Source organism: Seriola aureovittata, chromosome 5 (genome assembly GCF_021018895.1).
Source record: "Seriola aureovittata isolate HTS-2021-v1 ecotype China chromosome 5, ASM2101889v1, whole genome shotgun sequence".
Classification (NCBI taxonomy): domain Eukaryota; kingdom Metazoa; phylum Chordata; class Actinopteri; order Carangiformes; family Carangidae; genus Seriola; species Seriola aureovittata.
In genome coordinates, this window is record NC_079368.1 from 4,439,611 (window position 1) to 4,690,000 (window position 250,390).

Below are 250,390 nucleotides of genomic sequence, written 5' to 3' on the forward strand. Positions count from 1 at the left end.
TTCTCCCAATATAACGTTACTGTGCCCCTGCCTCCTCGTCCACATTCACACAGCTCCACCCTATATCCTCCTCTCTCTCTGCGTTTACTGTCCTCCAGACCCGAGCGCTGTCTGCCACAGTGTCTGTTGACATCAAAGCGTTCACCGTTTCTAAGGCCGATGAAAGGCAGGAAGAGGGTGGGAGAGCGCAGGCCCAGGTTCAACACTTGCACACCACTGCCAACACAGCAAAGACAGCCAAGACAATTGCCTTGAATATTTATCTTTCTTTTCCTTAACAATTGGATAGCCCTAAAAGCGAATAGGGGGCCAATAAAAAAAGGCAGCCTGGTGTGAGCTACACGAGCCAAACAAAAGGGACAGCTGCGAGATAAAAGAGCAAAAATAGACAGCATGATTAACAAACTGTGATAAAGTTGTGCATGAAAAGGTGAGTGACCTGTGACCTTTGTAACCTCGGCTGAAGATTTAAATAAAAGAAAAACAAAAAAGATATTATTTCTAATGGTATTGGAGGCTTGTTTTCTTTTGAAGGGAAAGCTATTGACATATTGGAAAATACAGATATTCAATTTCTTGGGGAGAGTTGCAGATAAAAAGACTGATACCACTCTCATGGCTGTATGTTAAGTACTAAGCTACAGCAGCTGGTTATCTTAGCTTAGCATAAACACTGGAAACAGGGAAAAACAGTTAGCCTAGCAAAAATAACAAAATCCACCTGCCATCAATACGTAAACATCTTTTGTTTTATTGGCTTTTTTACTGGCTGCGGGTGGTAGTATATTTACCATAAAGATACGTGTGCTAATCTGAACCGTAGCAAATAGTTAAGGGCCGAGCAACCTTATAAGCACAATTCCCAAAATGTAAAATTATTTCATTCAGTATTCTTTAAATTCATACCATTAAGAGTCATGTCAAAAAAATGGTATAACTTAAACTTCCGATAGTTGACAGATGCTTCCAGCGGTACGCAACATTATCATTCGTTTGCAGTTGCATCCGTCTGCACACTTGGTGAATGTCTGTCCATGAATCTTTTAGCTTTGCTTTGGGTCTCTACCAACTCCTGGCTTTTGAACTGCTAAATGCTCCACTGCACTGGCTGGTTGCTAACCGTGTCTCTCTGCTGTCTGGAGCTGAGCAGGTAGGTTTTTTTTTGCTTAAAACAGCTGCCAGGACCAACTGAAAATGACACTAAGAGAGCAGAGAGAGTTTTTGGTTCAAACAAGTAAGAAGTCAAAATTCACTATAAATCTTTTAAGCCAAGTTAAGCAGATTTGGGTGATAATCCTCTGTAGGTTCATCAATATGAGTGACCACTTTCACATTGTCATATTGTGATTTATATTGCCCACTAAATCTCTGTCAATGACAAATTTCATGAGTAAAATTTCATTCAGCATCATAAAACCTGTAAAACACCTTCAAAGTACAAGTCATTTCTTAACCATTAAATGTAATGATGTAAACGGTCGTGTACATGAACAAAATAGACGAGCTCTATTTTGTATATAGTTACTTTGATTATTCTATACTTTCCCCTTTTTTTTTAAATGTTATTTACCCTGTACAGAAAAGCCCTTTCTAGTTCATCTTTGAAAGTTCTAACAGATGATAGTTTGATTACAGTGTGAGCATCTGACTGTCTGCGACGTGGAGTAATTAGTGTCTGGCATCAGCAAACAGACACGTCTTTTACCAGTCACAAGTGATTATTCACAACTGCACCTTAGGGCGACTGATACTTGAGCTTCCCATATCTCTCAGCACATGCGAGGAGTGCCTACAGTCAGATGTCGTCATGCACAACAACCCAGGGAACTGGTTTGAGCCGGTAGAGGGACTATCAAAGCAGGCAGATTAGCAGGCATCTACTGAAGTGATCTGTGTGTCTCTAGCTATAAGCCTGGGTACACACCCTCCCACTGATGAACTACTGTGAAAAACACCAAAATGGTCTGAGGTGGGGTGTAAATGTAATAGATGGTTGTAGTGATGGAGGGGATGATTTATCCTTTACTTGAAGGTAAAGAGTCAGAGGGTGAGGAGGCAAAGCCTCTGCTGGTCTAAACCCTGTAATGCTACTTAGACAGGCTCTTATCTAGAGAGCAGGCATGATTAAATAGACTCCAACGCAAACAAGCTGCGAGGAGAAAGCCACCCCCACCCTCCCAGGCCAACCTGAGCTAAACTGGTTCGTGCCGGTCTGGAGAGGCATCGCCTACAGCACTGTCAGGGAAACCCAGTGAAGGTTAACCACATCCTCTCATGAGTAACTCTGCTCCCTTCAAATGCCCTTTGCTGCATCAGAGTGAAAAACAATGTGGCCAGAAATGATCTCACCATGTGCCGCTCTCTTTTTTTGTTGTTTTTTTTTTTTTAACAAATAAATAAACATTAACTTAATCCTAGATTACATGACTCAACACTGCTGTGACATTTCCACTAATGTCACAGACATAAGTTCAAGACAAGAACACACATCGGTTTCCTTTTTTCATGGAGGTTTCATCCATGGGGTTTCCCTCTTTATGACTAACACAGACTAACAGCTGTTCAATAGCAGATGGCAAAGATTTATTTTGTGTCATATTGCTAAAGATAATGAACATGTTGGCCAGACATCTAATTTTGGATCCAGATTTATCATCTTTTTTGAAAACATGTTAAATTTTATGCTAAAATTAGATGATGTCCCTGTTAGCCTATATATTTACATTACTGTGTCATCTTTTCTTAAAATGCATGAAGATGGGCTTTTTGTTCTTTCTATTTTTTCCTATCCTCATGGTTTAACACTTCACTAATCCTCAAATGATAAAGGTCAACACCTGTGACCCTAAGTGTTTTTTTATCTATCCCATGCATTTTAACTGTCTACAACCAGAATCAGGATTAAACCTAACATCCCATTAATATAATGTATCTGCCATACCTAAACAGGATGAATTAACCTCAAATGACCTGATGTAATGACCAATAACAGCATTAATGCCACACAAATTAAAACCACATGAAACATGTAATAAGGACAAACAAGGTGCAGCTTTTGTATACAATTCAATAATTTATTAAAAATGACAAAGACAGGAACATTGTAAATGTAAATCATTTTTGTGACAGTAACACATTAGTGGCCACTAATGAATAGTGCTCATATAACAAAGAGAAGCTGAGAGACAAGGCATGTGTTCAGGACAGGCATTCATGTAGGCAGATTCTTCGGCACTAAAAAGTCTCATATCGCAGCTGTGCACGAGCACCAACACAGTGATGTGTAGCCGCACGAGCTACTGCTTCACAGTCATCACAGCATCCACAGGAACGCTTTATCAATTCAAGTCTCAAGGAAGACGTGAACGTCCATTATATTCCCAGTCAGTTCATCTCGCTCCATCCGCTCCAGGGAGGACTCTCCGCTGTCACCTCCGTCCACGAGGCCACAGCTGCTTCACGATGCCCTCCGGGCGGCTGGCTGCACACTCTCCGCACCTGACGCGCCCTTCCAGGCGATAGGTGAGCCGCACCTGCGGCTGTCACCCAGCATTGGGAGTGTTTTCACAGTCGGCTCACACACGAGCCGACAGAGAGACAAAGGCAGTTAAAGACTGGCGAAACGCAGTCATCGCAGGTTGAGCAGCTGTCGCACCATGCCCGCGATCTGGAGGAACTTGTCCTTCTTTCGCTGCTTCAGAGCCATCAGAGCCCGGGCCGTCTCCTCCGGGTCCTGGGTGTAGGAGAAGATGCTCCTCACCCTCTCCTCCGCCTTCATGTCTCCCGTTTTCTGGAAGAGCCTCATCAGCGCGTCCTGGTTGACGTTCTCGAAGATGTTGGCCACGGCCTTCTTGCGGTGCGCCGTGTCAAACTTGTTGCCGTGGACAGAGGGGCTGACCCGGCGGCTCTCAGAGGACACGTAGGTCGACATCTTGTCTTTGTTTCTCCGGTGGATGTCTCGTGTTGCTCTGGTCCAAAGTGTGGCCCCCCAACTCGCCGAGGATGAGTTGTTAGGTGCGCACTGCTTCGCCGGAGCGGCTTTCGTGCTTTAGGCTTGGGTGATTGAGTGAGTGCCGGAGAGCGGAGGCTGAGCGTATTTATAGGGCCGCTGTGGGAGGTTTGCTCTGCAAGGACGCACTTCCAGCGGTGACATCAGCAGTCGTGAGGCGGACGTAGGCGCCGCCTCTTGGAGAGCAGTACAGGGGAGAGCCAGCTGCAGCTCGGCAGTCTGAGTGATGAAACCATCCTGCAAAATATCACTTCGTCTTTCTGATGGGCATCAAGAGTACAATCAAACAAATAGACAACTGACGTACTATCATTTAAAGAAATTCCTTCATTTATCTTATTCCACGATATAAAATGTGCTCACTTAGGATGGCCAATGGTTTCCTTAGACTATTGTTTCCCAGCTGTACTATTACATTTCACTAGGCCTATATAATATATAATATATAATAATAATAATAATAAAAAAATAACTATTATAATAATATCTCTAATAATATATATATATATATATATATATATACTACACAGCACAGCACTACACACATTCCACCTCTGGTCTACTTTACAATCAAGATAAAGTAAACATGCAACACTGATATATTATGGGTGATGGTGAGGGGTATATCTGTATACTAATATGTGTGGATATTCTGTTATTATGTGTAGGACACGGATGTAACTGGTACAGGATGGCTCATCTGAGTCATTTCTGTTTATTCTCTTGTTATTGGCTGATGAGCAGTTGAACCAGTTTATAAAGCAGAAATAAGATAAATAATGTTCAGTCCTCTAACAGAGATGTTTTTACTGAGTGACTGTTCTTTTCCTGTTCAGACATCCTTCCTTTACTGTGGCTGGAGCTGTGCTGTTAATGTAGTCCGAAAACATGCTAAAGATTTTAAGAATATAATATTGTCTTTTTTTTTTACTAAACAATAACTGAAGTAGTGTAGTAAGTTAAAAAATAAATCTGTGTACAAACTTGTTTTGAGGTGATATTTTTAAAAGCAAATTTCACACTTCAATTAACTAAAAGAGTGTTTCCTACTGTGCCTAAAATTGCTTCAGAAGATTATATCTTACTTTTCCAGTTAGCAGTGCTAAAAATATTCAGCTTACATTTTGGGCTTCAGAGGGGAGGGCTAGCGAGTTGTGTTTACAAGTGGAGTGACCCGCGGCCCATGCAACCTGCTGATCTGAGCCGATAAGGCTGCAAGGCGTTCCCCCTTCAGACACAACTCTCCCCCATAGTAAACAGCAAAGTGTCACTCTCATGCTGGTGTAGCTCTTATGCTTTCCTAAAAAAAAATTGCATTTGCCCTAATGTGTCCCCTCTACAAGTGTGACCACAGACTGGTGCCTTATATGGAAGAAGACCAATGGCCACAAGTGGTTCAGGAAGTTTATTTTTTCCTTTCGAGGTCTGCAGAATGAAGCTTATGCATGGTATGCCCGGCATGTGGCACCGACTTTATGTGCTGAGTCGAACAATAAAGCGAAGATCCTTGCTGAGTCTGAAGTGAAACAATAGCCAGATGCTTGCTGACAGCTTTGTTTTCCAGGTCTGTCTGAACAATGTGTCGCCACAGGATACCTGCCTTGTCTCCAGCTGGCATGACAGTTATGACTGGAGACAAAGAATGTCACTGCACTTCCACACAAAAAAAAGTGTCAGTTAGTGGAAAGGGCATATTTATGACCCCAAAGTTGTTTCCAAAGGCACGAGAGACAAGCAATGCACAATGAGATTTCAGCGGGTAGACGGAAACCGGAGCCTTGAGCTGCTGACCCTCTTCTCCTGTCCACACCAGGCATTCACGCTTTATCATAACAAATGAGACGCTAAGTTTAACTGGGGTCAAAGGTCTGTCATCTTTTTCCCCAAGGGGAGGGATTCTCAGGAGACAGTTGGCTGACTCCCTTGTACATCCCTTCAAGATAAAGCTCCCGCCACAGAAGTTGAACATCCCATTTTGGCTCAACTTGCATAATCTCTCTCCCAAAAGTCCCTAAAATAGAGTCCAGGTCACAGATAAGGCTGCTCATGGAAAAGGAGGCAGCAAGTTCAAACTTGCAGAATGTCAGAAGTTTGAGTCGTCTTGATTAAGTAACATGGTCAATGTTCAGCTTTATCTATCTAGAGCAATATTTCTGTGTTTCCCTCCTCACTGTCTTTGTTCATGGTTGTACTGTTCTACAGGCAGTAAAATATGATAGTGGGTTTCTCTGAAACAACCTCCAGAATTATTTGTCAGTCACCGTCTGGAGCTGCAAGAAGCTGACATTCACCCCCGACTGCAAAATTTTTCTGCTTAAAATCAGGATTGGATTTTGAAACTGTTGACCTCACACTTTGCAGAGATCAGGTTATAAAACGCAGCAGGTAGCCAGACATTAAATGTTTTACAGCCTGTAGCTATTGATACGGAGCCTGACATCGATTAGTGAGCCAATATTCTCTATCTATAAAGGAAGTCCTATAAATAGAGTTGATAAGTGGTAAAAGTTATGCACAAATGTGTCAGACACTATAGGCTGATTTAAGTATAGCAAATGCTTACACGCTGTAAATTGATTTTGCTTTTAATTTGCTGCCCTTTGTGAAAGTCAAATAAAGATAATAATAATAATAATAATTATTATTATTATTATTATTATTATTATTATTATTATTATTATAAGGTAGTTATATTTCCCTTTAGTCTTTATAAGTAATTAAGATTGGTGTCCTCAGACAGGACAGTCATAGAAAAATAAAACCTAATACCTGTTAAGACACTGTTAAGATACAACCTGTTAAGAACTTAACACATGTTAAGACAAATGGCAGGAGGGTGGCCCAGCAGTTAAAAAGGCAGTCTAAAGTCTACCTTGAAAATCACAGGTTCGCTCTTGATGAAAGTTTGTTTGTCCTGCACACTAAATGTTGGACTTAAACAAGACCAATTAACACCCAACATGTAACAAACATAGTCCTGTTTCTCTTATATGAGAAGATCGATACCACTCTCACTTCTGTCCTTTAAATATGAAGCTACAGTTTGTGTTGAATGTGAAGAACAGAGATGGGGAGTTCCCCACATTGTTTATGGAAAATGTACATTCATGAGGCCTTACTGTGTCAAAGTTATAAATGTCCTGGGTCGTTGGTTATCTTCAGCGATCACTTTGACTCTATTTTTATTAGGTTAAATCTGTATTTCATAAGCTGTGGACAGAGTTAGTGCAGCTGTTTCCCAAAGCTAAGTTAATCAGCTTTTGGCTCTAGCTTCATATGTAACAGACAGATACAGGAGTGGTATCAGTCTTCTCAAGTGAAGAAGTGTATTTCTCAGATGTTGAACCAGTCCTTTAATGGCAGCAAGAGTATCTGAATTTTTCTTCAGCCTTTTATGGTTTTTCCATGTTCCTTTCCATGAAGTAAGGACACGTGTTCACAGGTGATCAGCAGAATCTTATCCAAATCATCTGTGGTTCAACTTGTACAACTGAGCTGACGGCTCAGCTTTTAGTAAACAGCGATGTTTGCAGTGGGTGATCTGAACAGTAAACAGTGAGTAATGTAAAAAGACAAAATGACAGCATCTGTACACACAAAATCCTCTGTAATTCAGAGATACTGAATGACTGATGTCAGGTTATGGTGATGTTTGCCTTTCTCTAATATGGATACAGTGTTTTGGAAATGCCTCAGCTGCTGTTTGCTGTTATTCTTGTGTAATCTGCACATGTCCCAGATATCCCAGACGATATCAATGTTCACTTCTTGAGGTAAGCAGAAACCATTTTTATCAGAAGACAGTTCACAGTTTTGTTGAGACTTTGACCCCTGAGTTCACATTCGATCATACGACCCAACAGAAAAATACTGATATGAGGAATATGAGAGAAAGATGTGATTCAGTTCATGAGAGGGAAATCTAACATTTCCAATAAGCAGTAATGAAAAAGAAATGTGTTGGTCGTATGACGTGGAAAGAAAAATAACAGCTGTTTCGTCATCAGTGGCAGTAAACTGAATTAAATGACCCGTGGCATCTTGGTGGATATAGCACGATAACATGCTGATGAATAATGAATCCCCCCAGAGGCTTTGTGGTTACAGTAACAGAATACATGTCTTCATTTGAGCCTGTGTTTATGTGTGGCTGCAGGACCTTACTGGAATCTGTCACTGGCAGCAAACACCCAGCATTTCTGTTCCGCAAGTGGCTTCTTATGTAACATTAACACAGGAGGGGAGGGACATTTGGGGGAGAGTAGGAGTATCTAGGGGACTAGTGTTTGTGCGTATATAATAGGGACAGTGAACACAGCCTCCCATAGTGAGTCTCCAAAGAGAAAAGGGCAGGTTCTGGGTGGGAGATTTCAGAATGGTGCCACAGGGGGGTGGAGAACATAAACATTACTCAAATTTAACTGGCACTGTGGGGGTCGTGTCTGATTGTTTGACGGTAACACAGCTGAACTCTGACCCACTAACAAACAGCAATATCATTTGAGAATTTATTGCAGACACAAACACATTGTGCAGGCAGGGGGCCCCGTCGAGGCAATAAAAAACGAACTAATCATGGTAAATAAGAGTTCGAAATAACGATTGCAAAATGTTAATCAGTGCCGGATTTCCCAGAAAAGGGTAAAATGGGTAACATTTTACTTGAAGTAAACTATGACACATAGCAAGCAGACGATAAACCCAGCATGGCTTAGACTTTTGTCATGATTAATCATCAGACAAACTTAAAAAATACACTTAATTTAACATAATACATGAGTCGTACAGGTGCCCCATAAACTCTTCTTTTGTTTTTATGTCTTGCTCATATCTTACTCATATGCACCTACATGCAATGCAGTTATGATTAAAATGATCACCACCTGAAGTTAAGGCTTGAGAGGAAGACTTTTTGACTGGACCATAACAGCAGTGCCAGCCCTATGAATGCAAATGTTGCTGACTGACTGAGTGATGAAGTTACACCACTTCACTTTAGTGACTTTTTTTCTCAAGAAAGCACCTAGTGACAAATCTAGTGACATTTAGGAAAAACCTTAGCTATTTTCCTTAGAAGAGAGTCATCAGTACTGCTCCACAAAAGCAAAGTCATTTCATGAGGTTTGTCGGATGACGTTGTGGTTATAAAATCAGGATTTTTAGCAGTGTAGAATAGCAGCACCTTGGACCATTGTCTGAAAACAGAAATTGAAAACATGTAAATGAGAATTGCTTTATTCAACTATATTAGAATATTGTGCTGTATATGTGAGTACAGGGATGCAAAAAGGAAATAAACATATAAAGCTCTGAAGCCCGTGGAATGTAAATACAACAGTCCAGTCTTATCCTAGGTTTTGACCCAGTCTTGTTTTTTACTGAGGCAGGGCGGAGTGCAACATGTTTCACAACCTGCAAGGGTGCGCAGCATCAGAGCCACAATGGACCAGGCGGTAACACTTGCACGCAAAGCGGAGTTCATGTTTCCTCTTTCCTCTGCTCCCCCCTCCCTCCCTTCCATCCCGCCCTCCCTCCTGATCTACCCCCCCCTCAGGGACCAGCCTGTGCATGCAGATTAAATGACCTTGCGCTGAGCCAGCATGGACACCAAGGCAATGCTAGGTACCATTACACTGAACCGGTTCTATCTGGCTACCGCTCGGTTCACGGCCGGCTGCACTACAGGGGCCCCAGGCCAACACTACTGTACATCCATCCACAAGATGCTCCTCACTCAGGATCCTAAACTGTGCCTGCCCGTCCAGGCCCCACTGGATCAGGTGGATCATATTAAGGTCACTGGTCTACAGGGTGGTTGCTGAGGGACGGCGGGGTCAAGGAGGTATTCTACCAGAACAGAATGTTGTGGTCTCTTTACAGCTCCCAGGTTGATCGATATAAGCTTTGATATAATGCACCTACGGTTGTTTGTTGTTGTCTTTGCACATATATAATTTTATATGAGCACTGTTTACATACACATAAATGCTTTATTAAATCAACATAAAACTTAAATAATGAGTGCAGGAACATTTTTATGGATGGTCCACCAATGAAAAAACCTTGTACAGACATTCACAATCCTCAAAAGATTAATTATACTGACAAAAGTTTTCACTTATTCCGTGAGATAGCTTGACATTTACACAATTGATTGACAATATATTTTGTACAAAGATTCCTGTCCCTACCGACTTTGGGGATCCCCTGACTTTTCATTTGGTGCCACTATCAGGTTGATATTTTTGGTTCTGAGTGAAATTTCTGGACAGCTGTTGAATGGATTAGCATAAAATTACAGATATACAAGGTCCCTGGAGGATATATTCTAATGACCCAATGATGACCCAATGATAAGTGTCATCATTGGGTCCAAATTTTCATTTGTCCAACCTATGGCAAAATGACATTCCCATCAATCTTAGCTATATAACTAGTAGTTAGCAGATGTTAGTATGCTAACATGCTAACTTGAGTTGGTGAACCTGGTAAATAGTAGTTGCTAAACACCAACATATTAGTATTACTGTGCACCACTGTCCCTATAAGTACAGCCTCAGAGAGCCGCTGTTTTAATCTGTCTCTTATGTCTTGTGAAGGTTCAGTCCTAAACCTCTTTAAGTGTATTGTGTTCTTTAGTTAATGATATGAAGACATAAAACCCCACAGTAATCTTGGTCATGGGGGCTTGATAGTTGAACATCAGGTACTATCAGCACAACTGGAACACCCTCATCTCAGCACAGTTCAAAGCTCAAGTATCAGCACAGAGACCAAAACATCTATAAAACACACATGCCCACATACACTGTTACAGTTTCTGTTTATCATTAGCAGAGCCTGCAGAGCAGGGTAGCACTGTAAAGTGCTCTTCACCCCTGGGTGAGGTAACCCAGGATGCACTGCTGCTGACAGCTTAGCATGAGCTCAGATGCCTTACTGTCTCCATGACAGTGAGGAGACAGTAAGGCACTATCTTATTACCCTGCAGTGGAGGGCAAGTCAGTGGGTGGAGGGAGTTGGAGAGGCAGGGAGAATATTGCTAGGGTTTGTCTCGGTCACCATAACACTGCAGCACCAAACAAGCAGTGACTCAGTGTGTTTGACAAACTACAACGTCCTGTTATACGTGGGGACAGAGAAACAGTCGCTGTGGAGCCTGGGTGAGTCCGGCTCTGCTGAGTACACTGGAAAAAGTTGGTGTAATCATTTATATCTGATATTCCTGAATTAGGTGCGTAGGTTGTGTGTTGTCACAGTTGTTTTACGCAGTTGTTTTAAAGATAACATTAATCATCAGTTCATACCCCTCCAAAACGAGCATTTCACCCTTCTTTCCACACTTCTGATTTTTTCAGTATTCTCAGCCAAACTGTTTTCGAGTCTGCTGACTCACACACTGACACTGAGAGATGCCCAATTCAACTGGCTTGTCCTGTAGCCACCACTACAGTATATAATTAGATGAATGTGGGATTGCCAATGCTGACCCTGTATTAAGTTAACAGGACAGCAGAGAACCACATGCATTGATGGGGTTTGGTCCAGCGCCAGGTAAAGGAAAGTGCTGGAGCCGGTCCACAGCAGGCCTATTGTTCATCATGGTGGGAGGGCAAGGTCATATTGGAGAGACCGCAGGGAGTAACACGGAAGTCTGTACTGATGAACAAGTCTGTGGCAGGATTCTTGATACATTTGAGAGAATACACCTTTTCATAGGAAGTGTCACACTGAGTGACTAGGAAAAGGAGAGAAAAACTAGCCTGGCTCTTTACAAAGGTTGTCATATGTTGCCTATTATTAAATAATGAGTTTTAGCCTTGCTGGTGGACAGATTATGTTACCATTGTTCAGAGCCAGGCGAGCTGTTTCCAGTCTGTATGCTAAGCTAGCTAACATCTGCTGGCTGTAGCTTCATATTGACCAGACAGGTATGAAAGTGGTATCAATCTTCTCAGAAAACTCTCAGCAAGAGAATGCATAGGTGTATTTCCAAAAATATAAATAATTTCTGTCAGTATTCTATAAATTCAAAGAGTCATGTCATAGTTAATATGCAAACTTTGACAGTTGTTTATCAATGGAACAACATTAACATTCATTTTGAGTCATGTTTCTGTCCATATGATGAATATGCTTCTCAGCTGTGTTTTTGGTCTCCTGATTGAAATCTGGCTCTTTAACTGCTAAATGCTCCAGTATGTTCACCAGCTAGTCTCTAAGTGTCTTTCACACTGAAAACAGCTGCCTGCTGCTGCTAAAAACGACTTTAAGTGAATCTACAGATGTAATGTAAAAATGTTTCATTATATTGTACCTATGTATGTAAAATACAGGCTGTATTTTACAGCCTAAAACATACTGCTTGAAAATGATATTTTATGTAGGCTAGTTTCAAACCCTAATTTTTTAAAGTTTTTAACTGAAATGGAAAGGCACATTGAATTCTGTGTTCTAGGTAGTAGACTAAGCCCTTAGGTCATCCTGCCATTTGTGTAATTTTGAAAAGTAGAGGCTAAGGAAGTGTGACTTCAAATAAGTCTTCACATTTATTAAAAGTACTCTGCCACTTCTTTTCACTTCTCTCATCCCAAACCCAGCACTTGAGAACTATGAAAATGATTCATCCTCTTTCAAGAGAATGGGCGTGTCAGACAGACTGAGACGCATCTACGCTGAGACAGAGAGGAAAACACCACTTACGAAACATAAAGCACCTCTTATTTACCATCATTAGACTTTTATTAGACTGCAGTGAGACAGACTGAAAGGCATGGGAGAAGCTTTGAAGCTCTTCCTGCCAGATCCAGACAGTTCCAAAACAAAAGCAATAATCATATGGTATGGATCAGTTTGGTAAGACAAGCAATAGAACATTGAATAAAGAAAGTACCGTGTCTGTAAAATCCATTCATCGTGAAACTAGGCAGATTAAGAGGAAGCTGGTCTTTTAGGCAATTCAATGAGCTCAGGAAGGTTTAAAAGTGCTTAGTGTGGTAGCCTGGATGTGGAACTGAGAGCCACGGCTAGTTTCAGCTTCAGGCTGGTTCAAACCGGTCTGTTGGTTAGAGAAATCTGTCTTGTGTGTGACTTAACTCACCACTAGGGTCTTCTGTATCTATACCCAAGGTAGAAAATAGAGAAAACTGGTGAGAAAAAAATAAATATCAGCTGGGTAAACAAAATGCAAATCTGTTATCTGAGCCTGGGCCTCTTGAACCTCACGTGAATCATCATGAAATATGTGACAACAAAAACAAAGAGGAGAGGGAGGCAGAGAGGGAGTGAGAGTGGGGGTGAGAGATAAAGCCGAAAACACTGAAATTAGGTCAACAGTCACTCCGTCTTTACAGCATCAGGGTCCCACTCAGCATGCACACAGCAATGCTAATGGAGCCATAAGGTTGAGAATGTGGCATTAAACCAAAAGACCGCCGGGTGTAAGTCCATGTTTTGCTGCTGTAGAAAAGACAACAGGCCAGGCATCATCCCCTCTACTCCAGTTCAGGGCAGCGGCACGTGGCGTAAATAAACAACAGTCATGTGTGTAAGTTAATGCAGCATGTGCTTCATCTTCAACCTGTCAACAACATTTCTTCAGCCAAGATCCAGTACTAATGGAAATATCACATGCATTTTACACTTTTACACTTTAACACTTCTGACACATGTATTATTATAAAGCTATTCAGGAATGACTGCAGAGACAAGGAATGGAAACAATACAAGTTCGAGGACATGATATAAATATACAGACTTTCAAACATTTGAGAAATGAATCTGAAGAGGGAGATTTGTTGCAGAGATTGAACAAGAGAGCAGAGAGAAACAAAAGAGATGGATGTATCTGCGGGCAGAGCATGTGGTGTTACATATTTACAACACAGATACAATATCCCTAGCAACAGAACAGAGTTTCATGTAAAATATTCTGCACCAGATCGTCATGAGGAGCATGTTTTCCAGCTTGTTTAGTTTGCTCTGTATTGTAGTGTAAATTGAATGTTGGATGACTCAGAGCATTAGTTTGTTAAAGCCTAAGCTCTGTCTCTGCTTTTCATGTCATTTGCCGCTTAACTGTGTTTTACGTGGTATTATTTTATTATCATTATTGACCAGTAATTATCAGATTGTGTCATCGGCATGGAGACAATATTGTTTCTGATTTCTGATGACTGTTGTATTTTTGTTTTATGCTACTTCGTACTTCTACAGCACATTTCAGAGGTAAATACTGTAGATTTTATTCCACAACAGCTATTTAACAGCTGTATTAGTAACTAGTTTAGTAGTTAGTAACTACATTGTACATGCAAAACATATGATCAGCTTATAAAATATTATGTATATATATTATGGACTACGGGCCCTGCTCAGCCTCACAGGTGCTTGTAGTTATTGAGTCTGGCTACGCTCGGTCAGGTTGGAGTTGTGCAAAGCTATGCTGACATTAATGTGAGGTTACCATGACTCCATGTAAAACGTTTCATTTCTTACTTTGTTGTACTAGAAAAACATGTGCAACAAGATCATTTGTGCAAAACATAAAAAAACATTTCACCCCGATAGGGGCCATTTTATTTTTGACATAATACTTTTCTATCTTTACTCAATAATAATTATTGATCCAGGACTTTTACTTGTAACAGAGTATTTTTTTTTTTACTTTATGTGATGTTTCCACTTTTACCTGAGTAAAGAACCAGCTCCACCTTTGCTGATGGTGCAAAGTAAAATTTAGCTTGCAGGATTTTTCTTGTAACTGAGCATTTCTACTTTGTGGTTTAGTTACTTTGAAATTTAAAACCAGGAAAAATTCCACATGATATTTAATGTCATGCAGGCGAGAGTACATAGAGCAATACAGCATTATCTTCTAATATACTGGCACATCCAATAGACTCTAATGTGTACAAATGTAACACATGTTATGAATTATGTACAGTATCTACATTGAATGATGCAACTAATTCTTTAGACAAGTGGGAAACAGATGGCAGCTGGTAAATATGATGTAGAGGCCCCTCTACGTCACTTGTATCTCCTGTTAGGTCAAAGGTCAAATGGAAGGTTCCTGCAACACCAAGTAAAATGGAGCTGGGCAAAGGTTCTTATTCAGCTTTAATGCTCTGCTAATAAAGATCAAATTAATAAAAATGTCAAAGTGAGTTCAAGCTCAGAGGTTTTTGTCCTTTTAAAAGTACCAGCTGAAAATGGATTTGAACTGATTCCACAGCAGTGATGAGATATAGATCGTGGCCTGCAGGGAAACTGGAAAATATTGCAGCCTGTTTCATCTGTGATCATCAAGGTCAGGGCAGCAGTGTGGAAACAGACTGCAGTGTCCCTGGCAGGACTCCATCATTAACACAGTTTACATTGTCGTACTTTCTGTGTGTGCGTGTATCAGTAAACTCACTTTTTATTTCCACAGAGGCCGGTCACGCAGGCCCAGCTGTCCTCCCAGTGCCCGGCCGCACAGCAGCGCCGTCAGCCCCGAGGATGGGCAGCTAGAAACTGTACACAAAATCCATCACTGCTGGTCATACAGCCTTTTTTGTTTTTTTTGTCTTGTCTGGAAACCAATTAAACCTTCCGCTGACCTACTGATACTGGTGAGGTGATGTCAGTCAATATATTAACACTGCTTCAAGTAAACTGTCATCTCCAGTATGAGATGATATTTTAACATGACTGTTTGTGACCAGAGAACTTGTCAATGTTTGTGCATTATGTGAGAGCCCCCCACAGGCAGTCCAGGGTCACTGCAGCTGGGTGGTTATGACATGAAGAGATCACCCTCTGCTGGTGATGCTGTAAAGTGCAAATTAGTGAAAGATGAATAATGATAAATACATGTGGGAACTGACTCTGAGTCAGAGGCCAGCACTGTAGAATCTATGGTAAAATCTTTTTTCATTCACTTTCATTCATTTTATACTCAGTTTAGAGGTGGAAGAAGTGCTCAGTAAAAGTCCTGCATTCAAAATTTCCCTAAAGTAAAAGTACATAAGTTCAAAGCTCAAAACATACTTGTATAAATCACACTTAATTCTTGATTTCAATGCTTTTATCTTTGGTTTTTACTCTTTGGTTTTCTATTTTGTTTTTATTGATTTTATTGTTTATTAACAAGCGTATTTGTAATTCTCCCTTATATATATATATGTTATACTTGTGACACACTTTACTTCTCTTCTCTGTTTCTTTTTTGCTTAGTTTGTTTTTATGTATGTATAGTACTTTTTAACTCTGTTTTGAGAAGTGCTAGTAATTATTATTATTGGTATTATTATTATTATTATTATTATTGTTGTTGTTATTGTTATTATTATTATTATTATTATTAGCAACAAGATATACTTAAAGTACCAAAGGTAAAGTAATCATTACGCAAAATGGGACATTTAAAAAAAAATTGTAATTAATTATTGTTGCATTAATGTGGATTATATTTTGTATTAATAATGTGAATCTGCAAATTAACTAGAAACAAATAAATGCAGCAGAGTAAAAAGTACAAGATTTTCCTCTGAAATAATATGGAGTAGAAGGGTAAAGTAGTATAAATAGAAATACTAGTAAGTAAAGTCAAATACAATACCTCAATATTGTTTTTAAATACAGTACTTGGGTAAATTACTTTCCACGACAGGTCACTTTGACATAATTAAATAACCAACATTTTGAGTTAGAAATTAGATTTCTTAGCATTTTTTTTTTAGATATATTAATTTCTAGATGACGCACACTCATTTAGTAATTTTGTGTTGCCAAGACTTAAGTTCTGTTATTTTTAAGTTGCATCAATGAAATGTTCTTTCTTTTTAAGCACCGTGCCTGTAACAGATGTGACTCATGCAATGAGCAGTGGTAAAGGGAACTCTGCTGATTACACATCAGAGTCTGTTTACAGATGTTTGTGTTTGTGTATGTGAAAGAAGTTGTATAAAGTCTTTAGTGGCTGCAGAGGGAGCTGTGGGAAGTCAAGTGCCTTGATTGACGTCAGACGATCCTGGTCTGCTGGTCCTGTGTCACGTCTGAGTCTGACAGTGTTACAGTTGTGATGCATGTTTGTGTAATTTGCAGTCAACTCTACAAGTTTACTTATTTTTTGGCGTAGGTAACATTGAGTAACAAAGAAGCTACTGATGTATAGTTTGATTTCAACACCGCTCATTATTACTGTCATGTCAGTGTTTGTCCAGCTGGTAAATGTGTCGTCCTCACGTCACTGTAGGTCACTTTTATGTTCTGTTGCAGGCCCGTTTGTTTTTTTGACCTCTGTTGGGTTCTAATTTAGTTAATCATCACTTTCCTTTGTTCTTTCTCATTTTCATGTAAATAAAGACCGACCTTTTTGAAATCCAAAAGCCCGTGTTTTGTGTCTTGCTGCTCGGGCACAAACACAGACAGTCTTCACCTAAAGAAGCTCCCGCAAATAATCCTGAAACATGATCCTCTGGAATATTTAAAAACTGGCTCATGATTTTTACTTGTTCCACAATAGATATTACGAGTTCAGTGGTACCAGCTGTTTCATGTTTGTAGTTCCTTTGGATTATGCTTTGATTTATCTCAGTTTATTTTTAAGATTAAAAGGTTTTAAAAGTGAAATGACTGTATGATTTTTTTTCTTTCGTTCGTTAATTAAAGTTAATTATAATCTTCATTCTTGTCATCATCAACACGGTAGATAAACCATGAGTTATATAGATATCAACAGGGGGACAGGAACCAGAAATTTAACAAAGAAAATGAACATTGCTGTTTCATGTTTTTACAAGTGAATATTTCTGTTACTGAATAATTCTCAGTGAAATGTGACATTTAGAATTTTTTTTAAGGCTTAATCATTAACCAGACTTCACAGAAAAGATTCAAAACATTTCACCCTGTGAATGCTCAGCAGACATTCTGATGAAACACTAATGACACATTAACATTTTAAATGTCCTTCATGAATTCACTTCCCCATCCCCAGCCTACGCCACTCACTAATACAGGTCAAAAAGCAGACGCAATACATCTCAATGCCAGTCAGAGGCCACACTCAAGGATGCATTTGGCCACATCTGTTTGAAGGCTGATATTATTTATTATCAGTGCCTTTTTTGTGAGTAGGTTTATACTGTAATTCAAAAGCATTCTGAAAAAAATACAACAATTTTGTGTTGTGTTACTCACACTAAAAAATCCTTCAAAGTTGTTGCAGTTTATGTATTTAAAGAGTTGAAGATGCTCTGATAGACCACAAGGGGGCGCACATAGAAATAAATTCTAAAATGAAAATAAAATAGAAGAGGTAGAAAATATAACACGTGTCTTTATTCCTGTAATTGCAGCCACAGTCAAGCTAAATATAGGATTTTACACCCACCTACACATTTTGTCAGATTAACTTGTGATCACGCACGCGCATGCAGGAACATCTCACACAGCTGTGTGGACGTCTCAGTACTTTCTCCACACAAGTGGAACAGGTTAGGTGGGTGATGTATCAGGTAATGTCACATACAATACGGGAAATACTGCTGCGAATAACAATAATGTTTCCATTCTGATCTTTAGCTTTACAGAAAACATTCAGACCCCTTCACTCTTTGGACATTTTATTGATGTTGTCGATTGAACTGTAAATGGATAAATATTTCGCCCTACAATCAAAAAAGTGAAAACATGTTTTGAGAATTTTTTAGCAAATTTATTCAAAACCAAAAACTGAAATCTTTCATTTACAAGAGGTGAAACTGGGAAGGTCGCTCCACAGGTGGTCTATGGGGTTTTAGTCTGGACTTTGGCTGAACCACTCAAAGACAGTCAGAGGCTTGTCCTGAAGCGTTGTCTTGGCTGTTTGCTTTGGATCATTGTTGTGCTGAAAGATGAAACCTCACCACAGTCTCAGGTCATGTGGACTCTGGAACTGGTTTCTTCAAGCTGCCACCACCGTGCTTCACTGTAGGGATGGTATTAGTCAGGTGAAAACCAGTGCCTGGTGTTTGCCAGACATAGTTCTGCCCAAAGAGTTCAATTTCTGTCTCATCAGCCCAGAGAATCTTTTTCCTCATGCTCTCAGAGTCCTTTCAATCTGAAGCTCTGGTACAGTGACTGTTGGGTTCTTGGTCACCCCACTCAACAAGGCCTATATTGCCTGGTTGCTCATATTGGCTGGATGGCCAACTGTAGGAGGAGTCCTGGTGGAACCAGACCACTTCCATTTCTCCATTATAGAGGCCACTGTGTTCCTGGGAACACTCAACGCTTTAGAAATGGTTTTATTTTTTTATTGTTTTGTTTGTCCTGAACTATGCCTCACCACAGTTTTATCACAGGTCCACAGATGGTTGTGTTTTTATCCTGACACACAGTGTGAATCATGGGACCTTGTACACATAGGTGTGAGCCTCTCTAAACTTTGTCCAATCAGTTCAGCACCATAATTTCTATCTTCATCGTGATTCACAGAAACACAGGCGGTCTCTCTGACACTGCAGATAAAGTCACAAGATTATCTGAGACATTGACACACTGTGTCATTACACCAGTTATACGTGACTTTACAGGACAAGTCACCAGCAAATGCAGCTCATAAGCAAAAAGAGTATAACTGTACACTCTTAAAGCTGCTGGGTAAAGAATTACCCAATTTTATAAACCCAAATTGTCATTTGTGGGTGCTGCGTCAAAAAGGGACCGATGCAGCATGTTGGGTTATGTTTCTACCCAAAAATAGGAAAAAATTACAATGTTGTTGAATTAAAGCTGCCAAAAACCAGGTTGAAAAAAACAACCCAAATTCTGGGTTAAATTACTTATTTTTTTCAGTCAATTTTCTGCTGTTAATGTTAAAATTAAATTAAAACTCTTATATAATTATGAAACAAAGAAACAAGCACATTATGTCCCAGCCTTTCTTTTATTGCTACAACCAATAAATATCAAGTTATCTATGTATAACTTAATGTTACAATACATTTAAAATGTATAAAAATATAAACCACTAATATCAAATACATGTTTCTCATACCAGTCTTCTTCCACTGCGAAGAATGATGAGCCTCGATTTCAGGGTATGTCTTCAACCCATCGCGTTCGGTCTCTGTGTTTAACCCAACGTTACATCAAACCTAAACCTAATAACCCAATCGTAACCAAGCAGTTGGGTTATTAAGAAAACCATGCATTTTTTTTAGTGTGTACATATAATTAGATAACATGAGGTGGTGAGAATTAAAATTGACTCTGATATCAATGTGATCCTGCTGCAGGAAGAGCAAACCTTGTAACTCATGTGACAGTCAAGTAAGTTTATCATCAAGACACTTTTCTGAGACAGCACCACCACAGTACCACAGCTGGATGTGTCCTGTGTCTCCTCCTGAGGCTCAGATACATGATACATTATGACCATGAAGACGTTATATTTCAAACGTGCTTTGAGTCATAAATCTAAGCTGCTGGGGCATTTGACAAGTAAGAGCTGATGGTGATGTGTCACAGGGTTTCATCATGTGCAGAACGTGCCATGTAATGTAAAGCATCACACAAATACTTAATAATAACAGCTGGATTAGGTTTAACATCCGCCTGTAGGCCTAAACATACTGCTACACCAGTGTTATACAATAATTACTTGCTAAGTACTTGACAAGTAGTTCTGTTAAACTAGAAATTCCAGACTGAAAACAGCACACGTCGTCACTGATGTTTCAGTGTGACACACAGCTTTGTGAGTACAGAGGTTGATGATATTTGCATTTAAAGGATTGGCTCCCATTTGTCTGTCTGTCAAACATTACTCACACGTCCAATTGTGCACAGATAGCGTTATTGACTGCTCTGATCATTCCTCCTCTTCCACACTGGCTACGAATAACACTACACCCTAACCAACACCCGAACACAACTCCAGCGTAAGAGAGTGGACATCTACAGTTGTCGTACTGTGAGAAAATGCATTATTACGTCCAGCCGATGCTAATATGATGATTCAGCAGTCCTCAGTGAGTCAGCATCGTTCTGTGGATGGAAATGTTGGTTTCCTGTCAGTCGGTTGGTTGGTGCAGACGGAAATATCTGGACAGCTATCGGGTTGGATTGCTGTGAATTTTTTTGCAGACAGTCATGCTTTAGTGATGCTCTGCCTTTTCCTCTTGAGCCACTATGAGGTCGACATCAGTTGTAGTTTTGAGTTTCGATGAATCGCTGTCAGATTTGATGCAGACGTCCATGTGCACAGGGGGAGTTGTAATAACTTTGTTTTCATCTGGTGCCATCATCAGCTCAAAATGTAACTCTGTCCCATTGGTTCCTGACTAAACTAAGCTGCATTACTGACACGCCCCCCAGCCTCAGCTGCACGTTGTGTTCAACAAAGCACATCCATGCAAACTTTATCATGGATCTTTGCACAGAAGGCTGCAGATGTTCTGCTGTAATCACTTTTCATCGCAGTGACTAACACCTCCTTGTTTTACGTGAAGTTGCTTGATGCAAAGTTTGACTCTTGGTCACACTCTGTATTATTTTGGGAATCCCAAACACAGAAACGAACCGGCTGAGGGCCTTGACTACAGATTTTGCAGAGGGTGTACGCAGCGGGCTAGCGGCTGGATATCTAGTTGACACATTACAGTTAACAAATAAGAACAACCTGACTTGGAACGGGGAACAGGACCCACACTGATATTAATAATCAAGATGTTCAAATGGCCGAGTGGACGCAGGTATTGGACACAAAGGAGCAGGTTTTATATTTCGATTAGGTTTGTTTGTGACTCGACAAGCGTTACACATCTTCACGACCTGGCTCGAAGGAAGGACAAAATGTGGAGACAACCAGTGACTCTTCAAAGTAAAAATACATTTATTGAAGAAAACTAAATGAAGTGTGCAGTCAGTTCATCAGTAATGTGTGCAGTGTGTGAACGTGTGAACATGCAGGAGTGTAAGAAAACCAAAAATAAATTAAACCAAAAGTCCAAGCAACCTCAGGGAAGAGAAGGACGTTTAAAGGGTTTAAACCATCACTCCCGATGAGCCGCTCCTCACATCCCATCTAACAGGAACTCAGGTCGTCAGGTCAAATCAGGTGGAGGCCGTCACAATACATGTGCGACAGAAGAACCAGTATCAGGGCCGATTCTCTAGAGACGAGCTGTTTTCACTCACAGTGTGGAGCCAGAAAAACCAGAGATTCGGACTTTTTGCTTCGAGGGCAGAGTGGTCACCACGCTCACAGTGAGCCAATTGTTCAGTTAGGTCATGTCCTGTGTGAATGGTGGATGATGAAATGAATGAGCATCCTACAGCTGCACAAACAATTCGTTTCTGACCAGGGTTTAACTGAATGGACACATAAATGAATCCATATTTACTCCATGTCTGATGATCACATGGTCTAACGTACATTTAAGTGCTGCTGGACGCTCGCCGGCCAGAGGGAATCTTTATACATCATCTGCCAATCCTTTTAGTGTTCAGCGATTACATCTGACTGATGTCAAGAAGCCTTTAGTACTTCCTGTGGGTTGGTGGCTTTTACACAGGAAAATACTTTACTCCTCCACTGAGCGTTTGTTTTAACTCTGTTGCCTTGTATGACCCGTGTAAAGCCCTTTGTAACAAGTTCTAGAAATAAATAAATCTTTATCATCATTATTATTATTATTATTATCATTGAGAATAAGAAAACCTGCATGAACTGAGCGTATGTTGAGACACTGCCGATCAGAGAGCAGCACTGACTTCACTTACATCATACTGCCACACTGTGGTACTTGAGTTTCACTATGCTCCACCTACTGAACCACACAGGCTGACCCCCTTGTCCTGAACTGTCCCTCTCTCGTGCACATTGGCCTTATTGTCTCTGCTGTGACCCCAAGCATTTGCTCAGCGGGAGGGGGACGGACGAGGCAGGGAAGGAGCGTCCGAGGAGCTGCGGATAGAGCTCACTTATCAGTTTCTACACAAAACAAACATTTCGAAACTTTATGATGCGGTGACGGCCGTGTGACAAGTGATGCGTGTGGAATTTACCATATGGTTTCAGAGGTGTGAGTGAGTCAGTCACAACAATGAGTCAGACTGCTGATGTTAATGCAAAAAAAAAAGAAAAAAAGAAGAAGAAGAGCGGCTAAAATTCCATCCATCAAAAAAGGTAGGAGAACTGTCACAACCTTTGCATCATGTCTGTGTGTCAATAACTGTGAGACAGTATCGTGTGTCATGAATCTTAATGTGTGACAATGCAAGGCAAGCTTTGGCCACAAGAGTATTCTTCCTGCATTCCTCAAAAGAGCAGCGGCGTGCTCAGGCCGGTTGTGAGTGTGGTGTAAAATTATTGTCAATGAGGAAGTGAGCCCTGGAGGGCCGGCCGAAGGCTGGCTGAAGGTGTGGCCACGCACGAACAGCAACCCCTCATGCAGGTAGAATAGCATATAGCCTTGATCAGAGCACCGATCTGCTCTGTTACAGTGACTGTCTGCACTTGGACAATGACACCAACTCTTCTATTGTGGATCTTCATCCTAAATGCCTCGCTCAAGCCCTCAGGTAAGTCACTGGATACTGTTACCTCCACTCAGCACGGTGGCTAATTAATAACTAAAGCCCAGGTTTATCCTAACCTACTTATTCAAAGCACTTTAACTTGTGTTTTTGGCTTCTTTGGTTTCTGTTCACGTGTTCTAAACCACCAGACTAGATACAATGTGATGATGATGAATGTGAGAAATGATATGAAAAACATGATAGACATGTAACTTCCATCAGTTTTAGGATGTTCAATTATGGGTTAAAAAAAATGGTTGACTGAGGTTATCAGGGTTAATTGACCTTTTGGAGAAAACGTGCTCGGAGCCTGATGTATTTGCTTGTGCAAGATATGATTAGGCAGGATTATCCTGCCTGTTGTAACATAGTGCTGAGCAACGACACCTAATTGTTGTTACCACACACGTTACCGTGTTATAATGCTTGATAAGCTACGCAAAGTGTGTGAAATTACTTTAAATGCGTTTCTGATGTTGTGACACACTTGTTGGAGTTGTACTTTGGTTCACAACAGAGCCACCACCCACTCAGGTGCTACTGTGTACCTGGCCTTCAGGTAACCATGACTCAGAGGGACTTAGTCATTTCATTTCAGGCACATTTCATTGGCTTGGGGAATTCAGTCTTTGATCAAGAAGTTCTTTACTTTGGTGAGACAACATCCGGTAACGATAAGCTGTGAGGTGTCACTGAACTAATTAGGAAAAAAACAGCCCCAGATGAAACTGCAGGAACTGATATTGAGACACTGACTGTGATGTACAATTGGACACTGTATGAAAACATGTCAAAATCAGGAAGTGACAAAATAAGATAGAAGACAGAAAAAAGAAGTAGGGTTTATATTTTGTTTAAGGAACTGTTTGACTGCACTATAAACAAATACAAGTGTGAGGAATGAAAAGTCACAAATGAAAGATTCATTCACTGGTTTCTTCAGACCATTACCTGTGGGCCAACACTCTCAATATAGCAAACTATTTTAATCACTATAAAGACAACCCGGTCACAAGGGTGTGTGTTTGGTTTCAGGTGTGAGGGGTACACAAGAAAAATTATACAGACATACAAATTAATCTACTTTCTCTTTTTCCACGTTTTCAGTTAAGAAAAAAAAATCTAATTTATCTAATAATCTTTTTTATCTAATCTAATCAAAACAATTTGGCTTTCATTTTACTGTTTAGTTACTGTTACATTATAGTAAACTTGTTTATTGCATTTTCCACATTAATGGTAATAGAACAGAAAAAATTTACAGCCTATATCCAAATGTAATATATGCACATATATTACATTTCTATATAAGAAATATATATGAAATATATGGAAATGTGAAGTGGAATCATATATGTAATCTAAATATTATATATCAAACCTATAAAAAATTGGAACAAATTCGTATATTTATACGTCTAGCACATAAAAATATGTATGTACCTGTATGTATGTGTGCTTTTATTGTAGACATATATATCCATCGCAAAGCCAATGTCAACATATGTTGATTTATATTTTATATATATACACAGTAAATCTAAAAGATAGAATGAGTAAAATCCAGCCCTGAATAGTGTCTGCAGGTATTTCCCTCAGGCTGCTGAAAGACCCAGCGAGGCCGGGCAGCCTGTGTCTGTGCCAGAGAGGAAAACTGCTCCCAGTGCGACTCAGATGAATATCAGTACTTTCACACACAGCTCTCTCATCTGGCCTGTGGTGGCTGGATGGTTTAAGAGCAACAGTCAGAGAGAGTTTAGCAAGAAAATCAACCACAAAGTGTAAAGCTAACAGAGGACTTTGAAATGACCTTCCCTGGTCATCATACAAACCAAATCCTGACATTTACTTTTTCCTGCTCACAAAACCCTTTTTATTCCTCCCGATAAAGTTATAAAAGGATCCCTTCACTGGCAACTAGTGTCCATGACAGAGCTTCAGGTTCTGCGTTGATACTGTATACACTTCATATTAATGTATCACGGGTTGTTACACAGGGACAATAGAAAATCTCAAGTTGAATAACCCAAACATTTGAGCCCAGTCAGAAACACCAGAGGGCAGGAAGGCAGCTCAGCAACTATTTTGCACTCATCAGCCCTGATCTGATCTAATCTGCTGTGAGGTCAATGAAGTCAATGAATTATCCTACAGCAAACTTTCTCCTGGAGGATCAGTCTGTAAAGCTGCTGTAAAGATTTTACTCGCCTGAAGCTAAAGTTGTGTTTTTTTAAAAAGTCAGCTTAATCATTAGGGACGTAGCAGGCGCTGTTTGTTTGTTTTCTGACTCTGGAATGAAGTTGTGAAGAAGCCAAGGGGCTAAAACAGTTTCTCAACCTTAGGATCGGGGTCATATGGGGTCATTCAATATGTGCATGAGGTCACAGGAGGTGTCAGACCTGACAGAAAGAAACTCTCGGTTACTTTCTAAATAAAGTCCACGTCTTTCGTTAAGTTTTAAAGGAACACTTTGACATTTTTGTTGTTTGTTTCCAATGTCATGTCTGTGTCGTTTGTACACTTTGTTTTTGTATGAATTACAAATAAGATATGAAGAGGTACCAACAAACACGACATAACGTGTGCATGTGTATGAGGCCGCTGCTTTGTTTTCTTGCCTTCTACATCGTCAGTGTTTTATAATCATGATAATCTTCCTTAAACTTCTAATCACGCGGTTCTTCTATTAACTATGTCTGCAAATGTTTAACCAAGCCCTTTTTTCTCCCTAACTATGACTAGAGATGCCAAACTATGTATTGTTTTCTTTAATTTGGAGGACCTGGAAAAGTGCAGGACATGTTTAGTCTTGATAGCACAAAGAGTGGAAGCTCTTTCTCTCTGTTAGCAGTTGGAAACACACTTAATCAGCTCTATCTCCTTGTTGTATACCTAGTCAAATGATCATATTCTTTCCTATCACAAAGGAAGTAAACATGTGTTGAATCTCCACAGAGAGCCATGGAAATGGGTTCGAGGAGGTGAAGGACTACGAGGTGGTTCGACCCGTCAGACTTCACTCAGTCAGAAAACGACAAGCAGACGTATATTTTTCTGTTTCTCACATTTTAGTGTCAGTATCACAGAGATTGCAAATATTACACAATCAAGGTATGGTTGTGATGTTGGTTTGACGAAACTTACTGACAGCACAATTTCACATCTCTATTTTCCACAGTCCCTCAGACCAGAGACTATTAAGTATGCAATGAAGGTGGGAGGAAAGCACCTTGAAATGCAACTACAAAAAAATGAGTAAGTTTCATTTACCTAAAGGCAGGAAAATATCAGGGACAAAAAGACAAACAAATACTTATACAAAGTTTCTATAACTTGTTGCACATAAACAGTTGATAATGTCATATATTGTTGCATGTAATGTTGATGCCTGAGACAAAGCAGCTCCTAAGAAGTCCAAGTCAAGACAGTCTTTAAAACAATTCTTTACTTCCTGGTTTTACTTCTTTTTTGTTGTTGTTGTGGTTTTCCATATCACTGAACACATTAAAAGTCATGTTAAGTTTCTTTTGATAAAAGCAGATTTTTACATGTCTGCTAATCAATGTTAGATTTGGTTATTTTCAGTAAGAACATTTGCTGAGTTTTCCCAGGTCTCAAAAAGTGAGGTCATTATAAATGTGTTAGAATACAAACACCACTGTGGCATGACCTTTTATCTCTGTTCCTCATCAGTGAATTACTCACCAAAGACTACACGGAAACATACTACCAAGACGATGGGACTGAAGTCACCAAAACCCCAAATGACATTGTAAATGTTTGCATTCATCTGCAATTTCCACTTCCACCTTCAGATGTACAGTAGTTAGACTTAATGTGAAATAACAGACAACTGTGTTTTCTAAACCATGTGTTTTAGTGGTTTTAAAATGCTTCTAAGACCAAGTTCATCATCCTCATGTCTTTACCAGGATCACTGCTACTATCACGGGAAGATTGTCAACGACAGCAGGTCGTCTGCCAGCATCAGCACTTGTGATGGACTTAGGTGAGCCCCTCAAACCACCTCTAATTACTTTTTAGTGTCATCAAAAACTTTAATACACGCCGGTCCCATATTCTATGTTTTCCATAATAACACTTATTCACATCACAAACAAAATCAATGGAGATAAACTAACCTACAGTGGGTTTATCAAAGTTTCTTCTGTTAAAAACAGCTGCTTTCTGCCTGGAAATGACAGTGGACTGACAATCAAAACCTGTAAAGCTATACGACACAAAACCAAAACAATGAGCTGAAAGGCGCTAAAAACCTAAAAACTGCAGAGCTGAGAGAAATACATTATTGAGTGATAATTCTAATTCTTAATACACAACATATTGATTCTAGCTGCTTTAAAATGCCACCAAATCATACTGACATATGTAAAGTTAGTTAGTTAGTTCCTCTCGTATATTAGCATAGAAACAAATCACAGACGCATCAAGTTCTCTAAAAAATAAATAACCAGCAACTGTGAAAAAAAAAAAGTGCAACCATCAGGAGAAAAATATTCTAAATGATAAAACTGAGTTTCTCAGTTTCAAGTTCCTCTGTGACGTATAGCTAACAATGACGGCAGTCTGTCAGCTACCCGGCAAGGAAATACAGTCACAACTTCTAAATCTACTTGAAAGCACAAACTGTGGCTTGATTCACTATAGCTAACATCACTGACCATGGAAGAACATGACTAACTATAAAAATGAAAAGTAAACATGTATATATTTAGATTTCATCTTTCATATTTCCAGCGTACAGTGTGTTTGTCAGATAGCTTACTGAGGCAGACAGAAAAAAGTCTCAATGAGGTGTGACTCAACCAGCAGTGTATATAGAACTAAAAGAACTGGCCTGATCTGGATCTTGATTTAGGGGTTACTTCAGAACATCTGCCCAGAGGTACCTGATTGAGCCCCTGTCTGGCGATGACGAGGGGGATCACGCAGTGACGACTTTCAATGAGACGAACTTCACACCTGCGGTTTGTGGCGTCACCAACACCAGCTGGAGTGACGACCTTGAACCCCCAACCGGCCGCAGCCGCTCCAGATCAGCGGTAACATGAACATCCTGTACTTTTTTAGGTTGTCAGACTGTCTGATCTGACGTGATGCAGCTCTAACACATCATTCAACCTATATATAGGACATTCAGTAAAATCTACCTTCCCTCTTTTGCCCTCCAGGGAAAGTCTATCGTCTACCAACAGAAATACATTGAGCTCTTCCTTGTTGCTGATAACCGTGCGGTAAGATGTAGTTTTGGCTACATATGGTGATTTGAATTAATATACATTAAAATAATGGAGAGTTGAAATAACAGTAATAATCATAAATATCTGGCTGATGTGCTTTTCGTAAATGAGCCGCCTTGTCTCCTATAATGCTGGTAAGTCTCAGCTGTGGTCAGTGTCAGTGTATGATCATATATCATGTGAGCACTTTATGAATCAACCTCTGAGAAACAGGATGTGACTCTCCTCTAACATGATGATATGGTGTTTCAGTATGTGAAGATGAAGCGTGATCGGACAGAGCTGAGAAAGAGGATATTTGAAATGGTCAACTTTGTCAACATGGTGAGTCGCTGCTTTCACAGTTTCAGGATAATGAAGGCACAAATGACACATAACCTCTGGTTTTGAGTGTTTTGATGATACCCAGCCTTATTTCCATTTCTTGCAATTTATTTGCAGCAATAACCCTAAAAGTTTAGTCTTTCACTGTGTCATGGCGTCTTTCTGGTGATCCCCTCCTGGTGTTTTAGGCCTATAAACCCCTGAGGACCTTCATTGCTCTGGTGGGGCTAGAGATCTGGACCAACAATGACTTGATCTCTGTGACCCCCCCGGCCGGGGCCAATCTGGACGCTTTCATGAAGTGGAGGAACTCTGATTTGGTCAAGAAGAAGAAGCATGACAATGCACATCTTATCAGGTGTGAATAGCCTCTAGAAGTAGAAACAAGTAGCCTGGTATTAAATGTGAGGAACTGCCTCTTATGTTGAGTGTTACAACCCTGCAGGCATCTAGGAATAAGGGAGGCAACAACTGCAGATGCGGTCTGCCAAACAAAGCTGTGTGTTATTTAGTGGACCAGCAACTTAAAGGTACAAACATACAAGCTCTCTGCCCAACTATTTACTGTATATAGGACAGAGTTCAGTTCAGTGAGGAACAATGGGAATGGCTGTAGGTGGCACCAAATCATAAAACAAACAAAATAAGATCAACTTCCTTCCTGGTCCTGAGAGCTCAATGCACTGCAGCACTGCACTGGCTGGGACGCACTTGTCCTTCAATGTCCAACTGTGACTTTTCAAGTTAAAAGCATTGAATTACAAGTGCATTCCACCCTGGTTCATCACTCAGGTTTTCTCTTTTTAAGTTATTTTTTGCTTTAATCTCGATAGAGAGAGTGAGAGAGACTGAGAGAGAGAGAGAGAGAGAGAGAGAGAGAGAGAGAGGATGATATGGAGCAAAGGGCCATAGGTTGGACTGCAGTGGAGATTACACCTTTATGGAAACTAATGCAAAACAAATACACTGGCTGGTTGCACTCATCTTATATGTCAAATTACCCATAACCTAGTGTTCAACACAATTAACAGAACCACATGTGGTGCTGAGAGGATTATAAGAAAAAACACTACGTAGAATTAGCACCCTGCAGTTGTACACCTCCACTAGCCAGCAACATTGCAGGAAGTATGGTCACAATCTCACAATCTTTCCTTCCTGAGTTACAGCGTTGAGTAATGGCCGGAGGTGTTTTTGCAGAACATTATGATGTCACAGCGAAGTTGACATTTGACCATTTGGATATCAATTCTCATCAGTTCATCTTTTTATCCTATTATTCTTGAGTTATGGCCAAAAATAAGTCTTCTGAGGTCACAGTGACCTTTACCTTTGACCTTTGACCATCAAATTCTAATCAGTCCATCACTGAGTCCAAATGAACACTTTTACCAAATTTGAAGGGATTTTCTGAAGGCCTGTATGAGATATTACATTCATGAGAATGGGACTGATGGACAGACGGATGGACAGACCTGAAAACATCCATCTGTGGTTGACGCCATCAGAAGGAATTAAAAAACCAAGCCTAATGCCCAGAATCCAAAACCACTGAAGTAATGCCTTGGTCATTTAACGATATCTTATGTCTAAAGGTCTCAGTTAACTAAGTTTCACAAAGTAACGTATATCAGTTTGCAATAAGGAAAAATGTTGCAAGGGAGAAAGATTTTGTTGCTTACATACTGACTCCTACTGGCACAGAGTCAGTATTCAAACATGAAGCTGACAGCCGAGGGATTAAAATGCAGTGATCTCTGTCTCAGCACTAGACTTTGTTAAATAAAAGGGCGTCTCGAGCTCTGGTTTGCTTCTTAAAGCAAACAATGATGTCATGTTTTGTCAGTTGAACCACTCTGAAGCATCGGTTCTTAATGTACCGGACGTTTTAGTTTCCTGCTTGTGTAACTTGAATGCATGTGCATATTGAAACATTGCTGGCTTCCACATTAGGTTCAGTGTTACAAAAGGTTCATCAAGGTTTCAAATTCGGATTTCAGGGAAGTAGATATGTCTCAATAAACTGAAAAAACATGCAATTCACAGTTGCTTTGGGCTCATCAGATCTGCCACCGTAAACTGTACAAAGTCACAGGAAACTCTCCTCCCCACACAAAACATTGTTTTTAAAATTGGCACTGCTGGTTAACTATGCTATTTAAACTCTACAGTGCCAGTTTAGTTATTTGGTCAGTCATTTTGGAACCACATCATGCCTTTGTGAAACTGGTAAAGTTGAATTCCCATAAAATCAAGACAAATAAGAACAAAACGAGTAACCAGCCTCAGACTTGCTGATGCCAGCCATCCGGCCACATTTCCTGTGAATAGTGCCAGGTCTTTGGTTTTTTCCAGACAGTCAACGCTAAGTTTTGAGTAGAATTAGAGAAGTAGATGGATGGATGCACAGCACAGACATGAAACTGTTTCTCATCTTGTCTTTCCTTGTGTTTCAGTGGTATTGACTTTGAAGGATCAACTGTGGGGCTGGCTTTCATTGGGACTCTTTGCACTGATAACTCTGTTGGGGTCGTACAGGTGAGGTGCTTCAGGTCGACACTAAGATTCGTTCTGTTCTGTAATGTGGGTGCAATGATAGCAATCAAGGAATTTTCACCAGCAGCATGTAACATGTAGGGATGGCGGTGATCGGTCAGTGCATCACTTTGGACCAGTGCTAAAATATCTCAAGCTGCCCTGAGGAAAAATCCTGATGATGTGATGATGTCCTGATTCTTGCTGTAGCAGCATCATGAGCTCAATGTCCTCAATTAGCAAATTAAATATTTAAAAATCTACTCAATGGATTGGAACAAAATGAAGACATTCATGGTTCCCAGATGATGCATCCTGCTTCACCAGGGGGTTCAAATTTCTGATTTTGAGTGAAATTTCTGACCATTGAGATTATTTGCATGGTATTTGTTACAGACATTCATGCTCCCCTGAGGATGAAGTGTAACTTAACTTTATATACTAGCACCATCATCAGGTCAAAATGAAGTTTAATTTGTCTAATACTCTGATTAATGACCAAATATCTGCAAAAACAAATATTCCCATCAGCCTCAGTTGTACTTTAGGGCTAAATAACAAAAGTTAACATGCAAACACACTACACTACTCGATGTCATTGTAATGATCCTGTCAGTCAGAGCTGCTAGCATGGATGTAGTCTTGATATTCTATGAGTAATGGACAGAGACGGCCAATAGCTGAAGCAGATCTGTGTCTCTGTTGTCAGTACATGTAACTTTCTCTGCCTCTGCAAATTTATTTTACTGTAAGAAAAAAATCAAATATTAATAATCCACTCTTTAAAATGTCATAATTTTGAGTTCCCCATTATTATCAAGCGTAAGTAAAATGTCAGACCCTTTGTGATGCAAAATTTTAAAGCAAAACTGTCACCTTTTTCACATGGTGATAAGAAACTCCTCCACTGTAGTGCAGCACACATCTAGACTGTCGTGGGAATAAAGGAACTCTGTCAGTACGTCCAAAAAGCCTCAACATTACTGCAGTGAGAAAATTGCCAAACAAAACAGACTTAGGAAACAGTTATGTTTATGATGTGTCAGCTGGCTAACCTTGGTGTGTGTTTCGTTTAAAAGGTTGTAAAAATGCTGATAAAAGTGATTAAACTGAGTTCCACTCGTATAACTGCTGGTCTGTTACCTCTCAGGATCACAATGACCGCGCCATTGCTGTGGGAGCTACACTGGCTCATGAGATGGGCCACAACCTGGGCATGGACCACGATGACTCCAGTGCCTGTGCTTGTTCTGGGGATAGCTGCATCATGGCTGCAGCCCTCAGGTGAGAAAATCATTCGAGAATCTTTATCAGATTCTGATTCTGGTGTTGATTGAAAGACTTTCTTGTTTAACAAGCCTGTAATGACAATGTATTTAGTAGCCCGCTCTTCATCTCTGCCTGAGGCTACATTAGCTGCTATAACATACTCGAATCTCCATCAGAACTATCAGTGGTCTAGTGGCATTGTGGGTAAAGTGGTGACCATGTTTTAACCAGGAACGAAAATCTGTGGAATAAGAAAGTGACATTTCTGGTTCTGCTGCATCAATTTTGATTCTTTTTTTTATTGCCCTCTGTAGGTGCAACACTAAATCAAAGGAGTACTTTTTTAGACATTTTGACGTCCCTCAGTCGGAAAAGTCCATGTGTAAATAATAAAAGGATAATAAAAGAATTTAGGGTCCTTCTGTTGCACATTCTGGCTGAGTTTCACACTGTTGTGACTTAGAGGGACATTTTGATGGTGGAGCCCATTAATGCTGTTAATTTAAGTACTTACATCTATGCTTTCCCCACTAATACAAGTCAAAATGTCTGCTGTGAAAAAGGCCTATAGAAAAAGATCCAATCAAAACCATTTTGTGGGAAGTGGAGGCTGACAAGGCGTCACTGCGTTCAGAAAACGTCCACTTGTGGATCAAAGACGGTGACTGTGGCATTAACAAGGACTCTGTGTTGTTTCTCCTCAGCTGGAACATCCCTCGGACCTTCAGTAGCTGCAGCAGCAGCAACTATGAAAGATACCTGACGAGCCGCAGCCCCAGCTGTCTGCTGGACAAACCGGACTACAGCAGCTTGGAGACTCCTGCAGTCTGCGGGAACGGCTTCGTGGAGAAAGGAGAGCAGTGTGACTGTGGCACTGTGGAGGTGAAGAAAACACACAAGCACTCATTCAAGCATCATATGATTTTATCTTATTGCACTGATAGTGAAGTATCTGCATCAAGGCCATTGTTTTCTGAGCATCAGACTCATAACCTTATTATATTTGTCTGATCGTGACTGTTTCAGGGGAATGACGCTGCCTGACATGCACCAGCACATTTAAGAAAAGAAAATTAGAGCCAGTCTTCTTCTAAAAGTGACTGAAGGCAGATACATTAATGTGAAGTAACATGTGCACTGATACAAAATCTTTTGGTTGGTAGGCTACATTAGTCACAGGTGTATCTACAGTTTACAAACCCTAATTTCCACCTTAACATCAGTTCAGTATAATAGCAAAGTTGTAATTTTCACTGAGAAGTACATTCCAAAGCGCTGCGCTGTGAATCTGTTCCGACCTGTTTTTATCCTCTGCTGGTTTTCAGCCAAAACACAAACTCTTCTTTTTCAGCAGGTTATTAATGACATAAACACGTAGAACTATGTAAATCCATGGAACATTACTGATGGGACAATAACACAGGGAAGTTACACATCATGACAGAAGTAATTAATTCAATAACAGCCTAATGGCTTCTGTGTTGTTGTTATAGGAGTGCACCAACCCATGTTGCAACGCCACCACCTGCGCTCTGACAAAGGGGTCAGAGTGTGGTTACGGCGAGTGCTGTGAGGACTGTAAGGTCAGTAAATGAAAGAAATGGCTTTTATTCCCTTTGCTTTTACATCATGATGTTTGATCTGCCACAGCCCCCTGGTGGGCATTTGAGATATTACAAATATTTGACCTTGCTCCATTTTTTAAAGATCTCCCCGCTCAAGAATGAGTTGCACTTATTTGTGTTTGACTTGGGCGTTTGAGCTTCACTGTGCAGAATGAGGTTTTTGCAGAGTTTGACACTGGAAGACGGTTTTCACATTCACCTGTGCAAAACCTTAAATCTGAGTTCGAGACACGAACATACGAAAAGCATGATTTTTGCAACAGCACAACTGGTATGGAAACCAATCATGGTCCAATATGCAACTTACACACGTGTGATGTGGAAATCAAAAGGCATCCAGGGTTGGATGGTGGGTCCAGGTGGGCTGTGCTGGAGGCGCTGGCTTCGCTGTGATGTTGCAAAATTACGAAAGTTCTGACGGCTGGTTTTAAGGCTCAGTTTCTGAATACAGGCTGTGTGCATTTCTCTGTGTGAGTGTTTTGATACTTTCACAATATTACATACACATACACCTGCTTTCTAATAAAAGTCTGAATTTTCCATCAAGGCAAAAGGAATATTCTTTGTATATTGTTCTTTATTCAGGAATTTCTGGCATTTGGGAACGTTTATACTAAATTCCTCCATTTTTTTTTGTAAAATTTTATTAGTCCTTTACCAGAACTACTGCTGCTCTGTATCTGCTGTCACCATAGCAACTTAAAAGGTGATGTCAGTATTGTTCCCACCCAAAGTGGCCAAAGTGTTAGTTAAAGGGAAGCAATTTCTAAATCTAAAACAAAAACTAGTGTAAGTGTAATTTCAAAAAGAATTACCCAACAGAAATGTGATGTTATTTAATATCGCATGAACTTAAAAGATTAGTTAACCATGTAAAACAAGACTGCAGGGGCGTTTGTCCACCACCACCACAACAGCTAAAGCAAGGCATGGTCATTAATGTGGCACGATCAATGCACTGAGGCAGTTTGAGCACACCTGTAAAGCATCACATACATAAGTAAAGTAATCTATGACATGATGTCATGTGATTGACTGTGACTCTCACCTCCACACAGATCTCCTCTCGCTCCAGGGAGTGCCGCAGTAAGCAGGACGACTGCGATCTGGCAGAGTACTGTGACGGGACGAGCTCCACCTGTCCTGAGGACATGTTCGCTGTGAATGGCCTCCCATGTGATAAAGGCCTGGGATACTGCTACAACGGCCAGTGTCCGCAGAGGTCAAACCAGTGTGTCAGGCTGTATGGATCAAGTGAGTGTCCTTTTTTTCTTCCATGAATTTTTTAATTTTAAATAGTTTATTCTGCCTTCTAAAAATCCCTCCTTGTCATCAGGTGCTATAGAGGCGCAGTCGTACTGCTATAACTACAACACCAGAGGAACCTACTACGCCTTCTGCTCACGTCCGTCAAACGACAAATACGTCCCCTGCCAGCGAGAGTGAGTCTCAGCCAAAGTCAGCCAGAGTTTGATAGTTGCTCTGTAAAGGCCCTAACTTATATTCTTGTTAGTTTAATGTGCACACTCACCAAATTAAAGTGTCTGCATTAGAATAAATGTTTATGTTTCTGCAGAATAAGTCTGAATGTTGGCTCCTCACACTCTGACTCTCTCTCTCCTCTGCAGAGACATCTTTTGTGGGAAGCTCTTCTGCCACAACGGTAATGAAAACCCAAACTACGGCCGCATGGTGAAGATCAATGACTGCAAGGCAGCTTTTTTTGGAGAATACACTAAAGACTTCGGCCAGGTGGACACTGGGACTATATGTGGGATGGGAAAGGTAATAAGCTGTGTTACTCATTCTGTGAATGTGTTTCACTGTGATCATTGCATCAACTCGAAATCCACTTGTTCAAAAGTCACAAACCGATGTCTGTGGAGCTCATTAAATGTCACTGACTGGCCTGTTTTTTTTCTCCAAGGTGTGCAGCCAGAATCAGTGTGTGGATCTTCACACAGCGTACAGAAACACAAACTGTTCTTCCAAATGCCAAGGCAATGCTGTAAGTACACACCAACACTGCTCAGAGTTCAGTTCGGTTCAGTTTACTTTAGTTTAGTTTGGATGTTTATAATACTGCAGCAGATAAGTCTGCATATGACAGGCATTGTGCGTTTTATGACTGAAGAATGAAGCTTTCTCCAGTGTTTCTATAAACAATGAAGTTTATTTTCAGACGTGGAGGCATTTCAGATTTCAGAGAGGGTGACCCAATTTCTGCCTGTCAAATTTAATTGTCTTTTCACTTTTTCAAGGCGGTATACATCACTTAAGTTTTATTTTACACTCTTTTTATACATAGATTGCACAGAACTGCTGTAAACTCTGTAAAACATGAGTAGCAGCTCAGTGAGGCTTCTGGAGCTCCTCTCTGTCGTTATACCCAAATATGATAGACTTGAAAATGGAATGCTGAGGTCAATGAACTTTCAAGGTTTAACAGAGGTCAGATATAAATTGCCTCCGTGTTTGAAATAAAGCCTTGGCGTATGTAGATTATATGATGAAACGTTCATGCTTAAGTCATAAAATGCACAGTTGCTTTGCATGTCTGCCGCACTATGATGGCAATCATCTCCTTTGTGTTCCTCAGGTGTGCAACCACAGAAGCGAGTGTCAGTGTGAACCTGGGTGGATGCCTCCGTACTGCACTTCAAAGGATGGAGCTTTCAATTCCGTTTCTACTGGTACTTAGAATTGTTATATACTCTCTCTGCCCCAACTTATGATGAATACTGAATTTGAACCACTGATGTTGCACCGCATCCAAACAAAACCGATGTTTGTTCCATCTCTGCAGGAACAGCTGTCGCCATCTCACTGACAGTTATACTAGTGGTTGTCGGGATCATCGCCGGTGTGGTGGGGTTGATGTGGAAGAAACGACAAAGTCCCATGTTGTCAACGTAAGTAATGCTCACCCTGTTTGCAGGTCTTGGAGTGGCGACGTCACTGTAAACCCCAGCAGAGTAAATCTTTCTCTCTACCGCAGAGCGCACAACCAGAGGAAGCCGCCGGCGGTGAACAGGTCAGCTCCTGGTCAGCCCAGGCCGGCGCCACAGGTAATGTGTGGGAATGTTAGTGCGTTGAGTTGGGATATAACAGATAACAATATCACTGCAAGTAACTAACAATCCCTGAAATTTCAGATTGGAAGGCCCAAGCCCAAAGGACCTCCACCTCCACCACCTCCAGCAGGGAACAGACCTAAACCCCCGAGCCAGAACTACATAGCTGCTCGCCAGGTAACTGTGATTACACACAGTTTGTAGGCTTCTGCTACTGTGTTCAACACCACAAGTGTGATGTGATTCAATCAAACTATTCCAACATTAGATAATGCCGTTCAAATTGTCAACAACCGGGACGCCTAGAAATGTTGATTCTAGTGTGTTTCTGCAAAAACTTGGATTTTGGCAGGTGAAGAGTGAGATGAAAATTCAGTGTACAGCGATGCTCATCTCTCTCCTTGTGTAGAAACATTTATCAAAACCACAGAAGAAGAGCACAATCAGGATCATAAATTTTGTATTTCTCTTGTTGCCAACATCTCTCATCTGATTGGATGATAAGACTTAAACTTAAATTATTCAGATACAAACCTGTGAAAATATAAGAACTGGGTGTAAAACATAACTTTTCCTTTAGGTTTCAACACTCTCATTTATATTTTGTAATACATTTCTTGTCCTGTAGGCTCTGAGGCCAACACCTCCACCGGTGGTCTGATACCTATAAGTAAACGTGGAGAGACTCACCTCTGTCCACTGTCCCAGGCAAGAGGCGACTGGCAAGTTTTTATGAAAGGCTTCCTGTCCTGTTTCCTCTGCAGCTTCCTCACTGCAGCGCTGTGTGAAGAACTCGGTGTGTCTGTACCTGCAGACTGCCGGTGGGACAAACTGGACGCTAAATCATTACTATGGCGACTGTGGACTTGTTATTGCTGGATGTACTTATTGTTTTTAAGGCACTTTTTTATGCTTAGGGTGAGAGTTAGTGCAGGGAGGAAACAGCTCTGACCCTGAATTCGAGCCATATCATTTTATACATGTTCTTTTATTTGTAACAGGAATGGTATAGATTATTGCACAAGACTGGATTTATTTGTCAAACTGTATTCAGCAGCTGCAGAGGTTTCATATTTTATGTTGCTTGTTTTAAAAAATGTTTTGAATGAATTGTTTTGACAGATTTTGACGTGATGGTCTAAAATTTCTGGTCCATTTCTGGTTATGTAATAGAAAATGCTAATTTAGATGACAGTCAGAAACACTGATTACCCAGCCACTCCAAAGCTTTTATAGCATGCTACCTGCAGCATTTTTAGTCCAATCTCAAGCAAGTTTTTCAATGAAAATGTTGTAAAATGAGGAAATAAAAGAGATGAATAGGAAAGTGTAGGTGATTTTTAGTCATGTGTTCGTGTGTCTCTGCTGAGCGCCCACAGACCCTCCTGTAAATGTTTATTAAAAACAGGCCCGATTAAGTTTATATTCGCTAAGTTAGTCATCATGACTCTTGTGTTGTGTTGTGTTGTGTTGTGTTGTGTTGTGTTGTGAGGGGGATTCACTCACTGTAGGTTGGGTTGTTTCTCTTTGTCATCTCTAATTTGTTTTATGTAAATAGATTTTTTTACGAAGAAACTTTGTTATGCTGCTGCTTCTCTAAAAGGAGTTCACTGTGTGAACATGAACATAACGTGAAAAAAATTATATGAGCTAAATATCCAGGTTTCACATTTAGTACTCAGTGAAAATATGATGGTGTTTTTCTGTGCTGCAAGGCTAAAGCAGCAGAAATGTTGTAGCATTACTAACCACAATCTTGTGAACAGTGACAGGACAACAAGCAGCCAGATATCATATTATTATAAATGTTCCAATTAAACAAATATCTGAAAAACAGAACAATATGTTCTTGTGTTGTGTGAAAGGATCCAGGTGGTAATAATCTTGATGTTAGAAAGTCTATGACTGAATAAATATCACTCTGCTCAGTTTTGGATGTGTCATTGAAAAAGTTTGTAAATGATGAGTCAATGTAAATTAATACTGAGGAATAAATGTGTATTTTATACAAATGCTGCAAATGGATTGTGTGGAAAAAAAAGACAAACTGATGCTAGACGTGAAAACCACTTATCTCAAAGCTGCATCTTTTTTCTTTTTTTTTTTAATATATATATTTTGGCCTCTTGGGGGCAGCAGAACAAGCTGTAAACACAACATTAACATTGCAGTATTATCACTTTTGTAAAGAAGTTACAAAATTCAGAGAACTTTGTTTGGAGCCACTGAAATCCTGAATTTCCTGATGCAAATTTAAGTGAAATAACAAGAAACAACATCCAAGATGAGTCCAAAAAGGAAGGAAAAGGGGGGGGGAGACACTGTATTTGAATTTTATTATTTTCTTTCAAGTGCTACAGCTACGTAAAAGATTTCATGGCCTCGCCTGACAAGTACGGTACATTTGTTTTCACCCCTTTTTACAGCTATTTTAAGATTTACATTTTGCAAAATGTGTATAGGACCTGACAGGAGGTCAGTATATTGTATGGCTCAGCCAATGAAGTCTGACCTTTAAAACAAACTTTTAGCATCACAGTTATGAATGTAAACCGAAATATTTAGGAAGGTTTCCCACAATTTACTAAACATAACAGCAAACAGCGATAATTTGGAAATCTTTAAGGATGTCATGTTAATATTGCTGACACAGTCTTTAATAATGTGTGATTGAAAGTCTCTTGGACTGACTCTGGTCACCATCCACACATACATACACACACACATATATGGATCTTGACATGTGTGGCCAAGGTGGCATGGCACATGAGCACAATCACCTAACATTAAAAAAAAAAAAAAAAGAAAAAAAAAGAAAGAAAAGGAGTAACTTCAAAAGAGAATAGCAAATCTTAAAGCTTATTTTCCCTCCTTTCTGAATTGACAAAAGACAACAGAGTTACAGTCAGGTGTGTCGAAGCACCAGTAGAGTTGGTTTTATGTCCTAGAAGAAGAAAAAGAAGAAGTGGGTCTTAAAGGGCTGGGAGTGCCTGTGAGGAGGAGTGGAGGTGTTCAGACCAGAGGAGAGCTTGAATGCCTGAATAAAACAATCACACACACCAGCAACCTCAGCGAGTGTTACTGGTCCCCATCTTGGTTTGACCACGAGCTGTAAAAAAATACATTGTATACATGAGTCAGCCATGGTTGAGATGATTACAGTACTGTTGGGCCTTGACAGACAGCTGTTAGTGCGGTGGCGGTACCTTTTATAGTATCATCCCCGCCGAGGGGAATGACTCAGTCCATTGTGTCTGGGTGCAGCATCGTCAAAGTGCTGTCACTTCACCGAATGTCAAATGTTTCCCTTATGTGATACGCATGGTAATTACAATTCAAAAAAAACATCTGCTCACTGTGTCACCAACAGTAGATGGAGACACTAATACAGCTTTAGAAACAAAAGGAAAGCCCCGAAAGCACAACCCATTTTTTTTTTTTTTTAGTGTCTGACAATAAAACATCAAATCAAACTGCCATAATTCTGTTAAATACGGTGAAATTTCTTAAGCGATAATGAACATCAGTCTATTCCGAGGACACTATGTTCAGCAGTTCCTCTGTTCTGTAAGCAAACATGTCCTCTTTAGTCCAAATAGATGAAAATGTGTCCTTTCGTGTCAGTTGGTTTCTCGTGCTGTAATCTTCACAACCTCCAAGAGAGGTCGGATTCACTTCAGTGCCCGAGAAGAATAAGAATAATAAGAAGAAGAAGAAGAAGAAGAAGAAGAAGAAGAAGACGTGCTTCCAACCAGGATGTATTGAGTATTGATGTTGTGGTTATGGAGTAAGACATGCTGTACTGTATATCCCTTTTTTTTTTTTTTTTTTTTTTTTGGTTTAGCAGAGCGAGAACATCCTAGCTGCCATCAAGTGAATACAAGTCATACCAGCACAGGAACAGCCAGCAACAGCAACTATCATTGCACACAAAGCATTAATCCTTCACTTTAACAGCTTCATTCACAAATGATAATACAGGAAGAAGTTTTTCTTGATGTTACTCTGGAAGTGAAAACACTGAACAAAAAAGAAAAAAATCTATTGAGCATCTTTGGGGTTTCATCAAAGTTTTGTGGAAAATGTATAAATATGATTACAAGTCTTCATTAAATTTCTGATTTAAGTATAAAATATTAAATTGTAGTAATTGTTCTTACATAATTTACTTCCTTATTTTTTTTCACTTTTCAATACATATATAATTTATCTGTCAACTGACACACATATAAGCAAACACTGTACTGTAATGTAGAACCTCAAGCGCCTAAAATATCTTGACAAGACTCTTGCAAGATCCAAATGAGGCTGTTGAGGCCACAGTAATTATACTTCAAATTTTCCCTTAACAAACACGTGGTGCGCACAATAAAAAAAAAAGAAAAAAAAAACTCAAAGTGACTAAAACTCCTGGATAAAAGGGATTCATCTATCTGAGCTCAAATTTATAAAACTTTTCATACTTTTGACATGTATAAGTTAGGACTTCAGTGTACAGGATACATTTTAACAAAATGTCTTCATTGATTGATTGTTACTATTACACAATATATCTAATATAATTAATCTTTAATAAATAAGATCAGATTTTTGTCCAGATAACATATCGTGTCATATGTTTGTCTTTGTTCAGCAGCTGGACGTGTTTTCCCAGCGCTGTGGCCTCCTTGTGTTTTTATTATCTACTGATGTGTCCGCTTCCTTTGCCCCGCCCGACTGCGGCCGAGCAGAAGATGTATACGCAGTTTCAGTAGAGCCGACAGATGGAGAGAGAGGGACGGAGAGAGAGAGAGAAAGAGAGAGGGTGGGGGCTATGAGTCAGGGGGTGTGGGCTGTGTGAAGATGGGAGGGTGGCGTTTCTATCCAGTGCCGTTCTTGTTGGGGGTGTTAGTGTTGATCGTGGTGCCGTCTGGCTGCTGGCCGTCTTTGCGAGGCGGCATCCTCTCGTTTATCCTGTCCAGGCCGCGCGCCTCCTCGAAGTTACGAATCTTCCTCGTAGGAGAGAAACCTTGAATGGCTGGAGCGGAGAAGAGACAAAATTACCAGAAGCCGGAAACACTTGAACTTCCCTACTCATGTTACTGCACATGTCTGCTGTAAAACGTATTCTTTAGCTTTTTCTTCTTCTTTGTGGAGTTTCATTTGATAAGCACAAAACAACAATATCAGCCTAGCACAGTATGGATGATCAGTGAATACAACACATGCACAGGTAACAATGACTTCTAGAGTTCACACACCAGTGGGACAAGCTACAACAAGAACACCTCACACTTTGTAAGACTTACGGTAACGTCCCGAAACAGCCAAGGAAACCAGACAGAAACGTGTGCAAACGAAAAGCAAATTTGTAAAGACTGTTCAAACACACTCTTCAGTCATTTACATTATCAGGTTAAACAGAGAATGAACACTCTGAGGGGAAGGTTTTAGAGGTGGAGTTACAGCCACACAAACAAGGTTCTACAGGGTTCTCTTGCACAACCAGATATCTGTAATAATTAAGCACCTGTGCTCACTTGAGTTAACTGCACTTTGAGTACGTGATCCCCAACCAGGAGAAGTTAAACCCCATGGGGTACTTCTGCAGTTACAAGGGAATACATAGTGAAGTGAAGTAATAACAGGAATTATGATTTGATCAGAGAAATATATCCACAATGGATACAAATAAGCCTGATACTGATCTATGGTCAATTTACTGTCACAAAAACCAGTAAGCTAGCAGCTATACTGATGGCACAGAACCCTAAAGCTATGTGAGGCGACTCAGTGTGCATGGAAACTAGTTAGCAAGTGAACATAGATGTCTAAATAGTTGAGACAGTTAGCTTACGTAATGGATATATGGCTGAAATAGTTAGATAAAGGCATATAAGTAATTTGTAAATGGTAAAGTAAATGGTTAAACAGCTGAAATAATCACCTATAATTAATGCTTAACTACAAGTAATGGAGTAAGTAATGGCTAAACAGTTCAAATAATGTTAAAGTAATAGAGTTGAAATATCAACAAGTAATGAATAAGTAAAAGTTGAAATAATTAACTAAAAGTGATGGACAAAGCGCTAGAATGTTTCTTGACAAAACCAACCTACTATTCAGTGGTATGAAAAAATGTTGTTGGTATGAAAATATCCGCTGTTATGTAGTGTTCCTTAACATCCACTTTGAAATGAACTGAAATCAACACATTTGGATCATGATGGATCGAGTCTGTGACGGAGTATTTGAGCTCATGTGACAGGAATGTGGCAGGACATCAGACAAAAAGAGCCTCCTCGCTCAGTTTGTGATGTTTCCTGCACTACACCACAATGACTAAATCTGTTACATTTATAATGTTTCATAAAAAGACAGACAGTGTAGCTGCAGCCAAATGGTGTAACAGGATTAGCTTCTGAAAATATCCCAGGCAGGGATGTCCCTGGTCTTATCTTAGCCAGGTCTTAGCAGGCTTTTCTATGTGTGGGGAGCCACACTTGGCAAGACACGCCTCTGTGACCACAGCCACTTGCTTCTTGTCAACAGGGGACAAGTCAGCTCCTAAATCATATACACATAACTAACCCCTTTTGTAGCATGGGCTTTACTTTTCTGACACCAAAAAGGCTGATTCATGTGAGGCTGGTGAAAATAATTTAGTTTAAAAGTACATTTTTCATAAACCATCTCATATAACTAGTAATTATCGTTGTACTAGTTGTCGTCTTATGTAAGCGTCTTTTCAGTTCCTGTCATGTGATTCTGTTACTGATTAACAAGCATCAACCTGTAAATGTAAAGTGTTGCATAAACTATTTCACAATGACGGTCACCAATGTGATCCAACAGATACTGATAATGCAAAAGTAACCCACACTCAAATAGTTTTACGATAATACAATAACCAGTGATATAAACACAGTGAGGAGAGTAAACATTTAATTTAAAGAAAAAAAATTTAAGGGTGGGGCTGTTTAAAGGGTGAACAACACACACACACACAAAACAAAGACATGAGAGTAGAGCCACACAGCCATGCGTACCTTTTGCTTTAGCTGCCTCAATCGTAGCTATGTTAATAAGAATTGAGGAAGGGGGAAAAAAAAAAAAAAGAGTCATCAAAGGCAGCCAGAGACAGCAAACACAACAGTAATATCAAACTGTAAAGGCTGGTGCAAGAAACAGTCGACAGAATATAGGTCAGCACTCAGGGCAAAGGCATTATAGAAGCAAAATTTCTCAGCAGCTGTAAAAAAAAAAAAAAAAAAAAAAAAAATTAAAAAAAAAACGTCATCAAAACAATAAAGTTAATGAGTGGGTGGGCGGGAAGGTTAGAGAGGAGAAGCCTGCTGGAGATTTAAGCTGGTGTTGGTGTTAAAGGGTCATGAGGACTTAGGTGTGGAGAGCTGAGGGGGGATTTGGCTGAGAACTAAGAGTCTAAGACTCGGGTCCAGATGCACAACAACGACCGACAGTCGTACAGTGCAGCCTCACATGAAGGCTACGCTGCTGTGCACATGCAGCCAAATGATCTCTCACACACACACACACACACACACACACACACACACACACACACACACACACACACACACACACACACACACACACACACACACACACACACACACACACACACACACACACACACACACACACACACACACACACACACACACACACACACACACACACACACACACACACACACACACACACACACACACACACACACACACACACACACAGCTTGAATCCAAAATGAGAAAAATGTCATGACCGAGTAGAATTTAAAATACTCAGTGGAGATTTTTTACATGATTAATATTTCTCCTTTAAAAAGTATTCAAATATCAGGAGATCCGAAATGCCAACCAGCCATATTCCCTTCTTATTTAAGCTGCATAAAATATTTGAATCTGTAAATGAAGACAATATCTGAGAATGAAATATAATTTCTCAAAGAAATGATTACGTATTTAAGATGAAAGAGAGCTGCTCTAAGATCGCAGCCTACAGGTGCAAAATCGTAGCCGCAGCTAGTTTTCCCCTTCAGCTCTGCATTATGAGGCGTTTTGTCATTGGTGACACTTTAGGAAAATATTTCTAGCTGCTTCCAAGCCTCTTCCGAATCTTTAATGTCCTCAGACAAGGATTAACTCGTGGACTGGGTGCGTTCAAAGATGTATGAGCATCACACCACCTAAAATGTCAGCTGTAGTACAGTAGTGTCAAAAACTGAAGCTGGGGCTGAGAAAAACAAAGTGAACAGTCAAGAAGGATGGACAAAAATACACAATGACTTGCCCCTGCCTTTGTTTGAGTTGGCCTGGCTGATCTGAGAACTGTGGCTAGGGGAGCGGACACGGAACATGACATTCTCCAAAAGGTCACAACATGTGGTTTCTCCTTCGATTGCTCCGCAGCTTCTGTAAGCCTCCAGCGTGGCAAAGCGTGACTCGCAGCATGTCCTCTGGCGGGCGAGGCCAGGCGCTGACCTTTAGATCAGAGGGTCAGTGCCCACTTTCAGGTGACAGGCCGACCTCCCCAACCAGCCAGCCCAACAGCTCAGCCTGAAAACTTTCTGCTGCATAGAGGGTGGGCTCCAGTCAAAGTCCAGCCAGTGCTTCCTGTGGTGGGCATGTCACCATTGATCTATAACCCTTCAAAGGGACAGGCAGGACAGGGAGGCTGGTCTCCCCTCACTGGATGTCAGGATTGACAGATTTAGCTCCACCATCACGGATGGAGCAACCGATATTTGGTGACAATTAAAGGGAGTTCACTGTGCAAACAAAGCACGCTATTCCAGCCAAGTAAAAGAGACCAGAAGGAACAATAACTTAATGTCCTGCACCAAACTGGTTACACTTCACATATATTGAGTTTTTTGCAGGAATAAGAACAAATCTCTTAATTGTTATTTTGCTTTACACAATTGTAAAGGGTTTGAGTATTATTTTTTTTATTTTTTTTGGAAGTACATTGATGTTGACCTGTAAGACGAGAAAAAACAAAGCCTAAGTTTGTTTGGAAAACATGAGCTGGAGCTATTAGCTGGTTAGCTTAGCATATCATAGCATAGAGACTAAAAACAGGGGGAAACCAGCTGGCCTGGCTAACAAAATCCACCTGCAAGCTGGGAGCAGCTGTGAGGCAATCAGAAGAAACTTCAGAAAGTTACTGTTTCAAGCCAAGACAATGGGAAATGGAAAACTGTAGTTTTAACACTTTGGTTTTCATACTGTTTACACAGATGAGATGTAATGTGTTCATGAGCTTTAGAGATGCTTGTTGGAGAATTTTGTTGACGGAGCCAAGCTGTTTCCAGTCTCTATCCTAACCTAAGCAGCTGCTGGCTCCAGGTTCATATTTGCTGTACTGACATGAGAGTCGCATCAATCAGCTCTCAGCTCTATGACTGTACACTGCCTGCAAATTGCAACCGTGTTTGCAAGGCAGCGGGTATGTCTAACGCAGGAAAAAGTGTTATATATAGCGTCACTGCTTTGCAGTCACTGAGCATCATGTGTATTTTCCTGTACTGATGTGCTTGTGGAGCAGTAGACCATGTAACACAGCCACATGTCATGAAGAAATGAAAAGATTTGCCCACAATAAATGCTCTGGGTTTAAAAAAAAAGAAACACACACTTGGTGACAGGGGGTACGGAAACGTCCCTACAGGTGCAGGTTGTGTCAAAATGGTATATAGCGAGGAGGAATGAAAGAACAGGGTTATTGAATATGAAACACACTTACCGGTCTGTAAGGTCTGCTTCCCCCCTGACAACACTCCCATTGGAAGAGTTCCAGTCGGAGTCAGGCCTTTGAGTGTTAACACACTCTCACTTTCCTCCCTAGCGCACAAACACAGGCACAGAGGGAACACACACACACACACAAACACAAACACACACACACACACACACAGATTACATTTCAGCGAGCAGGCCGACAGACACCTGGTGGTTATGAGGCTGCTCTGTCACCAAGAGTTCTTAAGTTCACTCATCACTCGATACTTAACCTGTGTCCACTCACTCCCTGCTTGACGGAGTGAAAGACTGTCAGCTCTAAATGCCAAATCGTTAACATTTGTCCTGGTTTTGTAAAGTGGGTCACCGATGACTTGTGTCAATTTTAGCAGCTGAAGCAACATTTCTAAGGATTGGTTACCAGTGGTCAGATTTCTGTCAAAGGACTTTAATATTAACACATTTGAATTTCCATATTATTTATTTATTCTCTCCGACTGAGTCAAAAGAAACAAGGGTTAAAAACTGAAATGAGACTTTTAAAATGCATCTAAACATCTACATTTCACATTGTAATCATCCTGCAAAGCAATGAGTTCATTTTAGAAGAAAGTCAAACTAGTTAAGAATTTATGAAAACTTGTGTCTGACCAAATTACATCTGGATTTTTAATTTTTTTTTAAAAATGCTTCTGTGTCTATAACACCCTTTTAAGCCATTGACCCATATGCTTTGGTGTGAACGACAGGCTGCTCTACATCTTGTCCACTTGCGGCAGTGTGACAAGCTCACAGCAGCAGCATTAATCTGGAATAATGCCTAATGTCATTATACAGTCTAGGTGCGTCGTGACTCATCCCATGCCAGCTCATTAATCCTAGCAGGGCAACATTGTGTTTTCAAACACAACTTCATTGTGCACTCAACTGACTCCATTCATTTCACTAACACTCCAGCCTCTTCCTGGCCCTGTGGTGACCTGCGATTCAATTTGCTAATTTTGACCCCCAGGCCACTGAGCTCATTGTGATCCTTATATACATGTCCAGTAGAAGAAGAAGAGTCTTATTGTAAGAAAGGAAGAGGAACATCAAAAGGAGAGTACTGATGACAGGGTCAGACCTGAGGACTGAGAAGACTCGGGCCATTTTCCCCACAGCACGAATCTTGTTTCGGATCACCTCCTTACGCATCGCTGAGGTGCCACCTGGAAATAGTCCAGAATGTGGGGTTAACACCAAGTTCACTGGCGAGAGTACGCAATACTACTGTTTCCATCCTCTGCTGCTGGTTTTCTCAGTACTTACTCAAAATGAACAATACGTTATAGAAAAGACTTGAGGGAAGGAAAAGGATGAAGGATGATACATTGGAGAGATGGGCTGAGGGTTTAATGGTGTGTTTCAAAGCACGGCGGCTATTCAGAACTCCCTCATCAACATCAGACATGTGGGACATAGACTGAATTATGATGAAGTGCTGCGTATAAATCACCTCCCGGCGTTCTATGTCAATTAAGTCTGTGTCAGGACTCATTTACAGTTCACCTAATTTAAGAAGTAAACTGAAAAAGCAGAGCGAACAAAAGCAGAGAGGATTCTGGAGAAAATCTACAACCCAAGCAGATGTGCAGACCAACTAACCAATAACATATATTCTGTGCTGATTGACATCTTTAAATTTCAATAGTGTGAATAATTCCACACCTCCAGGATGGCAATATCAAAGAAACAGTATGCTTAGTATGTACACTGTACACCGAGACTCCAGACCTGAACCTACGCATTAATAACAACAAAGGTATTCACGCTAACTTTTGTAAAATCAAATCAGAATGCCACATTAAAATTACGAATTTCAATCAAACAGCAGGCACAGTGCTTAGTGCCCAGCAGTACAAAACAATAGGATTAACAACAGCCTGTACATATACCAAAATCAAGAGGGTGAACCTCTGAGTGCATGGTTCTTCTTCTCTCCTTACCTTCGTATAGGTCATCTACCTCTGACATGAGCTCATCGTCAGAGCAGATGTTCAGTACATTCACCAGCATCTCCGTCACTGTGGAGAGAGAGAAGACACTTTAAGAATTCAGACTGGTGCCAAACCCATGTTTGAGGCAGGGTTTATATGACATTGCATGACCTCCGTTAGAGATTTTCATAACAGGAGCAGAAACACTTCCACCAGCTAAATGAACATGTTTGTGATCACGTTTTACTGTCTTCACCAAATATTAACTTAATAATTTCCGCAAGTTTAACAGGCAGCTATAAGAACCAAATACTTAAAAAAACATACAAAAAAAACAAAAAACAGTGAACTTTTAGCTGGAAATTTCTCCAGTATAAAAGGGTCAAAATGATACAGTACGAATGATACATACAAATGTTTTTCTTAATAATGTGAATTTCTAGTTTTTTGGGTTATCAAAGACTGCTATTTAGAATACAACACCTTCACTTTCAGTTGTGGGTGTTTCCAAAGAGCACATTGGCATACCTTTCAAATTTAGCAAATGGGCCAACACATTAGTTAACTAGAATTACCACCTTGTAACTGCCAACTGATCAAGTTGCAGTTTACATCCATGTCTCTCCAGACTCATATATGTATTGAAGGTATTCAATAAAAAGGTATTAAGTATATTTTTTGATTTGTGATGTAGTGCTCTATAAATAAAATCAATTAAACTTGCTTTTATTAAGCTTTGTTGTTTTTATTCTGTATGAGTCATATTCCTTGTATATGTTCATATTTTTGGCCAATAAATCTGATTATGACAGAACATAAAGTTGTAGTCATGACAGTAGACACTGCTGCAAATATGATGTTGCCGTTTGTGTGAAATTTGCCATAATTAGCATATGAATTCTTGAGTTATGACCAAAGATGTTTTTTGTGAGGCCACGGTGGCCTTGAACTTTGACCACCAAAATCTAATCCGTTCATCCTTGAGTGTAAGTCAACGTTTGTGCCAGATTTGAAGCAATTCCCTCAAGGCGCTCCTGGGAATGGGACGGACAGATGGCCAGACACGCCTGTCGCTGGCGCAGAGGTATAACACAATCCTCAGCTCTTCAGTGATCATATAACTATATAAGTATTTTGCCATGTGTTCATCTGCATTAGTCTACTAGTTACGAGTTATAACTGCAGATTGAATACCTTGATGAAAAGTAGGACTGAACAATATGCAAAAAAAAAAAAAAAAAAACATAAAAAAAATCTAAAAATGATGATGATTTGATTTTGCTGGGGCTTGTACCAAACAAACGTGTTCCTTTACATCTGGAGAGTATGAGTTTGTCAACCGGTGCGTCTCTGTAGCACCACAACACTTCATGTATGGTGTGTTGTGACACAACACACCATATATGTTGTGCAATTTGGATATTGCACTTGGCCATATTGTGATTTCCATAATACTTACTTACTTACTATGATTTGTTTGCCCTAATGAAAAGCATAATTGAGCATTGACCATTCTAAAATTCACTCCTATTTCACGACTTAATGAAGAAGAAAATCTCTGTGTTTCTGGGTCAGCCTGCATCTGGATATCCCACAAAGTCAATGACAGCTTAGTAAACAGTTTTATTTCTGGCTTCCTATTCACAGTTTCCCCAATTACCCAACAAACATACCTTTCTCTCCAACAAAAGGCAAAGACCATGTGAAGACATCCATAAAGTTGGGCAACCAGTAAGGGTGGGGGGAGCAGTTGAACTGACGGATGTTCATCACATTGTTCTCATATTTTAATACAGCAGCTAGGATTGACAGAGGGAAAGAGATGGGAGGAGAGATTCAGGGACTGAAGACTGGTAAAAATGAGAAAAATACAACGACAAGAGTGAGAAAAAAACAGAAACCTTTGTTGTTGTAGACATCTAGGTAATTTGGAGCTGAAAAGATTGTGATTAATGAAGGGAAGCCCGTGGTCTGGCTTTTTCTGTACATCCGATACCTGTACAGCCACAAATAAAAACACTCATCAAATGTGTTCTATAATATGCTAGAAATAAATGAAAGAAACCCGACTTACCCTGCATCCTGTGCTTCATGGGCTCTTATTACTGAGAGCAAGTTATTATTTACCAAGAAGTCACAGACTGCTGAGTAACTGCAAAGAGAAAGAAACGCAGAGGAGAGAGAGCTGTTAAAACACTGAGTGCAGGTCAGAGCTGATTATGAACTTAAACCATTAAAGGAACAGCATGAGGTCACTTAATGACCAATTCACTGACTGTTGTTTGTCTGTGGAAATAGTTTCATATTTATTTTCGGCATGCCATGCCCTCTGGCCTGCTGTGCTTGGGGTTTAAAGATGCCAGAGCCAGGACTCTAGTATTTATGAGCTCTGCTGGTCTCTCCAGAAGCTGAGGCCAGAGCAGAGGGAAGAAAGCAGGAGAGCAGAGGCGCTCAGCTGGGTGGGGGTACCTGAGTCTACTTCAACTGCCTTTCTTTCTTTCTTTCACCGCCCCCAACTAATTCACGGGTGATGCTTTGGAAAAATGAGTGGGCGATCAACATTTCATTTAATCAATACCAGGCAAAGATGAATGGTTTCTGACATTTATCACTTCAGTGGATTTCAGAGCAGGGCAGGATTTGTTTGTACCAGCTCTTTATAAATCCATTAGTTTCTGTGTAAAGTCCTTCCTGGGTTCTAACTACTAACTAGTCCAAATTAGTGATTCTCTAAATCAGGATGCATCATTAAAACTTAAAGACTGTCATTATGTGTAAATTAAAGATTCAAGATACAATTTAATTATCATTACGCAACACAAGATTATTTAACAAAATTACAGATGTAGTCCCTTCACGCTACTCACTAAAAACAAATGTTTCATTAATGACATGATAAATAATCTTGTCACAAAAATAAAACTGAATGATGAATTCAGTCGACTCAGAGCCTGAGGAAAGAAACTGCTCTAAAGTCTGGTGATAGAGCAGCAGATACTTCTGTAAAACTTGCAGCAGGGTGAAAAGGCTGTGGGTGAAGTGGGTATTGTCTTTTAGTATCCTCTGGGCTCACCTCACCTCACTGATATCAAATCAGCTCAGAGGAAACATCTGTCGCATTGGTCTAATCAAATGTAACCAACTATAAACAGGAAGTCTCTGTGGCATCACAAGCTGTAACAACTTGGAGGAAGCCACATGATGTATTAAACCTAATGGCCAATACTTTTTAAGTGTAGGTATAACTTTGATTTATTCATACATACATACATACATAGAGAAATCAGTATTTCAGAATTAGTGGTTTGCAGTTTAAAGTTGGAAAGGTCTGATTATTTAAAGTTAACTGACATTATCTGGGGGTTCAGACTAACAACAAAACATTCTGCCATTTGAGACGTCTGATGTTTTTAGTTATTTAATTATTATTACATTATTATTAAGAAGCATATTAATCGTAACCCATTACCTCTTTTACTCTCTGTTCTAAACAGCTAGCTAATACTTTAGCATTACACTTGGAAGTTGTGTAACAAGAGTCTACACCACACTAGCAGCTCTGTTAGGATGGACTTAGGCACTGCCATGCTTTGAGGTAAATGCTAACATGCTAACATGCTTACAAGGATGATACAAACATGGTGGTGTTCAGCAGGTTTAATGATTACCATGTTCACTATTTTAGTCTAGCGTTTTATCATGCTATCATTTATTATTTAAAACTAAACACAAAGTACAGCTGATTAACCAAAGTACTGAAGAAGTGAAATTTTGATGCAATGATGAAAGGTTAAGAGATCATCAAAATTATTACAATTCATCCAACATGGACGCCTGAGTCACAAATCATGACAATCTATCCAACGTTCCATGAAATATTTCACTCCAAACCACCAATGTCAACCTCGTGGTGGCACGTGAGGAAAATCCAGTAGGATTCATCTTCGCTAGAGTGGCAAAAGATTAATTAACAACTAATCTCTACATAACAGCAAGTACAGCAACCGAATTCTTATTTAGTAATTCATAAATCTCCACTTTGTAACTAATATAGCTATGTTTAAACAGCTGATGTAACCAGCTCCAGGAAAACTGATCAAGTTCAGCTGAAGTCAAGCAGACTCACAATGTTCAGTGTATTAATGAAAATATTCCTCCTGATATTAACATGTTGCCACCCCGTTCTGTTTTTACTGTCTCACTGCTCTTTCCTGTTCTGCACCAGCTGTTTGCATTGCTCAACCTCAAAGAATTTCAAATAACCTATTATAAAGTGCTATTTAGTTATTTGTCAGCTCTTGACCATTTCTGAACCAGCAGCTTGCCTCTGTTAACCTAATTTGTAAAAGCCAAATTTTATGCGTTAACCTATTTTCAACAAGCTGTTTTTATGTTTACCTGTTTTGAGAGGGCCTTTTTTCAAACTGCCTCAATAATCCGTTTAACCTACAAACAGTGAAGCTACCGCCACCGGCCTTTGTGATGAAGCCTATTTAATAACTTACTATCTTCTGCCAGTATTTTTGTGTTTGTCTGAGTATGGTCAAAAAAAAAAAAAAAAAAAAAAAAAACTGTCTATGATTTGATAAAAATCAATTCTTCATATTAATAATAAAGTTGTGAATTTGGTCTGTTCCGACAGTTTAGCATCAGTGAAGCTGCAGCCATTTTATCCAATACCTGAAAAAGTAAGAGCAGCCTCTGACGGAGTTATGGTTGAAGTGTTCAGATGTCTTTTCACTGCCGTAGTCCTCACCAGGGTCGGCCCAAATCAGGTCACACATTGGCCCAAATGCCGGAGGCTCTTTAAACCTGTCTAACTGTTGAACACAAAACACAGACACACACTGTATGGTTTAGACTGGCTTCTTACATGAGGGAAACCACTGTGATAAAAAAGGTAAATGGACTGCAGAGGCAATTTTAAACCAATATAACTTAATACATTGGATTTTAGTATAAAATTCATGTGTCAGTGGTCGATCACTTACTTTTCTTATGTCGTCTAGGCAGTTGATTTCTGGTGAGAGTCCGCCATGCACACACAGGAACTGTTGATTGAGCAGGGCAGCGAGGGGCAGGCAGTCAAAGGCCTCCATACAGGAATCATACACCCGTTCCGAGTATTTAATTTTACCTGCAGCAAACACATGGCGACAACACAAAACATGGTTCATTTTTGTAGCTCATAAGTATAATCTGTTATTCTTTTACAAAATAGAGCCACAATTGCCAAAAAGTCTGTTGCATGTGCTTAGTCAGGTGAAATCAACAAAGGTTTGTGAGAGGTGCTGAGAATCAGCAGCTCGGCTCCTCTGTCAACAGAAGGACTGATGATTGTTTCCAGGCCTTGTCTCCAGTGTCACTTGCACAACACTGCAGTTCAGATTAAGCCAGGAGGAAGTCGACTCCTTATATGGCAGGAGCAGCCAGGACACAGACAGGTTGGGTCAATGTGGGGGGGTCAAGACATTACTAAGTGAGTGCTGCATTCAGGTCATGTAGAAAAGTCTGTAGAGTCAAGCTTTTTCAAGCTACTTGAAGTCAGCGAATTTAGTGATTTAACTACTTTATTAACTTTCTTAATCCAGACATCACCACCAAAACAATAAAGTATCTGTAGCTACATGTCTGTACAGAATGATGTGAATAATGAAAACTCATACAGACCAAACACTCATACAGCCCAGACTGTAAGTATTTATTACACATTTTTTGTTCTTCAGGTTGCTTCAGCATGTTCTATTTGAAATAAAATAATGGATACAACATTAAAGCGTCTCAGCTTTAATTTGAGCTGGTTCACATTAATACAGAAAGAACTGTGTGTGAAATATAGCCCCTTTAACACATAGTGACCAAAGTTTGGGGATTCAACAGTAATTGGACAGATACACATGAGGTCTGACAAAATCATCATAATCTATTATTTTGTTGAAAATTCTTTCATCAGCAGATGTTTTGTATCTTCCCTGGTGGTGCTCTCCCACGCCTTCACAGCAGCCTCATTTGGCTCTTGCTTATTGGGGTCTCTCTGCCTTTAGCTCTTTGGTTGCTATGGCCCTATGTTTAGGATTGTTGTCCTGCTGTATGATGAAATGTTCTGACTGGCTGATTCTGAGCACAGACTGCTCCTGTAGACCTCTGTATTCATCCTGTCGCTTCCATCGGCAGTCAAATCATCAATAAATGCCAATGAGCCGGTTCCTGTCATACATGCCCAAGCCGTAACAGAACCACTGCCATGTTTGACGGATGAGCTTCCTCTTTTCATCATTTTTATAAATCTAAATCTCAATGGCAACTCAACTCTTAAGTGTCCAATTACTTCTGAACCTTTGTAAGTTAAATGCAATGTGTTAAGAGGACCATGTCCTCCACAGAGTTCTTTCAACGCCAACTTAAACTTGCACAAATTAACGCTGAGACTTGGTACTCTAATGTAGAATCCATTATTTAATTCCAAATCAAATGTGCTGAAGCAGCTGTAGGGTGTGGTAGTAGTAGTGATCATGTTGCTGCTCCTCTTCTGTAAGATATCCAGCCTCTACAGAGCAGCATCCTGCTGCATAAACCAGTCAAAAGTAGCATATAAACGTGAAATATTCACTGGGCGCAGCGGTGGGTGACTGAGTTCAAACACTGAGGTTGGAAAGATGCACAGGTTCACTGAGGTACGACGCTAATGATCATTAGCAAAGCATTGTAGAAAACATTCAGCTGCAGCTTCTCATTTTAGCCGGTACTGAGCGTCTATTTCGGTGGTTAAAATGACAAACGTCTCTGGTGATACGTCGTATCATCTGTTACTATTTAATGTTAATTCTGTCAGTAACTTGATGACAGGCCTGAATTAAACTTGGCTGTTGTTGCTTTGTGTGCTCTCTGCAGGCCAGTGTCAGCACTTGTCAGAGTGAGACGTCTTCTTTCTAGTGGATCAAGTGTTTTCACTGTTGGGGAGCTACCTACTAAACTAAGCTGATAGACTTAGTTTTTGAACAATCACACACACACACACACACACACACGCACACGCACACGCACACAAAGTTGTTATGTGCATTTTAAAAGTTTTCTATATGGGCAAACAAATACTTGATTAAGTGAGAAAATAATTAGCAGATATCGCCATTGAAAATTATTGATGCATCCAGAGCCTCGATCATGGAGTCTTTGAACAAATAAGAATGAACACTTGTTCGTGTTGACTCTTATATCATTCATGCATCTCTGTAGAGCAACAACTGGCTCAAACTAAAATTCTTGGGTTGAGGTGACACCATCTGAAACGGCACAATATCAAGAAGCAGAATGATTTGCACTGATTATCATTCATTACATTCAGTAAATGAACTTGTTCAACTCTTCTCTCCTCCCACTGAATGTGATTTTGCAGCAGTGTAATGAAATAGGTGCAAGAGAGATGGGGAATCCTAAACTCACAACAACGAGCTTTGTGTATCAACCGGGATGCATTTGAACCATACTACTTTATCTGCACATTTTGTTTACTTGTTTTTATACATGCTACTGACTGCTATCATTGTAATATATATACATATATTTCAGTCTGTAAGCATTACACCCTGCCCCAACAACAACCACCTAAACCACTGAAAAGTGGTACAGTGTGTAATAATACAGTCAGTGTGTGTGCGTGTGCGTGTGCTTGTGTGTGTGTGTGTGTGTGTGTGTGTGTAGATGAGGTGGCACTTGGGTGGGAGTGTTGTGGGGATGTAGTGAGTGACATCTATTTGCAGCTGGCAAGTTTGTCTTTGCTGTCTGCCAAAGTGTCTTTGTTTCGAGTTTGCACCTGCTTCACACACACACACGCGCGCAAATACACACACACAGACAGATCCACACACTCAACTTTCACAGATTGAAATCAGTGTGTGTGTGTGTGTGTAGCTGTCTGAGAAGCATCAACAGCATGCCTGGCTGCTCTCCATGCTCCAGCAGCTCGACGTCTGCAACATGAAAAGGAAAAGGCTTCATCTCCTCTGTGGAGTGATGCTGATGTGCTGCCACATTTTCTGACGGGACTTCCTGATCTAACACACACTCTCTGACAAACATAACCTACTTGTGGGAAAGTTTGTCATGTTATTAAGGGGAGTCAGTCATCTCATAGTTACTGCTCTTCTTGCAAAAGCTGCCAAAAGCTACAAACTACATCTCTGGCATGGAACTCAATCTGATTTGTCTGAAACCTGATTGATACAGGCCATTCTGAAGTGGTGCAGGGAGCATCGTCTTCATATGGCTGAGAGAGGCGCTGCACTTACATTCCTGTTTGAAGGTGAAGTACTCTGTCAGGTGTCGGCACTCGTGGTTCCCACGCAGGAGGAAGAGTGTGTTGGGGTGGTTGATCTTGAGCGACCAGAGGTAGAGAACACACTGCGAGGACAGACAGTGACAGGGACAATGTGGGAAGAGGTGGGGGAGAAGAGAGAGTCGGAGATGTGAACTTACGATTACACACAGACCTGGAAAATCTAAGCTTGAAGAGGGCTTGTATAAATAATCAGTATTCAATCAGCTGTGGACTGCTCTCTGCTCATTAATACCACATCTCACTACAGAGGATGTGAGCATACCTGTCTCAGTTAGCTCCTTGCTTATATTATTATCACACACCAGATAATTTTCACTATTGATTAATCAACCAATTCCCGAGGTGACCTGTTTCAATGTCTTGTTCTGTCAAAAACTCAAAGATATTCAGTTATAAAAACAGAGAGAAGCAACAAATTCTCACTTTGGAGAAGCTGCAATCAAGTTTCTTCTTGAAAAATTCCTCAAACAGTTGATTGATTATCAAAATAGTTCCTGATTAGTAGAATTGAATGAAAAAAAAAAAATCATATTGTGATTATTTTGGCAGATTTTGCACTATGAGTCACAATTACAGTTAGAATGGTCATTTTTGCATTTCATTTTCACTGAAAAAAAATGTTGTGGCTTGTACAAAACAAGCACCACCTTTACATCTGGAGAATATGATTTTTAGCCCAGGGCACCAAGATGCTTCATTTATGGTATGTGGTGACACATTTTACCTTTATCAAAAAAATTTGCAGCTCTTGCGATTTGGATATTGCACATAATTATATTGCGATAATATTTCAATTAATTGTTGAGCTCTCAGGATTAGTTTTCTGTCAGACTAATCTATAAATCAACGTATTGTTTCAGATTTATCACACACCTCGAGTTTTTCTACCATCACTCATAATAATTTAGGCAGAATGTGGCCAAAGTAAATTTTGGAACCACATTCCAGTGTGAAAACAGAATTACCAACGAGCAGTAGATTTACTTGAAGGTGTTACCAGACTCCAGTAGATTTACCCACTAAAAACCCAGTGCAATGTGTTTTAGGGCTGCACTGTTCAGATTATAGCAGAAGACTGACAGTAACAGGCTTCAAATGACACAAAAAATACTCCCACACACTCGTCTCTGCTTCATTTGTGTGTGTTTCAGTCAGACAGTGACCTTGATCAAAACAAGTTAACCTCACTGCAGGTTTTGCTTCGTACTGCAGTAAAAATCTACAGGAGGTTTAACTAAAATGCAATGAAATGTAATATAGAAAATCCACTCAGACTGAGCCATCAGGGGCTCTGTGCACAGGTTAGATAACTGTGGAGCTCCACAGACTGATTAGTTTCTCCTTCACAAACTCATCTCAGCAGAGAAGCACTGGGATGTTTTCCTCTGGCCATATTAGAGGCTTTAATATATATATTAAAAAAAAAAGACACACTGTGAAAAGCAGACCAGCATTTACAATCCAAATTAACTTGCTTTCTTTTCACAGCTCACACAAGGCACTGCGCAATAGCTGCCACTTGCCACTCTCAGCCCACTCTTAACATGCACCAACCATGGCCATCTATTAAGTCCCTGGAACAAGATGCCAAGGTAACCGCAGCCAGCAAGTCTGTATTCACATAACTAACAACGTTAAAAAAAAAAAAAAAAAAAAGAGTGGGGGAGGCAGGACGACCAAGTCTTGTTCACTTCAATTGTTGGGAGGAACATTGAAGTGTGAAGTGTAGGTAAATGTGTAGAAAGGGGCTGTCGGTGTGACTTGCTCTCTCATGTGCGGAGGCGGAGAAAGGGACATGGCGTGGAGTGGAGTGGAGTGGCTGGAAGCTGACATGGGTTTTAATGAGAGCCCTCTGCTCTCTTTTAGCAAGCCTCTGTGTGTTTGAGCCTCAAGTGGGGGAGGCAGACAAAGGAAACGGCACAAAGCTTTGTGTGACAGACGTGAACACTGGCTAACTTCACCTCAAGCCCAGGCACACACACAAACACACACATATGTAGACAGATGCACACACACTTCAGTCTGTGCCTGGTGTGTATGGGGGCTTGGCAGGCGGTATAGGAGGGTTAGTACACACACACACACAAACATGCGCGCACACACACACACACACACACACACACGCACACAGATCAAAGAGAGTTTCTAAGTAAATAAAGAAGCTCAGAGAACGAAACTGATTGCTCACATGCACTGAATTTAGTCTTTGACAAATTGCTGGACTGCAAGGGGGATACGCCACCTCCAGAGGCTACACTGACTCTTTATGTTACCAAGGTAACCACATCCTGATTTCCATTTCCCTATATCTGTGTTATGTTTTACTGGAATGAGCTCTGTGGGAAGAGAATTTTCAGCCCTGCTAGTGAGAGCTAGGGCTTTTTGGTTCTTTAATTTTGTGCCGACTTTACATTAGCAAAACAGACAAAGCTGCTCCCAGAATTCAAGGTGACGTCTTCAAATTCCACCATCTGTCCAGAACCTAAAGACCTTTCTATCATTATTATCCATTACAAAGAAAAGTAGCAAATCATCACATTTTAAAAGCTGGAGAACGTTTGTGATTAGTTCAATGATCGACAAATGGTTTAATAGACTAATAGAGTAATTGTTTCAGCTTTCAACCAATCAAAAGAACTTCATCAACAGTGCTAATAAGACATGTTAAGCAGAAAAAAGTCAGCCAAAAAAATAACCAGATAGCCCTTTTCACAGGCTAAATGGCCCATCCCTAAAGGTTCCATGACTTTTAATTTCATAGATTTTCAAGTGGAGAAGAGATAATTCACCTCTTTCAGGTTGGCAGTGTTTAAAGTACCACTTTTCTATAGGAACACATGGGAAAATAAGCACAGCGCTGATGCCTGAGTTCTTCAGTGAACACAAACTCTAAATCGGATATCAGTCTTCGTTCCCTATGCTGTTTCAGTCTCCTCCTTTCATCTGTGACATTTCACCCACCTCATTGTACAACCCAGTGTCCATCAAAAGCCCCCACAGGGTGGTCAAAATGTTACCATACTCCCCCACATACAACCGACTCCACACCATCGTCATGAAACACCCTTTATTCTCAGTTTCTCCTTTACAAATACTGAACATGAATCCTGAAGTGTTGTCTTCAGGATGTTACTAATAGATAATTAACTAAAGGACAGCAGATGAATCAGGACTGCCTAAGGCAAAAAAAAACTGTTGCAAGTAGCTACCTTTTGCACCATTGCAACTATAAAAAAAACAAAAAAAAAACATATCCATTTATCGTCTCACTTGAAACGAGAGCTGTATCGTTTTAGCATTGCGCTATAACCTGTAACATTGTCAGATTCATAATGGACAGACAGAGAAGATCGAAATCAGAGATAACACCTTTTTTATTCCACACATTCTTTTTTCTTGTCAAAAGCTGGTGCCTACATTTCCCACATTGCAACCCAACCACCAATAGTGTTGTCAGGTAATCGGGTGAGGTATGCTAGTAGTGACTAATGTAGCCTGGAGTTGCTGGCCTCAAGCAGAGATGGGGAGCAGGCTGCAGAGGTCTGGTAAGATTACTTATTTCTAACTCCACACCCTCAGATTATTTTCATTTTCAAACTTCAGTCCTCAGCCCCAACCGATATTGACTCAAGTGACATCACTTGAGGCACTTCACTGAGACTTCACAGAACTCCCTCTGGAGACACTAAAGGCTTTATACAGGCTTTATCCCCCTTAAAATACCATTCTGTACTTCTGCACTGCACTGCAGTGTACACTACCAGGCCTCTTGCTCCACTCTGTGTGCTAAAATCAGATCACATTTTTTGAAATACATATAGGACAATTTTGAGTGTGATGTGTGTTGAAGAATATCGATGTTGAGTCATAACCAACAAATGAAACAGCAAATGATACTGAACCTCACTGTGGGTCAGAATATGTGACTGAGAGTCTTGAGGTTCACGCTGCTCCCACAAAGTACTCACTCATTTTTACTCATCTAAATCAAGACCAAGACTCTTTCATGTCATTTAGCCCAATTTCCGGCAATTCTTTTGTCAACATGTTGATAACTTACACACATCTTATTACTATATTTTTCTCTTTTGACTAACTGATTCTAATGATCTATCCTGTTTACAGCTAATGTTTCATACTCACAGCGATACACAACCAAAAACAATGTTTTGATCTAACCTACCCAAACCACTGCAAGAGTATGACTGTAAGGAATATACCAGTGCAGGATGACAGCAGAGATGATTGTACAGCAGCAGTGTCTTCTAAGGATGTTTTGATAGCGTTTTATCCATGAAAGCGGTTACCATTGTAACTGCCATGAATCCAAGCTTAGTATGGCCATCCCCTTCATGCCAGGGGTGTGCCTCTGTCTTATTTTTAACTGTTCCACTCAGCATGTATGAACTTTGCCCTTTGGATTTGTGCTGAAATACAATTTCAGCCAGCAGGATGTATTTGGTTAAGGTCCTCAAAGTAGCAGCACTTAAGTTTTAGTAGCTATTCTGACCATTGGTCACCATGTTAACCATCCTGAGAAATCATTTGGGACACACCACCATCCAGTTGGTCTTCATTACATCATCTCCTTTCTATTTAAGTTTCAACCAACGTTCTAGATTCACATGCAGAACACTAGGATACACGCAGCACAGTGTCAGGAGTCACACAAGTACAGTTTAAACATGAGGTGAAGGTAAAAATAAAGATGGATTATTAACCCATCACACACTAATACTGAGGGGTTGTAACAATACACTGAAACACATCATATCGCAAATCAATGTACAATACTGATCGTTTAATATGTTACCATTGTGACACAATTCAGTGCCACACACTATTAGACATGAAGAAGGAAACACTAATCTTTGAACTAAACCTAAACACATAATTTGTTACTGTGCAACGTATTAATGTATCGTCACTGACAACAGAATGCAAATGTAAACTGGCATTGTCACAATACAAACCAACTGTTTTTTAAATCTAATATGAAAAAATGCCATAAAATATGAGGAGGAAACAACTTACCTCAATACTGAAGTATCCTCGATCTACGTAGTCACCGAGGAAGAGATACCGCGTGTTACTGGGTGATCCCCCCACTTCAAACAACTTCATAAGGTCAAAGAATTGTCCATGGACATCACCACAAACTGTCGAAAGACAAACGCACTGCTGTTAGTAGCTCATATAACAATTACAACAAGTCATTCGGATGTTTTCAAAAGTTGTTTTTCAGTCTGGATATACAATATGTTTCTTTTTACTTATTCTAAAACCAGCCATAACCAAAAAGAAACAAGAGGACGCCCACATTTTTTTACATTTTCCATTCAAGGTTAAATCTTATTTTTCTTATCAAATCGGGATCTGATTCAGTAACCATTACACAAACTGTATATTATAACATCCATCTCCTATAAGTTGAAATATAGACAACACAGTTGCGTTTTAAATGTTATAATAAGAGAAACAGAATAATATTTGTTATTTCAGTAAATATTGTGATATGGAACTAACCACGGCAAAAGTTTTTATTAAACTGTTTCGTCAAACTGGACGATAGTTTTCTGACAAATATCTAAAAATCAATATCATTGATACTGAGGAGACAAATGTAACAATTTTACATAATATCTAAAGTGTGTTTACTGTTGTCTATTATGAGTGAAATTATCAATAATACCAATCATATTAAAAACAGTAACAGTGGCAACATTTACCATTTTTTTATCTCAATCACAGCAGAGGAGTTTTTTGAGAGGAGTTTTGATTTCAATCAGATTATTTTAATGCTGATTATTGCTGAAGCCACAACAATGTACAAATGAATTCAATGTATCAATAAACAGTTTAGACACATAGATGTAAAGACTGAATGGTTGCACCTACACTAAGAAATGCTATACACAAGCATGGCAAATATTTTCAACACTGGTGTCAGACATGTGTAGATGGGAGCATTTATGCTTGTGTGGAATGTGCAAACAATATTACCTGTATTATTACACAATATCTGAACTGTAAATACTTTTCAGTGTTAGGAAAGTTCATACAACAACAATTAGCATCCTCATATTATTATCTCTGTTAAGTAGCAACTGCTGGCTGTAAAGCTTGTGCTGACAACTGTAATCAGCCACATAACCATACAAAACATAAGAAATAAAGGCCGAGTTTCAAGCGCCATCTCTACTATTGATGATGACAGCACTACAGCAGGAGGTGACATTTTCATTTTCATGCCCACTTGTCCAAAACACAGTAATGATATTTCTTTCTTTAAGCTAAATTAATTAGAAAATTATATTCTCCTGTGAACAAGTTTCTGAGTATGTTTTGATTGAGGATGTTGGACTGAGGCCATGATGAACTGAGATGACTGAGTTGATTCTAACAGCCTGCAAGGCCCCTGGATATGGCACAGAAGCGGGCAGATGGCAGCTGCCGGCATACAAAAACAGTGTTGCAATGGAATAATGCCTAGGTTGATGCTGTGTTTACTCTGTGTTCACAACACTTTCTACGCTGTCTTGGAAGGTAGTGTTTCAAAACTACTTGTCAGGCCAGGAATGGAGGAATCTCGACTGGACCATCCCGCACGGGAGATCGCACAAAGTATTTGTATATACTTTTTAAGCCATCTCTGTTTCCAAGCAACAGCAAGAGAACAGCACTGCTACTAGAAATGTAGTGTCTTGCTTAAAGACACAGCAAAGGTGGATGGACAATATTGTAGGAAGTTTGAACCCAGAATGTCCATGTGAAGGAAGGTCTCCCTGTTTGTTTTGTTACCACACAAACTCACACCTGAAAATAATGAAATGTACAGATCTGCCCAGTTAATGACAGGATTCCCTCTGAGCTCTTCATGTGCGTCTGCCAGCCTACCTGTTATAGGCGCCTCCACTTCCAACATGCACTTCTCTTGGCGGAGGATGTTGGCCCCATCGTTAATGATCTTCAGAGCCACGTCCTCTTCAACCCTGCCCTCTTTGACGAGGTGGTTGCGGAGCAGCTCCGCGTTGGGCTTTCCATCTTCAAATAGCTCTTTAATAGTCAGCTTATGTTGTGGAGGGTATGGCACAGCTGGAAAGGAAAAAAAAAGCAACATTGTCTGATATGATAACGGGTTAGAGCAAAGGTTTTCAAACTGTGAGGCCCCCCTGGAAAGGAGAGGGGGAGTTTGTGACAGTGTAGAGAGAGATGTGAGGGATGAGCCACAGCCTGCATCAAAATTCATACTTTTTGGAGTCACGATTCAGTCAAATCTGCACACACAGACATGATACACATACAGTATTTATAACATATCTGATTCTGTGTGACTTAGACTTTGTGAGAATATCATTATCTCTGATGTGCACCATGAATAAACATCCATTAAACCACTTAAAATCTGAAAAAAATACACTTCCACTTCAGAACTTCCCAGAGAATCGTCATGTTTTAGATTTTCTCCAGTATTAAAAAAATCCAGAAATAGCTGTCTGTACATCCATGGATACTGAGCAAACAGGAACTACTAAAAGCTCATCTGCATACTTTTAGTGGTGCTAATATAGGCTAAAAAACAGGGAGCTCACAGTAATAGAATCCCTGGTAACCTGTATACATCAAAGCCCATAAAATCTGGGCACTGTAGTAGGCACTGTAACATTAAGATTATTTCCCCAAAATAAAAAACGAAAAGAATACTAATCAGAGTTACAAAATCCATTAATATTAAGTTTTTCCATGTTGTACTTCTGACAGTACTAAGGCTCAGAATGTCAATATGCATCTGATATAGCTGTTGCACTAACACTGTCCATTCATAGTAGCATGCCAATCAGCCAAATGTCAACATATTCACAAGATGATTAGATGAAGTGCATCTCTGCAAGAAAGATTTTAATTTCATACCAGTAAAATATAAAAGGATATGACCCCTGAAACAAACTTGGAGAATTTGCTGCATTTAATTAAGTTGTAATCACGACCGCTGACATTTGCATTGCCTGAGCCAATATGAAATTACTGGCACAGGAGGAGGGATGCATACACCTACATAATGCCATGCGAGAGATGCGCAAGACAGTAAGAAGCCCCGCACTTCACTTGACCCACCCTCCCTCAGTAATCTGCTCCACACCACCTACACAATCCTTTTACCGTCACCAGAAAGGTCAGAGCTTTCGAGGCTGAGACCTGAGAGCTTAATGATCAAAACACTGTCAAGTGTGCAACAAGTAAAACTGCAAAATTTATCAGTCTAATAGAGGATGCAGCAGTAGAAGAGAGGGGCAGTGAAAACATTAGTTTACTGTGAATACAGCAACTACAGATGAAATGAGGAACACTGTGCCTTTTCATACAAACTCACCACACATAATTAGAAAAGCATAATTTGTCCTAAATGGCACATTAGTGCAGTTAATGATAGGATGCAAGATTTTATAAATATCACAAACAAAAAGGCTAAAATTTAACTTTGTGCCAAAGTGTCTGTGCAGATCCGTACTGTGACACTGGCAGCAGCTTCATCTGGTCATAAAACTCCAGGAGCAGATAGTTGCCGACTAAGCTGCGCTTGTTCAAAACAATAGTAGAGTGTGATCCAAGCCCTCTCACTTCCAGGGCCAGTGAGGTAAAAGGGATTACAGCTGATATGCCTAATAACAGGCCAGGCACACACCGAATACAGTATGGCACAAATGAAATATGGTGGAAAGCTAGATCACTGTTTGTAAGGCATCCTAAAACAATAAAACAGAAAAAATATAATAATATAAGATGAAAAATGACTGCCTTTGTACAGCTAATCAGAAAGAAAACTTCACCAGAGGACACACTTGTGCAGATGGTTTCATCCTGGATTCCTGATATCATTCAAATCCATTCACAGGTCAGTGCACAGGATACCCTGTGGCATTAAATCTGACTCAAGTACTTATATCAGCTCGTGTAGATCAGCAGTACTTGTGTGATAAGTGGTGTGGTGGCAATGAACAATAAATGAGAGAGAGGCAGTCTGAGAGTGTTGTCACACCCACACAGAGCAAATCAAAGTGCACTATGAAAAAAAGCGTTAATGAGTTTTTAGTGTGGGTGTGTTTGCTACTCAGTGATGCGATGCCTGAGTGCAGAGGTAGCCTAATGTATTTCTCACTCAGGATTGTACAGACATCTGGACTTGAGAAATATATTACAGTCTTCTGATATTTGACACTGTGTTTTATTGCTGGTGCAATAAAAAAAAAAGGCTGTGAAAGTGGTGCTGCAGGTGCTGTTTGACTCAGCGTAGGAGAGGAAGGTAACTGATGTTAGTTAGGCCACAGACTAGTCTGGCCTGCAGTTGAAAGGCTAGAGCACAGCTCCAACTTGGCTAGCCTGTGCTGAGAACAAGCTGTCATGCGTTGACCAGTGTGGTATAAATAAACAGTAAGTGCTCCCAGGCCTACGAGGCATGGCTGCGGAGAGAGCTGTAAGGTGAGGTATGAGCCTTAAGAACAGATTAGGTAAAGCCTCTATTAGCAAGGGCTTCCAGATTCAGGGGCTGTTTACTTAAAGGCCTCGTCACATTGAAGGAAGGCTCCAGTACGAACAAAGCTCCATGAAAACATTATGACACAGAATAGAATACATAATGGGCATGAGTTAGACCTTGAAACATTTTGTGGAAAAAGCCATGCTGACCAAATTTAACTGACCTGAAGGCTGGCAGTAATTACATATGCTGCACAATAATAGCTGGTCTAAAAGCCAAAGAACTGAACACTCCATTTACTTCAACAGGAATGATCCCCCTGCCGCCTCAATAATAATAATAATACTAACAATAATAATAAATTCTGGGTCATTCTGCTTGTACAGTCAACGCTGGACCGGTCTGTTCAAACACAGATAGTAATGAATCTCTGGCATCACTCAATCCAAACAGACAACACTGTGAGCTGAAAGAAAACCACGGTGCAGACAAAGTGACTCGTTTTTTTTCCAACACATAACCCAATGAAAAAAAATGTTTTGTTATAAGCGAAAAGCTGCCACAACCATGAGACTGGCTTCTTATTAGAGCCTGCCTGGTCTAATTAGCATTAATGTTTGATGAACTCTTCAAAACCACAGGCACACAGTGCTGCACTGCATCAACACCCACACTGTCTGGCATGACAACAAACGACTCAAGAAACAAAGACACTACTATCTACCATCCTGCCCACCGAGGATAATGTTTTGGACAGTGATATGAGCCAGCGTCTAGAATATTTTCGCTATTGTTTCAAAATCAACACAATGGGGCAGGATTGAATTACAAAGATGCGGCTGGGTAGAGATGAATGGAGCAGACTGTGGCTGGATGAATCATGAAGTCCACTTCAGATTGCTCTAATTATCAGTGAATGCATTACCCTCGCAAGCTAAATGGCCAGGCCTCAGGTTTATTTGTCATCTCTGTCAGTCAATCGTGTGGTGTGGTAGTACGGGCATATACTCCCCTCTGGCCTCTCTTTGATTTTAGACACAGGGGGTTGGCTTTAAAACACGGCAACAATCCAGTTCAATTTATATCAAAAGATGACGTGAATCTTTGTCACAAGCAACAACGGTTTCAAAAACCAAGTGTAGCTCAGCCAAGTCTTCACTAAGTACCCGTGGCACCATACACCTATTAGTCTGCAGTGTAATCACACAGGGAGGAAACATCAGATCAAATGACCAAAATGACTGAGCTACCAGGTCAACTGCAATACTCAGCAGCTTAACTGTTAACTTACACAACCAGAGCAGCATTAGTCTTAGGCAGTCTACCAGTTAAGCCCTCTTATAGTCACCAGTTACACTGGAAATATCACTGCAGCATACACCAAGCTTCAACCTATAAGGATTTTGAAGGGCTCACATGTTTTAACTAAATCTTTGGTGATATTCACACTTTCATTTTGGTATAGTTTGGAGTTGCAACCTAAAGCAGGGTTGTCTTTACCCCAGTCTACATTTCTTCTGTCTTGTCTCCTGCCACATTCTTATTCTCTCTCCACCATGTGGCTGGCCATGTTGGGAACATCACTGGGGAGATTCTTTCCACAATTAACTCACCCTCTACCCACTGGCTCACACTTCAGCATTCCAGTCCCCTGGCAGGACACTCTTCCAGTGCCCTTGCAGACAGACAGAGATGTGGGCTGCATTGGCATTAAGTAGTAGTGGTGGATGGCAGGGGTGGGGTTGAGTTCTCTCTCTTGGGAAGCTACCTCCGACTTGGCTGTGCCTGTTCTGTCTCGGGTAGACACAACAAATGGTGTCCTGTATGTCGAATGAGCCACGACCTCAGTGTGAAGGAATCCATCTTGTCAAGCTCTGCTGGTAACCTGAGCAGACTGTGGGTATCCCTGTGAGTGAGCAACTGCCTCATGAATTAAGATTTCATCCATCCTAAATGTCAAGGAGATTGGGCACTCATATAGGACAAACTTCTCGCCTTTGATCTCTGCTGCTGAGAGGTGGTGTATTTCATATACCAGAGGACAACTATGGAGATGATACCTTTATAAAGTTCTATCCTTAGCAACCACGAAAAACAGATTCAACCTCATCCACAGGTAACTGAGCATCTCCTGGTAAAGGGGAATTGCTTTGAAGCCCCCATAGATCAGACTATTGCAGAGAACACACAGAAAAAAAGATAATTAAATATATACAACTTTTGTTATATGTGCACATACTGTCCTGATATATTTTCCCCACTCGCCTGCTCGAGAGGAAAGATTTTAGACAAAGTTATTCTCAACTCTACAGGTGGCTTTCAATTCATGTGTTAGCTATCAGTCAGAGGATTTAGGATGCGAGCACTGTACCGATCCAACACTCACCTTTTATCAGCCGCTCTGTTGTGGACTGTTTCTCCTGTTTTTCTTTGTCTTTTCCTGACATCTTTGCTTCGACTGGAGGCTAATTTCGAGGTTAAAATCTTGTACAGCTCTCTTTGCCAGCTAGCCTGAGGACAAGCTAGCACCTTAGTCTGGCCGTCAGCTCCGTCTTGACTTATGGTTGGGGTCGGAGGCACTAGTTTTAGGGTCTGCTCTTACCAACAAACACTGGAGAATAGCTAGCGAAGGAGCTCCAGCCCTTCTTGTGTTTCGACTAGCTAATAACCTAGCTATCTTGCAGCAACATTAATGCCAGCGAATACTTAAAGCACAAAGTAGTAATCTTGACACTGTTGTAAAAATGTGATAAAAACAAAAATAAACAGAGGCGACCGTTTGCTGTGTAACAGTTGTCAAGTATAGCAAATAATACCTGGATGTTACCTAAAGGGAGGTTGCTGTTAGCAGTTAATCCGATTTAGTTGCTCTTTTTCAGCTAGTTAGCCAGCTAACATCTTAACGTATTGGCAAGTCGGCGGACAGGCAAAGACAGCAACGGAAGACTGGCGTTTCATCTTCTATGTACAGGCCGGAAACTGCAGACGAAATGACAGCTGCAAGTAAAGGCGCCTTTATTTAGTAGAAAAAACACCGAGAGTCTTTCCAAGATGCGGACAGCGTCTTGACAGTGTATCCTCCTCCTCAGATTAAACTCTAATCTGACAGTGAGTAAGAACCAGCTGTGGATTTCCTACAACATGGTGGAGCCGATGTGACGTGACTATGGAAACGTAACACGTGGGCTAGGGGTGTGTTCAAAAACACAAACCTTCACAGTGACCAGTGGGTCCCTGGTGGTGGTGGCTGCATATGAGTGAACATAAAAGATGGTAAATACCCGTAAATACTGCTGCACTGGAGATAAGGCTTCTAAAGCAAGAGTTGAATATGTCAGTGTATATATTATTAGATTTGATAATCATTGTTAAACAATTTCCTAACTGCATATGAACGTTTCATTACTTTTTTTCTGTTTTAACTCAACCCAGTTCATCTTCAAGTTTGAATAAATAAGCATAGAGAAAAATAATGATGTTTAACTCGATTGGTTCGACCAATCCAATCAAAAACTGATATCTGAAGATGAATAAATAATATTCTCTAAGTGGCTTGTTTACAGGCTATAAAGGCAGCCACAGGAAACGCCCATTCTCAAACAATGCCACTATTGAGGTGGGTGGGTCTGCAGATGATAATGATGATAACGGCTTGGAAAAGTACTTCAGAAGATGCATAGTTGTTTAATTTGAATTAATATATAATCCAGTGGATTTACAAGTAACATCAAGACTCAGATGGGTCACTGGTAGTTTTACCTGAGGCGAACTTTAAATTTTCAGCCTTTTAAATGGGGCTTGGGTGCATTCAAAACCACAAGTTGTTTCCACAGTTAATGTTGGGTCTTCACTACATTGATATAGTCATATTCCGGTAGATAAACATAACTGTAGCTGTTATAATACTTATTATCAATTAAATCCAAATATAATTTTACAAGGTGAGATGATGATTAAAATCAAACAGGAGAGAAACTCCAGATTAATAAATTACTCAAGGACTTTGCACTCCTTTCCATTTGTAAAGGATATATAAAGTCCTGGCAAAGTTACTAATTTGACAGTTTTCCTATTAACTAAGTATGCCCACCATCTTGCACTGTTAGCATTAGATATAGAGTAGAGATAAATTTATAAATGTATTGATATGATGAATAATACAACTGTCTTCACATTGTAAGAGATGCCCAGCAACCTTTTACAGCTCAGGGCACTGTGAAATGATTTTTGTTTGTTTCCCCAGCAACAGTGGGACATTTAATTCATTACCAGCCTAGAAACACTAGGTGGCTGTCTTGTTTCATTTTCGAACAGGTTGCTGCTCAGTGCAACCCATTGTGTGAAACAAGCCTACTGGAGACTACTGACACACTAAGTGAGAAGTAAGATAGTCAGATATCTTCACTGTGTAATAATAAAACAACTGGACAGAAACAGATACAAAAATTTGAGATTTATTTAACTGGAAAATAGCATTAAATTCCACTTAAACATTCATTATAAGTAAATACCTACAACATTACACTGAAAATATCACCAACCACATATAAAACCATGGATACAGTGGATCAGTTCAAATGTAAAAAGCAGCTCAACAGCTAAAAAAAAAAAAAAAAAAGAAGAAGTACTGAAGAGGAGTCTTCAGACTGAACACAAAGAGCAAAGGCCATGCACAAAAGAATTATCAATTGTTAGTTGTTAGAAATGCTGGTTCAACAAGACATCGATGCTTTAGCTTCTGCTTCTTCTGTAGTTTTGCCTGCTGGTAAGTATGCTTTGTCCATTCTCTGTTCCACTTCTTTGCCCTTAAGTGAAGTACTATCACCAAGATATGACAAAACATTTCGGAGCCCTGATACTTAACCAATAAAAAAAAACAGCAACAACAACATGCAAAAATCTCTGAATTCACCCCAGGCAAACCTCAATACAATGGAGGAAGAATGGAAGAGAAGCACTAGCACCATTAGGCACACAGCCTGAGGGTGTCTCTTGTCTCTCTGGCACATGTACAGTGTCGCTCTATTCTGGCCTTCTGCTTCTAGCGAGAAAGCAAAACCTGAAAGACCGACAGTCAGACACTACGCTGTCTTTTTCTACCTTCTGGTGGAACATGAAATCAGTAGCAGGAGGAGAAGACCAAATGCTAGGTCTGTTTTTCATTTTATGGGGGAGGTGGAGGATTAACAGACGTGATTAACGTCACTTCAAGTGTAGGCACTCGTGGCTCTTCAACAGTGCACAGCGACAGCAGTCAGGAGGAAAACAAGTGAGTTTCTAATCGCACCAGGGAAAAAAAGTTTCCTCCCAAAGCAAACGCAAGACTGATTTTGCAAGTTTCTCTTGAAGAAATCTGACTCGCATGGTTATAAAAAAAAAAGAAAAAAGAAAAAAAGAAGTGTTTCAGCCTAACATCACAAACAGATATGTTGGGAACAATGGAGTGTCTCACTAAATGGTTCACTTATACATAATGATATATCAAAAAAGACTGTAGCAAAAACTTAGAACACAGCGTGTTGTGGAAAGTCTTTGGTGCTCAGTGTCTCCGAAAACTGAACAGAACCACATGTATGAGACCCAAAGAACTGTCAGCATAATTTCCAATTCTAACTGAGGGTGTTAGAGACAATGGACATCATAAAGGAGTGTTGCATTACAGCAGGAACCCACAGAAAAACAACACACATCTGAAGTGTACTGTATGGCTATACATTAATCCTTCATTTCAGGCAAGGCTCTAAAGGCTTAGTGATTCATTATAATGGTTCAGCCAATAATCCTCTCCTTTGACTCCCTTTTTGACTTCTGCCCTGAGATGGACCAAGTGCAAGAGTCAGCCATCTCGAACCAAGCAGCTCTGGACTCTCTTTAGACACATGCAGATACTGAAGAAGAGATACATCAACCAAAGCCCTCCGTTACATGTTAATCAGTCTATCCTGGCTATTTTTAACATAACTCCATTAGTACTATATCATAAAAAGATGCTGAAATTCAAATATTCCTATGTACCTTGTGAATTTTTATATTAAAACAGAAAAAATCACAGCATAGATGCAGTTTCGCCTGAATATATTCTGGGAAAGATATTTTCATCAGAACTGCACAGTAATTAGGGTCTCTCTTTGCTTGCATATACGATACCAGTAAATTAGTATGCTGCAGATGGAAATGACAAATCAAACCCTTTTTTGAATGACTTAAGTGTTCCATAAAAGCTTAAGGAATATGTTTGAAGGGAGGTGAGAGACTGAAAACTAATGGGTCAGCAGAGCTGAGGGCACTGCCTGGGGACAGGAAGTGCTGAGATATGACAAGTCCCAGCTCAGTGACCGTAGACTGACACTTGTTTCACTACAGCCTGCGGTGGGCCCCTCCTCTGAGGGGACTCGGGCTAGTGAGAGTCCAGGCCGATCTTGTCACGTCTTTTTGTTAGTTGGGAGTGTTGATGGGAGTGAGAGGTGAGCACAAATCCACAGAGATTATTGGAGATCTGCTTCAGCTGAACGTGACCAGACCAGCCAGTGCAGGTCTGCCTTCCTGTGTCGTGATTGGTCGTAATCAAAGAAGGCAGACGACATAGAGAAATACTTCCCAGAGTTTCAGTGGTGAGAAGTCCACGACACACACCGTGTCCTCTGAGTGGTAACTGCTTTTATTTACTGCATGATGAAGCCAGGCTGCGGGGCCATACGAGGAGGGGGCCTCTGTGGCAAAGCAGGGGGGTACTGAGAGAGGAAATGGGTGGGGTAGCCAGAGGAGACGCTGGGGAAGGGCTGGCCTGTTCTGGGAGGAATTGGCGGGTATGGCGATGAGTAGAAGACAGAAGGCTGGGGGGCAGCGGTTGCAGCTGGATTTGGATTTAGAATTGGGGCTGGCTGGGATGGAGGAGGTGGGGGTTTCCTCCTGGGCTGGGGGACAGGGGAGGAACCGTTACTGGCCTCAGTGAGGAGGGAGGCTGCTGCTGACACATCCTGAGATCGGGAGGCGGGAACCAGCGCCTGGGGGAGCCGCTGTCCCTTCAGCACCATCTCCTGCAGCTTCTCGATTTTCACCCTTCTCAAGTGGGCCAGCTTCCTCTTGCTCTGATAAGCATCGATGAAGGCATCCAGGGTCATGTCCCCATCCAGGAATGAATCAGCCATATTCTGTTGAGAGAGGTGAAGAGATTTGAGACAGTTTTAGAGGGAGGATAGAGAAGTCCCTTCTGACTCTTATTCAACACCAGGTTGAGAGCCAACATGAGTCATGAAGATGGAAATAGCACCCAGGGAAAATCACAAAGGAACAAAGCCAGTCATGCGTCTCCCTGCGTTGTTACTGCTGTTGTATCTCATTTAGTCATAAAGCATTTAGTGTTTCCACACTTTATGTGTCGTCATAGAATCGTTATTACGTTAGAATGCGGTTACACCATGTGTGATGTGGTGCACACAACTGATCGACATTCCCTACAATACAGAGATCTGGCTTTTACTGAAATGTGGTCAGGGCCGTAGCTACCAATTATAACCTGCTATATAATGGAAAACTTTATCACTTCTAATGTTGTTTTATGTGACAGTGGCTTATCTGGTGAAATGACTGATGACTTACGTGACGTTCAAGTAAAGAACTGCAGTACACAACAAAGACAATTACAAGCTTACCACTTCAATGTAATTCATAAATTATCAATTTGCTTTTTGATGGTTGCTCTTTCAACAGTTGGAGTACAGCTGAATGTCACATGTGCTCAGTGACGTAGAGGGACTAAAGGTATTAATGGTGTATTTTCACTGTCAAAGAATTTGTTACATTGTTTTCTTTGTTTTGTTTTTTTGAATACACACTCACAGAAATGATAGTTTATTTATGATGACATGAGTTGATGATGAGTTGATTTGTATGTCTGTAATGTTGGAATCCGTTTACCCACAGTTATACTCTATATACTATATGTCCCACAAGGGGTGTAGGGGTGTGTTGGTCCTCATGGTCAGCAGTGGTTCTCAATACAGTAGAAACCGCTTACAGTGATCATGGTTACAGTGATCAACTGCTTATATGGATCAAAATGCTTGGGACAGAATCATTGCTGTACAAATGCTGTTAAATAACTTGCTTATTTTAATGAAGTCGTCCACTTACAGTGTTCATTTTGGGGCTTTTTCAAACATTACAACATATGGAATGAAAATTAGAACTGTTGTAGCCTATTACTGCTGCAAGCTGTCGTATGCCGAGGCTCTTCTAACTTAATTGTACAAGGTTTTTGGAGCCACAGTGTGTAACGACCGTCTCTGCCTGTCATCACTGTGTGCGTGTGTGCGTTCGTGTGTGTTCGTGTGTGTGTGTGTGTGTGTGTGTGTGTGTGTGTGTGTGTGTGTGTGTGTGTGTGTGTGATTTTGCCCATCTGTTCCTGCTCTGCTCACGTATTGGGACTTTTACATTGTGTAATTACTGTGCCCGCTCTCTCACAGCAGCAGGTGTGTTATATGAGTGGAGTGTAATGCCTTCACTCATTCAGACCAGGCTTGGAGCAGGTGATTTGTTATTTTATCTTTAGATCAGTAAATAGTGAAGCTGTCCGTTTCATTACTTTATATTCACGTCAAAACTACAAATGTCAGTTAGATGCTAATCTGCATGAGAAATAAAAAAAAAGTGATCAATTTGACCCAAACAGAAGTGATCACTATAAACAGTTTCCATGGTAACGATTCTCACACACTAGAAGAATTTGATCACTTTGATTCCATATGTAGAAATGAGCCTACACACGGTTGAGGTTTTTTAGATGACAGTGTCGTAGTAGGTGACGCCAGAATTCAGGAGATTGAATAAACTGTTTAATCACCAAACCCAGGTGGTGCCCTCGTAGTATTTTCTACTAAAAACATTTCTAAAAACAAAGCTCAATAGTTTGATTGACAGCTCAAAAATGCTGAGAAGACAGGTAGCTGTTCAAGTGATCAAAATTGTGACGTCTATGTTACTCAGCCTGTCTGCTGCCCACATGGTCTCAAGCTACAGCTCTGAACAATGAAGCCTCTGTAGGAGAGGTCCTCAACAACGGGAAAGGCAGGTATATGAATTACTGACTGGTGTCAGTGAGGGATACATGAAGTCATCCATGGAGAGAGCAGGAGAATACTTACCTCTGTCTCCTCCTCTATTTTGGCTCCCTCCGCCTGCAGCAGGGCCAGCAAAGTGTCCAGGGAGGTGTTTCCTGACTTGTGGTCTGTTAAATTTAAAGAGAGAATAACAACACAAATGTTTTTATTCTGTTGGACCTGAACTGAGTGAAGGCATGTCCAGCTTTTTTTTTACCCATCAGTCTTAACATTGTGTGACAACAAGAGTGGCAGCAGATCCAGAGGAACTGTTTACTCAGTATTTTCATACCATCCACCACACATGTAAACACTGTTAGCATGCATCACTCCATAAACAAATGCTGGACCGATGTGAAATTATATTCAATCCTCTTGTCACTAATTTTCAAGTCCTGCATCATACTTTTAATGCTCAGGTGCTTCTGATAGAATTAATATGTTACTACACTCTGTCGTAATAAAGGTGTTGCATACTGTACTAAACCTTGCACTTATTTTACTCTGTTTTGATACATTCGTCGTTTTTGTCAGTGAACCAGAGCCACAACAACATTTTTACTATTACAATACTACAATTCCTCACCTCTTTTACGCTATCTCTTCACACAGGATTCTCGTGTTCTGTTTATAAATTGCCTGAAGCAGCACAGATGTATTCTAGATTAAGTGTGATCCATGCCTAAATTAACCAAGGAGCTCATTTGCTAGAAAAAAAAACAAAACAAACGAAACGAACTGTTGGTAATAACAGGTTTTAATGGGCCTGTCACACAAAGCTGAAGCAGGATATGTGAAATCTGCCAGTCATCCAAACAGCCATGACGCCTCTCTGTTTGCTGTGAACTCGCAAAGCCCCACTGAGTCAACTGAAACCAACTTGCTGTCTCCAAGGAGGAAGCCTGTTTTGTTTGTGTTCCTAAGATGGACTGAAAGTCACCAGCACCAACTGGAGCTGGAGCTGCATACACACGGTGGCACACTGGCAGTGAGAGCCATCACACACCACTAGTTACTGATGTTCACTTTGTCAACTCACCTACATTCCACCAAGCCCAGACTACAATATATTAGAGCTCTAACTACAGGAGAGACTCCAGTCTAACCTGATATGCTATTCTAGGCTTCCCTCTGTTCATGACAACCCAGCGAACAAAGATCTGGAGCAACTAATTTATGCACTGGACACTGAGTGTAATACAGGAACAATGTTTCTGGTCTCAAACATCCATTATTCATGTTGAATGTCTTCAGCTCCATCGGGCTCATTAGTTTAATCCAAAATAGTAACACAAATACTATTCATAATCAAAGAGAACCTCCTTTACAGGTGCTGTACTTCACTTGCAACGCAAGTTTTAAATGATGTCATCCTCATCAACCTTTGTTCATTTTTAATTATTTATATTTCAATGATGGTGAGATTCGACACTCCTACTGGTGTTTTGTTCTCATTTGTGACACAGATGTGTTAGGAATGTTGTTATTTTAATGTTTACATGCAAACAAAAAGTGCTGCTAATTTGTGTTTGTTTGTGCTTTTTGAACATTTTCAGCACATTTTAACAACACCGCGATAATACTGATAACCATAATAATTTTTCTCATTATAATCATTCAGTTTTGTACAATTTCATCTATTCCTAATAAAAATAATTATATTCAAAAACTTTATTAAGTTATTCCATGAGTCAAAACCTAAAAGCATCCTTTCCAAGTTCAGAGTTTAATCCAATCCTGAGAGCAGGTTTGGTAAGCACCTAAATTGAGGTCATTTGGTAATTTATTTAAAAGTGCTTTGCAAATAAATATGTACCAGTGTTGATCTCTACTCACAGAGAGACAGGACCAGCCAACCGTTTCATACAGAGTACAATGATGGGTATTGTAGGTATCCCCAGGGATAAATCTAAGAGCAGATTAATTTACAGCATCTAAGTGTGGTAACAGCAGCATATATATACATTACATCACCATAATTCAGGACAGAAAGAAATGTAGCTTCACGAATTGTTTTTCTATGGTACACGGGAAAATAGGTTCTATTTCTATACAGGAAGTTTTGTCCAATGTTAAAAAGCCGTCACTGGTATGACCTTAATTATGACTTGGCTAAACTACAGCTCTCTGATGTCACTGTTAACTGTGAATTTAACAGCTTCTCTGGTTAAACAAGGGTTAAAAAGGGAAAATGAGTGATGGTGAATAAGCGCGTGAAAGGCAAAAGAAAATAAAGATCGGGTGTTGACAAAAGGTATGGCCAAGTTACATGCTCCTCTACCCTCCTCTCACTTTGGTACAGTGTTCACACACCTTTATCATGTTGGTGTCACTTACAGCTCATTCACTGGGAAAACATGAATTAACTTTATTATAAACTTTACTATAATAAACCTAGAAAATATTTTTGAGGGATTACAGAAACAACAACTGGCCAAACCAAGATTTCTGTAAAATTGGGACGATTTACTAGTAATCCAAAAATTTATCTCAGAATTGTTGGCACTAGATCCCAAAACCTCACGTTGGTTTGCCAAATTTTACTGACACAAGAACAAATTGAATAGAAAACCTTCAAAGACAGGGACTTCATTCTTGACACAAAGCCTTTTTCCGAGGTGAACTCCCATTCCTTTCTGTCTCGCTCTCATTTCATAACAGGGTGGACTCTCAGGCATATCAGCAACACTCCTCCACACAAAGCTGCGATTCTCTGGCCGAGCAGAGAGCCTGCCGAGCGCACAACGCACAGTCTGGGCCTGCAGATCATGAGACAGCCATTTAGTAAATGAATCCCCGTCGACCTCTGCTGTGAGCCTCAGTTTTTGGCCTGCCTCACTGCCCTGCTCTCTCTCTGACAGATTCCCAACTCTCCTGCCTGCCGATCCCATCATCCACCACTCCCTCCCACCCACTGAGGTTGTTTTACACCAGCTTGCCTGGCAGCACAATGGCCCACTGTGGGCTGCCATTCTCAGAGGCAGTGGATGGTGGATGGAGGTGGTGGGGGTGAAAGGCAGCAACCCTGCCATTTTGGCCTCCAGAGCCTAACGGACAGTGAAGGGTAATGCAGAGGCCACACATTTCCTAGAGAAAGGATGGAAGGGGGCGGGGCTGATGGTGTAACTGTATGCAAACAACAGCGCAGCGAGCTACTCTTCGTTAAATCTTTCATCTGGGTCAAACAGCCACAGTTCTCTCAGCTCTGAGCATCGCTGTCCTTCCCCAGCTGCTCTACAGCAAATCCACAACTAGGACGGCCAGTGCATAGAAGGCGGGGGGCGGGGGAACGCTGGATAACCTACATTCGACAAAAGCCATCGTTTGCTGACAACAAACAAAACCACAGACTGCTGCATCATCTCTCCTGTATGAGAGATGCTGTCCACTAAGACAGGGGTCTGGACTGTTCTGCAGACTGCTTCTGATAGTGAAGTTAAGACTGTCATTATTGTCTAAAAGCCTTAAGTGACAAGACAACATGGAAATATGTGTGCATATGTTACTGAACTACAACAAGCCATTCAGAGTGTGCATGTCTTGCAGAGGAGGAGGCAAAGTCAAACTTTTATCAGCCTAGCAGAGTAGTGAATGGCTGGCATGCTATTTTGAGAAGGCTGCTTAGCAACCACTGCGTCAACAAGGTCACAAGTATCGTCACTCCGTCTTCTTCACACACTAGGAAGTACTGTGAAGGTGTGTCTGTGAGGGATAATACAGCCCTGTAAGACTTTATATCCTACAGTGGAGATCCAAATCAGATCTGGAACTTGCTCAACCCGAACAGAATTAAATTTCAGCTCCTGCAGCAACATGAGGACAGGCCTTCTGGTAACAGGGCTGCTGCAGCCTGCGATGGGACATGTGGGAACTGGTGGAACAGGTCTCTTCAGCGTGCATTCACACAAAATAAGAACAAACAGTGTGGGGAAAAAAACATTATGTAACAGCTCAGCTTCCAATAACTGGCATGCAATGGTTCATTTTAAACTGGAAGCAGACAATTGCAATCACCTGATGTCTTGATATGATCAGTGTTATCATACTGAATGTTTTAATGTAGCACTAAAATGATGAGCCAGTTCAATTTTATGTGAAAGTCTGTTCGTACTGCAAACATTAAGTCTATGAAATGTTAAAAGGTTGTGAAAAAATGCTGTTCACAATTTCTCAGAGGCCATGTAATGTCTTCAGTTTACGTGATATTTCTTTGAAAAGAAAAACAGCTCTGTAAATTGGGGATGTGGAACCAAGGAGTATTCATATTTCTTCTGGGAAAATTATTGAAATGTGGCCACACCCCCACATTTCAATAATCAATGTGGGCCTAGTCCAGACCATGTAAAAACCGATGTAGCGGCTCACCAGGTAATGCCCGGTGGCCAGTTCGACCACAAAGTGTTTTGTTGTACCTGGGTGCTATGCATAATATGCCGGCAGAGTAAAAAATATATCAAACTTAATGATAGGTAGTTAAATCTACCTTTCTCTCTCTTTTTCTCCTCTTTCTCTCTCCCTCATTCACCTCAGACAGGTGTCGCTGTGTGTCACCACTTTTCCAAGTGTGTAATTGCGATTTCACGGCACTGTAGCGGTGTTAACAATTTTCAACTAATTGTTGCAGCTCTCCAGAATAGCTTTGTTGTGTTTTTGGCCAAATAACACCTCTAAAGACCTTAGCTAATGTTTTATAGGCCAAGCCATTCGTTGATTTATGGAGAAACTTAATGGACTGATAATGAAAATAATTGCTAGTTGCAGTCCTATTTTAATGGTACATCATCAAAGCAAGAATATTAGCTAAATGGGGCATCCAGCAGGCCTGGGGGATCAGAAGTTCTAGGGCATGCCGGTGGCCAAGTGGTTAAGAGGCACAGCATATAACATCCCAGTGTTTCTACTTTGGATCACAGATGTTCTATCAAAATAATCTTAATGATCTAATTTAACTTCTGCCTTCTGATTACAATCTGAATTGCAATTAAGAAATATCATAAACATCTATTTACAGTTATGTTGTCAGTTATTATAATGATATCTGGGTATAATATGCATTTTGGTAAAACTGTCTGTATCACAAAGTAAAAAGTAGGTTGGAACTGGTTATGTACTTTGTGTATTGTGCCTTGTGCTCTGTTTCCTGCGTCCACTTACTGATGTATCAGTTATCAATGACTTCACGGATAAGACTGTGTTCAAATTTCTTAAGAGCTGGGTAACATTAAAAATTCAAGACACTGAGATCATCTAATCAATAAAAAATGTTTCTCAGTCTGCCATAGCTGACACACAGATGCTGTACCTAGGGTGGACTTGCGAAGCTGATAAGACTCAAAGTTCTCCTGAAGACAGCTGTAGCTCTTGGTGAGCTGCTCCTTCTTGTGCTCCAGTCTGGGCTGCAGGGCGAGGTTCTGCTCAGCCAGGGTTCGGTTGTTGACCAGTGTGGTCTCCTTGCTCTGCTGGACCTCATGCATCTATAACAGAAAACAAAAAAAATAAGTGATGTTTTTATAGCTTCACCTTTATTATGTGAAGCATCTATTGTATTGTATTGTTATTGTAGTGAATATTAACTATGAATCATCGCACTTTAACTGCCTGTTTTCACACAACTCCCACAATCCTCGTCACATATTTTGTCATGACCACAATGTTTCATAGAACTGTTTAAGATCTGCATCTTTATAAGTAGAAACGAAAACCCTGGTTAACTTGATTTCTTTTACAACCCTTTATCATGTGAGAATTTTTTTAAACTCTCCAGCAAATTAAAGATAATAAAATAAATTTGGACAAAAATTGAGATATATTTTAAACTTAAAATTCCTGCAAAAACAGTAATAATTTGTTATTTGTTATCTGGTTACAGAAGAAAATACAAAACATAACCTGACAAACTTCACCTTAAACAGCATTAAGCACTTCAGAGCAGCAGGGGACAAACAGCACCTGGGCACTGACTCATCCAGTTATAATTGCTACTGCGTTACTAAACAACAGACCTGTTTAACAACAGCCATCTGACATGTCATGGCAGGAAAACCACAGGTGGATCAAATAACATACAAACGGATAAAAATTGAAAGAAAAACCAAGAAAGTGTCTTAGTAAGGAGTTGGGCCTCCACTTGCCACCGGAGTAGCTTCCTTGGCATTGATTCTAAAAGAACTGTAATGGATGGATGAACACCATTCTTCTTCAACTGGGTTGAGATCTGGTGACTGTGAAGGCTGCAGCATATGATTCATATAATTTTCATACTCAAACTATTGAGTGAGCCCTTGTGCCCCGTGGATGGAAGAAATATCATCCTGTTTCTTCACTCATTTTGCAGGTTTTTCCTTTGATTTGTCACCTGTCTGTAAATCATAGCAGTAATTCTATCACGTGTGCCAGTATCTGGACCCTGCTGTTGTGCGTGCTGACACATTCTCTTGTTCACCCATCACTACTTCATGTATAACAAACACTAGGTACAGTGAACAGTACACTGAGATTAGCTCTAAGAGTCTTAAAGAGGACACAAGGGAAACAAGAGCTAAACTCATCATTTTTGAGCATTACACTACACAAGTCATTTAATTCTATGTTAAAATCAGATATAACACTTAAATAGGTACTTCATTATATTTAGTATTGCACTACCATTAAGTTAAGACTTTATGTTTCCCCAAAGACACATTAAAACTGTAGCAGCAGAGGCTGAGATATCCTAACGCTTAGTCTCTAGTATGGGTCAGGCTGCAAAAACATTGCATCCTACATTTCCTATAATCCAAGTCAACAGCATCTTTCACTGCCTCATAAATACTCAATCCCCACACCTGTAGTATGTAATGCAAATTTTTGTTATGGCTATTTTGTCCACACTTTAGGAACCTCCCTCGAAACCTGTTTTAAAGGCTGAGCAGTCCTCCCTCCTTCTGATGAGTTAACTGAACCTCATGCTAAAATTGGTGGAGCGTCATTTTCATGCGAGTTTGAACTGAGAAAATTAAGACAAGTGGGAAGAACAACATGCTACAGTGAGAACAAGTGGGGGATTTAATCAAAAAAGCTCCCCAGCTACTTCCTTCTTCTCAAATGACTCATTTCACACAACCACCCAACATGTTGTTCAGTGTAAAAAAATTACCAGGATAGGGTGAGAACATGTAGGAAAATCTAAATATACACTAAAGTGTGGAGGGTGATTATGGAATAGTTTCTAAATGTGAGGCAGCGTTGTTTGTTTCAACAGAGAAAACATTTCATAGAGGAAAAGCAGCTAAATGATGTCTATTACCGCTACAATTGGAGCCATCATATCCTGAGGTGACATACCTCCCTTTTGCAAAAGCCGATCTGCTCATTCATCGTGGCCCGCTGAAGAAGCAGACCTTTAAATAGCATCCATAACTGCAGGCTTGTTCTGTCAAACCAAACACATAATTGTTTGCTGGCGGAAATGCTCTCCAGTGTTCCACTCTCTCCATAAAAACGCTGGAATAATCACAGGAAATGTAGGTTAAGAGCTACTCTGAATGGACCATAGACCTGAATTTTGGAGAGCTGGTGTAATAACCCACATTTAGATACAGGTCACTGTATTACTCCACTCGCAAAGAAAAATAATTGTTACAGAAGTGAGAAACCGAAGGAGCATGAAAGCTAACTTTGGCTTGAGGACTCTGAACTACAAACGTGAACAGGTGCTGGTCTCCTGAGTCTCTGATTTTGGCCAAAACCATCAAATTTTCTTTGAGTAAAGTATATAAATCTCAGTATTGAAGCTAAAGGCAAGCAATCAGACAGGCTGACATACCAGCTGGTATTAGCTTGTTGCAGATGTATATCATTACAGGTGTTGATCGATGAGTTTCAAGAAACTACACAGAAATGCCAGTTTTGAGGTAAATCCCAGACAGTGTCACTGTTACAAAGTTTATTCACCCAAGACAACTGACAAGTTTTTACACTGTAAATGTCCTGCTTTGTATGTATCTTAGGTTACGTCCATACTAAAAGGTTTTCATTTTAAAACAGCATTTTAAAATGAAAATAATCTCCATCCAGACCAACATTTTAGCTCCATATCAGAAATGATCTCCATCCACACTAAAGATTTTCTACTCTCCAGTTGTCTCTCCAATCAAGGAACAGCAAATGCAGAACTGAACTGCACAACAGCTGCTAGCAAAGACTATGTGGTCAGAAACGCTTATAATTCGTTATCCATGTGGTGTTCACCACTTGTAGGCGAAGCTGATAAGTCCCAATCAGGAGACGAATGTTGGTGTCTGCATCATTTTTTCCAAAGGTCTCAGTTTCTGTCCGACCAGACTATAGCGCAACCCCGGAGTTTATAAACTAAAATGGGGCCAGCAGCATTTCCAAAAGTCTCAGTTTTAGGGGCTCAAAAACTCAGCAGTAGTGTGAACACCAGGTGCAAATGTAGCAAAACTGATGCATTTCAAAACTAAACGTATTACTGTGGATGTAGCCTGAGTAGAAGTTTGTTTAAAAAACAAATCTAAAGCTTGGGACAAAGCTAAAGACAGGAAAAATCACACCTCAAGATTTTTTCCTTCAACCTGAACTGATTTTTCAGTCTTTGACATTCAGAGAAGAGCATTAACCTTACAACTGGGTTAATACACCAGACAACACACTGAAACACTGGTCAGTGATGACAACCCCCGCAAATCCTGCGAAAACACAAATTGTCACAAGTTCTTGCACCAAAACAAACAAGGATGGCAACCAGCAGCTTGTACTGTTCATATACAGAGACATTTGTACTGAAAAGGCAAAAAAGGTTGAGATTCTGGGTGGAGAGTCTCGACCAATGTGGACTGTATAGCCTATATAAGAGACTGGAAATGAGTGAACTTTGCATAATGAAACCAACTTCAGGTAAAGCTTTTCATTTACTGGCATGTCCCCCTTGTCATCTGTCACATACAAGATTTCATCTGCTGACTGATCAGCTGATCCAGACTGGGACAGACCTGCGTCAAACTTTTCCTATCCCTTCACATCCGAATAAAGAATCTGTATCAAGAATGCTTGGTGTAGTATCGTCTGATATATCATTATCAGATAACAAATGTCGATAAGTATCGGCCTCAAAAGACCAGTATTGGTAGAGCTATAATTTATATAATTAGAAGAGCATGAAATGTTTGAATCTTCAGCAATTAACCAGCGCATTAGACATTTATGCACCAAGATGTTATTATATCCTTCTACTCATAAATTCATAAATACATAAAAGCCATTCCAGGATTAGTAAAGACCTGAAAAAGATAAGAAGGCAAAGGGGTGAGACGGTGCTTAGCTTAACCTTAACTCACTTCCACATGTATAAAAAAGCTTAAATGAGCTGAAACATCATGGTGACATTGTAAACTGGGTCATCTTCACATCAAGATCATTTGGCTTTAGCCCAGTGGACACTCAAAAGGTAGGTTATCAAAACAGCAATCCTACATTTCTAAAAATAGTCATTGCAGCTTGAGCTTTCTTCAGAATATGAGCTGCAATCAGCCGACTATCACACACATACATTCATACACAGAAGTCGCATTAGAGTATGCTGTGGCAAAACATTAGTGGCACCTAGTACATGCAGGTATTTCACATTTAAGGTCATTTCATGAGAAAAAAAAGGAAACAGTGAATCTAAACAAATTCGTGACAGCGCTATTTGCATTATTCAAAAGGCAGCACATGCGTGGCCGTCAGTGTGTGTTTTGCAAAATGAGATTATTGCCTACAGCCAAGCATGTGTGTCTACATCTGAGGGAAGGGTTTGTGTCCATACACTACAGCTGTATGCTCAGTGCTTCTCAGCATTCTCAGGTTTCACTAAATGCCTTATGACACCCACTGTCTTTGTTTCCATTTAATCTATTATAAAGGAAGAACTCCCCAGACAGTTCCACCTTTGGCTCAGGCATGTCCTCACTTGGCTGAGTCTCTTCTATAACTGCAATAATCTTGTGACTAACTTAAGTCAACACCTGCTGTGTCATTGCAGAAAACAAGTCCCTCCCTCTCCATAACCTATGCGAAGAGGAAAACGAAACCATGGAGACAACCGGACAGGGTGTGGATCAAAAACAGAACTGACAACACAAAAGGCGACATCACGGCACAACATTCATCCAAATCACTAACAATACCAGACTGTGTTCTTCCGGCTTTTGCAAGATGAAATAGATCTGGTGCACTTATGATGATGTAAAGTAGCTTGCTGTGGTAGTTTCTCATGTCTGAGGAGACAGACTCTTTCCACAGCACCATGACAACAGACAAGAAAAATTCCTGTCCTGACAATGTTTAACATTTGTAATTACTGATCAACTCCAGGCTGTAGGGTGAGGAAGGGAGGAAGAAAGTTTTTCCTGAAGAGTTTTCACTTGACAGTAAAAAAGAAAAAGAGAATCAGTACGGTGGGAGAATGCTGGTGGGGCTGATTTAGCGTAGATTAAAACCCACACTGGAAGGAGCAGCATGATGGGAAATAATCACAAGCACAAATCCGGTATAAAAATCCTACTAATCTGTCAGCCCTCTGTCTTGATATATCAAAATTCTGTCTGCGGTGAAACCTTTCTAAGGACTGTGGCTTGTAATCACTCCGTGTATGGAAAAACTCAGGCTTATCAGCTGCTTATCGTGACAAGGACAGACTTATGATACAGCAGGTACACATTGATTGGGAATTGCTGAGCCCTTATGCTACTGGAGCAAAGCCAGAGTCCTGATATGAGCCAGTGGCCTGTATAGAAAGGCAACTCTGAAAATGTCAGTTAATACTTACTTTGCCAACTGCATCAAAAACATGTGTCATGCTGCATACTTTAAAACTAGCTCTGAATGTATGAGGTAATGTGGTGAATTCGGCATTTATAGCCTGATTCCACAACACAGCACTAATAAAACCTCCTTTGATGTAGTGGTTCAAGTCTTCATTAGGGTGTGAGTGCAGAGTGAACCAGGCATATTTCAGATAAGGGTGTTCAGTGCTGTTTTCCTCGGAAACGGCCAATCTGCGCCGACAGAAGTCAGTCTTAAATTGGTAGATATGTGAGTGAAGTTTGGCACGACGACCTGACCCTGACAGAGTGTCGAAGCTAGGCCAATGCTTAAATTATGTTTACTGAAATTTACTCAGCATTAGCACGGTCATTAAAATAATATATTTTATTATATTATTGAACACTAACGAGCTTATCTCGTGTAGGAAAGTACTTTTTTTTTTTTTTTTTTTAGCACAAACCGGGAATCCTCGTGTGTTAAAACTTGAGACAATGCTTCCCCCTGCTCCGTCCCAAGGTTAACGATTTGTAACCCACTACTTCGTGTTTCGGAACGTTAAAGTTCCGTTGACAACACGTATGTGTTACAAAATCCTGAACGTTATTCGAAGCAACCGTTTCCGTGACCGTTACCGAGCGTATGTTGGGAAAGCACAACAACAAAGGGCTAAGGAAAAAACAGTGACCGAGAAAAAGGAGTCAATAGCTAACATTGGGACTACAAAAGCCCCTAGCTTAACATACCTCGTCCATCTCTTGGACCATTTTCGTGAGTTTGTCGTCGTCCTCCAGGATCTCGTTGAGCTGTGTCATCGTGTAGGCGCTAAACTTGTTGGAAAAACTAGACATTTTAGCTCTTGTTGTGTGTTTCTCCTCGTCTGTGGTCCCTCTTCTCGCCTCTCTGGATTGTGACAGCTGACTGAGCTTCCCTTACAGGAACTAGAGAGGATACAGGCCCGGTGCTGCCTTCACGTGCGATCGGAATTTCGTCAATTGAGCAATAATCAAAGTGTAGGATGAACCTTTTACTAACTTTGACTCGGTCACCTAATTATTGACTTTACATTAATATACAGAAATCAGTTTTAAACAGTAAATAAATAAACGTACAGATTTTTCTTTGGAGCCAAATAAGGACTATATATAAAATGTATATGAATTAATAATGTTTAACATTGTATTATAATAATTATACTGTATTAAAATAATAAAATAAAATACACCAAGTTATGCTTTAAGCCTATTTTCAAGAAAGTTCAGTTATATCCACGTGCATGTGGATGTACTGCTATAGCTGGGTGTAAAGCTTGTTTGTAAAATAGAAAAGTGCATCAGCAGAAGAATTTGACTGTAGCCAATGTCCCCTGTGTTAAGAGTTATACATGCAATCAGCTGAAGGACTATAATAAGTGTAACTCATGATGTCACAAAAAGCCAATGATTTGAATGACAAAATGTGTACTGTGCAGTCATAACAAAACAGAAGATAGCAGTGGTGAGATAGCAAAGGGGGGCTGAGCATGATGACTGACTCTTTGCCTCTGCCTAGTAGATATGGCTCCAACTAATTAACGGGACAATTATTTTCTCACTTAAATATATTTGAGCTATAAAACTTTAGAAAAAAACTTGTTTGTTTTGTGAAAAAGTGCAAAATCTAATGAAATGCAGTTTACCATTATGATAATATTTAGCAATTTTGGTGTAAATTTAGTTTATATGATGAATCATTTATCAAGAGTTGCAGATTAGTTTTCTCTCAATTGATCAATTAATCAAATAAATGTTTCAGCTTTAGTTGCAGCAAAATTACATTTCGCCAACATCATGAATTTGATACAAATGACAAAGAGTCACCCAAAATATTATAAATAAGTCACTAAAAGTTACTAGTATGCCCATGTTTCCATTGGCTGAAGTGGGGTTTTACAAGGAGACAGTGAATGTAGCATATGGCATTAATCCAGCATGTTTGTTGTAACCATAAAAGACTCCATGCAGTGTATTTTTACAGTCTTCATTACACAGATTGTTCATTTACAGTGGTTGATACAGTTACATTATGTACAAGTAGTGTCATTAATTGCTTTCTTTCTTTATCACTGACAATCATAAATCTTTATAGTGCATTCAGTTCCACAGCCAAAGGCACCTGTCTTTTCTTTGTAGTCACCAAGCTGCTTACTTACAAATAATATAATTTATCCACCTGGAAAAGAAAAACCAAGCATTTCCACACCTGCTACAGCAAAACCAATACAAAAGCAAAAACAAACCCTGTGGAAGACTTAGATAAGACAAGTTCTGTCTGTAGTGTGATGATGAGGTATTAAAAAGTAAAAACACACACAATCGTATACAGTACATCAATCAGTTAATAGTCATATTGACCACTCATTCAAGTTTTATCTCCAATGGCAAACTCAAATCAAGGGTCAGCCTTGATATGATATGTTTTGATACATTTGACTCTATTATAACTTAATTATGCTACTCAGTTCGTCGGATCTTTACCTGAACTGATTCTGACATGATCATTTCATCAAATTCCTCATTAAAATATATCAAGGTTCTGGATTTCACTGGAGCATTTTGAGTGCTCTGTGGTCTATATTCTGTCTAAGATACAGAATCTGCATAAAATAGCTTCTACAGTATAGGGTTTTAGCAGCAGTCCACTCCCATTTCAACAAGCTGCTGTTGCTGATTCTCAGTAGCGAACATTGCACTCAGACTCGCTGGCGCTGCTGCTTTGTCTTCTCCGCTGATTCCCTCCGTCAGACTTCCAAGGGAGGTTTTCTGATGGGTTTAGGACCTCCGCCCCCGTCTCTATGCCCAGGACCTGCCTCTGCACCAGCTTGCAGTAGAGCCCCCCACTGGCCATCAGCTGACTGTGAGGGCCCTGTTCAGCCACACGTCCCCTGTCGATCACGATGATGTTGTCTGCTTTCTCCACTGTGCTGAGCCGATGGGCGATCACCAGCACCGTGTGCTCCTGTAGGATGTTGTTCAGAGCCTGCTGAACCTGCAATGGATGGTCAGACATAAATCAACACCTCTCTGAAACATTATATCATTCACTAATGTTGTATTTACTACAGGCTATATTACAGGACTGCACTACATCTAACAGGTGCTGCAGATGTCACTTGGCTTTGGTAATTGTAGCAGTTTACTTACAATGTGCTCACTTTCTGCATCCAGAGCGCTGGTTGCCTCATCCAGGATAAGAACACGTGGGTTGCGGATGAGAGCTCTTGCTATGGCCACCCTTTGTTTCTGTCCCCCTGACAACTGGGTGCCCTTCTCTCCAACACCTGGGAAAAATAAGGTGTGACATACATAATAGTTAGTAGTATTTAATTTCAGAAAACAATAATATGTACTTACTGTTAGGCTCTTTTACATTTTGGGGGCATGTGTGTCTTTATTTGGTTAGTGGACAGAGGAGAGAGGACTAGAAATAAGCGTAGTGAGAATAAATTCCCAGCCAGACTCAATTGTACTTGAATATGGACCAGAATAAGTGGGATGTGACTAATAATAATGATATTCTTGGATTAAAACTGCTTTTATGTGTCAATAATAAATATCTGTAAAAACTTTTTTTATGCAAGACGCGTACTTTTCAAAATAAAGTAATGATTATGATGAAACTTGACTAGATGAGACTAGATCCCACTGAACCTGAACTAACCGTGAGCTCTCTCGCAGGAGACCAGTCCAAGGTATGTATAGAAAAACGTAAATCAGTGCAATATTGATATTACTTAGTGTTTGTTTCTATTATGCTAATCACTGACTGGATGTCCTTGATAACATACCTTTTCCATTACTAATACAGTGACTTGCATATTAACAGATCACATAATTACTTGTCTCATAGCCTTTGGGAAGGGTGGTGATAAAGTCATGAGCGTTAGCCTTGGTGGCAGCCTGCACCACAGCCTCCATGGGGACGTCACTCAGGCCATAGGTGATGTTTTCCTCGACCGTCCGGGCAAAGAGCACAGGCTCTTGGCCCACTAGAGCTACCTGCAGAGACAAAATAACAAATGGATGAAACTTTGTGTGAAAAACATTAACCAACAAGTTAAGCATATTCCTATATATCGTATATATCTTCTTCCTCTGTGCCATAAAGCTCCATTGTTGTCCAAAACCTATTACAACACACCAGTGAGCCGCACTGTTGAACTGGGTGACATGTTCCTTCATTATCAGGAACACACGCACTGTAGTTTATTTTGACTCACTCCCACACACACCCTCCTGCTGTAGGAAATACTCACTGGAGCACCCAATGTGGATTAATCAGCAGCTGAAAATAGGCCCTCACACATGCACCATTTACTCCAGTTTGAGTAAGATTTGCTAAAACTACAGCACCCAGCTGTTTCAGGAAATTACTTAGCCTTAAAAAAAACAAACAATGTATATAGAGTATGTCACACATTTTTAAAGATAGGAACAAATGGGCTTGGGGCCACAGACGGAGTAGGGAAACTGTAAAGTATTGACAGATGAAAAAGGGCCTTGTTGGTTTTGGGCTTTTGCTGGGATTTTTTGACAATAAGAAAAAATATAGAACAACATCAGTCTCCTCCTTTAAAAGAACACCCTGTCATACCCCTGAAACGATGTCTGTTAAATTGATTTATACAGACCTTGGAGTGGAAGTAGTCGTGCTGGAAGGTGTGAACAGGTTTTCCATCCAGCAGCACTTGGCCTTGTTGAGGAAGGTAGAAGTTTTCCAGCAGACTCACACAGGAGCTCTTTCCACTGCCTGAGGGTCCTACGAGGGCTGTGACCTCTCCTGGCCGCAGGGTGAATGACACTCCCTACACAAGGAACCGATTCAGGAAGTGATTTTCTTCAAACTTAGAAAATCAGACATCTTTTTATCTAGTAAGAAGAATGGGTTTCAAGGCCGGAGGGGCTACTGATATTTGGGATTTATGTTACTTATATCTGATAATATTTGCATAAAATTCGATCTGTAAATATGACCATGATCGTGTTCAAATATCACAAAAAAAACTGTTTCCCCAGAATAACAATGTAAAGTAGCTTTTAGACACAGATTAATTACATAAAATACTTTTAATTCAAATGAAAGGCTTGTATTGGCCCAATATTTTATATAAACTGACCCCGAGCTGCAACATAAAGCCAAACTGACCAGCTGTGAATAGAGTATTAGTTATACAGGGTTTCTCAACACAGTGTAGCAGCAAGATCCCTCAGAACAAACCTTGAGGATATCAATCTCAGGGCGTGTCGGGTAGGCAAACGTGATGTCTTTAAATTCAACCAGACCGGTACATGTGTCTGGAACCTCTGTACCATCAGCTCGGTGTTTGGGTTCCCTGTCTAGATACTCAAAAACCTTCTCAGCTGCTCCCACACCCTGCATGAGGCCTGTGTACACCGACGCAATGCTCTGAAAGATGAATTACAAAGGAGCATTAGCATCATGTACTTGTTTTTTTAGACTTGTAATAAAAAGATAGAAAGGAAACAGATAACATACCTCCAGACATTCTCCCAGCTCAAGCATGTATATGAAAAAAGATATCAAGGCACCACTGCTCATCTGACCAGTAACCACAAGGTGACCCCCATAGTAGAGGATAGCAACCTCCAGAGCGAGCTCTGAAATCTGAAAAACACACACAAGTACTGTAACAAACAGTTATCAATAAAAATAAAAAAAAACAGAACAGATTTAGAGCTTTACTGTTGATACCTACACAACTGGACCACATGTAGCAAGCATAGGCCAGGGCTTGCTTTTTGTTGAGCTGGAACATGACTAAGAGTTTGGCATAGTAGGAGTCAGCCTCCCCACACTCGTTGGCAAAGCTCCGCACCGTCCTCATGGCTGAAATGGTTTCTTCTGCAACTTTATTGGCCTCTGCAAGAGTTGTTTGCACTTCTTTGGTCAGTTTCTGTAAAAATAACATTAAAACAGAGATGTTACTCAGTTTTATCTTCAAAATAAATCATCAGTACAGATACAAAACAAAACTACTTTACCTTGTAGTATTGTCCGTAAAGTGTAGAGACGACGGCAATGAAAGGGAATCCCATGATGGTCACCAGTGTGAGCTTCCAGGACATCCCAAACATGAAGATGAAGAAGCCAGCACCCTTGATGATGCTCCTCAGGAAGATGTTGACATTCTGGGAGATGAGATCACTCACTTGGGTAGTGTCAGCTGACAGACGTGAGATGATGTCACCTACAGGGTGATATAGGCACGTAGTAGCATTAGGAGGACAGCTCTATTGTCAAAGAGGGCCCTTGAGTAGATGAAGGAACAAAAGATGGATGGATGTATTAATAGCGTTTCCAGGTCACCTGTGTGGTTGTCATCAAAAAAGGCAATTTCCTGCCTCATCAGCGTTCTGAAGAGATGGTTCCTGAGCCGAAGGTTTAATCGAGCAAATGTCATGGTGAAGACTCCTCCACGCACTCCCATTGCAAGTGAACTGAGGAGAAAGAAAAGGTCGTCAAACATTTTTCTGGTTTGTGGACAGGACACGTGAAGAATAAATAAAACAAACATAACACACATCCCTCTCATGCCAGTCATTTCATTTTCAAAATCCACCCGGGATTACAGTGACGACACACATACATTTCACAATCAGAAGACAACCTGTATATTGTATTGTATATTGTGCAAACACCCACCTGGCTAAGGCCAGCACTGCCACTGTAATGACTGGTTTCGCAAAGTACTCCATGCTCTTGTGAACCACAATGCTGTCTATGGCCTTCCCATAGTAGTACGGTATGAAGGCTTCACCTGAAGAAAGACACCATGATGCACTCTCAGAGATGTTCACATATTTCTGGGTTTGGAATTGATTATTCCTACATAATGAGTTATCTTAAATGTCATCAGTAAAAGCAAGATGCTTAGTGAGAACTCTTGGACAACAATGAGATATTTGTTTTCAAATTAACTTCAGAAATGGAATAAAGTTAGGTTAAGAGTGTAGTTGTTTCTCAGGTGTAAGCACTTGCTGCTTTTCTTCGTCTTACGTGATAATAAACTAAGTATCTTTGGGTTTTGGACCAATAGCTGAAGAAAACAATTGATTTTTAAAAAGTCACACTTCTTCTTTGTCTAATTTCTGACATTTCATAGACCAAACGATTAACTGAGAAAATAATCAGTCAATCAATCAATCAATCAATCAATAATAAAAATAATCATTATCTGCTGCCCCTGTTCAGTGGGTCTTAATTTATACTGGTACGCATTTTGAAGGTGAGGTGTTTTTGCCAGACAGTTTACACTTTATGGACAAGCACTGTTTAGAAGCTTTTTAGAGGAGTTAGTATGTAAAACCCTGCATCCAAAAAGGCTCTGTATCTTCAATAAGGTGCTATAAAGTTCCTGTTCCAGTCTCAAATGTTATTTCTTCTTTTTTTCTGTTGTGGAAGATGAAGAACCCAAGAGCCTTGTACTTTGACATTAACATTGGCACGTAACTGCATTTCTATGAAGCCAAATTTTAAAGTGTTGTGTGATAAGGAATGAGTCATAACCTTCAGACTCAGTACTTAAATTGCCATAAAAAGGCTCTGTTGAGATATTGAGCATTAGTGTTGCAATCCTGTGTAACAGTCAGGTGGAAACACTGTGACTGGACAGGTTTATATTACGATGTTGAGGTCACTCACACACAGCAGAGATGAGGAGGAAGAGGACGGCTACAGACACCAGTCCACCATCCTTCTTGCAGAAGGTTAGCAAACGTCCCAGTGTTGCCCCAGAGCTGGTCTTCTCCTTCTCCTGGTTTCCCTTCTCCTTCTGCTTCTTCCTCTCACACCCCACACCCCGCTCCTCCTCACCACCTGTCCCCACCAGCTTCTCAGTGTCTTCAGAGTCTCCTCCGCCTCTGTTGCTGGTGCTGCTGGTGCCGCTGTCGTGAGTGCTCACCGAGACGGACTGCTTCCCCAGCAGGCTCCAGAGCAGCATGACTCCCAGAGAGGAGGCACAAGTCCAGCATATCAGGCTCAGGAGCCAGGGCTGGTCTGTCAGAGGCTCCACTTCAGACAGCATCAGCAGCTTGGCCAGGGCATAGGTGATGATGACCAGGCAGATGAGGAGAATGAGGGTGGTGAGTGTAACGACCCTTGGTGGGCCGTCCTCCTTGTTCCATGATACACCTATGGAGGCTCCCAGCAGAAGGGAGGCTCGGAGCAGCACAGTCCCCCAGAGGTCCAACACTGACCGGAGGATGTTAAAGTCCAGGACATCCTTTCTGAATATGATCAAGTGTGATCCATGTGTGTATAGGACAGTGCTGACGACAATATCCAGTAGGACAAACAACACAGTGCAGCTCACACTTACTTTGATGCCCATGCTGATTATCAAGGCAGAGTTACAGGGAGTTATGACAAGTACTATCAGTGGTATAATATCCCAGATAACTACAAAAACTGCCTTTTCAAAATAAAACTCAGGGTGATTAGCAACTAGACTCAAATATAGGACATCTGGTCAAAATTTAATTGAGGCCATACATTCCGAAACACATAATAAATACATACTGCCAGAATCATTATGTGGTATTTTAAGATCACTCAGAATTTGGCAGAAATGATTCCAAATAGGAATATTTGAATGACTTCTTCACACTTACTGTTATTTTGAAGGAATTTGCTTCCGGTCCTCTGCGGCTCGTAACAAGAGGAATATGAGGTAGTATGATACAACAAGCTTAATTTAAGCTGTAACTACGCTATAAATAATTGCCCTGTAAGGTTGTAACATTGCTCTCAGTCTGGCACATGTTCTACTACATTACTGGCTGCATGTATAAGTTAGCCATTAGCAGGCAGTGAATTGTGTTGCGTCAGGTTACAAATGCGTCCATGTTATTTAATCCCTGAAGGTCCAGCCAGGTGTCCACAGGAACCTTAACCGATTTACTATAGTTTTTCTATATGCATAGTAAAGTACACAACATCGTAAATAGTAGCCTACACTTGCTACATGCTACTTTACTCAAAACGAGCAAAGTAGGTTTAAGAGAATGAAGTGACACTAGCGAGGTGGACGCCGGTTTCAAAGATCGTCTACACAACAGAGGACTCCCACTTGACAGGAACTACAAACTGGCATAAACACACACACACGCTTACTGCTTCGTACAATACGTATCCTAACTGTCATAAATCTGATGTATCCGTGATGAAATGACCTATGCATCAGTGAAGTCAGTCATATTATAAAAGCCCCCCCCCCCCGTTTTCACATAATCAATAGTAGTACTAATATATATAGTGAACTAATATTTTCAAAATTAAACTTCAAATAAATCACTTCTTGTTACATGAAAAAAGAAGTGAATTAAAGTTAGCGAGCTCCAAACACATTCAAACTGCCACACAGGTTTACCCTTTAGAAACGGAGAGCTCACTCCGCAGTGGTTTTAATTTATAAAGGAGTCAGAATGATACCTCTTTGCTTTTGACCTACCTTTGCTTTCTGACGCACAGCAGTTGTTGCGGAAGTGAACGTGTTGTGTAGCCCCTCTCACCAGGAATTGTAGCGCGTTTAAGAGCATCAGGCATGATCATGGATGTATTATAAGAACTTATAATAATGTATTATAAGAACATTCAGGCATCACACAAACCAACGACCCTTCTCTCTTTGATGGGAGAAAGTTTTTTTTGTGAAAGTGATGTTTTGTGAAATCTCAATGAAACACCAGAATAAAGTGTGTATAGTGTCTTTAGGTTCATTTTGGTTTCACTGCCGCAACTTCACTGTTTTGGTTCATATTATATATTCATTAGATCTAATTTATAATTTCTGTTTTCATACTGTTTTCCTATGGTGCTTTTTATTCTATTGTTATGTTTCTTTTAATTTCTGTTAAGCACACTGAATGACCTGTGTATGATAATGTGCTATGCAAATAAATTTCCCTTCATTGCCTTCACTCTCACTGCTCCTATCAGCATTTTTTCCAGCAGCAGCAGACAGCTGTTTTGTTTTCATCATCAGTAGACTCAATTTTCACAACGTGTCCTGCCCCAAACAACAGGCAGTTAGTGGCTACACACGGTGGAGCATTTGGCAGCTAGAGACACATTTTTCTTGGGAGATGGAGACCAAACCAGAGCTGAAAGAAAAGTGAATATAGGACTTACCTTCATCAAGTGGATAAAAACATGACTCCAAATGAATTCTAATATTGCTCTCTGTTATCCTGAATGTGTTAATAGGCAACTATTTGCTAATACATTTAATACCACAACCTTATGAGATTATAAAATGCCATGTTTTCAGCTTTTTAAATCTAATTTTAACAGTAACGAACGCTCACAAGCAATATCTAATTTCCTGTCATGTAATGGCTATACACCAAGGCTTCACAAATAAAACAATACCTTTATTTTAAAGCACTGCAGTGTAAGAACATGTTGTACGACAAAGTGAAAACAATTAAGTTCACATCATTTTCATGGGAAACACTTTTTTGTTGGGAATTGGGAGGAAAAAGCTCAACAATTCTTTAGGGTCAACGCTTCCTTCCGGTTCTTTGGCCAGCGAATTCTGTTTCTAAGTGTGAGATTCATCTACAAGTGACACATCAACCCGCAGTGTCTTCAACTGTAGTAGCACTCATCATCACATTCATCAGGATTTCCATCTTCGGTCCAAGACTTCAGGCAGCTCATGATGACATGCAGTCGTGCTCTGATGGGATCTCTACTCTCCAGTATTTTCAAACTGTTCCTCTCAGTGGACGTCAGACTCAGGTAAGTGATATGCTAACTCAGTCTTTATGTCTTCGGCGCTGTTTTGCTCAGTGGAAAGCACCGTGTCAACAGGAAAAGACAAATATAAACTCTCTTTCAGTTTTTTGGGTGAGGGCGAGTCTCCAGCACCGAACAGAGGGTCTGCAATTTTAAAGGTCATTGAGGGCATGTTATGTGCCCTGCGTTTGGCGTTCTTCTTCTTCTCTTGTTTGTACGCTGCATTCATATTGGCTAGCACCTGGAAGTGAAACACATATTTAGGCACAAAACAGAAGGGATGTTAAAAGAACAATACAAAAAATCTGAGCCGAATCATTTCCCTCCATATCTACCATATGTTAAATAACAGTTATGTAATGAGTTAACAAATCAAAGCAGATAAATGTATCTATTTGTGATTATTCTGTCCACAGGTTTGCTGTTGAATGACACATGGGTAATACTAGTGTTGACTCTGTATCCTAAATAATTAATATTTTCTTACACCTGAGGTTTCTGTGACAGAAAGGTGTAAGAATCAGGTTTCTGTCATGTAATACACATGACTGTGCACAACAGTCAACACAAACGTCACCATGAAGACATCATGTCCAACATGTTACGATACATGCCAAGCACCACGTCTGGGGCACATGAAAACATAAACAATGCAACAGCAAGCTTGGTTGAATGTAAGTTTACTATCAACTGTGGCCAGTCACAGAGGGAACAAAAACTGTTAAAGCTGCCCAGCCCTAGTATAAGGTCATGTGACTATTGTCTTAAGACAGACTTAACGCCATCTCAAGTGACCTTTAAAGACGCAGCAGTGAGAAACATCGTTCCTCAGTTTTGCATGTATGTAAGGTTGCGCACATGTGAAAATCAAACAAAGAACGAACTCCAACACCTGCATTATTTTCATTCATGAGATAAAATAAATTAATGTGAATTACCAGCTGCTTAATGGAGTTCTGTTGCTCTTGCATTATTGTCATATATGTAGAGGCCTCCTCCTTTGTGGAATACATATCCTGCTCTTGTTCGTCATAATTCAGCAGGCTCAGTGTAGTCTAGAGGACAGGAAGGGACATGTAATAAGCAGACACCAACACGCTTAGTTAGGCTTCTTCCCTCAGTCTTACCTCATTAGGTAAATTAGCTTTCCTGTTGAACATGAGGGAGTAAGGGGTGAACTTGGTCGTAGGGTTGGTGGACGTCCTGAACAAAAACAGCACAGGGTCCAGAAAGTCGTCCCATTCCGCCTGCTTCTCTGTTACCATCTGCACAACAGCTTCCTTCAGTAAAGGACTCGTGCAGTCGTGGAGCGGGTTGAGCTGAGGTTGATCCAGAGGAGACACCTTCTGCACGATGCTCCACCTGTCGCACAGCAGCTTCGTAACCTGGAAAACATCCGTATATGCACTGACAAAACTGACCCACAGCAGTACCACAATCTCTGATCGGTTTATTTCAAATGAACTTTGTGATTCACAGCTCACCTCATCACAGAAGTCAGCATTCTGCATGCACACTATTGTTTTAGGGGCACCAAACCTAATTCAGCAGAGAACAGATTTAGTGCAATTTCAGGTTAAAAATATCTTAAAACTGAGGATATCAACATGCATTAAACTACAAGTAGTGGCCTAGATTTAGATCTCATTTCAACCCCAGTGACTATTCAAGGTTTTATGTATTTTACCTGTATATACATTTGGAAATGCATCTTGCAACAGAGAAAGCATCTGTCTTTTGCACTGGAAATGCTTCTGGCCATTTACTGAGGTAATCGATGAGGACTGTAACATGAGTGTTGCCTTGCTGTGTCTCTGGAAATGGTCCTGTTGGGGAAGAGAAAAACAAAACAGGTGTGAAACTAAGGAAATAAATTAAAAAACAGAAAAATGTTATATGTTGATTTAATTGAGGCAAAAACCTATAATGTCAATCCCAACAATATCCCAAGGTGTGTCCACTTTTATAGGCCGAACCGTCCTTGCCAGGTTTTTATTCCTCTCTGTGTTCTGACAGGTCTCACACACTTTAATCTGGAACAGGCAGGAAACAGTTATCATATTATCAGTGTAGTACCCTGTGATATTAACTGAGCCAAACAAAGATTTAAGTACCCAATCCACTACATCCTTGATGATCCCAAGCCAGTAGTACTTGCTCTGGATTCTGTGGACAGTCTTCTTTTGGCCCAGGTGATGGCCGATGTCGTTGAAGTGGCAGTCAAGAAAAATCTGCCTCTTCCTCTCAGCCTCAATCACCACCTCCCTCTTCTCCTCTTTCTTGGGTCCCACATAGTACAACTTGCCCTCTTGAATAAAAATATGAATGAAGGGGATGTGTGAGATATTTGACAATTATTGACAGTGTAAGCAAGGTTTAAAAACCCCCAGACAGAAGACTACTACTGAATGCAGACAAATGTGTAAGAGAGCGACTCCAGGCATACAGAAAGAACATGACACCATGCTCAGTTGAAAAATATTTGTACTTAACGTAGTCGTGTTTATATGAAAAGCTGGATATTTGATTGAATATAACTTTGGAGTTGCTGGAAGCATTTGAGGTTCATTCTTCAATTCGGCATATACTCAATTTACCGAACACAACGTATCTCCTGAAAATGTAAACTTTTAAAAGTAGTTTAGATGTTTTTGCCATAACTCTTTCCCCTAAGCAATATAACTTAGTTAGCACCAATAGCTAGTTTTAGAAGTTGAGAGTTAACTGATACAGAGTACTGGTTATGGTGAGCCACTAAGTCAATGAGCCGAATTTTCTACCGACTCAGTCAGATTCATAAAATATCTTTTGTTATGTCCTAGAAGGTTCACACTTTCTGACAACCCAGGGAAGTTTAAATTGGCAGTTTTGTGAATCGAAGTACGTCATGTCAATAGACAGTAGAGCTCGAGGATAGCAATGCATACTCAGTGTTTGCCACTAGTAAATTCAAGTTTTAATATAACTCTTACCGTCAACGATAAACTTCTGGGCGTATCTTTTGAGATTCTTCTTTCGTAAAGGATTCATCGTCTGGGGCAAACAGCCTTTAGCCACTAAAGTGTAAATGTCACCGAGTTTATTGGAGCTGGATTCAACCACCTCCTCCTCAGCAACTTGCAACGACTCCACGCTTAACATTTCAGCTCAGACTTAAAAATTAGCACAAATAAGAGCAATTACACACCTCGATAAACATAAATATGCTGAATACCAATCGGCATATTTAGAAACAGCGCTGCTGCTGCTGCTGGTAACGAAGACAAATCCACAACAAAATCACAAACAGGATGAAGACACAAAGCGTGAGTTGTGCTCTGCGTCTTCTTCTACTGTTGAATTTAGCCGGTAGATTTTTTTGCATTAGCGCCACTACTTGACAAACACAAGTACTTACTGCAAACGCTCCTTTAAAAAAGAATGGAACTAAACACAATAATGATGATAATAATAATAGTATTAAAAATAACAATTAATGTTGTGATGTAATGTTATTTCACTCATACTTCCAGTACACACTTTCAAAGTGTCTTGACAATCAAAGAAAAAAAAAACCTAATATTTTAAAAGATAAAATGAGAAAAAAACTGGAAACTGACTTGACAGTCAATGAAATGTAAATAAAATATTACTTTTAAATAAAATAATAATTAAAAAATGTGGAAACTGACTTGACACCTCCCTCATGTGGGCAGGCAAAACCTCGAGAAAACCTTTCAGGTCAGATTGAAGGAGTCCTTGGGAAGAACTACACAAGAGGGGCCATCTTCCAAGGCTTGAAGGTGTCTTGACAGTAAAATCATTTCAAATGATGACAATGTTTTGGAAATACAAGAAGGAAATCTTTGGAAGAAATACTCACATACAGCAATGTCATGAAGCTCCAGGGCGTCTTGATGATAACCAAAAGGCAATGATGTTGATATGAACAATAAAATAAAGAAAATAAAGAACTTATATGACACCTTCTAGTGTACAAGGATATCTTCACAACAACCTCTTCAGGTGAGGTTGGAGAAATCCTTGGCAAAAAATACACAAGAGGTGCCTTCTTCCAAGGCGTGAAGGTGTCTTGACAATCAAAGAACAGAAAGGAAACCTAACATTTTAAAAAATGAAATAAGAGAAAAACTGGAAACTGACTTGAAGTCAATGAAATGTAAATAAAATGTTACTTTTAAATGAAATCAAAATTAAAAAATTTGGAAACTGACTTGACACCTCCCTCGTGTGAGCAAGAAAAACCTCCAGAAAGACTTTAAAGTCATAATGGAGTCATTCTTGGGAAGAACTACACAAGAGGGGCCATCGTCCAAAGCTTCAAGGTGTCTTGACAGTAAAATCATTTCAAATGATGAAAATATTTTACAAAAACAAGAAGGAAATCTTTGGAAAACATAGTTAAGTGCGGCAATGTCCCAAAGTTCCAGGGCGTCTTGGCAATAACAAAAAGGGAAATGATGTTGATATGAACAGTAAAAGGAGTAAAATAAATCAATCTTTTTGACACCTTCTAGTGTACAAGGATATCTTCACAACAACCTCTTCAGGTGAGGTTGGAGAAATCCTTGGCAAAAAATACACAAGAGGTGCCTTCTTCCAAGGCGTGAAGGTGTCTTGACAATCAAAGAACAGAAAGGAAACCTAACATTTTAAAAAACAAAATAAGAAAAAAAAATAGAAACTGATTTGACACCTCCCTCATATGGGCAGGAAAAACCTCCAAAAAACCTTTCAGGTCAGATTGGAGGAGTCCTTGGGAAGAACTACACAAGAGGGGCCATCGTCCAAAGCTTCAAGGTGTCTTGACAGTAAAATCATTTCAAATGATGACAATGTTTTGGAAATACAAGAAGGAAATCTTTGGAAGACATACTCACGTACAGCAATGTCATGAAGCTCCAGGGCGTCTTGATGATAACCAAAAGGCAATGATGTTGATATGAACAGTAAAAGGAGTAAAATAAATCAATCTTTTTGACACCTTCTAGTGTACAAGGATATCTTCACAACAACCTCTTCAGGTGAGGTTGGAGAAATCCTTGGCAAAAAACACACAAGAGGTGCCTTCTTCCAGGCGTGAAGGTGTCTTGACAATCAAAGAACAGAAAGGAAACCTAAAATTTAAAAAACCAAATAAGAAAAAAAAATAGAAACTGATTTGACACCTCCCTCATGTGGGCAGGAAAAACCTCCAGAAAGATTTTAAAGTCATAATGGAGTCATTCTTGGGAAGAACTACACAAGAGGTGCCTTCTTCCAGGCGTGAAGGTGTCTTGACAATCAAAAAACAGAAAGGAAACCTAACATTTTAAAAAATTAAATGAGAAAAAAACTGGAAACTGACTTGACACCTCCCTCGTGTGAGCAAGAAAAACCTCCAGAAAGACTTTAAAGTCATAATGGAGTCATTCTTGGGAAGAACTACACAAGAGGGGCCATCTTCCAAGGCTTGAAGGTGTCTTGACAATCAAAGAACAGAAAGGAAACCTAACATTTTAAAAAATTAAATGAGAAAAAAACTGGAAACTGACTTGACAGTCAATGAAATGTAAATAAAATATTACTTTTAAATAAAATAATAATTAAAAAATGTGGAAACTGACTTGACACCTCCCTCATGTGGGCAGGAAAAACCTCCAGAAAACCCTTCAGGTCAGATTGGAGGAGTCCTTGGGAAGAACTACACAAGAGGTGCCTTCTTCCAAGGCGTGAAGGTGTCTTGACAATCAAAGAACAGAAAGGAAACCTAACATTTTAAAAAACAAAATAAGAAAAAAAAATAGAAACTGATTTGACACCTCCCTCATGTGGGCAGGAAAAACCTCCAAAAAACCTTTCAGGTCAGATTGAAGGAGTCCTTGGGAAGAACTACACAAGAGGTGCCTTCTTCCAAGGCGTGAAGGTGTCTTGACAATCAAAAAACAGAAAGGAAACCTAACATTTTAAAAAATTAAATGAGAAAAAAACTCGAAACTGACTTGAAAGTCAATGAAATGTAAATAAAACATTACTTTTAAATAAAATAATAATTAAAAAATTTGGAAACTGACTTGACACCTCCCTCATGTGAGCAAGAAAAACCTCCAGAAAGATTTTAAAGTCATAATGGAGTCATTCTTGGGAAGAACTACACAAGAGGGGCCATCGTCCAAAGCTTCAAGGTGTCTTGACAGTAAAATCATTTCAAATGATGAAAATATTTTACAAAAACAAGAAGGAAATCTTTGGAAAACATAGTTAAGTGCGGCAATGTCACAAAGTTCCAGGGCGTCTTGGCAATAACAAAAAGGGAAATGATGTTGATATGAACAGTAAAAGGAGTAAAATAAATCAATCTTTTTGACACCTTCTAGTGTACAAGGATATCTTCACAACAACCTCTTCAGGTGAGGTTGGAGAAATCCTTGGCAAAAAATACACAAGAGGTGCCTTCTTCCAGGGCGTGAAGGTGTCTTGACAATCAAAGAACAGAAAGGAAACCTAAAATTTAAAAAACCAAATAAGAAAAAAAAATAGAAACTGATTTGACACCTCCCTCATGTGGGCAGGAAAAACCTCCAAAAAACCTTTCAGGTCAGATTGAAGGAGTCCTTGGGAAGAACTACACAAGAGGGGCCATCTTCCAAGGCTTGAAGGTGTCTTGACAGTAAAATCATTTCAAATGATGACAATGTTTTGGAAATACAAGAAGGAAATCTTTGGAAGACATACTCACGTACAGCAATGTCATGAAGCTCCAGGGCGTCTTGATAATAACCAAAAGGCAATGATGTTGATATGAACAATAAAATAAAGAAAATAAAGAACTTATATGACACCTTCTAGTGTACAAGGATATCTTCACAACAACCTCTTCAGGTGAGGTTGGAGAAATCCTTGGCAAAAAACACACAAGAGGTGCCTTCTTCCAAGGCGTGAAGGTGTCTTGACAATCAAAAAACAGAAAGGAAACCTAACATTTTAAAAAATAAAATGAGAAAAAAACTCGAAACTGACTTGAAAGTCAATGAAATGTAAATAAAACATTACTTTTAAATAAAATAATAATTAAAAAATTTGGAAACTGACTTGACACCTCCCTCATGTGAGCAAGAAAAACCTCCAGAAAGACTTTAAAGTCATAATGGAGTCATTCTTGGGAAGAACTACACAAGAGGGGCCATCGTCCAAAGCTTCAAGGTGTCTTGACAGTAAAATCATTTCAAATGATGAAAATATTTTACAAAAACAAGAAGGAAATCTTTGGAAAACATAGTTAAGTGCGGCAATGTCACAAAGTTCCAGGGCGTCTTGGCAATAACAAAAAGGGAAATGATGTTGATATGAACAGTAAAAGGAGTAAAATAAATCAATCTTTTTGACACCTTCTAGTGTACAAGGATATCTTCACAACAACCTCTTCAGGTGAGGTTGGAGAAATCCTTGGCAAAAAATACACAAGAGGTGCCTTCTTCCAGGGCGTGAAGGTGTCTTGACAATCAAAGAACAGAAAGGAAACCTAAAATTTAAAAAACCAAATAAGAAAAAAAAATAGAAACTGATTTGACACCTCCCTCATGTGGGCAGGAAAAACCTCCAAAAAACCTTTCAGGTCAGATTGAAGGAGTCCTTGGGAAGAACTACACAAGAGGGGCCATCTTCCAAGGCTTGAAGGTGTCTTGACAGTAAAATCATTTCAAATGATGACAATGTTTTGGAAATACAAGAAGGAAATCTTTGGAAGACATACTCACGTACAGCAATGTCATGAAGCTCCAGGGCGTCTTGATAATAACCAAAAGGCAATGATGTTGATATGAACAATAAAATAAAGAAAATAAAGAACTTATATGACACCTTCTAGTGTACAAGGATATCTTCACAACAACCTCTTCAGGTGAGGTTGGAGAAATCCTTGGCAAAAAACACACAAGAGGTGCCTTCTTCCAAGGCGTGAAGGTGTCTTGACAATCAAAAAACAGAAAGGAAACCTAACATTTTAAAAAATAAAATGAGAAAAAAACTCGAAACTGACTTGAAAGTCAATGAAATGTAAATAAAACATTACTTTTAAATAAAATAATAATTAAAAATTTGGAAACTGACTTGACACCTCCCTCATGTGAGCAAGAAAAACCTCCAGAAAGACTTTAAAGTCATAATGGAGTCATTCTTGGGAAGAACTACACAAGAGGGGCCATCGTCCAAAGCTTCAAGGTGTCTTGACAGTAAAATCATTTCAAATGATGAAAATATTTTACAAAAACAAGAAGGAAATCTTTGGAAAACATAGTTAAGTGCGGCAATGTCCCAAAGTTCCAGGGCGTCTTGGCAATAACAAAAAGGGAAATGATGTTGATATGAACAGTAAAAGGAGTAAAATAAATCAATCTTTTTGACACCTTCTAGTGTACAAGGATATCTTCACAACAACCTCTTCAGGTGAGGTTGGAGAAATCCTTGGCAAAAAATACACAAGAGATGCCTTCTTCCAGGGCGTGAAGGTGTCTTGACAATCAAAGAACAGAAAGGAAACCTAACATTTTAAAAAGTGAAATAAGAGAAAAACTGGAAACTGACTTGAAAGTCAATGAAATGTAAATAAAATATTACTTTTAAATGAAATCAAAATTAAAAAATGTGGAAACTGACTTGACACCTCCCTCATGTGGGCAGGAAAAACCTCCAGAAAACCCTTCAGGTCAGATTGGAGGAGTCCTTGGGAAGAACTACACAAGAGGTGCCTTCTTCCAAGGCGTGAAGGTGTCTTGACAATAAAAGAACAGAAAGGAAACCTAACATTTTAAAAAATGAAATAAGAAAAAAAAATAGAAACTGATTTGACACTTCCCTCATGTGGGCAGGAAAAACCTCCAAAAAACCTTTCAGGTCAGATTGAAGGAGTCCTTGGGAAGAACTACACAAGAGGTGCCTTCTTCCAAGGCGTGAAGGTGTCTTGACAATCAAAAAACAGAAAGGAAACCTAACATTTTAAAAAATAAAATGAGAAAAAAACTCGAAACTGACTTGAAAGTCAATGAAATGTAAATAAAACATTACTTTTAAATAAAATAATAATTAAAAAATTTGGAAACTGACTTGACACCTCCCTCATGTGGGCAGGAAAAACCTCCAAAAAACCTTTCAGGTCAGATTGGAGGAGTCCTTGGGAAGAACTACACAAGAGGGGCCATCTTCCAAGGCTTGAAGGTGTCTTGACAGTAAAATCATTTCAAATGATGACAATGTTTTGGAAATACAAGAAGGAAATCTTTGGAAGAAATACTCACGTACAGCAATGTCATGAAGCTCCAAGGCGTCTTGATGATAACCAAAAGGCAATGATGTTGATATGAACAATAAAATAAAGAAAATAAAGAACTTATATGACACCTTCTAGTGTACAAGGATATCTTCACAACAACCTCTTCAGGTGAGGTTGGAGAAATCCTTGGCAAAAAATACACAAGAGGTGCCTTCTTCCAAGGCGTGAAGGTGTCTTGACAATCAAAGAACAGAAAGGAAACCTAACATTTTAAAAAATGAAATAAGAGAAAAACTGGAAACTGACTTGACAGTCAATGAAATGTAAATAAAATATTACTTTTAAATGAAATCAAAATTAAAAAATTTGGAAACTGACTTGACACCTCCCTCATGTGAGCAAGAAAAACCTCCAGAAAGACTTTAAAGTCATAATGGAGTCATTCTTGGGAAGAACTACACAAGAGGGGCCATCGTCCAAAGCTTCAAGGTGTCTTGACAGTAAAATCATTTCAAATGATGACAATGTTTTGGAAATACAAGAAGGAAATCTTTGGAAGAAATACTCACGTACAGCAATGTCATGAAGCTCCAAGGCGTCTTGATGATAACCAAAAGGCAATGATGTTGATATGAACAGTAAAAGGAGTAAAATAAATAAATCTTTTTGACACCTTCTAGTGTACAAGGATATCTTCACAACAACCTCTTCAGGTGAGGTTGGAGAAATCCTTGGCAAAAAATACACAAGAGGTGCCTTCTTCCAAGGCGTGAAGGTGTCTTGACAATCAAAAAACAGAAAGGAAACCTAACATTTTAAAAAATAAAATGAGAAAAAAACTCGAAACTGACTTGAAAGTCAATGAAATGTAAATAAAACATTACTTTTAAATAAAATAATAATTAAAAAATTTGGAAACTGACTTGACACCTCCCTCATGTGAGCAAGAAAAACCTCCAGAAAGACTTTAAAGTCATAATGGAGTCATTCTTGGGAAGAACTACACAAGAGGGGCCATCGTCCAAAGCTTCAAGGTGTCTTGACAGTAAAATCATTTCAAATGATGAAAATATTTTACAAAAACAAGAAGGAAATCTTTGGAAAACATAGTTAAGTGCGGCAATGTCCCAAAGTTCCAGGGCGTCTTGGCAATAACAAAAAGGGAAATGATGTTGATATGAACAGTAAAAGGAGTAAAATAAATCAATCTTTTTGACACCTTCTAGTGTACAAGGATATCTTCACAACAACCTCTTCAGGTGAGGTTGGAGAAATCCTTGGCAAAAAATACACAAGAGGTGCCTTCTTCCAAGGCGTGAAGGTGTCTTGACAATCAAAGAACAGAAAGGAAACCTAACATTTTAAAAAACAAAATAAGAAAAAAAAATAGAAACTGATTTGACACCTCCCTCATGTGGGCAGGAAAAACCTCCAAAAAACCTTTCAGGTCAGATTGAAGGAGTCCTTGGGAAGAACTACACAAGAGGGGCCATCTTCCAAGGCTTGAAGGTGTCTTGACAGTAAAATCATTTCAAATGATGACAATGTTTTGGAAATACAAGAAGGAAATCTTTGGAAGAAATACTCACATACAGCAATGTCATGAAGCTCCAAGGCGTCTTGATGATAACCAAAAGGCAATGATGTTGATATGAACAATAAAATAAAGAAAATAAAGAACTTATATGACACCTTCTAGTGTACAAGGATATCTTCACAACAACCTCTTCAGGTGAGGTTGCAGAAATCCTTGGCAAAAAATACACAAGAGGTGCCTTCTTCCAAGGCGTGAAGGTGTCTTGACAATCAAAAAACAGAAAGGAAACCTAACATTTTAAAAAATAAAATGAGAAAAAAACTCGAAACTGACTTGAAAGTCAATGAAATGTAAATAAAACATTACTTTTAAATAAAATAATAATTAAAAAATTTGGAAACTGACTTGACACCTCCCTCATGTGAGCAAGAAAAACCTCCAGAAAGACTTTAAAGTCATAATGGAGTCATTCTTGGGAAGAACTACACAAGAGGGGCCATCGTCCAAAGCTTCAAGGTGTCTTGACAGTAAAATCATTTCAAATGATGAAAATATTTTACAAAAACAAGAAGGAAATCTTTGGAAAACATAGTTAAGTGCGGCAATGTCACAAAGTTCCAGTGCGTCTTGGCAATAACAAAAAGGGAAATGATGTTGATATGAACAGTAAAAGGAGTAAAATAAATAAATCTTTTTGACACCTTCTAGTGTACAAGGATATCTTCACAACAACCTCTTCAGGTGAGGTTGGAGAAATCCTTGGCAAAAAACACACAAGAGGTGCCTTCTTCCAAGGCGTGAAGGTGTCTTGACAATCAAAGAACAGAAAGGAAACCTAACATTTTAAAAAATGAAATAAGAGAAAAACTGGAAACTTACTTGACAGTCAATGAAATGTAAATAAAATATTACTTTTAAATAAAATAATGATTAAAAAAATAGAAACTGATTTGACACCTCCCTCATGTGGGCAGGAAAAACCTCCAGAAAACCCTTCAGGTCAGATTGGAGGAGTCCTTGGGAAGAACTACACAAGAGGGACCATCTTCCAAGGCTTGAAGGTGTCTTGACAGTAAAATCATTTCAAATGATGAAAATATATTAGAAAAAAAAGCAGAAAATCTTGTAGGTTTTGTGAGAGAAAAAATGGAGAAAGTGAAAAAATAAGAAGAGCACTGCAGCCCACCAATACCCTTCAGGTCACACACCATCACTTAACATTACAGTCATCAATATAACTTTCTTTTACAGTAATGATTCAAATGAAATCTCTTAATCAGCACGTCGATCCTTACCTTTTAGAAGTTATATCCAGGATTTTGCAGTTAAGTTTTCCGAATCCACATCCAGAGCAGGTCAAAGTCAAGCAACATGTCGCTTTTTTTTTCTTTTAGGCATCTGCCATCTTGTCTGTGGTCTCACCAGATGACAGTTGCCTAAGTCAAACAACTACCACACCTACTTGCTGTGAGACTTTACTAATTTGATTTGCAAAACTAATTTACTAATCCAATAACAGAAGCTATATCATGACAGTCATTAAATGACGGTCATAATGTGTATTCTTCCTTTTCCACAAATGACAGAAAATGTTCTTTGTTTCTCGAGCAGCTACAGGTCTCAGAAAGTTAAGAAAAAACTTCAATAGTGAAGGAAAACTCTGAGATGTCTCAGCAGCTGTGCCCCGATCCACTGTGTCGCTGCCAGGTTGTTTGTCAGGTATATGGAGACAGACATTCTAAAGTGGCTTTGATAGTCATAATGATTAGAACTTAGAATGACGTCATAATGAGGATTCCACACACACACACACTGAATGCTCTCTACTGAATACTACACTCCTCAGGGTTAAACAGTAGCTAGAAAAGTTATGCATTATTCATGAATTGGCCATAAAATGTGATCTGATCTTTATGTAAGACATACATATAGTAAACACAATGTACTTAAGGTAACAATACACAGACATTTATAAGTGCTCGTGACTATATTGAACACAGCCATTAAACACTCACAATGCTGGTGGAAAAAATAAGTGGCCCTTGGATTAAAAAACTGGTCCCAGTATTAACCTCATACAAGCTCTTCCAGTAGGTGCTAATCAGACCTGCATATTGTTCAGGATGAATTTTGGACTATTCAGACCTGCAGCAGCTCAGACATAGTCTTTAAGATGTCTGCTGTTAATGTCTTTCTGAGGTCATTCCTCTGTATTTCACAACTAAGATGATGTTTTTGTTTTCTGATTCAGTTCCCTTCTTATGCCACACCTAGTGCTGTTTGTTCTTCCCAACCAATTCAACTTTAGCTTCATCAGTCCACAAAATCATTTCTAAGTGTCATGTGTTAAGTTGCTCCTTGGCAAATATCTGATGTGCAATGATGTTTCTTTTTTGGAGTGCATCAGCTTCCTTCATGTTTTCCTGCCACGGACACCATGCACCATGATTTGTGTATGGTTGACTCATGAACAGAGATGTCAAAGAAATGCAAAGGAAACCTATCATTTATGAAATAAAATAAGAAAAAAACGGGAACTGATTTGACACCTCCTCAAATGAGCAAGAAAATCCTCCAGAAAACCTTTCAGGTCAGATTGGAGGAGTCCTTGGGAAGAAATACACAAGAGGAGCCACCTGACTGTTTTGACAGTCAAAGAAATGCAAAGGAAACCTAACATTTTAAACACAGGCCGTTGTAATTATACTCTTTGACCACTTGAGGGCAGTAAACCGCTCATAATTACAAAAATGGCAGCTAGCAATTTAAGCGTCAAATCCGACCAATGTTCCTGTGAGCCTCTTCAAAATATATTTTTTAAACAGACAAACAGATTACACTTTTAGCACAGCATAGCCTTAAATTTGAGCAATGTCATGTTTCTTTTCCTGTAATAAAAAAAACAGGTGTGCGCGCAATGGCTTGACTGTAACCCTAAGGCATTTAGCTTCGTCGGCATTAAGTGCTCTCTTCCTGATGATTGCAAAATATCTTTTGAGGTTCTGTGGTTGCTTACAGTTAGTAGGAATATACACTCGGATGCTAGTGGCTATTTTTTCTGTCTGAAACAGTTAATGTAGTCAATTTTGGATCTGTGGATATGACGCTTTTATTTTGCGAACTGGAACCGGAAGTGTTGTGTTTGTTGTTGATCACACACGAGTAGACGTCTAGCTTGTGAGTCGACATCGTTGGTGGCATTATTATGTTTTCCTGTGTATTTTAGTAGGATAATTCATTTTAAACAGGTAGTGATGAAAACCGAGGAAGAAGGAAAGTCTCAGTTTTACACCTGTAACTGTTTCACGACTGATAACATTTTCCTGAAGGACTACAAACTCCATGTTCGCTTTGAGTCGGAGCAGCAGTTCAGGCTGGACTATCATGCTGTGAGTGGATATCAGTTACATTATCAATGCACAGACAGTAGCTGCGGTGACGTACCCTTTTTGTAATCTGTGTATCTCTCATGTTCATTATTGCTACGCAGCTGCTGAGGAGGCTCGGCTGCGTCACGGACCAACAGTTTGAGGATGTGCTGCACGAGGTAACGACAGCAGTGTGTGTGTGTGTTTTCACTCCGTGTGTGTCGGTGCCTTACCATTAAAACCAAAAACAGCTTTACAGTAATTCCTGACATTACATCACATTTACTCATTTGACAGACACTTTTATGCAAAGCGACCTACAAATTAGTGACATCGCTAAAGCTTCAGTGCATCATGACATGACTTTATTTGTTTGGTCAGTGATCAGGTTTAAAATGTTGAAGAGACAAAACCCTCAAACATCTCGCTAATGATAGTCATTTCATCCACACACTGAATTTCAACATAGCAGTGTTGTCCCAAATCAAACTACTTTGTGACAAAAACATTTGTGTAGATAAATATAATATACATATGGTGTGGTGTCCACTGTGACAGCTGCAGTCTCCACGGTCGTCATTTTCACAACATTGGCGGTCCCTCCACTTCCACTACGAAGCCAAGATGGCAACGTTATAGGGTGAGAAGTGTCCGTTGTTTTACACTAAACCTTTTGACCATTTTGAGCGCAGCATCCAGGTGCTTGTAGTTCTCTGCATGTTGTACTTGTGAACACACTTAAGGACTCAAAATAACAAGTGTGTGTATGGAAGTATGCGATTTGAGACACAGCATTACAAAAAATGAGTCATTTCTCCACCAGATAGCACTGACAAGTTGATTCTCACATTGTAAAACGTCCCATTTTGTGTGGCAGTGAGGGATATTGAGGTCACAGTAAGAAAAAAAAAATCCAAAAGATCCAGATCAAGATTAATAGTTTATGTATTATGTTTATGTGAAAAATTACTATGGGCCCATACACTGTTATCTGTTGTTTTGTTTTTTATTCCCAAATATCTACATCAGTATCGGCCTGAAATATCCAATGTTGGTCAGACTGTAACTTGAAGACTTCCCCTTGGACTCTAGGAAACTGTGATTGATATGTTTTCATTATTTTCATACAATTTATATAAATTATGGATCAATTTATCAAAATATACACAGTCACATTAATCAGTAATGAAATAACTAATTGTTATGTTGGTTGCACTGTTTTATCACCTGATTGTCTAGTTGGTCTCATCCTGGTAGAGAACAGAGCTAAAATTGCATAGCATACAGTTAGTAGATCCACACCTCATGATGACCCCCATATTATCACATAATTATTGGTGATCAATATAAGACATTTTCTCTTGTAGTCGGGATCATGAGGTAACTCACCTTTTTCTTCTGCAGTTAACTCACCATCTCTACCGGACTGTAACTGTGAGTCTGTTCTGTTTAGGTTTCACAGGAAGTGGACAGGCGAAGGCGTCTCAGTGTGACGTCTGCTGAGAGAGCTGCTGTTATAAAAGACGTTTACCAGCCGATCCATCCTCATGTCTACCATCTGCAGGTATTTACTGCACCCGTCTCTGCTTACAGTGTCGTTTATAATGCGTCATGAACACTTTGCTAAGACGCGTCTGCGCTCCGACTCTCCTCAGGAGTCTTACCTCACTCCGAAGTTCAAGCAGATTGTCGAGTTGTGTCGAAGCGGCGACCCCAGTGAACACAGCCTCTTAGGCTTGTTGGAGGAGGAGGCAGGTGGGCTGGAGTGCGCTTTCATTTTCTACCGGAGACCAAAGCTCTGCTGATTTGTAGACATCAATTAGCTTCATTTTCAGAGCCTCAGCCATGGATGTTGAGTGTCACCACAAGGTTTGAAGAGTCAGAGAATTTACCTGCATTACAAGTTCTGATGAGTCAATTAAGACAAAATGAGATGATGAAGTTGAGTGTTTTACCTGCAGAATGGTGGCCAAACATGTCCACAATTACTGTTCAATCTTTTTGTTTTTTTAAGTCCATGAAATAAAAAGTGACAGAGTCAAATATGTTAAGTATGTCATTTGACCCTAATGACCAAACAAATATTCAAAATTGATCTGAAGATTAAACAGCAATTAAGGTAATTGTTTTTTTTGCAACCCTAGTTATACAACAGTTATATGAAGCAAGAACAGGAATTAGCAAAGTTTATGGGTCTTAAAGTATTAACAGAGGCTTACGGTCATTTGTTTATGTTGAATAAACAATGATATATTTAACTATGAAAATGCTACATGGATCATCTTTGATTGATTCCCATCTCTCTGTTTTAGCTCCACAAGTGTATCGCTTCCCTGTGTTTGAGAAGAGCTTCTGTGAGGAGCTGGTGGAGGAGCTGGAGCACTTTGAGCAGTCTTCAGCCCCTAAAGGAAGACCCAACACCATGAACCATTATGGGGTAATGTGTCTATGTCTACTGGCTGAAAGCCCTTAAAGCACCATTTAATCATTGCTCACTCATTCATGTTTCATCTTTATTGTGCCCTGACATTTGGATCCTTGGCCTGCCATGGCCGCATTGGTCATGAATTACATGCAGGGACTTTGAGTCAGGGAATGGCTTTGGATTTTTTTTCTTCAGCAAAAACCTTAAAAAGGAATAATCTGCAAGATTTGTTGTTGCTGTTTGTAAACACACCATTCAAAATTCAGAAAACTCATTAATTTCTACAATATAAATAAACACACCCACACCAACACACAATCCTGCAGGACCGTGCCGCATTGATGGATTTTGAGTGAATGCAGCTCCATGACAGAGAGCAGAGGAGAGAGACAGTGATGTAACCTGGTCACTGTGTTTCTATAGAGTCCGTCACACCCTGCAACCTGTTACTGGCTGGGGGCCAAACACCCACAGGCCAAAGGCTGCAGCCCAGAAATGTCCCATACACAGCAAAATAAGAAGAAAATTAGAAAATACAGGCTCTTGTCTAGATAAATACACTTCCACACATTTCTAGTTTAGGAAAAACCTGCATATTATATCTTTTAAGTATAAGCCATGAAAGAGCTTTTTATTTTTTATTCATGATATCCTTTTGATTCTCTCCCTCCCCAGGTCCTCCTGAATGAACTGGGTTTTGACGAGGGATTCTTCACGCCTCTCCGTGAGCAGTACCTTCACCCGCTCACCTCCCTGCTGTACCCAGACTGTGGGGGCCGCTGTCTGGATAGCCACAAGGCCTTTGTGGTCAAATATGACATGAATGAAGACCTGGACCTGAGCTACCACTACGACAATGCAGAGGTCACCCTTAATGTTTCGCTGGGGAAGGAATTCACGGAGGGAAACCTTTATTTTGGTGACATGAGACAGGTGACTGTATGGTTATAGTGATCTACTATTATACTATTATTACTACCATCACCACACCTACAACCACCACATCGACCACTACCTACATTAACAAACATGAATATATTTTCAGCTCCTGGATACATGGTGCATTGTTGTGCAAATAAACACCATATAGGTTTAAGTGGAGTAAATAAATACATAATGATAAAAGAATAAATATAAACATTTATCAGGTATTCACATAAACAGTAAGCAAATACAGAAATGTACACGATTTTTTGTTTGGGGTTAGTCTTAAGGAGTAACTGTAATTAAATTTCTATTAAAAAGATATAAGATAAGATAGATATTATATATTATAAAATACATATATATATATATATATATATATATATATATATATATATTGCTCAGTGTATTTACCCATTAAGAGTATTAGATTTATAATACAACACAAGACATTAAAGTTAATAATATTTTTATTTTTATAATATCTTATAACTATAACTGAATTCCTAGTTTTATTGAAAATAAACACCTGTCCAAAACTTACATAATGATAAAAAAAATAAGTAAAAAAAGATTTTGCCTGTACATATACATTTATTGTTGACATTACGCCTTGCAATATAGGCTATGTTTTTATTATTGTTAATAATATTAGTAATTTCCATGGTGAAAAGTTATGAGCTTAAGACAATTTCCATGATAATAAATCCTGCTAATAAAACGTGTAGTGATAGTGTAGAAATGCTCTCATGACCAGTGGTTTGTTGCCCCCTGCAGGTTCCTTTAAGTGACACAGAGTGTTCAGAGGTTGAACACAGGGTGACCGAGGGCCTCCTCCACCGGGGCCAACACATGCACGGGGCCCTGCCCATCTCCTCCGGCCAGCGCTGGAACCTCATCATCTGGATGAGAGCGTCGCAGGAACGCAACAAACTGTGCCCCATGTGCAACAGGAAGCCGACACTGGTGGAGGGAGAGGGCTTCGCTGATGGGTTCACCAAACACTTTAACGCCTCACTCAACGTTTCCTGTGTGCTGACGTAGTGTATCCAGCTGCTACAGGTCTTTTATAAAAGACATTGTGTGTAAGATTGAAATTTGCGAGTTTGGCTTCCCCAGGTGTTTTGGAAGAGGATACTGACAGACAGCGGTGCAGGCTGCTCCCTCCTGCTGATGCTGTAGGAACGATGATTTTTGTTCATCTGATCTAAATTGTTTGGGGATGCAGTTGAATAGACAGATTTGCTGCTGTAGTTTCATGGTTGTAGAGTTAACCAAGATTACACTGGGTGACAGTAGAAAAACATTAATTCTAATGACACATTTTACTGTATTCCAAATTGGAATGATTAATATATATTATTTGTACTATTAAAAGATAGTGATATTACTATAATTCTGGGCTTCAGACTTTCAATTTAGTTTCCTAATGATCCAGTTATATTTAAAAAAAAACAAAAAAAACACACACTGGTCACACCCCTGTGTTTACGTACAATGTGATTGTTACTTGTGCCAAAGATTATTTAGAGAAGGTTTATTTTAAAATAAGCGCTTTGCCAATCTTTTTCTTTACTTAAACTGAGTATTGATCTAATTCAGGGGGGAGGGACAGGAGTCACGAATTAGCAATAGCTATAAAGTGTTTGTGCAACACATCAGTTTCATGCTCTGTTTTGAAATGTTAAATTGCATTCTCCCTATCAAAGAAATAAACTAAAACTCAACAAAAAATGTGTCCTCTTTCCCTAAATCTAAAATTACTAAACCCCTTCTTTTTTTTTTTTAAAACAAAAAAAAAAATTGTCCTTTTTGTATCAGGTAACATGAGGTCAGTGTTGCAGTGGCACTCAATTAAATGAAATTAGCAGGAACATTTAAATGCACCCTGTGCACATTAGTAGTGCTACAGAGCACTGTATCAGTGGATCCCTGTTTTATTTGTAGCATGCACAAAAATTAAATGTCATACACATAAAGGCTGCTGGCTTCGTACTTTTCCAAGAAGTGAGGCAGTGTGCCAACAAAGGCAAGACTGCAAGCTAGCAAACATAGATGTAACCAATGCAGGATTTGAATAAATTAAAAATTTTGGCTTTGCAAATGTTTTATGAGAAAGGAAATGAGAAAGGAAACTTTTGTTTGTATAAGAAAAAGTCCACAGGAAACTTGAATTCTATAATTAAATTGTTGATGAGTCATATCTGGCCAATACTCAACTTTTGCAAAATAACAATATAGAAAATAGTTGATCAGATCTCTGGATTAGGAAGAATGGAAATGAACATATATTTCTGATGATCTGTATTTCTCTTTTGACACAGCCAGGACAGATTTCTCAGTTCTGCTACAGAATGGATAAAAATCACCATGTTCAACTTAAGACAACACACATAATTTGGAATAATAATATTTTAATTACATACATTATATCTATCAATTCATGAATATCCATCCTTTGTGCATTTGTTTTTTATTGCCATATGAATTTAGTGTTGTGCTGAGAGTTAATTATGTTCTCGTACAAAGTTGTGGAGAGTAAAAACAAACATGAACATGTTACACTACATCTTGCAAAATAAAGTGATGCTTTTCAGCAACATCACAACATCAGGACTTTTTGGTTGTTTCTTTTTGTTCCTGGTAAATGTGCCAATGCTGAGAGTTGAACTGGAGGGAAACAGGGAAAAGCAGAGCTGGTTCTCTGGGATCAGAGGCACACTGCAGCATATTCAAACACACACCAAAACACAAATTTGCAAAAACTAACTTACAGTAAAAGGCATGGCTTTGTACAGCTGACTTTACAACTTGATGTTAAATAGTTCTGTTACTAACTCGGAGCTTGTTTTCACATTTCCTGTTTCAAAATCAAACTGTTCACACAGGCTGATGTGAAATTATTGTACAATAAGTTTTGGTTTGATTTCAAGATTAGCTTGGATTTAAAATAATTACAATAATAGTACAATATCAATGTAGCTAGTAATAATAAAGATACATATTTTCACATCAAATATATCATTCTATACAGATAAATATTTCCTCTTTCATTAGGGCCATTTACATCATACAAGTAAATAAATAAATTCAGTTTCCAATAAACTATTTAGAGCAGAATTTGTCAAGATTGCACCAGTTTAAATGCAGGTGCATTAAAACTTTTAACTTCCCCAGCTGCATTGACTGCATCGGTCCCATATCAGTCTGTTCAGGTGTCAGTATGCACACAGCTGTCAGTCTGTGCCACCTCGTACTGTCTGTGGGTCAGCACTGGCTGCATTCAGTAGTCTGCCCACATAATGTGCATTGCTCTGTCAACAAGACGCCGTGTCTCAGCTTTATAATGTGGTCTCACTGCTCATGTCCCGGGGCCGGTGGTGGTCGATGTCCGAGTCATAGTCCGACTCCATCTCAATCTTGACCTGGGGCACGGGACAGGCCATTCCTCGGCCCATGGGCATGGCCGGAGATGACGGGCAGGAGATCTTCAGGTGGAGGGTGATGCTGAGAAAGGGCAAGCTCCAGTTACCATACACACCGACAGCCAAATAAACCGAGGGGCTACTGGGCAGGGCGGAGGAGCTCAGCCATGAGGGGTCATGACCCCAGGCAGAAACTACAGCAGCTCACGTCAGTGATGAACGAGAGAAAATAAACTAATGAGTTTAATGAGCTGCTGCAGTGGTTGTTTGTGGCCACAACGGCTCACAGTGAAGATTGGGGCTGATGACTAGGATACGTAAGTTTTTACTATATTTTATTAAACAAAACCTGATTTTCTAAATATGAATATTTACTAGTACAAAATTAAATATGCACTGGTTTTGACTTTGACGTCAATTGATACTTTAAGTTTTGCACCTAAGTTCTTATGTTTACTTGTGCTCAGTCAGTCAGTGCTTGTTGTCACATTATTGGTTTAAAGAATGACTGAATGCAGAGCTTAAAGTGGAAGCTGTATCTCTTTAAAAATGTTGTACTTTGCCAAAGAACTGAGTTTGGAGGGTTTGGTGACAGAAATGGATTCTAGGTACGCAGAAATCTTTCAATAAAACAAAATCACAAACCATAATCTTATCTATCCACAGTTGACAAAATAAATTCATATCAATCAGTTACAATGTCAATTCCAAACCATGCCTCTTTTAAAGCAATGCAGACATGATGGGCAATTTTGAAACTCCAAATTTCCCACAAAGGATAAAAAACAGTCAAACAAAGTATTTATGCTTAAATGTTTAGCAAAATGAGTAAAGGCTGCACTTTCAATGCAAAATCATTCCATTGAAACTGCTGTGGCTCCAGGTGAGGGCAGTTCATAGAGCAGGAAGCTAGGGGTCAGGCTACGTTTCACATGCAGGTGTGGTTGGTTTTATTAACAGATTCAGCACATGAAGGAAAAAGAAACAACCAAAACAATGATGCTTGTTGCATGTGGATGATTATACAGTTCAAAATAGCCTACAATAAATGTATCAATAAATATGCTCTAGATATACAACACATTAGTTTTGTTCCTCTATTTAAACTCCACATATATTAATCCTCACAGAACCCTGATCAGTGGCTTTGAGACACAGATAAAACTACACAGCATGCATTTGAATTCATCACCCTTCACCTCACAGTCACTGCCTTTTGGAGTTGATCTCTAACAATGAAGAATTACAGTTTTTTGTACAAAGGGCAGTGCCGTGCACATACTGTTGGACATGTAGCACATGACACAGGAAGAGCAGCAGCAGGATTATACAGTTAATAACATTACAGTCATCTGCATTGCCTTAAAGTGCATGGAGAGGAGACTGAGCCCAAACATGACAATAAGGGGAAACTGGACTGTGGTCACAATATTACATGTAAATAATCTGACTCCAATAGTGATTCATGTGTCCAGCCATAAAAGTGAACATGTGTTTGATTACATTGATTAAAAAAATCTGAAAATGACCAGCCCATAACACAATAGAGCTAATAATTTGTTCTTCATCGGGGAGGGGGGTATTTCAGGCAGCATAACACAATGCAATGCAACACCATAACAAAGTAAGATCCCTTATGGGCTATTTTCATGCTACTGTGTCTACCCTGTTGTTTGATTTGTAATAACAGGTTAAAGTTTGCTGTGATCGGTTTTTTTTTACTTTTGATAAGCTGTTAAATTATAATGTGTTGTTTTGTCCATATTTTAAAGGTTTAGTTCTCTCAAATTACAAAACATATTATCATGGACCTGTAGTGGGATCTAACCATGCAGAAAGTTTCTGTTTTAGTTGAGATATTTGTTACATAGGCCCCGTTCAGACCTGCATTAACATGCTTCTTCAGTGATCTGATCTCAAGTGGTCAGGTATGCGTTGTTGTTTTTAGCCAATTCAACAGACTGGTTTGTTGTCAATGTGCTTGTGTGTGTGTGTGTGTGTGTGTGTGTGAGAGTTTGTGTGTGTGTGCACATTTCCTGTGAATGACTGAATGTTCATATGCACACAGGACCACAATGGGTGTCAAGTTATGTGTGTGTAATAGAGAGCTTGTGCGTGTGTTTGTGTGTTAGTGTGTTAAAGAGCACTGTGTGTGTCAGCAGGCTGGCAGTACGCTCCCCACTGAGTCTCTGCAACATCAGGATATACGAGATCTTTGTAAGGGATGTGCAGTTTGAGGACACAGTACCTGCGATCCAAGTCTGACTCTGAGCTGGGTGAGTGGTTGGAGTAGGGGTGGTACTTGTCCTGTGAGAAAGCACACACACGTGTAACACACACAGATCAGAAACTCGTCTCATGATTCATTATTCCTACAGGGGGCAGCAGAAGCTTGAGTTTCTCACCTCCTCCTCACTGTCGTGTGGTTTGGGCTTCTTCTTCTCCTTCTCTTTACCCTTCTTCTTATCGTCATCCTTCTTCTTCTTCTCTTTCTCAGGCAGGAGGTCGTCCAGCCAGGCCAGGTCATGCTGGGAAAAGACCATGTCCAGCATCTTCCGGACAACCATCAGACCCAGGATCTGAGGGGTTGGCACAGAAATACACAGACACACAAGCCTTGTTTTAACTCCTAGTAACATTCATGTCTGGCTCCCTGGTATATACAGTGAAATCAAATGTTAATGTTTACACTCTTAAAAATGTACCTTTATTAAACCTGTTTCTTTATATTATAAGATTCTAACTTCAGTTTTGATATGAACAGTTTTAAAGTTTGAAACTGTTTATAATTTTTTTAACTGTAATACTTCATGGCCCATTTAAAGCCTTCAATGAGACTCAGTTGCAAACAAAAATATGAATGTGATAGGTCAAAATAGATAATATGGAAACAATTTAAGACCAGTGAATTAAATTACAGGCATCCAACAAGGGAAAAAAAAATAAAAAATTAAACAAAATACAAAAACATAAATAAGTAAATACTTAATACATATAATATCAAAAAGAAAAACATAACCAATCCAAATAAAACAAAAAACAAAAAAAGAAGAAAATGTGTTCTACTGCCGCCCGTCTTCATGCACTCACAATAATAACAACACAGGATCCCTCAGAACCTGTGTTGATATGCAAGCCTGCTCCATCACATACCATAACAGGGAAGATGATGGCCAAGAACGTTGATTTGAGGACCCAGAGCACAGCCAGACAGATGATCTGGACCAGTGTGAACAGGTGTACTCTCCTCAGAGGAACATGACGGAGGAAAGAAAAGTCTGGCTGGTGCTTGGATGGCATCATGTACAACTTAATCCTGTCCCAGAACTGTGGAGGACGATGAGACGGGGCAGATTGAAGAGAAGAGCATAAGGTCTGAGTGGCACAGGTTAACTACATGCAGACCTCTCATATTAATGATTAATCACAAATCATTCAGGGGAGATTTGTATGCGTCAGCGCTCTGCTTGCCAGTGTGCAATGAGTTGCAGGAAAGTTTCCAAGTAGCACCTGCTCTATCACAAACTCATCTAAATGCATCAGTGAAATTTATACTCTAGTTATTGGTTATTATAACACAACCCCATCAGAGCCTCAGACACAATCAGGACAAGTGCAGTTTATATATTCAGTCAACAATTTGATATCTTGGGCAACTCAGCTTATACAATTTTTTTCCCATGTGATTCTGTTGTCTCTATGGTTTGTATGGACACTGCAGATCATGTCTGCCTGTCTGCTTGCTTGTTTGCTTGGCAGATCTAAATAAGCCACTTCCCGCCTGCTGTCAGATATGCAATAAGTAAGATGTCCAGCCACAATAACTCAATTTAATATGATAAATAACCTCAACAGCTGGCACACAGCGTACCTGGATTCCACTGAGAGAGGCTACGCCCATGTAGAGGAAGACACCGTACAGCACAGGCATGGGGATGAACTACAAGCAAAAGGAAGGAGAGGCAACATGTAAAATGTTTAGACAGTTCGCAACTTGTTTAAGTTTCTAGACTGCCTACACTACAGGTGGTGATTTGTGGAACCCCAGAGTGTTCAATATTAAATAAAGAAATGAGTAACTATGAAATAAATAGTTTGATAATACAATAAAAATTCACTCCAATGAAACTATCATTATGTTGTTATTATTACATAATTGCTGTTGAATAATAATGAAAATGAATTTCAAAATAATGAGTTGAGTTTTAAGAATTTTTCATTATTTCACAATTTGTTGTTTTTTATATATATTTGACTCAATTTATTCATGATAATTTATTTCATGATATTTCATTCATTTTTTTAATACTGAACACTTTGAGCTTCTGTAATAATGAGTGGAAAATAATAACACCGACAAAGATGGTAAGAGAAATGATCAATAATATGACCAGTTATATTTTCAGAAAAGCATTTGTACAGGTTTTAAATCAGTCAGTCTAAAGCACTCAGTAAGCTGAATTTAGATGGTGTCACCCTCCACTACAACCTTGATTACAAGTTATAGGAAACAAAAATCCAGAGCAAACACACCATGTACTTCCTACCTTAAGTATTGGAGCGAGGAAGATGGAAACTCCGGTGAGAACAAACACCAAAATGCCTGTCACTCTTTGTTCTCTGTATATTGGACATTGATGAAATATACACAAGAGACCGTCAAGTCAATTTCACAAGGCTTTGCTGCATTTCAGCCACAAAGCAAATTCTCATACTCTGATATTGCCAACAAGAGTATGACGGGATTAATCCCAAGTTACAGTTTTCTGTTTATTTCTGTGTTCTGTGCTTTTATTTTACTGTGGACCAACCTGACCCCAAGGAACTGAGGCTGCTCTCCAGGAGCACTTGACTCGCTCTCCATCTTCAGAGAGTCGATGTGGGCGATGGAGATGACGGTGGCAGCAACGTACCAGGGCAGGCCGATGAAGGAGCAGGCAGCCATCAGGACACCAACCCAGAATAGATCCAGGTGATAGCCACAGCCTTTCTGCCAGGGAAACCAGACATAGATCATTTTTCATTTTTCAATAACAAAACAATAAGATTTCATGACCCAAGAATAATCAGCTAATATCTGAAATTGCTTTGTTGTATTTTCAAAGTCATTTTACAGTATATTAATAACAAAAGATCAGTATCCATAAATATGTTAAAATGGAAACGCATACAAATCTAAAGTCTAATTCTGACTTAATATGAGTTTTCTGAAGGCTTTGTATTTCTTCAGTGGTAAACATATAGCAGTATACAGTACATAGTGGTAGTACACCTACCTTAAGTTTGTTCTCCTTGCGGTTCACAATGACAGCGCTGATCTGCTGGTCCATGAAGATGAGGATGGTGACAAGGAGGGCAGGGACAAAGCTGGCCACATATACCCACCATGGGTTCTTTCCAAATGGCATCACCAGCCAGCCACGGCCAGGTCGAGTTGGCTAGTGGGAGAGGAGAACCCATTTTATTTCCACAACTGAGCATGTTCAGTGGCACATGAACATTTTCTACAGAATCAGTACAAATTCAGTAATTAAGGGAATAAATCTAATTATTTAATTATAAACATATTTGTATTTGTTGAACATTTTAACCTTTAAAAAACATACCCTGTATAATCCAGTCTGGGAAAGAATGTTTTGTTACACTAAAAATGACCACTAAAACTAATGCCATGATTTACTTGCGCAGTCTATAACTTTGTAAGAGCAGATAATCTTTTAAATAGTTATCTTACTTCTGAATGACAGTTTGAAAATTATTTTCTATACCTTAAATTCTGTTGGGACAATTAGCTTGGGAGTTTTGAGTCCCATCAACATATCAAGCCCGACGAACGTCATTATGGACATGAAGATAGAGAAGTCACTGATGAGTTTCCTCAGCTGGTGCCACAGACAGGGAGAAACAATTGAAATTCAAACAGTTTGGATGAGAAACAAAATAATTTCTTTGCAGAACTAAAAGGAGAAACCAAGTCTGATAGGAAGCAACTCATAAGCTGAGCTGCGCCTGGCTTCACTTGAAGTAAAGATAATTCTTTTTTTTTTTTTTTGTCTGTATGACTAATCACTTCCTGAGAGATCAGACACAGAACAGATGTGAGCAGCAGTGCCGTGTTGGGCCTGAGTGGATTGCACAAACACAGTTAGACAGTCAACAACAGGCCGCAGTGCTGCTAAAAAGTACATTTATTATCAAAAGTGATAATAAATGGGCCATCTGTGTGAGAAAGTGTTGCAACTCCTGGTCAAAATCTGCTTGGTACACATTGTTTGGTTCAGTTTCACAGACTAAAAAGTGAAAACCTTTGTACTCATTCAAAAACACTTTTATAGACTTACTTTAAATTTCTTTACTACATAAGACACTGTTTTTTTATTACCATCTATATTTGCCCCTCGGTATGGAAGTCTTCATTATGTGTTCACTATTTGCATTTAAATTCAAATTTAAGATGTGGAGTTTTAGACCATCAGTGGCACTATGGAGCAATGTTTTTACAAAGAAATCCCTGTTTTGTTTGTATCATGTACAACCACAAGGACGCAGGAACTGTTCACACATTCCTGTCATTCCACCAGTTGACAGTTGGTGGCAGTAAAGACAAAAAGTTAGCATAAATGAATGGCAAACAAAGGTGGAAGAAAATGCATTCAGCATGTTTGTTTAACCCGAAGGAGTCACACAATGGGACTCATGCCAGTTGTACAAACAAGCTGTTAGTAGGGTCAACTAAAAATAAATAACTCTTAATATTAACATTAATATTTTGCTCATCATATCATCATGCCAATTTGCTGAGAAATTTTAAAATGTTTTTTCTTTACTATTCTTTTTGGATTTTATTGGCATTGACAATTTTTAGGAAAAGGCTCTCACTCTGACAGCCACCTCAGGGTTTTTTGAGTTACAAGGATTTAGTTAGTTCCACTCTCATAAGGGTAAACCTCACAGAAAGTACAATTAGCGCCTCGCGGCTGTGTACCTCTGCCACCGAGCCAAGTTGCAGGAAATATGATTACAATCTCTCCTTCCTGAGTTACAGCATTGAATAATAGCCAGAGGTGTTTTTGCAGAATACTATGATGTCACAGTGATGTGACCTTTGACCATTTGGATATGAAATGTAATCACTTCATTTTATCCTTATAGATGTTTGAGTTCAATTGTGTCATAATCAGTGTATGAATTTGTGAGTTATGGCCAAAAATGTGTTTTGATAGGTCACAGTGACCTCTGACCTTTGACCATCAAATTCTAATCAGTTCATCTTTGCGTCCAAGTGAATGTTTCTGCCAAATTTTATGAAGTTCCCTTGAGGTGTTACTGAGACGTCGTGTTCAGGAGAATGGGATGGGCATCAACACAAAGGATGAGAATACATTGCATGTCTTCGTGAGAGACACTGAATGTAAACAGATTTTTTGTGTGTTTTCAAGAAAATTCCACAGGGCACCTTTAATTACTCCAGTAATTGGATTGGAACTTATTCTGCAAAGTATGGTGAAAGCTTGTTTTGTTCATTTGAAATGATACATAGACGAACAGATAGTTTTGTTACCTTGGTGGGGAAGTAGCGGCTGAACTTGAACTTCTTGAGAGAGACGGTCATGGAGTAGGTGCCAAAGAAAAGGATGAAGGACATGAGGGCCAGATCAGGGACGAACTTGCAGGACTTTCCAACCAGAGAACCTCCATACTTCAGACACTCCTTCTTGCTCAGCTGGCTCCAGTCCAGAGCTGTCACATTCAACTGGGATGGTGGGTGGCAGTGGTGGGGAGACAGGAGAGGATGAAGAAGAGTGAAGTGTTTTGACAAAGACAGAGGAAAATGTAAACACAAAACAGAGAGAAAATTGTCGGCACGGATATGATGTTATAATCCATGGAGGAGAGTGAGAGGTTAATGGGATAGATGGTGAGAAACAAACAAAGGAGAGAAAGAGGAGAGCAAAGCGGCTTCTTTGTCAGACAGAGTGGATACCTGGGTTAGTTGTAAACAAGTTATTTTTTTATCTTTCCTAACAATATCATCATTATGAAACATCCCCTGTAATCCATTCTGCAAAAGCTGAAATGTTACAAACCCATTAAACATTCAGCTTGAAATACAATGCACCAAAACTGAGTAAAAAAACGAAAGCACTTACCCCAGAGACACTAGAGCTGTTATCTGGCATTGGAACTAAACCATTGAAGATCATTGCAGCCACTGTTTATGAATGGGAGAAGGACAGATAGAGACAGGGAGGTAATGAGACAGAAAATGAAGAGGTAGTGAGGAGGAAAACAAAAGGGAAAGAAAAAGAAATGCAAAACATAATGAGAATCCAGCTGCTGGACATTGCAGAGAGCACTCTGAGGCCCATGCAGACAAACAAAAAGGTACTCACTTGCAAGAGACGGCAGCCAAATTGTTTGTGCATGGCAAAAACAAACAAGAGACAAATCAGTTACAGAGATCAGTGTCTACAGAAATTACTGCAAATCACTGCCATTTTCAAAAGTAGTAAACAGATTAGTGAGTCTCTAAGAAATTTGTACATAGAGGGAATCCAACTTGAATTTGAATTTTTATTAAGCCATGCAACCCTACACAAAATAGCTGAAGTTGGTAATCAACATTCTCGTAATCATAATAGACAGCAACTACAGCCCAAATGATACAGGATACAGATATTTGATTTGAGACATTGAAGAGTTTAGAAAATCTGATTTATCAGTGATTTATTGGATCCTTTAAATTTGATTATTAAAGAACTGAACCAAAATATGCATTAAATGGGGTATTTTACAGAGGAAAAATTAACTTGTCAATTCTCCCTGGTGGTCATGCCATGGTGCAACTAAATGGCCTCGAACAAGCTTTTCTGTGCTGCAACTGCTTGCTGCTTAATAGCCAACTTAGAGTCCAGATCTGAAGTATGGATGGAAGGTACTACCCTCCACTAATGTGAACTGAACTCTCCTCTCAGTTCCAGCACAACATGGTTACTTTGGCTGACAAGATAAATATTCTTTGAGATAAATTTGCTATTTAGCATGCCTGTAAAAAAAAACCTTCTAATGTAATTCCCTTAAGTAAAATAGCAGACACTCTGATGACTATGATTGATTTTACTGTCCTCTACAACCTGCCTGTGATGTCAGTCTACTGAGCCCAAAATGAGCCACTTGGAGCCACACTTCCTCTTTGTGGACAATCCCCCTGTATCTCCCTGAGTCAAGGGGTGAACTCACTCGGGTCTGGCGCCAGGCACTCGCACTTGTAGGTGGTAACGTAGTCGGGCTTGAAGTCAGTGTTGATGGGGTAGTATTTGAAGGAGCCCACCATCTTCTTGATGGCATCAGAGATGAAGATGAAGGAGATTAGGCTGGAGAAGCCCTCCTCAGTGAAGCGCGTCATATACTTAATGATGTAACTGGCATCAGTGGCTACCAGGATAAAACACTGCAGACAGGAGTGGATGCCAATCCACAGACGCAGCTCCATGTAATCTATGTCATTATTCCTTTGGGAGTGAGAAGTCAGAGGAGTATGGTGAATGTACTGAGGAATGAAATTCATGTACACAACCAACATAATTCACTTGCATTACGTGCATTTATAAAGTGAATGTATTGGTAAGGTTTAATGTTACAAATGTAACAACTTGCTCTAAAGACCTTTGACATTGACTGAATGCTCATATAGTTACTTCTGACATTAGGTTTTGATATTAGAATAACAATTTGATGAATGAATGAATTAGTCACCCAGCGGGCAGTATATATGTATGCTGTTACTATAGGAAGAGTTGACTGAGCATTTAGAATAGGATGTCGAATTAAATGTCAAAAGATGTATCATGTATCTATACCTTATATTTACAGTGGGCTCCAAAGGTCTGAGTCCACTTTGCTATTCAAGTAAAGGTGAAAATCTCAAAGATCAGAACCCAATTAGGACTTTCTTCTTTTAAGGTAAAAATCAACTTTTTGTTCTCCAAACTATGAATTGAACTGAATTCAAATCATGACCATAACATTGAAAAGGGGTAAAACACTACAGAGTAAAAGGTTAAAAGGTAAAAAGATTTTTTTCTATATAATGAGATTATCAAAGAATATTCTAATTCTAATATTAAAGCAGTACTTCAGCATAATTTGGTTCCAAAGACGCTCACTTGCTGAATTCAAACAGGAGCTTTTCAAAGATGAGGATGGGTCCAGTGGAGCTGAGAATGATGAGTGGCTGACCACTGAAAAGACAGAAGACAGTGCCAGCCAGAGCTGTACCCAGGAAACTCTCCATCACACCCTGTTGAAAGACGAGGTGGAAGTCACAGAAAGAAGGTTATTCTGCACAGAAACAGAGGAGGGAGAGAGGAGTTGTTGTGGAAAGAAATTTGAAAAATGAAAATGCAGAAGTAGTAGGAGTAGTTTCGGTGTGTGAGTGCATTTGACATAAGAGAAAGGGTCAAACTGTTGTATTGCAACTTGACAGGGAGGGGAATGAATGAGTGCCAGTCAAAGTACTTATCTGAAATGATTCCTGCGTATGTCTGTGTATGAGTGTTTATGTTTGTGTCAGTGCAAAGATGTTGATGCACAAATAGAAAAAGGAGAGACCCAATCTGATGTAAAACCACACTGAACTGAACCAACAAGTGCAGTGGCCCTTCAGACTTATTTATGAGGCCAAGAAGGTCGTATTAGAGAGTGAATGACATCAGTGTTTTATCACTGAGCAGTAAAATTAAATTAATGATGATGTCTTTCAGTTTTTCTCACACATAAAGAAGATTGACAGGCTGAAGTAGATTGTTTAACTAAATTAAATGGAGGAAAACAGTGTCAACTGTATGACAAAGAAGCAGCATTTGGTTAAAAACTGACAATATATCTTAGCTAACCTGATAAATATGACACACAAATTACACTTGAACTTCCTGGGCTGACACCAGTTGATGTCAATCTAAGAGCTGCTATTCGCCCGTGTTTATACTGTATTTGGTTCACTGTAAAAGACTTTCCAGCCATGTTACATGTGAATGTGACTGGATTTCATTAGATAATCTAGGCAAGCTTCGCCCCTGGATTCATGAGCACCCATTGTATACTGGAGGGGAAAAGAAAGAAGAATGCATTGTGCACAGTTGTGTCATCAGAAATCATCTCTGTTGTAGCTGCATTCCCTTATTTTTAAGAAATGTTAAGGTAATAGTTCTACATTTTGGGAAATATGTGTTATGTGCTGTTTTGTCAAGAGATAGATGGGAGGATTGATATCAATCTCATATCTGTCCAGTAAATATATGACTAAAGCCAGCAGCTGTTAGCTTAGCTCAGCACAAAGACTAGAAGCAGGGGAAACAGCTAGCCTGGCTTTGTCCAAAGGTAACAAATCCACCTACCAGCACCTCTAGAGCTCACTAATTAACATGTCATATCTAGTTTCGGTTGGTTAATTTCTGAACTATATCTTGACTGGGAGTATTGACTAAAGGTTTTTGCTGGTTGCTGGGAAACCTCATGGTGACAACACTGCTCTCAGCCAAGAAGTAGTTCCACACATAAGCTGTGTCCCAATTCAGGGGCTGCATTTGAAGACTGAATGCGTCGGAGCAGAGAAACTAGGCAGTCCCACTTTGAAGGCTCCTTCAAATGCAGAGAAATGCGGCCTTCTCAGGTGCATCCTTCTTGGCCCAACCTATCCCAAAATTCATTACACACCAGTAATGAAAATAAAATGGCAGCAAACAACACCAACAGAGAGCCCGAGCTAACAGTACAACTGTAACAGTACAACATACATTTTTTGGATATATTCAACAAACAAATTACAACATGTTAACATGTTAAGGAAGTTTTGGCTGGATCTATATACTAAGCTAAGCTAACCATCTGCTGGCTGTAGAGATATATTTATATAACTGAGAAACCGATCTTCTCATCTGACTCTTGGGGAGGAAAGCGAATAAGCATATATCCCAAACTGACAATTGCAAGATCTTTTTTGTGCAGTTTTGTTTATGAGGCAATCATCCTAAACAAAATCAGTCATCTTGATAAATAATAAACAAATAAATAAATAAAAACAGAATTAAGTGCTAGGTCATAATTTCATCATCATTTGGAAAAAGTTCTATTAAACTACTTTATTATCAAGATTATTGAAAATGTCATAAACATTCTGTAATGGTGTAAAGTTAGAGACAAAGTCTGAAAGCATGTAAAGGTCAGGGCTTGTCTACTTAATAAACCATGTTACATAAATTGACTAAAATAAATTGACTTGTTCTATTGCCTGAGTTGCCATTCTGGTTTACCTGGTAGTTGTCAGTGGCATCTCCTAGCAGGCCGCCAAAGGTAATGGCATTGGTGATGCAGCCCAAGTAAATGAAGAGCACAGCAGAGATGGACTGAATGTGAAAACCTTCGTAGAAATCACTAGGCAACCATGGCAATTTCCTCTTTATGTCCAGGTACAGCCCCCCACAGAAGCTGTGATACATGCACATACACAGTGGTTAGGATGGTTCACACATCTCAGCATGACACATATTACTTTCTCTAAAGCAGAAGAGTATTTTAACCTGGCATTTCCCAAGAGTGGATGGAATACTTGTAACAATCATTTACAGCGAGCCTAGCTTTTCTATGCAACTTTTTTAAAAAAAAAGGACTCCTGCATTGTATTTTGAATGACACACAACGAAATAGACATTGAAACCTACACTTTCAAGACTGATTTTTCTCTCTCTACAATTCAGCTTGTACTAATGTTCTGAAAAAGATCATGCATCAGATGAATAAAGATACACTTTAAATCAAATGTTATTGTACATTTCCTGTTGTAAAATAAAACAGGAGGCGGCAAATTGGGTTCGTTGATCCTGTTGTTTTAGGCACAGCTGAAACTGGCAGTCCAAAACTGCCAAATTGACTGAAGATTAATCTTTGTATATTCAGTTAAAGTGCTTATTAGGGAGCATCTGCATATTTTGGGGAGTTGAATTTGTACCCAGATTATTTTCCCACTTTGCCATATTTGGATTAATTCATATTCAAATTTCCTCTCCATATGCCAGAGTCAGGTTAAGCTCGATCCAAACCTCTCAGCAGTTTGCCATGTGGCCTGGACAACCTACCGCCCAGTGAATGCCAGCTCCTCTCCGAGCTCATGTTGCACTGGCATCTCCTCATCCTCAGCCAGGCCTCCTCCTCCCCCAGCTGTACCGTTCATCTGTCCCAGTTCATTCAAGGAGAATACTGACTTCCTGCAGAAACGATGCGGCACAGATTGGAACCAAATATGGGGCGTCACAATTAATTTGTGTTTATTTGTGTTTACTCCGTGTTGTTGTAAGGACTGTTTCAGAGGCTTTTCTACCCCACAAGCTTTGGCTGATGCTAGCAGACGACATGGAGGCATTATTCCACCCTGCATTAAGTTCTACTCTGCAGGTTTCATTCAGGAAACAATTTAGTTTGCTGTAAGTCTAAATCTTGGACAAAACAAGCATATTGCTCATTGGGACAGAGAAACTGAGAGATTAATGTGCATTATTCAGGTGGATGGTAAAACTCCAACCTTTTGTCAGCTGAGGGGACTTTCTTTGGCGGCTCAATGCGGATTTTGGGATCCCATTCTCCAGGTGGAAGCACAATTACTTCATCCAAAAACTCATCAATGCCTGCGATGAGGTCCTCCCGGTCTCTGGCCTTGTAAGCTACATCACTGAAGAGCTGGGAGGGGGAGAGATAAAGGGAGAGAATTTCACCATTTCACTTGGCTTATATCACAGTGATTGTGATCAGTATGTAATGCTCTAAAACTAGGATCTGACAGTTTCCAATCCTCTCTAATGGTCTCTGGGGACTTGTTAAACATAAATTGTGAAAGCTATATCGACATTTTGACCCCAGTTGGATTACATTCAAAAACAACTGTCAGTCAGTACCTAATCATGCCCTGGAAACACTGTGAGTCAAGTGCACAGGAGCATAACACAGAAAAAAAATCAAAGATTCTAATTGGCAATGACGTGGGCACTGGTCCAGTTCTAGTTTTGTAACTGGTCACATCACGCTGCACAGACCTCAGGTCATTAGGATTGTAATCCAAAAAACAGCACCAGCTAAATATCTGAGTGAAACACAGCAGGTGTCTGCAGCCTAGGGAATATTTTTTCCCAAGAGTGGTTTGTAGCACCTTCATTAATTTTCTCCCTCCCACACAAACAGTCTAACTTGATTTTGGTCTGCAGAACAATCACTGAATGTACTGGAGCCTTTGGCTCTAAACTGCCAAGTTTCTAGATTGACTCAAATCCAGCTAATAACTGCACATGGATTTTATAGGCTGCCTGCTCCTACTGTATGTTTGAGTAAACACTCAAACTTAAGATAAACCACTTAATTAGACAAATGTTTCACAGTTAAAGTCAGTGTTATAATCTTTGGCTTTCTGCTTCTTTGTCAGACAGCTTCTCTGTGGTCACATAAAGATCAAATAAACCCAAGAATAAACCCAGCAGGCATTTTGTCACTGAATAGAGGAGGAAACATTAGTATAGAGTCCTGCTAAAACAACAAACAAGAGTCTATAGCCACATTACCAGCTCTGTCAGGCTGTACTTGAGCTGAATGCTAATGTCAGATCACAATGACAAAGCTTACATACTTAAAGGGGCTGTTTCAGTCATTGTTGCATTTACAAGACAAGGTTATAATACGCCCTCTGAGCAGCACTATGTCTTCAGGCTACTGTAAGTTGCTAGCAGGTCAGTATGCTAACTTCAGTTGAAGAAAAGACGTGATGGAGACAAGTCAACATTGGCGCTGGAGACAGCTCTTGGTGAGTAAAGGAATGAAATTGGATGCTCAACTTTTTCTTCTAGACTGGTCAGTAAACAACTGTTAATGCTAACGCTGGCTATGTAGCAGTAGAAATATAGGTACTTTAAATTTAGCAAATATTATATTGTCATGTTCACCATTTTAGTTTAGCATGTTATCAAGCTAACATTTGCTAACTGGCACAAAGTCAAGCTAAGTCACATGGGAATTTTGCAGGTATTTTGTCATTTACTAAAGGAAAGGGAAAATAAAAATTGTCACCTTTAAAAGTCATCCATATATGTTACCTTACTGAGCGTAAACGAAACAAATATTTATGATATTACTTAAAACAGAATAAAAAAATCATTTAAAACTGCCCTTCAACGTCACATTATGAAGGTGTTCTGCTACCTGAGGAAGGAGTGTGGTTAGACCATATTTGGGAAGATTTAACTCCTATTAAGATGCCAGATTATAATGGAGGTCAACTTCAAATCACCAACCAGAGCTTGACTGTCAGTGTTTAACTGTGGCTGGTAAACATAGCATTGTTGTGCCTGAACCTAAACAAGTTCAGTTTAATAACAGTCTAACAGTATAACTTGTTAATAACAGCCTATCATTTCTTCACTACTTCATCTGCTATTAAAACTGCATATTTGGCTTAGTTAGGAATCAACACAACAGCTCAAACTGCATTCAGCAGCCAGAATAACACTCCTATGAGCAAACCATGGTGACTCAATATTGCAATAGAAACCCTGCTCCAACCTGATGCTTAACAATCAGCATCACTTCCAGACGTAATTAAAACACAATAGTGGGTATCCCAGTGGATCAGCAGGCTAAAGCCCACACCACACACCCTGCATATATTTCAGCTTGACTGCAGCTCACAGCCCTTTACAGGAAATGACACTTTCTTGTTCCACATGTATACTGAGACATAGTGAGTGTCAGTGTGTGCTGTCTAACAAAGGAGGTGTATCATGTAAACATTTCATGAGAGATACTTACATCATCCACCATTAGGGTTGCAATAGCTCGGCCAATCTCATTATATGACTTGGCCTTTCCTTGTGGTCCCAGCAGTATAAACAGGAATCTGTACAGTGATGAGACAAATTTTAGGTAAGTGCAGGGTTGGCAGGTGTCTGTGAAAAGGACTTTGTTAAGTGAGGGTCAACAAGCAACAGGTCATTTCACCTGGTGGGTACAGGGACCTCAGTCAGACCTCCTAGTGTCGTGGCTTGGGCCAGGCGGACAAAGGCCACAAAGGGTTTGTTGAGGAAATCCACTTCGCCCACCAAGACATTGGATGCCTCTGCATCTCTGGGGATCTTCTTCATGAATTTGTTCTTTAGCTATGGAAGGTGGAGCCACAAAGACAAACATGGTGAGACAACATCGTATACCAGTTGGGTTTGCACCACATTGGTATATACATATCTTAGGTTTTTTCCTATGGTCATTTGCACCATATTTTTTCTCTTATATTTATTACTTTTCAGTCATCTGTGTTCTAATTTACATGTTTTTAAAGCTAGAACAATGAGACAGAGAATTGTTTGCAAACTGTTTAGATAATCAATTCAGTAATTTTTTAAGCAGAAATGGCAACTATTCCCGAGTTACAGCTTCTTGAATGTGAGGACTTGCTGCTTTTCTTTGTTATATGTGATAGTAAAGTGAATACACTGCAGTAATAAAAACAACGCAAAGAGTTGCTCATGGTCTTGGAAGTTATGTAAAGGGAATTTTTCACTATAGTCTGACATGTTATAGAAAAATTGTGTTAATCAAGCAAATAATTGGGAAATTAACTGTTCGTGAAAATAACTGTTAGCTGCAGCCCCACGTGTTTATTCATTCAGGTTTTTCTCCTGCAAATGATGTTGGTGACATAATTTGTTACCAACAGTCAGAATCTGGCAGATAATTCTGGAGGGACATCGTTAAATCAGCAGACATTTGCAATACAACAACCCAGTGTTGCTCCATGAACATTAAACCTCCAGAAACACCAAGTACAGAGGCAACACAACTATAGCCAGACACAGCTGTGACAAAAAAGAGGCACAGCAAGCTAACCTGACCTGTCTGATTGAATGTAAAGGTGTGGCAGGAAATTGGACGGCAGCACAATAACACTCAATAATGGAGAGCCTTGCCAATAAACCATAGCCCGAATCTGTGGCTACATGTGAGGGGCAAGCACGCGGACTGGACAGTGAGATCCATGTTTTTTCTGGTGCCAGCTCAATACTGACACACACACACACACACACACACACACACACACACACACACACACACACACACACACACAGTAACAAACCGACACTTGTCCGTTGTCACATGTGACCTACTGTAGTCCTGTAAATACAATTTGAAAATCCAGCCAACCACTCATAACTGGGGTACTTGGAACTGGACAACCAGTGCTTGTCCTCATAGTTGCACTAACAAATAAAGTTCATAGCCCACATCACACAAATTCCCATTCATTTATTTTTATACATTAGTCATTACACTGAATGACACTTAATGCTGGCCTGTCTGTTTAAAAGCCCGGTAGCCTAATCCAAGTAACAACAGCATGCCCTTGCAACTGTTCAAGCATGTGTCACCGGGTTTGAGCCACATTACTGCATCAGACAAAATAATGAGGGAGTTATGTGTTTGCACGCTTCCTCCATCACTGGCTCTCACCTTCACTAGCAACTGCAATGAAAGATTGATGCAACTTAGGATTGAGCTAGCTCTCTCCTCTCCAGTGAAACATCAATTCAGCACAGCACAATGCCTTACCGACATATGAGATAGGTAATCTCACAAATAATGGAAAGCAACAAAGTGGAAAATGAGTAGAGATAGCTTCCATGCAGATAAATAGACATGTGCTATTAAAGAAGACAGGAAAATGAATTTGGCCATTATAAATATTCGGGTGTATAACACCAAAGCTGCACTAATGGAAAATATTTTATAAATTTATATGTATTTTAAACTTATTCAATATCAGTATCTAATGTTTATATATTTTAATGTGCTCTTGATGCAAAGAAGATTAAAACAAAGCTGAGCTGTAAAGTCACAACAATGACTCACCTGGTCTGTGCTGGGAGTATCTGCAATATCGTTCATGCTCCTACTCTGAGCGTGACCTGGATGGAAAAACCAGCAATAGTAACATTTATAACCCCTTAATTATATGTTACATGCTTTTAGCTCGTATAAGCTCTGACAGTGTTATCAAGAGCATACACTCAGTAGCCACTTTATTAGGTACATCTGTATAGTCTGCTTTTATGATGCCAAAAATGTTCAGGTTTTTTGACAGTGAGCTGTTAAAATAAATTACATGTTTAGCATTGCACAACTTAACAGGGAGGGAAACTTCAATCAAAAAAGCAATAAGATTGAAATTGATCCTTGTTGCACAAATCTACAGCAGGATTTTAGGGTTTAAGATAATGAAGGAATTCAAAGACGATAGTTTTATCACACTAATTGGAGATTGATATCTTGTCTTGCTGAATGCCTATCCACTGAATCATGATTTGTTACTTCTAATATGTTAATTCACCGAAAAGGCAGTGACACTATTTGAGTTTAAGCAGCCATGACTCTCACAAGCTGAGGTCAATTAAAAAAACATCTGGTGTGATTTGAGTGCAGACAGTGAAGGCATTCGTCATTCTATGGGTAGATGACTCACTTTAACAAATCAATCTGGCTGATACAGGACTTTGAGTAAAAAGTAAGAAGATGCCTGTAAACATCATCCACCTCAGATTTTTCTCTCTCTTAGGGTTTTTATATTAAACATCTAATCAAAGAAATATTAAACTGTGATCTGGGAGTCACTGTGTAATCTCTGTGAAAGCTGCTGGGTGTCAGTTTGAGCTCTTGGATGATTTAAATGGCGTTTCAGAGATTTTTCCACCCAACAAGACTCATGAAAATAGTCAGAAATTTTGAAATGGTTTATATTTTCTGTTAAAAAATCAGTCTCTGCCTTCAAAAAACAAAACCAATCATGGTATTCATGAATCAAAACCTAGTCGTACCTTGTACCCTGAAAAAAACAAAAACACATAGAGAGAGATGCATATGAGGTGAAACAACCCTTTGGCAGTCACTCACGCAGGCGGCCATAGTTGGCAGACTGCTGTTTCATTCTGAGGTCTTCTGTGGATCGGTTAAAGTTGGCTATTGGCCCCGGAACTGGCCCTGGACCTGGTCCACCTCGGGACCCTACATTACGATCTGGCAAGGGAAGGGAAGCAGAGAAAGACACAAACAGCAACAGTGTTTAGAGGTGATACTTTATCATTTATCTATGAGATGAGATGAGATGAGATGAGATGAGATGAGGAAATGCCACAGCGGTAATAAACTCATCAAACATTAATACACTCCCTGTGGAGGATATGAGCCTTGTTGACTGCAGGAGTGGATTCATTAATTTACCAAGTGAGTCAAATATACAGATAATGAACAATCATATGAGGGATCAGAATGGACCAATCATTGATAAAGAAAAAAAATTGCTACGTTTCAGGGACACACAATTCAGGCCGTCCAACACTGTGGGTAGTCTTATTAACCATGAAAATAAGATGACAAAGTGTCTGCCATTCACCACTACAACCTCCTCAAATTTTGTGGAATGAAAATGTGGAAAAGAAAGAAAATGCAGCAGTGTCTGATAACTGAGCTGATTATAATTTTTTAAAGTGCTCAGTAAACTATCAAACTCAAAGGAATAATTGTCCCATTTAGTAGTTTTTGGATAAGCCTAGATGACAAATTGCAATAGCTACAGGTAAAGACACTCACTGGTCGAGGAGCTGGACTTGCCAATATCGGCAAGTGAGCGGTGGATTGGCTTCTTGGTCTGGTGTCGATGTTTCCTCAGCAGGACAAAACTGATCTTCTCTCTCAGATCAGGGGATATCATGCCCTCCTCTATCTGTCTCTCAATGATGTCATCTGGAGAAAAACACATCTGTATGTTACATGAAGAAATATGACATTCAGATCTAGTGTTTCCAAAACTATAATACTGTAGTTTGTTGCTATATATTATATTATGGTCTATTTAATATGTATAAAGATATATAAAGTCCAAATCCTGTATAGTAGTAAACTTCAGAAAAGAGTATCGAATGGGAAATGCCATTTAACAATACACATTGTGCACACACATATAATCTATGAGAAAATCTATGTACATATATATATATATATATATATATATATGTGGCCAGCACAGCCACAGCCACACACACACACACATATACATAAATATATGTATATGTACAATATGTGTATTGTTAAAGGGCCTTTGCCATTGAATATAGTTAGAATAAAGTCAGTTAAAGTCCAAACAGTGTATAGTAGTACACTTCTGAAAACTGTATCAAATGGAAAATGCCCTTTAACAATACACATTGTGCACATATATATATATATATATATATAATGGTATATATATATATATTATATATATATATATATATATTATATATATATATATATATACCATTCATTAATACTGTCATACTACAATTAAAATGTGTAGCTTGTGGGTTTAAGTAGCACTGAAGCGGTTTGATGTTCAGCCAGATGCTCAGATGGTCATTTTTACTTAAAAATAACCGCTCAATTAAAAGGACAGCCAGACACCAAATCTGATTTTACTATAATAAGGCTACGTTCACTCTTCAAGCCTTATTGCTTAATTTGGATTAAAGCTTTTTATGTTTGGCGGTTCACATTATTTTTTAAATGTGGCCATTCTCAGTTTCCAGTGTGAATTGGACACTGTCATGAGCTGACCCACATGTGCAATAACAAAGATGCCACACGCAGCATGCTGTTGTACAGAAGTAAACATGGAGGCCAGTAAATTCATGAGCATATGATAACAAGGATGAGGAGAAAGAGGGTCAGGAGTAGTGGGATCATGATGTGAATGTCTTCGGTGAAACGGAATTCATCCAAAATTTCAGGATGTCAAGGGATACCTTTAACTACAGTGACTCCTGCCAGCACTGAACTGTGACAAATGTTGATCTAGAGTGACATTAAAGTGAAAATCAGACCTGTATCTGATTTAGGACCACATATGGAAGTGGGCCAAATCAGAACTGAAGAGATTACATTCCATGTGCTTTGTGCCACTCACACTGTTATGGGAAAAACAGATCACATATGAGCTGTTGGCTGTGGTCACAGACACAGCTGTACGTATACTTTATGTATACATTACTCCAAATAATGCACCTACACTTACATTGACTTCAACATTTTAAACGCAAGTCATCTAAGGATATTAATCTTTAAAAATTCTAAATGTGTCTGGCAAGGGTTATCAATTTTAAAGCTATTTTGTGTTATTTTCTTTTTTTTCTTAAAAATTATCCAGCACCTAAGCTAATACAACTGATTAATGTGAATAAACGTTTTACACTACTGAGCCAAATTAAACCTATTTTCCAGAGTCAGCTATATAGGTCTAAAATTACAGCACCAATCACTTGACCACAGAATGGAAAATTGAAGTATATGCTATTAAAACAACATGGAGGTAGCTTTATGCATGCATATAAAAACTTTAACGTGCTATATGGAGCTTCAAAAAATGACCAGCAGCTCTTTAATTTTGCTGCAAACTGGGAAACACTGTAACTGTCATCACTGATTCTTGTTCTATTGATTGCCTAATTGATTTATTGACAACTCCATACAAATGCATCTGTGGCTTCCGTTTTTACATGGCATGAGTAGTATGAGGAGAATGCTGAAAGCATGAGTTGGCACACTCTTTGCAAATGTCACAGTGTTTTAACAGCAGGGAAAGTTAAAAGAGGTTGTTATGGTGTAAGGATACCCATAAAGTTGTGAAAATTTCATGTTTGTAGTAGCAGCAGTAGCTAAACACTGCCTTCCTGAAAATAGCTCAATTGGTTAGGAAACTATCTACAGTAACTTGTGGGCAAAAGAACCATGATTAATGTTCACACTATTCACGAATCAACTACCAGCATATACTATGAAGGTGTGTCGTTATTTGGTCACTAGTTTATGGGGGTAGGTGTGCCATAAAAAAAGAATAAATCTGTAAAACAATCAGAAAATACACGTGGAAATATAGAGAGGAATAAAAGAATAAATATATACATATATATAATGTAATTCAACAATTTTTATATGTTAAATTTTCCTTATTGCTTTTGCTTTTCCCAACTGCTTTTGCTATTACTTGAAAGGATAAGCTGACAATCAACTGTCTTTGGGCAGGCCTTCCTGCAGACATTAATCCTGCTTTGACGGAATCTTTGTAGCAAAGACAAGAGGAAGGAGACACGACACGAAACATCATGATCAAGTGGATTAACAGTTAAGGAAAGGTGTCCAACAAGCTTTTTTAAACTTAAGGCATCCTGACTGTCAGCAGTTTCCATCAACAACTTTGAAGTAGAAGACCACATAATGGCCAGTACACACAGAGAAAGCACATCCTTTACTTCTCCTCCACGCATCATGTCTTTTCTTGCTGTCCGTGCTAAAAAGTTTCCACCAAAATACATAAATGACACTATATGAAGCTAAGTAAATAAAACAACTTTAAAAAATGTTTAAAAAAACATTGTAACATATCAAAACAAACATTTTTAAATATGAATAAATTAACAAACAAATAAATAAATATATACAGAAGTAAATGAACAAAGTAATGTTCAAATACACAATTTTTTGTCTTTTTTATGGCACTCCTATCACTCTATATACAGTATGTGTATCTCACAACTAGCTACACTGCCACTCAGCCTTGCTACTAATAACCCTTCTTCTTAGATGAATAAAACTGTTGACGAGATACTTAGAACTGAAAACAAGGTCGCGTTTTAGTCATTGTAATATGAATTTCCAGCTGGGCTAATTGTGCATGTGTAATTGCTGCACAATGTGTAAGCAACCCTGAAAGCCAGAAAACTCTTTTGGCTTTCGTGCCAGGCCGACAATTTCCATGTTAATGTGCGGGCGCCATCTTTGAGTCTGGTTCCAGTTCCTATAACACATCATAGCTAGCTACAAATTACTAGCTAGCATACGTTTAAAGCTAACATTATGTATCCACAAAAATACAGGGCCAAAAGGATATGCCTCTATGACTGAATATAAAACATTAACAGTGACTATTGAAGTCTTACACACAATAAGAAATGAATTTATCAGGAAAGAAGTCCTGATAATCTCACCAACTATTTGAGGCAGTGAGTATCCTTCCAGGTCCAGGAGCACTGTTCCTGTCTGTAGACATGTCCTGAGCTCAAAAAGACTGTGCAGGGACAGCGTGGACACATGGGGTTTACTCCACCTCTCTCCTCCTTCCTCCACCTTCTCTTCGAACTTCACCCACCTGAAGGCGGCAAAGTACAGAGCGAAAGAAAAGGTGAGGAATACAACTGTCGAGCTCCTGTTCATGACACTATGAATGTGAAGCAGTGTGTTTGTGTTAAGTATAGGGCAGACCGACCTGAGTTCACTCACAGAGGAATACTGTGCTGCTCCGTGGTTGGCCTTAAATAATCACTGTTATGACTGGGACCTACGTTTGCTTGAGTCACACTAAATTTTACGCAGATTTTACAAGTTGCATCCAAATTCCTTCGTCGCCGTTGTAGACTGCGAGGGCTGAACCTAAATTAGACGTTTTGGCCAAATTACCATTGCCTGGCAAAGTCGCCTAGCAACTTTGACTAAACGTAACTTTTTTCACAGAAACTTGATGTTTTAAGGCCGTTGGTTTTAACAGTTGTAACATAAGCTGTTGACTGTGCATCTGATTGCACACACCTGGTCTTTACTGGTCTTGGTCTGTACTTCCTTTAATCTCAAAAACATCATGGCAGTTCCTCTTGAAATATCAAACTGACCCACAAAATCAGATTCTGAAGTTTTGGGCTAGATATTATCCATGGAGTTGCAAAAACATGCTTTATTTTCTATCAGTAAAATAACTTTTCAGAGTAGACATTTTGACTTGTCAAAAGCAGGAAGAATACAGGTGGAACCAATAATATTAATCATGGCTCTGTTGTATTTAATTGCATCAGCAATCAGTGTCACTGACTGATACAATACTGTGACTACACTGAATACAGCCATTGTTAATGTTATAAACCTGTGTATGACAATGATCTATTCCTAGTTTAAATACTTTTGTACTAGGATTTAGTTATACTGAAATTCAACTTGGCTAAATCATTTGTCAATTGGATATATCCCTGATTTCAACCTTAAAGCAAAAGCAAAAAGGCATAACACCAGAGCAATCTTATTTTAGAGTGGTAGAAAAGTGACTTTGTGCGTGTGTGTGTGTGTGTGTGTGTGTGTGTACTTATTTACCTGGCAGACTCCTTCCACTCCAGCTCATCTCCTTCTCTCTGTAGAGTGTCCATCTCAGTGAAGAGCGTCGGCGTGGGCATGTCATCATCTTCACTCAGGATGTAACGTAGCCGCTCTGCAGCCGGAGACACTTGATGGAACGAAGGAATGTTTTTGAGATTTTTACCATTTGTAATATCATGTAATAGAGTTTTAACAGGCTTCAAGGTCCTGAGGATTATAAAAGATGCCTAAAGCATAATGTTAAAAGGAAAAAGCTGTAATTGCTTGGCTCTTATCTGTTTTTTGCAGTTGCCACTTGGCTTCACTTTTGTGTTTATGACCAGCGCCTCAGAGCTTTAGCCTACAGCATCAGCAGAATGTCCCTTTTGCGATACTGAGAGATCAAATCAAACTGACCTTTCACATAAGCTTATACACTACTCATATCAAGTTTTAGAGCACCTCCATTTTTATGTCAATATACCTATAAATTAAAGCATTGAATAAATAAACAATCTCAGATTTATGAATCTTTTTGTTGAACAAAATTTAATATAAAGTTTTGACTCATTCCACAGCCAAATATATATATAATGGAAATTATATTTTTATATATTTTGATTGAGTGTTGCAGAAGTTCCCATAAACAAATGATTTCAACTGGCAGTTTGCTTGGTTTGTCCAGTTCATCCCAAAACCAGCTCCAATGGGTTTAAGTCTGCAGTCTGTGCTGCTCTTCCATCATGTGACGCCAGCGTCTGCTTCTTTTCGTCGAATGTTTTTTCTCATTATCTTGCTTTGGGATGAACCAGTCTGTCTTCCTTTGTGCCTTTTTCTCATCATTCTGACAACAATAGTCAACAGTACTACTTTGTGCAGTACGGCATTGTCCTAATATTACATCACAGGCTGTAGTAACACAGTTTGTTCCAACACTGCCTTTGAACAGACACAGGGTTTGTCATCAACAAAAGTTGTGGCACCTGTAGGAACTCCTTGAATTAACTTCCACAGCTTCATTTACTTCCATTGCTGCAGGAAAGCTGTAAATTATTAAGCTGTATTTTTTTATTATTTTATTTATATGAAATTTACTGTTGTATGTTTTAATTTTTGGTGACCTAAATTATTCATTTATTTATTTATACCTCAGGCAGTTTATCACTTTGTACTACCTTTGTATCATTTGAGGTTATTCAATGGATTTAAAAATGAAAATGAAAATTTAAATAACCTGGTGAAATTTGGGTGTTGCATGATGAAACTATAAATCTTTTCACTTACATCTTGTGTACAACCAGCTGTAGACTGTTGCATATCATCCCACGATATATCAGCAGTAATGCCTCCAGCACTGAAACCTACATCCAGATCATACATCACTACCTGATTATAGGTATTCAATCATGAGCCTGCTGTACTAACAGTACATTTTCACTGATCTATTATTTGTATGGAGGTTAAATTGTACCCCATGTTCATTAATGCTGTAGGGTAATCACATATCAGCTGATCACTGTGTTGGTAACATATGAACTGAGCTGTGTTGTAATAACTGCACATGGGGTCTTTTAATGACACCAGAGGTCAATGATATTGACAGCTACTAACTGGGAATTCCACTTATATGTTGTCTTTTCAGATTGGGGGAGCAGTGATTAAATCAATAATACAAAATCTGAAAAAAAGTTTACCAACAAATTACAATATTCATGACTATATCTTTCAGCGAGGTAGTTTTGCTGCTTCTCCTACCACAGTGAGAACTCATTAGCTGCTTTAGCTGCTAACATACAGTTAATACGCCTTTAATGTCCCAAGAGAGGTGTGTTTTCACAGATGATACACATTCATACAGCCGAAACATACAGCTGAACAACATACAGATACCTAGCTTTCTTGTCCCTGCCCACACACCCATATATACAAACACAGATGGTCTGGATCTGTATAACAGTGTCAACAGTGCAGTGTAAGGCTGCTGTGACAGAAGGGACCAAACTTCTGCCAAACCAAACTCTTGTCCATTTTACAGTCCTGGATGTGTGACCACAGGCAGCAGTAATGTGTGGACCAGGGGGTGATCAGTGCATGCTACTGCCATTTTTTATTATTCTAAGGGCAAGGCACATGATGGCTCTGTTATTCATGTCTGAAAGGTTGAGGGCAGGGAGGCAGATGGTTTTGAAAGCGGGACGTGTAATCCTGGTAAGTTTGCTTTTGTTTGATATGGTTAACAATGTGAAGAAACGGGGGGGGGGGGGGGGGGGGGGAGATAACAAAATGGGTTGAATTCATCTTTTGTAAAGTCACAACAGCAGGTGATGGAAAACAGAAAAAATGCACTGAGTCTTTGCTGCTAAACAGACAAGTGCCAAAACAACATCATTCTTACAATCAAAATGAGGATAATCAGAATCTCTTTTACTCCCTTTGCTCTCTAAGTTGTTTACTTTCCCCTCACTGGGAACCATTCTCTCCCATTGTTGTCATTGATGTACATCTTTATTGTCCCTGCTATAATCCTCCTGCTGATAATGATGCCATATGCATTATTGATACGTGTACTGAGGCACACGCACTCCAAAAGACTGTTTGTATGTGTGTGTGCATACAGTCCAGAAAGAATAAACACCTCTTGCCACTGATTGCACCACAACTATCCTAATCACAGTCTTTGAACATGAAAGCAGCAGTTTCCTGCTAGGTTTTCTCATTACTCAAATCTGAAACTAAAGCTACAGCTCAGGCCCCCTGCTTCTCGCTGTTATATCTGCTGGAAGGAAGCAAAATCAAATCAAAAACATGAGCTAGAGGAGTGTGACTGAATTATGATACATGACACAGCCTGGTTCATATCAGTGTCAATCCTTTGGAAAGCTTTTTTTTCTTAAATATAGTTAAAGAAAAAGCCACCCTGCTATTTCTAAGAGTGCAGCCTCACTTCCATGTAGTCACAGCTCACTAATTAAAACGAGAGGCAGAAGATGTATTAGAAGCTATTCATAGTTTTCTCTTAATACTGGAGTGCAGTGACGCAGGCCAAGAGGAAAGGGTTTTTTTTTTTAAATGACAAAAAACATCCTTTATCATATCCATCATTATTTTTATTTTTTTTAACACTAGCAATGAGTCATTTTTTATACTCTACAATCACAAAATCGTGTATGACAGAACACACATCTGCAGCACATTCATCTCATTAAAGAAGCAATGTTTAGCCTGTCATACACTTTAGATCTTTGATCAAACTTAACAGTTTAGCATTTAATTTCTTCCAGAAATCAGTTAAAGCAGAGGCTGAGATATCCTGAATTAGTTCCTGGTATAGCACAAGCTCCCAAAACACTGGATCCTACATTTCCCCTAATGCAACCTAATTTTCATTAGAATTTTCATTTCACTGCCTGCTAAACAGCCATGTCTTCGAACTTCACATGCTGCCTCTGGTTTTATATTAAAAAGGATAATGAAGCTTAAAGCCCAAGCTAAGATGGCCCTGATCATCAAGGTTATTTTCTCAGATTTGATAAAGCTCCACAAAAGACATGATGCAGGATGAATAGCACTAACTGTAACAAGTGAAGAACCTTTGACATGTAAAATTCTCTCAGTAGCAGTGTAGAGGTTGGGGATTGACAACAGCCAATCAAAATTTAACACAGACAGGAAGTAACACAGGTGTACACTGATGAGACCTTGTGAGACCACTGTGAGCTGTGTCTTTTTGTGAATCCCTGGCCATTGACTTACTTGTGCGGTTGATGTCTTGGAGACTCTGCTCGTTTGAATCCATGAGTCCCTCCTCGATGTCTATGTCTTGGTACTGGTCGTGTTGATGGTGTCTGCGGTGGCTGTAGCGTCTCTCCCTGTCCATGTCAGGGACGTCACGACTAGAGCGCCTTCGCCTGCGCTTGCGTCGATATCCTCGAGGCACTGGAACGCCAATGTAGATGGACTGATGGTCTGGGGACAAATATGAGTGGTTACATAAACATGTGCTGCAGGATGGTTGCAATCATGTAAATGCAAAACCGAAGGAGGAATATAGAGGTTTTCAAGAAGAATACAATGAGAATTTGCAAATAAAAAAACTATTTTTCAAGTGACCTAAAGGAAAGTTTTATGAAAGGCCCCAAAATAGTTGAGTGGCACACTCAGTGGCAGATTGTTTAATGAGGTATTTCATTAATCTCTCACACTCTCACAGTGTTTCCATGAATGTTAACAAACCGAATGAAACATGTTTCATAGTTCATGTCTGCTTATTAACAACAGCAGCAGCATTCTCTGTTGGCACAGTCAGTCGCAAACAAAAAGAAAATCAGGTCTACTGAGAATCACTCAGTCCTAAGCTTTCTCCTGATTTTGTTTGGCTTTATAATCCCTGTTTTGCAACAAAAAACTTGGATGATTTGAGTCTCATCGTGTGCTGGCAATTAATGTGTCGCTGTAAAACTAATTGCGCACAAAACTCCACGTGGAATAACTAAACAAGAGGGAAATCCAAACCAATATTTTCTTGTTTGGAAAAAGAGCGGTACCTGCTAACCTCCTGCTCAGTGTGAAGGCAGAACACACACACACACACACACACACACACACACACACACATACACACACATAAGTGATCTCATGTCAATCTTCAATCTTCATTTTCAGCCCATTAACAACATCCACACCCCACACAAACTCTCAGAACAAATTAAAAACAAAGAGACAATTTAGAAAGTAGTAAGTTAGTGTGACGAGTCAATTGCCTCATGATAATATTAAGAGACAAGGTGGGTGTAACGACTTCATTTCCTGTTTATTATTAGCAGTGGGACAGTCTATAATAGATGTAGCGTAGATATGAACCACACGTATGTGCACACACACACTCACCCTCCTCCTCCTCATAGCGAAGATGAGAGACGCCCATCCCTCGGTCTCCATGGTCCATCCTGGTAAAGAAGTAGAGAGGTTATTTGTATGTTTTATAATATGTAATATGCAAGTGCGTGTATGTATCCATGCACCTGTGTAACACCTGTGTGTCCTTTTTTTATTTAATTGTGCGTGTATATTAGTGTTGCAGTTTCACTAGACAGTTGCATGTGTGTATTGGTGATACTGGTAATGTATGTATCATTGCATTATTACTGGAGTACGAGCCTGCAGCAGCAGCAGCTCCTGTTCACTGACCTGCATGTTGGGTTACAGTGCAGATCAATGGGAAAATAATTAAAAGCGAGGCCAAGTCAATGGAAATGTGCATGATTAAAACAAATGTGAGGGTAACTTATCGCACGTGACACCAATTCACACTTTGATCACCACCAGCAAAGGTTAAGGCCACCACGTTCCTACTGAAGAGGGGTTAGAGGGATTATAAACTCACGGGCCACTTTATTAGGTACACTTGTTCAACTGCTCATTTACGCAAATATCTAATAGGCCAATCACATGGCAGCAACTCAATACATGTAGGCATGTAGACATGGTCAAGACGATCTGCTGAAGTTCAAACCGAGCATCAGAACGGGGAAGAAAGGTGATTGAAGAGACTTTGAACTAGGCATGGTTGTTGGTGCCAGACGGGCTGGTCTGAGTATTTCAGAAACTACTGATCTACTGAGGTTTTCACACAAAGCCATCTCTAAGGTTTACAGAGAATGGTACAGAAGAGCATCTCTGAACGCACAACACGTCGAACCTTGAAGCAGGTGGGCTACAGCAGCAGAAGACCACACTGGGTGCCACTCCTGTCAGGTAAGAACAGGAAACTGAGGCTACAATTCGCACGGGCTCATCAAAATTGGGCAAAAGAAGATTGGAAAAATGCTGTTCTGATCAGGGTCAGAATTTGACGTAAACAACATGAAAGCATGGATCCATCCTGCCTTGTGGTTCATGCTGGTGTTGGTGGTGTAATGGTGTGGGATATTTTCTTGGCAAACTTTGGGCCCCTTAGTACCAACTGAGCATCGTTTAAACGCCACAGCCTACCTGAGTATTGTTGCTGACCATGTCCATCCCTTTATGACCACAGTGTACCCATCTTCTGATGGCTACTTCCAGCAGGATAACGCGCCATGTCACAAAGCTCAAATCATCTCAAACTGGTTTCTTAAACATGACAATGAGCTCACTGTACTCTAATGGCCTCCACAGTTACCAGGTCTCAATCCAATAGAGCATCTTTGGGATGTGGTGGAACAAGAGATTCTCATCATGGATGTGCAGCCGACAAAACTGCAGCAACTGTGTGATGCTATCATGTCAATATGGACCAAAACCTCTGAGGAATGTTTCTAGCACCTTGTTGAATCTATGCCACGAAGAATTAAGGCAGTTCTCAAGGCAAAAGGGGGTCCAACCAGGTACTAGCAAGGTGTACCTAATAAAGTGGTTGGTGAGTGTATATATTCATAGTATACAGTACTGTAGTTGTAGGGTAGCTGCAGTTTGAAACTTGAATACACCTATATGTCTGCTAGAGGTTAACATTGCTCAGCATTTTACTAGACAGGCAGCATGATGAACCAGGCCTGTGACATGTGAGAACTGACAAATTTATTATGTCAATGACAAAACTCACTGCAACATGAAAACAGTGTGATACAAGTGCAAAAGTGTGTTTCAGAAGTGAACAAATTGGCAAATAAAAAAAGTTTAGTTTCAGCATCTAGACATGGTTAAAGACACATTTCTTGGATTAAGTTAGCGGTGGTATTTAAAGCTGCATTAATCAATTCTGTGCTGCTGGGGGAAGACCTTCAAAACAAGCTGACAAACACACAGGTATGATGACTGTATAAAGTTATTATAACTAACATGTTAGCACTCATTAGCATTCATTTGGTCCATTTTGTGCTTCTGGCCACCAGATGAGTCCATTATTCAATCTCCTTTTACTGTTGTTTTTATTTTTGTTCAGCTCGCTAACTTTGACTTTCCTCACCAGCTTGCCACTAACTTAATCTGCTGTGTGATGCTGGGCAGGCAGAGTACAGTGGGTTTATTTTTGCTGAAATAAGCTGCCCAATAAGTATTTATATGAAAATACTTACTGATGCAGCTTTAAGCCACTAAACAAGTGGTGCGACTATTCAGACTATTCGCCTGATTGCAAACTCTTTTCACAATTACCTTTTTTGCCTTGTCACAGCAGGAATAGCAAGAGTGTAAGTAACATTAATGATGGCTCACTTCCATTAAGCGTCCCAGTATAAGCCATGCCAATAAACTAACATGCACAACACCACAGCCCAGAAACTGTTCACCTAAATGGAATATTCTGCACTGCATATCAGTCATTCAAATGTTCCTGCTTCCTTTTCAAGTTATCATGCTTGTTTGTTGCAAAATGCAATGTTATTAATGTTATTAATTGTATAAGATCTATTACATCACAAGTAGCTGAGCCACTACCTGGCAAACCACCTGACTCAAGTACAAGATAAGATTAGACATTGAATTACATATGGGCAAACCTAAAGCCTCACTAATTAATATTTTTATCTTAACAAGAGATAAAATGACCACAGGCATGTGTTACATGAAAGATGTCATGATATTGATGAACCCATACAGAAAAACCCAAAACCCAACTCTGTGGTTCCCTGCTGCTTCATGGCGCTTTTAAGCCTCTTTAAGCTCATGTTTTGGTCTCCTGGACCACAGCTTTACTTATTTGGTTCAGTGTTACTGCATCAGTGTGCAGGTGCAGCAGGCAGCTGGTATAGTAGAAAAAGCTCTAATAAACCCAGTGTGTGCTACCTGCATGGCTAAAGTAGCTAAAGAGCCATATATTTCCCGCAGGAATTGGTGGAGACCAAGACAGAGCTAAAATATGACTAAATATTGAACTTACATATAATATAAGACTTCATCAGGTGACCAGAGACACAACTAATACTCTGGGTCTGCTGTTTACTAAAATGGTATTGATGAAAATATTTCAGTGTTGTGTTTACAGCTCATTATGCTGTGGTCCAAAAAAATCAATGAATGCAGGTTTAAATCTAAGTAACAAAAACAAGATACTTGGATGGTTTGTTTTTAATCCCTTGTCCTGCAAAACTAACTTTTGGATTTAGATTTAACTCAAGTCTGGAGGCAAAATCTTTATGGTTAGTTTATTAGTTTTATGTTTTATTAGTTTATGGTTAAAAATAATTATGCAGTTTTGAAAGTAGCATCACAAAATCAAATCGATTGTCCATCTGTTTCTACTGATGTTTCATCAGTTTTGAAATTCCACTGGAATTAATTTGTCCTAAATTATTAAAATACTATTTTAGATCTGGCATCTTGAAAAGTTGATATTGTACTGCAGAAGCTGCAAAAAGCCAAGAAAGGTTTTTTAACAGATCAGACTTTCCGTGGGGTTTTTTGAATAGTGTTTCCCTCCAGGGTTTGCCCTGTTATTTCCAAACATTTCTGTCTATCTCTACATAAGCATATACATAAGCATATGTTTACATCCCATGAGTCAAAGCAGTGTTTTTGAGTTGTCTCTTTGTGGGTAATATCTCATTTTGGCATGACACTTGAAATACAATCCACCCTGGAGGGTTGAGAGGTGTAAAGTGGCTGGTGGAGGATGGGTTTAGCGCAGCAGAGCCCAGTTGAGCTGCCGCTGTGAATGTTTGTAGCGCTGGCTTCCTGCCTCGGTAATTAGTGCTGTCACATCAGTGTCCTTCACACCCAGTGGGCAGCTGGAGCGAGAGCTGCAGGCTGCCCCCCTCACGAGCTGATCGATGGGTTCACCCTGCCTCCAAAACCCTCATACCACTTGATAGAGACATGCACACACACACACACACACCACACACACACACACACACATAAACATGCACACGTGCACAAGGGGTAATGTGTTCATGTGCTCTGCTGTTGTGCATGCAAATGTACAAAAGTCTGTGGCAAACAAAAACAGGCAAAATGTGCATATGGTACCCTGTAAAATGATGAGTCTTTAATACTGAAAACAGCTTCCAATGAGGTGAGATAATTCACCCAGTTTGACATATAAAACAACCAGTTCACATTTTTTAAATGAAGTGGCATTCTGTTCTTACAAAGATAATTAAACAAAAGTCAAACTACATAAGAAACTGATACCATTTCATGGCAATGACAAATATTCAACCACTTTAAAGCGAACACACAATACGATTCAATTCTGAACAATAATTTCTTGATTATCATTTTTTTGGAGTGTACTGATTGCACAAATTCATGCACACAGCCACACACACCATCAGCATTAACATAAACCCACTCATCAAATATGATCAAACTCACTTGTTACATATGACACGCATGCGCACGCACACACCTACACACACACACCCACACCCACACACCCACACACACACACACACACACACACACACACACACACACACACACACACACACAAAAGTTTAAGCTAGTTAAAACTTTAGGTGCTAATCTCACACACAACTATCAAATTGTGTGTGTGTGTGTGTACTTGTGTGTTTCTGTGGAGATAGTGAAAGAGAAATTAGAGTTATTAGGATAAGTGGAGCTCATTAGTTCTTCAGTAGGCTTAAAGAAATTATTGTATGTCTCATTGACTTCTCAGGAAATCTTGAAAAAGCTGTCTAATAAACTTTATTTTCTCGCAGTAGAGGATGGTGTCAGATGAAAACTGTTTACTTGACTGAGGTTTGCAAAAATAAAGCAAGAAAATGTCTTTACATGCTATATTATGAATTTTAACCATATTTTAACCATATGTCCAAACCCCTGACAAAGTTGCTGTCTAACAAACTTTCAGACTATCACACCCTCACTTTTATAATGACTAAACACTGCTGTTACTGACGATATTAGACATTTACAGATGAAGACTGACACTTTCAGGTATCAGTGGTGGCTGTCATGGACATTATGTACATCAGTGCAACATTAAGTCTGCTATTGTTAAACGAGACCCCATAATCCTCTAAAGTGCCTACATGTTTATATTACTGCTTTTCTCACACACCATTTACTGTGTTGTTGTCATTTACTTGCTAGGCCTCGAGCTAAGGGAAGAAAAATCATCTCTGACTCAACAAGTTGGGAAAATGAAATTCTGCTGTTTAGAGTTCAGACAGCAGAGCTCAGGAAGACAGAGACAGATATTAATGGTGCAGATAGAAAACGAAAAACAGGATCAGAGAAAGAGACAAATGGATAAGACAACCTACCTGGATTAGTTGTCAGCTGGAATGAGTGAAAGGAGAAAAGGCCTTTGCTGCTTGTAGGGTTGCATCAATGAAAACATGCCAGTGGAGCTCCAACAAACTATCGAATGGTACAAACTCAGCAAAGAGAAAAGCTCCTTTCTATGTGTCTCTGTCTGTCAGTCTGTCTGTCTGTCTGTCTGTCAGACCGGCTCTCACTCTGACTGGTTCAATAATGGGCAAACTAGGACTCAGCAGAGAGCTCCAGGCAGGAAGTTGTTTCAGAATATGCTTCACAACAACCACCAATAGAAAATCCCTCAATATACTGTACCAGCAGGTCAATATAGCATTGTGGAAAAATTGATGAAAGGATAGGAAGTAACAGGATGCTGCTCGGGAGAACACACGGCAGATTAAGAGTGGATTTGAAGGGTTAGGGTTAGGTGGTTACAGACCTTATCTGACCAGCAAAAATATGATGTCCTGTCTTCTTTTTACATCAGGTTTTTTAAGAGAGAGAAAAAAAGAAAGCCTCATTAGCGCATCTCTGTGAGGCTGTACTCAGGCACAGTGCTGCTTTGAGCTAAATGCTAATGTCAGTATAGCAAAATGCTCATGAGTGCTGATGAATAGCAGGTTTAATGTTTAGGCTACCATGTTAAACTCCTTAGTTTAGTGTGTTAACATGCTCACATTTGCTAACTAGCACTTAACACAAAGTATCTTAGTTTTGCAGGGATCTGTTCATTAACCAAAATACTGGACAAATGAAACTTTTGACCTGATGATGGCACCAGAAGAAAGTTTGAGGAGCATCAATGTTATTACCACTCATCCTGGGGATGACGTGAATCAATTACATTGCCATCCAACAGATGTGACGTTTCATTCAAAATCACAAATGTCAACTTTATTGTGCTGCTAAAGGAAAAAATCAGGGTATTTCCAAGGTCATAGGGATTCATCTTCTTGGGAGTCATGAAAGTCTATACCAAAATTTCATGCTGATCAGTCTTGTAGATGTTTAGAAATTTCATGGAATAAAAGTTCATTTTGACCTGATGGTAGCACTAGAGGAAATCTCAGCAGATGACCAAAGTCAGCATTCTTCTTCCTCTGGGCTTCATGAACACCTGCAACAAAATTCATGTGGCTATCCCTCCAATAGTTAGATATTTCACTACATACTAAAAATGTCAATCTCTTGGTGGCGCTATAGAGGTAACGTCATTAGGACTTCTCGTCTGGGGACCAATCAATAGTTATTGAGATTCTACAGACTGATGAAGCGGCTGATAAGGACATGATGACCCTTCTAGTTTGGTACTGCAGGTATTTACCTGTAGACAAGTCGCCTTTCTGTCTACACTCACAGTCTACATTGAGGTTTGTGTATGGAGACAGCCAAAAGCCTTTCAGCCCACCATGTTTGATGCAAGCTGTCAACCTCAGTTATTCACTTATCTTTCACTCCAATTATTTGCAGGATTATGACAAGCAGGTGCTGCTATATATGTTCAAGGATACTTTCTATTTTAAAAAAATAAAAAGGATTTCCACAGGAATTAGCATGGAGGTGGATCAATAATGGTAGCTTTGTAGTGGGAGCCACTAAGTCTGGTGGTTACTGTTCACAATGGCCCTGGAATGGGAACATTTCACCAAAGTCTTTCACTGCCTCTCCTATCACCCTTCATCAGTCAATAGACACAAGTGAAGGACTTCCAGCCTAAAGACAGGTCCACTACCCAGAACACAGGAATGACAACATGTCTCAGGATATCTAAAATGGCAACCAGTAGATTGTAATACTCCTTGTTTAGATGTTTTACGTCTGAATATTTTAGCAGAGAAAAACAAAGCATGGTTGGATAAAGCCATGGGAAAATATGTTGTTTGTGATCTGGATAAACTGACCTTTTAAATAATGAACCATTCCACTTATGATTGATCTTCCTCATCATTGAGCAGACCAAAGGACGTATGGTGACATCCTGCACTCAGGCTACAAACTCACAGTTGGACCGAGGAGTTTGGTGGTAAAAATACAGCAAAAATACCAGGCGCAACTAATACTGGTACTTTTGAAATGATCATAAACACTAGGCCCTTGGTTAGTCCAGGTTTCATACAGATCACAAGAGCTTCCATGTTATATACCTTTACGTAAAGGTATTAAAAAGATGGACAATTTTCAGTTTCATTCTGGAAAAGTTAAATATAATAACTTTAAATTACTTCTTTAGGGAGGTTCAAATTGTCACTCCTGACTCATCTACACAGTGTCCTTAATGGCTGTTAATGGCTGGCCATTCATCAACCCTGAAGTTGTAAGGACACAAAGCGCATATGGAAAAATCACAATTTTCCGAAGCATATAAAGCATATAAAGTAGGAGAAGTAGTGTTTTCACATATATCTGCACTTACAGTGGGCTGGGCTTTACTGACTTGCTCATAGACACTTACACAAACTTGGTTCATATTATAGAGGAAAATACAAACCACTCCAGCTAGTGTGCTAGGGGCTCACAGTCAAGGTGGATGACACCCTTCCTATTGTAATTATTCCATGTAATCCATGATATATTTACATAGTGATACACTCATCTTTCACTGAAAGCAACAACTGATAATCTTTACACTGTCATGTGGGAGAAAATGAGTAAACATAATGGAGGTAGAAGGGGCACATTGAGGGAAAATGGCTACCCAGAGAATAAATTACAGCAGTTCATCACAAAATAACTCATGAAACCCACCAAACCAAATGACATCAACTCTCTTTGTTCCTGAATAACTCCCAGTTCTTAGGAATAAATCAACTGAAGCTTATTCAGTTGATTGTGTCGTTGATCCCCCCCCCAGAGGCTATTAACGGGAGTCTGTTATAACCTAATGGAGTGGGACTGTAGAGCCGAAGAGGCGCAGGTATAAAGAGCGCTGAATCCATAAAGAGGTTAAGTGGGAGGATGAGACACAGGGGATACATATGACAAGAAGCCCCGTGTGCAGCCATCCACTTCAAGGAATATGTAGCATTGATACCCTGAAGGAGAAGCCTGTGGTAAAAGTATGAAAATCTGTCTTTCTACCCCACAGCACATGGAGCGCTCAGTGTGAAATTGACTGCAGATTGCTTGCTCAAGCTTTCCTTGTAACTGAGATATGTAGGTAATTCAATCAAGGGTGCTCATAGGTATGGACACTTGTCTGCATTGCTAATGTTAAAGTGGACCTATTATGCTTTTCTGAGTTTACCTTTCTTATAGTGTGTTATATAGGTTTTTGTGCATGTAAATGGTCACCAGAGTCATAAGGATCAAGGTTTACACCAAAGGGAGGAACTGTAACAGGGTAAAAGCAGGACTACTTCAGAAATCGTGCACAGTTAGACGCTTCACTTTCACAAAGGTTATTTCTATAATGAACACTTAATGTGGCTGCTAGTGTGCACTGTGCAGGTCAGGAAAATGTTTATGTGTTGCTTAGCAACAGTCCAGTCCCAGTCCAGAACTATTTGTGTTGTCGTAGCCAAATAAATTATGAAATAAACAAACAAATCATAACGTGTTGTTTCTTATTTTACTAATAACAGAACTGTTGTATAAAAGCAATATCACACAAGAGGGAGTGATGTCGTACTGAATATCAGCACGGCTGTGATTCGGTCATAGGTACGAGGCTGTGATTTCCTGTTTATCTTTTAGTTTATCACTTGACTAAATATTATATATTTTTGGTCAGCAGTTATAGATTTTTTAGGTTGTGCTGATCAGTGGTGGCAGAAATAGGCTACCTTAGTGTTAGGTGAAGTCTGCTTTTCCTTGTTCAATCAAAGAAACACACTCTCATCTTAATAGCATGAGTATAGAGTATAGAAAATGATGTACACTATCTGTAGTTCTGTTCTCCACCTCTCACGACCATATGGCTGTTGTCAGAATGTGCTGCCGGCTGCTGTGATGACTGGTGTGATTACAGTCATTTTCCAAGAATCCTGGAAATTGCATTTATAATCTGAGCTCAATTCATGTGCTGACTGCAACAAGTGATACTGATACTGAGTCTGCAAATACCAGAGGCTGTTGTCTGTGTGTGTTTCCTCTCCTGATTGTAACTGCAAAAAAAAACACATGTCCAAATTATCATAATAACGGCTTGTTTGTATGCGCACATCCTGCACTCAGGCCGTCAAGATTTTTTTCAGATGACGCAATTCCTCTCCTCATTATTCCACCCACTGTCTCTTGATCATCATGATGAGGGAGGAAGAGAGGTGAGAAGTGAATGAGGAGAGATGACCTGCAAGAGGAGAGAGAGCTGTGTGCATTAATGGGCTGCTCGTGGATTGAATTAATACGGCTGGTGGTGTATCTCAGCCATAGAGAGAGAACGCTCTAAGAAGGCAGTGTGTGAAACAGGGGAGGAGGGATACAGAGGAAGATGGAGATCAGCTTTTGTAAACACATTCGCAGATGCAGTTATAAATATAGCCAGGTGTGTAGCTTCTTCTCCCAGCCCAGGATGCATAGCGGTGGTCCTACAAACCATAGTTTTTGTTACTGTAATATACAGTGACTTCAGAAAGCATTCAGGTGCCTTCTTTTTTTGCAGATGTTGTACACATTAAAAATGTCTAATTTACAAAAGTATTCAGACCCTTAATTCAGTAGTTTGGCTTTTTTTTTTTATCATAATAATAGCTGGACAGTCCCAGACTTAGTTGAGTAATGAACCTTGATTGCCACAGTTGTCCCAGCATACATCTAGCCTTTTGTCATCCATCTTGGATAATCTAACAGGTTTAATACAGTATATGCTCTGTTTAAAATTTTATATATTGTATAATTGTGTATCTCACACATTTAGAAGAGCTCATAGCTGATCTCCAGATTGTGTTCCACTGAGAGGCAGTCAAGGATATAGTCAGGTCATGTTCCCAATCCAGCTGCACAGAAGAGCATTAACAGCCCTAAACATTGGACTATAAATGTTTGAGGCAGCACCTCCTGTTTGGATTGTCTTCTTTAAAAGCTGATCCCACTCCGAACATGAGGCTGGCACAGCTGTGTCTTTACATTTCTTTTGTATAACTGATGATATTTGAGCATATGTTAAAAAAAGAACAATCTGAAAGGCCAAACAAAAAATTTTGTTGTTGGAAAGGTTAGGTCTTCTCATTAAAAATCTGTCCGATTTGCCACAAATGCCACGCTGTCAATGCCACTCAAAGACACTCCTGAAGCCCCTCCAGCTTTGCCTTGACTTTACGCTTCAGGCCATTGTCGTGCTGAAAGGTTACCTCAGTCTCTGGTCATGTGGACTCTGGAGCTGGTTTCTTTAAGGACCTCTCTGTATTTGGTTGCATTCATTCTTTCCTCAATTCAGACCAGTTTCCCTGTCCCTGCCACTGAGAATCATTCCCACAGAATGATGCTGCCACCATCGTGCGTCACCGTAGCGATGGTATTAGCCAGGTGATGAGCAGAGTCTGGTGTTTGCCAGTTTTAGTGTTTGTCTCAGAGATTCAGAGAATCTTTTTCCTCATGTTCTCAGAGTCCTTTAAATATCATCTGGCAAATTCCAAGCAGGCTTTTACTCAAAGTGGCTTGTGTCTAGCCACTCTGCCATAGAGGCCTGACTGATGGAGTGGTCCTCCATCCAGGTTCTCCCATCTCTGCAGAGGATATTTTTAAGTTTTGTTACAGTGAGGCCTCTCTTGTCCGGTTACTCTGATTGACTCTCCTGTAAGAGGAGTCCTGTTGGTTCCAAACTTCTTCCATTTCACAATAATTGAGGTCACTGTGCACCTGGGAACACTCAAAGCTTTAGAAATGAGGCTTTTAGTGCAAATTCAAGCAGGAAGACAGGCTTTCCTATCATCCACTGATCCTCTTAGCTCAGGAACATTTAAACCACTCCATGTTTGTTGTCTCTCTCTACTGTCATTGCAGTCTGTCACAACTTTACCCCTCCACCATCAGTGTCTAAGGCTCCCATGCTAATTTGTGTCTTTCCTTTTTTACCCTTCCGCTGATCTGTGTCATGTCTATCTCAGAGGTCTGCAGAGAGTTAGCTTTTTGTCCTGACATGCAGTGTAAATTGTGGGACCTCATATACACATCGTCTGCCTTTCTAAACTCTGTCCAATCAGTTCAATTTGCCACAGGTGGACTCCAGTCAAATTCTATACACATCTCAAGGATAATTAACGCAAACAGGACACACCTGACCACAGTTTAGTTCCACAGCAAATGGTAAATAGGTAAATAGGTTTATAATTGAGACAGTGAGAGAATTTTTGATTTTCTCTAAATTTGATTTTTAAAAAAAAATGTTTTCACTTTGTCATTATGGGTTATTGAGTGTAAAATAATAAGCAAAAAATGTATCCATTAAAAATGAAATCTATGACAAATAAAGTGTGCAAAAATGAAGGGCTCTAAATTCTTTCTAAAACTTTGAGTTTGCGGGAATAGTATTGAAACTAAAGAGACAGTTCATCACTGAGCTGCAAAATAACTTAGTGAATAGTGTTGGGCAAGACACAGACTCAATCGCTCCAATATGGAAATCCTCTATTATTTGTCCAGTACTGAAGGAAAGCAACCACACCTGTGATAACAACTACCGACCATCTTAACACCTCTGGTAATGAAAAGCTATGAGAGGCTTGTTCTGTCCCAGTTACAGGAGGAAGTAGATGTGCACAGTGAGCATGTCCAGTTTGCATATAAAAAACAAAGGGGGGTTGATGATACTGTTTTGATGCATGTAACAAGTCTCCTATTTACAGTTTATGCAGTGATGCTCTTGGCTTCCTGATTGAACCAGGCTGGTGAACCTTCGGTTTCCCGGATACCTGCCTTAAAGTGATAGTTCGGGTTATGTGACGTGAGGTTGTATGAGGTATTTATATAGTCAGTGTATTACCTGCAGTAGATTCAGATTGATGTGCTCCTACTTTGGAGAAACAGACAAGAGCACCGGCACAGATGTTGCGGGACATGCTGCTGTGGATGGGGTCAGGGACCACGGACCAATGGAAGAAGGTAGCCTGGTCTGATGAATCACATTTTCTTTAACATCATGTGGACAGGCAGGTGTGCGTGCATCGCTCACCTGGGGAAGAGATGGCACCAGGATGCACTAAGGGAAGAAGGAAAGCTGGCGGAGGCAGTGTGATGCTTTGGGCAAGGTTACGCTGGGAAACCTTGGGTCCTGCCGTTCATTACTTTGACACATACCACCTCCCTAAACATTGTTGCAGACCAAGTTCTCTCCTTCATGGAAACGGTATTCCCTAATGACAGTGGCCTCTCTCAGCAGGATAACGCAGCCTGCTTAAAAAATCTTGGTGCCAGATGCCACAGCACAGTCCATGCCTCGGCGGGTCGGAGCTGTTTTGGTGGCAAAGGGGGACCTACACAATATTAGACAGGTGGTCATAATGTTATGGCTCATCGGTGTATAACTATCTCACACAACCCCATGTCGAATAACCCAAACTATCACTTTAAAGTCTGGATTTCGCAGCGTTCAGACTATTTACTTCTCCTTACCTTTTAAACTTTGACAGCAGACATTTCAACACTGGGGTTGTTTCCGGTGGGGTTCTGTGGTTTGTGTCAGATTTCTGTTGATTTCTTCAATTTCTGAAAAGGGAAATTATATGACAAGATTATGCCAAACGATTTCAAGAAAAAAAATGTACCATTTAACAATTTCCATTAAGATGTCAAGCATGTAAGGTCCTTACCACTGCAGGAACACCAGTGTTGGCAGCACTCGAGTTAAATGTGAGCTAGAAACTGGCAGGAGCAAGTAATGTGAAATGTTTCAGTTTGTGGCTGAAATTTATGGCAGTATTCATTATATTTACATGCAAAGCAGGAACACATGGCAAAAATCAGTAGACAAATTCAGCTTTATTGACAAGAACAGTTGTGCTGTTACAAGGCAGGAGCTAGGGGGAAGCTCAAAACAGTGCATAACTCAGATACAAAAAACCATCAGAGTAGCTTTTTACTGAATTTGTAGTCTTGATAATCCTTGTAGTTGTTTCTTTAAAAGATGGAAGGAATAAAAAGTTTAGTTTAAAAATGGAACAGACTGAAGTCCCCCTGATGAGAGCCTAACATGTAAACAGTTTTTTCCTTTTCTTTTTTGTTTTTCTTTTATTTAATTTACTTCATATACAGTACAAAACATGCATCCCATGTTATTCCACAACTATCAGTCTTACAATTTACACTGATTGCACAAACTCAAATTAAAATCATAACAAAAAGAAATAATACACAAACTGTATACATCCGTCACAGACGTTACACGCAAGACATACTTGGCTATTCCTATTTCTCCGACACTGAAAAACATCTTTTTAAGCTACCATTAATTTACACACCAAATAGTACCATCCTCTGACTACTGGGCTATTGTCAAAACAGCCTGAGGTAAGCTTTAGCACGTGAGACATAGCTCAATTTCAAAGGCTAAAAAAATTAAATTAAAAGTGATATAATGCTATAAATCTTTGATTATGAACCGTCACAAACAAGACAAATGAAATGTTCTTAAAAAAGCCAGTGTCGCATGTTGTTCCTTTAAATTTTGCTGTAAACAAATTCATCAACAAAGTGCCAAAGTACTTTTGATCCCTTTAGCTGACCAAATTTCTCCTGATCCAATGACTGACATGTTCAACCATCAAGTAGTGCAACACAACTCCAACAAATGCAATTAATACAATGACAGAAAAAAAGGCAAAAACCCAAAAGGCAAGAAAGGGCAAAAAGACCACTCAGTGTTCCCTTTTCTGCTTCCTGCCAACGTCTACCTCGTCCAGCCCAGTGGCCGATCTGGACTGCTGCAGTTCTCGCAGCTGAGAGTGTGTGCGAGGTGGCTGCTTCTTGAGCTTCTCCAGGTGAATGTCAATGGGGTCAAGGTCGGGCTCAGAGGCAGGGACGGCAGGTAGCCGCCATCCCTCGGTAGACACATACACCAGCCGGCGCCGGCCAGGTCCAGCTCACTGTACTCAAACTCGGACTTCTTCAGCTTGAAGTCCACCATGTCAGCCGACTCGCTCATGTCCACCAGCAGGTTCCAGAAGACGCAGCTCAGGATGATGCCCAGCAGCTGCAGGGAGACATGGGGACATCTTCATATAAATGCAAGGTCAATCTATAATTAGTTTCATTGATAAATTCATTTAACTCAAGAAATGTAAAAAAAAAAAAAAAAAAAAAAAAGATAAATGACTTTAATGTCTTTTCAATTATGACAATTTGGCATCGATTAATTTTTTGTCACTGGCTAATTTATTAACCAATTAATCATTTCAGCACTTGGCCTTAGATCACCCAGCCATCAAGACAACAAGTATGTGCAGGGAAAACAAGCAACACAAGATAATGTACAGATACTGGTGCTGATCCAAAACTTTTTCTGTTTTACAGAAATGGGAGTTTTGAAATAGTTATTTTGGGCACCTCTTGTGCTAAAAGTAAAAATCTAATTCATTTCTCCACAGGCAGTTATGTGACGCTTTGGATGACGTGAAACTCTCCTGGGTGAGTCATTAGTACAAAAAGAAATCTGCAGCAGCATTCTGCATATCTGGTTCTTTGTCAAAAAGTAGGTGGTACAAACATGTGTGCATTAAAACATAAAGTGAGAAGTTAACTACAACACCCAGTGTGCATTTCTGCAAGAAACATCTGACCACTGTGGTTGAAATTTTTATGCATGTGCCACAATGTTGTGTGAAAGCAACAGATTACACTGTTCAGAAAAGTGAACTCACAATCTGCAGCTTGAATCAGTTTCTTTTGATCGGTTCAAGTTTGGATGAATTCTGCCACGATAGCACCGTGTTTTATTCATAACTGCAACAACAAAGCACTTTGAATTTGTCAGCAAAGGCTCATGGGTAGTGAGCCATGCCAACCTGACTGAAAAAACATGATATCTGAGAAACAAATCTATAGAGTCCTTCTGTTATTTAGGCAGCTCCCATTTCATATCATTATATCATTCAAAAAGATATGAGATGGGAAGTCTAACAGCACAGGTGGTAATCCCTGCAGATCAATGCAATCTTGTCTTGTGATCAATTTAGTGAGGGGCTGACACCCTGAACAACAGCCATCCCTATGAAATCTATGGCATTTGCTGCATATAACAGTTAGAGATGTCCTGAGACAGTCCCTTAATGGATCAATATCAGGAGCCTTCACAGGTTGTTACCAACATGAGGTCGTTTGTGTGTTGTTGTGTTTTTGTGCTCTCTGTGCAATCACAAAGGGACTGAGTGTATTTTTAGTCCCAACAACTCCAACAGAGTGACACCTCTTCTGTCTCAGGATCTCAGTATTTAGATCAAGTTTCAATGAGAGATAAGGTCCCAGATTTAGTCTGACTCTGCAGCATTGAATAACCTGATAAAAGTTATATTCCGAGTCAAGCTTTTACACGGTCCGCAGTCACCCAATATCTCCAACAGTCCCGCTGCTGTTTGTGTATAGGAACACATATTTACATGAAATCAGACTCAAGTGTGCACAAGCCACAACAACCCAAAGGAACAGCAAACAATTCATGATGTTCATGCAGTAGGTGCTTGTTTTTAATTGGACCAAAATTTTCTTGCAGCTTGTATGAGCCTCAATTTATCCTGGATGAGTAGTGCTGGAGAGAACTAATGCTGTTTATGCAGCCGTTTTAGAAAAGTAATTATAGTAATTACTCCTCTCTAAAGGGGCTGCAACACGTCTACATTTGTGATTTAGATTTGTGGACATTGTAATGTATAGTAGACAAAACTCAGATTTACCAAATGAAATTATGAAGTAAACAAACCGTCACAAACTGAGTCAGTGAAGCAAGTTACACCACAATCAATTCATTCTGTGCTAAAAATCTGCAATGTGTAAATAATGAAAATATGAATTAGCCTTCCACAGGAAGTGGGAAATCTACAGTTAAAATATTATGGCTAAGTTGGAAAGTGGTTGGAGAGAGGGCCTTTAGGGCAGCTGGATTTCAGTGAGTCGGGTCGAGTTTTAAATTACCTGTGGCAGCCCAATGGCACAGCAGAATGCAATGGTTATTCCAATGTTGTCACTCATCCAGAGGTTGACTGCATGGATGCAGCCTCGCACGTGGATCAACTCATGAAGGTTTTCACGCTGATACTAAGGCCAAAGGGAGACAACAAGAGTTTTCAGTTTTGGACTCAAACTAAAACAGCCTCAAACTGAAAAATAAAAAAAGTGGCACTTGAAGAAAAACAAAAACAGACTGGGACCAAATGAGCTGTCGAACTGCCAAGAATTACCGGTGTCACAGCGGAACTCATACAGCTTGAAAATGCTTGAAATTACTTACTGCCAGTGACACAAGATTGTGTGAATGTGTGACTGACTAACAAGCTATATGTGGGTGAAAAGTGTACAGAATTTAGGGGAACTAATGGCAGAAATGCAATATAATATTCATAAATATTTTTCATTAGTGTATAATTACCTGAAATTAAGATTTGTTGTGTTTTGTTGGCTTAGAGGGAGTCCGCCATGTTTCTACGGCAGCCCAGAACGGAAAAAAACCAACACTGGCTCTTTCACATTTTTACGTTATCTGAGGATCCACCATAGTTTCTCTTTCACGCGGGGAAAGGGAGGGGTGGTGGGAGGTGTATTCAGTTGGTTGCAATCTGCAGCCTCACCGCTAGATGCCACTAAATCCTACACACTGCTCCTTTAATGTCATGGTTAACTTTGACAAGTGAGAAGGCTTCAGAGATGAGGACTCTGAAACTATTATTATTGGTATTATATATTATTGCTACTATTATATAATGATACTAAACTACACATTCATTTGAGGTTATTTTGTATCATCAATATAGATTACTGTTTGGATTTTGTTTTCTCACCATTTTCACTCTTTTTATTGGATTTTGCATCAATATGATGAAAGTGCATTGACTTGTAAACACATTACATGGTTATTTGATCTACAAAGTGATTGGGTTAGGCGTCATGTCATGTGTCATAATTTGGATATAAGATTCACATCATGAAACTGTATTTTTTATTACAACAACATAAGTCAATGTGATTAAATATGAAATAAGAGCAAAGTTAAACATAATAATCATGAAGATTTGATGGAAAAAAAAAAATGAATAGGAACTTCACTCATGTTGTAACACCAGAAATGATCCACTCTACTCAGTGAGTATAACATCAACAAATGAATGGTTTGGTTGGAGGTCCAAAAATGTTATCATAACCTCCACTGCATCTGTGCTGTGTTGTGTTGGGACTCAGAGATACAAATACAAAAGCCAAAGGACTAAATTTGTACAATAACCAGGAGTTCCTCTTACCTGTTTATCCAGAGTCCTGTAACCACATAGAGTGTTGATGACCTCTCCCATCTGTGCAAAGAGTCAAGATTTAGAGTCAGACACCTAAGGTGGCCAGGGGAAACACCATGGGGACCTTTCTGGAAGTAATGCTCCTCACAGGCAGGTGTACCTGGCCCCTGCCAGCCAGAGCGTGAACTTAAGCATTTACAAAATGGCTTCAGTCCTGACAGGTAGGAACTGATAACAGCAGAAACCTAGCCAACGTTCATTTTTTCTAATCAAGCCCTCTATCTCTGGTGTGTGTGTGTATGTGTGTGTGTGAGTACGGGATGGCTCTGTAGTTAATTTCTCCAGCTCAGCTCCACTGCTTCCAGAGACCGTATCAGTGCTTTGAGCCGAGGGACGTGGGGAGTGATACGGGGCATATGGAGAGTGGCGGGGGGCCACGAGGGACCAACACTTTATTTAAAGAGAGAAATCTCCCAAAGGCTATATACCTAAGATTTGCAGCACATCTCCTGTTAGCTGGATGAGCCACCTCTCTCACAATGAATTATGTCTCTTTAGTGTGAATAAAAAGCATTCCTTTCATTGTCATAAAGCAGAAGTCATCACTAAGTCAGTGGCTAGTTTCTGGATCTGAACCATCTGTCAGGAGGGCCTGGGATTATCTAACAGGATGGATGTCTGCAGCAGGCTGATACTGGGATCACATGGTATCAATACTCGCTAATTAACTGGTTGAAGTGGTTACTCATCTTAGAGTAGAAATCAAAAGTCTGCACAAATAGAGAGAGTTACAGCTTTAATGTATTTGCAGTCAGCTTGGTGCATGTTTTCAGTGTGATTATGGCCTTCCAAGAAACTAATGCACTGATTTCATTTAAAACAAATGTTTGTTTTTAAGTGTGTGTTCAACTCTGCATTGAAGCAGTTCCCCAATAAAAGCAAAAACTACTCCCTCCAGAAATGTTAACACCAGAGAAGACAAATAAAGACATGCGGTGCAGTAATGTGCAGCATAACCTACTGTCATTTCCAGGAACCTGACTTCCTGATGGGTTCATGTAGTGCCAAAGACTGTCCAATCAGTGAGTTGCCTGTCAGTCCTCTTGGTTTGTTTGTATTAAGTCTGTTTGAACATGAGTCAGACTACACCTGAGCTAAAAAGGCATGTGAAGGTCTGTTTGCTCCATGTGTGTGTTACCAGCACTCACCTTGCGGCGAACACAGCAAGTATATGGAACCCCACAGGCCAGTGGACCAGTGCCATTGCAGAAATGGTACTGGTTGACCCCCCAGTCTTTATACTCATCCCCTCCACAACAAGAAAACTGGAAAACAAAACAGTAAGAGAAGCACGGCGATTAGGAACCAAGCATGAAAACAAATTAACATGAGCACAAGCTCAAGTCTTTTCAGATCTCTTCAAATGAAAAACCCCACTGAGTTACACTGAGTACAACCCACACCTGTTCCCCCCTCAGTCCTCCCCCCACACAGGCAGACTAATTATCTTTCTGTACATCCAGCTCTTCAGAAAACTGAAGTCAGTGTCTGCAGTGGAAAACAGGTGTTCATGTGAAGACTGCAGTGATTCTGACAATCAATTAAAGGCTGTCATTTGAAAGTACTTTGCAGAGAAAACTCATTCAAGTGTCCAACGTGTTGAGAGCTTTCCTAAACGACTAAGGACACCTCCATCTTTGCGATCGCCTGACTGCGGCTGCACGTCATTCCACCAGGCACTAAACTGGCTGCGCAGGTAAGACATTTTTACAAGCAGGGAAAATAGAAAAAGAACGGACGCACATGAGCTAGGAGGCAGGATTTATTGCCCTCTGCTCTTGAGGCAGGTGATGAAAAAACAGCGTGGATCCCTGAATAGAAAGCTTTCAAACTGTGAAAATGATTGAAGACGAGAGGCAAGAGAATATTTTCAGAGCTCAGAGTCAAACATTAAATATCCATTACAGCCATTCATTTTGAAGTGCAATAAATAAAGAGGATGAACCTGGACTGTTTATCCTTCAGTAGAGCTGATACTAATTTAAGTTCTACTGTTATAGTGTAGATTAGATCTTTACCTCAAACAGAGAGCAAAAGAAACATTTCCTAAATACCCACTTTTTTTCTTTTATAGCTGCAGGCTGCCACAACAAGTTGTCATGAACCTTTTTTCCCTTCACTGTTTCTGCAGCTCTTCACCATCCATCCACAGAGTCAGGCACACAACACTTTATCTTTCTGCTGTTCTGAAAACTACCTCTAGATTTTCTGAAGTCTGTTTTTAGAAGAGCCAAATGATGGAGGTTGTCTCCATCATTGTGTCTTTAAGTTCTCTCATTAAAGAAACTGCAGAGGCGTAAAACTATCCAGACAGCTAACATGTTTGAAAACAGCCAAATTACCCCACAGTGCTCGTCTGTGTTGGATCTTCAGAAGTTATGAAATAATAATGTACCAGAACGATTTTAAGGGGAAGTTATTTTTTGATGGCTTTTCTAGTAAGCATAATGGAAAAACACTGCACATGTAATAATTAAGATAATCAATACTGAGATCAACAAGCATGTTGTCTCTAAAATGAAAAGATCAATTTGCGGCTGAACTGGCTGGATCAAAACACAGGATACCAAAAATGACTGAAGTTTACATTAAAGCTCTGTTTATAGCAATAATATCAGATCATATCATCTTTCCATGGCACCTGTATACACATTTTAAAGATAGTACTATCCTCCCATGTAATAAAAATGTCTCAATGTATCTCAGCCCAATAAATTTCCTGTCTGCCCACATCCTCTAGATAAAATATCATATAACCTTTTGCTGCACATAATCCAAGATGTTTTTGAAGTCCAGATCATCGTAGTAGTGTTTGATTCCTTCTCGTATGCTGCTCTGAAACAGAGCAGACGTCTAGACAAAACAGAGAGATGGAGAAACACAGAGGAGAGGTGGTCACTGTTATTAGCGCTGACAAACATGATGCCAGTCAGAAAGTACAGCGAAGTGAGACAAGTGTGGCTGAGGGTATCATTAGGGGCGGGGTAGTATACAGGAACGTACAGGCTGTGCACACTTACCTTCTTTTCAAAGATGAGAGCCGCGGTGAGCGCGATCGCCTGGAGAAGCAGCAACACACAGAGAACACAGAGGAACTGTGGAGGAAGGAGATGAGATTCATACAGTATCCCCATGGTATATAATCAGCAACCAACACACTCAGGAAACTACTTAACATAGTCATTTACCAAAATGTGTCTGTAGAACTGACCGACACTGACACAGCAACTCCTCTTCAACACATCAAAGACACAAAGCAGAACATAATGACAGAGATGTCTCAAGTTGATCCAGGAATATTTTAATGCATCATCCACCCATTGACTATATCTGTTTATAGTTTAGAGGCTGGTCTAGTCACTAATTAACCTGACCTGCATGTTTTCAGGGATCAGTTTCAGCTAAATTAACCCTGATCAGACGCTTATCCTTCTCTACTGTACTCTACTGTCTACTCTAGTGTTGCAAAGCTGCTTGACATCTGGACTCTACAGTGCAACATGCAAATTAGAGTGCTTATCTGAAAATATTTTGGTAAAAATATTCCTGGATTGGCAACATACACCGATTTAATAATGTAATACAGACACTAACACTTATTAGCAAAGCGCAGTGTGCTAAACATTCAGGTAGCAACTTTCAAACAGTATCTATCAGTCTCACAAGAGGAAAGACTTCAAGAATGAGGACTAACTGGTCTGTTTGGCAGACATACTGTGGCGTGTGGTTAACTTGTCGCCTCCAATAAAGTGCAGCACACAGCTGCTTTCCTAAGCTTTTCTATGAGAACCACTGTCTCCATGCGGTGGATAAAATGTGCCCAAATCCAGCAGTGTATCAACGCTAACTCCACGAACAACTTCATGACATATAACCATGAAACCGGGCTGCTGTCTGGTTTGTCTGTACTCTGCAAGCTGGTGTTAGCGCTTGGCCAAAGATCATTTATGAGTGAAGAACCTCCACTCTGTAAAACCTGATGTAAACTTGAGTGTTTTTGTGGCCAAACAAGTGATTAGTCATCTCTAGGAAAACCCATCAGCTGATTGAGTCACATCAATTCCAGTTAAACTTTCATTCAGGTGAGTAATTGAAGCTTATTAACTTTATAGTTTTGAACCAGGGACTTCGTATTTATCAAGTGCCTTGTGGAAAAAAAGGCGTGCCAACTTCAGCATTAACTCCTGTTATTTGACTGCGTCACTTACTTCTTTCGTTTGTATTGAATTTAATTTGCATTACACTTCCTCTGCTGCTCTGTAGAGAAGCACAAACATTTCTTTCAGGATAAATTAGGTTCTATATTGTCACATTTTAAGGTTGTAGCTTTGGTGTGCACTGGGCAGCTGGTTTAGCTATTTACAAGATTGTCTGATATACTAAAAATATATATATATATATATATATATATATATATATATATATATATTCAAGGCCTTGGGTTGGAATTGGGGTCATAAACTCAAAACTGGGACACCCCCCAAAAAAAACTGCTTTTATTTATGGAATATTTCCTGACAAGGTTTTAAATAGAAAACTCAGTTAAAAAAACTTATTTAACTAGTCAAACAGCAGCGAAGCAAATATCAGCACATGAAGGAACATTATCTATATGTTTCGCAGAGAGTAACATTAACTTTATCGCTTCCTCGGTATAAAATTAGCTCCTCATCCTCTTCTTCAAAGCATAACCATTGACATCATTAACTTCCTTTTTTATGTCAAACTTTTAATCCCCTTTTTCAGTTAACGTTATTTAGCTAAAGCTAATTAGACAGTTGCATAGCAACCGTGGTAAAATATCCCTGCTCCGTTTGAGCTCGGTTGCCGTTATTGGCAACACCAACAGCTGTGTTTTTGGCATTTGAGGAGAGAAAAAAGGCATCCGAAGCGATAACTGGTTTATATGTTTTATGAACTGCTGCTGTTGTGCAAACTCTAAACACACTGTTTATCTCTCAGGATTGATGTACGTGTACGTTTATCTACAGCACTTTTACAGTATATACATATATATTTAAACACCGATATGTTTGCAGACACTTGAATGTATAATTTGTCTGTTTTGGCTGACAACCCAAATTGTCTAAAAGAGTGAAACCTAAATTGGAACAAGAACCATAATTAATCAGAATAATACCCGTAAAAAAACAAAAAAAACAAAAAAAAAACGGTTTGTCACACACACACACTTTTCACTATTAGGTACACCTAGCTAAAACTAATCCAGTCCAATACCTACTGTCCTGCAATAAATCTTATTTTGGAGGCTGCAGTTTGTGGTGTTGTAAAACTGTATTGTATTATATGGAAAGGTGTTTCTACTATTGTGCCCACCCCATTAATATCAGTGACAGTAGGCTAAATAATAGAAACACTTCTCTGTATACTGCAATACAGTTCAACAGCAGCACAAACTACATTCTCCAAAACGATCATACAGTTGAATCAACACCTCTCTAAAACTATTTCAATAAAATATGAACCTTATAACTTTCATTATTGCAGGACTGCTGTATTAGACAACATTAGTTTTAGCTAAAAGTAATAAACTACCAGCTGAGTGTATATCATGTACACAACACAACCTGCACACACTCCTCTTCCTCCTCCATCATCCCTACCATGTGCAGCAGGGTCTTGTTGTCCCGGAGGGATCCGACCATGCCCACCACCGACACAGTGAACATCACCAGGCCCAGCAGGATGAGCACCACAGCAGGAGCCAGGAAAAGGCCCTCCAGGGTTCGATTCTTCTGCCTTTCCACTTCAGCGTACACCCCCACGCACAGCACACAAAGACCCATCAGCTGGGGGACAGAGAGAGAGACAAAGAGGCTTCATGAAACAGCTGACAATCCTCAGTGCAGCAAACAAACAGTGACACTTTTTGAACTATGTATTCACTCTCACACATCTCTCTGGATGTATTATTTGTGTGAACTCAGTGTTTGACATCAAAGGAACCTTTAACTTAATAACATTTGAAACTCAATACTGTTCAGTTCTTTTAATATACAGTGGCTTCAGAGAGTATTTAGACCCCTTTGAAAAAGGGTAAAGTCCAAAAGTAAATGCACGTTGCTCATTGTTGAAGCTTCCTTTTGCTACTTTGTGAAAGATTTTTGAAATATGATGCAGATTTTTCACAGAAGTCGCTTGAAGATTAGATTTCAATCTCAGGAGACGATTCTGGGTTAATGTCAAATAAAAATATAACAGTTTTTGGTTGATGGAAATGAACAGACTTGAAAGTGTTGAATGTAGCTTCTCTACTTTACTTTAAGCCTTAGCAGCCAAACAGTGGTTTGACCTAATAGTGTCAAGGCCTGACACTGAAAGTTATATTTATCTATTTATTTTTGCATATTTAACTTTTTACCGTAGGACAGTGAAATCCAGTCTAATGAAATTCTTTTAAGTGGATTTGATCCTTAAGACAGGATAAGGCTCTGATCCATTAGCTGCAACCATATCCACTTACTGGAATTATGCAGTGAATGAAGCAGTGGACATGTGCCCCCTCATGGCAGGAGACTCAGACAGGATTATTCCACAATGCCTGTGTGCCACAAACCTATGAAGGCATTTTCAAAGTATGAAGGCCCAAAACAAACGATGGCACCAGAGAAAATGAGGTTAACAACAGTGATGTGATTTTGTCATTGCTACTGAACATGTAAAATTAAAAACAGCCGAAATAGATTTTCGTAAATGTAAATTTAGCTTTTGTTGCCATTTGAGTTTTTTGCCACTTTGAGTTTTTTGGTTTAAAACACAACTTATATGACATCACTACATCAGCTGGCAGGCTTTCAGTTTTATTTCTTTATTCATTGATCAAATCAAATCACAATTGGATTAAATAGTTGTGCCCATGACATATCGCAGGAAATTTCCTCTTCAGATATTATGGGTCTGTGTTTTTGCAATACTAATGACACCTAACAGAATCCTGTATAGTTCAAGCGTTGATTCAGGGGTCATTCTTGCCAGCTCACAATGCACAAGAATACCTGAAATTAGTCACATTTCAGGCTCTATCTGTAAAACTTAGTATACAATCTGAATTCTTTTCCCAGTTTATTATATGTGCTGGTTTGGATGCTTTTGTTTCGAGTACACAAACCCCAGGATATGCTGAGCCTGCCCTGAATACTCACATCATGTTGGATAAAGGCTACAAAATGTGAAAGGATGACTAGGGGCACACAAAATAGAAAAATGGGGCTAAAACGTGGTGGGCTGCACCATCACAAATCAGACTGAGCTCCACAGTGCAGCCAGTGCGCAGCCTTGCTTTACACTTTGACATCCAGCCAGTGGTGGAAGAAATACTCTGATCTTCTACATCTACAACATAGAAATTGTTTTTTTTCAGCACAATGTACCTTAATCATCAAACGTAAAAATACTTGTTCAACAGGAAAATGGCACTTATAAGTGTTTCGATATTATATATTAGATTGCTCAAAGTGATTCAAGTTATGTTACATTTTTCTGTTGCAACAGGTTGAGCTGAAGCTATTTTCACCACTTTAAATACACTGTTAGAACATTGGGGGGGGGGTCTACAGATGATTAATAGGTTAGAAAAGTTCTGCTGCACAAACTTGCTGTTGTTTTTTGGACTTTCTCTGATTCTTTGTCTTTTTAGTGAAATATTGGGTCATTTTAACTCTTTGGATCTTGAACAGTTAATTCAACAAAAGTATCTGTAATGTTTAGAGAGAAAACTGTACTTTGGTGGAACAAGACAAGAACATTGGGAAATACAGGTTTCATTTTTAGCAGTGTGTTGTATTGCTTATCACATTTTTTAAATTTAAAATCTTAAATTGGTAAAGTAACCAGAACTGCAGTTGTCAAATAAATGTATTGGAGTATGTACAATAGCTCTCTGAGGTGTATTTGTAATAAATGGCATAGAGCAGGCCTATTCAACTCCAGCCTGTCAATCAACTCCTACCGCCAAGCCGATCAATTGTTTGATTACAAATAAATACAACTTCAAAACTAAAGAAAAAAAAAAAACATTTGAAATACTGATTTTTTTGCCACAATAAATCTAACAACAGAGCAGCCTTCTTGGTAAACAGTTTCGCCAGTCGCAGGCAGTAACAGAAGAAGTGTCTGTTGTCAAAATGTTCCCAACTTGTGTGGCATCAAATTCACAAGCAAGTTCAGTTCATCTCGAACTTTTGTATTCTCTTTGCTCTCTTCTGTTTGCCTCCTGTTGTCACTCAAAAAATTGCTGTGATGTAGCTTTGTAAAAGATGTCAGAATTAACCATATGATATGCCAGACAGCTAACATGATGTGTAAACTACGCGTTTACTTTTGATAATTTCGCAGCTTGTGTTGCACAGAAGACAGTATTATAGTACAAACATATAGCACTTGGGTAAATGCACTTAGTAACTTTCTACCACTGCATGTAGCTGCTAAGTGTGGTGAAAAACAGTGCCTCACAGTGAATCACTGTCATGTGTCAAGTGCATTACATTAAAAAGTCTAATTAAGTCTAACCCTTTGTGCTCACTGAAAACTGTAAAATATCTTTAGGGCACATGTTGACAGATTAGCCAGATACTGTGTCACTTTTTTATATTTAGTTCATGCAAGAGCTACAACAAGAGAAGAAATAAACAGTGTTTATTTCCCTACTATTGATTTTCGATTGGAAAAGGAAGCAATCCATCTGAAGAGTTGGGTACATCTACTTCAACTCCATTTACTGCTCTCAACCCTCCATAAAGCACTGGCACATAACTCTGGCTTGATTCCCACTTCTGAAGTTGCCCTTTCTACCTTCACTGCTGCAGTGATGAAGATAAGAATGACGAACAGACTGTGTGAACAGGGATCGAATATAATCCTGAAAAACACAAGAATTGTTAGCATTGTATGAGTCATCACAGGACATAGGAAGGACAGCATGCCTTGCAATCTAAGGGTCAGCTGGATCCCAATGATGTGCTGATGGCTGAACAGTGACACTGTGCAAAGGCACAGGGGTCCGAGTAAAAGCGAGACCCCTATTCTGAATGTGTTCAAGCCTGCTCTACAGTAACTACTGATTAGTTGCTGTTCCTTCTTAAGAAGAATGAAAATCAAGCAGACCCATTCACATTACACTGGATGATGCGGAGTAGTTCTCATTGGACACCCGCAGCTTTATTCCTGTCATAAGAATCATACTGAAATTGCATTAACCAAACATTACAACAGCAAAGACAGATTTAAGTGTAAAGCTATTAGCTTAGCTCTGCAGGAGCTTCTGTCTATAACAGTAAAGAGAGGGAGAGATAGTAAAGGGGAGAGCCAGAACATATGAAAGGGATTCTGGAGTGCTAATGGACTCATACTGCTGAGTCATATTCAATAATTTGCTATAAGGTTAATAATAAGAAGAATAATAATAATAATAATAAAAAACATATTGGTGGTTCAAATTATTCTGACAATATTACTGAAGGGGTACTGTAGAGATTGAGTAGAGTGAGATGGATGAAGTATAAAACCAGACATAACATAGTGGTTTTGAAGTGGGGTGATGAAGGCTGAAGATGACTCATCTTTACTTTTTATTGGTCTGGCAAGAAACTCACTTACCCGCCCAGCATTTAAAGTGGCTGCTGGATCCAAAATGAACCCCAGCCATTTCAACAAACTAAAACATGACCACAGTTCACGACAGAAATTAGATCATTTATTGAGCTGCCACAACCAAAGTTTAAATTAATTAACTAAATTAATTCATTTAAACACCAAGCTCGTCTTTATCCTTGATTGGATCTGTGCTTCTCCTTGGCCATCACATTCAAAATGGCATTGAGACACCTTTGTTTATTTGAATTAAATTTAAATGTGTTCACCTGCAACAGTTTAAACTCTCTATCAGATTAAATAGTGAGAACAGTGGTGGACAGTGAAACTTTCCAGAAATAAATTTCTGTTCACTTTATTTCAAATGAACCAGAAAGCTGTGAACATGCCAGGACCAGATACAAGAAAACTTTATCTGTTAACATGTTTAAGATAACATTTAAGATCAAACTGATAACTACATGAACCGGGGATATTTAATATACTATCAATATATAACTGATTTTAATCAAAATATAAACCTGAAATTTGTTGAATGACGAACAAAGGAGGCTTTCAGTTTGTTCATATTATCTGTCGGCAAAACTATTTACCAACATTATCATCCCTTTAACTGGATCCAACGCCCTGCACCACCGTGCTGTTTGTTAGCCGGTGATCGCTGTGTATTGTCTCGAAATCAATCTCAGTATATTTATCTATTAACAGATTGCCCACAATTCTTGTATTAAGAGCAGATTAAAATTTAGGAGGATGCATGTTGTCTGAAGTGGTAATGTCTACAGTTGTAAGCTAACCATTCACAAGCTAGCTAGTATCCCGAGAATTCCACACCAAATTCCATTAGAGATATAGCAACTAATTATTCAATGGCTCAACAACACATGCATAAAGTTGTAATCATGATTTTTGACTTATTTTTAATCAATATACTCTTCTAGTAAATACGGTATGTGTTTTATCCAACACACGATGTTTGATGTAAATAAAATCACAGGTAAACCCCGTCTCAAGCTGTCAAGCTATGTAGGTGGAAGTTCGCTGGAGTTTGAGGTGAATCAATGATTTAAATTGAAATTGTAATCAAAAGAATCGGGGTGGTTGTTTGGGATGACTGCCGAATTGTTCAGTAGATGGTACAGATGTGTAATATACCTGAGGTTATTTTCTACATAGTGTGTATGTGCCTTGGGGAGATGGTACATTTAAACGCATTTGTTTTGAATGAAGATTGGAGAGAAGTCCCAATCATGCTATTGGGTGGTTCGTGTCCTACTACTACAATTAGCACACTGTTGCGACTCGAACTCACTTACTATGGCGCATGCAATGCCGATGTAAATCAATAGACCAGAAACTTACCGAGAAGAGCATTGAGTAGATATTTAAGGTGAATTTGATGAAGTAGTAGAAGTGGTTGGTTTTCCTCAAATCAGAGTAGGACGGCATGTCTGCTTGCGGTAATGAAGCTAGCTAACAAGCTAGCTATCGTTCGTTTAGTTCAGACGATATCAAAATAATATTAAGGAATAATAAAATACTACTAATGAAATGATAAACCCTTTTATGTGAGCTAACTAAATCTTAAATATATAGCAGCTCTCATTTCTCACATATTATTGTGGGTAGCCATCGAAACAAAACCACTTCCGTGCGGCTGTCCAGTCCACGCTTTGTTTTGACTACATTCTTAAAGGTGCAGTGCACACAACCTCATGTAGTGGGATTGAGGTGCATTTATACATTACATTTGTATCATTATTTTATGTCAATATTGTATTTTATTGACACTATCATTTGTAATGTGATATTAAGACAGACGTGGAACTTGGGTAGTAATTAAACAGCATAAAACTATAAACATCCCTCTAAAGAAACTGGGTGACCATGGAAACAAAATAATAGGTTAAAGAAAAACAAAACAGACTATGAATAAGAATACTGAGGCTTGTTAACAGTAGTCAATTCTTGTTGCTACTCTTCCCTTAATGTGACTCGAATGTAAAACGGGCTATTCAAATATCCTTGACATAAATCAAAACACACTTAAACAAAGGAAAAACATGCTTTTTAAAAGTTCAAGTGTATAGTTACTAAGAGGATTTGTAAAGCATAACTTCCAGACTCAGTGCACAGCTAATCCCTGCTGTTGCTTCAAGTTGCATCAGTTGTCCTCACCACTTGTTGGATATATTTGGCACTCTCATGACATTACTGATGCATTCACAAATAGGTTTACAAAGCTGGCCGTGTGTTAGATCACCTCAGTGATCATCAGTACAACTGTTTCTTCTCCTGACATTACCAGCTTTGTGTTCTCATTTGTTATTACAGTATAGTTTCAGGTCCTGTTAATTTACTCAGTCGGGCACAGAGATACAGTTACAAAGCCGTGGTGAATTTCTTCAAATTTCAGGTTGTGTGCAACCTCATTTGCTGTGCACACTCCATTATATGTGTCACGGAGAAACGCACAAGCTAGCTATAAGTCACATCAGTCATCAGGTTACATTTAATCAATTCCTGGAGTCCTTCAACCAATGTTATCCTCTTTCTGTGCAAACATCCACACTTTATTACATCTCCTTGAGCAAGGCATGACTGTTCAGTGGCTGACCCTGACCTCTGAGGGGGAATCAAAAGGAGAATTTCCCCACTGGGATCAATATAGAATATCATGTTATCACACACAGCCCTGTAATGGAAGGGCTGTGTATCTCTGATGCATGCTGGGATTGCATCCATTCATTCGTACATCACAATGAGCAGGAGTAAGCGGGCAAAGAAAGGAGTGAGTCATCATTTACTGCTCAAACCTCATCTTTGCAGAGGCTTCTCTAACTCATCAGCATATTCATTGATCTTTGGTGAATTAAATCTATCACCTCTGTGCACATTGTGAGGGTGATTAGGGTGGAAGTAGTTCATCAAAGGCACCACACTGAGTCTCACATTCTTCACAAATAATTGAGTTTAAATTTTCAGTGGGAGGTAGAGAGATGTTCAGGCCAAGCTGGTGACAGACAATCAGTCTAAAGGTCAGAAGTAACATTTGGAATTCTGAAATGTTTTCATGTCTCTGAGTCCCTCAGGACCATCGGTCATACCAGGAGACCGTTTGCATGGACTGAACTGACTTTAAATTCAGAACCCACCTCATTTCTCCTGTTAAATCATCTGAATCCAGCACTTCCTCTGCCAGCCTCCTCCACTCTCTAAACCACATGCACACCATATGTACAAATACATATACACAGGGCCACTGCCTCTTACTACAAGCTGTGAGCGTCTTAGAGTTTTCACTAAAATCTGATTTTAAATGACCATTATGCTAATATATACATGTAAGCAGTTCTATACAATGATGCATCATCCCTTTATTCCCACTGCAGAAAACAAGGTAAACGTGATCAGTTTTATAGAACCACTTTGGGAGTGTGCCACCACTTTGATACCTTGTTTCTGTCATGGCATTAGACTCTGAGATGATTTTTTTCTCACCTGAAATGAGATGAGATGGGAGAGGCTCACTTCAGTCGTGGGAAGTGCCAAAAAAAGAAAAAAAAAACTCTCAGTCAGTATTTAAGAGAGAACAGGACAGGAACTGCTGATGTAGTGAATAAGGTCAAAAGGATCTTGGCAGCAATTATAACTCCATCATAAAATTAAATTTAAGCAGTTCAGTCCAGTGTATAACTGTAAATGCTATAAAGATAAGTGGTAAAAAAAAAGTTCAGGTCACCAAAAACTATAAGAACATGTACATTTCATAGAAAACAGGGTTTTCATGCTTTTTCATGGATTAAGAAATTGATTCACTTACAGCTGTCCTGCAGCAGTGGAAGTAAATTAAGTTAACGCAAACAATTCCTACAGGTGCCACAACCTTTGATCATGTGCAAACTCTCTGTCTGTGCAAAGGCAGTGTTGCAACAAACTATTACTATTACTGTTACCGCACCCTCTGATGTATTAGTAGGACAATACTGTACCGCAGGCAGCAGTGCTGTATGTTGTTGCAAAAGGCAAGTAACAAAGGAAGACAGACTGGTTGGTCAGGGTTTCATCCTACAGCAAGTTAATGAGCCAAAACTTTGGAGGAACAAAGGCAGATGGTGGCCTCACATGATGGAAGAGCAGCACAGACTCCAGACTTAAACCCCATGGAGCTGGTTTTGGGATGAAATGGACAGGAGGTGAAGGCAAAGCAAATATTTGCAGGAACTTCTGCAACAGTGTTGGGACAAACTTTCTGAACAAAATGGAGAAAGAAAGACGCCACAAGTGAGTTCAGCCGATCAAAAATTCAATTCAGGATTTAAGGTTCCATGATTCCTTTTTTCTCTTTATTATTAATTACTTCTGTGTTTTTATTTCAGAGTACACGAAGACAAACATCTGAGTAACAACAGAAAAAACGGAGGAGAACACTTTGAACACTTTGAACCCCTGCTGGTCCATCTGGAGGCTCTGGACCACATGACTCTCCTTCTCCCTCGGTGGAAGTATTTGATGGCTAAAGGTGTCAGTGTGCTCCAGTCAGAGTGTTTGTCAGATGGTTGAGTAGCGTCTGAAACCTCCTTGCCCCACATCTTTCCAGTGTCAGAACTAGGGGAGAAAGTAAAGATGGGTTTGGAATTTTCTCTCAGGATCGTTTTTCATTCTTTACACAACCATTTTTTTTTATGTATGTGGACAAAATGCCCTCTAGGAGACATTGTGTGAAAGTTTAAGCTCCATGTTTAAACTATAATCGCCTCTCTATGACGAGTGTCTTTTTGCCTGCTTTCAAGTGCGGCTGTTCAGAGTAACTATAAATAACTCTTACTTCTGACTTGGTTGGACAACACGCAAACTAGTTTATTTCGAGCATACCGAGGCTCCACTGCAATGTCAGCTGTTATGTGCCAGTGATAGCAGCCTTCCTCCAGGACCTACAGGCTGTTCACAGACTCTTCAGCTGCAGCAGAGAAGGTGTGTTTGTACCAAACTCTTGCTTCAAACATGGAGGTTGAAAGTGTGAGTGTGTGGCATGTCTCACATGCACCGACTGAGTGAATTTAATGAGCAGCACGTTCCACTGCACTTTCCCACCTTGTCCACTCTCCTTGCTGCTACATAATTATGGTTAAGCTTAATTTACTCCCGTAACAGAAAATTGTCCTGGGTCGAATGAATTGCAGCCAACCATATCACATAAATACACACTTACTGAACCTTATCATCCGAGTGGTGTGTTGCCCTCACCTCCTTCTGATCTAGTTGCCAACTAATATCCTCACCCCAGGTCTCATCGTAGACAGTGAAACCAGCTTTGACTCAACAGTCCTATGCCTCAGCTGATATTCAGCAGCTTCTTGTGCTCTCCACTTCCACCTTGCTCGATGCCAAACTTCTATCCTGGTAGTGCATAAAGGGTGCTTGTGGGAAGCTGTAATCCGCTGCTCTGCACTGATGTTGTAGTAACTGTGAAGTCCTCCGCAGAGGCGCTAATGTGGGGTTGCCGCACGCTGATCAGATAGGACCTCCGTGCTCTTTCTCAGCTCCTTTGATGATGAAAGTCTGAAGACGAATGAGGGAGGAGCATTGTTCTTGTATTTGCAAGTAGAGCTGGTTGGTTCTATTCTTATAGTGCAGCATTCGTTCTGCTTTTCATATGAAAAAGGAAAATGTAAAAGTGTGTGTGTAGTTATTTTGTTATAAACCCTTTGGATGCTAATTTTACTAAAGGAAAACATACTTGGAGAAGCAACAGGGGTTAGATTTATGATTTAGGGGGCGTTTTGGGGATTTAGATTTTGGGGATGAGGACTAACTGATGAGTTTGGATGAGTTGATTGAGTATAAAGAAATCCACAGCTTGACAGAGCCACCATGCTTTGTTTGATTCCCTTAGTTTTGACAGTAGGCTGCTTCCTATCAGCCTACTGTCACACTGTTCTCATTTCTTTACATTCAGAAATATTATGTGAAATAAACAGTATATTATGAAAGGTGGAAACTGGGGTGCAGGTGTTCAGTTTTATCTGATCTTTTCTCTCTATTTTCATTTCCCCCCACCTTTCTGTCATCTTCTTTCTCTGCAATCTGTTTTTCTCCCCTCTTCAATGCTCATCCCTCTTGTCAGGTATGAGAAACTAAGGACTCAAAACGCAGACAAACAAAATGGGTGTAAACGGGGAAAAAAGGGTTTTAATAAAGAAAACCACCTCACAAAACTGGCAAAATGGAACTAAGAAATAATCTAGAAACCAGTAACACAAAACGGAAGCTCAAGGACACACTCGGGAAACATGGCGAAACAGAAACAGACCAACTGTTCAAGACGAGGAGAGACTTAAATACACAATGGAGGCAAGGGTGATTGAACACAGGTGTAACACATGAGGGCGGGGCAGACAATCAACAAGGAGGGAAACAGGACAAAGACAGGAAATAAGATTAACATTAGATACACAAGGAAGTCATCTTCAAAATAAAACAGGAAATGAAACTAATGTCCAAACACAAAGAGTCAAAGTGGCCCTCAGGGCAAATCATAACACCTCTTGTCTTTGTCTCTCCTTCCTCTCCCTCTCTCTTCTCCTGTGTCAGTCTCTGTCGTTCCCAAAATGATTTGCTTATAAGTGAAAATAAAGGTGATAAACGGCAAAATTCGAATATCATCCAAACTGTTGGCTGCAAACATCCATCACAGCTTACACATGCAATCATACATTTCAGGTTGGCTTGCTTTCAGTTTGACCTGCAAATAAAGTGGTTTAGATCACTGGTTCTCAAAGTGGGGTCCTAGAGGGGGATTCTGTTCATCCTCAGCAAAAAAGGGAAAAATTATTTTTGCTATAATTCCATCCATAACTAACACAGTGACAGAATGCATGACTGTTTTGGTCATGGGTTTCAAACCTTTTCTGTAATAGAACATCTAAAAGCATCTCATTCCCCATCATCTCTCAACAAAGCCCTGAAAAGTCTAAATAACTGATTAAGAAGGAAAAGGCAATGTAATTTGTACATGTAGACCAGGGGTAAGGGAATCAACTGAGTCATGTCATATGCACAAAGTTTCATGCTACATCTGTGACTAAACACTGTGATGTTTTCAGTTCATCCACTTTAATGACTGAGAAGTGCAGTTCAAACCTCCAGCACTGACTTTGGCACCTAATATATTAACAAAACCTCTGGGGTGCTGTCCAAGTATGTTCTGGCAGACATGGTTAGTCATTAGTTAGTGTAACGTGTATTGTGATTTTTCATCGCTTCTGTGAGGATTCGTACCATCTGGCACTTCTCCTCAGGAGCAGGTCGCCTGCCTTTGTCAGCAGCTTGCAAGATTCTCTTCAGCTCCTGATCCCTTGGGACCTGAAATGTTTCTGTCTGGGCTGATGGAACTGCACGGTTTGAATCACACAGTCATGACTGGGCTCGAGTGGAGCCAAGAGTCAGACGATGGAGATGATGACAAGAAGGGGAAGAGGGACTGCAGAGAGCAGGCAGACTTGTACTCGCTGAGCAACTTGCCAAGACATACTATTTCTTGAGATAAAGAATAAACAAAACAATATTTTATGTTTAGGTTTCTGCTGAGAGCTACAAACAAGCATTTCAACCAGAGTAATGTTCATATAAATACAAAATGTACTTTTTACAGCCTGATGTTTTTCAGTATTGAGATAAAAAGCTGAAAGAATGACAGCCATTTCAAAGCAATTAGCATTATGAACTATTACAGCTAGCTACAGCTGTAAGATGCTGCTGCCGTATTTTGCCCTTTTACAGCTCCTATGCATCATTATGCTGCACTTACTGTTATTATAGTCACCTCACACTCATGCATAACACCAGTTGGTGGTAAGAGGGCGTCAGCAGCCATGACGGGATGCTCAGTATCAGGCGTCAGTCACAGTACAGAACTGATGGCAGAAAGAGAGACTGGTTTTTCTTTAACTTTGGAAAAAACAGACATGACTAATGTGTTTCAAGACAGTCTGGATAAGTAGTTTCTGTACCTGATGACAGCTGGAGCAAAATGACTTTCAATTTCAGCAGGACATACTGATTGGAACTGAATTATATCACCAGGAGTGCTGAAGTAAACAACTTTAATCAACCTTATTTGCATCACCTCACCCTAACTTGTTTTTCTGTTGGCTGTGATTGGGTGTAGCAAACCAGTTATTTTACACAGACTGACTGGCTGGCTTGAAATCTGACAAGAAAGCAAATGATACACCTTATTAATTCGGAATCTGATTGATTTTCTCACAATCTTATAGTTGTAAGTTGCATGTATGCTTTGATTGAACCCATTTTAAATCACTTAATGTATTTGGCAGCACACTGTTGGCTAATTCTAAAATAAAAAGCGATATAGCTAAGTTTATTTCATATATTACAACTGGGCCAAGGTTCTTAATTATTATCCAAATTTTTATCCAAATTTTTATCTAAAATGCTTTCAAACATGAATATGAAAACTGGAAGAATGAATTGTCACAGGTCATACCCTCCCACACGATTTCAATTCAATAATGTCAGACCTGTGTTGCTGTACTGAGCTGTCTGTAAAAAGCCAGTTGTAGTTGCTGGAAATAGGATGTTGAATTGATCTGACCTCAGTGTAATTTGCTTTCACTCATGTTGACCTCGTTGGAAAGATGGCCGTGTTAACAGTTAATACATCTGACAGATGAAGGACTATTGTAAGTGGCATGTTGATTCAGTGAGGAGAAGATGCGCGTCTTGTACGGCTAAATGAGAGAGAAGAGGAAGGGTCAACAAATACACTGCTTGATTTAGGTGTGACGTCACACACAGGGTCAAAAAATATGTTGGCGTGCCTTGAAGTTATTTTTCTGGGACAACGATGACCCGACAATTAAAGTTTTTTATCTGTAACACGTTGTCCTGTCATTCTGTAAGAAAAGGCATGTTTCAAACCATGGCCGTCTCCTTTCAGGACAACACTGCAGAAGTGTGGAGGCCTTCTGGTTCCTCGTCTGAGGTTCATACCAAATGGCGTCCTGTCAGTGAATCTGAGAACGTTATAACATATCAACTCCCTCTCGGTCCAATGTGCATCAAGTAAGTTGTTTTATACGACACCATTCAGACACAAGGGAATTGAAAGTCCTTTACAGAGGCATGGAAATGCGTTAAGATGAAATTAAAATTGCATTTTAAAAATTATTTAAATATGACTATGATTTAAAGCTTCACTAGTATTTTGGGGACTTGTGATGACTCTCTCTGAGCAGGCCTCTCGCTGCAGGAGCCTGATGGGTGGAGTTCAGTCGTCAGGAAGATTTTGCTCATCTGGTCTGGCGGCACTATATAAACTGGTGGCAGTCAGCTGGTCAGTGGGCCAATCCCAGTGTCCACCCTCACAGACTGTGAGACATGCTTCCGGTGAGTTCATGAGGGCTTAGGACTGTCCCACTGTAAAGCCATCAGGGGCATGAGGGCTTTCTCGCACATATTTTGAGCCTATACACACACCTTCTGTAAACCCACATTTCTGCAGACTTTGCCTGACTGAATTACCCACAGCTCATAGCATTGTGATGTTAAACACAGAGTTGCTGTGGTTACCAGGAGATGCTCAGTAGTGTTAGAGAAATGGTAAACAACAGTTGGAAAATGGAATAAGGAGAAGATAGAGGGAGGGTTAGGGTTTTTTGTATTTTCTTTGTCCTTAGATTAATTTCCTTTTCAGTTATGTAAAATAAGTTTATTTTTAGATATAACTCATGTGTGGTCTTCCCCCCCTTTGTCCAGCCTTGAGCCAGGTTGTGACAACATGACACGACCAGTTGTTATGCCCAGGCGGCCATATGGGAACAATAAAAACAGTTCCACAGAGTTTATTAACATAAATATACAAAAGACCCCACATCCAGAACACAACAGCAACACAAAAATGCAGACAGAGAAGCAGCAAGGGGAGCAGGCCCCATGCAAGAAGCCTCTTCCTTCTCCTGCTGGCACCGCAGCTTTTAAGCACTTCATTCCCGGGACGGGGGGGTTCCAGAAAGTGGGTTTAGTGAATACTCTGAGTTTCTTAAATCTGAGATGAGGGAAACTCTTTGTTTTCAGCTCCAGAAACTTAGATCACTATAACTCTGAGTCAGTTACCACGGTAACTTACTCTGTGAAGGTAACCTGCTCACAGGTTATCTGTCTCCTCCCATCCTGCTGAGCATGAAGAAGCTGTTTGACCCAGAGCTTCATTTGCTCGTTCATACTGTCTATATGAAAGTGCAGATCAGATTCTATTAAAGAAGTTCACATTGGGACAAGATTAAAATCCAGATTCTTACCCAAGACCTGCCTTTACTAATGTTACCTCTTTTATCATCAATCAAATCTGTGTGAAGCTTTAGACACGGACGCTGATCTATGAAGAATCATTTCTCATGTTCTGATTGGTTGCAGCGATGAAACATTCCCATCATAGATGCCATATCATATTGTAGATGATGTTATATTCCTGAGTGAGGACGACAGCGGTGCAGCTGAAAAGACGTACGCATTCAAAAACTAATTAAATGTATTTTAAGTGAGTTTTTGTATATAGGCTACAGATAGTCTGAGTTTATAGTCACTGGATGCTGCAAAGAAAGACCTTTAAATGTAAAATAGATGTCTGAAACTTCAGTGAGCCTTAACCTTGATGCTTTTTCAACTGAAAATCACCAAAACCATGAGGCTGTTACCAGGTCAGAAGCAGAAAGTGTAAATTAAGATAGAGCCTCACCCATAGGTTTGTAAAGAGCGGTTTTGAAGTTTATAGTGGGCTACTCTGCTGTCGCCATCTTGGCAGTGCCTGACTCAGGCAAATCTAAATGGGCAAAGAGGTGGGGCATATGTGGAGACTTCGGTACAGACCAGTTTGTGGAAACCAGGTTTGAGGTACTTCTGTGTTGGCTTCCTTTTTTAGCCTCAGAAGTTGCTGCTTGGTCAGAATCTGAAGTTACAATCATAGATCTATAAATAAACATCTGTCTGATCAGTTTCATCTATATCTTCATCTTCTGTTGCAGCAGAACTTTGTCCCCCTCAGGTCACAGCTGAATAAATATATTTAAACATTTAATCCAACAAACAGTATCCAGCTCTGCAATCCATTAAGGAAATGAAAGTCTGATGAATAAAGCGGTCTAGTCGATGACGCTGAATATATTTTTTTTTTACGGTTACCATGGTGAATGGTTTAATAGAAGCTCCATTGCTAATGGCTTTTTATATTCCCCATGCACGTGCTTAACTCAGCGTGACCCTCCCACCCTCCCACTCTGTGATGGAGTGTAACTCTGTGGAGTCACACTTCCGGCTGTGGAGGGTCTCATATTAGGGGGAATGGTATGAATACATCGGCAAGCTTTGGGACAGCCTCACCTGACTCCAACTGAAACAGGAAATTTGTTGCTGCGCAAAATATTTTGAAAAAAGATCATCTTATACACAGCATTGAAAGAGATCATATACACACTTTTTCTTTTTTTTCTCTTCTTCTACACGTACTGTTTTCTCGGGTATAGACAACTGAATGTTCGTACCAAAATACAATGTAACCTCTAATTTCGTCACGTGCATGAAAACATGCAAATGTCTGTTTGATGTGAGGCGACTTATGACTTTTCCTTTGGAAATAACCAAACAGAACTCACATTTGTTGGTTTGTAGCATTTCCTCCGTCCCTGACTCACAACCGGTGCTGCAGGTGTCATGGTTTACCATGACGGACAATTTATGTTTATGTTTAATTTTGTAGTCACTTTGTGTGTCTCTTGATGTTTGTACTGTCTTTGTCTCGTTTCCCTGTGTGGTGAGTGTCTGCCCCGCCCTGATGTGTTTCACCTGTGTTCAATCACCCTCGCCTCCCTTGTGTCTATCTAGTCTCTGTGCTCCCCTTTGTCTGTGTCGGTTCTTCTGCTGTAATGGTCCCCGGTGTCTGCTGTTGTTATCTCCTGTGTTTCCCTGTGCTTCACCAGTGTTTTGTAATTTTTTTTTTGTTATTAAAACATTTTGCATTTACTCCCTTGTGCCGTTGCAATGAACCGACCAAAGAACGGACCCAGCAGCATATGCCAGTTTCATGGCTTTTTTTGAGGTTGCCTCACGGTCAGCCTGGTGGCTGGTGGCTGGTGGCTGACCCTCTGTCTGATTCGGCTCTGGAGGCCCCTGAGCCGTCTCCTTTTTGGGAACCCGGCGGGCCTTCTCAGAGGTATCTAGGGGAGGGAGCCCCTGGGAAGAAATGCATTTCACCGAGACACCGGTTCCCCAAGCAGCCTCAGACCCAGAACTTCAGCTTCCAGCACGAGCCCCAACTACCCCACTATCAAGAACCTCTGCTCTCTGGTGACCAGGAGCCTTTCGCCAACCGCCCTGGCTGACGGCGGCCCAGCTGACTCCTGATTCTGGTTCCCAGTCAGACATTTTGCATTTACTCCCTTGTGCAGTTACACACTGAAATATCTCAATCAGTATGGGATGAATAGCCATGAAATTTTATTGAAACAGTCATGGTCTCCAGAAGATTGTAGTCCTACTGACTTGGTGATACCATGTGTTTTCTTCTAGCATCACCATGATGTTGACATCTGTAGTTTTAAGCGAAATGTCAACAACACATTGAGGCAAATAATGAGATGTGCTAATAAAGTTTAAATTGCATGCAATACAGGTCATCACATGTTCATTTACAGCCTAATTAAATGAGAGTGAGAATTCAGTGCACCCTGTTAGCAGATATAAAGGGGGGATATATATGTGTGTGTATGTCTGTGTGTGTGTGTGTGTGTAATAGTGGTTGATCTGGTGATTTCATGGCTACAGTAGAGCAGTGTGACTGATGAACCTGGGAATGTGGTGTGTATGTGACATAAGCCTGACTATGTTACTGTGTTTGCTGGACACTGGTGTTGTTCAGGTCTTCTGCTTGCAGCACTTGGTTCTCCAGCGTGGAGCTCTGACAGTTGTGACGAAGAGGATGGCTCGAAGCCTCTCCCAAGAGAAATACAATGTCCTTGAGCAGGAGGAGCAGAACTGACACAGCCGGACACATCTATAATTGAATTATTGTTAGAGGAGATAACATTTTTGGTTTGTCTGCAGGAGTCATTGAGTTGGGGGGGGGGGGGGGGGGGGGGCAGGCATTCAGAGGTCAGTTCTTGGGGTTAGGAATGAATCCTGTGCAATTTTACCTGATGCTATCATTAAAGGAAAGTTCAGGGTCACCCTGGAGACCATGAATTCAGATTTTTTTTAAAAATATATATTTAGCTGTTAGAGTTGCTGTAGACTAAGGGATAATTTTGACTAACGCTTGAAAAAAGGCAAGATTATATTAAATTCCATGGTAATCTGGTCAACAGCTGTCCAGATATTTTTCTCTGGACCGTCATTTAATCACAATAGCCTACTCACACATAAAATAGCCTTCTCCTTTTTCAAGTGAGCCCTCAAGACTGCAAACCACAAAATGATCCTACAAGAGGTACACGAGTTTCTGGGTACTTGGCATTAAAACTGAACAAGCTTGCATGAACGCCACAGCCTGCAGTGCACTGAACATGAGCTGTAGGAACAGAGGCACAAAATACTGTCAAAGATGTGACCTGCTTGATTTTCTGCACTCGGTGAGTCTGTAGTAAATTATGGCCTTGGCATGTGACAAAAAACCTCTGACTTTTCTTTTTCCAATAACATGGTTCCCACTAAGGACAAAACACAAATGAGAGAAAGCTCAAATATTAAGGGCAATGTGCTCCAAAAACAGAAATGGAAGAAAATCCCACGTGCAAATAGGGAAAATATGCAAAAAGAACTGCTACACTGCAAATGCTCGGGCTTGATAATGACACACAGCAACATTACAGATAGAAAACTTTTGCTTATGTACCTAACCTGCAAAATTTTTATTTATTTTTTCTCAAATAAGAGGTTCCATTTAAATTTAAAATATGTGGCCTGTTTATCCCAATGCCCCCCCCCCCCCCCCCCCCCCCCCCCCAGGGAGGTGAGGGACCAGCAACCCAGGGACAACGGTCTTATCTCAACAAGTCCCTTGGTAAATTAATGCTGACTGTTTGTTCACATTTGTAGCATTTCTGCATATGTAGAGTGTTTCCCTTAATGTTGCGCCTTCTTGTTTGTGTCTATCCTCAGGGACCTACAGTGTGTCTCATTCTCTGTGTGGGATTGTGGCTGCGGTGTTTCTACAGTGATCTACTCTGGTTCTACTTTATGGTGGTATTTGTTTTTAACTATATAACCTGGTGATATAGAAGATTAACTCAAGGTATAGGTGTGAGGCTTTTTAAAAGCATCATAAATGAAAGATTCCTGTTTACAAATTTCAGAGAGGCAGATCATCCTGTGTCCTCTGTGATCCTTTGGTATGGTGCATGTTAGATCTACAAGAAGAGGACCCTCTCCGGACCCTAATACCATGAGTGTTTAATAAGGAATATGAAATCTAATTTTTGTTTTCACTAATTGAAGGTAACACTTCCTGTTATCTCTGCAGATCTTCAGCCACCACACACACCGTGTTAAAAGTCAAATACAACAATATACAAATAATAAATGTATATATGTGTAGATTTTCTGAAGTGACTTATTGGGTTATAAAAACATTTTTAGTTCCACTTTCTCAAGCTTATCATTTTATTTTTGGTTGTTAATCTGATGTATTGCCTTTATACAGTGTGTCTACTGTTTGAGATGTACCTTCAACTGTAAATTGCTTTGAGATGTTTATCACTCTGTATACACACACACACACATATATACACACATTGTATTTTTGGGTGTGGTGTCTATTTTTAAGAACTTTGACCTGACAAAGTCGGATCAACTGTGATCAAAACATTGTCTTTTGAATCAACTTTGTGGCTCAGTGTGCAAGCATTACTTTTTTTTATTTTTTTATTTTGTTTTTTATTGATGTAACTTCATTTATTTATTCATGAGGATATTGTTCTGTTAATCAGCAGCTTGCCTCAGGCTGCTGTGGACAACTCTGCTTTAAATGAAGGATAAAATCCAGACATATCTGGATTGCATGTGGTTATATTTTTTGATTTCTGAAGCACGATTGATGCAGTACAGGTGGTCTGAGCCGAGCCAACTGTTCCATACAAAAATCTGCATGTCGCTCACAACATTTTTAGGACATATTTTCGCAGGCTCTCGGGAATTTAAAACAGCCAGAAGCTGTTTTATGTTGTTAAATGAAGATGCATGACACTGTGTTTTAACAAAAGTAATAGTCTACAGGCATGATAGTGAAGCTGTAATGAGGCATAGCATGAATATCTGTACATTACATCACCTACTAACTAACATTATGCTAAAACATAAATATCAATCATATCAATCATAACCTGTGGCTAAAGTTAGTTCACTGCGATCAAGTGACTTTTCACTCTGCAACCTTTTAGTGCTGTCAGGGGTCTGGTGGGGAACCTGGAAGTATGGCTCTTAATGAGCTCATTCATCCTCTCACAGGCTCTTCTGGGTAAATCCCTGCAGATCCAGACATGAGAAATGGAGTCGCAAACGTGGCTCTGATAAAATATATACAGCTTGATATTGCAAACAATAACAGGAAAATATCAGGCACTGCTCGAAGTGATCCTGTCTGTAGTATTGTGCAGACATAAATCACTGAGCATGTCTTTACATTGTTTTTTTCCTCATGAGTCAAGTAATAATGATTTAATTGTTACATTACGAGGCGCCAGAGATTATTATAACAACACAAAGTCCAGACCATGAGACCACAAGAGGGGGCAGTCAGTCAGTATGGCTCACCACCATTACAAACCAACAACAAGTTGTGTTTGGAAATTAAATCTATTTATTCAAGATGAATGACATCAGCGATGCCACTACTGCTGCCATCAGTATGACTGAGACTCACTATTACAGTCTACATGTGTCATCTGTCAAGCACTTTTAACTGCACTAACCTGTATGAAAGGTGATATACAAATGAAGTTTGATTGATTATGTCTATGTTATCATTGTAATTATCTATCATGAGTCTGAATTCGTTCATTCATTCTCCTGCCCGTGCGTTTGTTCTTGCCAATAAAGGAATTATAAGCAAAATTAATCGGATAACAGCTACTTAGCCATGATAATCCTGTTGTCTTCTCCGTGCGGTCTTCTCGGTCGGGATGAATAACGTACCTGGGCTCATCCATAGTCATAATGACAGAGGCTGCCTATTGGACGGGTGCGCAGCGCTCACTCCATAAGCTGGTGAGCAACCGATCAGCGCAGAGACGCAGAGGGAGAGACGAAGGAGCAGAGCTCGCTGGCTTTGATATGAGTGACCGGTTAGGGGGAACACAGACTTGCAGTTGTGCTGAAATGTGCGTAAAAGGCGCGTTTTCGTTTTTACGCACGGGTAAAAGTTTCAACATAGGTAGCTTGCTGTTGAAATTTCCACTTGAATTACCTCTACTGAATTCCTGAGTTTATGATTTCCACGACATTGACGTTTTCAAGTGAACATTCCGCAGAGCACAGTTATGTAAACTGCAGCGGTGAAGCTTTCTGAAACTTTCTTTTATTTCTTTACATTGTGCGCGGGATCTTTATCTTTGCTGTGTATTGATTTAGGCTTAGATCCAGCGGTTTAGTGTGACTTTCGGTTTTAAACAGCAAAATGGATCCTTTATTCAATTCCACCGATGTGCCAAACTGGACCACCAGCTACAACGACACCAATAACGGGACTGTATACTGGAACCAGTTTGTGCAGCCAGTCTGGAGAATCGTCCTCTGGGCCATTGCGTACAGTTGTATAGTTATTGTGTCCGTTGTAGGTAACATTACTGTGATCTGGATTATTATAGCGCATAAGCGCATGAGGACCGTCACCAACTATTTTCTGCTGAACCTGGCGTTCGCCGAAGCCTCCATGTCCGCCTTCAACACGGTCATCAACTTCACCTACGCCGTACACAACGAGTGGTACTTCGGACTGGTCTACTGCCGCTTCCACAACTTCTTTCCGATCGCGGCCGTCTTCGCGAGCATCTACTCCATGACTGCCATCGCTCTGGACAGGTAAGCTGCGGCTTCTCCTGTGGATCTGTTGTAAAAGCACGACAAATGACAAAATCACCGAAAAATAAAACAACCGTCCAACCATCCAGTCTATTCCATCACATTAACAAAACACGTTGATGTGAAGGAATTTAAGGAGAAAAAAAAGATCAATTGCTGAATCTTTTTTTGTTGTTGCCATTATTCTCCTAAATCATCAGTAGGAAAACACGGAATGTATAAATGTAACAGCGATGCCAAATAAAGTGAGGTATGATACTGGCACATGGCAGAAAAGTCGCTATTGATTTGCTTGGTCTTTTAAAAACAAAAACAAAAAAAAAAACAGCTGATAAGTAAAAGCATTTTGGTGAAACCTCAGTTCCTCCGTAGGGGATGGAGAACAGGCTGTGATTTTACTTTGTTTCCTTGGTTGAAGATTGACCCCTCCAAAAAATAATCAAGAAACTTTTGCTTAATTTGCTTCTTTGCAGCCGTAAGTTAATGTAAAAGTGCAACTGTCAAAGTGTCTCTACTCGGTGATCATCAGAGGATCCTTTCTTTGTTCCACATGTTGAAGGAAGCTGTGTGATGCTCAGTGAGTGGAACAACCTGTTGTTGTTCATGCAAAAAAAACGCAAAAGGCGACCAACAATTCTTCACACTGTGGCTAAACTGTTAAGTTTCATACGTCCATATCATACTTTCTATTCCACCGCTGCGGAAATACGTTAGTGAGATTTATATCTTCATGTCTATACAGCCTCTCTCCCTCTCTGTGAACATTCCGGTGAGTAAGAGCCTCATTCTTCAATGTGATGGCTCCTTATGACAGTGAGGCTGAATTGAAATTATACATATAAAAAGCCCTGCTCTGTTTTGTGTGTGTGTGTGTGTGTGTGTGTGTGTGTGTGTGTGTGTGTATCATTACATGTTCATGTGTTTCAGCATGTGTGTGTATGTGTGTGTCCATGTGTGGTGAGATGTGTGGTTGTGTATGCCTCTATATGCATATCTGAACAGTATGTTCTGTATGTGCATTTCTGTGGTTGCAACTGTCTGTTTGCCCAGATGTTTGTGTGCGTGCGTGTGTGTGCATGTGTGTGTGTGTGTGTACATCTTTGTAAGCACATATGTGAATTATTTTATGTATAACGTGTGTGAGAGAGAGAGGGAGAAAATGTGTATCCCTGTGTTTGATTCAGACTGCCACTTGTAACAGTTAGGCTGTATTTATATTATATCTGCGTCTGTTATTCCTCTTTATCTCATATGAGAAATGCTTGCAATTCCTCTGCATTTCCTCTGTTCCAGGAAGAGAACAATACACATTTTCTCATATTAGGTTAAATCCTTCGACCTCGTGGAAGTGAGAATAGCATTAAGATGGCACACACACACACACACACACACACACACAGACACACACACACACACACAGACACACACACACACTCAGTCTGTTCATAGTTTGCCATTCAGCCCAGTTAACCATTGAGGAGCTATAGCATGAGAGAGCTATAGGTTGTTTTCCCCTGACCCCTGCCCCCATGCTAAATGAAGATGTTATGAAATACCCTTTGGAGAGGCATTAAATTCACACTGATGGCGTCAAACTTTTGTGGCTGTGGCAGGAGAAGGTATTTATGGATTTTTGAAAGAGGCTGGTGTGGGAGTGTTAAGAAGAGATTCATTCACTGTGACCCATCACTTGCAGCCATCTCTCACAGCTGTTTAGGCACTGGTCAATATTTCACTTTTTAATTTTCATTCACCACTTCCTGTGCTAGCTGATCAGTTCCCATTAGTTACTAAATTAGACATCATATAAATTTGGAAAATAGTGCAAATCTGCAGGTTCTCTTCAAGGGGTGGGGTGGGGTGGGGAGGTTGGGGGGATGGAGCACCATGCTGCAGCTGATAAGACGTTTTTTCCATCTTCATCACTGCAGCGATCATTCCTGTGGTGCTGTTCCACCACACAACCCATACATCACCCGCACAGTTGAGTGCTGAAATCAGTGTGCGGGTTCCAATGCTGATTGTATTGAAGAAACTGAGGAAACATATTTCTATAGAAATATATACGGTACCTCAGCTCAACCCACACAATAGGGTTCCCTTTGGAGATATCATTTTGTATTTCTTTTCCTTTTGGTTTTCTTTGATGAAACTGTGTTTTCGGTGATTGAAAGCGCCTGCTTAAAATCCCTGATAAATGCAGTGAGTAAACATTAAAATGGATGGAGCAAAAAATACAAAAGATTAAGATGATCATTTCCTTCATGACTCATCCACTAGTTGGCCATTTGCACCAGCCATTCAATCTAAGTTAAAAGTTACTTACAACACAAGTGTTTTAAGAAGTGGATATTTACACATCACTAAATTAAAGCTGGTTAATTAACACTAAAAGCGAACAAGGACAATGTTGATGTTTTGGAGGTACAGCTTACCACGTCAGCAGATTAGCACTATAAGACTTTGACATGTGAATTGATTACCAAAGCTGTTACAGTTTATCCTGAAGAGAACATGAATGCATGTTCTAAATTTAATGCCAGTGCATTCAGTGTTTGGTGAAACATTAAACCCAAAACCTTAAACGCCAACCTCACGGTGGCACTAGAGAAGAACCATGAGTATTTATACATAATTTTCTGTCAATTTGGTCCAAGGCTGTTGAGATATTTCACAGGATAAGTCAAATATTCAGTTATTTATTGTATTATATACATATTTATTATTCATTTCTGTTTGCATTCACACGACACTCGTTCACTCATCTGACAGAACAAGTTTGCCCTCTCTGAGTCATGCAGCTAGCATGGCTTAAACTAACAGTTTCAGGTGTTTAACTGCCAATCCCTTGCATTGAGCTGAACTGAATTTCAGAGCCAGTAGTGCTATTCATGTCGTTTAGAAGAAGTCGGAATATCTCATTACACTAATCAACTGCAAGCTCATGGTATGTTGTTGTACATTGTTTTTTGTGATGTCCTTAAGAGGGAATGTTGGAGAGCAGAGTGCATGTGGAGGAAAACCAAACTCACACTTCATCATGACAAGGCCCTGCGAAGTGAAAAGCAGGCATATTTTTCTAAAATTATTTGCAAAATGCCAATAAACCAAAAATTCTATTCTCAACAATTTTCCGTCTCCTAAAATCAAAAATACAACACTTGATTAATCTATTGTGAGCAATTACAAGCTCATGTTCAATCTCCCCTTTCTAAGCAAGATTTTGGGGAATGGTAGTGTTGAATCAACTCGTGGCTTTTCTACACAGTGACAATTCATATGAAAAATTTCAGTCATGTTTCAGATCTGGACATAGCACAGAGACAGCACTGACTTATAAATGACCTTAGAATAAAAACAGAACACAAGGATGTCTGTGTCCTCTTCCTCCTTGACCTAAGTGCAGAGTTTGACTCATTGTTCACAAAATACTTCTGTACAGACTGGAAAGCCTCATTAGTCTCACAGGAACTGCACTCAACTGGTTTAAGACCTACCTCACTACCTTGGTGATTATGTCTCCGAGAGGCACAACCTTCTCTATGGTATTCCCCGCGGCTTGATACTTGTTCTGATTTTGTTTTCTTATATGCTCCCGCTTGGAGATATTGTCTGTGCCCACGAGGCTGAGTTCCACTCATATGCTGATGATACTCGGTTGTATCTTTCTATAACCCCTGATGAAAAGGATGCCCTCATCCCTTTGCTAAACTACTACTCCAGCATTGTGCAGTGGATGAGTGGCAACTCATTAAAATTAAATGAGGACAAAACTGAACTCCTTATCATAGGCAACAACACACAAAGACACAAATTAACAAGCAGACTCGGAAACTCGAAGATTGCAAGAAATTGACCAATGCCTTTGTTTTCTCCCGCTTAGATAACTGCAACACACTTTTCTCTGATTTACCGAAAAAAAAACAACAACTATTGATTGGTTGCAAAATTGTACAGGATTCGGCTGGAAGAATTTTAACTAAAACCAGGATAAGGGATCATATCACCCCAGTTTTAGCATCCTTGCATTGGCTTCCTGTAATGTTTAGGATAGATTTTAAAATTCTTGTACTTGTTTTTAAAGCCCCCTGTAGTTATGCACTGAGGATCTTGAACATGCTCCCCCTTCACAATAGGCAGGCAACCTCGGTCGACAATTTTAAGAAACAGCTCAAAGCCTATTTTTATGACCTTGCTTTTAATTGATTATTTTACTGGTTGATTTTTTTCTCCTGACTTTACCTTTACCTTTACTTTCCTTAATGATTTTTGTTGTCTTTCACTAACATTTTCTTTTTTACATTATTGGGTGTTGTCAGATGTCACATTTATTTTTCAATTGAAACAAGCTGATATGGGTTTTTCACTTTGGTTTAGTTTTGTTTGCAGTGTAGCAACTAATCTGTACATAAAAACTACTTCGTGTTCTGAGTACCACTTACAGCTGCTAGCATGACTGCTGACTCTTAGTGTGTTCAGTCAGAATGCAAAGTGAATGTTTGCCTTGCGTCATTCACTCAAATTTGAACACTGGACCGGCTTTGTTTATTCGCCCCAGACACCCAGAGTACTGTACCAGCTGTACAGATGCCAGCTGCAAGCTAACTAGCATTGAACACACTGAGCATGTGTGTGGGAGTGTGCATGTGTGTTGGTGGCAGAAACTTCAGTTCTGTGACTTACCTCGAGTCTCTCTCCTCTTTCCTTTAATCTCGTTTATAAAGCAGATTCATAAAGCCCCGGGATGTGTGTGAATATTTTGCACAAGATGAAACATTTCAACTCACAGGGATGTGTCTTTGGATCAGTTTGCACCACCACAAGCGAATGTGTGTCTACTTTCCATGGACTTTATGCATTCCCACAGCTGCCAGTTTGTGACACTGCAGTGACAGTTGATTGCTTTTGACTGGATGCCACTGCAGATGTTCCTTGGCCACTGATATGCACATTAGTTAATTATTTACAAGCTAAAACATTAATCGTGCCACCTGAGAAAATGAGGACATTAGCAAACACACTTACTGATAGATTTATGAATAGCTGATGCAAACCCATCCAGGAGCTCTTACTGTGTTTGTGTTGGTCGCTGCAGGTGAACCGCTGCCCTGTGATCCACAGACATGCGACACAACTGAAGTGGAATCCCCATTTGTGAATATACTTACCTATATACAGAATACATTAGTCCTGCAACACATTCTAAGATGCTGCAGCTTTCAGGGATTAGGGATAGACTGGATTGATGGATATATTTTAAATAGAGACCATGTATCAATGTGCTCAGTGCAGTGTGACTGAAATTCATTGTCTCATTTGGCTCAATTTCTGTTTCATTTAGTTCCGGTCTTCTGCGTGGCTGCTGCTGATAGCTGCTCTTGGTCTTTCAAATGAATCACTGATGATCACTTTCCGTTATGTTCGGTCTTTAGTGATGCTTAAACTGATCACTTCGTACTTTGCTCTGTGGAGACAGTTTGAGCTGATCATTCAGAATGAGCTATCTGCGAGGCAGAAGTGCCCATTTGTGTCAAGCAACTCTTGATTAGGATGACTGGACAGGATGGATGACACACATATGGAAATTAGTATATGTATATGTAGTACATCAAATTAGCATAATGGTATCTAATTGAATAACAGCAATGTTTGGACCAGCTAATAGTAACTTGATGAAAAAAAGTTGACCAGAAGCCCCTCTCCTAAAACCTGTAAATGCACTGGCATCATGGGACCAGAGCATGTAACAAATAGTCAGACTTCAGATAGACATTTAAATACATCCGTTGCACAAAGCAGTTTAGTCTTTTTTTTTTTTTTTGAAGCAAGATAAAGACAAAGAAAGTGATAACATAACATAGCATAACAGAGAACTACTGACGGCTTTTTACTGTTGCTATAGATTAAGATGACTAATATATATTTAGATTTATTGAAGGGGGAGAGAGAAATAGCAGTTTAGCTCTTGAATATCTTAAGCCGGACTGTGGTACAATAAATTCTGGGTAAATTAAGACTTAAAAAAAAAAAAAAAGACAAAAGGGGAACCGAGGAACTGCATCCAACCACTCAGTTTGTCTATTGGAAGAATTCAACAGTTACAAAGACATTAACTTGGGAAAGTGCGCAAAGAGTGAAACAATAAAAACAAAAATCTGATTTTGGTCTTTAAAAACTCTTTCCCTTCCTGTTGCTCTCTCCATAACAATGTTAACAAACCACAAATTATGAGCCATGTTTTCCTGTTTTCTGTTGCTGGGTGTTACTGCTCAGCGCAGGTGTCACTGATTACCATGTTCCCATGGTAACATTGGTCTGCATGTCGGATGTAGATACGGGCGACATGGGCAGCTGAAAAAAAGTTATATTTGCGCAACCTATTTCTCTATCCCTCATTTGCACATCACGTCAATGACATGTCACCGTGTGGGTCAGAGCGGGCGCCCCTTTCTAGTTTGTGCAGGCTTCTGCTGAGAAGGTCTCCTCTCTCACTCTCAGAGGTGGTAGACGGGGAGGGGGCGGGGGGTAATTTGACTAGTGGTCTCCTCACTGGAGCTGGGCAATCTATCAAATAGTGCACTTCTATCTCTGTAGTAATGCAATTAGTAATTAAAACTATGAATACCTGGAGTTTCACAGACATATCATTTTCCATGTGTGTTTGTCTTCTTTATATATATATATATATATATATATATATATAGCTGCTGACGTAAGCAGCTATAAACGAAACAAAAAACAAAAAGAACGAAACAAATTGGTCTTGTCCATATATATATATATATATATATATATATATATATATATATTATATATATATATATATATATTATATATATATATATATATATATATAGAGAGAGAGAGAGAGAGAGACATCTTGTTACTTTATTTTGGTATTCGTGATTGTATATAGTTTTGGTACTAATTGACGACTTTGCATCAAGGAAAGCAAGTAAGGGCGACAGGCTTTAGATGAAAATTGTTCAATTTAGAAAGTGTGTGTCTTGTTTCAAGTGTGTAATACATTAATAATTCAGAGACTCTTTCTATTCTTGTTACTTTATTTTGGTATTTATGATGGTATTTGCCCAGGGCACGATACAAGCTAGAACTGCCACTGGTTTTAGGCCTGGTTTAGCCTGGGGTAAGGTGTCTAATTTTTTTGCCTTAAAATTAGTCAGTTTTTATTTTCGTGAAACACTTTGACTTGCATTACACTGATATATGAGTAAAATGAAGACTGGACCAACACTAAAGGCCCCAGGAGCTGAATACCGGCAGTTTAATTGTAAGATTTTCATTATTTCTGGATAAAACACAGACAAGATTGTGATGTTTGTGACCGGAAGGAGACTCTGCTATTAGACTGCAGATATAGAAAGAAATTTAAACGACAGTAAAATCATCCACAAATATATATATATATATATATATATATATATATATATATATATATAAAAAGACGTCAGATTGTAGCTCTTATTTGAAGATATTTCTGTGAAGCTTATGTCAGCAGCACTGGTGGCACCTGTTATTTCGTTTTGAAGGCATATGGGTGGATTGAGCTTAGCTGTGTAAAGTGTTGCAGTTCTGGCAGTAGCCTAAAAGGGAAGGTTAGTGCACAGCACTGTACCAGCACTTTCCTGATTTTACAAAAGCAAAAAAGACAGCACCGGTTAAACACACTGACATAATCACAGCCACAGAAAGCAGCACCACACAGAGACTGGCAGCCTGCTAAAGAGAAGTCTGCTCAATATGACAGCAGGAGAAAGAGGTGCTCAGCAGACGATGTGTTAGAACCCATGACTATTTAGTGGACCCAGAAGCAGAAGACAGACTCAGGTGAGCAAGTTGAACTGGATTTATTATGAAGGGATTTGTAGCAGAACAGGTAAAGGTGAAAGCTGGGAGATGAATAAGAGGCAGGCAGGAGATGAATAATAGGGTGGTGAATCCGTTGATGGGAAAGCAGGGCAGGGGAGATGAATGAGAGACAGGCATGCAATGAGTGGCAGACCGGGGGTGAGGGAAGGCTGGGCTGGGAATGAGCAGCAGGCAGGCAGACAAGAGGGGTGTGACCCTGAAGCACCAGAGAAATGTGTTGGACAAAATGCAAAAAGGAGGAACGAGGAATCAAAAACTAGGAGGCCTTGACGTAGCACCCACAGCACCTGTAAGAGATATATATATACATTTCTTCAACACAAAGGTAAAAGGTATCTTGCACAGTGTGTCTCTAAGTATAGAACAAATAGCCATCAAGAACAACTCATTATAGGTCTTCACAGTATGAATGAATGGACGAAGGCACCTGATCACTTGCATTGACAGAATTCATCAGTCAATGACTGCATGTTATCACACACATAGATTACAGTACCTGCACATTGTCCAACATATGAGAGGTAACAATGACACTGCTGCAGAATTAAATCCCTGTTCCCGCTCCATAAACAGACAAACCTCTACTCCATCAGAAGTTCATCCGCCGGGCCTCACGCGCAGCAAAGTCATCAACAACACCGCTCAAGTCCAAATCCCGGGCTTTACTGTTCTCTATTGAGAATATAGTCAATCAAGCTAACGTTAGCCTCCAGCTGCACATCAACATTGCTAGAATTCAATGAACTTGAAGCTCGGTGAGTAAAAACGTATCTAATGTCGTCAGTTCACCCGCTGCACTGTGGACAGTTATGCCATAATGTAGTACCACGCAGGTGACTGAACCATGGGGCGATGAGCAACAGGAGAACCGAGGTTTAACTACTCCAGAGCTAATGAGATGATGAGGCGCAGAGTGGATCGCCACACTCAGAGACAGAGACAGACAAACAAGCACAGACACACAGGGGGAGAGAGAGAGAGAGAGAGAGAGAGAGAGAGAGGACACAGGACCCTGATACAATCAAAAAAGTCCAGCCCCAATGTTAAACTTTCATTCATACTAGCTGAATATGTAATGAATAGTGGACCCAGAAGCAGAAGACAGACTATATATATCTGCATGGTATGTGTTGTTATGTGTGGGGAATGTTTTCTGTTTTCTTCGCACACCTTAGGCCCATCATGTCTGAGTAATGTTGCTGATCATGTTCATCCCTTTATGGCCACAGTTTACAGTTTATCTTCTAATGATCTGAATCTCCAGACCTGGATCTTGTAGAACACCTTTGAGATGTGATAGAGCAGGAGATTGGCAGCATGAATTTGCAGCTGAGAAATCTGCAAAAAAAATGTGATGCAGTCATGGAGAAGAATCTCAAAATCTCATCTTGCAGATAATGTAGATTTCCACTCCTTGCACCAGGATCAATATCCTAAAAATGGGAGAACATTGTATTAGTATGTTTATGAGAACAAAGCCTGCCCCTTGATAATCTGATTACTTTCTCAATCGATTGCATTTAATTTGTCAGACAATTGTAACAAATACCCATAAATAATTTCCTGCAGCACAAGGAGATGTCTCCAGATAACTCGGTTTGTCCAATTCACAGTCCAGAACCCAAATATGTTCAATTTACAATGACAAAAAAAATAGAAAAAGTAGCAAATCCTTGTATTGTAATGCATCTGAAAATACTGTAGAGGCAGACAGAAGACGATACACCGAAAGTTAATGTCCAGTGTTTTGTCATTCCTGCAGTGTGCTGAGTGTCACAGAGTGATGATATATATCAGAGTGCTTACAACTGGATTGCTCCTTTGTGGACACTTCAGTGGTAGTTGTTTGGAGAATAAATAGCGTTACTCATTCACCAAAGGGAATCCCAACCTGCAATCTCTTTGACCACCTGCCTGCATCTCTGACATCTGATCTACTACATGTTGCTCCTCACTCGACTGAGGCGCTAATTCAGTAACAAATGAAAGGGTGACTGGCTGAGACTGGACCATGGCAGCTGAGGTTTCCCACTGTGGGGCCCATTTATATCCACCTACTGTAGCTGAACAACACAGCCAGCTTGTCCCAGTCACACTAGGTCACGGCAGCAGGCAACTTACTCTCCAGCTTTCTCGCCTGCTTCCTCCAATTTCCACTTCCCCCTCTCCCTCCTCCATCTGTTTCCCCTGGAGGGCTCATCATGGCCAAGCTAGTCCGGCCTCCTCCACCTTTCTCTTTCTGCTTATTTCTGTGATTCATGCTTTATGCATGAGCAGTGGGAAGGATTAAATGACATGACTAGAAGTAGCCAATGGTGCATGTGACAAGAAAGGAAATGTGGCTGGATGTATAAATTTACCTCAAATTATATGATAAAATCTCAACTGTGAGTGAAAATTTCCTTTGTAGCTTCAAGTACATTACTTTTATGTTGTTTTTATTTATTTATTTATTTATCTATGGATCTACAAAAACACACCAGTCCAGGAGATAACATGTTAAAGGAACACTCCACTGATTTTAGACCTGGAGTTCAGTCTCCTTGTCATGAGGAGAACTCAGTGTGAAAGCTGTTGGATGTGTCCTGTGGCACTGGAGGGAGCTGCTTAAAGATTGCTTGGTTGTTTATTTGTTTATCTATCAGTGACTTTTAACTACGTCAGTGTGCCTGGTTTAGCTCAGCTAACAGCTAACTTGCACCCATTGCTCTTATGAAACTTGAACCTGAATAATGTTACGAAGTATTAGTACATAGTAAAAGTAGAATAACCGCCTCTACCAACCAGTCAACTTACAGAAAATATGGTCTCCCCTTCCTATGTTACAGTGTTGAATAAGGGTCAGAAGTGTTTTTGCTGAACATTATGATGTCACAGTGAAGTTGACCTTTGACCTTTTGGTATATAGTGTCATCACTTCATCATTTTACCCTATTAGACATTTGTGTTAAATTGTGACATATTTAGTGTGTGAATTCTTGAGTTATGGTTTAAAACATGTTTTGTGAGGTCACAGTGACCTTTGACCTTTGACCATCAAATTCCAATCAGTTCATCCTTGAGTACAAGTTTGTGCCAGATGTAATTAAACTCACTCTGCTCGTTCCTGATATGTTTATAAGGATGTTAAGTCACCATGACCTTGAACTTTAACCTTTGACCACCAAGAAGGAAATTCCCTGAAAGTGGTCTCTGAACATCATATTCATGATGAAAATTTGTGTTATGTGTTAAAATCAGTTCATCTTTGAGTCCAATTATTTGATTGTACCAAATTAACATTCACATTCACAGGAACGGGATGAACCGACTGACGGACAACCTGAAACTGTAATGCTTGCAGCCATGGCTGTCGCTGACATGGAGGCATAATCAAACTTGAACAATGAAAATTAGGGCAGAAAAGAAACTGATTGAATAACACTGAGGGTGTCCTCAGGGTTATTTTGGCTTGAGCTGTAGATTTTAAAGTGAAAACATTTATTTTCCAACATGGCCCCAAGATGTTAAAATACACATAAAGCATGTAAAACAAGAGTACAGCCAGGCCGTACACAGGCACAACTGAGCTTTGAGCTAAGTTCTAACACCAACATGCTAACATGCTCACAATGACAATGCTAAGCATGCTAACATTTGTTTTGCTTATTAGAACTAAACACAAATTACACTTGAGGTTCATGTTGACAATTGAGATATTTCATTCAAAACCGTAAATGTGAATGTGGGACCCACAAAAATGTTGCTCTCCCTCGGTTAATATTTTGTTCATTCATAATCTGATTAATGTTCACCTGATACATGTTCATGTGCAATAGCAACTGTAATATTTTAGTAGGTAAATTTATGGTTACAATGAGTAAAACTAGGCATTTCGGGCAGCTTAGGGGTGAGACACAGGAGGACACACGCATCACTCAGTAGCCCCAGACAGCCTGCAGTGTGCAGCCACGTTATGTTGATGAGCTGGTGTTTCCATGTGAGCAAAAGCTGTAGAAAGATGTATAAAAGTAGCAGCACAAAGTGACAGGTGTAATGAGTGTGCAAGAGTGATGAACAAATGTAAATATGAATATTTATGTTGCAATTAAACAAGAGAAGTTTGTGTGTTAGAGTGCTTCACCTAGCTAAGTGTGTGTCCAAGTGTGCAACTTGAACCTCATGATGGCGCTAGAGTAAAAGTTAAAGAATGACAAAGTCATTAGGATTCATCCTCTGTGGATCAGGAATATTTGTACAAAATGTAAGAGCAATCCATCCAGTAGTTATTTCGATATGTTAGTCTGGACAAAAAAATAGAATCTTAAAATCAAAACTACATCAGTGCAAACTAAGTCAAAAAAAAAACACTGGGATCAAAAAAAGACCTTCGGGGACTTCTGGCACATGAGCACACATTGGTTCTATGTTAAAGCCATGTTGAGTAAGAACCACTGTTATAAGCAAACACAAATATTCAGGATAATGGCCATTAATTATAATGATGCAACTGGTGAACTGTGGAGGAAACAGTCACACACGTCTGAAATCAGCTCTACCAACAGAGACAGAGACACGTTCAGTAAAAAATGAACAATGTTATTCTGCATCGCCACACATGCTATTAATGATGATACCAGAGGTTTATTAATAGAAGAAATGTCAAAATGCCTTTTACTGTGAAACAGAAACTGAAGTTCTCGAGTTCTAGCAACAACACCGTCAAGAGAGCGGCTGGTCCAGTGTTATAATATAATATATGTAACAGAGACCATTTCAAGTCTAATGTCACATTATGCTCCATCACAGTCAGTGTCAGACATTTAGATAATTTTGAGCAGCTGCCTCAGAGCCACAGCACCTCTGAATGAATAAACAACACTCTAATCAACGCTTGTCATTTCCTGTCAACTCCAACTCGAGCCTGAAAAACGGCTGCAAGGCTGGATGTGCCTCGATTGAGGGCACTTGGCCGACTGGTGGCTGCTGTTATTATTGATGTTATCTTTTATTTAGTGTTCTTATTTTATCTTGTGATATCTCGAATCATAAGATTGGTGGTGGCCCTGTTCATGTAGAGTAGTCGTCTATTTTATTGCCGCTTTAGTCAAGCACGTTGTAACATGGATTTTGAAAAGTGCTCTTTAAATAACGATTATCATATTATTATAATTAGGAAATCTCAATTCGCACCATAAAAAAAAAAAAAAAAAACCTGCACAAAGAGAAAACACAACCAATTACAGAAATTGCACGACGCACGGATGACAACGGAAATTAGTAGCAAAGCAACTGTTTCCAGGGGGCAATAAAGAGTGATGAACATGCCCAGACACACCTGGGACACGTTTGTTTTTTCCATGGTTTGTGAAACATGGAGTCAAATATCGGTCAATCCTAATTTTTATTGTAGTCATATTACTGCATATATTTGCAAGTTCTTCATCTTTTTATCATCATTATTATTTTTTTGCAATTTCTAGTTTTATTAATATTTTCAATCATTAACCAGGACATTCTTTATCTGCCACTAGATCAGGCCGACCTCAACAAGCAGGATCGTTTTCTACAACCAGGAGCATTTCTATGTGAACACCCAATAAGGGAAGAGGTGACAGTGTGGTGAGCAGGTGGATATTGGTTTTCCACAGGCCACAGGAGTGTCTGCTGGTTATTAATGAGACTGAGGGGGCTGAAGATGTCATATGTATGCATGTGGACAATAATGGCAACAAGTGACAATCCTTCAAATTACCCAACACACACACACACACACACACACACACACACAGAAAGAGAGAGACCTCAGGCTCCGCCACCTTCACCCAGCCCATCTCCTCCCAGCAGCTGATGGGAGTTTTATGTAACATTCTGCAAGAGAACAACAACAACAACCAAAACAACAACAACCTCTTGAAAAGGCAATAAACCAGTTGAAACAAATTCATGATCAGATTACCACAGCCGACTTTCAAATGCAATTTGAAAAAAAAAAAAAGAAAGAAAAAAAAAATCACTGGCAGGCTGGAAGGCAAGCAATTTCATCTGTCGATTTAGCTGCTTCCTTCTTAATCACTTATTTCTCTTCAGGAAAGCATTGCAGCAACCTCATGGTGTTTATATTGAACCGTTGCATTGCCATGGCAGTTTGGGGGACATTTGTGGATAATTGGAGACGTATTTCACCCATGCAATCTAGCCCGGGCTGCCCGTGCCGCCTGTAACCTTGTGAGAGGTGTCCTGTCGAGAGAAATCACATATTCCCGACAAACAGATACTTGAAGTCCAAAGTCTCAGAGGTGTGGTTTTCAAAATGTGAAATGAAAGGCAGGGGAGCACAGGGAAGCAGAGCTCCATAGCAACAAATCCATAAAAATGAAATACTTCACAGCTGTAGCAGGGGCCGCTGGGACATTAGAATGCAGATACTGACTTTTATATGTGAGTAAAAAAAGTGTTCATACTGAGTTCTGTTTCATAGATAATTCTCTATTTGCAGGCAGATGAGTTGATCGAACAGAACTGATGCACCCAAATGGAGACACATGGAAGTGGAGGGATGAATTTGAATATAAACATCAGTCACGAAGCACCTGCACGTTATTCTCAGTACACTGACTTTCTGTTATAATAACTCACATTTTGGCACCAAAGATGCAAAACACAGGCTCAGAGTCAGAAGCCGTTTTTAAAAGAAGATTTAATATCAACAGTCTGGTTTAGAGTAATGGTTTGAGTCCTTATGTAGGTGAATGGCAGATTGTGGCAGGTGGAGCAGGTGGGACAGTAGAATCTAATCTGGATCTAACCAGAGACCAGGTGACCAGGACAGGGCGAAGACGAAGACGAACTGGAGGGGAAGCGATGATCTAAAAGAGAGAGAGATGATGAGGTTAGAGCTGGATGTGACAGCCTGGCCACTGAGGTAGACTGGAGGTATGAACGTGGAGCACAGAGAAACTCAGGATTAGAAAACATCCAAACTGATACAGGGAACAATAGAGTAGAGTTTGGCCTTAGCGTTTGTAACGGGTGGTAGCCTAAATGGCGGAGACTGGAGGGACGAGCCAGGGTTTAAATACTGCAGCTGGTGGAAGAGTTGATGAGGTGCAGCCGTGCAGGTGAGTCGGCAGGAGATGAACCAGGTAACCATTTTTTAACCAACTCCAGCCAGACACACACACACACACACACACACACACACACACACACACACACACACACAAAGGGAGCGATAGAAACTTAGGATAAACAAATACACAAGGGAGGGAAAAATGCAGGCGAGCACAAGGAAAAAGAGACATAGTCTGCACATAACACTTTCAAACACTCCTCCCACTGCTGCCCTGAAGATTTCTAGCTATATTCATCTTTTCAGAGTGGGCCGCTCCGACAAAGTTTCCTTGTTAAAAGGTTAAAAGCTAATGCTAATTAGATTTGATAACCTATATGAAAGGATTCAGTTTGCTAATGCAAAGTATCTGCAGATGACCATCCTTTATAGACAATAAGGTTACAGTTCTTGTGTGAAGAACATCTCTCTAAATAACATTATGCTCCGTGTGCAGCCGTGTCGAGATTCTGTTATCAGTCATGATAAACAGCAGTCTTCAGTCACGACAGGTTAAATGCAGATGTTAATAACTAAAACATCTACTGTTCTCTGGTCTGGTGTCCAGGATGCATTAAATGTGAGTCCAGTGTTTGCGTGCCAGCAGCGCTGATGATGATTTGGGCTGTCCAGAGAGGAGGCAGGCCGCTGTCCTCTGCAGGTGTGCGTTTGATTCATACATCAACAGTCTGACTCTGACTCACCTACATGAAGAAAAGCCACACGGCTTCCAGTGCTGTTTGAAGCTGAGCCAAAGTAAAGCCCCGACTGTGATCTCCCATTTTCAGCAGGCTGCTGGGAGCGTTTGATTTCAAAGGCCTCCTCTTGTCTCTGATGTAATTAGTCCATTTAGCAGATTCATTTGGGTTATTAGTGGGATTAAGCCTTTAATTAGACCGCTTTGGCTCAGGATGGTATTTTACTGGAGAGCTTTGCTTCGACAGGAGCCAAAAAAAAAATAAAAACACAGATGTTAATGTTTTATAGTCACTGATACACATAGCATACCGTACTTGTTTCAAAACCATATACACTCTGTATATACAATATGAAATAATCGGAATAATACAATTTGAGTTCAGGGGTTTTTATAAGAAACGATTTCAAATAACACCAGCACTCTGCTGGATAAATATAGCTTCCAGGTAATTGGGTTGTTAGAAAGAGCAAACACACTTTCAGGGGTTTAAATTAAAGTCAATAGAACCACATCTCTGATGAACTTTAGTCAAAAAGACCTGAGATGAAGTATCAATGATTTTCTCTTTACTGAAGCAAAGGGGTTTCAAACCATTTCCGTGGTGAGATTTACTGGTAATTACGTACAAGGTAATTTTAAGTTAATCACACACTCTGCTGTCTCTGATTAGAAGCGTGATCATAACAATGTGAAATGATTACTGAAATGTCGAGGGGAATCATTCCTACTTCATGGCAGACGCACTTTGTATTAGAACCAGAGCAGGATCCTTTTGTGACTGAAAATGATTTTTTACCAGTTTGTCAAATCAGAGCTTTACTGTGTGGTTTGACCTGTACTCGTTCAAAAATAAAATTCCCTTTAAAATGGTTCAGATGCTGCTGTGTGGGTGAGCGTGTGTGAATAGTCACACCCTGCTGGTGGAGTTTCAGTGTGTAGTGTGAGTTTCCCTTCAGGAACTATTTTAAGTTTATGACTCTGACACAGATTTTCTACACTACAACCTACTCAAGGACCTAAATAACATGATCGCACACTGAACAATGAGTCCTCCATCTGCACAGATCTTTACCCTCTCCTCCAATGAACAATCAAACGCACTTATATATAGATCTAATTGATTAGGTTAGAGATGATTTACAGTGTGATAGAGTGCGTTCTTGATAGATTGCAAATGTTTTGTTGTAAATGTCTTAAAACAAAATGATCTTTAACCACATTAAGAAAGATTATAAACTCCTTTTATTGTTGTTAAGCCTCCTGCCTGCGCTGAAGTCATATTGTTTCTGAGTTGTCCATCCCATCCTGGTGAACGTGATGTTTCAGTAATGCCTTAATGAAACTATAAATTTGACACAAATGTCCACTTGTACTGAAGGATGAACTGATTTTATTTTGGTGGTCAAAGGTCAAAGTTCAAAGTCAAGTGATCTCAATATGCAATATATGTAATCTATCAGCAATGCCCAGAGGGAACTGCATCACTTCTGTCACACTGTGACCTCACACAACCTGTTGTTGGCCACAACTCACAAATTCATACACAAACTATAACACAATTTAGCTCAAATGTCTATAAAGATGAAATGAAGTGATGACATCTTATATCCAAATGGTCAAAGGTCACTTCACTGTGACATCATCATGTTCTGCGAAAACATTGATCAATGCCGTAACTCAGGAAGGAGAGATTGTAATCATATTCCCTGCAATTTGGCTGTTTGGTGGAGGAATAAAACCACAAGGCCGTAATTCTAGTTTTTGTTTGTTTTAAACCCCATCACTGAGATGAGCCCATGATAGGAACTTTTATGACCTCTTTACCGCTGGTCCACATTGTATACTTGTATTGTTATGGGGTCTGCCAACATTTTCAAGTTGGCCATGAGTTGGCAAAGGTTGGGAACCGCTGGTGTATTATTTATTTCCTCAAAGTCAATTTTATTTAAACAGCCTTATACGAGAAACACAATCATCTGAAGGAGCTTTGCAATCTGTTCAACACACAACACCCTTTAAAAAGAACTGGATCAGGTAATATGAATTTAAATAAGTCGCCATATTCAGTATTTGGTGTGAAATCATTTGCAGTCAATGGCGGCCTGAGGGCTCCGACCCACAGACGTGAGCGCACTCAAATTTCTTTGTAACCATTATTTGGCTCAGTGCTTCACTGAGTCTTTACATCTATCTCTGATTGGGACATTGTATGATATTAAATGACATCAGCTTCTCAGCCTCACTGAATCTTCTCCCCTTCGCCCCCTCTGCAGGTACATGGCCATCATCCACCCTCTGAAGCAGCGCATGTCGTCCACAGAGACCAAAGTGGTGGTGGGAGTGATCTGGGTGCTGGCTCTGCTGCTGGCCTTCCCTCAGTACTACTACTCTAACACGGACGAGCTCCCCGGTCGAGTGGTGTGCTACATCGACTGGCCCGAGTACAAAATGTGCGACTTCAAAAAGATGTGAGTCTCTCTTGTGGAGCAGCTCCTCCAATAGTCAGTACGCATTGTTAATTACTTTTGAATTGACAGCGAATGTGGGAGGAAGCTGTTTGTATTCACTGTAAAGCTTTTTGTGCTTTGTAGCCACATCATGGGGGAATTGTGTTTTTTCTACTGCGAAAGGCAAATGCTCTGAGTTGTTCAAGAGAAAAGGATGATTACATTTGATTGAGGACTTACTACACCATTCATTTTCTACTATGACAGTAGTTGTCATAGTTGTAAGACGAAGAAACCAGGTGTGCTTTTCAAGTTTACCAACTGATTAACAGTGCAAAAAATATCTACCAATATAACACGGGACAAATGGTTTTGAAAAATCTGTTTTAAAAAGCAGTTTTAAAGGATAAAAACGAAATTTGTGGAAGGTTCAAAGACACTTTTTGAAGACACTTTTAATTTTCAGTATTTGATCAGAAATGTTCGGTGTCAGCATCATCTTGGCCCAGGTTCCATATGATTCAGTTTTTTTTTTTTATAAATGCAGCGCTCCTCAGATCAAAGCTGAGAGCAATGATTCCCACTTAGTTCAGCTTTTCACACTTATGTTAGATCACTTACATGTGTCTGGGGCTTTTACCATCACTTAGCAAAGCTGTAAAAAATAAAAAAATAAAAAAGATTCAGTCCGTCAGCACTCAGGCGAACCTCCCATGTAACACCAGGGCAGCATATGATTTATATTTGTGTAAAAGTCTAATGTGAAGAGAGGCCTGCTGCCCACCAGGTCGGCTGTAGCTGTTCCATCAAACCACAACAGAAGAAGGATGTGCAGGGTGTTCCAGAGGAATGGCGCCATGTTTTATCTGCACTATTGATTCCTACTTCTCTAAAAGCCAACCATCCAACTTTGCAATTTTGCCTCGAATCTATGAATGAAAGAGCCTGTTAAACCATCCGCTTAAGTAGCCAAATACAGACCTGATTTGATATTGTTAGTGCTTTGAGAAGCAGCTGATTGACAGAGTTCAGGCAGAGGCTTGTACAGAATGCTAATTTCTACACTATAACTAACATTGAGGGTATTTCACTCCTGAGGCAAACTGAGTGTTTTTCTGATTCACGGTCATGAAGGGTCAAAGTCTGATCTTCTACTGTTTAATCAATAGCTCATTTTCTCTCTTTTGTTTCTGCTGTTCATGTTCCTTCATGCTGAAAAATGGTGTCTTCTTTTGGTTTCATTTTATATGCGCTCTCTAACGGGTCATTTATAAGAAATATCTCAGAAACTTGAAGCTATAGTGTAACACAATACTGAAATTATACGCCTCGAAAAGGAAGAATCCAGACATCACAGGTTTTTTTTTTTTAAAGATCCTGCATCTATAAATATGCCAATATTGTTTATTTCAAAAGTTTAACTGCACATGAGATGTCTCATAGTTCACTGTGAAGTCCGTTCACAGTTTATGTTTTTTTTTAAACATGGGTAAACATGCCAAAAATAGGCGATTGATTCCTCTTACATTGCCAGCCGAGTTTGGCGGGGAGGACACACACGGTGTCACCACATGCAGTTACAAAGCACACACACACACGTAGGGGAGAAGGTGTAAGCTACTAGCCTCTGTGCAAACTGGTAAAAGGGGCCCGGAGGCTCCGACACAGACAGGAGCACCAACCTGGGGATGAGACGCTTGGTGATTGTGTGTTTTTGATACTTGCAGCTCACTCTCGCACCCCCAAGCACAGCGTAGCTGAGGTTTAGCAGCACCGTGCTGACGACAGGTGACAGGTCTGTTTATAGTGTTTGTGGAAAAGGGGTGAATATTAGCAGGTTCACCCAGATGTTGTGTTTACATCAATGCAGATTGGAGCAATACCCACATCTACTGCAGAGTCATTTGACCCATGTGTGAATGCTGATTCTCATTGCCAACAAAGTCCTGATGTTGCGAGTCTTATCTGGATTTCCAAAAGTAGAAAAGGGGTTTAAAGAAAATTACGTTTTAAAATTTGTTAACATCCATATCATGTTTTTTTAATACAAGACATATAATGAGTGAAATAATCAGTCAACACCATGACTGAGTATCTCTACCTTGGAACTGCAGTGAACCAATGACAGTCTCATAAAAACAGATTCAGACAGTCAGGGTTTCATACGTCACAAACCTCAGGAACCAATCCTGTCAACTTGTGGTGACGGGGGGCGGGGCTAAACAAACTTGAAACCTTGTCAATACAAAGAACGAGAGCTCACATGAGCACAAACACCAACACTGTGTCAACCACTGCCAGTTACAAGCTAACAAACAAGAATTAAACAATGGAAAAACCATGTTAAAAGAATATGAATCTTTGCAGAATCATTTTACATAGTTTAAAATGTGTCATGTGTCACAAATCATGCTCGTACATTACTGTATTAAACTTAAATTTAAGCACAGCACAGAGAAACGAAATATGAAAATAACCTTCTCGTGCCAAAACCTCAAACATCGAAGTGAAGTGGAGAACTTAGACAAACCTCAGTATTATGTTTCCCATCAGCTTGTTCAAGTACTCTTTGCATATAATTAGCGTGACAAGATGCTTGCCAGACATGGTTTGAATTATTGTGATGCAGCAGGGTGAAAGAAGGTTACAACGAGCGGTAAGAATGATTTTCAGGCACTGTGTGACCCTGGTCAGGCAGCTCAGTGACAGTCAGGGTTGACTGGTCACCTTTCCTCCAGATATCATCTTTCCTTGGGCGGCTAAAATAGAACCAAGGGCCTTTCATATCATACAGTGACTAAACATTAAAGTGTATCATTTTAACACTCTGTATTTAGGCGTTGCTTGCTTGTGCAGAGGAAATAGCAAAAGAAGCGCAACAATTTCATTTCCCCTTGCCCTGTGATCTACAATCAAAGAAAAGGCAAGGAAATGTATTATTGTGTAAATGCAGGTGTTAATCTTCCCCTTGCACACGGTGAAACCTTGCTGTGCTGGACAAACTTCTGAAGCTGCTTGAGAAAAACAGCATAAATGCAGCATGCCTGGAAGTGATTTATTCATACTTAATGCCCCCCCTCCCCCCAGTAATCTCCAATTTCTTCCATTTGTCTTTTTGTAATCCCACTGGCAAACACACAGACGAAAGGCACAAACACAGGTTCTCTTCCTCAAATGGTGCACACAATACCAGCTCAGCAAACAGAGAAAAACACCCATGCAGTGACGCACATATGCAGGCACTCAGACACGCAGCCACACAGCTCTGATCACAGCTCTGCTGATGGCAACCTCTCAGTTCATCAGCGACACTGTTTTCTCTGCTCGGCTGCCAGCCTGCTATTGCCTTCCCCTTTCTCCTGCCTCTGTCACATTTCTCCATGGAAATATAGTTTGTTATGAAGGGAGCAACAGCAATTTTATTGTTCATGATGGGATGCCTGCTGCACATATTACTTTTTTAATGAAACTCTAATCAGTGACACATAAGAGCTGAGTGCGATCACAGTAATCATTCAGCTCTGCCACTAAAGCCGAAAATCAGATGTCTGATTAAGGCTGACCCTGGGTCAGGTCCCACATGCCTTTCTCTGCAATTTTTTCCCCATCACCGCTGTTGCTGTTCTACACGCGGTCTGATGGCAATGTGCGGCCTTCCCACTGTCAGTGGGAACTATAAGCAAGGTATCAACCCAGTCTCAGATAGCTATGTCGGTCCGCAGCGCAAAACATATTAGTTTCACAATCACGGCTCTAAAATTGTGAGATGTTTTTGTTTTGGTTTTTTTTTTGCCATGTAACTGTCAAGCTTTAAACAAAATGGCTGACATTCCTTATATTTTTTATGGAAAATTCAATATTTGAAGATAGTTTCAGCATTAATTTGTGTTGTTATGCCCAGCTTAAAGATCATATACATTCAATGAAAATGACATGCATATTTCTCATTAGAAATGTTATCAAAATGAAAATTAATGCAGAAACTATCTTAGAATATTACATTTTCTACTGAAAATATAAGGAACGTCAGTCATTTTGTTTGTTTTCACAGAGAGAAACTGAATGGAAAAGAATTGGCAATAGAAAAACTTAATTATCTCACAATTTTAGAGCCGTTATTGTGAAGCTAATACGTTTTCTGCTGTGGACCAACGGAGAGACTGGGTCTCATCAATAGATGACACTGTTCATGAATGCACATACATAGATAACTGCTCAACCCCACCACACGAAGCCCACCTCCGTCCTACACTGTCACCTACACACTAACACACAGTGAGCAGAGGAATAGAAATCTCCCATGCCCTCTCTTTATAGTACTTTTGCATGTGTCTCTATAATGGAGCCTGCAGCAGCAACTTCTTTTCCACACTAGCTTTGTATGTAAACTGATTACTTAGAGTGATGTACCAAACTTTGAAAATGACATCATCATGGCTGCCAAGTCACTTAAGGCCTCGGTGTTGTTATAGCTGAAGAGCTGCTGGGCTTTTTTCAAGGGAAGAAGAAGAATCACTATGTAGGAGGCAGCTCTCATTAGACAATGAGAAGCAGTAACAAGTAATCACCAGACCACAGAACTAAATTACAGGCCCACTGGGAGGAACAACAGCTAATTCCAGACCAGACAATGCACATATCAAGCCTGTAAAGCAACTAAGTGCATTTAGTTTAGTGCAAGTAGTGTACTTAATTACAGTTTTCATTTATTTGTACTTTAGTTGACTATTTTCATTTTATGATACAAAATACTTCTACTTGAAGTGTAAAATATGGACCTTTAAGATTTTACATAATGATCAGATTATGGAATAAAGTTAAAATGTAGCTCCATTTTACAAAATCAAAATGATGATTGCATGTTGCACACATATTATTCCAAATATTATAAATACAATTCTAAATGGTGTCATGTGCACAATTAGAAATTTTGATACTGAAAGTACATTTTCTCTACTTTTAGTTAAGTAGACTTTTGATTCAGGACTTTTAACACTTCCTGTCATCGTGTGAGAGTCTTCCAGGAATTATCTGATAATGTTCAGGTGGATGAAACTGAATGACCAGACAGTTTAACAATAAAACCCAAACCAATTACCCCATTACCCAGTGAGAATTAACAAAATTGAAGAACCCTCATCATCTTTTTATCGTTGTGAGAATATTTGCTTTTCATAAGAAAAGAAACACAACCCCTTAGAAGATAAATAGATTGATAGATAGATTACTCTGAAGAAGAGACACACACAAGAGCGCCGTGTGGATACACACATAGTAGACACAAACACACAGAGGAAATCACAGACAGAGCACACCTTGTCCTCAGTGAGCTCTCTCCACTAAATTGGGCTTTGCACAACATGAGCCTGTGATTAGTGCCAGTAAGGCAGCGTGGAGCTGGCGTCCTGTTACCTGCAGTACTCTTCTGCCTCTTCTGCCAGGCAGAGTCAAAGGAACAGCTGCCCTCCTTCCTGACACACACATTCATCAATTATGTATACCGATACTAACACACACGTTTGAATAAGCAGGTGCACGCACAATTTGATTATGAACATAAACATGCATTTCCTTTACATAACCTGCACTTTAATACTGCTGTATGTTGATACTGTTCATTTGATGGTATGGTATTGAACCGAGGGTGAGCTCAGCCTCCTCTGGTTCTTGTCATGCATTAAATATTTGCTTAGCATGTTTGCTGTTTACACGGCCAAGAAATATAGACATTTGATATACAACTGTCCGCTGGGGGAAGAGAAGAGGCAGCAGCCCAAGAAATGAAAACAATATACGTTACTGCGTATAATTTGTCAGTGTCAGTGGCCTCCACTGAGTGTGGTTTTATTGATTCAACTTGTATGACAGCAAGGTGACACAGTACAGCCTCTATTCCCCAAAGCACAATCCATCAGCGGGAGCAAATGGTCTGCTGAGGCCCTTTAGGAAGCCACTGTGCTCGACTACAGCTGCTTCATTGTAAATTAGGAACTTTGCAAATCGTTTGGTTTTCTGAAATGCAGCAGGACCAGTGTATTGTCTGGGACGAGACTCGAGCCTGGGTCGTGGAAGACTTCACATGGAGTCACCAACAAATTTAGTTGGTGGAATTTAATTAAGTATTTGTACATGAGTACTGAAGTACTCGTGTTGTACTGAAGTGAACATTTAATACTTGCACTTTTAACTTGAGTATTTCCATTTACTTTATAATTCAGAGAGAAATATTCTACTTTTTTACTTCACTATTTATTCGACAGATATAGTCACCAGTTACTTCACCAGGACTTTCCATACAAAACATATAAGAATATACACTTTATACATTAAACTAAAGAAAACTGTTGAAACTTCTAATATACGCTTCTAATTCAAAAGGAATTTCCTGGAAAGATCAGTGTAATTCAGTGCAGGTTACAGTTATTTGTTTTAACTGAGTTGTATTGGGAGCAAGTCAAATCTTAATGACTGATCACAAGACTGGGTTACACAAACAATTTATAGGAATGAATTAATTCTGAATACTGTGTCCATTTTCCTTATAACTGATACAAAGCTGCATAGTTTCTTTCCAGGAATCTTCCAATTGATTTACAGCTCCATATCAGATCCTTTATAGGAAATTACACAAAACTGTTGGACCTACTAAATAAGGTGTTACTAAAATAGCTTCACTTCAACCAACTAAGACAATAAAATGCTACTTACACATTAAAGGGAAATGTATAAGTAGCATTAATGTGTAAGGGAAAGGGTGATCGTGCATTCGCCCCAAAGCTTTGGAACAGTTATTAGGTAATAGTAGATATTCTGTAACACTCATTGGCTCAATTTATTGCATTGAGTACTTTTATACTTAGAGTATATTTTGTTAACTAGAATCACTGCCTCGCAGTTGTTTCCTTTGCCAACCAGCCAAGTTGAAGGTAATATGGTCACAATCTCTCCTTCCTGAGTTACAGCTTTGAGTAATAACCTGAACTGTCAATCAATCAACATCAATCAACATGATGATGTCACAGTGATATGACCTTTGACCATTTGGAAATAAAATGTCAGCAATTCATCACTTCATCCTTATATATTACATATTTGAGTTAAATGATGTCATAATTAGTGTGTGAATTTGTGTGTTATGGCCAAAACCATGTTTTGTGAGGTCACAGTGACCTTGACCTTTGGCCACTGAATTCTAATCAGTTCATTGTTGACTCCAAGTGAACATTGGTGCCAAATCTAAACAAATTCCCTCAAGGTTGTCTTGAGATATCACATTCAAGAGGCCAAAACCTTGTTTTGTGAGGTCATTGTGACCTTGACCTTTGACCTCTGACCAAAAACATAATACCTCCGTCCCCGGTGCAGAGACATAAAAAACTAGTACTTTTACTTGAGTCACATTTTCAATGCAAGACTTTTACTTGAAGTGGAGTATTTATTTATTTTTTTTGTTGTTGCTGTTTTTGCCTCATTATTGCCGCCAAATGTCAGTGTCAGTGTCAATATCAGTGAAACAGCATTAAAACAGCAGCAGGACTGTGTTGTGTGAGTTTTAATACTTAAGTCCTGACATGTTCACATAGCTGTCTGTTGTAGTGATGTTATATTAACCTGCTCTAAATTCTCATCAAAGCTCTTGAATTAATATAGAAGAGTCCGGTAATAATGATTTGAGGCCTGGCTGAGAGGACTTTTACAGGCTGGTGGTCACCTCTGTTTACTTGATATTACAACAGAATAACTCTCCTCAGGCTTTAAGATTCTGACAATGAGGGTGTTTAACATTTTATTGAAACTACAAAAGGAGCATACATTATCAGTCTGACACAGTCTGCAAACAATATCCCAGCAGCTCCCTGCAGCAAGATTCTGCTGAGATGCAACAATATTGATACTTAAAGTTCCTCTCCAGACATGTTTAAACTTTGTTAAAATGCTCTGCTATGATTCATATTTTGTTTAACATGTTTAACGCTGCTTGCTCCAGGTTGACAGGTGGAAGAGGAGAGAGTATCAAGATGGTTAGAGGTGGAAACATCAGAGAGACTCAGTCAGACCCAGACTCAGATGAGGAGACTGTTGAGACCAGAATCAGGGACTAGCAGACGGATCAGAGCGGTTAGCGTAGTTAGCATCTTTTATTTGGTTGTTGTTAGTTAGCTTGTAACTATAGTGACTGACACAGTGTTAGTGGTTGTGCTAATGCAAACTCTCTCTCTCTCTGTACTGAGAAGGTTTCAGGTTTATTTAGCCCCACCCCCTCGTCCCTACATGTTGACAGGATTAGTTCCTGAGGTTTGTGATGTATGACACCCTGTCTCCACTTGACCCGTTTTATTATATTCAAAAAAACATCTTATTTGGACACGTTAACAAGGTTAAAAACTTGATTTTCATTGCTGCCAAAATATTAAATCAGTTATACCCAAAGCAATTCAAGGCAAATTGGAAATATAAGTGTGTCCAAACGTTTGACTGGTACTGTACATCAGAAAATATATACTGTTTATATATATATACGGTTTTTGGATGCTTTTCATAGAATGAAGCCGGTGTCTGTTTGTAAGCAGCATCATAGTAAACTTTTCACTTTTATTCATGTTTGTGTCAGGACATGTTGGCAGAGGAACGCTTTCCATGTTTTCCATCTTTCTGAACTGATCAACAGTGAGCACAGAGCTGTCTTCAGTCTCATAAATATCACATGGCAGTGATATTTTTGTTTTGTGTTTTCTGCTTTTGAAACACACACACACACACACACACACACACACACACACACACACACACACACACACACACTCATACATACAGAAACCCCTAACACTAGATAAAAAAAAAACACCAGGGCTGAAACTGTGAAATATACCAAACCATATTAAGAAGACGCCGTGAGGTCTGGGAATAACAGTTCTAAACGCTGACCTACATTTGTTTCCACTGTCAGAAGTGTACACATTTATCCAGATTATTCATTTTTCTCTGAACACTAGTCATATTTTCCAAATTGTAAAGTGATTATGAAAATACCCCTACACTTTCAGCAGCTGTGTGATTGTGCAATTAAAACACTTCATCTGCTGGATCAATTCTTAATGGCTCCATTGTTTTATTAATCCCAGCAAAGTCTTTTTTTCCTGTGATGCTAGATCTTGAACCAAAACCATCATACCACCTACAAAGCCACTTTAATCATGCAAATAAATCAATCCATCAGTTCTCTGCATGATTTACACTTCTGCTTCATGACTCACTGTCTGGAGGAGTTAGGAGGAAGGAGCACTTCAGAAAGAGTCCATTTTAGACGGACATGGCATCTGGTGTCATGAGTGTGCCGTTTCCAGCATTGCGGTTATGTGTAGCGTCTTTGGATTAAGGGGATACGGCAGTGCAGACGTGTGGCTGTTCGGCAGTGTTGAAACATGGTGGGAGGCTGTGGACCTCTTTGACCATGACAACATCTTTACTCACAGCCTGATCCTGGCAAGACACTCTGACATGCCTGAAGTTTTCAAGGAGGAAAACTAGGTTTCTTTATGATGACTTCAGTCGGAGAGTTGAGAAATAACACACACAAACTTTAGCAAGAGAAGAGCCAAGGATGGAGATGTGAGACCCAATGCCTTTTCTTCTCCTGTCCCAGTTTGTAAAGTGATCACATTCTTATAGCTTTCACGAGACTGATTAACCGGCCTCCACTTCTCCTCCTTTAGGCTGCTGTGGAAACTAAGACGTTTATCTTAGGTGATGCTTATGAATTACAAATGTTGAGTGCCTGTTTTCCTTTATATTAAGCCTGTTCCTTTATATTAAGCCTGTTTCCACTCTGTTTTTTCATGTAAAGGTATTAGTGAGCTGTTAGAGCCAATTTCACACCTCTCTTACAGCAGATCCAATGAAGGGTGCCAAAGAGAGAGCAGAAGATGATATTAATCTGGTTACTTCTGCTTCTTCTGCTCCCGAAAATTAAATATAACAGATGTGATAATAGATGTGATGACAGCAGTATATTGTCTCTTGTTCAAAACTGAGACATACGGACACACACACACACACACACACACTCACAAAAGGATTAGTTTAAGAGTTTTCCTCCAGCTCATTACTCCTATGTGCACTTGTGTGCATACAAATCACATTTCTGCTTCTAAGTGGATTGTGGCAGCTGAATTGATTTTCTTCAGCTTTATGGTAAACGCTATCTGTGTCTTCGGTTTCCTGCTGCTTTAGTTAACACTTGTAGTTGATTGCACCGGTGTGGCAAAATGCTTGACTTCTTGGTTTAATTAAAGACAAGATTAGGTTTCACTGCATTTCTTTTCTCCACTCCACTTTTCCATGGGAAAACAAGAATGTGAAAAAAAAGGAAATTTGTCACTAATAATATTAACAATTGCTCTGTTGGATTCAGCTGTGCCAGGACACACAATCACAACCATAGCTGTGTGTTTTACACGTCAAAGTGTCCACTGTACGTAACATTACTATTATCGGGATCAGATATCTCTATACGCCTTGAAAGAATATATTCTATAACCTGTCGAGCTTTCAGTTCCCTCCTAACTCACAGGTGATTTCACTGACTTTACGTGATTAGACCTCTTCTCAGGTGTGTGGGTGTGTACAGACTGAGACCTCTCTCTGAGTCTGCTGTTGTTGCACCTGTGAAGTGCCTGCTCACACCTGGAAGCAGCGCAGCGAGGTAATAAGTGGTTATAAGTTTGGTGACGGAGAGACCACTTGCACGACAATTAAGTTATGTAGCTGGAGAGCTATTGCATAAGAAGTGGATGCTCAAGTGGATGAATTTGTCAGAATCCTCAGAGTTGTGACACTCAGAGCAGAGGGTAAATATAGTGCACTACGAAGTAAACAGGAAGTGATTTTAGACAAAGTTGTGACCACAATAGCTCTCAAAGCTAGCTTATTCCTAATGGGATAATAAGTTCACACAGCTTATTCAATATTTAATTATTATTTATTCGCATTTTTACTCATGTCATAAATGTCTGCAAACCATTCTACTCTCTTGCCAGTGGAGGTTTAATAAAAATGCAAGGCACAACAGCTAATAAGCTACTTGCTCTGTTTGACTCCAGCCAACAGCTCAACAGTGTCCAGATGGCTGTTCTCACTGGACAACAGCACAAAGTTCCATGCCAAAGTTCAAATCTACTTGAACTCAGCCCTGATTTACTTTGCCCTCGACGCAAATTCCCCGAAAGTGATTCATTTTGACACAAATGTTTGCTGATGAAATGCTGGTGTGACAGAGCCTTTGAGGTGGAATAGGTTTCACCTGTATCATCCTGACTAGAACATGACATCCTGTGATCCTCAGCATGGTTGAACCCAACTTCAACCTGAGCACAGGTCGATTGAAAACACCTGTGTGAGCCTTTCTGTTTTTTACTACTTTCCTGAACAAAGAGCTTCCTAAAGGACAAATCTAATAAGCACAACGCTCTGTTTTTTCCATATTTTACATGCACTCAGTGTAGAAGCAGGTTAATAGTATTTACTAGATTTGGATGAAAGAGTTCAGAAGAAGAGGTTGAGTTGAGTACAAGCATGATTGGTTGTGTGTGTGTGTGTGTGTGTGTGTGTGTGTGTGTGGTCTCTCATTTTCACTCTGATGAAAGCTCCTGTGCTCCTGGGTATTCAGTGGGATTAACATAATTGTAGTTAATTGCCAAGAAAGTGGCCTGTGCGGCTCATCTGCAACATTCACAGAGGGGAAAACACATTGTCCCTTGGTGGATGCTGGAGTCAGGGGGTCATCCCTGTGTGAACACAGTCACGCACAATATACACACTCACTCTACCCAGCTCAGAGTCATCTTATAACATTTTCCACATTTTAATGGACATTAATGCGCACACACACACATATACACACACATTTATACACAGACAGACATATGTTCTAACATAAAGCATATTAACAGGCATATTACTGCTCAAACACTTTACAGGCGCTAACAAGATCAAACACTGTGTCTGTGATAGATTAGGAAATCATTAGCCAGATATTGAAACTGTCATATTTGATTATTTCTTAAAGGGTTTAGATTCATTGGACAGTAATTGAAGCAGAGGTCTTGCTGCTGCCCCTCACATCATGTTAAAAACAAGATCACTTCTACATTCCTCTGGAAAACACATTAATGATAATTAAGTCAGCTCGACTCGAATGAGTAACTTTTTATTTTACTACTTGCTGCGTCAGTGCTTCAGGGTGAGGGGAGGATGGCAGGCAGGAAAATTGATTCACAGGCCTTCTATTAACTAGGACACTGTGCCCACTGCCACTGAATTGCCTTTAAAATAAACATTTTGGGCACTGCATAAAGGACAGCACTTATTTTTTGTGTTTTGCCAAATCCTTACTTAAAGTTTCTATAATCAATATTTTGTTTTTAAAAGGTCCCCCTCCAGACACATTTGTAAACATTAAGATTAATTCCTTGTCTAACATAATAAGAAAAAAAACTTATCTGTGCTTACTTCCTGATTGATCAATTCTAGATCAAGCTTCATACCCACCCCCAGTCTGCAGGTTCATGGGATTGGATCCTTTGGTTTTGTGGCATATGAACCCAAGGCTGTCTGAACCCAGTTTTTGAGACTGTCATTGGTTCACTGCATTTGCACTGTGGAAATACTCAGTCACGGTGTTGACTGTTTATTTAACTTATGATTGGTCTTGTATCATATAAAAACAGACATGTGAACAAGGTTAACAAGGTTAAAAACTTTCATCAGAGTGGGTCTCTAACAAAAGATGAAAGATGTATCATATATGATGTGAACATCTGACCTTGAATTGGTGAAGATTAAAAGAGCATATATACTTTACTTCATTGTCTCCTGTTGTTATGTTATACAAAGCATTTTAATGCTCCTCCATAATCAAACTATTTCACTCAGTCAAAAATTCCATTTAGCAATGTTCCTATCTGAAGAGCACACCCACAGTTATGATAAGCCTGTTGTCTCAGTTTACATCTTAAAGAGCCTTGATAAAATACACAGTCAAGATTTTATGTGATTAAGATAGAAGAATAAGTATTTTTCCCAGAATGCATTTTGACATGCCACAGCAGTTTCAGGGTCCTGGTGTTGTACATGCTGGCTCACTGTCACAGGTTGCGACACAAGTTGGATCAACACAATAACCTGCTTACTCAAAAAGAGTTCACATGCACTCCACAGAAAGCTGATCTGTCGCATTCAAGGGAAAGTGTGTCGCTTAAGCTCGTCCACAGAGATACCTGATGGTAAAATGGACTGTTCTGATCAGGCTGCAAACTTTCTCTTTAGCAGTGTTTCTCAGAATGACAACATTAGCTGCTGGCCTGTACATGAGATTGATTATTACCAACAGAAGACATAACTTTCATCCAACAAGCCACAAATGTGAGCTTTTACTGATATGCGCCTGTCTTTTTGTCTGAGTTTTCACATGTGAAGCAAGGATTAGTGCGAGAAGAAATGAACTGACACTGAATGTAAAGTGATTGTGTGGATGTTTCTGAGGTTTGTTACAGGTCAGTGATCTCAGGGCCCAAATGTAGACACACAAGTAAGACACACGGCAAGTAGGTGCAATGAAGGTACTTTAATAAATGAACAAAACTGGCTTACAAGTAGATAAACTGACAAGCAGAAAGAGGAATCCAAAAAACAGGTAATCCAGTAAGTTGGAACAGGAACGCAGAAACATCAGGAATACTAGGAACATGCACAGGAACGCTAAGGAACTGGTACAGGGACGAAAGCGGATGGGCTGGTGACTGTGAATCAGGGGCAGATGTTGTCCAGGCCACAGACTGGATGCCAGAAGTAGGCCAATGATGAGAGATCAGGAGCAGCTGTTGGCTGGATCACTGACTAGGAACCGGGAACGTCAGTCAGACCGCGAACTGGAGATAGGGAGCAGCTTTGGCATCAGCTGTCTCAGGAACACATGAGAAGTCGGCTAGGACAGGCTCAGGAGCAGGCAAGTTGCTAGGTGGGACCCCTGATACATGAACAGACAGGATGTTAGCACGGGTGGCCAACTCAGGGTCCAGCTGGGTGTCAATCATGGCGTTTGGCTGCAGAGTTGCAGCTGAGTGTCTGTGGTGATGGGCAGATTCAGGGATCAATGTTTATGTGGCCCTTGCTTCTGAGGCAGTTCTAGCTTGTATGGCGCCCTGAGCGAATGCACCAATAAACGTGTTCTTAAACATGTCAAAGTCCTCCCAGGTGAATGGAGTTGGTGTGCTGGATCCAAGTCAGGAACATAAGGGGATGGACTCAAATACAGAATCTCAGAGGCTAATGCAATAAAGGAACATTAATGAAAAGACAGGGTTGCAGGTACTTTGGCTGGCAGACAAGCAGGCATATGCAGAACTGGATGCAAACCAGATGATCCAAACTCGAAAGTCTCTGGGCAACCAGATGGACCTGAACAGGAAACACAAGCAGACACACTGACAAAGAGTGAGAGGAACACAGACTCAATGCAGGAGGAGAGGAGGTAACGAGATGCAAGTGCAACACATTAGGATGGAACGGGTAATCAAAGAGGTGGGAGACAATCTGGCGCAGGAAGTAAACAACAACAAAGACATGGGTAAAGTCATTTCAAAATAAAAGAAGAAATAATTAAACAGAGCCCAGGCATGAAGTCACTACAAGGGGCAGATCATGATGAGGTGACCATACATGCACCTCCACCTCGAGTCGATTTGCCACGGAGTAGCTCTTTATAAACAAGGCATCTAAGGCTATACCATAACATGCAAGATAAAGCTAAAGGTACACAAGTGTAATAATAAGTATAAGAAATTAGAGCAAGATCTAAAACTTTTTATTTCAAATAACACAAAGAAACTGTCCTAATAAAAACCAGAAATACTGAAAGATGTGGATGGAGCCCTTAATGGAGGAATGGGTTGTTCTCTGTGTTATCGTGGAGGAGCGCTTGATGAATGGATTCTAATGAAAGGTTTTTTCTCTGTGTTGAAGATGCTAGATGTAGGCCCGGTGCTGGACTGTAGTACTGCTGACCCCTTCTTGAGGACATCTGCAAAAAAGCTAGGGAGGGTTTGAAGGCAAAAAATGGAACATCAAGAGCTTGTCAGCTTGTTGTTTTATACACTAATTAATAATAATACTTTATTATGACACTATAATTATACTTGGTTTGTTGTGAAGTTAAATTGAGCGCATGGGTTCCACTGTAATTACCAAAGAAGATCTCTGTGGTATATCTTTGTGCCCACGTTGTTTGAATGTGATCAGGTCAGTTAGCTTTTGTTCGTGCTGAACATAATGCTAATCCCATCCTCAGCACTGCAAAAAACTTGTCTCTCAAAAACAAGAAAAAACAAGCAATAAAATGGAATGCAATAAAAATAAAATATTACATAAAAGACGCAAAATGATCTGCCAACAGAACAGGAAGCTTTCACTTGCCTGAAGTTAAGTAATAATAAACTTAACACAAGTGAAATGATCTAACATAAATAGAAGAATAAATATCTTGTCAGACAAAAAACAAGCACATAATGATTTGATTTTAGATTTCCTTTTTTTTTATATACCTGCTCTTCATCACCTTCTCCCTTTCTTTTTCTTTGTCTCCTCATCTTGTCCTGTAACTCTTTCCTTCCCCAACCTGAGCTTTGATTGATGCAGTCGTTTCATTTTCATCTGTCACTGACGAAAGTAAACACTGGTTCAGTTGATATCTATGTAGAAGTGCTACCGGCCTCCACTGGGATAATCTTGTAATGAAAATAAAAAAACATATAGGGGTTTAACATGGGTTTCAACCTTGTACATAAACTGACTTGAAAGTTCATCAGTCCGACATATGATGGATGGCAATAATATTAGCCAGCTAGCTAGTTAATTCACTCAAGTTAAACTAACTAGCTGGTGTATGTAACGTAGCGCAGCTGTACAACAGCTGCCAAGAGATGCCTTGAAAGGCAATGCACAACAAGCAGTAAAAGTCTGTTGCAACCTGTATCACGCTGCGGTGGATTCAGCTGCCTGTCCAGTTTGCTGACATAATAAAAAAGAACAACTGTGTTGACTAAAGATCATTCACTCCACCCACACACACACACACACACACACACACACACACACACACACACACACAAACACACACACACACACAAGCAATGCCGCCGCTGATCAGATGGGGAAGTCTGTGATCTTGGTCTACAATATTTTTGCAGCACCAAAGTAGAGTTATTTTAGGCAGTTATTATATACACCTCAGAAAAAATGCAGAGGACAAAACAAGACAAAATAACATAATAATCTCCACAATCCCTACAAATAGTTTTGTCTGATATAACCTGAGCACCAATGCAGCGTTATCAACTTTGTTACCCACCTCCGGATGTCAATGCATGTTGCTGCAGATCCTCTTCGAATCCAGAGTCAGTGCCCAAGGCCAAGGAACAATGCTCGAAACATTCCTCTGAAGTCACGTAAAACTAGACGAAAGAAGGTTTTCTCATTTACATTGCATTGATATAACCAGGTTATTTGAGGATTGCTGAATGAAATGTAATTATTTATCTAATAAAAGTGCTTCTCAAGGTGTGGATGTTTTGATTGACATCTCCCTCAACCTTCTGTTGGTCTTGTTGAACCTGTTAGGGGGGGGGGGGCAGCTTACACTTATGCTCAGGTTGTAGGGGAGGCAGGGGTTCCTACAGCTCAGCCCTTGTTTTTCCTCCAGGCAACCCATTTATAAAATATATATGTATGTATGTCTTGTCGTAGGTACTATGTGTGTGTGGCCATCCTGATCTACTTCCTTCCTCTGCTGGTGATGGGTTGTGCTTATCTGGTGGTGGGACTGACCCTGTGGGCCAGTGAGATCCCTGGAGACTCTTCTGATCGCTACAAGGAGCAGCTGACCGCCAAACGCAAGGTAACGCGCACTTTACATGGCGGGGGCCACAGCTTTTAGATTGCCATTCAGATTAGTCCAACCGTGTCACGTGGGCTCACTTTTATACGCTGCAGCCCTGAACAGGAAGACCCTCCGTTGATGAAATGATCAAAGCAACATGAACCTGAATCCCTCTCTCCTCTGGTCTTTGGAGGTTCTCCAGACAAACTGTAGTCTCTCTTCACTTTCAGTTTTCACCATCCGCTCTCCTCCTCTACCTGTTTCTCACTTTTTCAGCCATCTTTCATGGTCCCTGCTTGTCAGGTGTGTTCACAGCTTCAGTGTTGCATTTTTTTTTTAAATACTCTCCTCATGAAGACATTGCAGCCTTTCTGACACTAGAATATAAGATGAGAATCCTATGAGGTTTAACACAGACATATTTACTAAGGTGTCTCATCCACTGATTACATCAGCCCCGCAGGTCAGTCTGTGAACATTTGATATTTGTTTTTGGAGCGCTGACACCACTTACTCTCTTTCATTCTGTTTACTTTAGTTCTCTGTATTTCACATTGCTCCTTCACTTTACGCATTGCTTTGATTCATTTGTTTCTTCATTCATCTATTTTTAACCACAGTTTATAGATGGAAACATGAGCTGGTCCCCCACTTTGCTCCAGATGTGTCTCATCTGTCTCATGTCTCATTTACTACTGGATGAACAACAATGCAATTTTGTAGTGACATTCCTGGTCCCCTGTGCCGTGCTCTGCCCTTTTTCCTGTTTTATTTTGAAATGATTTACTTTGTGTGTGTGTTGGTTATTTTACTTTGCCTCGTGTGTTTCCCACCTTTCTGATTGCCTGCGCCATCGTAATTAGTTTCACCTGTTCCCAATTACCCTTTCCTTCCTCATGTATTTCTGTGTAGCCCTCCCTGTCAGTTCCTCGTGTGCTTGTTATTCAGTGTTTTGTGTGCTGTTCCTGCCTTTTTGCCTGCCCGTCAACTCATGTTTATTTTCATCATTAAAGTATCGTCGTGTCTGCATTTGGGTCAAGAGATTATTGAACTGTAACAGTTTGGACTCACCAATTATGGACCCAGCAGACACATCTTTATAATACTATAGAATACTAACAAGCAGTTCTGAGCAGCGTGTGCAGGGAAATGTCAAAAAAGCCATGGTTAAAGAATTTGTTGACAGGCTTAAGGACTTTGTTAACATCCCTGATTCCCAGCCAGTTACCCCCCAGTCTACTAGAAAACACCCAGCCTTGTTAAACTCCAGCCTGTCTCCCAGCCGTTTGTGTTTACTAACCTGCTGCCAGCTCTAGAGTCAGCTAGCTCCACCAGCCTGCTTCCAATAGCTAGCTGTCAGCCTGATTCCAAGACAGCTAGCTCCCTTTCTAGACCTCCAGCCTCATTGCCGGCCTCCAGAGTGATCCCACATACTTTGGCTTCATCCAGAGATACAGCCTCCTCACCTCCTGACCTCCAGATAACCTTCGCTCCTGCCTTTGCCACAACCCACCAGAGTAGTGCTGCCTGTCTGTCCAGCCTCCAGACCAATCGGCTGATATTCTCAGCTCTTCTACCATCGGGCCATCCTGCTCCGTCCCGCCCGGTCCTCAGGCTGTTCCCCCTGAGATATTCAGCTCCATTCCCCAGTCACCTGTCCACTGGTCCTTTGGTGGTTGATAGAAAAACATTTCAGAACAAACAAGCTGCAAAAACACTAAAAAGCCTAAAGCATAATTGTTAGATTTTTCATATAATTGGTCTTCCATATTCATTTTTAAAAATATAGTTGATTATATTACCTCTGCAGGACACCAGTCCACCTCCCACTCTAATGAGCCAGTGTCATAGATATGTCCATGTGCATTATTTTTTCATTCATTGTCAGTGAGCACCGCCTGTTATTGACAGCACTAATGAAGTGTGTATGTGCATGTCTATTCCCATTTGACAGATGAAAAGTTCAAAGCTACCGAGCTTTTTCTGAACGGACAGCGTTGTTGCTATTTGTCTGGCCGACAGAGAGGCTTGTTATAGCAACGAAGATGAATGCTGAGTCCTCGAAGGAGACAATCAAAGCAGGGCAGCAGTCTCATCGAAAGATGACCAAAACAAGCTTAAGACTCACTCAGTGATTGATGGGTTTCTCTGACAGGTTTTCACATTTATTATACATTATAATGAGGCAATTACATGTTATACTTTTTAGGACAGGTTCATCGTACTGAGATGTCTTTTGACAATAAACAGTAAAGAAATTTCTTTTTAACTTATTTATTTGTCATACTCTGACCCATTAGCCTTTCTGATGCAGGTTTAAATGGTGAAATACAGAATTGTGGGTAAAAAAAAAAAGTGGCTAATCAAAACAGTAGAAATGAAGACAACGTGGTGCTTGTGTCTTGTGTCCAACAGGTGGTGAAGATGATGATCGTGGTGGTGTGTACGTTTGCCATCTGCTGGCTGCCCTACCATGTTTACTTCCTGCTGCACCAGGACTTCCCTGAAATGTTTGAGGAACCGTTCATCCAGCAGGTCTACCTGGCCATCATGTGGCTGGCCATGAGCTCCACCATGTACAACCCCATCATCTACTGCTGCCTCAACGACAGGTGAGTCAGCACACCAACACACACACACACACACACACACACACACACACACACAAATTCACTTACAGCAAATTCTGAAATACTCAGAACTTTAGCAAGATGAACCAGGTCTTTATTTTCTATGGAGGACTTTGTTTTTCCAGTTGTCCACCTGCTGCATGAGACAGACACACTTCTCTTTCAATTATTCCATTTGTCTACACAGCTCATACAACAGTTCATGTTTCATATACTTGACTGAGAGCGTAATAGAAGTCTAGTAGTCTCTGCTTCATGTGCCTTACCACAGTGATTGTGTGTTGGCCACTAAAATGCAGGTGACCTACACACAATATTGTGCTTCCTGTGTAGAGATGATATTAGATAAGAGACGCAAACAAGATATTATCTAATTTTTGGTTTGCTATTGTTGCTGTTTATGTAAACTCCAATTACATCATGTCCTCCTGCTGCCTCTAAGTCCTGAATAATGTACATTTCACAATAACATAGCATTACACACTCTGCACACATTCTGCACTATAACACAGCTAGTTGCCAACCAGCGGCGTCTAGTTATTCTCCAGTACACTGCAGGGCTGTCACTTTTTATTCAAAATTGGAACTACCATTCAAACATGGGAGGAGATGACTATTCAATCTTTAATGACCAGTTCAATATTTACAGTGGATGAGCCCAATGAGCTGTGATTTGTACTCCAACAGGGAGCTTTCCTAAAATGCATTGTCCATCTGACTGTGACCATTGTTAGTCAGATCAGGGATCTTTGTTGGACATCTTTCTCCTTCATTTCTGGTTATTTTCCAAATCGTCTCTAATAAAGGCTAAAGCAGGGGTCTGAAACACCCGGCCCGCGGGCCCCTCCTGGCCCGCGGCCTTCCTACACTGTCTGCGACTAGACGTAAAAAATGAAATGCAACTGGGACTTCAAGTTTATTTTTATCTATTTGTTTTCCACAATTAGGACAATAACTTCGCGTGCAATTTAAATTATAAAAACAATTCTAATAAAAAAATTAAAAATGATCTCAAGGGAAGTGCTGACGACGAGCAGCGCAGGAAAACAAGAAAAGTTAGTAGTAGAAGAAGCCGAAGATGTCGCTCTCCAAACGTAAAAGAAAAGTGGATGACGAACACAGACAATTTCAAGAAAGATGGACATTGGATTATTTTTTTGTGGAGTTCAGTGGAAATGCCATCTGCCTCATATGTAAAGAGAAACTTGCCGTTGTTAAGGAATATAATATCAAGCGACATTACGCGAGTAAACACAGAGAGCATTGTGATAACTACAGGGGAGAGGACAGGAAACAGCGAGCCGAGCAGCTACAAAGAGGACGGCTATCCCAGCAAGAACTTTCCCACAAAGCTGGTGAGGACGCGGATGCTGCAGTAGAAGCAAGTTACGCGGTCAGTGAATTAATCGCTAAGGCGGGAAAACCGTTCACCGAGGGGCAGTTTCTGAAGGACTGCATGCTACGAGTTGCTGATATTCTGTGTCCCGAAAAGAAAAGCCTGTTTAACAACCGTTCCTGTCGGCACACACTGTTGGCAGAGCGTATTAACAGACTTTCAGGTAATATCTATGAACAGTTACGGGACAAAGCTCAAAGTTTCACTGCATTCTCGGTGGCACTTGATGAAAGTACTGATGCAACTGACAATGCTCAGCTTGCAATTTTCATCAGGGGTGTGGATGACAGATTTGAGGTGACAGAACAGTTGGCCATACTACAGAGAAAGATATATTTCAGCAGCTGTGTGAAGCGATGGAGCTGCTTGGTCTGCCGTGGATCAGACTGGTGGGCATTACGACCTTTGGTGCGCCATCCATGACGCGCAAAAAAAACGTGTAGGAGCCTACAAGCATTTTTGTTGATGTTTAAGTGGTTAAATAACACAGTTCATTGATTGATGAATAATTTAAATATTTACAGTAATCAAAAAGGTAAATATATGATTCTTTAGATTAAAATTGTGTGGTTATAATTTAAAATATTTAACATTTCATTTCTAATTGATTGGACTGTGTAGAACTCGGTTAGACCTTTAATGATCCCACGCAAAGGGAGTTTACCGAGAGGTAATTAAGGCATTCGGACAAGCAGAGAGAGTAGAGCCCTCTCTCTCACTCTCTTTCTCTATCTCTCCTTTTCTGTATATTGACTTTTATTATTTGAAAGTGGAAAAGATTTTGTTTTGTATCACCTTTTGATGTAAAGTAAATAATTTAACTTTACAAGTGGTCTCCTGGACGAGAGGGATGATAGAGCGTCAAGCTATGGCTTTACTAAATGGAAACTTACAAAACGGACTGGTAGCGCTGGTTCAGAGAAAGTTAGCGGAAGAAAACTCAGACCCAGCGATCGCTCTGCAGTGCATTATACATCAGCAGGCGCTGTGCAGCAAATGATTAAAATTTGAACATGTCATGTCTGTCGTCCTGAAATGTGTAAATTACATCAGGTCTAGAGGATTACAGCAGTTCCGGGCTTTTTGGGAAGAAATCGAAGCATCGTATGGTGATGTACTGTATTTTACTGAGGTGCGCTGGCAGACTGGATGTTCCTGAACTAGATGATCCAAAATGTATAATGGATTTGGCATTCCTTGTGGATGTAGCACAACAACTAAACATCCTGAACTTAAAGCTGCAGGGTCCTAGTCAGCTCATCACAACAGCCTATGAGAGCGTGAAAGCCTTCTCCATAAAACTGAGACTGTGGAAAACTCAGCTGTCTGCAAAAAGCCTCTGCCATTTTGCTGCACGCAGATCTTTGGCGGAAGAGGGAACAGAGTTCAGTGGTGATGAATATGTCTCCGCTATTGAAAACCTGCAGCAAGAGTTTGATGAGCGATTTGCTGATTTGAAGGCTCACCGTTACACTTTCCAGAGAGGCACAGGGAAAAGCAGACAGGACTGGAGAGTTTCTCAGAGAGCTTCATTCCCAGAGCTGTCAAGAGTTTTCAGTCGCGTTATGTGCCTTTTTGGAAGCACATATATCTGTGAGAAACTGTTCTCTACAATGAACTTTAATAAAAGCAAGTACAGGACAAGAATTCTATGCTCATCTTGAGGCTGTACTCAGGGTTTCAACTGCAACCTCCATCAGAGTAAATATGGCTCAGCTATGTGAGCAGAAGCGCTGCCAGGTATCTGGCAAGAAATAAAGCGCAAATGGACTCAGAAGTTATTTGTCTGAGTGGATTGTTAAAATAAGTTATTTAAGGTTAAAAAAATGTGCATACAAAGCTAGAGTTCTTTTTGTGTTATTCAATATGAAGACAGTACGAACAGAAGTGCTGTCAGTTAGTTCATGAAAGGCTTTGATTAGTTATTTAAGAATGAGGCCAAAAACATTTGCACTCACTGTTAATTTAATAGTTCTGTATTATTATCATACAATATTTGAAAATAAACCAGGTTTTCAGGAATATTTCTGCTTTTTTTTGATACTCGAACACTGAAGTGGCCCCCAACTGAGGTGACAGTGCCAGCAATGGCCCCCAGCTCATTTGAGTTTGAGACCCCTGGGCTAAAGTCTATTTATGGCCCCAAGCAACCTGACTTTGTCATCTAATGCCGTCTCAGTTAGGCTGAAGAGGAAATGCAGAGCAACTGCAAAGGAATGTAACAGCGTCATGTTGGTTGTGTTTGAATTCATTCAAACCTGAGCTATTACGTAACACTATTGGATCCGTATTTTAACGCAATCATGTTACCTATTACTTAGAACCGTGTTATGTCATTCTGAATTCATTCAAACTTTATCCATCAACCATCCCTTTTCTTCGGCTTATCCGTGGTCGGGTATTCCGGGGGTATTCCAGATGTTCCTATTCCCCTGTCCTCCTCTTGGGGTATCTCGAGGCCTTCCCAGATGTGTAATCCCTCCAGTGAGTTCTGGGTTTACCCCGGGTTCTCCTCCCAGTTGGATGTACCCAGAAAACCTCTTGTTCCTGACCTCCACCAGACATCCCAGTATCTGTCTGCTGCTTCAGGAGACCCCTGGGCCAACCAACCCTGAAAGGCCTTCTTCAGCCTGATGGCTTTCCTTAGGTTGCCACCTCGACAAGTAATGATGACACAGCTCCTACCCACGGCTACTGCAATGAAGGCTTTGAACATGATCTACTCAGTCTCCATGTCCCAAGCCTCCCTCGGGATGCATGAGAAATTCTTCTTAAGCTGCGAGTTGAAGACCTCACGGAGAGGAGCTCAACCATGCCCCACCAGTTTCCTCTATCGTTCCCTACGTGAGTATTGAGGTCCCCCACCAAACTACAGAGTCGCCAGGCAGAACCCTTTCCAGGACACCACCCAGAGACCTCAATGGCCAGATACTCCAAGTTACTGTTCGGTGCATATAGCACACACAACACACCCGCACAGAGGCTGTCACCTTGGGCAACTCCAGCCCCTCTCCAGGAGATGATGGTGACTCACGGAGCTACCTTGCCTTCCGTCTGATACTTACAAAACATAAGAAAACAACATTACTCTTTAGATAATATAGTATTTCAAAAGTTGAGTGTACATTTTCTAGTTCAAAGGGAAAAAGATACAGTTTGGTTATACTATTCATAAGTGCATTATCTTCACCCCTCACTGGGGATTCTTTTCTTATATAGACTAAAAAAAAAAAAAAGAATTTTCATTTCTAAGGATTAGAAATGTGGATGTTGAATGTAATGTCTGTCCTTAGACAAGATAAAATTAAACTTTTTTTTAAATAGACAAAAGACAAATAAAACAGAAGGGAAAAGGTTTTTTTTCCTTGGTGAGCAGCAATCATTGTCCTTCAGGACTGTAGCCAATGAGACACACACGCACACACACACACCCACCCACACACATACGCACACACATCAAAAAAATGTCAATGAATTTAAAGATGGTTATTTGGCAAAATAAAGACAGATGGTCAACTCTGCTTATTGTCTGTAATCAATCATCTGCCATTGTCTCCCCATCGCAGCCACCTGCTCTGTGCTGTCAGGGAAATGAGATTTCACACTTGGGTGTTTTCACTTCTGAAATTCATGAAGTACTGCAAATGAAACTAAGTGGGTTGGACCACCATGAGCTGAGCTTCAGTCATCATTTGGTACAGGATATTGACTGGCTTTTGTCTCTATCAGTTCAGCCGATTTAAATTCAAATGCGTGACCGATGGTCCTCACTTTCCATCAGCCTCTTCTCATCTCTCTCCTGGTCAACGATTGACATTTTCCCTTTTCCCGCCTCCGTCACTTCTCTGTCTGGGTTTTGTGTTTGTGTGTTAACTGAGGGAAAGTGTTTCCTATGAGTTTCCAGTCCCTTGTAATTTCTACATTTCAGATGCAAAATGCTGATTTCTCTCTCATCTCTTCTCTCTGTGGTTTTAATGCAACATTTGAAATTACTTTTGGCATCTACATTAACACCTGCCAAACATCAAGAGCGGGTAAAATCAATGAAGGTCGTCAGTTAATGCCTCATGCAACAATTTGTGTTAATTATCAGTAGAATACCTCAGTTACACAGTCTTTGCTCTTTGCCTGTTTTTCACATTATATCTGTATTAACCATTGTACTGCCTTAATCAGAATACTAATGCTGTATCAGTCAGTCTCCCACTCTGTTACTGCGGTTCTCTGTCACGCTGCAGCACAGAGTAAACAGTCTTGTCAGATTGGGAAGATTTCCAAACTGGCAGCGTTTGATTGGGAACTGGGAAAAAAAAAATGTTTTCAGCCGAAGATGTAAACACTGATTTGGTTTAGGATCACTATGATTTATGTAAACTGCATTTTATGATCATCTAACAGAATAACACTTCACCAGCAAATGTGCCATTCATTTTAGAATATAAATGTAATATAGACGCATTTTATGTCATCCCTATTCATATGATCTTCATCCCCGGCATGATACTGACAGATAATGATGAGCTTATAGAGCCCATTATGTTGTATTCCCTTTGATGTATAACAATAAATGTTAATATCACAGGTGTCCTCGCATGCTGTTTGAAAGTAATCCAAAGCTAAAGTCTGCTCCCATTAATGTTTTTTTGTATCTATAATATCTAGAGGATCTTTTCAGCATTTGGATTGTTCCTATTGGATGTAAAAGCTATAAATGATATTTTTATAATATCAATGTATCAAATGACGATATGTCAATGTCAAAGGGAGAGAATTATCACCTGAATCTGCTGCTCCCCTCGGTTTATAAACTCTTTCATTGAAAACAGCTGTAGTTGGAACCAGGTCGATGAAAACGGTGCAAATGAACCAAAACATTAAGGTTTAGGGCTGTAAAAGCAAAACAATGAGCTTCAGGGGAGCTGCAGAGTCTGGTGATAAATGTATGAGTTTGTAACACCTTTCCCATTACTTGTAAACATTTGACAAGACAATATCAGATTTTCTTCATCTGAGTTTATAAGCTGAGTGCCACAGCAAAATTGCTTGATCTGTTCTGGCCATTGGCTTATAGTGGCTAATTTTAGCTAATGTTAGCAACTTACTCTAGATATTGCTGTATAATAGATGTTGTGCACACACCTTTGTAGGCACATGTTACCTTTGTGTCGGATGTAAGAAAGAGCCACTAATGCCTTCAGATGACTGTAAAGGGAGGTAATCAGCATGAAAGCGGAGCCTTCATTCATGTGGGTTACTGTTGTGGCAAGTATTTTTTTTGTCACAGCAGTAAATGTGTGTATTTGTTTGTTTTTTCCTTTCGTTTCAGGTTTCGTGCTGGTTTTAAACAAGCCTTCCGCTGTTGCCCCTGCATCCTTCAAGGCTCCTACGAAGGCCTGGAGCTCAAGTCCACTCGCTACCTTCAGACCCAGACCAGTGTTTACAAGGCTAGCCGCATGGAGACAACCGTGTCTACTGTTCTCCAGGTTGGGGACGACATGGAGCAGCCCAAGGTCAAGGCAACAGCGGGTCAAGGGCCTGGTGGGGCTGGAGTCGGTGCCAGGCCACATAGCTCCTCCCTGGACCTGACCTCGAATGGGTCATCGTCCCGGAGCGTCTCCAAAACAGTATCAGAGACGTCCAGTTTCTACTCCAGTAACAACCTGCAGGAATAGACCTCAAACACAGGAGGCATGTTGCTGGATATCAGAGAGTGAGTATGAGTTGACTGTTCACATTGTGGCTTTTGCCTGCATCCATGCAAAAGTACACTGTGAATGTGTGAGTTGTCTGCAAGTGACTGTGGCTGAGTTTTGGATGAATACATTTCCAGTGTGTTCACTGGAACCATCATGTTACCTAATTTGCAAGTGAGACTAAATCCCAGTCCACTGAGTACTGTCTTCACCCACCATGCCCTTGTATAAAGCACTCATGCTTCTCACAGCTAATGATAAACTCGCATTAGGAAGTTTGCTCTGTGCCAAAAAGTGATGATGAGCATGTCGACGACATGAGCACATTCCAGTTCAAAAGCTAAACTGAAGCAGACGCTTGCGCCTCCAAACTTAACGGCTTCTGCTTGTCACACCAGCCTTCTCTCAGCGCAGAGAAGGTTCACACATCCTCAATCACACAAGCTGTGTGACTTCACAGTCTATTTAGAGAGGAGCTATAACATGAGACTAGCATGCTGTGAACACAGCAGCTTCTCGTTTTGACCGGGGTGTACTCTGCTGAAGAGAGAGCTCTGCTTTTCAGACAGTTCTCTACACCTCTTGTAGAGAAAACCTGGTTTTCACAGGAACTCTCTCTCCAGAGGAAACATGTTGAAAACACCGGCAGATGTGTGGTTTCAGTTGAAAGGCTCTCCCAGAAGAGGTGATCAAGACAGAAAAAAGTATAATAAAGTATAAACCCTGAACTTTGTATGTGTGAGTGTGTGCATGTGTGTGTGAGAGCTGATCAGGACACCAAGTCCATCTCCCCGAGCAGGAGTTCCTCAGCAATCCATTGTGCAACACGGGTGCCTGTCTGGCTGACGAGGCGCTCTGAGGATCTCCTGCAGCCGTTGCTAAAAAGGTCTGGCAATCACCTGAAGCGACAGCAGCTTCTGGCTCAGCTTTCAACCGGCTACACATTGGATACTGGCTTCAACAGCTGGGAGCATCATCTCTGAGATGAAGAGGTGCTTCAAATACTGAAGAGGCAACAGCAGACCTCAAGTGAACACAAGCGTTTTACCAGGAGCTTAACTGCCCAATATGAAACCCAGATTCAGTCCCCCATTACACCATTAAAGCCAAACAACACCGGTAGCAGAAGGGCAGCGGATGATCAAACAGAATCAAATCAGCTTCACAACAGTATTATTATGTCCTACTTCCTGTTTATCTAACCCGCTCCACCTGTATCAGACCCACGACACCAGGTCGTGATCTGAATGTAAGGCAACACTTTCAAAATGTGAAATATTGATGTGACTCTCATTAGCTGCTCTAAACCTTCCACCTGGCACTAACATGCACTCTGTGTCTTAATATGATTCAGCTGGATTACATTTACACCTTTTTACCATTTACCCCTCATGTTAATGTGTCTTCAGTACACACGGTTTTATTTTGTGTGAGTTTTCTTGGTATTCTCACCTCCGACCTCCTGTCTGGGCGGTTTCAGTGATCAGTTCTCGCTGTCGCTCCGTCTAAATGTAATCCGGCCGTTCAAGGTGAATGTTAATATCAGGTTTAAAGGGCTTTCGTAGATGTTTCAGCCTGGACTTTGCACAGGCAGCCTGTGTAGCTGTGTAGCGTAGCTGTGCAGTGATGTGCCTTGCTGCTAAAGCATAATGTCTGTAGTAGTGTGAGGGGAGCGGAGAGGGAGCCCGCTCTGCTGGGGTCCAGGAAGAGGACGGTTAGATGACAGGGGCTACGGAAGCCCGCTGGGACAACTGTCTTTCTGAGTCAAACTGTCTTAATACTGTGGCAAATAGTTTAAACTTCAATGACTTCTTTCAAGATAGTCACTTGCCACGTTTCAAGCACAGCTTTTTAAATTTCATAAAGGAAGTCGAGTTAATTATTGGAAGTAAGAATGTTTTTCTACAAAAACCCAGCAGTGAGCTTAATAACTAAATCCACAAGATTTACATATTAACTGTGAGCAGAACAAACACACAGGCTCATCAACTCTAAACAGTGAAGCTGTTATCAGACAACAATAAACACAAAGCTTGAAAGACAACAAGTATTATTATTCTTGGTGAAGTATTTAAGTCTAAAACTCCTGTTTTTCCGGAAACAAGTTCTGACGACTCCATTCGTTTTGCCTTGGAAATAATTTCAATAGTCTCACATCATCATCAGGTAGGATTTATGAGACTCACTCTCAAATCAAATCATATTTCAAGATGGATATTCTTTGCAGTGTGCATTGCACAACACACACAGAGAATGATCACCTGACACCCATCAGTCTCCTTCCACACACACACACACACACACACACACACACACACACAGCACATTCACCCTGCTGACGCCTGGTCTATTCTCAGCACACAAAGCCTGTTGTTATAAATTCCACTGTCAGCTGACATGAAACCGAAGAGCAGATGTGAAGCTACGTGACTTTATTGGAATTACAATGACGGTCAGTATTGTATCACTTTATTCACCGAGTACGAGGCTTACGGGACTTTTTGTAAGTGACATGGAAACATATCAACGACACTAAGCGGAGGGACAACAGGAGGTCACATTCAGTGAAGAGAGAAAACGAGGGACATACAACAGACATTAGATGGCGTAAAAAATGTCATCACAGTTGACATTCCACTAGTAGAGCTTTTAGGAGATTAATATCTTGGCCAAGTCAGTTCAGTGATGAGGACATCAGGATCTTGGACTCTGTTACAACAGTCCAAAGCTCGAGGTCTAAAGCGTGTGGCGCACGTGCATTTAGGGCGTATCCATATCCACTTCTGATCATTTAATGGCAGAAAAAAATTGTGGCTGTGTGAGGCACATGGTTGAAAAGGGTTGTGCTTAGTCCCTTTATTATTCATGGGGTGTTTTGGGAGTATCATGCAATAAACCAATCAGAGTGCCATCTCCCATTCCCTTAAAAATCCAGGTGATTGCACCTCGGCGGATTGCTGTTATAATGGCGGTATGCTTTGCTCTGCAGAGGAAACGGCTCTCTGTTCATAGTTGCAGTGCTCGCTCGCTCTCTCTCTCTCTTGTTTTCGAGCTGTACGTATGTCCATCCTATTCTCGTCGATGCGATATCTCAGTAATGCTTTGAAGGAACTTCTTCAAATTTGGTACAAAAGTTCACTTCGGCTCAAGAATGAACTGATTAGATTTTGGTGGTCCAAGGTCAAACATGAAGGTCACGGTGACCTCACAAAATGAGGTTTTGGCCTTGTGAACGCAATATCTCAAGAGGACATAAAGTGTTTTGGCGGAGGCATATAACCGTCCATCCATGATTGGCTGACAAACCTTTGTAGGTGTAGTCAAATCAATTCAACCTTCTTTCATGCAGTTTTTCCACTAAGGGACATGACAAAAAAAGACAAAAAGCAATACAAATCGCTACTGCCTTCAGATAGTGCTGGCTAGAAACATGGCTCCACTTTTAGAATATCAAGCATGACAAGTCCTTATGAGATTGTAGACAGCTTGGTATCACTTACAGTCAATGAGTTATTATTGTTTTAATGAGAAGTGCTTAAGAAGTGAAATTGGACAGACGGCTGGCCACTGGTAAAATGCTTCACCTAGCTGTTGTGGTCACTTACAAAACTATTATGTTTTTTTTAGAATAGATTTGCGGCTGTTTGGGGTTATTCAAGCTGCATCCCTGCATCAATAATGCAGGAGGAAGTGAAAAGTTAATTCTGTCCAATTGATTCCTCAATATGTTCGATAAAGGCAACAGCATCAGATGCAGCAGTCACAAGCATTTTGAAAGAAATGCAGATATTCTAGTTATAGTTCAATCACAGAGGCTGAGAGCGAGAGAGAGAGGGCCTGGAGAGAGCGAGAGCATTGTGGTTGATGTTATTAGAACACACTCATCTGTTTACACTGTAAACGAGAGCCGTGATGCCTCCTGCCCTGATGGGATGATGTGGAGTCAGTGAGCTGGATAGGAAAATATTCTGTCTGTATAATGCTGTAAGTAGATTAGCTCATGCAGCAAGTGTTCAAGAGAGCATTTGTGTTTCCTGTTTGTGTTTCCTTGTGAGGACCAGCAGACCTCTGCAGGACAACGAGATGAGGACCATCCTCTATTGTAGGAGATTTGCTATTTTTAGTAGCATTTTTTGGCACCCAGCAGTATCACTATCAGTAAATATTGATTAAAATAACTTATTTAAAATATATCTAGATTAATGTGTAAATAACTTTTTCACCAAGCTATGGTTCTGAGTGGATGCTACGAGTGCTGTGATTATAGTTATTGCCATGGCTCTAACTACATGTCTGCTTAGCTGTAGCTGTAATGTCAGCTGTTGCTGTGATTGTTACTGGCTGACTTTAACTTTGACCAAGGCAGAGCTGTAAAGCCAAACACTCCCACCAGAACGTGAACTTGTAACAGATATGACAGATGTTGCTAATACACCACAGGAGTTTGGGAAAAGCTTCACCACAACCCAATCAAATAACCATCTTCACTGCACCTGCATGTTATTAGTGTTACACCATTAAAAAATAATGTGTCACAGCCACAACAGCCACAGCCATGATTATAGCAATGTCAGTAGCTAAAGCCGTGTGCACAGCCACAATCAGAGTAAGGGCTGCAGTCAGTCATAATTATTAGCCTACGGTTATCTTAACATTAGCTGCGAGACTTCCAGCCAAGTGATCATGGACACCACAATATGATTAATCGCAAACATTAATTTAATTTTTAAATTTTTACTATGAAATAGCATTTATCATTAGGTTGGCATGACAACTTTGTCATAAACTTTTACCTGATACAACTGCCTTAAATCAGCTAAGTTTTGTTTCAGTGCCCCACCTGCACTTACCCCCACAGCCAGCCACAGGACAGGACATGCTCACTCATGCCGTGGTCATGTTCAGTGGCTATGGCTACAATTTGGGTCTGGTAATGACTATCGAGTGACTACTGGTAGAATACGTGTTTTTTTTTTTTTAATATGTGAACCCTTGGTACGAAGCAATGTCCTTGTGTGACCCCCCCCCTCACCACCACATGACACTTGTAGAAGGTATTAGCACGCCATTTGAAGTACGATTCCTCTTAGATGGTTTCATTTGAGTATTTTGTATAGACCTGAGGTAAAACTACCTTGTTAAAAGAAAGCAAAGCGAAGATTAGAGAAGACAATTTTGGTTTTCTATTTTCTACCAGAGAGGCCATATCTGACCTTTTAGCCTAATCCTGGGACTTTGTTTTGGAGGGGGGTGAAATGTCTGATTGCCGCCACAGGCTCCTAAAGAGTTTGATTTTCTCACAGAGAGCCTTCATCAGAGGAGTAACAAAGATAGGTTATAATTAGGTTTAGGCTTTCAGGGCTGTAATTGATGAAAGGTCCCCACAAGGATAGCAATACAAACCTTCCTGCAAGTGTAAAGCAGCTGTTTTCTTTTAAACTACAGAGGACATGATTCAGCCACTCTTATTAAGATTTAAAATAATATTGAATCTGAATCCCACGCAAGTTGTTATGGGCATAAATGACAGGCCTAACATGATATGATGACCAAAATATCCATTACAGTGTGGCATCAGCTGTCTGGACCAGAGAGAGGAATGTAGGAGTGGAGCGAGCATTCCAAAAACCCATCTTATTATCTCATCATCTTTTGATTTATTTATTTTTAATTTGACTGCGGTACACTAATCACAACCGGCAAGCCAGGAATAATCCCCACCGTGCGTCCCAAATGCAAAGCTTATTTCCCGCATCCTCCCATCACTTGGACAGGTCAAGTAGAGCGGATGAATGGGAGTCTGGGGCTTTAATGAATGTGTAATCAACTTTGTACAACGAGTTTTCCTTAAATGAACGTACAGCAGGCTTTCGCTGTCTCTGCTGGTCTAACACACACACACACACTCTCTCACAGAGCCGTCACTGATGTAGTTGATAGAGTGATGGAGACAAAAGATGCCAGCTTGTTGCTGAGAAGAGGCGCCAGGCAGGCGACGCAGCGGGGTGAATAGCCTCATCAGCAGCATCTCTTCCTGTGTTTCTATCCATCCCTCGCTCTCCAATCATGCTAATTACAGCAGCGAAGTGGAGAGGGCAACCAGCCAAACACATACACAAGCACCTCACACACAAGTGTACACATACACACACACACACACACACACACACACACACACACACACACAACAGATTGTCGTACTTGTCTGCTACAGTGACCTTTTTTTCTAAGTATTTTTGAGAGTCATTCAAGTCATTCAGTGTCCTCATGTTCACCGATGGGTCATTAACTGTGCACTTCACTGCGAGAAATATATGTTATTTACAAGAATGTCTACATATTAAGATGACGCTTCATCCAGAGTAAGTGCATCATGTGAGCCAGTGTATAAACACCCTGCAAACCTAACTGCAGTGAAGAACAGTCTCTGCAATATATGTAAAAATGTGCACTGCTGCAGTCAGCCTCAGTATTGTTGCTTTGTGAAAACACTCATCCTGTACAAATGCCTGAACCTTTCCCCCTGCTCTCTTTTGCAAACCTTATTCTGAATGTGACATTTTGAGCTGAAAAGAGAACTTACCTTGAATTGTGACATAGAAATATCTGTATCTATATTGTGTTGTGAATTGAATTCATCCATGGAAAGATGTAAAGTATGGCATCGCAGCATGTTGGACTTTGGACTGTGTGTCCTTGGAAAGATGCCGACTCTGTGCCATCAAGAGACATCTTCTTTACAGTGTGAGTGCCTGTTACAATACAAATGGTCATATACCTCTGCATTGCCCCGCTGCACGCTGTGTCTGAAAACTAAATACCACTGTTTTTGCTGAGCCTGCCACGTGGGTGAGGGTGAGCCTCCAGTTATTAATGTAATCACATCCACATGCATTAGCCTTACTTTAGCCCTGGCATTTAACACATGTACTGGGTTTGCCACACTACAGCTTAACGAGATTTATTTGTCAATCAGGAGACTGACAGTCAGTGTTTCCATATGTGTTCAAGTAATTCCGTTTTTGTCTCTGTACTCCTCAGAAATAAGACTTCAGGTTGAAGGATGAGGCTGACATTGTTCCATATTTTTCTTATTATCATCAAGTCCTCCGTCTGGTAATCTGACTGAATTACCTTTTTTTCCTAGTTTCCTGTTTGGAGAGGAGTTATTTTCTCTTTTTTTTCTCCTTTTTTTTTGCCTGACCATGTAGCGAGTAGTGTATTCATTCCATTAATGTTATTTTCAGTCAACACAGACGCTGTGATAGTGTTAGGAGCAGAACATTATTCAAGTTGTCATTTCTGTACGTCTCAAAAGCCTGTACAGCTGCATCAGACTCGTCCATGCTTGTTGCCATTGTCGTGAAGTTATTCTTTATGGATCTGGCTACTATAGGTCTCTAGGCAAAATATGTGGGCAGATGATGTTTCCATTATTAATCACACCTACTTGGCTCTTATTGGTTTACTGTCCCTCCAACCAGCAGAAACAGCCATCAGAAGGAACAACATTTCATTCAGGGACCAGGCTAAACAAATCTCATGAAAACACCAAAAACAACAATGAATGTATCCTACTAATTACGTACTAATTATATCTCTCTGATATAATTAATTCTTCTGTGTCATTGTTGTCCAAAAACACACCAGCTTCACCGTTGAACTGGGTGATGTGCTCCTTCATTACCATGAACACACACACTGTCAGGCAAGGCAAGTTTATTTCTATAGCACCATTCAGACACGAGTCAGAGAAAGAATAGAACATTAAGATGACATTAAAATAGCATTCAAAAACAATAGAAACAAATTTGACTAAATAAAAAATATTTAAATAATTCATATCAAGATTGACTAAAGTCAGACACCTGACACCATCCTACTGCTGGAAATACTCACTCACTCACCAACTGTGTATGAATCCACAGAATACAGCCCCCAACAAATACACGGTTTACTGCTGTTTGAGTAAGACTGACTGCCACAGGGTTTTACAGCAGTGTTAGGACATTACTGAGCTTTTTCAGAAAAGTGCACCTTCTTCTTTTGAACCAGGTTTTAAATAATGGACAGCTGTAGGAACAAGTGCAGTAGAAACAAATAGGTTTGGAGCTGAGTGGGTGCCACAGAGAGCTTAAAAAAGTCAAAGTATTGCAAGAAGGATTAATGCATTGTTGGTTTAGGGGATTTGTTGACAATAAAAAGAATATATAGCACAGCCTCATCCTTTAAAGTGCTGACTCTCAGCTTTAATTAGAGGGTGATTTCGGTACATTCAAATCCAATCAACCATGCAGAACTTGCTCTCCTTTGAATTTTTATTTCTCATGGGTACAGAGCTACTATTCCTTCTGTTCCCTCAATATTCTTTTTTTAATCCCTAAAACACCTTTAAAGCTGAAAGGTCAGCACTTCAACCTCACAGTCAGTGTTTCATTAGAATGTGCTGGGATAAAGAGCTCACTGATCCTGCGAGCTGTGAAAAGAAACATTTCTGATCGTAAACGTGACTGAACATTAATACCGTATGGATGGATTCAAATATCTTACAGACTTTTCAGACATAGCCGTGTATGAGCCCTGCTCTTGTATTGGTGTTTTGCGTGCTTCTATCATGCTTATTTATTCCTGACAGAGAATTTAAATGTTTCTGTAAAAGTTTAATCATGCTTTACCCATTTGGAAAGAAAACATCAGTTAACCTTGTGTATTTTTTCAATGTGAGTGCTGCTCTGAGGTGACTGTGTATCTGTGTCTGCCTCGATCGTTACCTGTGGTGTCACATTTACTGTACAGTGAGTGTTTTTATCTGTGCCAAGATTGGGATATCAATTTTAATGTCTTCTATTAAAGAAAAGCAGTCATGAAAGCATTGATTTGCAATTCATCACATATGTTCATTTCAAGTAACACAGGGTGTGTGAGTGTCTGTATGTGGGTTGGTTTTGTTGTTGTTGTTTTTTTTCTTCTCCAGATCAAACAACAGTTGTGACAAAGGGATTGAAACAAGCATCTGGCACAGGAAGTGCTGTTCAGCCTCAGTAATGTTCAGAGAGGGCAGACACTAAAAAACTGTCTACTTTGTAGATGCGTCTGCCACGGCTCGCTCTCTCTCTTTGTGAATCCTGACCTGCAGCGCGAGTGCCCAGAGATGAGAGAGAGGAGGGCGAGGAAGAAACAGCAAACAGTGTGTGTGTGTGTGTGTGTGTGTGTGGTTAAACAGGCGAAAAACAACAGAGGGCGAGTGTGTTGCCAGTTGTCAGATAAAACCATGTTGTGTGCTGCACTGGACCTTCAGCTAGAGCACACTGCATGCATAATAAGGCACAGCTGAGATGCCTCTATGTGGCTGAACCTTCTGTCATTCAGAGAGATTCCCTGTCATGAAGGTGCGACGACAAGATTCAGTTTGATCTTGAATTTGAACTTGTTTCTTTGAAAAGCAACAGTTACATGAAAATAACCAGCGTCAGTGTCAATGTTCTGAGGTGTCACAGTTCAGTCATTGATTAATTCTCTGCCTTTTCCACGTTACTGACTGCTGTCATGTCAGACCCTGCCACGCCCTGCAGTAACCCCAGCTCTCTTGCCTTTCAACCACCTCTCTCTACCCCACCCACTTACTCACCTGTTCCCAATTACCAATCCCCTGATCTGCTCTCAGTATTTATACTGGCCCATCTCCATTCATTCCCTGCCACATTACCTATCATGCTCTCTGTGTCTGTTTTTCCTGCCTGTTTTTGACTACCTGCCCATTTTTTGGATTTTGCCTTCACCTGCTCCTGCCACCTGGTTTATCTGCCAGTCCGTTACCGGCCACTGCCCACGCCATAACTTCACCTACTGTTTGTCCTTGGCTGCTTCTGCGTGCCGAGCCTTAATAAAGGTGAACTGTTTTCAGTGTTTACCTGTGTCTGTGAGTCATGCTGCTGAGTCCTCCTAAACCTGAGTCTCTATCATCTGACCAAAAGTATTCTCAGTTGTCAGTCTGTTGTGAATATGACCTGAATTTGTGACTGTATATTAGTATTTTTACACCAGTGGAATTACGTAAATCGGTGTTACTGAAGTCGGATACTTGAATTGAAGGAATTGTTGGAGGAGTTTGGGGAATGCTCTAATTTACTGTGTTGCTGACAGTTAGATGAGAGACTTGTCATGACAGTATGGTAAATACAGTATGAAGCTGAGGTCGACAAATGGTTAGCTTAGCTTAGTTTAGCATAAAGAATGCAAGCAGGTGGAAACAGCTAGCCACTGCATCCAAATCAGTTAGCAGATTCTACTTGTTCGTGTTGTGTGATCCCTCACAGTGAACGTCAAATCTGCATTGATTTATTAACTGAAGTGTCACTGTGATGATGCAGTTTAAAAGATTAGTTTGAGATTTTTGGAAATGTGCGTATTTGCAATTATAAAAAAAAAAAAGATAATAAAGTAAATAATGTTTTCAAATGCTTTGAAATGAAATGATCTCACTAGTCCTTTCATTGTTTTTTGTTTCTTTCTCATATTAAAGTCTGCCACTGATATAGCTATAAGCCAATGATGAACTTTTATGTCGTCACCAGCTGGACCACATCATCCACTTGTTTGCTGTCTCAGTCTGATTGTGTGCTAAAAGATTACATCCATGGAAAAAGTGCAGGATCAAAATAGATACATGCAGCTGGTTGGCAACTGGAAAAATGAAAAGGAAAGCGAGTCAAGAGACAGATGGTGAATCCACATGTGACCCCCTATCAAACCAAAAAGAAGAAATTGAGCTTCCCCTGCACTCGGCTCTGTCCTGAATGTTCAATCATTATCATTAAAATAGAAAGTGCTCTGAGAACATGTTATTTGGCTCCGTATTGTTACCGAGTCAGATGTGGGCCGCCAGCGTTTGTGAGATTTTCAAGTGGGCCATGAGATGGAAAAGGTTGGGAACCACTGACCTACAGACATGACAGCGGTATTGATCTTCTCATCTGACTCTCAGCAAGAAAGTGAAGCAGCAAAATTCACCAAATCTCTAACTGTAACTTTGAGAGCACGTTGATTGCCTTAAAGTCATCCCTGGGTTGCTTATTACATGCCGACTTTATGTTCATCCTGATGGATTAAAAATCTCCAGCACATTGAGCCTCATTGATTTTGAAATAATTGAAAAACACTGGAAAGACAGAAAAAGATTCATTCAAATCTTTAAAAAACGGCAGTAGTGTGGCTTTACAAAATGTGTAGTAAATGATCTGAAACAGCTAGACCACCGGTGCAGTCATCTAAGCTGCTGATTCATTTTGTGTTAGTGTTTGATGTAATTAAATATTTAAATATCATCTTTTCCCCTAAAAGTCCTCAGTGTTGGACTAGAACAGTGTTATTGTCTGAGACCAAGCTGACACAGGGGTCTCCACTGGAAGCAGCTCATTAAAGCATGGGAGGAGACATGTTACTGCAGGTACCAAGGACTGGAATAAAATTCAGACACGTGATACAGACATAACCTTCCCTGATCACCGGCTGTGGTCAGGCAGGAACTCTAATCATTTGAGAGGTGGATCACAGCCAATGTATAACTTTTTTTTTTTTAATAAAAGGTCATAATAATCACGTCTGCTGTCAGCCGTCGGGAAGTTCAGCTCTGGTGCATCTGGTTCCTGTCGTTTTCCAAACCAGTGGAGAGCGATTCAACGAGCAAAACGTCTAAAGTCTGTCAGAGGAACCACAACCTCCAGGTAGCACCATCTGTGCTTCTTTTCATGTCTTCCCACCTCTTCTCCTTTCTCCATATTAAACACTTTACTCAGGAGGTGGGGACTGAAAGAAAGTAAGTTTAATCATGTGACAAAAATAACCTTAGTATTTTGACTATTTTGAGAAACATGCATTTTCCTTAAAATGGTTTTATATGAGATTCTTCTAACCTGACACTACATAGTTATTTCAGTTATTCAATTCACCTGTTTCCACAAGGAAACACTGAGCAGCACAGCAGGGAGTGACATCATATCCACTTCCTTTTAAATACACTAACATCACAAGATTATTTCACAGATTTAGTTTTACACTGCTGCAACTCTGTGACTGAAGACAGATATTCAAAAAAAAAAAAAAGATCAAAATCAAAGCAGCAGAGTGAGAGATCTCGTCTCCGTGCGTTTCACTTTCTTGTGAAAACCTGGCGCCTACGTTTCCCGCATTGAAACTCAGGTTGACTCACTCGACTGTACAGATTCAGCTGTGTTATTATGCTAGTAGTGGCTATCCCATATGAAAAAAACACACCTGAAATTCAATATTTCACATGTGAACTGTGATTTCGCATTTGTGTTTCAGGTGTATATTAAAATTCACATGTGGAAAAAGACATGTTTTTAGCTTTACCTGTGAATACAAACTTCACATGTGAAAATGATGGTGACACACGTGCAGTTTCACATGGGGAAATCATGCGAATGGGATAACGTCATATGTGAAGTGAAACTTTTCACATGTGAAAATGAAACATTCACATGTGATCAAAGGCACGATTTGAATGCAAACTCGTGTGACAGCCCTCTGGCTCTGTCATGGCCTCTAGGGTTGTCTTGTCCTTGGTTGCTGCTTCTGTTGTGTTTCCCTTCAGGTCCTGGTAGGCAGAGTTGGCATTAGTGCAACTGGCTGCACCTGACCACTCCATCCAGACTGCAATTAAGACCATCCATGCCCAAGTAAAGGATTTATTCTTCAGTTCAAGTTAAATTGTGCATATTTCCCTCCGCTTGTCTTGGCCTATGAGCCGGGTCATGACATATGTGAAAGTCAACATTTCCGCTGTGAGCTGACATCTCTCGCAGATCAATTTCATGGTTCCCGATCCTCTCATCTCAATCAGAGGGGAAGAGCAGGCAACAAAGGTCTTTCTAACTCCACACACCCAGATATTTGTCGTTTTGCCTTCAGCTCAATGCTGAAGATGAGAAAACTTAGAAAAGGCAGATGATAAGTAAAGGTCACTTTATCTTGTCTCACTCAACTGCTGACTCTGGCTCGGTCTCAGAACCAGAAAGAAGAAAGTCACATCATATGAAAGCTGCATCATGTGGCTGATGTTTTCAAATCTGTAGCAGTTGTACCATAGAATATATATTATTGTAATGAAACACAGCAGCCTTTACTGAAATCATGAAGCCAGTCTGATATTAAAAAAACAACATGGTTCATTTTTTTTATCTATCTATCTCTGTAATTGAAAAGTTCAGTCATTATTTAGACATTAAT

The 250,390-nt window shown here is 40.0% G+C and overlaps 10 protein-coding genes and 2 long non-coding RNA genes across 18 annotated transcripts; 4 read left to right on the forward strand and 8 right to left on the reverse strand.

Annotated features, from left to right (window-relative positions):
- Positions 1-3,053: 3,053 nt before the first annotated feature.
- Positions 3,054-4,089, reverse strand: tcima (transcriptional and immune response regulator a). The gene has a single exon (XM_056377464.1). The coding sequence runs from the start codon at positions 3,929-3,931 to the stop codon at positions 3,629-3,631; it is 303 nt and encodes a 100-aa protein (XP_056233439.1). The 5' UTR covers positions 3,932-4,089; the 3' UTR covers positions 3,054-3,628.
- An 18,859-nt stretch (positions 4,090-22,948) lies between these two features.
- Positions 22,949-40,481, forward strand: adam28 (ADAM metallopeptidase domain 28). Of its 3 annotated transcripts, none has more exons than XM_056376036.1 (23): positions 22,949-23,171; positions 23,489-23,566; positions 26,519-26,607; positions 26,742-26,818; positions 27,257-27,335; positions 27,496-27,572; positions 28,443-28,626; positions 28,756-28,818; positions 29,077-29,148; positions 29,337-29,506; positions 31,605-31,686; positions 32,834-32,967; positions 33,657-33,834; positions 34,446-34,535; positions 35,636-35,831; positions 35,914-36,019; positions 36,206-36,362; positions 36,505-36,585; positions 37,177-37,270; positions 37,384-37,489; positions 37,576-37,645; positions 37,733-37,828; positions 38,280-40,481. In XM_056376036.1, the coding sequence occupies exons 1-23, from the start codon at positions 23,105-23,107 to the stop codon at positions 38,310-38,312; spliced, it is 2,379 nt and encodes a 792-aa protein (XP_056232011.1). In that variant the 5' UTR covers positions 22,949-23,104; the 3' UTR covers positions 38,313-40,481. The 3 variants fall into 3 exon arrangements, with proteins under 3 accessions (XP_056232011.1, XP_056232013.1, XP_056232012.1); XM_056376038.1 differs by having other exon boundaries at positions 22,950-23,171; positions 26,519-26,636; XM_056376037.1 differs by lacking the exon at positions 22,949-23,171 and having other exon boundaries at positions 23,438-23,566.
- On the reverse strand, positions 39,969-70,312 carry ppp3cca (protein phosphatase 3, catalytic subunit, gamma isozyme, a). Of its 3 annotated transcripts, none has more exons than XM_056376040.1 (14): positions 69,570-70,312; positions 64,606-64,803; positions 62,743-62,867; positions 57,659-57,770; positions 54,362-54,507; positions 54,051-54,190; positions 51,445-51,522; positions 51,272-51,366; positions 51,044-51,169; positions 49,380-49,457; positions 48,518-48,602; positions 47,399-47,496; positions 44,680-44,706; positions 39,969-42,659 (listed from the first exon to the last, which is right to left on the reverse strand). In XM_056376040.1, the coding sequence occupies exons 1-14, from the start codon at positions 69,628-69,630 to the stop codon at positions 42,511-42,513; spliced, it is 1,518 nt and encodes a 505-aa protein (XP_056232015.1). In that variant the 5' UTR covers positions 69,631-70,312; the 3' UTR covers positions 39,969-42,510. The 3 variants fall into 3 exon arrangements, with proteins under 3 accessions (XP_056232015.1, XP_056232014.1, XP_056232016.1); XM_056376039.1 differs by having other exon boundaries at positions 39,969-42,668; XM_056376041.1 differs by lacking the exon at positions 44,680-44,706 and having other exon boundaries at positions 39,969-42,668.
- A 1,309-nt stretch (positions 70,313-71,621) lies between these two features.
- On the reverse strand, positions 71,622-88,032 carry vps37ba (VPS37B subunit of ESCRT-I a). The gene is made up of 4 exons (XM_056376981.1): positions 87,831-88,032; positions 81,584-81,755; positions 76,327-76,409; positions 71,622-74,334 (listed from the first exon to the last, which is right to left on the reverse strand). Exons 1-4 carry the CDS (start codon positions 87,933-87,935, stop codon positions 73,846-73,848), a joined length of 849 nt encoding a protein of 282 aa, XP_056232956.1. The 5' UTR covers positions 87,936-88,032; the 3' UTR covers positions 71,622-73,845.
- A 1,055-nt stretch (positions 88,033-89,087) lies between these two features.
- On the reverse strand, positions 89,088-96,343 carry abcb9 (ATP-binding cassette, sub-family B (MDR/TAP), member 9). Its single transcript, XM_056375307.1, has 11 exons — positions 94,786-96,343; positions 93,787-93,901; positions 93,451-93,581; positions 93,126-93,331; positions 92,840-93,037; positions 92,620-92,748; positions 92,341-92,529; positions 91,754-91,927; positions 90,962-91,121; positions 90,267-90,403; positions 89,088-90,111 (listed from the first exon to the last, which is right to left on the reverse strand). The coding sequence occupies exons 1-11, from the start codon at positions 95,471-95,473 to the stop codon at positions 89,797-89,799; spliced, it is 2,442 nt and encodes an 813-aa protein (XP_056231282.1). The 5' UTR covers positions 95,474-96,343; the 3' UTR covers positions 89,088-89,796.
- A 1,150-nt stretch (positions 96,344-97,493) lies between these two features.
- zgc:113436 (uncharacterized protein LOC503528 homolog) lies at positions 97,494-101,219 on the reverse strand. The gene is made up of 8 exons (XM_056376540.1): positions 100,854-101,219; positions 99,996-100,189; positions 99,803-99,914; positions 99,569-99,707; positions 99,366-99,420; positions 99,009-99,266; positions 98,820-98,936; positions 97,494-98,122 (listed from the first exon to the last, which is right to left on the reverse strand). Exons 1-8 carry the CDS (start codon positions 101,020-101,022, stop codon positions 97,865-97,867), a joined length of 1,302 nt encoding a protein of 433 aa, XP_056232515.1. The 5' UTR covers positions 101,023-101,219; the 3' UTR covers positions 97,494-97,864.
- A 10,579-nt stretch (positions 101,220-111,798) lies between these two features.
- On the forward strand, positions 111,799-116,848 carry ogfod2 (2-oxoglutarate and iron-dependent oxygenase domain containing 2). Of its 2 annotated transcripts, XM_056376904.1 has the most exons (8): positions 111,915-112,054; positions 112,156-112,212; positions 112,592-112,673; positions 113,487-113,597; positions 113,689-113,788; positions 114,346-114,470; positions 115,134-115,391; positions 116,160-116,848. In XM_056376904.1, exons 2-8 carry the CDS (start codon positions 112,199-112,201, stop codon positions 116,424-116,426), a joined length of 957 nt encoding a protein of 318 aa, XP_056232879.1. In that variant the 5' UTR covers positions 111,915-112,054; positions 112,156-112,198; the 3' UTR covers positions 116,427-116,848. The 2 variants fall into 2 exon arrangements, with proteins under 2 accessions (XP_056232878.1, XP_056232879.1); XM_056376903.1 differs by lacking the exon at positions 112,592-112,673 and having other exon boundaries at positions 111,799-112,054.
- Positions 116,849-118,113: 1,265 nt separating this feature from the next.
- On the reverse strand, positions 118,114-147,983 carry slc4a5a (solute carrier family 4 member 5a). The gene is made up of 25 exons (XM_056375701.1): positions 147,926-147,983; positions 146,792-147,004; positions 143,057-143,186; positions 141,907-142,067; positions 138,479-138,631; positions 137,783-137,905; positions 136,745-136,800; positions 134,840-134,997; positions 134,651-134,738; positions 132,384-132,538; positions 131,941-132,069; positions 131,119-131,293; positions 128,974-129,107; positions 128,048-128,319; positions 126,958-126,992; positions 126,369-126,560; positions 124,576-124,689; positions 124,084-124,245; positions 123,619-123,797; positions 123,355-123,427; positions 122,679-122,747; positions 121,961-122,134; positions 121,213-121,386; positions 121,056-121,114; positions 118,114-118,889 (listed from the first exon to the last, which is right to left on the reverse strand). Exons 1-25 carry the CDS (start codon positions 147,981-147,983, stop codon positions 118,724-118,726), a joined length of 3,402 nt encoding a protein of 1,133 aa, XP_056231676.1. The 3' UTR covers positions 118,114-118,723.
- A 13,153-nt stretch (positions 147,984-161,136) lies between these two features.
- zgc:110329 (uncharacterized protein LOC550500 homolog) lies at positions 161,137-176,952 on the reverse strand. The gene is given in 9 exon segments (XM_056375289.1): positions 161,137-162,194; positions 162,197-162,365; positions 164,300-164,422; positions 165,619-165,669; positions 166,818-166,934; positions 168,427-168,522; positions 168,690-168,764; positions 171,294-171,479; positions 176,641-176,952. Coding segments are annotated over 9 exon segments (1,068 nt in total). The 5' UTR covers positions 176,728-176,952; the 3' UTR covers positions 161,137-162,030.
- Positions 176,953-179,240: 2,288 nt separating this feature from the next.
- On the forward strand, positions 179,241-187,961 carry LOC130169082 (uncharacterized). The gene is made up of 5 exons (XR_008827788.1): positions 179,241-179,562; positions 179,658-180,252; positions 184,241-184,365; positions 184,539-184,689; positions 187,351-187,961. It is a non-coding gene; the product is annotated as an uncharacterized LOC130169082 (long non-coding RNA).
- A 2,372-nt stretch (positions 187,962-190,333) lies between these two features.
- On the forward strand, positions 190,334-246,016 carry tacr1a (tachykinin receptor 1a). Of its 2 annotated transcripts, XM_056377127.1 has the most exons (6): positions 190,334-192,366; positions 210,320-210,514; positions 227,291-227,441; positions 229,839-230,035; positions 236,776-237,159; positions 243,059-246,016. In XM_056377127.1, exons 1-5 carry the CDS (start codon positions 191,963-191,965, stop codon positions 237,119-237,121), a joined length of 1,293 nt encoding a protein of 430 aa, XP_056233102.1. In that variant the 5' UTR covers positions 190,334-191,962; the 3' UTR covers positions 237,122-237,159; positions 243,059-246,016. The 2 variants fall into 2 exon arrangements, with proteins under 2 accessions (XP_056233102.1, XP_056233101.1); XM_056377126.1 differs by having other exon boundaries at positions 236,776-246,016.
- Positions 224,105-226,995, reverse strand: LOC130170034 (uncharacterized). The gene is made up of 3 exons (XR_008827934.1): positions 226,896-226,995; positions 226,090-226,204; positions 224,105-224,947 (listed from the first exon to the last, which is right to left on the reverse strand). It is a non-coding gene; the product is annotated as an uncharacterized LOC130170034 (long non-coding RNA).
- Positions 246,017-250,390: the final 4,374 nt, after the last annotated feature.

Bases quoted from the DNA above. Each gene is read 5' to 3' on its own strand.
- vps37ba (XM_056376981.1), bottom strand. From the start codon at position 87,935: ATGTCTAGTTTTTCCAACAAGTTTAGCGCCTACACGATGACACAGCTC. The intron at 81,756-87,830 runs GTATGTTAAGCT...TTTCTGTTATAG, and splicing joins TGGTCCAAGAGATGGACGAG to ATGCATGAGGTCCAGCAGAG. The intron at 76,410-81,583 runs GTACAGCATCTG...TAAATTTAACAG, and splicing joins GCTTCGCAAGTCCACCCTAG to ACCACAAGTCAGGAAACACC.
- zgc:113436 (XM_056376540.1), bottom strand. From the start codon at position 101,022: ATGTTAAGCGTGGAGTCGTTGCAAGTTGCTGAGGAGGAGGTGGTTGAA. The intron at 99,708-99,802 runs GTTTTTGCCTCA...CTTCCCCAACAG, and splicing joins TGTTGGGATTGACATTATAG to GACCATTTCCAGAGACACAG. The intron at 98,123-98,819 runs GTAATTCACATT...TTTCACTTCCAG, and splicing joins AGAACTCCATTAAGCAGCTG to GTGCTAGCCAATATGAATGC.
- tacr1a (XM_056377126.1), top strand. From the start codon at position 191,963: ATGGATCCTTTATTCAATTCCACCGATGTGCCAAACTGGACCACCAGC. The intron at 192,367-210,319 runs GTAAGCTGCGGC...CCCCCTCTGCAG, and splicing joins ACTGCCATCGCTCTGGACAG to GTACATGGCCATCATCCACC. The intron at 210,515-227,290 runs GTGAGTCTCTCT...GTCTTGTCGTAG, and splicing joins ATGTGCGACTTCAAAAAGAT to GTACTATGTGTGTGTGGCCA.
- adam28 (XM_056376036.1), top strand. From the start codon at position 23,105: ATGTTAATGCAAAAAAAAAAGAAAAAAAGAAGAAGAAGAGCGGCTAAA. The intron at 27,573-28,442 runs GTGAGCCCCTCA...ATCTTGATTTAG, and splicing joins AGCACTTGTGATGGACTTAG to GGGTTACTTCAGAACATCTG. The intron at 34,536-35,635 runs GTCAGTAAATGA...ACCTCCACACAG, and splicing joins AGTGCTGTGAGGACTGTAAG to ATCTCCTCTCGCTCCAGGGA.
- tcima (XM_056377464.1), bottom strand. From the start codon at position 3,931: ATGTCGACCTACGTGTCCTCTGAGAGCCGCCGGGTCAGCCCCTCTGTC.
- slc4a5a (XM_056375701.1), bottom strand. From the start codon at position 147,983: ATGGACCATGGAGACCGAGGGATGGGCGTCTCTCATCTTCGCTATGAG. The intron at 134,998-136,744 runs GTGAGTCATTGT...CACCTTCCATAG, and splicing joins ATACTCCCAGCACAGACCAG to CTAAAGAACAAATTCATGAA. The intron at 123,798-124,083 runs GTAGGTGTACTA...TTTCCCTGGCAG, and splicing joins GCAAGGAGAACAAACTTAAG to AAAGGCTGTGGCTATCACCT.
- ogfod2 (XM_056376903.1), top strand. From the start codon at position 111,920: ATGAAAACCGAGGAAGAAGGAAAGTCTCAGTTTTACACCTGTAACTGT. The intron at 113,598-113,688 runs GTATTTACTGCA...GACTCTCCTCAG, and splicing joins CTCATGTCTACCATCTGCAG to GAGTCTTACCTCACTCCGAA. The intron at 114,471-115,133 runs GTAATGTGTCTA...CTCCCTCCCCAG, and splicing joins ACACCATGAACCATTATGGG to GTCCTCCTGAATGAACTGGG.
- ppp3cca (XM_056376039.1), bottom strand. From the start codon at position 69,630: ATGTCAGGAAAAGACAAAGAAAAACAGGAGAAACAGTCCACAACAGAG. The intron at 57,771-62,742 runs GTAAGTTGTTTC...CTGTCCTCGCAG, and splicing joins GAGGATACTTCAGTATTGAG to TGTGTTCTCTACCTCTGGTC. The intron at 47,497-48,517 runs GTCTGACCCTGT...TTTGTGCGCTAG, and splicing joins CGAGTCTTCTCAGTCCTCAG to GGAGGAAAGTGAGAGTGTGT.
- abcb9 (XM_056375307.1), bottom strand. From the start codon at position 95,473: ATGGGCATCAAAGTAAGTGTGAGCTGCACTGTGTTGTTTGTCCTACTG. The intron at 93,038-93,125 runs GTAAAGTAGTTT...TTATTTTTACAG, and splicing joins TTTACGGACAATACTACAAG to AAACTGACCAAAGAAGTGCA. The intron at 91,122-91,753 runs GTCTGTATAAAT...TTGTCTCTGCAG, and splicing joins ACGACTACTTCCACTCCAAG to GTAGCTCTAGTGGGCCAAGA.